We start from the raw sequence: 238,843 nt of genomic DNA, 5'->3' as shown, positions 1-238,843 counted from the left end.
AGAGATAAGACTTCTTAAGCTGAATGCTGATTTATCAGTTGGAATTCAGCCATTTATTGAGTTGCTTAAATTACATGTGCCCAATTATATTTAGAAAAATCACATATGAATTTGGCCATTGACCCAGCAATACCAGTTCTAGCACTCTATCCCACTGATACAGTAGCAAAAATTTGAAAAGATCTGCCCAGGACTATGCATTGTGGGACTAATTGTAACACTAAAATCATAGAAATACCCCCCCACACACGTGCATGTAAGAAGATTGGTTGAATCAACAAACTATGGTTCTTGCAAACAATGGAGTACTGTGCAGCTCTAATAAGAAATGAGGAATATCTCTATATACCACTAGGTAATTGAGCTTCAGGATATAGGGTGAAGTGAAAACAGAAAAAAATGTTATTGTACTCTACCATTTAATAAAAGGGGAACTAAAAAATAGGTACATGTACCCTTGCTTACATTAAAAAAAAAAGGAAAGATAAACCATAATTTTTTTAAAAAAAAGAAAAGAAATAGAGTTACCTATATGGATAAGTAGGAAATAGTGTGAGAGGACGGGAATAGAAGACAGACTTATTTAAATCATACTTTGTTTTATGGATTTGACTTTGAAAACAAACATTTCACTTAATTATAAAACAAAATTATATTTTGAAAAGAAATCCCAAAACTGAATATAAAATGAAGGAAATCAACCAAACAGTATATTCCATGATATCCACAGAGAAGAACTTTTTTAAGTGACTTAAAACAGTAATTTGACTATATATCTGTAGTGGGATATTCTCTAAGGACAAAAAGAAGCAAAAAAATTTTTCACTGTTCTCAGTATTTGTATTGGTGCTGTTAATGTTTGTATATGCATTCTGGTTTTTTTAATGTGAAATGTGGGATAAAGATAATGAGTAATTTTATGATCCCAATCGTTCTCGATAAGTGGGATTCCCAACATAGTAGAAAGGAAATACAGCTGTAGGATAGAAGAGGATAAGTAATGATTTTGTAGTCCTGAATTTAAATTAGAAGTATCATGATGCATTTTGTCTTGAAAATTTCCCCCCTGGCTCTGAAAAGGCCTAGAAACAACAACCAACCCAGTAGCAATGAGTATACCTAATACCTAGATTATGGTACTGCAAAACCAGTGCTCCTTGGAGACATGTCTTATTCTGATTCCAGGTCAAGAACAGGAAATGTCTTTTTTCTTAAAACAACAAAAACCCAAGCTCAGTATGTTTTAGCTTATAAAACATACATAGCTCTGAAAAAACCTAAACACAGTGAAGCCCCAGTATCCATGAGCACCTCTAGCTCCCAGGTTATGATCTTGAAAAATATTTTCCACTAAAAGGAATCTGGGTTCTTTGGATATATTGCTGACTCCAGGACTGGGGCAAGAACGATATTAGTTTAAATCAAATGAAATTGCCAGTCGCCCAACCAAATACAAAATGAGTCTAGAATATCTTTTTGTACAAATAGCAAGGAAGATGTAGTCATTTCCAAGGGCTATTGTAACATAGCAAGGAAGATGTAGTCATTTCCAAGGGCTATTGTAACAAAGTACCACAAACTGGATAACTTAAAACAACAAATTTATTGTCTCATAGTTCTGGAAGTTAGAAATCTGAAATCAAGGTATCAGTATAGGGCCATGCTCTGCCTGGCACTCTTGGTAGAATCCTTCCTTGCCTCTTGCCAGCTTCTGGCCAGAAATTCTTGGCTTTTCTTGGCTTGCAGTTGCATCACTCCAATCTGTGCCTTCATTTTTACATGGCATTTTCCCTGTGTCTTTACGTTGTTTTCCCTCTGTGTATGTCTGTCTCTGTGTCCAAATTCCCCCTTTTTATAAAGATACCAGTCAGACTGGATTCAGGTTTACCCTGATGTCCTTATTTTACATTGATTCCCTCTATAAAGACCCTATTTCCAAATAAGGTCACTTTCTAAGGGGCTGTGATTAGGATTTCAACATATCTTTTTGGGAGACACAATTCAACCCAGATTAGAAAGTATCAAAGACTACTAGTATCACGCCAACAATTTTAGGAGACAACATGAAGAGGCTCCCACTGACCAAAGATGAGGCACGACTGAGTATTAATAGGATAGTCCTTACAGCAAATTCAACCACATCAAATATTTAAATCCATTAATTTATAATGTTGCTAAAAAAAAAACACAAAAGATGAAAATTCTAATTGGTCACCATTGGAAGATACTAAGGAAAGAACTCGTTATTTTGAAGACTGGTAAATAAAGAAAAATAATGAAACATTTATCCAGCCTTACCTACATGAACTGTACCTCCAAGTACCAAAGAGTCGATGTAGTGAGTTGAATGGTGGCCCCCCAAAAGAATGTCCATGTCTTAATTCCCAGAACCTGTGAATGTTATCTTATTTGGAAAAAGGTTTTGCTAATGTGATTAAGGATTTTATGATGAGATGCTCCTGGATTGTGTATACCCTAATAGGCCCTAAATCTGATGACAAGTGTTCTTCTAAGAGACACACAGAGGTAAACAAACAGAAGAGGAAGAGGAAATGTATCAAGAGTGGTAGAAACAGGAGCGATGCAGCCACAAGGAGTACCAGCAGCCACCAGAAGCGGGAAGAGGCAAAGAACAGATTCTCCCTTAGAGCCTCTGGAGGGAGTACGGCCATGTCAGCTCCTTAATTTTGGACTGCTGGCCTCCAGAACTGTGAGAGAATAATTTTCTGTTGTTTTAAGTCCCAAAGTTTGTGGGTCGTTCATTAAAACAGCCTCAGGACACTAATACAGTAGATGAGAGGGAGTCTCTCTTTAAAGAAACATGGCAGTTAATAAGTGAATAAGGAATAAAAGAATAAGCCCATTTTGCAACTTCTAATGAATTAAGAGGTGGAGGCGTTAAGCACTGACCTCTGCCAACATCTCAGAAAGGGAAATAACCAGATATTATGTGCTTCCTGATGAAGACTATGCTACCACCTATAAGGTAGCCTTACCCCCACCCCCACCACCCAAAAAATGTAATCCCTGAATGTGATCAAGCTTCTAGAACCAACTAACAATTACAAAAAAAAAAAAAAAATTCAGAGGATGCCATCAAGAATGTAATCAGCAAAATCCAGACCTTAGGAAGCTATATGACAAATGATTCAATTTCTTCAACAAATAGATTCAGGGAGAGGAATCTACAGATTACAAGGTTCTTAAGAAACCTATCAATCAATCACAATGTGTGGACCTTATTTGGATCCTAATTCAAATAAACTGTAAAAAGAAAGGTGACAATTATGAGACATTTGGAAATTGGAACACTTAACTGGATATTTGATTAAATCAAAGAGTTGTTGAGTTAAATGAAATTTTTCATGAAAAATATTAAAAATAAACTCCATAATGCCTTATTTTACAATCAGCAATAGTTCTTTAGCCACACAGGTTGTCTTCTAGTCAGACAGTTGGTATTCTCAAGACGGCCTGGTACTGTGTTATAAATATATTAAACACTGTTTAATTACGTGGGTTTCTTCTTTCTCTGATTCTCAGCTCTTGGCTCTCAGCTACATATGCCATATCTTGATTCACAAGTTGAACAGCTATGATTTGGGACAATCAAAAATAGTGAAAATTAAGGTGCTTGCTCAGACTTGCTCAGAATATTATAAAAAATATTCTAGTGGCCAAATTATCTTTGATTTATCTGCCAACTTTATGTTCTCACTCATATACTTTCAACTTGATAGAGGCTTTTGATATGACATAATTCTACATAGACAACTTTCTAATAAAATACATCACAGAAGGTAAAATTATATCTATAGTTAATCTACAAACTACATCTTAAAGAATTACTACACAAACTAGAACTAGATGGGCCAATTGCAGTTCTTCTCCAGAACCTGCCTTTCTGTGGCAGTAGAAGTTATAAAAAATATAAAAAAGTGAGGTGGCAGAAAGATTATTATAGATTCCAGGCCAGAATGGAAGTAAGGGACCTGCTGGTCTTTTTTTAATCAAGGCTTTCTGTGAGAAAATCAAGGGGTGCAGTTCAAATACCTTCTTGAGAACAAGGCTTTGAATTAATCTTGTGGATGTTTCTTCAAAGTAATAAGATAGCCAGTAGGCAAAAAGAATGGATGTTTAAACAACAACAAACATGGAAATTAAAAAAAAAAAGTAAGGAATTTGCCATTTTGTGTTTCCTGCCAAGTAGAGAAGCAACAACAACAACAACAACAATAATAGATTTACTTTAAAGTTTTAATCATAGGGTACCTCCTTTGAAGCTTCTAACAGTCAAATGAGATAAGTAGTAATATTATCCCTTTATTGTGGCTAGGAAACTGAGACTCAACTTAAACAGTGACTTGCCCAAAGTCTTAGTGCTATTTGTGATATTTTAGAAGTACAAGTTCAAGGGTCTTTTCACCTGTCTTAAAATAAGAAGCTATCAATCCAGGAGAATGTGAAGGTTTTGAATCAAATTATGTTGCTCCTTAAGTTTATCACATATATATTAATTATATAATGTGTTAAACTTAATTTGGGAGAAGAAGAGAAACTCTACAGTGTATACGAAACTGAGATGTGAAACCGAGACTTTGCCCTGATTAAATCTAATTGCCTTCATAAAAGCATCATTAAAAACCATTTATTAAATCATTTAAATAACTGATTCTCTATTTCTACATCAGTTGAAAATCATCTGTTTCCCATTCCAAATAGCATTTACTCAATTACTGAATTTGGCAAGAACAGTCATATTCTAGCAAGATTCTCTATAATCAAAACATTTCTGTCTAGTTTTATAATTATATTTTACGTGCTTTCGTAAAACAAGAAAATGAAGGATGACCATTTTTACTGGTAGAACATTGGGAAGGTAGAACATTAATCTTTCTATTTTACTCAGTGCGTCAGTGGTATAACTCACATTATGTAGATGGAAAATTTAAATTGGGCCTGTGCCAATGTGATTGTACAATAAATTAGAAGAGGCAGTGTATATTGATACAGTGATGTAGCGAGTACCCATGTGCATGAACTTGGGAGTCAGATAGACCAAGATGCCTGTCCTTGCTTTGACCATGGGCAAGTTATTTCATCTGTAAAACGGCAGTGAGTAATATTACCTACTGTAGAGAGTTGTGTGGAAATTAAGAGATAATGCATGTGAAGCCCCTTAGCACAGTGATTGGCACAAAGTAGGTTCCTCAGTATATATTCGAGACCATAACAACAATAACAGCAAGAATAATAACATACATTGTACAGAAAATTAAATGATTTCTATTCTGTCTTTGTCTAGATCATGTTGAGCAGTGGAGTAGAAAAAAACATTAGCAATCAGAACATATTTCTGAACTGAGGTCACCAATTACACAAACCCACATCTATCTTTTGGACGTGTAAGATTTTTCCCTCTGTAAAATTAAAATCAAAGAAGAAAGCAATTCCAAGTTTGAGATAAAACACATACTACACTTAGATTAGTAAATTTTTCACCAGTTTCTTTGAGGTTTAGTTATTTGAATAAACGATTTCTTTGTTTCTATATCATTGAAAATCATCAATTTTCTGAAATGATTATGTCAGGTTGTTTAAAACTAGAGGCTTTATAGAAATCTCTAGTCAAGAGATATAATTGTTCATTTGTCAAGTGCAGAATGCATTACCATTCCTCCATAAATCTTAAATTACAATGATAGATTTTCAGCCTTCAGATATGTTATAGTGTGTGATAAAAAAAATCAATGCCATTATTTGGCCACAGGATGGCAAAATACACCTGAGCCCAGAAAGAACACAGGGCTAGGAAACCACAGTCCCTAGAATGGTGTTTCATTTCTTCATATATTTTGTAGCCTCCTGAGTGATACTTATCACTAACAATGGTTTTATTTTCATAGGTTAGAATTCATCACATATTTTCTTCTTAATTCTAATTTTAGCAAACAACGCAATCAAGTCCAAATCTCTTCTTTCTCTCTCCCTTTGTCCCTTAACTTTCCTCCCTCCCTCCCTCCCTCCCTCCCTCCCTCCCTCCCTCCCTTCCTTCCTTCCTTCCTTCCTTCCTATCTTCCTTCCTTTGTATTCTTCTCATTGTCTCCCTTTCTGTCTTTGCTTTTGTTTTCCTTTTTAATACAGTATTTATGGAAGACCAAACATAGCTTCTATTCAATGACCTCAATATGTTTTCATCCTTCCAATATTAGAATAGAATATTGGAATTAAAAAATATTTTATTAAAAAATCAAACCAGAATTTCTGTCTGACTTTTGAAAATGTAATTGGATAATGATTATCAATTATAGGCCATTTAAAAAATCTCTGTATGTTCTTAGCCTGCTTAGTATTTAGCCTGCTTAATTTTATCCTTAATCAATCTTGACATTTCAAAAATATTTTATTGGTAATGAATGGGACTATATCAAATTAAAAAGCTTCTGCACAGCAAAAGAAACCATCAACAAAATGGGCAACCAACTGAATGGCAGAAGATATTTGCAAACAACACCTCAGATAAGGGATTAATATCCAAAATATATAAAGAACTCATACAACTCAACAACAAAAAGACAAACAATCCAATTAAAAAAATGGACAGAGGACCAGAACAGACATTTCTCTCAAGAAGACATACAAATGTCCAACAGATATATGAAAAAATGCTCAACTTCACTAGCTATTAGAGAAATGCAAATCAAAATCACAATAAGATACCACCTCACACCTGTTAGAATGGCTATCATCAACAAGACAAATAAGTGTTGGAGAGGTTGTGGAGAAAAAGGAAACCTCATATACTGCTATACTGCAGGTGGTAATGTAAATTGGTACAGCCACTATGGAAAACAGTATGGAAGTTCCTTAAACAATTAAGAATGGAATTACCATATCACCCAGCAATCCCTCTTCCGGGTATCTACCCAGAAAATCTGAAAAAATTTATCCATAAAAATATATGTACCCTTATGTTCACTGCACCATTAATCAGAGTGGCCAAGGCATAGAGACAACCACAGTGTCCTTTGATAGGTGATTGGACAAAGAGAATGTGGCACATATATACAATGGAATATTACTTGGCCATAAGAAAAAGTGAAATACTGCCATTTGCGACAACATGGATGGATCTTGAGATTATCCTGTTAAGTGAAATAAGTCAGAAAAAGTTGAGAACCATATGATTTCACTCATATGTGGCATATAAAACTGAAAGCAACAAATGAACAAGACAAACAAAAACTCATAGACACAGACAACAGTTTAGTGGTTATCAGAGGGTAAAGGGAGGACAGGTGGTAGAAGAGGGTAAAGGGGGTCAAATATATGGTGATGGAAGGAGAATTGACTTTGGGTGGCGAACACACAATGTAATTTATAGATGATGTACTGTAGAATCGTACACTTGAAATCTATAAGATTTTACTAACCAACGTCATCTCAATAAATTTAATAAAAATTAAAATAAATAAATGTTATTGGGGGGGAAACAAGAAAAGTTAAAAAATTACCAAAAGCCATCAAGTAAAAATATATAAAATAAAAATGAAATTCATGTATTCCTGTGTCTCCACTCACGCCTCTCAATCCCACCTGTGTTTTTCTTATGCTTGCAAGACATCTCTAGATATACGTATGTAGGTAAACACAACTACACTGTTTTTTACAAAAATGAAGTCATACGTTAAATTTTATATACAACTTGCCTTTTTCACAGACCCAGTATATCAAAGACCTCTTTTGACTAGGAAATTTCAAGTTATCTCATGTGTTTAACAGCTACATGCCATTTCACAGTATGAATATACAATAATTTATTTAACTGTTCCCCTATAAATGCAGTTAGGCTATTTCCTTTTTTGCTATTTGAAACATTACTGCAACAATATCCTGTACCTGCCCCTTTATACACTTTTGTTATTATCTTTGTAGGATAGATTCTTAGAAATGGAGTTGATGGGTCTTAGGCTTTCCACATGTTAAATACTGATCAATAGTCACAAGCTACCCACCCAACCAGGTTGTTCCTGCTATGTCTTTGACTTTATAAAGGTCCCACATCGCTGTCCTATAAAGTTGAGACCAACCTCCTTTCTCGTTCCGCCAGAAAAAAAAGAATTCTTGGTCTTTTAAAATTTGTTTCTGTATCTTTCTTCACACTGCACACTTATGCCTGATAGTATGACCTTCAAAGGATCTAAGTTTTAAAGAGGAAGCAAAACAATTTATGTAGCTGCAATAGGAAACACAAAGGTGACACCGCTTTTATCTCTCATCTTCAAGCCTGGAGGTATATGGTACAAGAGAAAAATCTGCATCCTTTTGGGAGGACTACAGGGCAGAGGAAGCAGTGCCCTTAGGAGATAAGCCGGCATGCAAGTGAAAGGAATGTTCAGAGAGAATACCATAAAGAGCACTGATGGCAGGTCATGAGTGTCAGAGGGCCCAGGAAGGGTCAGGGAGTTAAGGAGTGGGTAATGGGTTTATGTTCATGGATGAACTGGTGTGGTATGGCGAAAAAGAGTGGTACCTGAGGCAAATGGAAACACACAGCATGTTGGTATAGTGATCCTGAGGGCCAATTAGAGGAAGGTCAGGAATTGGTTTAGCTAGGAAGAGTGGGTGACCCAGCACACCTGCAGCCAGTTGTGGTCTGAGCTAAAAGGATGAGTCAAGACAAATTCTGAGTTTGGTCTCTTAGACACTTTGCAGTGATGAGACAGCCAAAGGAGCAGCAGTCTCACTGGAAACTCCAGGAACTCTGTTAACTCACATTATTTAAAGTCTCCGAGCCTCAGTTTGTCAATGAAATAAAATGCAGATAATAATGGCTCTTAGGTAACCGCATAAGAACTTCATTTTTTTAGCATGCATTCTGCTCTAATCCAAGCTCGCTCTGTTTAGCCTGTTAGAACAATGACTCGCTTGCATTCTTTCCCCTGATCCTCCTACCTGTGCATACATTGTGTGTCCACTCCTTTTAATCATTAAGCCCTTAGGACATGAGGTTCTGGTCAGTCTCAAACTCACTTAAGAATAAAGCTTCACGTCTATCAACCATGACCAAGATACAATAACCAAACCTCAAACTAGAATAAGGTTTTAATCAAACAAAGATAACACCTTGGCCTCAGTTGTGTTTCAGCTCTGGACTCATGAAAACGGAATGACCCCACAGACCACATCCCCTGGAAACCAGACAGAACAATGCGTGACTGACACCAGGAACTAAAGCCAAGATCAACTGCTTCCTGCCTTAGCCCCGACCAATCAGGAGAGCCCACGACCCCAGCTGCCACAATAACCACGATAAACAATTTTCCCTTATACAACCTAGTCACTAGAGGCCCTGCATCGGGGAGCCAGGTGTGTGAGAGCACGAGCTCAGCTGAGTCTCTGGGCTTGGCGCTAACTCCTTAAATAAACCTTTACTTTCTTTGCTGCAAACTTCTGCTCATATTTTATTTGGCTTGAGTGCATGCAGGCAAGCGGACCCTCTGGGTCTACGGTAATAATTACCTGATAATTATAAAGATTAAATATGTAGTAGACTGAATTAATGACTCCAATTCTTCAACCCCCACCCCATGCATACATCTTTGGCCTGTGACTTTGCAGTACAATAAATATGTGGAGTCTATTCCTACCCCTTTAATCAGGGCCTGACTATGTGACTCAATTTGGCCAGTAGAATTTGGTAGAAGTAATGGTGTACCATTTCTAACCTTAAGCCCCAAGAAGCCTGATATAGTTCCACTCTTGTTCTCGTGCTGTTGCCGCCATGAAAATGACATATCAATGCAAGCCTGCTGAGTCCAACAAGAGAAGGGACATGTAGAATGGATCTGTCCTAGCAAAGATGCCCCGGCCAACCACAGCCTAGGGCAGAGCTCCCAGCCAATCCTTAGACACATGAGCAAGCCCGGCCTACATCAGCCAATCCTCAATAGACTCACAGGTATGTGAACGATAATAAGAGAACTATTTTTAAAGTCACTGAGGTTTGAGGTGGTTTATTACACAGAAATAACTGATATAAAATATAAGCCATCAAATACAGTACATGGCACCTGGTAATTATTCAGTTAATGTTGTTGTTCCAGTTAATATAGCTATGTAACAAATTACCCCAGAAATTATTGGCCTGAAACAATCACTTATTATGCTCACAATCACTTATTATGCTCCTGAGGATCAGGAATTTGGACACAGTACAGTGGGTATGGCTTGTCTCTTCTCTGTGACATCAGGTGCCTCTGCTGGAAGGCTCAAAGTCTGAGGGCTAGAACCATCTAAATCTTTACGCACTTACGTCTTGGTTGATTCCAGCTCTCAGCTCAAACCTTAGCTGGGACTGCCGACTAGAATACCTGCATGCGGTCTCTCCATGTGGCCTGGGCTTCCTCACAACATGGTAGTCAGGGGCCAAAATTGAGTGAATTAAGGGAGAGTTAGGCAGAAACCATATCCTTTTATGACCTAGCCTTGGAAGTCACAAAGCATCACTTCCAGTGTACTCTGTTGGTGGGAGCAGTCATAAGCCCACCATTCAAGCCCCAGATTCAAGGGGTGCAAAAATAGCTTCCAATTTGATGGGGGCTGGAAGGTTCTGGAAGAGCATGTGGGACTGGAAGTATTGCTATTCGTTGAATTCATTTTGGGAAAATATAGTTGGCCATAGTTTGCCATTTCTATTATTTCTATTATTCTCATCAAATAGATACATGGATTGTGTCTAAATCCACCATTTACACTTCCTTCTGCCACTTTACTGACACAATCGTGTTCCCCCTACTTGGTATGCACTTGCCCTCCTCACCATGTTCTTCCTCTGCCTTTTGAAATGGTACACTTTCTTTCAAGAGCTGGTTCCAAACACATCCCTTCTCCAAATCTTTGTCCTGATTATAATCGCTCATTTAATTTCCTCCCTGAATTTCTAAAATCCATCATTTCAGTACCACTTATATAGTCCTTGTTGTATATACTTTGCATTATCTTCTCAAGTATAATGCTTTTTGAGGGCAAGAATGACAATATTTTAAAGTTTTAATGCATTTAAGAGCAAAAACCAATTATTTTACTAACCCTAAGAATTCCTTAAATGTTTGTGTTTTATTGTTGTTGATGATTATATCATGGAGTGGACAAGAATATTCTGTGGTCTCATGACAAATGCAACTTTCGAAGTACATGTGAAATATTTCTTGTTGCAATGACATTGCTGCATTGGTACGTGTGTGACACAGCCTTCCAAAGCCATTCTTAGGAACATTTCTGCATGTGCTTGTTCAAAATACACGTCACCTTTTCCTAAAGTTTCAACACCAAGGATGTGTTTATGCTCTGTAGGTCGTTCAACTATCCCCTCTTCATTGGTTTTGGTTTTCCATTTTTTTTCATCTCTTTTTTCCCTTCAAATCCTTTATACATCTTGTTTCCTGCCGGCTCACCTTTCCTACCTTTTACTGATATTGGGATTAAAATAAAACATCAAAACATTCAGTTACTACTCCCATATTTCCTTACATATGTATTTGTTTTTGTAAATTTTAGGCTTCAGATACTGTCATGTCTGTCTTTAAAGAATAGATTTCTGCAAGCTCATAATTTGGGTACCAACAGTAGACCTAAGGATGCACATTCTGTTGTGTAGTTTTTACGTTGCATAAAAGGACTCTCCTGAGAAGGTAGAGGTGAATCCAATGTTTGATCTACTTGAAATATTCTCTAAGCTCTGATGTGGGGTTTTGTCAGCCCAGAAAGCACAGTGCTCTTTTGTAATTCAAGTGAAGATATCAAATGTGCTGCTCTCCATGATGGTGGATTTGCTGTCAAAAACCATCTTCTGAACTGAGTATTTCTGGAAGGTGAACCATATCTCTTTTACCTCAGTATCCTTTGCACCTAATAGAACATGGAGTGGATGCTTCAAAACGCTTCATGAATCACTACTGTTTTGATTAGCAATTATTCCTGCAGAAGACAGAGTACTTAAAAGATAGGTTAGTCGTTGCTGTCACCTGCTGTCACTGAGTTGACCCACTCACAAACTTCCGGTAGGTGGCAGAGCAGCATACAGTAGTTAAGAGCTAGGGTTCAGGAGTATCTTTATGAACCTTGGTGAAGTTAAATGACCTATGTGTGCTCAGTTTTCTTACCTGTAAAATGAGTGCAGTAATAATATTGACTTCATAGAGTTGTGGTGAGGATCAAATGAATGCATAGAAAGCACATAGCCATGTGCGAGCCATTCATGTTACTGCTGAGAAATGTAAGCGAAGCACATTGAGCAAGCAAAGGAATTTATAGGTTAAATGTCAAGCACGTGAAGTGTATCTGATAAGAGGTTTTGTAGTGGGAAATATGCATTTTGTGTCTTAGGTTTAGTTAGTAGAAATAAAATGTGCTGAGAGACTAGGTAGAAAGAGGGTTTAAAAATTGCAACGATGATGATGCTTACTGTTCAAACAGGCCAACTTTTGGAGGTACTGTCTCCACACCCCCCAGGGTGTATTCAAAATACTTCTAATCAGAAACAAGTGTTCGAAAATATTACTGCCAAGATCTGGAGGATTTTGGATACATCCGTTACTGCTGTATTTAGTCCTCTTTTCCCTGAGGTGGGATTCAGAGACAGCAGAGGGTTGGGAAGTGAGTTCGTTTTGCCATTACTGAAGCACCCAATGGTTTACAAAGAGAACATCTCAGAGCACAGAGAACTTAGTTCTGGGTTTTAGAGATAAGGAGCGCATTGTCTTCCAAGTCCCAGCCCCACCCCCCCACTCCCCACCCCCCGATCGTGCTGCCTTGCCAAAGGAAACATTCCCCCAACGGGAGCATTGCCTATCTGCAGGTAGGAATCCCATCGCTAGAATTTTTGTGAAAAGGGGGTCACAGACCTTGAGGAGAGAAACCAGGTCTATTCATTCACTTAGAAGCGAGCGTTCACCTCTGTGGAGTGTCGCGGTGTTTTGCTCATATTTCTTTCCTTTGGTTATTCAGGTTTTTTCTTTCTTGTGTACGTTTTTCTTGACAAATCACATAGACTTTCTTGCTAGCTTTTCCCAGACTGAGCCTTAAACTGATGTCTTGAGTGCTTTTTAAATTCATAATTTAAAAATCTCAGGAGAGTATAAATTGATATACAGCTTGTATTTTTATAGCAAAAGAAATAGCAAGTTCCCCCCTCCATGCAGTCTGGTCGCCAAGTGCTGTGTCCCTTCCCCCTCACCGCATGGAGCCTTGCTTTTTCATTGCAATTGTCATTGCCTTATCAGAAGCCTATTAAGAGAGTAAAAGAAGGTAGATTTTGTACTGTCTGGCAGATCAGGAGATTTAAACATTCTTCCAGCATTTCTGACAACAATAACCTCTGAGATGCAAACAGAAGAAAAGCCATATAGAGAGAAGACTTTCCAGACTATAGAGTCTCAGAGGTGGAGGGGGTGGGGTGGGAAGTGGGGGGTGGTGGGGGGAGGGAGAGAATTGACATTAGGAGACCATAAGAAAGTTTTACTAAAATACGGAGTGAATTTCAGTCACATTCGGTTACGTGTTGACTTATGCTTGCTGATTTGTATTGCTTTTGGCACATTTTTGCCACAAACTGAGAAAGCCAGTTCTCTTAGTCAACTATTGCTTTTTACGAGGAGGATAAATCTAATAAACATAAAACATTAGAAAGCAGCTCACAAGCGTTAAGGCAGCAGGCGAGATATGCAGTAGGGGTTTGTTCAAGAGTCCAACATAGGAAAAATTCGAAAATGTTCAGTCTCTGAGATGTCCCTTTCTTTGCCACTGCCACCAGATCTTCTAGGTTCCCAGGACTTGAAGCCTGTTAGTGGAAAGATGAGAGGGGAGGAAAAAGGAGAAGAGGAGGAGGGAGACGAGAGAAGAGAAAAAAACGTCGTAAGCCCTGGGATTTGCTCTTGACAGGTAGAGATTTTATCCTGTTCCCTTTTGTTGACCCAGACTGTTAGGGGAGGAAAGTACACGTATTTTAACTTTAACTACATCTAAAAATACTATCTGTAAGTTTTGAGACCTCTAAAGAAAAATTGTTTGTATAAATGATTTTTGGAGATCTAAGACTTTTCTTTGGTTTGGAAAGATACTTCAGTGGGTTCATGACAGCAGGCAATGGAGTGGAACTAAAATTTGCTTTGCATAATAAAGTATTGTGAAGACTCTCTATACTTCTATTCCAGTTATTTAGTCCGCCATTCCACTCAGTGGGTCTTTGAGGCAGATAAAGGATACTGTCACGCCTGAAACAGTTAATTCATGCTGGTAAAACTTCCCAATTCTAAACTCTCTTCTTCCTCTTGTCACTGAGCTAAATTTTACCCCTACCTCCAGGTCTCACTGAAAAGACATCTTTCCTGTGAAAACTTCCCAAGTCCTCTAGTCCATATTGATTTTTGTCCCATCTGAGTTTATATTAACACTAGTCATTTGAACTCATCAATTGATTGAACAGTTATTTGTTGAGCACTGAAAACATGCTGGGAACATAATGCAAATATTATTTGATTATGTGCCCTTTTATATTTCTCACTTATACTATGTGTATATACTTATCATGAAAAAATCTTAAGGACTGTATAATTTTGTTTTCTCACAGAACTGGGCATAAAATAGGAATGAAATAAACATGTATTGAACTGACTAAATTATATACATGATCAACTTAACTAGGATAACTAAACAGATCATTTGTTAATTTGTCAGCTTACGGTCACTACCCATATTAATTGAGTCATGGGCCTTCTTTTTAATACACATTTTTCATGATGCCTGACCTCATTAAATCTTGTACAGTGACAGATTTTGTTTAAAAATTTTTATTAAAAGAGAATTTTCATAGCTCAGAAAAACGATTACAGATGACAATCAGCAGAACAATTAAAAACCAAATCTCACCTCTACAGTTAGCCAGTGTATAGACTTTATTACATAGGCACATATTACTTTTTTTAGGTAAACTGGTTTTACATAAAATTAACCACAATAGTACAAAAAGTTACATCGAATGAGGGTAGATGACTAATGATGGAAAATACAAGCCTTTGATCAGCTGAATCATTCATTGGCTCTTGGGTCCGTCCATCCTGACACACTGAAATTCACTATGGACATTACAAAAATGAGGGTGAGGAGGGTTACTCTTTTATCACTTCCTGGCTAACACACTGATTCTGTTTAATTTCTTGAACATGGTAAATTGTTCTCCAGGTTCTGTTGGCAGTTGGACATAAAGGTTAAATGAATGCTGGCTTAAGGTTAGAGGAGTTCATACTCTTCCCTTCCATCACTCCCCCATACTTCAAAACCCTTAAAAACTATGGTCCAACAGTTTGTTGTCGGGATCTGCACATCTGCCCTCCCAGAACTCCTCCCATTGGACACCACGTGGGGTTGCTGGTCCTGAAGCACATGGTGCTTAAGGCTTCGGTCACAGTGTGGCTAAATGTTATCCACAACTAGCATTGAGAGTTTGAGCTGAGGCAGAGGATGCTGGAATTTCTTGCTCTGTCCAGTTGGAATTCAGCCAATACATTTGACCAACTCTAAGTACAAGAAAATCAAATCATACTGACACCACAGAAGAGATGTTACTTTGTACATGTTTAAAAAAAAATTTTAAACTACAATTTTTATGTTGCTAAGAGACAGTGAGGAGAGGGAGGACAGACCCTTTATCTCATTTAGCTATGTGGCAATAGTCTGAGGGTGTTGACTGAGGGCACCTGAGTGAAACTGAGTAAATGTATATAATTTAGTCAGCATGTTTACTGAGCGTTTTTTCCTCCTTCAATTTCTGCAGTCTTTCATATAAAAGGACATATCTACAAATCGTTGATCATCCCAAAGTGGCTCCTCAGTTCCCAGGAAGCGTTAAAACTTCTTTTGCTTTACCTAGAACCCAAATCCAATATCCATTTTGGAGACCTTTCTGCTCTTCTTCACACTCACACCACTGATGTGCTGAGTGATGCCTGTGCAACTTCCAGAGCAGTATTCCAACGGATCTTCACCATCCTTTTGATCCTCCATTTTAATCTATGTTTTGGAGGCAACTACAAAATGGAGGATTGCAGGGTTTTTCTGTTGTCTGGGCAGATTGGTAAAGAATAGAGACATGAAAAGATGGGCCAGTTGATTTACCCAATTTTCAAATTTTAAAATTTCTTGGTTCTTAAGACTATCTCCGAAAAGTCCTGTTGACATGAGGTATCACTGACAAGAGCAACAAAGGGTATTTTGTATTAGGTTGGTGCAAAAGTAATTGCGGTTTTAACAATTATTTTTAACTGTTTAAACGGCAATTACTTTTGCACCAACCTAATAAAATGATCCACAAAAGTGGAAAGGACCTAAGGCAGGGGTGTCCAAACTGCGCCCCGCGGGCCAACTGTGGCCCACAATCCATTTTTAATTGGCCGGCAGCAAATTCCAAAAATACATTTAGTTTCCTTAAATAAACCAGGTGAGGCAATACGTACTTCACCTCGAGTGAGTGGCCCGGCCGTTTGTGTATTTTACCGCATATGGCCCTTGGTGAAAACCGTTGGAAAAAGTTTGGACACCCCTGACCTCATATGGCCCTTGGTGAAAACCGTTGGAAAAAGTTTGGACACCCCTGACCTAAGGGAACAATTAGTCCAACTTCCTCACTTTTTTAGCTGCAGTTACTGAAGCCCAATTGGGAAAACAGCAAGTCACTTAAATCGTGATTGTATCCATGATTATGTCCTTTAAAGATTCACAGAAACCCCAATTTTATCCCAACAACCCTCAGTGTCCTTTGCTCTTAGCTCCCCTTTGAGAATCTGGCTGCTAGCGTAGCACCTTGACCAGAGTAGACACTTCATAAGTACTTGTTGAATTAATTAACCATTGTTTATCTCTGCTATGCAATCTTTTATTTTTCCTAGAACTCCTTACTTTTAAGGGATGGCCTCTAGTTCAAGCATTTTGAGGTTTGATGGCTAGTGCTGTCTCTGTCATCTCCCTATAATCTCATTTATATTCAATATGAATATTTTTGCATATTGGAATTCTATTTTTTGAGTCTGTTCTTTTATAGCTTTTCATTACATACAATTGCTATCAGCTTCTTTCCAGTCACTACCAAGCATATTACTATGTATGAATGATTTCTTTACAGCTCTGGAATTGCAAGTTCAGAGATAAATTTTTTCCCCTTCAAATTCTGACTCCCGGTCAGAATTGCTAAGGCACCCTAGAAGATATGTAGAAATTCCATATTCCTGCTTTAGCTAACAAATGGGAAAATATTACTGATACACACATTTATTTTCTACATTTATAACTGTCTTATACACCTTGTTCACTTGTAATTCCTTAAATACATAAATATGAGTCAGAAAATCCAAAGCAAGTTTCATTTACAAAGAGAATAATTAAGAAATGGTGAAGAAATGGTGATTTGTCGGAACTGGTGCCTAGACATTGGTAATGTGTAGAAAACATTGTTAGGGGGCCTACCCGGTGGCTCCGGGGGTTGGAGCACCATGCTCCTAACGCTGAGGTCATTGGTTCGATTCCCACATGGGCCAGTGAGCTGCACCCTCTACAGCTAAGATTGTGAACACAGCTCTCTCTGGAGCTGGGCTGCCATGAGCTGCCGTGAGCAGCTGACTGGCGGGAGTGCAAGGCTTACAATACCAGCATGGGCCAGGGAGCTGTGTCCTACACAACTAGACTGAGAAACAATGGCTTGAACCAGAGTGGGGGGAGGGGAGGTGGAACAAAGGTGGGGTGGGGGGAATGAAAACATTGTTGGAACTTGGTGAGAATGCCATGACTAATTTTATATAAAGAGCTGTCATGGTTTAGATGGAACTTGGTAGTGAAGTGTCAGAGATGATTTGTTTTCTAGATGATATTTTCTGTGGATTCAATACTGTTTTTGGTCAGTTTTGTTTCAATTTTCTCTTAAATTGCATTCTTAATATAATCTAAACTGTAGATCTGCTAGGACTAACTTATCACCATCCTTTGTAGAAGAGCTAAGGTTACCATTCCCAACGGGGAGAATTTCTAAAAGTAGGCTAGATGGCAGTGCTTCCTACTCAAATCAATTTAATATTCCCGAGGCTTTTAAGAACAAAATTCAGATCATTCTCTGCCTTCCCACCACTAAACTTATTCTGTGACTTAAAAGCAGCTCTGAAATCATGATTTCATTTTACGAGTTTTAGCCTTATCTCAGACCTCCATCTTACTGTGGTGACAAAAGAAATACACAGTAACATTGGTCAGTGGTTACTATTGTGGCAAAAAAAAAAAGACCTAGCATACCAAGACTGGCTGTGCTCTCCACCAAATGCTTTCTTCTCCCACTGAACATCCAATGGGCAAGGCTCAGACTCCTCACAGCTCTGACTTGCAGGAACAAAACTGAATCAATAATCTTGACTATGGACAGCATCTGTACTGCTGTATCTTTGGGCACAACAATGTTTTTTCAACATGAATAAAATACATTATAGTTTAAATTCAGCTGCACATTAAGTGTTGACAATTATCATTAGTTGACAGTGGAGGCAGGAATGAAAAGAAAGAGATATTATTTGAAGTCTTCCAGGGAATAAAAGCAAGTTGGCTTGCTTTAATATAAGTATTTGACGATAAGTAAGAGTTAAACAGTCTTAGAATTTCAGGGTCAATATTCATTGGGCAAACATGTATTGAATACGTAGTAATTTCCCTTTATTTCATTAACATATATTTGTCTCACCAGCAAGGATTTAAGGTGGCTGAACCTATTATATTCCAAGCTTTTTACTAAGTACTGGAAACAAAAAATAAGATACATTCCTTGCCTTCATGGATCACATTTCTTGGGAATGTGAATTTCTAGGGAAGTAAACTCCTGCCTTCACCCACTCACTGGATTTGAATAGAAACTCCTCTCATTTCAAAAAAAAAATATTTTACATAAAAAATGTTCTCAAGGGTTATGAGCCCTGCCAATAACGCAGGAAGGTAGAGAAGGGTGATAAAACCAAATAAAAAACAAACAAACAAAAAAAATCCCACTGTCCAGAATAATATTTAATATAAGTGAAATGCAAAATGTTTACAAGAGTGGCAAAGGGGATTTAACGCATCCCTCACGAAATTCCTCATATTCTCTTGTTTGACATGTTATAATGAGGACTTTTCTAATCTTCTTACTATGAAGTCACAAAGTAAGCCACTAGGCTCAAAAGAAATTACAGCTGTTGATATGTGACATCTAGTTAATTTTCTAATAGAAATACTATGCACTGGTAAAATGAATTAACTTTTAATATTTTCACATTATTGATAACACAGACATGGATTATTTGTGACCACACACACAAAATCCAGCGTGACAGACGTAGAATCTGCACATGAAAAAGGTAATTTACCCAGTTGTGTTTTGTATGTAGGCTATTAAGGGCTGAAAATATATAGTGTTACATTCTCTAACCCCTAAATGCTACCAATAATCAGTTTCTCCAAGACAGTAGAAGGAAAACACATTTCATGAGATCAAGGTGGTAAGTTTTTCAAGATTAATAATAATTTGCTTGCTGAATGCATAGATAGCATGAAAGGGATATGCCAAACCCTTGGTTTTTAAAAAAACAAAACACGTCCAAGTGAAAGCATGAAGACAGTGAGAGTTAACCAAGGGGGAGGCAGGTGAGGAGTGGTAGGGGTGTCCAAGAAGTAGTACACATGATGCTAGCAGGCGAGGCAGAGATCTTGAGAGGCTGTCCAGATGCTAATCTTCAATAAGAAAGGTACCAGAATGACCTTCGCTTTGCCAGCTCTTCAATTCATTTCGGTGTTTCAATGAGGAATCTCATATGCCTTTAGTACAAAAGGGGATGGGCTATGCCTTGGAGCCCTCACTTGATGAAGACCTCTGGGGGACCCCACTGTATTTCAAAGAGCATGAAAAACCACTTATCAAAGAAAAAAATAACTAGAGTTACAGAGTACTATTACTACTGAAACTAAACCTACATGTAGAAGGGATCTTGGTAGTCATCCAGCTCAAATCCACTGTAAGAGACCTTATCACAGCATCTGGAATAGATGACTATTTTAACTTTGTTTGGGCATTTGCAGCAGCAGAAAATTTTACTGCTTGAGTCTATCCCTCTTTAAAACAATTCTTATTAGAAAACATTTTCTTATATTGAAGCAAACATCTGTCATTTATAAAAGTCCCCTTTGTTCCTATTTTTGCCCTTTGAAGCTACACAGAATAAGTCTAATTCTTCTCCCTTTTTAGAGCTCAACAGAAATTTCAATGCAGCTATCATACCATTTTCTCCTTTTCTGCACTCCCTTTCCAGCTGTACCTTCTGTTCTTCACGGGATCTAGTCCCCTGTTCCTTATTTAATCAGACCCTTTACAACTCTGGCCACCTGCCTTTGGACACAATCAATTTATTAATGTTTCTCTTAACACATGGTACCCAGAATGGAACCCAACCCTCCATCCAGATGTAGACTTACCAGTGCAACATGCAGGGCTCCCTGGACCTCTAATACCACAGTTTGAATGCATTACCTTTGTGAATAACCACAATATACTCCTGATTCAAAATTGAACTTCTATTTCCCGAAGAAAATGCTTCTTCTACATGAACTTCTGTGAAACCAGTACTTTCTATCACCCTTCCCATCAACACACACATATAAACACACACCTCCACAAATACACACATACGTACACCACTCTCTACTTAGAAGGTTGCATTTTAAAAAAAACTCAGAATGTAGTTTCTCATTAATGCCTGTTCAATTTCATCCTTTTAGTTTCAGTCTTATGCTTACGTATTTCAAAAAACTGTAATGATTTCTATAGCTTAGTGTCAGTACATAGTTAGAATTCAATGAATATTCATCGAATAACTTAATCCCGAATCTGCTCGTCAATAGACTGGATACATGTCTTTCTATGTCATCTACAAATCTGCTAAGCGTGCTTTCTGTCCTCTGATTCAATTTACATGGCGAAATAGAAAGGCAGATAGAAGCTGCCTTTAAATTACTAAGCAGGTGTCCCCTTTGGGATGGCTGATGTAGTTCCTTGTATAGTAGAAAACACCCAAGTACAAATAAGAAGCAGAGGTCTAGAACGTAAGCAGGAAGGGATGAAGGGAAAGTAGAGTGCTTGTCCCAGACTCTTGGAATCAGGGGTCAATGTGCCCAACGTTAGAAAAACATGGCTTTCCCCCATCTCTACCCTAGAGTCTTCTGCCTTTTAGATCTATTACAATACTGTAATTATTAAACCCTGAATTTCTGGGAAAAGGTCATATAAGCTTAGCTTTGCCACAGCTTTAATCATCTTTTCAGCATACACTTCCTGTAAAGTTTGAGTTAAAGAGATATGCACTGTCAATTGGCTGTGAGGTATAAAAAGAGCTCCTAAATGCCCCTGACAAATGCCTGAGGTATTCCACATAGATATATAGGTATATATCCATTTATTTCAGGAATCAGAAATGGCCTACCTTTTTCAATGTGAATTTGGGAATTCACTGAGATCGGAGCTCTCTCCTAAATTGAGTATACTTTTACCACTAATGTCTCTTTTCTCCAGAATGAAGAAAAATAAACTCAAATTTGCTTTCCCTTCAACAGCCACCCTTCGCAGAATATGGGGCTAATCTTAGAGATCCTATTGTGCCTTTTTTCCTTTGTCAATTGTGACTCAGAGTGGTGAACCCTGTGACTGAAACCTTAGAGAGATGGAAAAAGTGTTTCCATCAACACAATATAGAACCAAGAGAGAAATGCCTCGAAAACTGCTACTGCATAGTGTGACTATTTTAAGAATGGAGACACCTATGAAAGGACTAGTAGACCCAAAGAAGAAATTTGTTTTGTACCTTTTCTGAACCTTTTCTAAAGGGAGTGACAGAGATGGGTTCTTAATTAATTAACTTCTCAAGACTGTGTTTTCTAGAAACTCATGTAAGTGACATAAGACCATCAGAAGGAAATCATGCCAACACCAAAGTAGGAGGCTCTTTTCCTGACTCTGGGAACCACAACAAACCACACCCAAGTGCTATGAGCTAAGCAGAGCGGAGAGAAGGAGGCGTAATTAACGAGCTCCAAAAGTCAGGTGAGCCAGGTGCTTCAGGCACATCAGAGCCTCTCCAAAGCAACCACCTCAGGGTTTCCTGTTAAAATGGAGATAACCACAAACAGGAGGGTCCAGTACACTGATCCCAAGGTGGAGGAGTCATGGCAGGTACTGACTTGAACTTCAGCTATTCGGGAAGACATCCTATGGGGACTCGGGTCAGGCCCCGGCAGTAGGGCCTCATCACTGGACCCCACACTCCCTGGGAGTTTCCATTTCATCTCCTTCAAAGTCTGGCTTCAAACTCTTTTTCTGCTCAATCTCCACCTGCCAAGAATAAAAGTTGGAGAGAAATATCAGAAAGAAAAGTATCTCAAGAAATAAATAACCGAAGAGAATACCTCAGTAGGTATAGATTCTTTGTCAATGTTTTGGGCTTTAGCCACCCTGGAATCACTGGCCCTACGTGTATTATGATTCTCTCTTTGCACGTTCTCTTTGCTTGGTCTCGAATTCCCTCTCCCTCACAGCCCACCTGGAAAATTCTTATTCTTTGCTTTGCGCAGTGGCTCAAAAATCACCTCTACTATGAAGCTATTCTTGACTCGTTAGGTAGAGTTAGGCGCCGTCCCTCCATATTCCCGCGGTACCCAGCACACTACACCACACGCTCCATAGGAGAAGGGCTGGCCCTATTCACTACTGCAGCCCAATAATGTAGGCATACGGCAGACAATGACAAGGTTTATCAAATGAATGAATTCCTTTGCCTTTGGTTGTTGACACTCTCCATTACATTTGCTCTTTAAAAAGTCTCCAAACTGGTAAGTATTGCTGTGGTTACAGTTCTACCTATATCTTCTGCAAAATACTGTAACTGTAATTATAAAGGGATGAATCAATTAATCTTGCCTTGAAAGTGACACACTTCAACTGAAACCTTTTGTATGTCAGATAGGGAATGTTTCTAGAAGGGAGTTGCATAATTAAAGCTGTTCCCCTCAACAACACTTTGGATGTTTATGACACGGGAAACAATTCCAGACAGAAGAGTCCACCAGGGTCCTATTTGAGGAAAGTGCTATTTTTTTTCTGGCCACAAGATGGAGGATTTGTTCTTCTTGGTAGATCACACAACTAAGGAAGCAATTAGACAAAAAAATCATCGTATAAATCTAAGGCTATTATTAAGAATAGAAAATTATTAAACTACTTCACAAAATCCTTCTTCGGTAACCTCCATTTTCCATCTTTGGCATTTAATCTCCTTTTGAACTTCTAACTCCTCAGGATATAATCACCGTTCATGTCAGAACACTCCCAGTTCGGTTTCCTCCTTGCACGGCCCTAATCCAATTACAGTTATGATAGCTGGTTTGGCTTTTGAGTTTTGTCCTGTTACAGCCCAGTGACCAGGTCATCTGAGTCCTAACTTCACTCAGATCCACTCCATCGCCTTCTATAACTGAAATAATATGCTTTGGGTTAGCCGTTCCTGACACTCCCCTCCACTTCCTTCTATGATCACTACTCTGCAACATATACTATCATGACTGAGTAGCAATAACCCCTTTACCCCATTACTCATGTTTATTGCTGCTGTTCATGATGATGGAAACACATTCTATTCTCCTCTTTCATCAGCTTCTTTCCCCCACTCCCAACCTTTCTCTTGCCCACTAGAGAGATTACTCATTTACATCAGAGCAGACTCATTCAAGGCTACGTACAACGGTGAACCTCCTCCAAGGCAGGCACTGCTAAGAGGAATGAGAGGGGCAGAGGGTACAGGGGTGAACAGATGGAGTTGGAAACGTGTGCCAGGTGCCTCCCCAGGCTACCTTGTAGCTGTAGTGTGCGGAATAATTGACCCACTTCCTGACGTCAGTCTTGTCTTCCACGGAGATGGATCTTACAGCAGCTTTCGAGGCAGAAGTTGTGGGCATGCTGAACTCGACATTCACGTGACTGGCAAATCTGGAAGGCACTTCCTGGTCAGAGCCAAGTTCAAGGTGGCAGAAGAAACAGTGCGGGTGACCAGAAGCTATGAAACAAAGACGAAGAAGCTAGAGATCAGGTTCTTTGTGGAGAAAGTGGAAGATGAGCCACCTCAATAACAAATAAGGCCTGGAAGTCTTCCAGAGGTTTCAACACTGAGCAGAGGATTTACCTCAGCAGAAATCACACGACATGTGCCTGAGATCCTTCGATATAACACTATCTGAATATATCAATAGTAGCCGGTGTCCTAGCCATCAAAACCATGGCCTGAGAAACAGAGGCTATTCTGCCAGCTCGGGTCTGAGTGATATGTGAACACAGCACAAATACTAAGAAATAGGGGCTATCGATTAGCAGAAAGGAATGAAAGAGATCAGCACTTAGCACCTAATAAAACATCAGTGACAGCCACCTAGAGCAAAATCATTGATTTCCTTTGAAAGATGAATTGAATTTTCTTAATAGCATTTCCTATTTAAAAAAGAAAATGTGTTTGGCATGCTTCTAAGGGTGAAGGCATGAATCAACGACAAAGCCCATATAAACAGCACATTTTTATTAGGGAAGCATAGGGTCCACTGGAGAGCACACACAGACTAAAGTCAGGATAGCTGGGTACGACTTCCAGCTCTCCTGCTACGTGGCAGAGACCCCACACCTAAGTCCTTTATTCTCTTCAGGCCTCAATCCCTTATCTGTAAAGCGGGGGAGTTGGAAAGTGGTAGGAAAGCGTGGCCTGGACAATGCCAAGCATAGTCCCTTCCTGTTCTTTAATTCCACAAATCTACAGCTAGTTCTACTATATTTTGATGGCAAACTTAAGGTTTGATTTGCATTTGAGAATTCTGAGATATTTGAGGGAAAAGAGTTAGAGCTTATTTCTGAGACGATAACTGTCGTCGTCATTCGATCTGATGTAGGATCCATCTGTTGAGCACACTGTACCAGCTACTGTGCTAAATGCTTCATGCAGATTCTCTCACTGCCTGTTCATAACAATCTCTTGAGGTCATAGTATTACATTATACGAGAAAGTGGCAGAGCTAAGAACTGAACCCAGCAGTCTGACTCCAATTTGTTTTAAGCACTTCATCTGAGAGCCCAAGCCGCAAGACCAGGTTTGCAGGGGGATGAGGGCTGTAGAGGAAGTCAGCTGTAAGAAGCCCCTTACAGCTCTCTGTGGATAAACAATGTTACATGGCTTTGATTTCATTATGTATCTGAAGCAGCCTTTAGTTATCTGAATTTTCCCAAATAAACAATTTCAATTTCCTTTATTGGTCTGGGCAGGAATTTTTAATCTCAGAGAATGAGGCCATACACACCCTCTCTCCAAGGAAAACATTACAGAGTGAAGTATTTGTTTTGCTGTGTTTCACATATGTGAGATATTTCAATGGTTATTTCTAATGAGTAATACTCAGGGAAATTAATTGAAAATTTGCACTGGTTTTAGAAAAGGAATTTAAATAAGATACATATAATAGTAAAAATGACATTTTTTGAAAATGAATCCATTCAATTTTTTTTAAATCGCGTACCACAGATATAATTATATAGCCGTTATATATTGAACATTTATTACAGGCCAGAGACTGCTAAACACTTAAAAGCATTGTCTAATTTCATTCTTAATGAGCTGGATATTAATAACCCTATTTTATAGATGAGGAAAATGAGATTTCTGAGAGGTTTAAGGAAATTGCCTGAGGGCACACAGCCATTAAATTGTAGTGCTGGGAATATAACTCAGATCTGACTGACACCAAATTATGTCCCAAACTCCTCTCAATGTACTGCCATAAATTTAGATCACCACAAAGTACGTAAAGGAGTTTCTTAATTTAATTCAATAGCAACGTGAACTACAGTTTTACCTAATTATCCTTATTTACACATTGTTGGACTACTGAGAAAACAACACTCTTTCTTGATTCCCAGCATTAATTAATGGACGTGTAGGGCTGGTGGACAGATAGAGAAGTGCAATTTTGAAAATTAGTATAGTTTAATTTATAGTAATCAGCCCACATGTTATGTCATCTTCCTTAATGAAGTTGAGAAAATTTAGCATTAAAATTCAGATTTCCATTTTCCATAAAAGAAAGCTACCTATGAGGACAGAATGTTTTGTTTCATGGCGGATGATCTGGAAAAGCAACAGAACTGATGCTTTGTTCTGGTGCCTTCTAGGATTAAGAAAAACTCCTGAAATTAGGATGGGCAGGGTCCTGGTAGAAGACAAAGAGATGGGGACTATACATGCACAGAGCTGGGCTGGACCCTGCTGGCGGAGCCTTGCTGGAATTCAATGGCAGCTTGTTAGTCTTTTGGTGGCTGGAAATGGGATAAAGCAGCTGTGGCTGCAGGCTTGAGATGCCAGCAAAACCAGAGGTGCAAACCTGCGGACCCATCCTGCCTGTGGTGTGACCGCCCTGCCTGCTGGGGGCTAGGGATGCAGGGCCATCGCAGGTGGGAATAGCCATGCAGAGTTTCGGGCCTCCTTCACAATGCAGGTATGAGCATTGCGGAAAATAATCTGTAAAAGGCACCTTCACAAGACTGTCTGATGACCAAGACAGAAGAGTTCCGAAAAGGTATAATTACCAATAACTCATCATCAATTCTCTGGTTTCATGGATGGAGCACTGGATGGGGGCAGCAGGGGCTGGGCACAGTGAATACCACCAGCAATGGTAAATCTCTGTTCTCGTATTTCAAGTTTGTGTCTATTTGGTGTCATCTACTAAGAGGCAGCTGTGGTATTGCGAAAAGGATGTGGCTTTGTAACTTCAGATGAGTCATATCACTTCCTGGTCCTTAATTTTCTCAGATGTAGAAGGAAAAGGTTTGAGTTCGTTATCCCCAAATGCCCCTTCTAGCTTGAAAAATCCAATAGTTCTACATTAAGTTATCTGAATCCATGCTTAGTATACTTAAGAGCTAAAAATTCCAATATACATAAATCTGAGGCCGTATCTTTTCCCATGTCAAGTGTCTAGCAGGTCAAACAGTAATTTTCTCCCTGTCACCTCTGTTCTCTTCCCAAGGGCTCTGTGCCAAAGGAGAATTCAGGATTTCTCCTTTCTTCCGTCAGATGGGCCTTGCGGATGAGGTAGAAATCACTGTGCTATCACCCCAGGGAATATAGTGCTGTTTAAGGGGAAATGAATTAGCAAGCACAGCTAGGAAGACTTTGTTTGAAAAATTCTGTCATTTTAGAAATAGAGCGTGGCAAATCCAGCCTCAGACACAGAGGTCCAATTGTCTCTCCAATTTGCACCGCTACACCCAGCGTCTGATACAGAGTGCCTGGTGTGTGTCCACTGCTTGGAATGCCTGGAGAGCGGACCAGATCATACTGTCTGTTGCCATCCCATCATATTACACTTAGAGTATGATAACACAGCCTCTCCACACTCAGAACAGGAAATGAAGACTCTGAACACACTATTAGGATTTAATACTGAGAATGGAAAGAAGAATATCTGCATCCGAGGAAGAAATTTCAAACAAGAGTTTTGCCAAACCTTATTTTTTGTGCTCAGCTAACTTATCCACTTTTGTTAACAGACGAGCCAAGATTCTTATAAACAAGAAGAGAAGTGGTTTAAAAGATCAAAGGATTGCGGGCTTACTGACTGCCATTGGGGTCACCCAGACTTACTGTAATAAATAAGGCTGCTAGAGCTGGTTTGATTACTTCCTAGTTTTGTCCTTTCACTAAGTCTCACTGGACTTATGAGGCAAGTCATTGCCTTCTGGGCCCACTCAAGCTCAAAAGCACCCCTGATAGCTGTGAGCAGGCCAGCTCGGGCTGGTTAAGCTTTCTTTCTTTATTTAAGTCGAACATTCCTTCCTTTACTTTTTGTCTGATGGACTTTCAGCTGTTTTGGAACTTCACATCCTGGCTAGGTCAGAGGCCATCTCTCCTCTTTCCCATCCCCCGATTCCAACTCTGAGTTCAAGATGCTGTGATTCACAGGCCTGCCATAGGGTGGCTGGAATTACAAATCTGCTCCTCACCTGTATTGTACATATGATTCGCCATAAACTGGCCTTTTTACCTACACCGAGGGCAGAGTTGAAAAGATGTCTCTTCAGAACCCAGAAGCCTTCTACTAGGATCTGAAAACGGATAGCTTCCAGCACCACAGACCATACTTTAGTGGGTCAGAAAGGAATACCAATTTATAAGCTGTCCTGGAAAGCCGCTTAGCAGCTCAGCTGAAGAGAATAATGCAGTTTTATGGAAGAAATGCGATAGTTAAGGGGGCAAAAAGATGGCCGTAAACTGGGTCATCCCTGTTTGTTACTTACTTCACTCAAATACTTTTACTCTTCTGGGTCCCCCCTGCCCTCCATCACCATTCCCATCACACAACAAAACTCAGCACTTCGGAGGGGAATAACAATAGCATGTGGCACTCTGATGCCAGCTCGCTGGCAACTGTGTGGTGGTTTTCACAGACGGGAAGTCTCCACCTACCTGAGTTTTTATCGGGCAATCGGTTTATCCTCCATACAATGGAGTTAAAGGCATGTTCATACTTGGCAGTTCCCAGAGTTACCCTCATGACCGGCTCAGAGCCAGATACACTAGTGGAGCCGAAACTGGCCCCCCGGTTCACTTTGGCTTTCAGAGACTTTTCTCCCAGGACGCTTTCCCTGCGGAAGTTTTTCACCCACTCACTGGGCACAGGGTAGCGAACCATCACATTCTCACAGGGAACCTGAGTGAGAGGGTCACAGTTAGAGGAGAAGCCGGTGGACATCCTTAGCCAGCTCTGCACCTCCACCTCTGCCCCATTGATGCTTGCTGCCGTCCTGAGCGTGAAAGGCAAGGTCTTCTCAGCAAATACTGTCCGGAACCGCATCAGCTCAAAGCGGCACGCATCCAAAGGGTTGAACAGAATAACCCGTGAGTTGTTGAATACATCCTCGTCCACACAGCCATGAAAACGGCACTCATGGAGCTTGATCCACTTTGTGGTGGTGGTCGGCATGATGTCTTGCCGGGAAACGATTTCGTTCCCTTTGATGAGGACGTCATTGAGGCCCAAGCGGCATTCCGCAAGCCCAGACAGGAAACTCAGAATGTGGATCCGTGTCAAGATGTGGTGCTGGAGAATCTGGCTGTCTCCTCTGCTCACAATGCCAGAGAATTCATCTCTGACATCCACTGTAATCTCCTCCTCAAGGTAGTTCAAGCCGACCGTGCTCAAGTCCATCGACAACACCGGCAGATCCATGAGCTGGTTCTGAACTGCACGGATGAAGCTCAGGAAGTCATCGTAATTGGTGGTGCCCAGCTTAATCACTTGCTCCCTCTCTGCTGTGTGGGCAACAGCAGGTTTGGGCTGGTATTTCTTCTTCTCCTTGTAGGTGACACGGTCTATCCGCAAGCTGTGGATCCTGCCATTCTCATCGTAGTTTTGGAGTCGGGGTTCAGAAATCTCGTGGCAGATCTCCAGCTTAAACTCACGGAATGGTTTTTCTAGGCCCTGCTCATAATACAGCTGCAGGTAACCACTGTCTGTCAGTTTGATGTAGATGGGTCCCCAGTGCCTGGAGGACATGATGTTTTTCTTCTCAGGGATCCTTAGCATCATTGGCCACCCATTCCTGGGCTGGGACAGTGCTGAAGCAGGCAGGTGGTCGCCTAGTTCAATCCAGCCTCCTGGGTCATCATCAGTTAGTGTCGCATTACCTAAGTGATCAGGGTCATCAATTTGGAGTTGTTTGAGTTTTTCAACAGCATCAGAGTGTGACTGGTTTTTGCTTGAGTCATCAAAACTGATGGCATCCTGGTAGATGACAACGAGAGAATCTCTTTGGCTTTTGCCTGTGGTGCTGGAAATGGAATTGTTTTGGGAACGCCTCTCCTGCTCCTCAAAGAAAGCGCTGAAAGGGTTGATAGGGGAGGGTTGTACATCCTGTAGAGTCTCATTCAGGAAAGGATTGGTTGCCCTCCATGGTGGAGCTTCAGTTATGGAAGGCGGATGGTTTAAGGAGGAAATGTCCAGCTTCTGAACTTTGGAGAAGTTCACTAAAGTGCTCTTGGGGCGTTCCCTCTTCTTAAATGACCCAGTTGAGTTATAAGGTACACCTGGGATCACAGATGCACTAGGTGGTGTGTTTGCCTTCAGGGGAGAGGTGATGGGTGGCAAAGGGCAGCTGACTTCATTGTCATCAAAAGTGACCCAGCTAGGGAAATGAGCAGAGGTCACTGGAGTGGCAGGGTGTCCATTCATGGCTGGACTGCTGGCCTGCCAGCTGATGGCCTCCATCTCTACCTCTTCATCTTCCTGGAGTGAGGAAGAATTGTCTAAAAGGAAAAGAAGAACATATGAGGGCTGCTATCCAGGGCCTCTGGAGGTATGGGAAACTGAGGTGAGGGAATGAGGGATGACTGGAATTTTAGCTGAAATCCAGTAAATTCCAAAGCAGCTCATTACCTGTCTCAAATGCTTAGTTTGGGCACAGATCTCATAATTCTGTAATAAACACACTAGTGGGGCCATATATAAACGACAGTAAGAATGCAAACCAGTCTATTGGTACACAAGTACTGGTAGGATCAAGGTCCCTTGCGATTTAACTCTTATACATTCTCCCTTTACTTTATAGATGTTCGTGGAATAGATGTTTTCTTTACTCTGCCCTAAAGAATGTATCCTTAATTTTTAAACATTGAAAACCACTTCATACACAAAATGATATACAGCTGATCTCATTGAATAAAACAAGTTATCTGCTCCAAGTAATAATACGATTGCAAATAATATAACTGGAGGGATTTTTTCCCCCCAAATGTAATGAATAAATAGTAAAGACAAAATGTTAACATCCTTAATATGAAATAAGTTCATACAAGTGAATAAGAAAAATACAAAAACTCCAATAGAAATACAGGCAAAGGACATATACAGACAACTTAGGGAAAAGAAACTAAAAATGTCTAATAAGCCTGTGAAAAAATGTCCAATCTCACTAGTAATAAGAAAAATGCAAATAAAAAAAAATCAGTGAAGATTTAAAGTTTTTAGTTTTCAAAGAGAATAAGGGTGCTATGATATGAATAGTAAACAGAACTTTAATGGGATTGCAAATTGCTACAAAGTCTCTGAAAGTGGCCTGGCAAGTATTAATGATCTTACACGTGTTCATAAACAATGACTCAAGGAAATAAATCCAACTTGTGAACCAAGTTTTGGGTGAATGTTAAGAAATTGAGGTATACAATAGAATAATACCCAGCTATTTAAATGTTTACAAGTATTCAGTAACATGAGAAAATGTTCATGATATAATGTCTTCTATTTTCTTTAAGATACCTTTCTATCTTGGGGTTTATTTACTTTAAGGGAAAAAAAAGTTATTACAAATAAAACTCCACCCTAGCAAGGCATTCAAGGAAAGAGCTATAGGACTTGAGTTTTCATGTGGAGAGATTCAAATCTTCTCAGTAGCATAAAAACCCTGTGTGTGTCTGCTGGGAAGGGAGTGGAAAATGCGGCCGTTAGCAAGGAGGAGTGGATTCTGATGAAGGAATAGCACAGGAAACAAATCTGTATCTGGCATGGAGTAGAAACTCACTACGTTTGTTGATTGAATGTGTAAGAACAGAAACTTTGCTTTGGGGCAGTTCTTCCACTCTCTCTGTCTCTGGAGTAATGTGTTCGGGTATCTTTGCCACCATTTCACCTACTGTTTTCACTGCCAGGATTTGGAATCAAAGAGAAATGGATACTCAAATGCTTCCGTTTTCTGACCACCTTGGTAAACTTTCATGAATGTTACCTCTAACCATACCAAATCAGCACTGCCACACATATTTGCAAATATAATTACACGTGGATAGAATGGCAGGCTTGTCATTCATCTTTCCAAACATATTTGTTCAAACAAATAGCAATTCTCTCTACTAAAAAACATCAGTTTCAATAATGTAGGTTGAATACATGAGTACACATACATATCCACACCAACCCCAGAAGTACAATGAGCAAAACGTACTTTCTACATGTATAGCACCACAAAAGGATTTCAAAGCATTTTAAAATTAAAGATGACATTATCATTCAAATTAATCGTTAATCCACTGCGGTGGATTTATTTCTGGAAAATAAAGGGAAAAGGGTCAGAAACAACCTTGGTTTGTAGGATTTATATTTCATGTATTACTACTACTATATTATTATTGTTGTTGTGAAGATGATGATGATGGTGAAGGCAATGATGATGAAGGCTAAAGGGAACAATGTGGCCCTTTAAGTTTATGTTTAAGATTATGTTTAAGTAAAACATAATCACTTCCTTGGAACGGTAACTGATCTTCCTTAGAGAACTGGAAAAGGGGCGTATCTTAACATGCATCCATTTCTAATGAAGGTTCTCTGCAGAGTTTTTGTAATGTCGCTGTCCCACCCAGTCTGGCAGTGTATCAGGGACATCCTTTTGGCCTTGGAGCTATCACCACTCCCCAGTTTAAAACAAGCTCAAGCCTCTTCCTTTAAAGGTGGCTCTCTGCCAAAACTGTCAAAGGATTCCCTTCTGTTGGGAATCTTATCCCCAAAATCGCATTTCTCATCTTCCTCTCCCGAGTCAAAACAGAAGGAAAATAAACAAATAAGTAAATAAAGGTCTTTGTCTCCACTGAGGATAATTTTCTTACAATAAATATTTTTTTAAAACCAAGTTATTTAAAATCACACCAAGTCCTGGATAGTTTTAAAGCATTAGACTCACAATTTAAATGAAGGGTCTTTATACTTGGAGGGGAATTTTTAAAAATTAATTTCTAGAGATTCTATATTCTTTTTGACAGCCATTAAAAAGTATCAGAAGACTTTGTTACAAAATTTTCTCTCTTTTGGCAATTCATCTCTTGTGATTACAACCTGTCTTAAAAAAAAAAAAATCCATCCGGGGGCGGCCAAGATGGCTCAGTTGGTTAGAGCACGAGCTCTGAACAAGGTTGCCAGTTCAATTCCTGCGTGGGATGGTGGGCTGTGCCCCCTGCAACTAAGATTGAAAATGGCGACTGGACTTGGAGCTGAGCTGTGCCCTCCACAACTAGATCGAAGAACAATGACTTAGAGCTGATGGGCTCTGGAGAAACACACTGTTCCCCAATATTCCCCAATTAAAAAAAAAAAAAATCCATACTTTGGGATGGTAGTGGATTATAGGTCAAATCTCTGAAAGTGATAATTTGTTTTACTATTAAGTCATTTATAAATAAAAAATATCATAATAAAGACACTTTATAGATAAAAAGCAAAAGTAGTCCATAGTTCACATGAAAATAAAGCATTTTTTTGATAAGATAGAGAATTGAAAATTCCCTCCCTTTTTTCAATTAGTTTTAGGTTCACAAAACAACATAACGATTAGACATTTATACCTCTCACAGTCATAACCCCACAAAGTCTACTACCCGTCTAACATCGTATATAGCTGTTACAATAATATTGACTATATTCCCTATGCTGTACTTTACATCCTGTGACCATATACATATTTGTGTGTGTGTGTGTGTGTATATAATTATAGTTGACATTAAATATTATATTAGTTTCAGGTGTACAGTGCAGTGGTTAGGCATTTATATGATCTATGAAGTGATCCCTCCGATAAGTCCAGTACCCATCTGACACCCTACATAATCTTCACAACATTTTTTATTATATTCCCCATATTGTATTTGACATCCTCATGACTACCAATTTGTAAGATAAAGCATTTCTTGAGGTGAACCCGAGGACTGCCAAATACTACTTAAAAAAACTTATCCTTTATTAACATTGACTTCCTTTCTTGTGAGCTCTTATTTTGCATTATTTACCGATGACTGAAAAAAATCTTCAATTGTTTTTACAAAGGTTAGGTCATATGTTAAAGTTTTTTCTTTAGGACTTTCACATATAAAAAATAACATCTATACAGAAAATTTGGGGGAGAAAATATTTGCATCACATGTGATAAAAACTTAATGTACTTAATATGTAATGACAGTGTATACTTAATAAAAATGGGTACACTTTCACAAAAAAATTGGATGAGAACAGACAATTTACTAATGAAGAAATGTAAATGTCCAATAACTATTGGAAATAAAGTTTAACCTTCTAAAACAATAAATACAATTCTCCATAGGTCATAGAGACCAAGAGATAAAAAAGAATAATCATCATTGGTGACATGGGTAAACTTACACTCTGATAAAAAAATCTTTCTAGAGGTCAATTTGAAATTTTGTATAAAAGTCTCAAAAAATTGTGACTAAGAATTCTACTTATAGGAGTCTATTCTAAGGAAAGAACAAGACAGGCATACAACTATGTATAGAGTGGTGTGTTTTATCACTGAAAAATTGGAAATGACCTAAATGCCCAATAATGGGAGACTGGTCATATCAAAAAAATTGTGATACCCTTAAAATGGAATCCCACAGAGCTCTGAAGACAAAGCTATTGATGCATGTTTATTCACATGGAAGCTGATCACGATACACTATATTGTTGACTGAATAATAACAAGAGCCTACAATCTGGAGTCAGATTGTCTGGGTTTCCATTCCATATCTGCAGCTTATTAGCCATGAGACTTTGGGCAAGTTGTTTAATTTATCTGCATGGCACTTTTTCCATTTATGAAATTAGGAAAATATTAAATCCTACCTGACAGGATTACTGGGAAAATTTAATACAGATATTAGCAGAATTGTGCCTGGCAAATAATAAATGTTCAGTAGATGTTAGCTGCTATTATTCTTACTGTTATTACTGCTGCTACTAGAATGATACATTTCCATGATATAATGTATTTACGTATTAAAAAACTTTGGAGTATAACAACGTTTTGATGTGAAAAACAAATATCTCATGTTGGGTAAGAAATGATTAAAAAATTTTTAAATCTGTATTCTTTCTTTAAAAAATTCTGTATTGCTTACAAATAAAGAAATAATGAAAGGTCATAGTATATCTTTATTACTCCTACTAATTAACTTTAGAGAAAGAAAACAAACAGCTTAGCTGTAGCGCATGTTGATAAAGCATCAGTTAGATCTTTCCTAAGACACTTATGACTGGTGTGGCTGATAACAGAAATAATGAGGGGGTTTAAAAAAAAAAAAAAAAGGCAGGAAATTTCTCCAGTAAGAAATAGGCAAAAACTAATTATCTCCAGAACAAAATGAACTATCACCCACAATTCCATTTTATTGACTTATTAAAACAAAACCCCAAACAAAAATCAAGCATTATTTTAATTACTCTCTCTTCTACTTGCTACCTCCAAATTGCTTTTATTATATTGGGCCGCTGCCAAACAAAAGCCATGTATAAAGATCTCCTGCTACACCACAGGATGATTTTCAGTACCTGCGAGCTTCCTAGTTAGTGTCTAAAGAGAAATGGTGGATTCTTTTAATGTTAAACCACAATCTATTTTAAATTCCCAAAAGATTAAATAATGATTATAATGGTAACAAAAGCCACCAAATTGAAGAAAAAGTAAGCACTATGGGGAAAAAAATTAAGAGTTTTTATGATATTTTGAATTTAGCAGATATTCTGTCATCTTCTTCCCCCATGTGTTAACCCAATTTGTTAACAAAATGATAAACGCAAAAAATCTTATTAAGAGTTGTTCATTCGAAATGGAACTACCTTATGACCCGCAATTCCACTCCAAGGTATCTATCTGGAGAAATCCAAAATTCTAATTTGAAAAAATTTATGTACCTCTATGTTTACTGCAGCACTATACACAATAGCCAAGAAATGGAAACAACTGAAATGCCCATCGGTAGATGACTGGATTAAGAAACTGTGGTACATTTAGACAATGGAGTATTACGCAGCCATAAAGAAGAATGAAATCTTACCATTTACAACAATATGGATGGACCTAGAGAACATTATGTTAAGTGAAATAAGTCAGACAGAGAAAGATAAGTACCATATGATCCCACTTACATGTGGAATCTAAAGGAAAGAATAAATGTACGAACTAATCAGAAACAGTCTCAGCGACATAGAGGAAAAACAGGGCTGCTAGATGGGGGGGCGGGGGGTGGAGATTAGGGGGAAGGTGAGGGGATTAGAAAGCACAATCAGTAACCACAATATTGCCACGGGGTTACGAAAGTCAATTTGGGGAATGTAATCAATAGTGTTGTAAAGATTGTGTAGGGTATCCGATGGACACTTGTCTCATTAGGGAGACCACCTCAGAGAAGATGTAGGTGCCTGATCACTGCACTGTACACCTGAAGCTGAACAATAATGAATGTCAACTACGATTTTATATATATATATATATATATATATATATATATATATATATATTTACAAGAAGTGGAATACAGCATTAGGAATAGAGACAGTAGAAATGTAGGGGCCGTGTGTGATGTCAGAAGGGTAGTGGATGGGGGGCGGGGGGTTTTCACTGTGTGAGGGATATAAATGACAAAGGTCTAACTATTACATTGTTTTGTACACTTGAAACTAATTAAAAAAAAGATTTGTTCATTCGAATTCATTAGCAGTGGCAAGAACAAATATCTTAGATCAGTTTTCTCAGCATAAGATAGCAGTCACTGTTATTATATACAAGAACATATGCTTACAACTGTATAACCAGCCTCAGATACACAGTAGGCACTTAAATATGTGTGGAGTGATCTGTAAAGTGAAAAGAGGAACAAAGATCACAACATTTTGGGATTTGAAGAGATTTTAGAAATAATAAAACTTTGCCCCTTCATTTTGCTGAGCAGCCTGAGGCTCAGTGAGATTAAGTAAACTCCCCAAGGTGACATTAAAAATCAAGTCCTACGTTTTCCACTAACTCTGGTTATTTTCTTGATGCTTGTTCACTAAGCTAAAATCTGGTTACTTTTTCCCATTACTTTTGAGATTGGCAAGAGTTATCTTGACATTCAACTTTCTAGGAACATTGTTCAGTGGGGAAAAGAAGTTGACTAAACAAGGATTAACATCCATTTATACAGAGAAGCTTTTGGGCATCAAGTCAGGTGATGTCATCCCTGATATGTGAATGTGTATGGGTGAAAGGAGTTAGTCATCTGAACTTTATCAAGGGAGCTTCTAACTTGGATAAAATACACTGGGATCTACTGATTCATCATAATACACTGATAAAAAGAAGAGTCAAAGGGTCTGAATGTATTCATCTGTCCTAGCACCGTCCTGGAGAGAGGATGCTTTGATGCTGGTAAAGTTATATGGTCAGAGATCTCCCCAAAGTAAAGAAGCCAATCCATCAAACTACGGTTACAACTTACCATTACTTGATGGAATCCCTATCAAGAACAGTTGACACCCCATTCCAAGCCAACTAAAGAGAAGTGAACAAAGAGGGGTTCCTACAGCCTGGGCTCTTTGGGATGGACCATCAAACTCTTCTATAGGGTGACAAGAAGTGGAAAGGTCTCTTTTGGTTCAGGAGCTTAGATGAGAAGGAAGAGCATCCAGAAGTTACTGTAAAGGGAACATATAGTCGGGGCAAGAGGAGAAAAAGGGTCGTCATTCTGACTCTGAGTTGACCATAGTTTTTATGCTCAGGAAGTGCCAGGCTGGGGACCAAGAAAAGGACTGCCTGGAGGAGCACTGGGCAAGTTCCCAGAAATGGTGGCAGGCCTCCAGTGCCCACGCCCTTACTGCGACCACGACAGGTGACTCATCAGGACTGCCTGTCCCCCTGCCACAGTGAAGGTGTCATTCCTGTGTGTGTCTCTACGTACTCACTCGCTATTCACCTGGTTACCATGTGAGGATACACCCCAGCAATTACCCAGGACGCTTGTAAGATCCAAGGAACCCTTGGATGCCTAAGGGGGTGGGGAAGTTCTTGGAATTTAGTGAAGGACTAAGGGTGAATTAGTGTATCCTAAGGGAGGGTTTCAAAGGGACTGAACACTGCTGTGACAATTGGTCAGAGATCTCAGTTGCTAAGAGCCTCATCACTCTTGGGCGAGCAGGTAAAATCCAGTTTCAGGCTGTGTAAGATAATCCCCAAGTCCTGGAACTTCCAAGAGAGGCAAAGACACACCTCACTACCTTTACTTCACTGCAATAGTTAGAGACAGAGAAAATAACCAGGTTTACTAAGTTTTGGGTGCACCCGAGGATTAGGGCTTGATGATCCTCCTGGTTATGTTGGGGAGTAACCAGAAAACAGCTATGCCACAGAGAGGATGTCACAGTGACCAAATGAAGTGAACCTAGAAGTTTCAGTCTCACTGATGGCTCTGTCATCTCCCTCTCTACTCCCTTCGATACATGGGTCTACTTTTGACTGACACTAATGTCCCACCGATCGGTGTATGCCCCTGTGGAGCTGAAACTCACCATCCTCTTTACATATCCTTGTAAGTCTGATAGCCACTGCACGGCTGCCTGCACCACGGGCATGGACCCATGCCCACTTCTTCTGGGAGTGGAGCTTAGGAGTCTCATCAGTCTCTTCCAGGCACTTCACCTGCCTGGAAGTGTCTTATCCTAATGGGCTTATATCCTCAAAGCACACACAGCAATGCCTTCTTACCCTTCATAGTCCCCAAACAGTGACATAGTAGAGCCGGTCTACTGTGGACCACATTCAAAGTCTGATCATTTTGAACCTCAGTGATGGGAACTGCTACTTCTCCAAAAATTCTGCAAATTTGGTCAGGGGCTCATGGTAAGGGCAAAGAAAGAGAATTTGGGGGGCTCTCGCACATATGCTTGTGTACACATGTATTGGGGATGAGAAGAGCAGGTGTTCTGAGTCTGTATCAAGCCTGTTTATCTTCCATTTGTTAACTTTGCCAGATTATAATACAGCTTCCAGGAAACATTGAAAAAGCCTGTTGGGTACAGGGGGTATAATCAGTTGGGCTAAGAGTATAGAAAGGTGAAGAGCAAATCCGACCAGCTGAAAGAATCTCTCCAAATGATTACCTTTCACCTACATTTCTCAAAGCGCATTGCTCTTTATATGGATTTTCCAGAAATAACAACAAAATAACCAAACAGCTTCTATATGCAGTAAGCCACCTCTTTCAATTGAATTTGGAGTTGGTAATTTAATTTCATTTCAGTTCTTGTCCAGCTTCCTTTTAGTTACCAAGATCAAATGAGACAGTTTGACAGACTAACGGGAGATGCAAGTTATAAGCTGTAAACATATCAAATTAAGATAATCTCTTAGCATGACAACAGATTTATTCTAGCAGGTAGGCAGAGATTCATTTGTACTCCTGAACCCCTCAAATTTTTCAGAAACCTCCGAAAGTAGGTAACCGACAGGCAAACACAGAGTAAAAAACTATTTCCAGATGATTCACACACTCAGTACTTGTCCTGACTTGCAACAGCACCCACAGCATTCAGCATATATATACTAGTGTCTCCTGGGTGGATAGCAGACCCATTAGGGAAAGGCTAGCTGCACTGCGGCTTATACTGATGCTGGATTGAGTTCCTGGCCCCATGTTGGTCTCCATGCCTGTTTTGTGCCACCATAGGCTATAGAGGGTCACGACTGGGCTCTGGGGTCAGACTGACCTGGCTCTGCCATTAGAAAACTGAGATCTTGAGAACATTACTTAACTCTCTCTAAACCTCAATATTTCTCAATTCTTAAGGTGAATAATACTTCCTTTATAGGGTTGCTGTGAGGATAAATGAGATCATTAACGAACATTGAATTTAACTGGCCCAGTGTGTAATAAACATTAGCTATCACAAAAAATATGTAAATATTATTATTTCAGTCTTCTTAAGGAAGCAAAAGAGAGGGGAGGGGAGGAAGCGGGGAGAGACAATGCCTTTGAAGTTATATTATCAGTCTGATGGAGCGAGAAGGAAAGGAGGGAGAAGAGTGGAAGGAAGGGAAAAGGGGATGGAGAAAAAGAGAAGAATGTTTGTTTTAGGTTATGATTTCATGAGTCCAAGTATTTCCACAATTATTGCAGAGATAAATCCCCCAAGGCTGGGGAATTACAAGGAATATAAGAGTGTGCATTCAAAATGCACTGTGACTATAACAAAGCAGTACTAGAATCTACCACATAAGGGAACTGTTAAATCGTGAGTACACTTGGGTCAAGACAGAACACCCAACTTTCTATTATCCCTCTAGTACTAAGAGTTGCCTTTGTAATTGCTGGGCAGGTCTATGATGTTTTCATATTCCAGACAAGTAGTCCCCAAAGTGGGGGAGTGCACCCAAGTTGGTATATGGGATGAGCCACTGTGGTATGGGAAGAAACTGGCAGAACTTCTCGTTTTGTTCACTTTTTAACCCATCCTTTAAACATTGCTAATTTTTCTTTATATGTTATAAAACATTTACTAAAATACCTACTGTGTTTGTAACTTATAAGTAAATTTATAATATAGATAGCATACTTACAAATAAACATACAAATATTAGAGGATCATAATCAAAGCTTTAGAAAAACATGACCAAATATTTAGAGGAAACTGGTTTAGTGCACTAGGCATATTTCAAATACTTAGCATAGGTACACACACACACACACACACACACACACACACACAGAAATCACCCCTTCCTTGCCCTTTGTAAGAGTGGGCTATTGTAACCAGAAAAACGGCCTTGCTTGTCAGACCAAAGGGAAAGGTATTTTGGCAAATAAGGATCTACTATTCCCTTAAACTCTGGTATTACTTGGGCAATAATTCAATCTTCATGCCCCAGCTCCCTGATGGCCATGCTAACAAATCATCTCAGGCTTTCCCTGTTGCCTGGAATCTAGCTAAACATGACATCAGCACTAGCCCTCCTTGACTTCTAGAAAGTTTTAAAACCAGTCTTCAAATTCTGCAGAAATTATGAAACCGACCTAAACAAATACCTGTTCAGTTGCTGCCAGAGCCTAAGATTATACGACCTATTACAAACACCAGTCTCTTCACATCCCTTTCTTGGCATTACTCCCGGTGCCCAACGACTACATAGCAATGATAGAAGAGGGAATGTCTGTGAGGTCTTGAGCCATGCCAGCGTCATCACTAGCTTTATAGCAAGTGTCTTTTTTTTAAATTGGGGAACATTGGGGAACAGTGTGTTTCTCCAGGGCCCATCAGCTCCAAGTCGTTCTCCAATCTAGTTGTGGAGGGCGCAGCTCAGCTCCAAGTCCAGTCGCCATTTTCAATCTTAGTTGCAAGGGGTGCAGCCCACCATCCCATGTGGGAATTGAACCGGCAACCTTGCTGTTGAGAGCTCGCGCTCTAACCACTGAGCGATCCGGCCGCCCTATCGCAAGTGTCTTTTGAATCCAATGTTTTAACTCTCTTGTTGTTCATGTAATGGGTTGAGACAGTTCCTTTTGCTGTCACTAAAGTCAGCCCACATGGCTCAGAGGGGAAGGACAAAGTCAATATGGTGAATGATATGGAGGGAAGGAATGTCGTTTTACCTGCTCTTCTCCTGCTACTTCGGGTAACGCCTTCACAATTGAACTTCCCCCCTCTCATTCAAGTCTTCATGGACTGTTCATCAAGATGTAGATGATGCGTATGACCGAAGCAAAGCCAGATTCTTGCTGGAAATCTTTAACGGTCTGGGTCTGACTCCAGCGCAGGAAAACGGTGGGAACTGACTTATTCAGATGGCAGCACCCTGAGGATCCTGCATCTTAAGTCCATGCTGACTTGAGCCTTCAGACTGCCAGGTTTCCTGACCAGCTGTGGGAGGTAGCAAGAATGGCCACAGATTTTCCTTTCTCTATCCGTGCTCTCGGGCAGTGCCCTCTCACACTGACTTTGAGCTATAGAGTGTGAGATTTGCTTTACTCAAGATCCAATACATCGAAATCAGAAACTTGAAAAGTGCTTGTGCAGTGGGGCGTCCCCTCTTTTTCTGTACTTGGAACCCAGGGACCATCATGTCTGCAGGGGGATGAGTGACCATGTGGAGGAGAAGCAAGACACTCTAGTCAACCAGGCAATGACTGCAGAGCCATGAGTGAGTCCCTAAGGACATCCGCTCTGCCTCGCACAGACTGGGAAGTGCTCGAGCTTGCCCAGATTGCTGATTTGCAGAATCTTGAGCTAAACAGATCATTATTTGGAGGCGGGGGGTGGGGGGGGGCACTAATTTTCAGGGTGGTTTGTATGTAACACAGTACAACCTGATACACCAATTTCCTGAAGCCTGAGTTTTCAGCTTTTTTTCTGATTTGTGAATTACTACATCTTTAGAATAAATTCCTTTTGCTTAAAGTTAGTAAAGTTGGTTTCTGTTGCTTGTAATTCATGCTCCTTAGCCTCCAGGCAAGAGGCAGATGAGATGATCTTTGAAGGAACCATAGGCAGATATAAGTTCCTCGAACCTTCCCAACTTGTCTGGCTATTGAGAAAAATCTGTTTTATTATTCCTCTCTACTCTCTTGCTCTTTTCATAAGGAAGTAGAACAGTATTCTTATTGCTTAAATAATACAAGACACATACTTCAAACACTGTAAGTTTGGAGGGAAGGAATTTTAAGACTCTTTTCCAAAGAACTGCCGTCTTTGACCTGGGTCGCCCTTGGCATTAAAAGGTGGAAATGAATAGGCCCTGCTGCACTGTAAAGTGGTCAAGAATATAGACTGCAGCTCCAGGCTGTTCACATTCTGGCTATTCCACCTACCAGCTATATGACCCGGGGCAAGTTACTTAAATGCACGAGGCCTCAACTGTAAAATGGAGATAATAATATGTACCTCTTAAGCTGTGGTGAGAACTGAGTTAATGTATACAAAATTTGCATAGTAAACATTACATAAGTACTTAGTATTATTATAACTATTCCTTAGAGTCCAAGTAGAGTCCTTAGGGAAATCCTGGAGACATTTGGTATTGTGGCAGCTTTGATAAAGGTTTTATTTCTAGTCCTGGTTCTGCCACAAACTCACTGTGGCCTTGAGTAAGTCTCTGTGCCATTTCCTCACTGTCACATGGGATAATTGTAATCTCTGTTCTTTTTGGAAGCAAATATGAAACAACACATGTAAATATGCTCCTAAACATTGGAAAGTTCTCAGCCGCCACTTGGTAAGGCCTGTAATTACTTTTCAGATATTGAGGTAGTTTTAGGTCCCAAATGAGTCCTACAATTCCTCATGCTAATTGAGTGGGTCCTGGGTGGGAAGTTATTGCATTTTCGAGATAGAAGACCATAAAAATGAAGAAAGCAGTCTTGGAATAAAGACTTATTTACAGATATATTAAACCAAAACTGTGTGTTAAGTTCCATACATTTCACATATCAAAGAGGTCATGGCATTTTCAAAAGTCTCTGAGACACTAAGTGTTTCTGAGGAAGGAAATGAAATCAAGTAACCGGAGAGTAGAGGAAAGTGGAAGGGCAGAAACACTCTCATAGCTTTATACATTCTGAACTGGCAAATGCCACTTAATTGGCTGGTTCCCCAACTGTCCCCAGGACCAGGGTTGAGTGTGTTTTGCCTCATTGGGGACAACTGAAGATTTAAGGCCCACGGAATCTACTGCACTCCTATGGGAATTCATCTTAAAGCACATTCGCTTTTATAAATGTTCCAGTCACCAAGTTCTAAAATAAATAACAGTTTGTTTCTATAAATGTCAAGAAGACTAAAGCTTTGGATAATTTTAAGGAAGCAAGTTGTGTTTTAGGAAATTTGGAAGGTGGAGACACTTACATAATCTTGCTGCCACCTGAGATGATGGATGTCACTGTCATAGTCTGTATCCTTCGGGCTGTCTCATCCTGCACATACACGTTCACAAACACACACGTATCTACCAAGTAGGGATTATTCTGCATATACAGTTCTAAAGCCTATGTTTTTTACTTAACGGTCTTAGATGAGAATTATCATGGGACAACATTCGCAACAGGCAATGCGGAAGACAGTAAGTCGCAGTTGTGCTTGGCAGTATGTGACCAAGCTGTTAGTATGAGCATTGTGTGTGCTAGTGGAGTTCGAAGGGCAGAGCATGTAAACATACTAATTCCAGTCCATATATGCAATGTCTAGCCACCTCAGTGGACAAGTGCAGGATGCATGAAAGTAATCAGAAAGTGTGAGACTGGAAAAAGGATAAGCAACGCTGATGATTTGTTTCATGAAGTAAATTTGACCCCGGTTGACATGTAAAGTCAGGGAGTTCAGTAGACAGAGATGAGGTAATGAATGGATCAGGACTTCTATTTTCAATTCTGAAGTTTCTTGCCTGGCTGTGACACACCGTGAAAGGTTGACAAAGGTACTCTCTTCCACTCTTTACCAATAGTAACCTCTGTGTGCTACATTGAGGACATTTCCTTGGGGTCTGAGTGGGTGTTCTCTGCAGCTAGACATACAGCACAATGGTATGTGTGGTTCTTTGTGGCCTTCTCTGCATATATGAGGGAAGTCAAGTGAAGGACATAAAAGGCAGAGGTTTGTTTCCTCAAAGGCTTTTCAGGAGCATGCACTGCATAGCATAGGAATTTCTATCCTATCTTCAAGAGCTGACTGTGGCAAATACGTTAGTCCTCATAAATTTGATAAAAGTTCTTAGTGAATAAAGAATAAGTAGTCCCAAAAATATTTTGAGAGGAAGAATGTAACTACTCTAAAACCTTAAGCTTTCTGGTTAAGATTAAGAGAGGTACGGGGTGTGTAAGAGGAGATAACCACACACAGTCTTTAGAATCAGGACAAAATGCAGTAAAAAGCTACGTTTACGGTGTCAAAGTATTTCATTTGATTTGGATTCTTGAAGACAACAGAGCCCTTGGCGACTTTTGGAATGTGTCAGGAGTACTCTGGTGACTTTGGGAGTAGACTTCCGGTTTTAGGGCAGCAGAGGTAGCTGGAAGGAGAGAGGGATAAGGACCCACCACCGCCTCCACCTCCAAGACAACAGAAGTGGCAAGGCTGACCCTCACCATCATGTATCAAAGGCCAGGTGCTCTGCCTAGAGCTGCAGTGAAACTATGTTATTTGATTCTGGAGACACCTGCATGAGGTAGGCCCTACCATTATGCCTACTTTATCGACGGGAACACTAAGGCATAGAGGTTAGGTGACATAACCAAAGTCACAGCCTTGTAAGTGGCAGAACCAGGATGTGAACCCAGGAGGTCTGAATTCACCACCCTCAGCTAGAGTGCTCTGGTATACTGCAGCACTGACACTGCAGCTCAGAGTCTTAGAAGTAGCTAATCCTGAGCAAGTTTCTCAATGTCTTAGCCTCAATTTCCTCACTTTTAAAAAGGATAATAAAAATCTGGTTTATCCATGACAAAATGGTTGTGAGGACCAAATGAGACATGTGAATGCCATTTGTAATATATGGCATGCAGTATAATTTAATTTTTTTTTAAATTATTACTGATGAAAGAAGAGAAGGAGGACACTTTTTTTTTTCATTTTGAGAGTATTTGTTTTTGTTTAGGATAAAAGTTTTAATTTTAATAATCAACATAAGGCAATGAAAATAAATGATAGTCACTGGTAGGTATTCTAAGTATTGAGAAAAAGCAAGAAACATTCCCTGTTTCAAGAACTTGTGATTAGAAAGAAAAAAAGTGATTATTTTGACAAGACAGTGACTTTGAATGGCTCCTTGGGGGGCTCTGTAGCTCCAGTGATAAAGCCTCCGCTAATTTCTGGCAGGCAAGTGACACTTCCCTTTCCTGAAGTGTTAATGAACTCTCAAGGATGTGTGGCTCTCCAGGTAATGACTTCCTGTTCCACGAAAACAAAACACAGCAGCTGGAAATAACAGCCGATGCCTGGTGTCTATTCTACATCCTAGAACTTCCATTCTTAGTCTAGTCTGAAGAATGCTTCTCCAGCTCAAGGCCTCTAAAGCCTCAGCTGTTTCACATGGGCAAAAATACCAGAATTTGAAAGCCAAGGTTAGAGTTACCTGTGAGCAAAGTCTCCCTGGACTCAGACTCAATCTGTTGGAAGTCATGCAACTCCCAAGCAGGGCTGACGTCCCCGATCTATACCTCTATCATAGCACACACAGGAACCACCTCTTTGTGTTTATTTTCCCGCTCTGGTCAGTCAGTTCCTAGAGAAGAGAAGCTATCTAAAAGCCTTTTGAACCGAACTGTGAACTTCATCTAGGAACCCAAAGTTGGGAGCAAGGAAGAAATGAGCATCTTCGGAAATTAAACAATAGGAGGACCAACAAAGAAGAGTTCAGTCATCCACCATTAATTAAATGGTTTGTGAATGTGTTGCTCTCAGAGATTTCAGCAGCACTCCTATCAAATTTAAAATGACTTGGATATAATTTCAGAAAGCTTTGTTAAGAATAGGCCTAATGTCTACTAATAATTTGTAATATAATTAATAATATAGAAGTATAAAAACTTCTTTTTAACACCAGGTAATCCAAGTTTAGTGAAAAAAAGTGTAGAAAATACAGACAAGTGAAAGAAATAATAAAAAGCACCCAAAGTTCCATCTTTACCATAAAAATAAGAGCTATCTGTGCTGTTATGAAGGTGGGTGAAGTAGAAACTGAAAACGACAGCCAAAAGTATGCATAAGTTAACTGCAGGAATCAGATGGAGATCATGTAACACTGAATCGTGCGTGGTACTGGTATCACGCACCAGTGGTGCGTCCCTTTAAAACATGCCTGAACGTCTCCGTCTCAGGCAACAACTCTGCAACTCCCAGGAATATTATGGGACTTATCCAAACATGCATAGAATAATGAGTTATACAAGAATATATTGTGAGACCATCTCAGCAAATGAAGAAAAGGTATCTGGTAAAATTTTACACCCATTAGTGTTAAGAACTCTCAGCATACTAGGAATGGTAGAGAACTTCCTCAATCTGATAAAGGGCATGTATAAAAAAACCTCAGCTAACATGATAATGGTGAAATATTAAACAGTTTCCCCCAATCTTATTACTCTATTCAATACTGTACTGGAGTTCTTAGGCATTGCAGCAAGGTAAGGAAGGAAATAAAGAGCAAAAGAAAGACGTGAAATTCTCTTTATTTATAGGTGCCATGACTGCATATTCAGCAAATCCAAAAATATCAACAAAATTATAGTACTAATCAGTGAATGCAGCAAGGTCTCTACATGCAAAGTCATTATTTAAAAACCTAAGTCCCTAAATAATAGTAACAAATAACAAGAAAATGAAGGTTTAAAAATTATGATTTACAATAGCATAAAAATATTAAATACAGAGTGGTAAATTTAATAAAAAATGTATAAGAGCTCTCCACTGAAAGCTACATAACATTGCTGAGAGAAATAAAGAAGGCCTAAATAATGGAGAGATTTCATAGTCATTAATTTGAAAACTCAAAATGTTAAGATAAAAAAAAATTCTGAAATTGACTTGTAGGGTCAATATACTTGCAATCAAAATCCCGTTCAACTTTTTTTTTTTTTGTACAAATCGATAAATTCCCAATTTCTATCAAAGCCAAGACAATCTTGAAGAAGAAAAATGTTGTAGGGCTTATGTTACTAAATTTTTAGATTTACTGTAAGATTCAGTAATTAAGACAATACAATAGGAAAGATAAGTAGGTTAATGGAAAAGAACGGCAAGTCTAGAAGTAGACCCATACATATACAGTCATTTGAGTTTTAATAAAGGTGCCATGGAATTCAATGGAAAAGGAAAGTTATTCTCAGTAAAATATGCTGGAGCAACTGGATATTCATTTAAAAAAATAAAAAAGATCTTAACCTCTTCTCTCCACGTGAGGTATGATCAAACAATGCAGTGAATGTTTAAATGAAAAAAATTTTTTACAGTAAAAGACACATTGCCATTAGTTCCCCTCAAAATACTCCTCCTCGCTTCGAACACACTTATCCCATTGTTCTTGCCACCTTGTGAAGCAGTTCTGGAAGTCCTCTTTCCTGAGTGTCTTTAGTTGCACTGTCGTGGCTGACTTGATGTCCTCAATCATTTTGACTTTGTGGAAGAGCCAGAAGTCACATGGTGCCAGATCTGGTGAATAAGGTGGATGAGGACACACTGTAATGTCTTTAATAGAAATTGCTGTACCAGAAGCGATGTGTGACATGGAGCGTTGTCATGATGGAGGATAATTTACGGCACACTTTGAAACACACCTTCTTTCAACCATAGCTCACACCTGAATGACTGCACCCACCGAACAAATTGAAACTTGTCACACATCATTACTAAGGTGCATTGCACCGCTTCCCATATTGAAAATCCCTCCCTTTCTGTTGGATGGCACTCGGCAGCAGCATTCACCATATTTGTTGATCACAAAGGAAAGGCTCCATGTCACACATCGCTTCTGGTATGGCAATTTCTGTCAAATAAAACATTACGATGTATCCTCATCCACCTTATTCACCTGATCTGGCGCTGGGTGACTTCCGGCTCTTCCCCAAAGTCAAAATGACCATAAAAGATAAATGTTTTGAATCAATTCAGGACATTAAGGCAGCCACAACAGTGCCACCAAAGACACTCACAGAAGAGGACTTCCAGAACTGCTTCAGAAAGTGGCAAGAACGATGGGAGACATGTGTTCGAAGCAAGGGGGAGTATTTTGAGGGGGATTAATGGCAATGTGTCTTTTACTGAAATACATGTTTTAAAATTTAAACATTCACCATATTCTCTGATCACACCTCATATATATATGAAAACTAACCTGAGAGGAATCATAGATCTATATGAAAGCCAAAACTATAAAACTTCTAGAAGAAAACACACCAAAAATCTTCATGACTTTGGGGTAGGCAATAATTTTGTAAGACACAAAAGCACTACCATGAAAGAAAAACATATAATAAATTGCACTTCATTAATTTACTTATCAAGACATCATTTAAAAAGTTAACAGGCAAGCTACTGATAAAAGACTTGTATCCAGAATACATAAAGAATTCCCACAAATTAATAATAAAGAGATAAAGAACCAAATTAAAAAACAGGCCCTTCATAAAAGAAGCTATATCAATAGCCATGGAGCTCATGAAAAGGTGCTCCATACCATTAGACACTAGGGAAGTGTAAATTAAGCTACACCCACTAGAAGGGCTAAAATTAGAAAGCAAAATAATACCAAGTGGCACAGGATGTAGAACAATTAAAACACTCATATATTGTTGGTAAGAGTATAAGATGGTAAAATCACTTTGAAAAAGTTTGGCAGCCTCTTATAAATTTAAACAAGCACCTACCTTATGACCCAGCAATTCTACTCCTATGTTTATGCACAAGAGAAATGAAAGATATGTCCACAAATAGACTTGTTCAAGAATGTTCATAGCAGCTTTATTCATAAAAGTAAACTGGAAACACCTCAAATGTTCATCAATAGGAGAATGGATAAGTTAATTGAGTCATGTTCATGAAACAGAATACTATTATAGAGATAACCACAAGTGAACTATTTAGATGCAGAAACATGTTGAATCTTAAAACCACTATCTGAGTCTCAAAAGTCACTATCACACCATTACTCACCCTGGTTTGATTTAGTACATTTAATCTCATACCAACCCTGTAAAGTAGACATTATTATCCCTCGGTTTTAATAATGAAAAAGATTTGCAGAGGAAAAATAATATCTAAGATTATATTTATTCATTCATTCATTCATATTTACTGAGCATATACTGTTTACCGACAGGCAGTGTACCATGTACCGAAGATATAACATCAGCAAAACTAGACACAAGATTTAAACCCAGTCCTTTCACTATTCCACTACACAACACTTTCAGGTGGCTGTGACAGGCCTAACATTAAAAAAAAAAAGACTGAGTCACTGTCACCGTCTTTAAGAAGTTCAGAGTCTAGCAGAAGAACAGGCTGATAAACAACCAGTACAATTCACTAAAAGCAATGACAATACAACAGAAAATGCTCTTACAGTACTCTTACAGTGCTCTTACAGTACAGTGCTCTTACAGTACAGTGAACCCCAAAAGGGAACGGTCTGAAAATTCTGGCTAAATTGACTGAAGCCAAACCAGCAGAGGGGCTGACATTTCAGTTGGTAATGGAACAGCAGACAGAATCCTTCTCAGGCATTGAGAAGCGTGGAAAGAGTCCAAGATTTGAAACGAAATACACCTGGTTGGGATGCCAGCTCAGTATTTACATTTGTGGAATGTGAGTAATTATCCAACAACTTGAAGGGTTGTTGTGGGAACGGGAAGTAATACCTGTAAAGATCCAAGCACATGCAGAAGGAGCTCAATTTATAGTAGTGTTTAGTTTTAAAACAAATAACTGGTGTTAGTCATATTGCCAACATATATCTCCTGTTGTAAATTTGTGTCAATCTTCATAAAGCCTCACCTCTCAAAGCAAGAATACAATGAACTTCCCGGGTTTCAGCACCAAAAAAAAAAAATATGATTAACTTTCTCATGCTGAAAACCTTAAGACTAGATCCTACACCATGGTGATCTGCTGGCTTTTGACCTCCCTCCTCACTTGATCATGACCTGAACCCCAATATGTACCATGAAACTGTGGATAGAGTGGGCTGTCTTCGTTTGAGTGGCTTACAGACACTTAGAGGCCAGGACCCAAAACCATTCGGACTAGTGGGAACAGTAGCCACTCTACATTGTGCCTCTGTGTACAAAGCCACTCAGAACGTGCACTAAATTTATGAGCTGCTTCCTCTGTGCCTAGCTCACTGCAATGCTCATTTTCATCTGCATCAGATACCCCATCAGTCTACAGATTTCTAGAACAGAGGCTAGCAATAGGTATTAAATTAATCTGAGAGAGACAGTCCACTAAGAGAGGACCAAAATGGCAGACGTTTCTCAACACGCAGCCCAGATTTTCATATAGATAATGAAATAATCTCAGTATCCTTTCTGATGGCACAGCAGGTTAGTGTGCCTGAGTATGGAAGCGTTTAAAAAACAAGAACTCAGAAGCTTTGCAAGGCTGACTGGCTCCTTATTGACATTTCCAGTCAAACTAGAATAATTATAGCAAGAGTGACCATGGGCCAACCTCTACTAACCACATGGGTTTAAGTGTGCATAGTTGACAGATGAACTGACGCAGAAGGGTGTTTACATTATTTAATCATCAGAGCAAATGCTGCACACAGTTCTACAAGCAGCGTGGCCCATGCAGAGGGCGCAGGCTCGCACAGTGAGTGCCACAAGCAGGCTGTGGGTAACGTTGGGCAAATGAGCTTAGCTCTCTCAGCCTCAGGCCCCTCACCTAGAAAATGGGGTAGTGACGCTCTGCAGGATGTTACCAGAGCTGCACATAATGTAGCCAAGTGCCTGGCATGGAACTGACGCCAAATAAATGGTTACTTTTATAGGAGAGGAGTGTGGGGGAGCCAAGGAGAAGATACACGCTATGAGCTGATTGTTATTGTTGGATACAGGCCATGTTAAATGGCTTTTAGCGTGCATACATGGCGTGGAATTCAGCGAAAGGTGTGTGTGTGTGTGTGTGTGTGTGTGTGTGTGTGTGTGTGTGAGAAAGAGAAAGAGAGAGAGAGACTGAGACTGAATTAGAATGAGAATAGATACTGGGTGAGTAGAGGCTATCAGAAGACAGAAAGAGGAGAGAAAAGGGGGAAAAGCAGCTTTCGGAAAAAACATATATCTTGTCTCTAGACTATAAGTTATTTGAAGGCAAGACCTATGTTTTATTTTATTTTGCTTCTCACCCTGTTTTAGTCATTATTGCATGCTCCATCAGAGTCTAACATAACACCTGGCACCCAGCTGGTACTCCGTAAATATTTACTGAGTGCACACCTGGACGGGGCACTGCACTCTCACTTGCAGGGTGGACATGACTAAACACAGGAAAAGGAAACCAACAGTGGTGCTGTGGGACAACTGTCCATCAGTGGCTCTGTTCCAGTGGTTGAGTCACTGCGCTATCACACTGACTTTCTGTGACAGGTTCCATTCACAATACCAATAATGACAAGAGGTCACCCCCTCTAACAAAGCAATAAACTCCAGATAGAGCCTCCAAATCTGAATACAAGAAAGGTCTGCCCCACTTTGTCATCTTTTACCCCAGTGAGCAGATCAGGCTCTTATCCGGGATTAGGTGCTCTACACATACTTCCATTAATCCTCATGACGACCCTATGGAAGATATCTGTTTTAGTTTATACAGTAAGGAAATGAAATTCACAGACATTAAGTAACTTGCCTAAGGTCAAGTATCAACCAGGTTTCAAAACCAATGCCCTTTTCATCAACTTGAAGTATAATACGTACCCCCCCAAAAATGCACGTATCGTAAATGTATAGCTCTGTACATTTTCACAAAGGGTGTACCTTCAAGTAAACCAGCACCCCCATCAAGAAACAAGTCCCCTTGTGCTCGTTTCTTGTCACACCCCACTCCAGGGGTAGCCACCATTCTCACTTCTCACAACTCTATGAATTTTTCCCAGAGCACTCTAAGCTACAGCAATCTCTCCTACCATTAAATTCACAGGTTTTTATCATCTGTACCCCCCACTTGGAATTTCCCAATACTCTCTTGTTGGGTCAGCTATTTGTTCTTTTACATATCTTGTCTTTCTAATTATGATTATAAGCTCCTTGGGGCCAGGGTTTTATACTTCTTTACATTCCCCCAGTACATCTAGTAAGGAGCAATGACTCCACGGTATGTGTGCACCTAACACTAATTTTCTACTTACTGTGTATCTGACACTGTTTGAAGTGATTTACCTGGATTATCTCATTCAATCCTTTCAACAAACCAAGGAGATAGATACTGTTATTATCTCTCTTTACAGATGACAAAACTGAGGCACAGAGAATTTAAGTCACTTGCCTAAGGCCACACAGTGACAAGAGATGGAGTCAGAATTCACACCCAGGGATGGTTACTGTAGGGCCTGCAGGGGTTGACTTTAGCCCCTCTCTCTCTCATTATACTTTTTATTAAAGTATAAAACACACGCAAAAAAACTACACTCTTCTCCTATAAAACACACATTTAAAGTTCAACAAATTTTACAAAGTAAAGACACCTAGATAACTCACACCGATCAAATGGCAGAACATGGCCGGCACCCCAGAAGACCCCTTCGTGTCCCATCCTAGTCACTAACTGCTCTCCTCTTCCCCCAGGGTATCCACTAGCCTGACTCCTCCCACCATGTATGAGTTTGTTTGTTTTTGAACTGTATATAGATGAAACCATACAGTATGTCCTCTTTATATCTATGAGATTCATTCATTTCGTTGCATGTGGTATGCTAATTTGCATTGCTGTATTATATTCAATTGCGTGAATATGACATTCTACTGAGGATGGACAGTTGACAGTGTCCAGATTTAGGTAATTATGGTTAGTGCTTCTGTGAACATTTTTGTACATGCTTTTTGGTACATATATGCATGTATTTTTGGGGGGTACATACCCAGGAATGGAATTGTTCTGTCACTGGGTATGCAAAGTGATCATACGATTTACACTCCCATCTGCAGTGTAGGGGAGTTCTCGTTGCTCTACATCCTGCCAATACTTGATACTGCCTGTCATTTTCGTTTTAGCTATGATGGTGGGTGTGTAGTAGGGTATCATATTGTAGCTTTAATTAGGCTTTCTCTGTAAACTCATGAAGTTGTACACGCTCTCTTATGTTTGTTGGTCATTTAGATAGCCTCGCTAGCGAACTACCTTTTCAAGACTTGCTCATTGGTTGGTCAGCTGTTCTGTAGAAGTTCTTTATATATTCTGGATATGAGTCCTCATCATGTGTATCTATTGCAGATAATACCTCCTCTTACGCTGTGGCTTGCCTGCCTTTAACTCTCTTTAGTATCTACTGATTAACAGTCTTAATTTCACTGTAGTGTCATTTATCAGTTTTCTCTCTTATAGTTAGTACTTTTGGGATCTTGTTTAAGATGTATTTTTTAGGCACTGCCTCAGTAGAGACGGGTGGCACTGTCAGTAAAGGTTCCCGGCCTTCCTGTACCCGCATGAACTGAGCTAAGCCACTGCAAAGCTATTTGTTTGGAATTTGACTCATTAAGAAAATGAAAACGAAACTGAAAACGGTTGTCATTCCTTCATCCAGATGGTAGCACTGGAAGAAACCATCTGCAAGTCCTCGACAGAGACCCAAATGCTTTTCTTGCTCTTGCCCTTTCGACGTCTGGCTTTTCAGCTTGATTACTCAGCTTTCCCTTCAATTCTGTGAGCACGCCCTATCCCCCACCCCACAGCCTTCTAATAAACTCTCTGTATAAACGTCTAATTAGCCAGAGTCTATTTCTCCTACAAGCAGTCAATGCATCCTATTGATTCCTTCCCTCATTCTCTGTATGTTGACATTACCTCTCTACTTTTATGCCTGGCACTAAGCACAGAAGGGCAGCTTGATCGGTCACACTGTGAAAACAAGAAATTTTACTTCTTGAAACTCAGTCCTTTTCCTTTCATGATTTCAGTATCATTTTTAAAACCTACGAGCTTCCTGACATCCCAGATCTGGCTCTGCTGTACACTCATCACATTAGGCAAAACATTGGCATTTTCAACTCATTGGCTCTTAGGGAAACGAAGAAGGGGAAATGTAGCTAAAACTGGACATTCTCCAAAACAGACAATAAAGAGGTACAATAGGGCATAAACCTCTTAACAAATTATCAAGGAAAGACAGCTCTGTAGCTGTGCCTAAGCATAAGTACTATCTTTTTTACCTGGTGTCTATAATAATGAGCACTTATAATTTAAATGGAGGAGAAAACAATATTTGGGGTGGAATATAATTTAAATTAGGAGCACTTCTAAAAATCAAATTTATCCTGAGTAGTCAGCGTGCAGGGGAGGGAAGGTAACGGACTATAGAAACACTGAGTGTATAACTGGAAGGAAGGGTTTTTGGAGATTCATCTCAACAATCACTTTCTCTGACTCTTCACATTTCACAAAACATGAGCACAGGCCAACATGAATGAGACTAAAAAACAACAACAACAGAAGTTACACCTCCAAATGAGTCTAAGCTGATGTGTCATACACATATTGCATTGATGCAACTGGTGTGTATAACAGCAGGCGTTCTCGATTACATCTTTTGGAAGTGTTTTCAGAACCTGCAGTGTTGTCTTCAGCATGACCTCAATGGTGGCAACTCTTCATTCCTTGAGGTCAGTTGGGTTTGATTTTTCAAAATGGTCAAAACTCACTTAGAGTCAAAGATGGTGAGTAAATTTCTATATATTTATTTCCTTTTTTTAAAAAAAGGGACAACACAACATAGCAATTCAGTGCATGGACTTCAGAGTTAGGGAAACCTGAGTTCTGACACTTGCTGGGGTCTGATCTTGAACACAAGACAGTTTATTTGAGCCTCAATTTCCTTAAGCACAAGAAAAGACTGAACGTTTATCTGATGAGTCTGGTTCGGAAATGATATAATGTTATCTGAAGCTTTATATTTTTAGCTTTCATTATTATGACTAAAAAGGAGAATGACTTTTGTCTGTGGAATGTGAATGGCTTCTGAAAGTACTTCCCAAACAGAAGTTTGTTTACAAGTTTTAGGCACTGGTATAGTCATCAGTGAGTGTCAAGACTTACACTGTCTATGGATTTATGCGACCCAGCTCAGACCCAGAAATTATTTTCAAGAGGACTCTGAATACACCAAACACAATCACGGAGTCCACATTTATTTACAGGTTTGCCTCTTGGTGTCGGACGTTTATTTATAGGTGTGCTTCTTGGTGTCGGACAAGGCCTCCCCAATCATGCTATTCTGAGTCCATCCCTAGCAACTCGTGGGAGGTGAAGCAGGCCATGAAGAAAGGATAGCTTTTGGTGCAAGGAAAAGTGAAGGAACTGATGAAAGACAAAGAAAATCTCAAGGGACAACCAGATTCACTCAGAGGACGTTTTACCCATACACTAAACACCAAGGGAATGTGGGAGGACTAGGGAGAGAGACTGCTTTGGCAGGCAAAATTCAGAATTCCAAAATTTGTAAGGGCTAGTTTCTGGAATAGTGCTAGCCAGGTAGAACAGGCTGGTCTTTCTGATAGGAAAGCTTTATTTGGTTCAGCAACTAAATCAACAACCTTTCCTTGGTGTTTGCCTAAGATCATGTTCTGCCGTACTTCGGTGGAAAGAACAGGTTGTCAAACACCCCCAAAATCTAGTTACTTTGACTCCTGGGCCTTAGTGTCCTTATCAATAAAATGAGGGAAATCACACCTACCTCACAGTACTGTGTATATTAAATGAGAGCTCACGAAAAGCATTTATTCCAGTGTCTGGCTCATAGCAGTAGCTTGGTAAATAAGTTATTATTGGCTTTAAACAAAAATGCAGAGGCCAAATATTGGATCTGAACTACTAATAAGATAATAACCTATAGATTGAAAGGAAAAATTTAGTCTAGTCTGGATAATTCTAGAATTTGCTGAATCTCGGTTTGAACAACTATTACATCTTGAATGTATATTTTCTCAAAATACTTTACACCTTCTTGTTTACCAATATAATTTTACAATTTTACTTGGGTAAGAGCATTTTAAAAATCACTTAATCATTATTCTTGATAAAGTCTATTCATAAATATCCAGGTCTTGTACTCTGCAGATTGCACCCTTCCTTGGATTTGGAAGAGGATGAGGTTCCACTGGGAAATATTTTTCAGTCAATGCCCTGGACCATGTAGGGAGCTCAGGATCTGAATCTGTTTTGATCATGATTGTGTCTCTAAGGACACAGTTTGTGGGGGAGTTATCTATGCTTCAGAGCGGAAAAACAGGAACTGTTCATCTGTCATCATTGCCTTTTTCGCATAATAGACAGATGGGTATTTCCTATGGAGAGTTGGGGATAATGTGCCGAAGACGGAAGAGACGGGGTCAAAGGTCTTGTTATCTAGTCTGAGAAGGCCCTACACAGATGAGCTCCCTTACATTTCTAAACATTGGCTCTCAAATCCTTTTCTGTCCACGGTCACTTTGGAAGTGCAATAAACCAAGAGACCACATATTCAGGGCCCTGAACTGGGGCTGGAAAACCTGTCCTTCTGCCACTAGGACAATACATTTAATACCCCGTGAGCCTCAACTTCCACTCCTCTAAAGTGGGGCGTTAGATTAGGTGATCCAGAATTTGTCCTGTCTTTAAAGCCCTATAATTCATATCATTCTTCTACTTTTTTATGGTGAAGGAAAACAGTGAGAGTCACCCTACATTCACCAGAATGAAGGATAGGACATTGCTTTAATGAGACTCAAATGAAAGAAATGATAAAATATGAATTCATGTTAAAGATAAAAATATATGTAGTGCCACCCTGCAGTCATTACCAGAGAGCTGCCTGCCTGTCATATACTTTTTGTCTCTCACCATCTATGGTAATGACAGAAAAATACCTGTGAACCCTCAACAAAGGTCACTTAATTCCAACTTATGAACTATCAAGGTTAACCAGAGCTGTGAACAGATAGAACACCTCGCCACTCATGGTGGTGAACAAATGAGAAATGGGCAGCATCGGGGTGATAAAATTCAAGTTATGTGGGACCGAGAAGTCTAATTGGCCTCCAAATAGCTGAATATCCTGGTGTTATTCATGAGCTAATCTCGGCTAAGACCATTTATTGAGTGCTTACGATATGCAGGACCTAAAGCTCTGTGTGCGTGTGTGTGTGTGTGTGTGTGTGTGTGCGTGTGTGTGATTTAATATTTGATTATCTATCACCTGTTTTATGGGTTAGGAAACGAGGGCTACAGAAGCTCAGGGTCCCGCCCACGCAACTCAACCGCATTGTATTGACATCTCTTTCACAGCGGAGATGGACAGGAAATCTCCTGTTTCCTTTCCCCTGTGCCATCTTTCCAGGCCCAGTGATTCACATCCTTTCCTCCCAAGTATGAAAGTCCTGAGAGATCGGATGGCTCAGAAAGTCTGATACTGGACCTGCTCTTTGACTTTGTAAAAATGTTTTCCTCTACGCACCAAATGGTTCAACGACTACCTCTGTCTTCCATAATCAAGTTGACTCATACCACTGATATTTCTAGAGTGCTTGCTCTGTGTTAGGCATTAATTAGTTCATGTGGGAGGTCTGAGCTAGGATTCGAGCTGAATGGCCAGTGTATGTAAAGAACTTGGAGAACAGGAGAAAGAGAGCCTGGCACTTAGATTCCCACTGCCTGGAAGACAGGGCTGAATTTGTATTCCTTTTTATATTGCACCTAGCCTTGTCTCCAGCCACCAGGTGAAGAAGTAGTACGGTATACTGGGAAAAGCACTAGAATAGAAAGTAGTAGGGCAGAGGTCTCCACCACCCCACTGTGCCCAACCATCTCTGCTCTGCTCTCCTCTCCCCACACCAGAACAAAACCCTGATATGGAGAAGTACCAAATGTCAAGGGGGGTTTCTAATTTAGGAGGGGCCAAGGAGAAAAGAAAAGGCTGAGATGTCTTTATTGTATTAAAAGCAATAACAATTTTTAAATTCTTTAAACTCATACTATGTGCCAGGCATGGTGCAAAAAACTTTTCTTAGATGATCTTATTTACTTATCACAAGAATCCTACGAGAGAGATATTATTATTAACTCAGTGGAAAGAAGAAGAAAATAAGACACAGAGAGATTAAATAACACGCCCAAGTTGTACAGTTAGGAAGTGGCAGGGCTGAGACTTAACATAGGCTTTGCCACTAAAAACAAAGGGATTTGCTTTGTAAAGAATTTTGTTAAAATGGTATTTATTCCTGACAGGTCTATAAAGAGGCACATCCCCAGGAATCCAAGAGACAGCTTATAGCTGACCTTCTCTGGAACCAGCCGGGAACCCCAGATAGGAAAGCACCATATTCCCATTTATTATCTTTGCTGTATAGTTTTGTAAATAAAGGAGTGACCAATTAATATTGCCCAGTGAGACACATGAGCCTTATAATTTGCTACTTCTTGTCAACCCAACAATTATTTCCTGGCCTTTAGCTAACATGGCATACCATACTGTCTCCATCTAAGTAAATGAGTAAGCAGAGTGGACGTGTGTGTGTGTGTGTGTGTGTGTGTGTGTGTATTTCTGCAGTGTAGGCACAAAGCCACAGGCACACCTTGCATTCTTGGTTAAAATTCCTTCCTCTTCATAAAGAAGAGAGATTACGTGATTGTTTCAGTCATTCTTCTCTTCCTGAAATGGCTTTGGGAAGGATACAGTCTGGCTAGGGTTTAAGCTCCCAAGTGGACCAAGCATAAAGCCAGGTACTGACTCCCTCTGTCTGCGGTGTTGGTAAGAAAGGGAAGCTGGGACAGCTATGTGGGGAAAGGCTGTCCTCTGCCATTGAAGCTGAACTCTTTAGGGAGAGGGGTCAGAAAAGAATCTTCGCCTGTCTCACTTGCCCACATTCTCTATCTATACCTGTTGTCAAAGTAAATTGAGGCCGCTTTGGCCTTTTGAAGGTAGAGATTTAATTCTTTCTACTGAAACTTAATTAGTAAAAGTCCCCTAAACCACTTCCCCTGCAAATTGCAAATTCAGTGATACCAAAAGGAGTTGTATCTTCTAATTCAATCATCTTCCTCCCAGGCCTCCTCTGCCTGGCTGATGAACAGCCATCACACCTCCAGCCTAAGGAATTCTTGCTCTTCTCTGCTGGAGTCTGAATTAGGCTTGATGTTTAAAATCAAATGGCCTCTCACTATCTAAATGTGTAATGGCTAGCTCTGGTATCCTGACACATTTGCCTGTATTGACAACTGTATTGATTTACAGGAACCTGACAATCATTTTCAGAACTGGTGACTTTCCGTTTCTTAAAACAAAAAGAATATAGTCAATGGAATTATAACAGCTACCGTGTTTCCGAAAATAAGACCTCGCTGGACAATCAGCTCTAATGCATCTTTTGGAGCAAAAATTATAGTAAAATAAGACCGGGTCTTATATAATATACCATACCATACCATACCATACCATACCATACCATAACATAATATAATAACAGGTATAATATAATAATAGAATGTAATATAATATAATGATATGATATGATATGATATGATATAATACCGGGTCTTATATAATATAATACAAGACCAGGTCTTATATAATATAAGACCGGGTCTTATATTAATTTTTGCTCCAATAGATGCATTAGAGCTGATCGTCTGGCTAGGTCTTATTTTTGGGGAAACACGGTATGTACAATGTCAGAGGGGTAGTCAGTCGGGGCGGGGAGGTTATCACTTTGTGAGGGGTGTAAATGTCTACCTATTCGATTGTTTTGTACACCTGAAACTAATAAAAATAAATAAGTGAAAAATAAAATAAATAAATAAAAGATTTCTGGAGCCCAGTCCGGTTCACTTTTGTGTTAGCAATCAGTCACCTTGTGGTAACAAGCTCTTTGTGCCATTACTCAACACTCCAGGTTAAGAATTCTTTTTGAGAAGCACGTCCTTGCTTGTAAAGCCTGGCCATCAAAAAAGGACGCTTACGGGCTAATTACTTAAAAAGACAGAGCTCCATGGCTTCACTACTCTTCTTGTTGGCCTCAGAGTCTCCTCCTCCAGCTCCCCCTTCTTCCTTTTCCTCTCTTCCTCCCTCCTTCTTTTTTTCTTTCTTTCCTTCTTTTCTGTCCACCACCTCCATTCTATATACTATCTTCTATAATCTTGTTCCTGGGCCTTGCTTCATTGCATGGATTCTGTCACAAAAGACTAATCAGTCCCATCAAGGAACATTAAAACCTGAGGAGGAGGCCACAGTTTTGCTACCCCGAAATAGGACTTTTGGGAGATTGATTTTAAGCTAGTTATTAGGAAACAAAAGACTCAGAAAGAACCTTTGAAGGTCCTCCTTATCTGACTGAAGGAATTTGGAAAACTTGCTTCAAGGAAGACGGCATCCCCTTGCTTGTCATGGAATAAACTAAATGTGGCAGACAAGGAGAAATCAATGTAGCAAGGCCCGTTTGTTGAATTTCCCAGTGTCTCACTGTTTCTGGGTGGCCCAGCGAGAATTCTTTTACCACATGCTTGCGGGTTCTACCTGTAAATTACCTGCTTTCTCTTTGAAATCCCAGACCCCTACCCCCCTTCTCCTTTGTCCAAAATGGCATGTAAACCTCCCCCACATGTATATCCATAATACATTTTGCATATTTTCTCCTGTTAATCTGGCTCATGTTAATTTCATTACTAGCCCAGCCAGAAGAACTTAGAAAGGCGGAAGGAAAGTTATTTTTTTGACCCCTACAAACCTATCTACTAATCAGATCAATGACCAGAACCCAAGGTATTGGTTTTGGTTTCATTTCTCAGCATTATTTTGGGTGTGAGGTGGGATGATAGAAGAGAAACAGGGCCAGTGAATCTTAAGATCCTTGAGGGCAGACTGTGATGCAGCCATGTGTGCACCCGTCAGAAAGCCTAATGAAGCACCTTCAGTCATTCAACAAATGTTTACCGAGAGCCTTCTATCTGCAGAATCCATGGTGAACAATACAATTTGGGTGCTTGCCTCACAGAGTCCTAAGTCTTATGGGCATGAGAGAAAATTGATTAAAAAAAATTGATAATTACAAACTATGATGAAAGTGGTAAAAGAACACACATGTCAGGGAACATAGGCGGGGAGTCCTGCTCTAGCTTGGGTGTCACGGCAGTCTTTTCTGTCACTGAAGCAGAGACCTGAAGTATGATTAGGAGTTCCGGGACTTATACATTATAAAATGTTCAACAAAGCCAAGGCTTTTCCACTTAAAAAAAAACTGGGAGTACCACAATTTTTGGTGTATGGGAGAGATAAGAAAGAAATCTCAGAAATGTCATCCGAATGTGTCATTTTACAAGCAATGGAATTAAAATCCCTGTACGAGCTGGCCAAAGCCACTCTGGCTAGGACTAGACCCCCGGGCTCCTGGCTCCCAGCCCAGAGCTCCTGGAAGCACATTTTGGACTTCACAGCAACTAGAATGGCCATTTCAATAGCCACAACAGACTTACAGGCAGGAGGACAGAACTCAGAGACATAAAGGTTGAAGGGGACCAAAGTTTTGCCACCCTGAGCTGCCGTTTGGGATATTGATTTAAGTTGGTTATTAAGAAACATGACTCAGAAAGAAACTTTAACCCTTAACCTTTGCTGCCTGACAGATTTAGGCAGAAACACCTGCTTCAGAAAGGTAATTTCAGGACACTGCGTTGGCCTAATTTGAATTAACTATGGTAAATAGGAAGGCTTCAAGCAGGGCCGGTTAGCTAGATACCCGCTGTGACCCACTGTTTCTGGGTTGCCCAGCAAGCATTTGCCTGCCCCGTGTGCTTCATTTTCCCTCAAGTACCTGTAAATCGCCCATTCTCACTTCTGAACTCTAATACCCTTCCCCTCTTCTCTCTTTTGTTCAAAACGTGATATATACCCGGTGTTGCCTCACTGCCTTTGGAGTTACCATGCATTTGTGCATACCCCATGGGCATGTTTTAAAATTTGATTTGCTCCTGTTAAATTCTCTGTTCATTTGATTATTAACCCAGCTAGAACTTAGAAGGTGAGAGGAAAAGTATTACCTTTTTATTTTAGCCCTCACAAGATCAAGGGTTTGCTTATTCCATATTCGAATAGTATGTAGTGAGTTAGGAATAAAAGGTTTTTAAAATTAGGCTTTTGATTAAAGGACTCAGTGCTGCTTCTGAATGGCTCAGTATGTTCAGGTATTTCTGACTAAAATGTATGTGTAAGCCAGAAACAAAGAGTGAACCAGGTCAGTTTCCCCCTCTATGTGCAAAATGAAAAATAAGATGTAGAAGTGGTAACAGTAAGGTGGCAATGTGATAAATCAACCAGTGACATGTAATGACTACTGGTTTCATCCATTAGCCCAGCAAGAACTACAACTAGCCCTAAGCTCTGATCGACACCACACCTGAGATGACACAAGCAGCAACCCTTGAGTAACAAGCGGGGCATTTTTTAAGTGCCTGTGGAGCCTGCGGGGAAGTCAATACCACCTAAGCAACTTTCCTCAGCAGCTTCCCCATTTTCTTTCCTCTCTTCATGACACTGCTATACCAAACAACAACGAACACCAGCATTTTTCATTCTCAGTTAGCTGTCCTTCTTTCTCAGTAAACAATGCAGGTACAGAGTTGATTAGAAGAACTGGCAAGTGAATAGGGGAAAGCCTGCATCCTGATCCACTCTGGCACCTCCAAACTTAGAAGCGAACATGGGCAATAATCCAAGAGCTTAACTATCACTCTATTTGTGAAGCAATGATAGTAAGAGAAAGTTCTCCAAATGCTGCCAAGGCTGTCTCTCAGAAGGAAGGCCTCATTAAGGAAGGAGAAAAAGATGCAGTTGACTACAGATTAAACCTTAATTCCTTCCCCACCTCACACCTCTTCAGGGGACAAAAGATTCGAAATGTCCCTCCAATCAAAACAAGATCTCTCTCTGCCTTTCCAAGATTCTTAGACCCTGCTTTGTGTTGGCCTCTTTGTCTCTGCAAAGAAGCTGCTTCATTGAAACATCATAGAAAAAAATAGTTTTTCTCCCAGACAATGCAGTCGCCTGCACTTAGGCATTTCCAGCGTAGGCAGGCAACAATGCCGGCAGAATTCTCAACCTGTTGCTATAGCAGCAGAAAGAATGTGATTGGAGCAGCTCGCTGAGATCCACACCCCAGGCCCTCCAGCTCCTAGGATGGCATTAACCCTTCACTGCCCTTTCTCAGGGGCAGAAATACCTGGGAAGAATCCTGAATTTTTCTTAGGAGCTTATTTTCTTAGATGTTGTAGTCTTAGCATTTACTCACTCACTCATCCAACCCAGTAGCTATTTATTTAGATTCTGTTAAGCAGACTCCTCGATTTTCAGTGATGAACAATGCAGAAGTGACCCTTGGCATTGAGCAAGGGGAGGGGTAGGATATTAAACCTTTGCTAAAATAACAATTTATTATGGAGCATCAGTGTTGTATGGGAGACACATGAGATATTTAGCAAAGCCATCGCCAGAATGAAAACAATGGATCCAAGATAACCAGCTCATACATTAATTATAGCAGACCCTATATATTGAGGGCCACTGTAATTATTTGATTATTTGCATGTATTCACTTGACAAAAATACCAATAGAAATGCCTACTCTACTCATAGCATACCTCCTACAAAGCATTAGTTTAAATGAGTTCCTTAATCAAATCAGTTTCCCACATAAAATAGAAATAGCATTGTTCATCAGAGAACCATTGCAAGCAGTTGCTGAATAGTCACCAGGCAACAGAAATAGCAGGTGAGGGCTCAGAAAATGCATGAGAGAACAGGACTTCTAAACAGTTCCCATCGCAATTTATTTCTGTGTCAAGATAGTAACGAAGAAACCTCAGGAAATACAATTTAGAAATTACCTTTAACTCAGCTTACTTTCCCTAATACTGTGGTGGGGAAATCTCATATTATAGAATATCTCTCTGCTAGACTTCCCTGTTTCCCATGGAGCATAAATAGTAGGAAGGTGGGGATTCTTAGGACAATAAATTCTGTAGGTAATGATTTCGTATGGTTTTTGTGAAGCAAAGCAGTGTCAATCAGTTTGCCAAACAAAAGCTGAAAAACCAAGAGGACAGGTTGCTAATCTTGGTTGGTTAGTAGACTTGGTCTCTGGGGAAGTTACATAATCCTTTGTACCTTAGTTTCCTCAGAGGTAAATTTGATACACAACGTAGTTTCATAGGCCCAGAATGATCAATAGCAACGCCTACAAACCAGTGGCCTGAAATAAAGCACTTCATTATTATTCTCAGTAAAATGCTGTGAAACACAGTTTCTCCCCTGGAGACTATCTGAGAACCTCAATCATATTTTAGAACACTGGATTTCTATACCAACCAGAGGCACAGGCAACAGGCAAATCAGGAAAACAAATCAAGAAAAGATGGCCCATCAGGGAGGGACAGTCACCCAAATCTCTTAACCACTGCACCATTGGGCTAAAGTTTGGGGAAAGGTCAGAAACATTTGGACTAGATGGAAATTGGTTTCTTTTTGCCCTAGAAATAAGAGATGATAGTATATAAGTGATCTAAAGTAAAGATTCCACCCCAAATAATGTTCATCCTGGAAGTAGGCAGTAGGCAACCAAGCACAGTGACCTATGCCTTTACATTTTGGACGATGGGGTGAGCATGGAAATGGAGGCATTTTGTTGGGATTCCAGTTCCATCTCTGTACTTACCAAGCTTGAGGTACTTGCAGGAATTCTTTTCCCTTTAAAACCCCACTGGATAGATCATAGTAGCAAAGAGTCCAGTGCTTACTTCCATATTACAAGGAACAGGCTAGTTGGAAGAAATGGATACCTCCTGCCTCTTGGTTACTCTGGGATCCAGCTATGACTTCACTAGCTTTGCTAAGCAGCAAAAAGGGCAAGTCCCTCACACGCCCCTCTCCCACCACAGAAGCTTATCTTAATGGCCCTAATTCTTCACCCCTCTCAGTATCCATGCCTTTGCCACATGATATTGCAGCTTCCCCCTGCAAATATGTATTTCCCTGCCCTTTGACAATGGGCTTTGGTCATGTGACTTGCTTTGACCAATAGGACGTTAACGGATTAATAACATAAACCTAGATGCTTGTAATAAGCTTGCTCCTTGTGGCTTGCGCTCTTGTGTTTCTGCCATTACCCAAGCTGACAGCTGGTCCCTGGGGGAGGATGAGGGACATGAGGAGTAAAGCCACCCCCAGCCAAGATCAGCTGGTTCTCCCCACCCCAACCTGCAGACATAGGGGTTAATCAAAGCATACTGTTGTATGCCACTGAGGTTTTGTGGTAATTTTGTAATGCCGCATTATCGTAGCAACAACTGATAACGCCCAATAGCTGATACAGCCAACATAGTACAAATGCACCTGTAGTTTAAGGGTTAAAACACTGTTTGCTTTGTTTTCTTAATGGATCTCTGATTCCCCGCCCCCAATAGACTATAAGGTCCTCCGTGCAGGGTCCTATTACATCCCCAATGCCCCAGATTTATTCATGGAGTCCATGCCACGTTCTAAAACCCAGCGGACACAATGATAAACAATACACAATCCCAACCATCAATCCGCACCTGTGAATTTTTTCCTATCTAGGAGCAGGTCAATGTGCTTTTGCCCAAAGGTGATTATAATGTTTACTTACGCAGCTGGGAGTATACAAAGTCAGTAATGAACTCTGAACCACCTGAGTGTTATTTGCCTAAGTACAGATGAACTGGAATCATTGCCTCTTTCAGTAATGGAAGGGACTAACAAGACCATTGGATTATTGGTTTTCAATCCTAGCCCATCACCAGAGCTTTCTAAATTACAGATTCCTAGTACCCATCTATATTTAGTTGAACAATCTGGCATAAGGCCCAGGTGTCTGTGTTGTTAAAAAGGTCTCAAAGTAATGCTGATGATCACAAGAATTGTGCCCCCACTCCCCCATCAAATGGAACCCCTGCATCCAGTGGTTGAATCTCTTACGCTGAGTTGCGCTAAGCATTTGTGATGACATTCATAAACCCAAATGGTGTGTTATGCTAATAATAAGTAATGGATATATGGGGAACCGTCTCCAGGTGACCACATATATCCATTAGTTATCATTAGCATAACAAACCAGTCCAAAACTCAGTAGCTTAAAACAATAAGAAGTGATTATTGCTCACGAGTCTGTGAATCCGGATCAGTTCGTCTGCTCTCTCCTGGACCCACTCACGTATCTGATGTCAGTTGGCTGGTCTAGGATGTCGGGTGTAAGATCACAGTTAGCTGGGGTCCTAAGGGTCTATGGGCCACAGCCAGTGAATCCAGGAGTGTCCATATGGTGACTGGGCTGGATTCCAAGGGAACAAGCAGAAGTATGCGAGGCCTCTTAAGTCCTAGGCTGGGGACTGGCAAGCAAACACACCTTTACTTCTGCACATCCTATTGGCCAAAGTAAGTTACAAGGCCAGCCCAGATACAGGGATGGGGAAACAGACTCTACCTCTTGATATGAGGAGCTACAAAATCATGTCAGAAGCGACTAGATTCAAAGAGGAGAATCAATAGGGCCATTTTTGCAATCAATTTTTACACAATCTAATGAGAGAAAAATATCACGGGCAGCCAAATGTGATTTCTAAGTGTAGGCCAAAGTTTTCACCCTGACCTGATCTCAAACAGTTATAAAATCCTCAGGGTGAAGTTTCACCTGCTATTCCTCATTTCTACTCCTGCCTGCACACATACACATCTTACGCAATCCCCAAGATCTTGGTCTCAAACTAAAGCAGCAGAAGTGGATTTACTCTCGGCACTATTTTATATTATCCTTTGGGGTTTTTCCAGGTGATGTGGACGACATGCCACCCTCATGAGGATATTTGTTGAGGGCAAGTCTCTCTGCGATGTCTCTCCCTGCCTTACAAAGTGCCTACCAATGACATGTGGCCGAGTGCTTATCAGGACATCCTCCAAAGGGTGCCACAGCATTACCATGAGGAGTACCAATGCCTCGTAAGAAATATTACAGGAAAAAGATAACACAGCCAAAAGCCCTGAGGAGCAGGAAACTGGCGCTCACTGAAGATTACAGGCTGAGGCTAATTATATTTCAGCCCCCCCGCTGCTGGGGAAGCCCTCTTCACTCCACTTCCCTGCTTCACTCACACTTGCCCCAATGGTGACCACTTAGGAAATGCATTACAACTATGGTAGCTGAGTTCACAACTATTCTCCCTGACCCTGGCCCTATATACAGCCTGGCGGGGATGCAGAATTTATTAGCGCATCTCTACAACGAAGGTGCTGCTTTCTGTTTTGTAGAAAAACCACGCTGACCTTTGGGTCAGCTCCACTCAAATTCCCTAAACACCTACCCGTGAGGTCTGGGACAGCAGGGGGTGGTAGAGAAAAGAAGTCCAGAAACCATAAAACACAGGATGGCAGCGAAGTGGCCAGGGCTGGATAGTGCCTGATGGGGAGAGTGGGAGGAGAAAGCCTACGCTACTCAATGCAAAGTTGTCTAAAGTGCATGGTTTGGTTCCCATTTATCCGGCCAGCTTTGAGTCTGCTTGGTAGGATCACTGCCTAAAAGACTAAGCAACAAGAGTGGATGAAAAACACAGTGAACTGCAAAGAAATGCCAAATTCTCCATGAAGAGGCCTCAGAAAAGCCTCCTTCAAGAAGATACTGCATTCAATTCCATTTACGGAGAAACCCTAAGAGGTTCTGAAAACGGGCAGAACAGGCCACCGGTCGGAACACAGCCCACTTTTCTAAACTATTCTATCCCCAGGACTGGGTCCGGGAGAGAAGCGGCTTTTGTAGGGATGGCGATGTCGCAATGCACAGTGGCCAAAATGCAAATGCCTGTGACGGCCAGGTGGCTGTCACTGCTGTGAATGCCGTGGGTGGCTTGCAGTGGAATCCATTTGTTTTTCAATCATAACCAAAAAGAGTCACAAATTTAAACCTCGCATCTCCAGGAAAATCATCGCCCTGGCTCCCACCTTCATCTGTTGTTCACTCAGCAACAAAATAAGTGGCATTCTCGGATTATCTTCTAAAGAGCTGGCTGGTTGGGCTGCAGTCAATCTGTGCTTTTGATTTATTAGCCAAGGGGAAGCCTAAGCTATAAGAAAGCCAACTGCTGCCGTGATTACCAAGGGACATTGGTAATGACAATGATGAAGAATTACTGATTTCAACATAAGACATACTGTACTTTCCTGAAAATTCTTAGAAGAGCGGTGCGCAGTCTCAGAAGGGGATTTTTACCCTGCCTGAGCCCTTCACAGTCTTCTTAGTACACTAGATTTAGGGCTACTGTTTACTGCTGCTCTAAAAACCTAGATATGTTAAGTGTAGGTTGCTTCTTAAGTTGCCTGCACGGCGGTGCCAAGTAGAATCTGTGCTGCATTTGCAAAGATGCCTGGGCACAGGCCAAACGTCCCCATGTGTCATGGGAGTGACTTAACTGTGGGCAACTTCTATGGCAGCTTCCTATGCCTCCTCCTCTAAAACCCCTTAGCTCAGCATCTTCACACTCCAATGTCATCACAACGTAAGTCATTGTGGCTATTAAAAGAATAGGAATGTCTCAGATATACTATCGTAGTACAGTGTCAACATTACACACGGCCTTATCTTTCCTACAACGTTTTCCTTGGAACTCCCCAGGGATTAAAGTTTGGGCTAGGCCAGGAACCAGAGGCAGCCGTTTTAGTCCTTCACACGGCTGTGCAATCAATAGCTTGTGTTTAGAATAAATATGGAAATCAGTAGCCTGTTAACAATGTAGCACTTGATTACTCTGAATTACTCCCTCACTCACAGCAATTGAGGAGAAATCCTTGGCACCAGCCCCACGCAACAAACCTGCTTTCCAGCCTCCTCCAAGTGCCGTCCGACCCTTCTCTCAAAGAATTCTCGGCACACGGTACAAAGATCTCCATTTTCTCCCGTAAATACCACATGAATCCCACATTGAGTATCTGACTTTTTTCTTCCCAGAGCACCACAGATGTAATTCAACACTTTCATGTTCATATATATTTATATATATTTAATTAGACCAACTTATCTTTGAACTCTTTTATTCAACTCCCCTTCTTCCCCCCCACTGGCATCTTTCATTCAACACTGAAATCTTTTAAATAGGGTTTTCTGTTTGCTTGGTTTGTTTTGTTTTGAGACAAAACGTCATCGTGGTCTATTTTAAAGCTATGGTAACAATTTGGGCTACTTTTCAATTAGTCAGAGATGACCATAAAATGCCCATAATCCTTAGCAATTTTCCTTCTTCAAAACCGATTTGGTAAGCAATATAGTTTTGTGTTTTTTTTTTTTCTCTCTCTCTACAGGGCCAAAAGGGTAAGTTGTACTAACCAGAGGTAATTAGTACATTAAGTTTTGTTTCAAGGCCAGACTATCAGGTTACAAGTTCTAATAAATCCTGTTGGGAAAAGACATTTCTTTGTCTTAAGATGACTGAGAACTAACCAATCAAACAAAACACCTTCACTTCTATCCGAAACTTGCCCTCTAAACACAATGGAAAATAAAAGCCAACACCAAAGCAAATAAAATGAATGAAGTGGCCCCGCTGCGAGCAGCCCTTACCATTGGGAGTGGAGGTCCCCTCCGGACCCTCGCCTGGGCTCTGGCTCCTCCTGGGGTGGGGTGAGGGTGGCGAGGGGTCCAGGACGTGGGTGCGGGTGGAGGTATGCTCCATGCATGCTGGAACAGGACTCACCGTCGTCTGCCTGCCTGTCTGCCACTCCGTCCTCTCGTCTGGGTGGGAAGGGCCAAGATGAAAAAAAATGTGCAGGTTACTCACTGGCCTTCCCAGGCGGGCACACCCAGGAGGAGGGAGAGGCAAGGAGCAAACAGGGAGATTCTTCAGAGACTGGGCTCAAGATCTTGCTTTTGATTCCTTTTGTTAATACTTCCTGAACTTTACACTCAATCTGTACAGACATGGGTACTTTGGGGAGGCAAATAACACTGGGTAATTAGATTCCAAGGGCTTAATGCAAAGGTTACTTTGAAAATGCAATGCTTTCCTGCACATGCTTGAAAAAACTCCAAAATTTGTTTCCACTGTGTTTGAGCATTAACCCTAGCACAGGAAATGAGGGGAAGCGGCTACTTTGGTGCTGGGGCCTGGATGGCCTGGAGCATGCAAAGTTGGATGTGATTTAGACAATGAATTTCCCTATCTCTTGGGCTCTAAGTTTTGGAGAAACAGGATTCTTTGACTAAGATGCACATTCTTGAAATGGGTATCTGGATATCAAGATTTTAGAAGTGGATTCACATTGAAAATGTAAGAACTTACTACCTGATAGCCTGGCCTTTGAAGAATCCTAAAATGAAGCTTTTCTTAAGTGGAGGGATCCTTCAGTAATTTGTTTTGGTCTAAGTGTGGGTGGTTCATAAACAGAGGTCCAGCAGGGTTACCGTAAAAGACGACGGAACAATGGAGCCTGGGGTCAGGAGGAGGGAACTAACACCTATTAGAACTGACTCTGGACCAGGTACTTACCTCATGGAAATCCTGAAAATGCCCTTATGAGGGAGGCATCATTATTCCTCTCTCACATGTGAGCACACTGAGACTCAGAGGGCAGGTGACCTGGCTAGGGCTAGCCAGCTGCAGAATGGAAGGTCCAGCATTGGGACCCCGGTTTGCCTGAATCGAACACCCAGTATTATCCCAGTATTATAGCACCATACCACCAGGCAAGTCTTCCACCATTCCTGAAGAAATATTCACTTGCATTTGACCTAAGGCTAGGTTACCTTCTCTTAAATATGTATACCATTTCCAAAGTGGATATGCTAAGGAATATAATTCTGCAGGATAATAGGTACAATAAAGGTAAGAAAAAATGTGCTGTACAGATTTCTTTGCTGTGGCTTCTCGCAACCTTTCACATACCGATAGATATTATGGATCTCCAAGCTCAGGACTTCCAGAGTACCATGTTTCCTTCCCCAAAGCTTTGTCACTTGGGACGAGCAGATGTTTTGGGTTTGGGAAACACTGTTACAGAGGTGGGCTACTGTACTTTTCTCCCCCTCTGCTGTGGTCTGAATGCTCGTGTCCTCACAGAATTCACATGTTAGAATCCTAATGCCCAAAGTGATGGTATCAGGAAAGGGGGCCTTTGGGAGGTGTTAGGCAATGAAGGTAGAGCCTTCCTGAATGGGATTAGTGCTCTAATGAAGGAGATCCCACAGAGCTGCCTAGCCCCTTCCACCTTCTGAGCATATAAGTCTGATCTGGAAGAGGACCCATACCTGACCAGGCTCGCACTCTGATCTCAGATTTCCAGCCTCCAGGATTATGAAAACCAAATTTCTGTTGTTTATAAGTTTCGAATTTATGAAAAAAAATAGTTCATGACAAAAAATTTCAGACAGTATATAAGGGTATAAAATAAAAAGTAAAACTCTATATCCTCTCTAATAATCAGTCCCGTTCCCACTGTTAAAATTTCTCATGTATCTGCTTCAGAAATTTTATGCATCTAAAGCACATATGAATACCCTTTTAAAAATAACACAACCAGGATTAAAGTATAACCATGAAGTCTTATTTGGCAATTTTAAAAAAAAGAAGTGATGTATTTGAGATTTTCCATCAGCATATTAAATTGCTACTACCAGGTCAGAGTCAAGAAAAGTGAAAAGTAGGTCTATAACATGGGATTACTGCTTTGTAAGAGGGTCCCCTGCGTGGGAGACGTTCTTCATGATTCAGTGTCAGAATGCCTGGCTTCCCTTTCTAGCTCCGGGTAACCTCTATACTGGACACTCATATCTCAGATGGGGAGGACCCTTGGACCTAAATCACATCACAGGTTGTTGTGAGGATCAATACCAATTATGATGACAATGACACCTCCGCCGCCACTTATTGACCACAAGTGTCTGTGCCAGACACTTTTCTTAATGTTTTGTATGTATTATTTCAATGAAGCCTTACTCTCCGCAGCCCTATGAAGCAGGCGGTATTATTAGCCCCATTTCACAGACTGAGAGAGCCATCTCACCGTGTGCACCCAGCATACAACAAGTGTACAAGAAATGCTTCAAGTTGTATCAGCAAAGTAAATATGATATCGGGAACCCTGGTCTTTGCCACAATGTACTTACTCCTCAAAGTGGCACTGTAAAGTAGGTCCCCTTTTCCCTTAGGAAAAATGTTGTAATTGGGGTTTCTATTTCAAAACCTCACCTTGGTTTCCTATAAATTCCATGCATAATCAGTAAGATCTTGTAAAACAGAGATACAACAAATCTCATAATCATTTAAAATAGCAAAATGATGTTCCATGACTCAAAGATTTTGAGAGATGGCTCCCACAAGCCCGTCCCTGCATAATGATCAATGAAACCACATACAGAAAAATATGTGGATCTCCTCTAAGGATACATACCTTATGACACTGTCTCAGTCATGAAACAATTTTTAAATATGCATAAATTTGAACCCCACAGGATGGCACGAGGGCTTCCAACACATTCTATATGTACACACAGAACATACTGTGTCATAAATTTGACATAATATTAATACATAAGTTAGAACAAGCATCATTTATTAGAAATAGCTTTCCCAACCTACTTAGAATTTAAAAAGCCATTTAAAAGCCATTTGACGAATGATTTGACTGACTCATTTCCCTTAGAAAAACTGTCTAGGGATATTGTGAATCAACACCTTCTTATTCTCTCAATAGATTTTTCTGTAAAATCCAGAGGTATTCAAAATCAGTTCATTGGGTTCTTTCCCCTCTAACATCACTGCGGAAGCATCTCCATAGTTTGAGACAGCACTCAGAGCCTTAGCGTTGGTTTGGGTACCCATGTTTCGACTTGTTCCTCCTGCCAATCTCTCTCTCTCTCTCTCTCTCTCTCTTTCTCTCTCTCTCTTTCTCTCTCTCTCTTTCTCTCTCTCTCTCTCTCTCCCCCCTCCCTTCCTCCCTCCCTCTCAGTTCTTGCTCTCCCTTTCCTTCTCCCTCTCTAGCCCCCTCTCCCTCTCCCTCTCCCTTCCCCCCCCACCCACCTTCTCAAGCAAGGAAAGTCTTGAAGGTGAGGTAAGTCACAGAGGGACCGAAAGAGAGAAGGGAGGAAGAAGACAGTCTTGTATTCCTTTAAGGTGGTTACAGTTGAGTGGGTACTATGCATTTTACTTGAAGGGTTAAAAACAAAAAACAAAACAGGACAGAGAACTTGACTCTTTCTCTCCTCCAGCTTTGACCCCCGACTCCAATACTAAATACAACTTTCAGCAGAAGCCTAGAAGATGGTGGTGGTTTATTTATTTGGCGGGTATTTGTCCTCTGTCCTGCCCTCTAATGTAGCATAATCTTCATGTCTGATGCATTGTTTCTTATTTTCAATTACATTCAATGACCATCCATCCAGAAAGAAGTCCACGGGCAGTGAGTGCGGCCCTGCTGCGACATACACACGTTTCAAAGACATAAACGCTCACTTCTACCACTGTGCAGTCAGGAGTAGGGGAGGGACCGCAGTGCTTGGTGGCATCCAAGACAGGGCTTGGGTCCCAGTTCTGCTATTGATGTTCCAGTCAAGTTCAGGTCCGAGTTCCAGCTTCCTAGTCTCTCAAAGGAGGATGACAGCATCTACCTCACAGGGCTGTGATTAAAGATTAACTGAAAGAAGCATGTGAAACATTTGTAAACGGCCGAGCCCCACACAAATATTAGGTAGTGACCGACCAGCACAGCTGCCAGCTCTCTTAATGTGGAGGGTGATCATTGCTGTAGTAGAGAAACCAAGTCATTTCTGTGGTTCTACGTCCCCCAGCCCATGGCCTAACCAGAGGCTGTTCCCAAAGTAGGTCCATCAGAACACTTACCAGCTGGTGAGCACAAGTCTGGTAGAAAATGGATTATCTCATTTTCATGTGAACACAAGACCTCTTCCTCCATTCCTCTTGCTCTATCAGGCCTTCTGAACTACTTCCTTGTCACATGTTTATGAAACAAATTTTACAAATTTGTTGTGGAAAATCTCAAAACTCCACGTACACATCACCAGCTCTGACAATCACCAATTCAACCAAATCCTGTTTCCCCTCTATCTCTACCCACTCTGGATCTTCTGAAGCAAATTCCCAGTACCATATAATTTTAGACGTAAACATGTCCGCATGTATCTCTGAAGGATACGGATTCTGCTTGTAAATAAAACTAAGATGTGATGACATCCAAAAATGAACTATAACTACTTAAATATTATCCAATATCCAGTCAGTATTTAAATTTCTTCAACTGGCTCAAAGATTTTTTTTTTCATTTAGTTCAAATCAATCCTACAACTGACTGAACAATGTTGTCTTTTTTTAATCTAAAAGTTCTTTTGCCAGCTTTACTTCTTCCTTGCAATTTATTTGTTAATAACCTGATCCTTTTGTCATACAGATTGTCCCACAATCCACATTTTGATGATGGTGTGATTTTTGGTGTTCCTCTGCCCCCTGTATTTTCTGTGCAGTCATAGTTAAGTCTAGAGGCCTGATCAAATTCAGATTTGATCTTTGGATAGAATAGCTAGTTCATTCGTGGTCGTATGTACCTCCATCAGGAGGCAATTCATATTTGATTACCTCTGCTTTTGTGCACTTAGCAGCCGCTGAAAATCAGTGCTTACATAGTACTTCATAGGGATTGGAAAATGGTGATTTTCTCCCATTACTTCTTCATTTATTAATCAGGATGCTATTATTATTATTAAAGGTTTACATTTGCCTGAAATGAAAGCATGTATTTTCAAATGTATTTTTGGCTACGAGGTGTTATGTTAGATGATATAGCTATTTGTTCCTTTTTATCTATATATTTCATTAAAATCTATTATAGTAAAAAGACGATTTAGTCTAATAAAAAAATACTCCATTAGATCTCGGGGGAGGGGGGGAGAAACTAGGAAACATCATTAAGAAACCTTCAATGAAAGTGTGGAGAAGGACTGGTCCACAGTACATCATTCAGATTTAAATTTGATTCTGTCACTTGTGAGCTATGATATTTGGTCAAAATTTTTCACATTCTTACCTCCAGTTTTCTCCTCTATAAGATAATAACTTCTACCTTATAAGGATTCATGGTAAAATATGCAAAGAGCCTGTTCCAGTGTCCAAAAAATTAGTAGATGCTCAATAAATTGTAGTAACACTGGTTTTTACCATTGTCTGCCCCATACCTAGTCCACTGCGTGGCAAAGAGCAGTTGCTCAATAAATGTTAGGTGAATAAAGCCGATTGGCTTTACTTCGTCCCAAGCTGACGATGGCTTTAATATTTCATGATGCTGGGGATATAGGAATAAACAAAACAAAGTCTCTGCTCATGAAGTTACACTAAATCATGTGTAGGCATTAAAAAGGTAATTATTTGCTCCCAGGTTAATTATTGGCTATTTTGAAAATAAGTACTGTTGGTAACCGTCAGGGTTGGGGCAAGTGAAGGAAGCAGGATCAATCCATCACCAGAGACCTGAGAAGACACCAATTTTCTCCAAAACAAAAATAAATCAGTACTGTCATTACATTTGACTTGGCCCGAGGTGCATTCAGGGATCGCTTAGTATAGAGGATCAAAATGTGTCCCCTAAAAAGATAGGCTGTAGTCCTGTGAGAACCTGTGAATGTGACCTTATTTGGAAACAGAGTGTCTGCAAATATAATGTAGTTAAGATGAGGTCAGACTGGATGAGGATGGCCCCTGAGTCCAATCCCTGGTGTCTTTGTATGAAGGAGCAAGGAGACACATAGATACACAGGGAAGAAGACAGAGTGAAGATGGACTTGGAGATTGGAGTTATGCTGCCGTAAGCCAAGAAACGCCAAGGATTGCCAGTAACCACCAGAAACTAAAAGGCAAGAAAGGATTCTTCCCTACAGCTTTTTGGGGGAGCATGACCCTACTGACACATTGACTTAGGATTTCTCTCCTCCAAAACTCTGAGAGAATACATTTCTCTTGTTTTGGGCCTCCCAGTTTGTGGTAACTGGTTACAGCAGCCCTAAGAAACTACTACAGCCAGTGAGCCCAGACCAAAGCTATGGGCCAATCAGCCTTCCTTTGGCTTATTTAGCAGAAAAGAGAGGAAAGGAGGGGGGAATCCTAGACAGGAGAACCTGAATCAGTTTTAATTTATCTTCCATCAACTGGGCCTGAGAGTCTTCAAAGCTGTGCAAGTACCAACAGGCAGGTAAGCCTGCTTTACCTGAAAAGCAGGTAGGTAGAAGCCACGAACTTTTAGCACTAATACCTTGGGAATGAGAATGCTCTTTGTGGAGTTTGGCTGGGGTGTGGAGTGGGGGTGGGGGGCAATGACAAATTGACATCCTCCTCCACAGGCAGAAAGGAGACACTTGAATACAATCCAGGATGGTGAGGGAAGCACTCTATCCGCAGCAGCAGCCTCTCTATATTGTGTCTCAGGAAGGCTCAATGGTCTACTGCAGATGTTCCTAAACACTCCCCTCGTTGGCTAACCAGGCTGAGCCACCACCCACCTCGCACTGTGAGAAGGAGTCAGTGCAATAATGCAGTAGAGAACCTGGCATGCAAGAGGCGCTGGTCTGGCATCCGTCCTAGAGCCATTGTCTGGATATCTGTAATAGTAACTAGTGGTGTTGGCCATTCACAAACACTCACTGAGGCCCTTTGTGTGCCGAGCACTGGGCTGGACCCTGGAGAGACTAAGAATGAGATACAGTCTTTGATAACTTCCTTGTGTTAGGTGTGTGGGATTAGGGATACCTTCATTTCTTTCTTAAAATGTCTTTTGATGTTAATTGTTTTATAAGGAAATGCTTAAAACTTTGATCTACTTTTTCAAAAAAGATGTGGGAAAAGCTGCCATATGCATTTACTGTGTGTGTGTGTGTGTGTGTGTGTGTGTGTATGTGTGTGTGTAGTTTATAAACAACACTGCTCAATCTTTCAGCAAGGCACAGCACTTGATACCTAGGGAGACAGTGCCTGCCCTCTAATTTACCTTCACCCACACACACTGTGTTCTAACACTGAGTCAGTAGCACATGATTTAGCACTTAATTGGAGCCTAATTATTTCAGGTATGCTAGTTTTATTTTCCCAGATTAGCTCCCCCAGGGCAGGAATTACCTCCTTTCACACCATCTGTTAGCACCTCTCAAAAGCCCACCATGCCCCAAGATGAGCAGGTCTTACACATGGAAATGTGCAGTAGACTTCTCTCTACCTTTCTGGTGAAAAATGAGCTATCCTAATCTACCTAGTGGTTATTTTAGGGCAAGGAAGGAAGCAGAAAAGATATGACTAAGAGTCCTGCTCACATTTAGGGGCTGCTTCATCATTTCCTGTTGGTTCTCCCTGAAATGGCACCACCAAGAGCACAGGGCTAAACAAGTGCTGGGACTAAGAGAACCACCTGTGAGGCATCAACACCTGGAAACAGGTGTGTGTGTGCGTGTGCACACGTGCACGCACGTGTATCATGTGTACACGACCTGAAGGCTAAAGCAAATCAGAGCCTTCCTGGTGACGTCTAGAACGTTATTGTTCCTTCATGACTGCCAGATGCTTTGGATACTTGCTAGAAGCAACAAAGAGAATTCAACCCCATACATCTTTGGAAATGTGGATAGGAGTGGTATGTACCAGACACTGTGCCAAGTTCTTTCCCTCTGCTCTTTTATTTATTCCATTCAGAGGCTCTGCCAGGTAGCACTAACCCTGTGTCAGCGGATAGCAAACTGCCTAGAAAGGGCAGAGCAAGAACTGGATCTCATGTCTTGATGACTCTAGTACAGACTTTCTGCAAGAACACAGTTCTGTGCAAGAACACAACTGGGAAGACCATATTCTTTATGGATCCAAGCAAAACTGTTAGTTCTTTACCATTTTTCTCCCATACCTGCAGCTTCTGCTCACCAATACAAGCAATGAATTTTGACCAGAGACCCTCAAATAATTCCACAAAGCTGGCCTCTATGCATATTTCTAGCCTTGGACAGAAGAGAAAAAGAGAACCCAATGAAGCCACCAAACTAGGGTTAAAAACTACACCCTCTCTCCTCTCTATGCAGACCAGCTGATTGAGGTTAGAGCCATAGAAACCAAACAAAAGGCTCTCAGGAGCCCACACCTCCTGGCCTCTGCTGCCAGCCACTGCGCGAAAGGGAAAGGGAGCCCCCACCCTCCTCCATCCCTCAACAGCACGATGAAGATTTGGCCTGTCATCTTCCCAGGAAGCAAATTCCACAGCTGTCTGAGAGATGGATTTTTGTTCTCAAACAACACATCAGCTCCTCCTTTAAAACCAAAAGTCAGCAATAAAATGGGTCATAAACCTGTATATAGGGTTATAACCCCCTTAGAGTAGGCGGCTGGATTTGTCCCAGGCCTTGGGCCTGTCAAAACCAAACTCTTCAGGAAGTTCCTCAGTGTCACCATGAGGCGGGGGAGAGGTTGGTGGAGGTCATGGCTGTCACCGTACTGTTGCCACAGACGGCACTCTTCAGGCCAGGTCCTCCCTGGTCTCGAACTCACAGGCTTATTGGCCTGACACCATCTGTTAGCAAACAAAGATATCCAGCTTGCTTTGCAGATTTGGGATGATTCTAAAAAAAATCACTTTCACACACTCTAAAATGTCCAAGATAGCACATAAATGACAAAATAATAATAATAATTATTATTATTATTATTATGCACTTAATATACATCATAAGTAAGCACTATTTTTGAAACCAGTAAGGAAATCTAAACTATTTCCTTGTTAGACTTATTTTATTTGTGCTCCTAAATATCTCCTTTGGGGATAGAAATTCCAGGGAGGAAGTCATCGTTATTCAGATATTAAAAATATTTTCTTGTTGAGGTCTCCAAATAGGCTTCAGTACATAAAACCTACCTCAATGCTTTGAACTTCTTTTATTATCTTTGTAGAACTAGCTGAACTGCAAACTGTTTAAGAGAAAAGTTTACAAGTAAACTGTTTCTGGGACTGAGGACGTTTAGCTCTTTTCAAATAGGGACGAAATTGTATAGCAAAAAGATTAGATTTATTCTGTATGGATCCAAGATGTGGTGATAATAATAATAACTATAATAATAATTATTATTTTATTGGAGGAGCTGACATCTTAGTAAGCACATCTATAATATGAAGCAGTTTTCTAAGAGTATTAAATATATTTTAATTCATTTTCACAACTCTATGAAATGATTATTATGACTGTTCTAATTTTGTAGAAGAAACTGAAGCTCAGAAAAGTTAAGTGTATCCTGAACAAGGTCAAATGGCTAATAAGCCAGTATTCAAACTGGGCAGTTCAAACTGAGCCCCCACTCTCCTCCACTGCTCCACAGCGTAATGAAGATTTGCTTATTATCTTCTCAGGGAGCCAATTCCATAGCTGTCTGAGAGAGATTGATTTTTATTCTCCAACAACACAGCAGCTCCTTCTTTAAAGCCAAAAGTTAGCAATAAAATGGGTCATAAAACTGTATATGGGGTTATAACCCCCTTAGAGTAGGCGGCTGGATTTCTCCCAGGCCTTGGGCAATTAGTCGCCAAAGAACTAGTGGCAGATACTAGTAATCACTGCTTGAACATGGAATGGGCTGCCTCCCAGAGAGAAAGAGAGGGTCCTTCAAAGTGAGAATTGTTCAGGCAGAGACTGTTGCAGTGAGAGCGCTGGAAATATCATTAAGGGGACGATGGGCCAAAGTCAGCAATGCGACATACATGACCTGGGCGGAAGGTAGTAGAAGTGGACACTGAGGTTTATTTCAACATGTGGCATGACGGCAACTCAACAATGGCATAAAAGCAACCAAGGGGAAAGGATATCATGCCAGTCGTTCCAAGGTTCAGGAAATGAGGACCACAGGGAGTAGAGGGTGAGACAGACTACTTAGGAGAAGGAATAACAAGAAGCATAATATACAGGTAGAGAAGGCAGGACTATTTTCTCACCATTAACAAGGGTGTGAAAGAGGCAAGATGGCTCAGGATGGAGTAAATGAATTAGTGAGTGAAGGAATGAAAGTCCAAGGAGGGGTCAGAGGGGCTCTGACCTCAGAAGGATGGTCAGCAACAGCAGGGAAGAGGGAGACCCTGGGTCGGGAGGGGAGGGGGCCGTGTCAGTGACAGGAAAGGAGGAAGCTATTGGAGAAGTTGTGGAACTTTCCCATGGTTGCTAGTCCTAGCCCAAGGTTCTAACTGGAATATTAGTGGGAAAATGGGAAAATCGCTGTGAGCTTTAGCCGAGACAATGTATGGAAAAGTATCTGATGGTGCCTGGCAGAAAGTAGGTGCTCAATAAACTTTGGTTGAAACTAAAGTTGAGTTGTGTGGACCTTGGGAAAATTTCTCCTCACCGTTGACTTTTGTTTTCCAGCCCGATATTTCCTGTATACTATTACAGGCAACGTGTTTGAGGTGATCTAATAATGAATCAGACACTGACATTGCTTTGACCCTCAAGGCACATCCATAGAGACATAGTGTAATCTGGTGGTGACTACCCACCTGTCAACAAGCAATTACTGAGCATCTATTACATGCCAGGCACTTAGTGATACACCAAGGACAACAGAGAGTCCCCGTGCACATGGAGTTCATGTGAGCAATCAACAGGCAGACCCTCAGAAACAAACTAACATTATTAAGTGGGGTTAAGTGCAATGGAGAAAACAAAGCAGGGTAGGGAGATGGAGAGTGAACTGGGCCCTGGCGGCCCTATGTTAGAGGGGGTGATCTGGAGAGTCCTCTGTAAGGAGGTGATAAATGGGCAGAGACCTAAATGGAGTGAAGGAGTACCTTCCAGACAGAGGGAACAGAAAGAGCCCTGAGGCAAAGAAGAGCAAGCAGGCCAGTTTTACATGAACATGATCAAACAGAAAGTGGTAAGTGGTACAGCAGAGCTGCTGCTGTGATAGAGAAGTTACTCCCACCTTGGGGGTAAGTGGAAGGGTGTACGGCGTGTGGAGAAGGCATGATGAAGAATCAAGAAAGCCTCCTGGAGGTGCTGGTATCGGAGCTGGACCTTAATGGAGGGACCCCATTTAGACCTATGACAAAGGAGGAACACTGTAAACCAAGGCCCAAGGGGAAAAAAACAAGGGTATTTGGGGGAAGCAGAGAACAGGTCGACTGTACACTTCAAATATGTGCAGTTTATTGTATGTCGACTACACCTCAGTAAAGCTGGGCAGTAACATCATGGTCTATAGATCTTACACAGGGCCCCTGTAATCATGGGAGATAAACACTAAATTTCTATAATGTTTGTGGCACAGATTTCTTGTGATCATGAATATCTGTGTTCTCTTCTTTTGGGGCACACAGTTAAGCCACATTTTTCCGCCTCTCTGGCAATAAGGTGTGGCCAGACTCTCAGTTCTGGTCAACAGGATGTGCACCCCCATTTCCCACCCACCATGTGAATGGATGAGACTGACGACGCAGAGCAGCGTGGGTCCCTGAACGCGGGAGCACAGCACCCTGTCACCACCCTGTACTCACAGAGGGTTGAATGAGAAATAAACACGAACTGTGATGAGCCACTGGAACCTTGGGAGTTACTATGGCAGTTAGCCTCCAGGACAAGGGTATTGTATAAGTTGTTTGCATAGAATGAACATATACAGAGGGTGCCAAAAAAATGTACACACACTTTAAGAAAGGAACACTGTATTAAAATTGTAATACTCAATACACACCAATAACAAAAGATGAATACAAGTCACGTTTGACTTCTGCAATTACAAGAGGTGCTCAAAGTGGTTACCATCAGCGTCCAGACACTTCTGATTACGGCGAACTACTGCTTGAGCAACGCTGACCAAAGTGTTCACTTGTATACATTGTTTTGGCACCCCCGTATTAACATACCGTGCAAAGTCTATTATATATTATATTAATCATTAATGTATGTTATATAATACACATTAGTATATTAATATTCCTAATACCAATATTAATAGAGGGCAACTCACTGAAACTTAGTAAGCCTTAGTTTCTTCTGTGAAAACGGAGGACATTTTTCTGCTTATCTAACAGATTGTAATAAAGAATGAATAAAATTATGCATTTAAAAGCTTTTGGAAAACAAGTGTTTTTCACCTAAAATATAATTATCAAAAGTGCTATTATAAATGTCTGTATCTGATTTCCTTAGACCAAGTTCATGGTTTTACTTCCATGAGGACCAGGTAACTTTTCTTTGTTCCAAGTCACAAAGAACTTCCTCTTAGTTCCAGCACCTGCCTCATATTTGATATGAACAGATAGGATCTGAAAAGCAATCACTGGGACCGTTCTTTTCGGCACAAGATGGGAGATGAATGGGGGCGATACATTCAAATGTAAATTCGTAGGCAATGGCCACATTTTTAAAAATAAAAATATAAATTCTTCATGGGAAAGGCTTTATTTGTTTTCGCATTTTATGTTTTTGTCCCAAGGTCTGGTCTTCAAGTCTAATCCTGAAGGGTCAGAAGGGATGTGTAACCAGACAGATGCCCTGATGACCCAAACCATCACTACTGGAAAAGGAGCCTCCCAGTGCAGTGCATGTTAGCAGTGCAGCAGCAGCAATGAGAGCAACTGGGTGTGTAAAAGGGCACATGTGTGCCCACTCACAGAACTACAGTAAACACCTGGGATTTCTTCCACACTTCTGTGCATAGAATAAGAAAATGTTCCGTCAATTCCCCATTTAAAGTGGGTGAAGTCACACACCTTCGATGAATGTCACTTCTTCATTTTGGAATTAAAAAGCTAAATTATGCCACAGTAACAAATAACCCCAGAATCTCAATGGCTTACAATTACAAAGATTTCTCTCTCCCATTACATCCATCGAGAATCAGCTGCAGCTCTGTTCCCCTCATTCCAGGGCCCAGGCCGAAAGAGTAGCCCCCGTGTGGAACATCAGATTTAGCCCCAGCATTCAAGGATACTGCCCTAAGAGTCAGGTGCAGGCTCACAAAATGCGTAAGTATTTAAAAGTATAGACCAAGCTCAAACCTGTTAAACAGCGTAGGTCCTATCCTCCTTGACCGATATATGTTCATAAAAAGCACGAGGCTTTAATGGAATTGCGACTTCTTGGGTTCCTTGGAGCTCCACACGGAAACATCACCATGCAGGGAGAAGTGGCCCCTGGCCTGAGTCCTGCTCCCCCACCCCACTCCATCCTGCACTGTGAAGGCTCCCCCCGTCCCCACATCCAAGCTCTGCCCTAGCCCCTGTAGGCCTAGGGCCGCACACACCAGTGGCACGGGCTGCACTTGGATGCACAGACCCAGGAAGAGGCCCGGAAGCAGCTGTCTGTGCAGAGGATTCTGGAGTCCTGTGTCCATGGACTGTGGTCTAGAAGGTGACGAGTGGGGACTAGTGAAGCCTACAGGAGCACCAGAACAGGGTCCAAACCGGAGTCCGAGGGCAGCATGTGGAGCGGTGTGAGTGACGCTGACAAAGGGGAAAAGGTGTGGGGTGGAGGCGGATGGAAATCTGTGCTGGAAGTGTCACTTCCACCTGCATTTCGCTGGCCAAAAAGTAAGTCACGTGGCTAAACCTGACGTCAATGGGGCAGGAATATCATCCTGTTGTAAGAGGGACCTACATCAAAGGGAGGGACGTGAATGTTTTGACCGGTAATATAATCTTCTTTCCTTAGACACCAGTATTGAGAGTCTAAGGAAGGAAGAAAAACCCAGGAGTTGAACATAAAGGTTACCAGCCAGCTCACAACTGGTTGCTTTCTAAATGCTGTGAAATGACATAGCCCCTTGCAAATCACAGATACTCAGTGAAAGCTGGGGGAACTGGACTGAAATGTGCCAAAGTGGAAAATGCCCCCACAATCCCAGGATTCTCTGCAGGAAAAGGACTCGGTGAAGGGAAAGCAGTAAGTCTCCCGGGACACATTTAGGCTCAAACTAATAATGTGTTGCTTGAGGCAACCAATTTGTACAAACCAACCGATCTTGGAGAGGAGAAGGGGGGTAAACAATTTACGAAAGTAAACCTGGCAGTTTCTCCCGGCCCCCCCCAGAGCCCACCCCCACCTCCTCTCAGGAAAGCTTTTCTTCCCTGATTCCAATTCCGCAGAAAAATGCCACCGTCACAAGTGGTTTCAGAAAGCATGTTGAGTGAGCCCACCCTTCAGCCAGTGAGAAGTGAAAGAATAAAAGAATTTACCTTTCTGTAAAGGTGGTTTACACCAACTAGCCAAGGATACAAAATAGAATTTCTTTTGGGTTCAATTTCTGTTTTTCCACAACTTTAAAAAAATATTCTCTTTCCACAGACTGAATCCTAGTTCTACAATATGAGGAATTCTGAAACTACATTATATTGCTATCATAATAGCTACTCATTATATTCCAGGATTTTGACTTATTTTTGTCTTCCAAGCAAAATATATTCAAGGTAAAAAAAAAAAAAAAAACTAAAAAAAACCCAAACTCATAAAATACAAACATGCCTTAAGAACAAGAATCCCCTGTGCCCCCCTCAGGCACAATGGTAATTACAGTTTGCTGGGAATTTGGGGCCCTGGATCTAGTCTGATGCTCTTCCAGCTGCAGCAGGATTATGACAAAACAGGCAGCAGAGAAACGTGCACCGTCTTGTAAAGTGACATGCAGCCCCAATGATGGTTTCATACCATCCTCTTTTACAAAAATGACAGGAGAAACTTTGGGAGCATCTAAAAAGTTCTTGTTACGAAAATTGGTATCTCGAGTCCATAGCTTTCTACCCAGCATAAACACTTGTTTCTGACGGGGGGAAAAAAAAAAAAAAAAAAAAGAGTCCAAAATCCCTGGGGATATCCTGGTGCTCTGGCAGAGCTCCACTGTTATCAGTTAAATGCAAATGAATCAAGAACATTTGGCCCACATTTGTTTTAAAGCCCATGAGAGTTTAAATACAAAGAAAGTTTGGCAAAATATAGTCTTGGGTCTACTAAATCTAGAATTAAAAAAAAAAAAAGTCAAAGAAGTGTAGCCGAGCCTGTCACAAAGTAACGCTAACTCTGCAAATCCAGAAAAGTTTGTCAGAATATTTCTTTCTTTCTCCGGTTTCCTAACACTCTAGCAAGGGCATGCACTTCCAAGTTTGCCAATATGTATGTTTAGGTTTCTGTACCAGGTGACCAGGTAGGCAGTATGGGTTAATGGAAGACTAAATTTATTTATATATGTAAATATATATGTATTTACATGTACAAGCATAAATTATACATATATGTAGGTCCACACATACATACACATAATTTCAGGTATCTTCAAAGTCTCTAATAAGCGAATTGATACTATGAACCTTCAACGGAGGGAGCATAGTACGACCTAACACACTGGTGCCAGCATCCCAGTTTTTCTTGGGCTGCTGCATGGGACACACTTGAGAGAAATGCTGGACTCTTAACTCCAAACGAGACACAGATGTCTGGGCTGCAGAGGACTCACCACCTGCAATCTCACTCCTTTCATTCATGGGTCCGTCAACAATCATTAAACACCTGCTATGTGCTTCACTCAGTGCTGTCATTCCTCACGCTGCATATATGCCTGAGCTTTATAATCCCACACTTAAATCTACACTTTCCTCGTGCTTAAAGGAAAACCAAAATGGAAGCCCACCACTTCACAGCAGCTTGTGCCATTGCGAACATTTGTGTTTTCTTGTTCCTAGCTGCAATGGGCTTCAAAGGCAGAAGGCTTGTTTTTATTCCCTCGGCCCTCTTACTGTTTATCCATCCATGTAGAACTGGTGGCATTACAGAGCCACGCTGTGAAGATGACAGGATGTGCCTGTCATCTAGGGAAAGGGGACGCTGGGGTGACAGGGGGTGAGAGAGGAAGCCAGTGTTACCAGGGGCCTTGCTTCTTCCCAGTTCTCCTGCCGTTTGCTCTGGAGAGCTGAACCCCAGAGCAAACATCAGCACTGCTGTCCAGCTCTGCCCCACACTCTGGTCTGGCCAAGGCTAGGGGATTTGTTTGCCTTCCTCTTCCAATTATCCCCCTGGTGAGAAGATGAGAAGAGAGTGTAGGCTGCTCAGTCTTTCCCTCCACAATTATGCTGGGCATCAGGATTGCCGCGTGGGGCTGCCAAACCCCTGCCTGCCTCAGATGACAGGGAAGCTGTGGCTGTGCCGGGTGGCGAGCCCCGGGGCCAAGGCCAACAGGCTGGGCTTGGGCCTCCAGAACCCCTCTCCACACAGCAGATGAATCACGGAGCATCTGCCCCGGTGGCTGCTTCACATGCCCCGCTGCCAGGGAAAGCCTGGGCCAGCTGGGCTGAGAGACCTCTTCTTCACCCCTGACTTCCCTCCACAATGCTAAAAGGTGTGGGGTGGGGGGTAGATAAATGACAACTGTCTCCCCGAGGCAGTTCCGCGGGTGCTGAAGCCCCCGCAGGCCTCTGCATTGACCGACCGCTCGCTGCTGAGAACCAACCGCAAAGCCCCTCAGATCCCACACCACCACGCGTGTAAGTTACAGTCTTCTTTGGGGCAAGAAAGGAATAGGCAGTAACTATCCTCATTTCCCACATCAGAGGGAAATGAGGCACAGAGCCATTAAGCTAGGAATTGGCCTTCATTCCCACCGCACTTGGCATCGTGCGAAGCACCCTCCCTCGTGTTCTGTCGCCCTGCCTGGGCAAGGACACGCACTCCATTTCCTGGATGAGGGAGGGAAGCTCTGGGGAGATGACATGCCCGGAGGAAAGAGACACAGATGAGAATCTGCTGCACAGCCTCAGAGGGATTCAGGTTACCCGGACTGAACCATCCAGCCTCGAAGGAGGGCTCTCCCAGAGACGGGGCCCGATCGACCTGTCCCACAAACACAGGGGACCCGATGACACGACTGACAAGCCGGGCCTGCCGAGGAGGCGGAAGGAGAATCTCCCCACCTTCCTCAAGGCTTTTGACAAAAAGGGCAAAGATGGCTTGTCCCATATCTTTGAGGAAAGGGCCAAGAATGAGGATGAAAAGATTCCGTTTTCTGAGTTCTGCCCTTGCTGGGAGAAAGGGCAGACTACCACAATTCCACAAACGACCACAATTCAAGCCAGGGAGTGACGTCCGGTTTGGGGAGGCGTTAATTTAAAACAACAGCCGTGAAAACAAGACACTGTTTTTTTCTCTGTGTGTACATGTATCCAAGTTCAGTTTTGCGAGAAAACAAACAATTGCAGAAGAAATTGGGTCACTTGGAGAAGCTGAGGCGCAGCAGCACATTTAATAATCCTCACTGAGAAGGAGTTGAAAACTATTTGACAGATTCCCTAAATCAGAGCGTCAGATGCAAACAATCAAAAGTGTGTGTGAGGGGGGGTTGTCACCTACCCCAAGGCAACAGACAGATAAATAGGATTCCGGGCCCCAGGGTGGCTCTGGGAGGTGGAAATCTGTGAAAGGCAGCTGTGACAGGTGGTGTCTGTCAGACCCCAGGTTCGAGGCTGGCCCTGCCCCCTTCCAGGTTCTGGGCACTGAGAGGTAACAGGCACTTGGCTCAGTAAAAATCTGGAAAAACCTAAGTGTGGGCCAGAGCTTGATGAAGGAACACGCTCATTGATACTTTTTGATGAGAAATTCCTGGCAGCCTTGCCCCTTGCTGCCTCGATGTTTGTCCTGTACCCCTCAACTTCTGTAGCATTTTACAAAAGTTTATTAAATGGAGTTGATTCCCTTAAAAGTTTCAAAAAATGAAATCTTCAACAACAACAACAAAGGAATAATGTAAGGTTTTTTCCTCTCCCTGTAAATGCAGTGACATTTGCCAGTTTACAGGTTTGGGTTTCCAAGCTGTGTGTGACACGGTTCCTTTCCTCCTGGGTGCTGTTTGTTATTTCATTAAGCTGCTGCAAGGCAGAATGGCATTGGCTTTCTTGTGGGTTTGCTGTGGAACTACAAAGGCTTTCCATGAGTGTCGTTTGAGGAATTTAGCTATTTCTCAATTATGCTTGTTTTCCCTGTAAAAATAAAACTATTAAACTAAAAAAAAAAAAAAAAAAAAAAAAGATTAGCAAGAAGTACAGGGCTCGGCCACAGGCCTGGCTGGGGAGCTCTCCATTGTGTACAGAATCTTTGAAGCTCTCAATAGTTTACTGCTGGGGTAGACGGATAAATGACACAGGCTTAGAAGCACTTGGTCATTCTCCTAAACCTGGTTTTTTCCTTATCTTCCTTCTATCCTGGGACCCAGGGTGAGTTAAAGGCTTTTCAGAGGTCAGGGTGTTCAGGAAGAGCTTCCTGGGGTTCCCACAGCGGGGGCTGCCTGCAGACACTGTCTACATGGCCTGGGGAACTGCTCTCCAAGCCACTGTGTCTCATTTTCCCAGGAGCCTAGAGACACCGCTTGCCACCTCTGGGCCTGGAAGAATAGGTGGAGGTGAGATGTGAAGGAAGACTGCTATCCTAAGCAGATGGAGGCCTTCCCTAGTACCTGGGCCCACCTGGGCCCTTTCTTTATTAAAGATTTACGGTATTTCTTTTCACAATGCAGTGTCTAGAAACTTGTTTACCTAACACGATGCTGTGGCCTCCCAGCAGCCATTGTAAACATTCAGATGATAAGAAAATATTAGCTTCTTCCTCAAGCTCCACCTGCTACACATCTTGATCCTATTTAGGTAAAAAATAACCCCTAAGGCAACAACAACAACAGAAATATAAATTGATATTTATATGCATCCTCTATACCTATGTGTACAGAAGGTCTGGAAGGGAACACAGCAAACGGATAAGTATGATGATCTGGGGGCATCACCAGGTTTGGGAACCACTGGAAAAGGCTTTGGATCTTTGACTGAAATCCAGGTTCATCCATTTCCTAGTGGTGTTCTCTTAGACTAGTTTCTTAACCTTTCACAGACTCAGAGACTCAGTTAGGAAATGGGGAGAATGACACCTGTCTTGCAGGATTCTTGTCAAGGCCAGAAAAGACACATCTGGCACACAGCACACACTCAGTAAGTCTTGGCTATGAGTATTACTACTTCTGCAAAAGAGGACGGTTGCCCAGGAGACCACACCTCCAGGCTCCCTGTAGCCATAGAAAATGCTTCCTACCAAAGGAAAGAACCAAGAGAGAGCATCACTCATCATTCTCCCGTCCTGGTTTTGCATCTGCGTCTCTGGAGTCACCCCAGCCTAGGGGCCATTCAGTTCTTGGTGGGGATTAGCATGTGTTGGCAATTCACCATTTTTTCACCATCACCCCTCACCCCAAATCCATTTTCCACCCTTCTCCACCTGCTCTGTGACCCGGTGGCTGACCTCTGTGGGCTGCCTCACCAGATCTCTCAGTCCTTTGGCTTTGAGCTGGGATCCGCCAATGGGAAGCCCCAGCACAAGGCCTGGGTGTTTTATTCCCCCATTTCTCCCCACTTCAGCAAAGCTCTGGCCGTGGCTCTGTCCTTTCTCTGGCCAGAGCATGGGTGGGGCAGCCCTTCTTCCATCCTTCTAACTCTTGCTGCCTCTGTAAGCAGTCCTCTCATTAAACTCTCTTCAGATAAGCCCTTCTGAGGGTTCCATCTGCTTCCTGCTAGGACTCTGACCAAAACAACAGGGAGGAGGCTTTCTCAGTGTGAAGGGTAACACTGTTAGAAAAGATACTGAAAATAATTATAAGCTTTGGAGGCAGAATAAAAATGTCCAGTTCATGCTAGTACTCTGATTTTCATCATCTGAACCTCCAGGAATTAAAACACTTTTCACCTCAGTTGAGAGGCCGCTGAACAAAGGAATCTGAGCCAGAGATCCTGACTTTTCCTGCAGCGCATAGCCCATTTTCCAGCTCTCTAAAGCACTAGGAAACCTGGGGCAGGAGCAGAAAGGCTGCATCCCCAAGGATCACTTATTCTGTGTCAGGCACTTTGTAGGTTGTGCTGCAGAAATTGACTCACTTAGAGCTGATAACAACCTGGTGAATTAAGTACTATTATTATTCCCATTTTGCAGATGAAGAAACTGAGTCGGAAAGATATTCAGGATTTTGCCTAAGGTCACACAGCTGGCAAATGGCTGAATGAGGATTTGAACCTGAGCATTCGGACTTCAGTGTGTGTGCTCTTAACCAACACATCGTCTGGATCCTCATGGGAAGGCTTGGGAAGGAGGCTGAGAGCAAGGAGAGGAGAAGGAGGAGGCAAGCACAGCCTCTCTTCCTCACTGCTTCAGCTCCTGACAGTGCCTGCCCACCCGTGAAATGCTCCCACAGTGAAGAGGGGGGTGTGGGGCATATTTCAGCCACTGATTGGATCATCAGCCATGGAGATCAACCAGAATTGAGAGAGTGTCCATGAAAACAAAAAATGCTGTAAAGAACTGTGGCTTGTAAAGACAGACTGTGATAAACTAGGATTCTTTGCAATATTATTAAATACCACACTAAACCCTGTCTGAACCTGTTAGTCTGCAAGAGGGATTGCTCTTGCTCCTTGTAGCACCCTGCCCCGCCCAGCACACAACACGAGGGCAAATGGTTACCCATGTTTGAAAACTGATCCAGAGACAAATTCCTAAGCAATATTTTTTGAGAAAAAAATACAAATATTATTGGACATACTGGGTAATTACATGCACAGAGAAGCTACACCAGGAACTCCATCACTTTCAGAGGAAACCAATCTCTCGGGCCAAATAACCAAACACGAAGAACACACAACATCCTTTCCATGCTGTCCTAACTCTAATTAATGCATAGCACGGTGCTTGTTGACAGGCCCGCATTCCACCCCAAAGCCAGCCAGCATTCCATCCTACGCCGACCGGACATTTAATAAATGGACCACGGGATATTACAGACCAATGTACAGCTCAGTTCAGGCACAACAGAATAAACGTAACTGCAAAATGATTTGTACTCTAGACCTGGGGACTGAGTCCTGATCCTCATTCCATTTCACATGACATTTACTTTCTCTCTGCTTAAATCTCCCTCTCTCTTGCTGAAGAGGGAAGACGTGTGGGTGGTAGGAGGAAAGATTCAGCCTTGTGCATCTTACATACAGTTCCGTCATCCAAGAAGAAATGAAATTGACAGCGAACAGTAGTACTTGTACAGATTCATCAGAAAATAACACATTAAGATATACTGTCAAGCAGTTTCCCAATATTAATCATCTGCCAACCAATCAGCCAATCTGTGTACATGTTTTTTTCCAAAGCAATTTTGAATCCCTGAGGATTCCAGCTTTTCAACTGGATGACTATGCTTGAACTCATTCTGTAAACAAAGATGGCTACAGAGACCTTGAGAGTGGCAACAGGTCACCAAAAGTAATTTGCCAAGCCCTCTGGCTTGGTGCTCCATCTTACCTGTCGAGTCAGCCCCAGAAGCCGGGCCACTCATCTGCTCCTCTGTGCTGATGACCTGCAGGTCTGTGTACGAGGGGCCACAACTAGGACTACTGGTGTCTTCAGAATGCGTGGTCCAGCTGCTCTCGGAGGTCGGAGGGCATCTGCCCAGGGAGGTGAAGGAAGGGCACATCCAGCAGGGCATGGTCAATGGTGGGCCTGGGGACAGACCAGAAACCAAAAGCATACAATGTAAACAGTTGTGCTTGGTTTACCTTTAGTGCCTGTCACTTTGATATTGCTCAGATCCTATGAAATCTCAACCGCCACACAAGATAATGAAGAACAGGAAGTATCACTCCATGATAGACAGGGAGAAGCAATTGTCTGAGACCTCACTGTGAGTCAGTATGCAATTCAGTACTACAACTAAGGTCTCATGGCCCTCAAATCAAAAACATAAACAAACAAACAAAAAACTTAGTAAAGAATGAGTAATTTCAGGATTTACTTTTATTTTTAAACTTAGATTTCACCTCCATTCAAACCCAAACTATGTGAGTCTTCCACCCTTACCCTTCCATTCCCTCCCATTTTTAGTTGCACACCAACAATCTCAAGAAAATTCACCAATTTACACTGCTACGAAATAAGAGTAGATATGTGAATATATATAAGTATAGATATGTAAAATATGTGAATATATATCTATATAGCTCTATCTATCTACCTATCTATCTATCTATCTATCTGCATATGGATGTGATATGCCTTTGCTTGCTTTGAGTTTTACTGTAACTGGAGATTCTGCCCGTCATGAATATACAATTGGACATTTACTGGGGCTGCTGACCTGTGATACAACAAAAAATATCTTTAAGGGGGAAATGTATAGGGCTTGGCTTTATCTCCTTGGCCCAGAGCATCAAATAAAGCCTTTCCAAACCACTTTGGAAAGTTTCTTAAAAAAAAAAAAAACACCAAGTTTTCTAATGTCCTGAACTTGTCCAGTTTATTGCTTTCCACAAAGTTTCTCCATTTTGCTGCATAAAAATCTTACTGCAAATTTACTGACAAGTACTGAAAACAAGTGCCAAAAACAGTGTTGGCAGGGAAGGAAAAATGATAAAAGAAACTAGGATTTATTGAGTACCCACGAAATGTCAGACACTTATACAAATGTTATCTCATCCCACCTAGCAATCCCGAGAGATAGGCCGTGGTCTTATTTTACACAATAGGAAACAGATTCAGAGGTTAAGTAGCTTGCCCAAAAAGACTGAGTCAGTTCTTCTGGCTGGGGAATCAAAATTATAGAGTTAAGAAACAAGAAGAGAAAATTGAGATTTAAGAGGGAAGAAAGAATAAATAGTAATATTCATAACATGGCACAAAATATAAAATTATAGAGAATTTTATTCTGTATTCTCTCAGGCATTTATAAGATATATAGGTTCTTTTCTCTGTCTGGAGTACTTACTGTTCAATATCACTGTGGATGGGGGCGGGGTGGGGGGGGGAAGAAGGGTACTATGGAAAGAAACCTCACAGGGTGATGTGATCCTAAATTCCTAACTAGATAGGTTCATCGTGGATAGTCATGTCCCAAGCATATAACATCTTTAGAAAAAGGCTTTTCTTTGCCTTAAGCAAGCTCTGTCCATTATTTCTGTGCATCTAGGTTAACACACCTTTGAAATGCCTTTTCAGATCCCTCCTTCTAAAGCATGACCACCCTCATGAGAGCACATAACCTTGTTAACTATCTTGTAACATCTCCCACCTTCATGTAGTCTTCCTTACATTCCTTCTTTAATTCCAATGCACAAAAGAAACTGCAAATGGTCATTTCTTCCTTTTTCTCTGTCTATAGAGATCTTGCTTCCAGGTGTATCCTCTGTTTGGCTCAAATGATTTATTATAATTCTCTACAGGTTTGGACATTCTGACATTGACAAATAAAATGCAATAACATTATTGAAAATACATTACAGGGTGAGCTAGAGAGTAAAGAATTCTCAGAGGCCAAACGAAAGCTGGAACCCAGAAATGGTAAGCAGAACACACAACCTGATTTTCATACCCTGAAGATTTTGAACAAACTAGGGAGACATTTGATTTGGAATTTTTTAAATCTTGTAAAGAAGGCAAAAGAGAAACAAAAGAAAGGTAAACCCAAGATGGAAAATCTAACAGAATATCTGACACATAAAGTTAGAATTTCCAAAGGGCTTAGTCAAAGGACAAATTTGGAATAACCTCTACCCCCAAGCTGGGGATAGCAAAAAAAATTGTCTTCCTTAAGCCTGGGTGCAGGGCTGAGAGAAAAAAATCTGTTGAGAATTTATAACCCTAAGCTGTCCCACATAGGAGTTTGCACCTAAAATTATTATACTTTTGTGGTTCTGTAAAATCTCCAGTCTGAGAATGTAGATGAAGTATTTCCAGGTTGGTAGTGGCCTCAGGCACTTGGGAAAAACAAATACTAGTCCTTTCTGGAGGAACGTACCTTACAACCAGCCTTTCCAGACAGAAAGTTCCTAAGTTGATGTGCACATGGATTAAAAAAAAAAAATCAAATAAATAAATCATGAAACACGTAAGAAATCAAGTTACCATGAATAAGTGCCAACAAGGTGTGTGTGGTGGGGAAGAAGTGATGTGGAGGGAGGAAGAAGCAGACAGAATCAAACCTGCCAAGAATTCAGACACTAGAATTATTCAGCAGAAAATATAAGTGTGTTTAATATGTTCAAGGAAATAAGAAAAAAATTGAAAACATGAGAAAGGAGCATACAGAGTTGAAAAAGGACTAAATAAACTTCTAGAGAAGAAAAAAATACTACTACAAATACAAAATTGACTGGACAGCACAGAAAGACAAACAGATGAAAATATGAAAAAGAAATTAAAATGCAGGAAAGACAAAGTGAGAAGGTCTCCTAGATATCTAATCTGAGTTCCTAAGAAGCAGAGAAAAAGAATGGGAGACAATATTTGAAAAAATGCTCGCTGAGAGTTTCCCAGAATGTATGAAAGATTTTATTTATCAGCTTAGAAATTCCAAAGTATTGAAAGTAGGGTAACCAAAAACAACTCCACAAGCGGACATCAAAACTATATAAGACCAAAGACAAACAGAAGATCTTAAATAAGATTACTTTCAAAGAAATGACGTTTAGACTGTCAGACAGAATCAACAAATGAAATCCAATATGCTGTTTATAGAAGACATATCTAAAATATAAAGATTCATTGATGATGAAGGTAAAGGGATGGGAAAGCCATACAAGACAAAATATTAATGAAAAATAACTATACATTATACACTTCATAAATTTTAAAGCAAAAAGCTTTATTTATGAGAGAACTACAAGAAAGTGATAAAATTTCAATTCATCAGATATATATAATTATTAGATTGGTTCAAACTAGGCTTTTGCAATTATTTTTAACCTTTTAAACCACAATTATTTTTGCACCAACCTAATATTATAAATATATATAATATTATATATAATATATATAACATATACACACACATAGCCTCAGAGTTGTTAATGCAAAAAATGGACAAAAGTACAGAAAACAAAAAATGTCCATCATCATAATGGAAGATATAAAATTATACCTCTCTCAGTAACTGGTAGATCAACTAGGAAAAAAAATCAAAGAAACGGAAGATATATAAACAACAGAGTGAACAAACTGATCTAATGGTCATACATAGAACACTGCACTCAACAGGTGAAGAATGCATATTCTTCATAACCACACATAGAACACTTATGACAAGTGACCACACACTGACATGAAGGAAGTTTTAACAAATTTCAAAAAACTGATATCTAACAGACTATGAACACTGATCATAATACAATTAAATGCAGAGTTATCTAAACCAGTTATATAAACCAGATAACTAGTACGTATTTATCTAAACTAGATACAAGACAATTTGAAAAAATTTAGAAACTAACAAACATACTTCTCTATATGGTTCTTTGGTCAAAAAAGAAATCACAACGAATACTAGAAAATATTCAAAACCAAACAATAATGAAATTACTATATATGAAAACTGTAAGAATGCAGGTAAGCAGTATTATCAGGGAAAGTTGCATACTTCTATTAGAAAAGAACTTAAATTTAATATGATAAGCTTCCTACTTATCAAGTTACAAAAGGATGAACACAATAAACCAAAGATTGTAAGAAAGAAGTAAATAATAAACGTAAAAGCATAAATTGTTGCACTTTTTAAAAACATACATAGGTAAATAATTCTTTGAGAAGGCTAATAAAATTGAAAAATTGTCAAGGAAAAAAGAGAGCACAAATAACATTAAGAACGAAAAAGTGTACATAATTACAAATGCCATATATATATATATATATATATCTATATATATATCTATATGTCAGTAATTTTCATGTATTTCATTATTGCCCCTGTAAGGAGCATTTTACACATCTTCCCCCTAATCACCCTCTGCCCCTGGAATTCCTCCCCTCCTCCCAACAGAATCTCACAACCAAGAAATTGACATTAATACAATCCACCAGTCTTATTCCCATTTCCCCAGTTTTACACGGACTCGTGTGTGTGTGTGTGTGTGTGTGTTTAGTTCGATGAAATGTTACTAGTTTGTAGGTTTGTGTAGCCCCTCTCCCTCCACAATCAAGATACAGAACAGTTTTTGTTGCCCTTTTATATCCATTCCCACCTCTTCTCCTCACGCCATGTTCCTAACCCCTGGCAACCACTAATTTGTTTTCCATTTCGATCATTTTGTCTTTTCAAGAATGCTACATACATGGAATCATGCAGCATGTAACCTTTCAGGATTGGTTTTTATTACTCAGCATAATGCCTTGAGATTCAGTCAAGGTGCTGAATGTTGTTCAACATTCCATTCCTTTTTATTGCTGAGCAGTAATGCTATGAATGTGCCACAGTTAGCTTAACTATTCACCTGTCACAGGACACCCGGGCTGTTTCTGGTTCTTAACTATTATGAGTAAAGGTACCACGAACATTTGTGTATTGATTTTTATGAACATAAGTTTCCATTTTTTACTGTTGGGTTTTGAGGTTTCTTTCTACATTCTAGATAATTCTGCTTTGTTGCATATGTGGTTTGCTAATATTTTCTCTCAGTCTGTAGCTTGTCTCATTATCCTTTTAGCAGGGTCTTCTGCAAAGCTAAAATTTTTAATTTTGATAAGGTCCAACTTATCAATTCCCCTTGAATTTTGATACCAAGATATATTGTATGTCTATTATATACTGTGTATATAGCTATGTTGCACACATAAAAAGATTTTTTGGCAACCCAAGAACTATTTTCAGCCCCTTTGGGGGTAAATACACCCTGGTGAGAATGTATGCGTTAACATTACAAAAGCAATTAATGTAATTAGAGCCTACTAATAAATTATAAAAGTAATAATTTTAGCAAGGTATTTGTGATTTAAAATATATATCTATATAAAAACGAATTGCATTTATAAAAAACAGCAAAAAGTATTTAGAAAATAAAATTTAAAACAAGATAGCATTTATAACATCAACAGGTTAGCTCAGTTGGTTAGAGTGTGGTGCTAGTGACACCATGGTTGCCAGTTCCATCCCTGCATGGGCCACTGTGAGCTGTGCCCTCCTTTAAAAAAAAAAAAAAAAAAAAAAAAAAGAAGGAAAATAACATCAACAAAAAAATATAAAGCATATATAGTAAAAATCTAACAAAAGATGTGTAAGAGCTCAGAGGAGATAATTCTAAAATTTATTAACAGATTGTAGAGAAGACCTAAATAAATGGAGAAATATACTATATTTAGGGATTGAAAGATTTAATGTTGTAAAGATGTTAATTGTCCCCATATTGGTTTATAGATTTATTGCATTCTCAATCAAAATCCTAGCATGGATTTGTCCCTCGTATTACTGAGCAAAATCACACAATTTAGATTATTAATATAATAAAAAATTAATAATGTAAATATATATTTTAAATAACAGAAATAATATTTGAAAAATACTATATGAAAAAAATGCAATTAGACTCCTACTTCACACCATACAGAAAAATCAATTCTAAGTGGACTGAATGTCAAAGTGTGAAAGGTTACACAAAAACTATTTCAGGAGACATGTAACTAAATATACTCATGACTTCAGGATAGAGAAAAGATTTTCTTTACCAAGACACGGAAAGCACTAAGCATAAAAGAAAAATAAACAAATTTCATATCACTAAAATTAAGAACTTCTTTTCACCAAAAGGTACCACAGCGTGAAAAGATTATCCACAAGGTAGGAGATAATATCTGCCATACATCATACCCACATGGAACGTCTAGAAATCAGCAAGAAAAAGGGAGAGACCCCAACAAGAATATACTTGAATAGGCATTTTATGAAGGAAAAAACCCAAATTAAAAAAAAAAGATGCTCAACCTCATTAACTAGAAAATGCAATCCAGTAAACTAGAAAATCTAATAATCTATACAATGCAAATAAAACCATATGAGACACCATTACTCCCCACTTCCCTTTCTTCCTGCCTCCTCATGACAAACAGAAAACTATGACAACCAAGGTGAGGAAGTGGGGCCACAGCCTCTCTTATATATGGCTGACAAGAGAGGAAATTGATGTTATGTGATAAAGTTGAAGATAAACACACCCTACAACACAGCAGTTCCCCCCTCTGAGTTTTTCATACAAGAGAATCACTTGCATATACAAGTATGTTCACCAGGATTTATGTTAAGAATGTTCATAGAAAAACAAAAAGAATGCTCATAGAAGCACATTCTTAACTTGTGAAAAAGTAGAAACGACTCAAATACCCATCAATAATAGAAAGGATAAATGAACTGCAGTATATTAATATAATGGAAATCACAGCAATAAAAACTAAAGGAACTATAGCTACAGGCAGTAACATGGAAAAATCTCACATAATGTTGTATTAAAGGAGCAAGCCATAAAATAATACATGCAGTATTATTTCATTTATATAAAGTTCAAAAAGGGGTGAAACTCAATTATATCATTCTCAATGCATGTGTAGGTAGGAAAGCTGTTAAGAAAAGTAATGCAATTACTATCACAAAACCCAAGAAGGTGGTGATCTAGGAGGGAGTGAAGGGGATGTCTGGGAGGAGGAGGGAAACATGGCAGCTTCTGGGTGACGGCCATATTCTATTTATTAAACTGGGTGATAGGTTTTACTATTGTTCTTTATAATTTAATATACATATAAAATATGTTCCTTTTATTAAAAAATAAAAATTTAATATACATTTAAAATATATAACGTACATTTAAAATATGTGCCTTGACACAGTTAATAAAGCTTATTAACATCGCACATCAAAAGACTCCAATTACTCAGCAAGGGAGCTATTTTAATTATTTATATTTTCACATTAGATCTTTACATTTCTTAGACAAAACTCCAATATTTCCCTTGAAAGAGAAACTAAGAATAATGCAGCTGGGAGAGGCAAAGTCCCTCCATCTAACAAACTGTTCTCATTTCGTCTATATGAGTATAATTTATTTATCCACTTAGAAATCTTGGATAAATCATTTTATTTAGGTTTTTGAACTGAATGTCTTCAGGCCACAAAATTAGTTGAAATATGGAAACTGAACTCTTCTCCCAGGGGCCAGACCTTTGACAGCTGGGCCACAGAGCAGCAGGTTGCTGTCATCATGATGTGCCACATCCATCCGCAAGGAAAAAAGTGAAAAAATAGATAGAAATCTGCCTCTCCTCTTCTCCTAGGAGATTGAGGACCCTAGATGGAGACTGCCTGGTTCACAACCTGGATCTAGCCCTGTAGCCTGGGGCAAGTTATTTAATCCCTCTGTTCTGTGTTTTCACCTGTAAAATGGGGCTAAAAATAGTACCCACCTTATAAAGGGATTAGATTAATAACGACAAAGGACTTGGAAAAATGCTTGGTACAAAGGGAGTACTGAAAAACGGTTAAGGGATAGTTATTATTTCCAGACATATGTCCAAAACTACCTGAATCTCCACTTAGATCTCTAACTTCACCTGTCCGAAACTGAGTTCCTGTCATTGCCTCTACTCAAAGCCCTTCATCCTTTCAGGCGCTCAGGACGAAACCTTCCAGTCATCCTTGATCCTTCTCACATTTGGTCCGTTACAGCTTCTGTTATTCCTACCTTCAGAATCTGTCTGGAATCCAATCACTTCCCACCGTCTCCAAGCTACTAGCCTGGTCCCAGCCACTCTGCTCTCCTGCCTGGCTCACGGCAATGGCTTCCCACCCGGTCTTCCTGTTTTTCCATGGTCCTTCTCTCAATTTGTTCTCAACACAGCAGCCACAGTTTTAATATAATTACTTGGTCAAACTTAAGTCGGATCATACCACATCTCTGCTCAAAACCCTTCAACAGTTTCCCGTCCGACCCCCAGTAAAATCAAAGTCCTCACCATGCCCTCCAGGGGTCTCCGTGGTCTGAGGCCCCACCTCCGCTCTGCCTGTCTCCTCTTCACTCCAATTCCCTCCACTCCAGTCACACACCCGGAACTGGGCAGCCCCTTAGAGACTCGTCACTAGCAGTTCCTTCCTCACTTGCAGTTCCTTCGACCTAGGAGGCTCCTTCCCTAATTTCTACAAGGTCACTCCTTAAATTCTCCAAAGTCGTCTTCACTCAGAAGTTACCACAGAGTCATTCCCTGATCTTGTGTAAAATTTCACATCCTCCCTCAACCTGACCCCTTTTTTTTGCCTCATTTTTCTCTCCTTCCCACTTACCACATTATCTACCACACTTTCAGCCTGTCTATTCTTTATTGTATCTCTGGTATGGCTCACCCAGCAGAACATATGCTCCATAGGACAGGAATATTCTGTTGTATCCCCTGTGCCTTGAACAGTGACTGGCACATAGTGTGTGTGTGTGTGTGTGTGTGCGGGGGGGGTGGGTGGTGTTGGGTCAAAGCACCATTAGTTGAATGAATAATAAACATACAAGTTGTCAGCTAAAACAATTAATACAGCTAATACAATACTTTTCTTTTTTATCCTTTGGGATCCTGGGTAGATTAAAATTTTAAATACTTATATACATGTTGATATCATGTCCTTTATTTATACTTTGATGTCTACTCCCTTAGGCTATATGATTTTTCCAACACTGTAAACATGACCATCCATGAAGACAAAATAGATCAAATTCCAGTCTTCATGGGTGGCTCCCCTGCTATTTCCCAGCTGGCACTGAAAAGCAGCTGTCCCAGGACTGGTCAGAGGATCTCTTCCTCTCAACAGAGGAGGCTTCATCGGGAACAGACTGCCAACTGTTAGGTAACCTCAGCTTGGCGAGAGCAGGGACTGGGGCCAACTTGCTCCTAATTGCTTTCCCAGCACCTAAATATGTGTTGCATGAATGAACTATTTAATTAATGCATGCTTGGGTAATTTATTATGTTTTGTGTCCCACACTGAGGGTGAGATAGGCCACAAGACCTGCCTGTGTGAGCTAGCACACTCTCTAGAAAAGGATATTAGACTTTTAATAAAATATTTTAAGGCCCCTTTTAGATAACTGAAAAAAGCCATCTTTGAGAGTTCCCTTCTTCCCCCATGGCATGATGGCACCTTTAGATCCAACAAAAATGTATCGGACAGTTGGAAGTGTACTTTTTAAGGCAGTCCCCAGGAAAAAATACATGTGTATGTTTGTGCATGTATATGTATGTATGTTATTTTATGTGTATATGTTATGCCTGTGTGTATATGTATCTATGTTTATGCATGTGGTATGTGTATGTATATACGTGTGTATATGCATTGTGAGTATAACAATGGGAAATCAAAAACTGATAATAGCTAATAAGAAAAGGGTATATGGGGAAGAGGCTGGCCTAGTTTCCTTGCCTGTTTTGTTAAAAAAAAAAATCTACTTCACTGAGGAAACCATCCTTCAAGTTCTAGCTAACAGCTCAGTAGGCCCATAAACATGAGTCACTTAGTCATTCTATAGTAGGCTTCGTATAGTACTTCTTTCATCTTTTCATTTGTTAATCCAACAAATACTAAGTGAGCACCTACTAAGATCCATGCACCATATTTTGGGATAGAGAGTAAATGAGGTAGACAAAGTCCATTCCCCCTAGTGGGGAAGAGAGACATTAAACAAACAAATATATATATATTTATGGCCTACTTCCAGGCAAAGACATGGGCTGTAAAAACATTTAAAGCAGAAAAAAGCTGGGGAGGGGGAAGTGATGCTTGAGCAGAGGTCTGAGTGAAAACGTGGGGGAAGAGCTCTAGGGACCAAGGAAACAGCAAGAGCAGTAATGAACTTGGTGGGAACAGCCAGCAGAACGGAGCCCAGTGGAGAGAGGCAGAGAGGCATCAGGCCCCGAGGAAGAAGGGCTCTGTTAAAATTCATTCCTGAGTACATCACTATGTCAGATGGATTTCGGAAAGGTCATTAATTCCATTTAAAAGCAAAGAAGAACAATTCAAGGTATTAAAAGAAAATAAGTCCTCCTCTGTTGAGGAGGGAAATACATATGCAGGCCAAATGCAGTGGGCCTTGACCACAGAGTCGCCAAATGCTTGGGATCTCACTTCACTGCCACCCACCACTCGCCCCCAGTAGCCAGAGTGAAAAACATAATAGAAATTACCCACTGGGCTAGTCTTCTTCGGGAAGAGGTCTCTCAGCTGTCACCCCTGCCTCCCTTTTAAACGGCTGACATCATCTCTGGTCCTCCCCCAAACAAGTGGCTCTTTCTCTGATCCCAGATAATTAGGTTCCCCAGACACAATGGGAAGGCCTTAGCCCAAGTTATTAGGGAATACATTTGAAACACAAGGGAATACAAGTGCATTGCTTGGGCTGTGGGACAAATGTTCCGGAAATAAAAGTTTTCTGTGTTTGTAATTATGCATATCCTGTAGTATCTGCATAATGGGTCCAATTCAGCCTTGGCCTTGCTGTAAAATTGCCATGTCCTTGTTGGAAGGTCAGCGCGTAACATGAGTGAACAGGAAGCTTCGTGCTGATAATAATGCCTCATTTTTTAAAAAAATTATTTTGGGGATGAACTTTGCTCTTTCAGTCAATATGTCTGCATGTGTTTGCAAACATATTCTAAACACACACATGCACACACACACACTTGTAAAATGCACATACTACATGAAATCAGCCTTTGCACTGAGAGAATCTTTATGAAGATTTTAGGTGACAGGTAAATTAAATGCTATATTCTTCCTGGTGCACAGTGGAATTTTAAAACAAGCGACAGCACAACATTAAGTTAGGAAAACTTTTTGCCACTAGGAAAACTCAGAAACACTATTGCTAAAGAACCCAAATGTGAATAAAACACCACCTGGGTTTAGGTTCATTTTCAAAAACATTTTTTTAGAGAGCAATATAAAGATTCAATTTTAATTTGAACAGATTCACCAGAAGCTTTTTTTGAAAAACACTTTGGTTCTGCAGAATAGCTATGCATTTAGTTCAAGTTTCAGCAAACAAGTTTTCAGTTAAATTTCTTGATATTTTTGACCATGTAACCCAGATCAATCACGTGACATCTTCGGACTACAGATGTGAACAGTATTCTTATGGCTAATTTAAATCTTAAGTATTTGAGTTAAGATTCTAATAAAAATCTTTCTGAAGATAATATTTGTCAACATGGCCTGAGCCAAAGTGGTCTTTTTAAGGCAAAGAGATATGAATTCCACATTTGGCTTTGACCAAATTTCAGGGGTTTTAATGAAGGAAACAATCTTTATGAAAGATTCAAGGGGCATGATTTTATATGCCTTCCCATCTTAGTATCCTCAGGGCCAAAGAAGGGATGCCAGTTGTCTTGCCTTGTAAAAAGGATCTGCCACTCAATGGATTTTATTAATATTTTTTCTGAGGGAAATCTATCTCCTTTTTCCCAGACCAACCACAAGGACACTTTTCACTTCAAATCTTGCCCTAGTTGAAGTCCAAAAGAAAGTTGTTCCCTGGATGGATTTAAGTATTTCTGGGGTTATTTTCACCACTAGCTGTTATTCCAGGTTATCCAATCAACCTTGGTTTGCTTCGGTGAACAGTAAGTAGCCAGGTCACCAGGGTGGGGACTAACAAGACCCTGGCTTCTCTAAGTTCCCCAGTCAGTGCAGCTTCTAGCTTTTAAATGCCATAAAAATAAGAGATTTACACTAATGGCAGTCTCTTTGTCCCTAGTTCCACCGTGTTTAGAGCCTCCTTGCATTTTAATTAGGGCAAATAGTACATTCCCATTCCAGGCTGAAATCCAAAGCTCCCTTGGCTTTATTCTTAGGTGGCACAGGTTAAAAGAGAAATTCTTTCATTTTTTGCTCTTCATCTGCCAGAAAAACTGAGGAGAGTGGCAGTATGAGAACTAGCGGGAGGAAGAGGAATATCCCAGATAACATTTCTCCACCTGGCTACTCCGTGTGTGCGTGTGTGTGTGCGTGCGCGCGAGCGTGCACGCTATCCTTTCTTTCCTAGCTTTTCTTTGCAAGTCAGGATGTTCAGGGATAGAACAGCTATCTAAGTAAGGCTCCACTGTTTGCTTCCTGAAATCCAGACTAGGAATGGTGCTAATTGGTCCCACTTATCCTCCTTTTTTGTCCTCCCACCTAATTTATCTTAAGCCAAGATCATAATCTTCTCATAAAAGGATATTCACAGAAAGGCTGCATGGGACGGGTCCAAGATACACATTTTTTCCTTTCTCCTCATGCAAAGATGTCTGATCAGAAGTGCTGGGCATTTAGTAGAGGCATATAGGACATGGGGAATAAAAACTGAAAGAAACTCAGAAATTGCAGCTAAATTATAGGGAAGTCAGTTTGTTCTGTTGATACTCATGTGACAGGGAAGATGGATATAGTCAAACATCAATTCCCATGGAGCCCTTTTTCTGGCTGAACTCCACTCCCTGCTATGCATGGAGACAGACCTACGTATTCCACATTCACCACAGATTCCAAATTTTTGCATGTTTAAATACAACAGATCAAATATCTTGCTTGCTCAATTCTATTTCATTCATGTGTTATCCATACTAAAAAAAGTTTGATATACTGAAGCTGTAGCCCAAAATAGGTTCAAGATCTGATTGGTGGAAATAATCTAAGAGAAGCATTTTTTTAAGAGCAGATAAATGAGAAATTGATGGACAGTTCATTTCTGCATTGTCAGATTAAAAAGCACCAGATGGCCACTCATTTTATATAAGCTGGCCACCTAGCCAACTTATAGCTTTCTCCAAGTGGACACCAGTGATCTAGGGCAAAACTGAGTAAGTGGTTTGCGGGAGACTTACAAGCAAATGAGGGAAAACCAAAAAAAAATTATTGAACGAGGGCCAGGATTAAAAGGAAACTAATGTGGTAGTCATGCAAGTGTTGGTTAGATCTTGGTTTTAAAATACTAATACTTAGTTCAAATATTTTTTTTTTGCATTATTTTCATTCTAAAAAATAATTCTAAAATAATTTTAATTTTTTTAATTGATCTTTTAATTTAAAAAATGTTAAACCCAATATTTTCCTAGACACCCATTTTTCTTCAAGACAACCATTACACTTTGGTATGGGGCAAAAGTATAGTGTATGCATATTTCCCAACTTGTCACAAAGAATATTAAAGAGATATACTTAAGAATCAAGATTTAGTAAATGTAATAATTTTTCCTTCATCAAGGATATTAAGTGAAATTAACTTTTTTTAGTATAAGTACACAGTAGCCAGAAATTTTACTTGCCATTACTTTTGCACCATCAATGCAAATGCAATGCAGTGAAAAGGGCACATAACATCTTAGAATTATTATGAAAATCATTCTGACCCCATAGACCTCTTGAAAGGGTCTTGGGAAACCCCAGAGATCTAGAGACCACACTTTGGGAACTGACACCTTAAAGGAGGAGGTTTTAACATTAAGTCAAAACCATTCTCAATAACAAGCCTCAGTCAGATGGGGGCAACAAAATTATTACTAACCCCAGTTAGTTTTGCAAAAATGAGTGGTGAAGACTTGAAGCAATTTGACCCATCTGTCTATAGTATAAGTAGTTCTGAGCAATCTTTGAGGCTAAAGGTAAGGTATGAATAAGATGTGAATGTGAATGCCGGAATATAATCAATGACCTAAAGCCATGGTCATTTCAGGGCAAATGAGTCGAGAAACACCATCCACCGCTCTCACCTCCTCTGCCTCCCAGGAATGAGGGAGCAGAGGAAACTACAGCCACAGCAGGAAGATGGAGGCAAATGTAATACCGAACATCAACAGGCTGTTCCAAGATCCTGGGAACTGCCTGCTTCATGCTCTCTCCTGCCACTTCCTAGCATACAACCTTGGGCAAATTCTCAAATCACTAATGTATCAGTTTCCTCATGTGTAATGTGAATATAATATTAACACCTTCCTCATATGATTGCTCTAACGAGTGCCTGAGATGATGCAGTTAAAGCACTGAACTTAGTGCCTAACAGAGTAAGCATTCAGTAAATATATCTTATTAAAAATGAGAAACATACTTCTGTACTGATTTAATGCCCAGTGTTCAGTAACTTCTTGCCACATGTATAAATGCTTAATTCGCCCACTATCATGCCAGTGTTAGGTGTCCAGTAAAGGTTACTTGCTCCCTCTAGCCAGACTGGGAAGCCTGCCTGGACCTATCATTTTATCCACGCTGCATTGAGTGTTGTGGCTCCCACACCACCAATTAACTGAGAAATCGGATGGTTAAATATGAAAAAGTATACATTAATGTGCAAATTATTATGCAAAAATGGAAGTGCTTATTATATGGCAGAATTATGCTTTGTATTTTCCTAAAATCATTTTTACTGATGTTAAAAACATGTTTAAAAAATAAAGGAATCATTTTTAAAAATTAAAATTAGCAAAACATTTAACCCACCAACAGAAAAACATACCAACCTTGCTTTTTGCTATTAGTTTTCTGTGGTGGACAAAATAATGGTCTTCCCAAAGATGTCCATCCTAATCCCATACCCTGTGAATATGTTACCATACATAGTAAAAGGGACTTTGCAAGTGTGTTTAAATTAAGGACATTGAGATGGGGAAATTATCCTGCATTATTCTGGAGGGGGATGTCAAGATGGGGAAATTATCTTGCATTATCCTGTGATTACATTATAATGTAATCACAAGGGTCTTTAGAAATGGACGAGTGAGTCCGGGCAGAAGCCAGTCACAGGAAGATGTGACTACAGACCAAAGGCACAGAGAGATGCAATATTGCTGGCTTGGAGACAAAGGAAGCGGCCAGGCGTTAAGGAACGTGGGTGGCCTCTAGAAGCTGGAAAGTACAAGGAAACAGATTCTCCCCTAGAGCCTCCTGAAAGGAATGCAGTGCTGACAACATCATCTTTTCAGCCAGGTAACATCATGTCAGTCTTCTGAACTACAGAATTGTAAGAAAATAAAAGTGTGTTCTTTAAGCCACTAAGTTTGTGGTAATTTATTATAGCAGCAAACAGAAAACTGACACAGTCCCAAAGGTTATCCAGTCGCCCTTGGTATGCTTCCATGCACAATACAATAAGTAGCCAGGTTACCAGGGTGAGGGCTAGCAAGTCCTCTGCCTTCACTAAGATCCCCAGTGCACTTCTGGACATTCAAATCCCCACAAAAGAATAGACTTACCATTAATGACAGTACCTACCCTAAAGATTTGGATTCAAGAGGTTTGGGACATAAGAATATCAATGTTTAACTGGTTACTCTACTGGAGATGGTTGGTGGTCCACACTTCGAGAAACATTCATTTCTATGTGTAAGAAGCGTACAGTTTAGGTGCTGAATAGGTATACTTCCAATCTCTAACAGATAAATATATATGCATACTTCCAAAGACAGGTCAACAGCCAGGGAAAAAGGTAAAAGGCTGGAAATGATCCAGAACACATAAACCCTTCCATATGCTTATGTTAACAAAAACTATTACAGAATTAAGTCAGTTGAGATCTCTGCCTGCTCTCTCCTATGTGGTCAGTGTTTCAGGGCTTCGGGGCAGATAAAGTCGACTCCTAGCAGCCGTACACACCTTTCATGGAAAAGTATCCCTGATGAGCACAGACCTAAGCCAGAACCCTTTTCAGCCTCCCACCTGTCCCACCTGTTTCTTTATGAGTTGGTGATATGCTGGCCCAGGGGGTGTCATCTTCAAATTGAACCCAGTTGCTGATGGCCGAGGCCAGGTCAGGCGGGGGCTGCTCGGGGCTCCCAGGAGGAGTGGCCGCTTCAGAGATGAGGCCCATCTTCTCAGAGGAGTCATCCTGCTCCGAGTGGGAAAGGTCCTGAGAGCCTCCATCCACCACTTGGTTCTCCCCAGAGGAGCTCTCGGACTGATCTGAGGAAGACGACAGTCCTGGGAGGTGCTCTTCTGTGCCCCCTGAAACAGATACCAGACGGCACCATCACATACATGAGGAAGGCCACTCTTCCGAACTGTCTTGTGCAGGAAAAACAAAGGATGGGCCAGGGGTGATCATAGGCCTCACCATCACAGTGGGTGAGGGTGAAGACACAGCCATGCCCATCTGCCCTTACGCAAAGGAGTGCTTTCCTAATAACGTGTGACATCTATAACCTCAGCATGTCCATGGAGGATAAGGGGAGGCTGACACTGATTCACAATTCTTACCCCAGCATCTACTCCAGTGCTTGGGGGTCATGAGCAAAAACGTCTACAGAAGCCAATCAAGAAACATAACTGAGTCAGAAGAGAAAAGCCAAAGACAATGGGGACTGGTGGAGAATGTGGCTGACGTGGAGAGCTTCTGTCTGAATTAGAGACATTTCAACTCAAACTTTAAACTCTGTGCAGTCCTGATTACACATGGCTGCAGGCTACCAGCTGCGGACTCTGCACCAGTGATCAGCTGAACGGGGCACAGAGGCTCTTCCCCTGACTTTGTATCATGTTATTGGTCCTGGAACACTTATCAGCCTTCAAATAGACACATAGTTTAATACAAGAATTATATCCTGATTGTGGTAGTGGTTGCACAAATCTACACATGTGTTAAAGTTCATCAACTGCACATCAAAAGTGGCCAATTTGACTGTATGAGAACTTTTTAAAAATTAAAGTCCTAAAAATGAAACTCCGTCCTCCCATCACGAGCCAGACAATCGAGTCCACCTGCATGTAGTCAAAGCCTCTAGCACTGTCCAGAAGAAATAAGAGGTGAACCACATGTGTAATTTTCTAGTAGCCACAGTAAAAAAAAAAACAAAAAAACAATATAAAGGAACAGGTAAAATTACTTTTAATTATATAAATTTCAACCCAGTATGTTGAAAATTCCAACATGTAATTGATATAAAAATTGTTAATGAAATACTTAACTTTTAATGAGTCTTTGAAATTCAGTGTGGGTATTTTACACTTACAGCATATCCCGATTCAGATTAGCCACATTTCAAGGTCTCAGTAGCCACATGGCTGCCATATTGGACAGCACACCAGTGAACTCACACTTTCCAGGTGCTGTAAAATGAAGCTGGGTTGATTTCAGTTGGCAGTCACAGCTGCAGTAGAACAGAACCAGCGTACACGGCTCTGCAAATATCTCCTGTATCATACCTTGGCCTTCCTCCGTGAGCACCAGTTCCCTAGAAGTCAATTTATCCATCTTTATCATGATCATGAATGACAACTACTGAGCTCTTTCCATGTGCCAGGCACTATTCTAGTGCTTGACACATATTACTTCGTTTAGTCCTCACAACTACTGTGAATAGGTACTATGATTACCCCTATTGCACAAACTACCACACAGAGAAGTTAAGTAATCTCCCAAGGTCACATCACTCACCCATGGGGGAGCCAGGATTGGAGCCCAAGCAATCTAGCTCTAGAGTCTGCCACTCTTAACAACTACGCTTTGAAAATTCGGAAAATCGAGGGCCAGCCTGGGGGCTCAGGTGGTTGGAGCTCCGTGCTCCTTATGTCGAAAGCTGCCAGTTCGATTCCCACTCTCGACCACAAGGTTGCCAGTTCGACTCCCGCAAGGGATGGTGGGCTGCGCGTTGTTAAAAAAAACTAACAAAAAAAAAAAAAAAAAAAAAAAAAACTAACAACAGCAACTGGACCTGGAGCTGAGCTGAGCCCTCCACAACTAAGACTGAAAGGACAACAACTTGAAGCTGAACAGCACCCTCCACAACTAAGATCGAAAGGACAACAACTTGACTTGGAAAAAAGTCCTGGAAGTACACACTGTTCCCCAATAAAGTCCTGTTCCCCTTACCTAATAAAATCTTTAAAAAAAAAAAACAAACAAAAAACTGGGAAAATCGAAATTGCTGTAGGGAGTAACAACCAAAAAGGCAGAGTATAAAGCCCTTTGAAATATGAAGTTTACGTTCCTTTGAAGAAAACAGCCACTTTTGGTGTTTCCAGGCCCTTGGCTTCTGAGTAGAAGAATCTGCATCTCAGGAAAGCAATAAACTGGCTCTTTTTCCATATTAAAATCCTACCCAAAGAATGATCAAGTACAAGCTGTAACAAGCAGCCGTGGGTCTTTGCCAACCTTTTCACTTAGGAAATGAAGGCACTCCTTACCGTCAGAAGGGACAGGAAAGAGTGGCTCCTCACTGAAGGAGACCCACTCCGACTGGTGGGTGGCGATCACATGGTCCAAGGTCGTCATGCTAGGACAGCGCTGCTCATCTTCACACAGCTGGCCTCAGGCAGACCCCAGAGTAAGTTCTGGGATGGGGAAGGGTACCGTGGCGTGGTGGATTCGGGCCTACGGTCTGTTGTGCTGGTCTTGCCCAAAGCCGCACTCAGAACGGAGACAGACTCGCCCCTCTTGCTGTTGGTTAATCTGCCAAGCGGAAATCTGTGTTTAAAAATAATAAACAATTTAAAATTGAAATAAAATAAAATAAGTAAATAAAAATAAAAATTAACCATCACATTATCCCCACTCCACACAGGTCTAGGGCTTCCAACACTGCCCACGAGGAGGACAGGGTGGTTTCCATTTGCCTTACTTTTCTGTGTCCGTCCTGCCCCCACTCCTCCTATGGAAACACCTGCCTTTCGTGTAAGCTCTCTGTGCCTTCATAGCAGACTTGTAAATAATCACCCAAACTTTAGCAATTAGATGCCCAAATGTCCCCCATTATCCTATTTTGGAAACACTTTTATCTATCATGTAATGTCATCATTGTAAAACAAAAATCAAAATTTCTTAAAGTGCTTTCACTTTCTTTTACCAGATGGTGAAATAAATGCATGTTCTTTCCTATTAAATCAGTGCAGTTTCTTGCCTTAGGCAGGTAGCTCTTTGCAAGCTTGATTTAAATCTTTGGCAGAAACCCAACAAAGTCCAGATGGTATCTCCACGCACGGTTTATCAATCAAGAAAAATTGGAATGGAGTCATCTTGTTCATTTGGAGTTAGGGGATAGGGCATATTTGCTTTGTGAAAAATGTGAGTTAAACACATTTTCAGTCTAGGCCAATGTGAATTAGTACATAAAAGTCTAGCCTTTATTCACACTGCAGTTATATTCTATATATGTAGAAGGATACTTAATAGACATAATTTTGTTTGTATTATTAATGTCCTTTTACAACTTGAAACTTGTTCTCATAATGAATTAATAAAACCTGAATTAATGCAAAATTAATGTGTTTCTGCAAAAGAGCTATTGTCTACCTTGTGCAATATTAGTTCTTATTAACTGAATAATCACAATATTCATTTTAGTCTAGAACAATTTAACTCATAGCCTTCTAACTGGTGCACAATAAAAAGAAAATGTTGAGGAAATTTTACTACATGTTATTACCTGCAATAAATAATCTATGCTGGGGAAAATCGGAATAGAAACATTAACAGCTTTTGCTTTTATTTTTTCGTAATTAAAACAATTAGTTTTGTTATATGATACTTCCTAAAAACAACTAATATTTGTATAGAATTTACAATTTTCGGAAACATTTCATACCATACTTCGTTTGATTCAACATCGGGTAAAGTGGGTATTAATATCATTCTTTTACAGATAAAGAAATCTAGGCTTAGGTAGCTGACTTATCCAATACTTGTGTTGTTTCCAGGTCCTTGTTTGGTGCCCTAAGTTCCTAAGATGTTTCCTCTAGCCTTCTAAGTGAAAGGATTCACACATCCCAGGATAGCGACAAACGAACCCTTTTTTTTTCCATAATAAGATCCCGCCCAAAGAATGATCGAGAGCAGAGGCCATAACAAGCAGATGTGTTAGATGCCCCAAGCTAAGAGGTGATAGATGCAACCCTTGAACCCAAGTCTTCTGATGCCAAAACTCTAATCTTTGGGTCACAGCCACAAAAAAAGTACTAGAGAATATATAGACTATCATGCACTGAAGTAATTTACAAACATCAATTACAGTGGAACCATAATGAAATGATCTGTGAAACTCCCCGTGTGGAAATCTGCCAGAGGACCCAAGCTGTACAGAAAATGCCAAGCCCAGACATCTCTCTTCCAAGTCCCTCACCTAAGATCCTTAACCAGCCATGCACCAGACTCGTGCAAATGGCCTGGGGAGTGCAGTACTTCAAAACCAGATCTACCAGAGAACCATGCAGAGCCCAAGCCCAAAGAGCTGATTCCACGGGCTTCTCCCATAAAGCCTTTCTCAAGCCCAGTCAAATGTTCGCGTCACTCGGTGTGGTAATGGCTGCAGGCCACATACGACAGTAAAACTGAAGAAGCAGATTCCTCCTCTCCCAACAACAGCAGCATGTAAATCAGGATCAACAACAAGCCACAGCACAAGTCCATGTCTGACACACATTGCGTCACAGCTCAATGGGGAGAACATCCTGCAGACCCAGTGATGATGAATCAAATCCAGTAAAATGCGCAGGATGAATGTGGGTGGGGAAGGAGCCTGGGGAAGAAGAGAAGGAAAAGGGTGAAGGTGATGGGGAAAATACTTAGAAACTTTAGAGCTCGAAGGAATTAAAGACCAATAATCCAGATCTCAGGTTTTACAGATGAGAAATCCGAAGCCCAAGGAAAGCAGGTGAGCAACAGAGTAAGAGCATGGGACCGGGACTTGAGCTGTCCAGATTTGAGTTCTATATAATCTGTATGCCTCAGTTCACTCACATGTAACAAGAACAACAAAACTTGCTTTATAATTTTAAGGATGAAGTACGGTAATATACACCAAGTGCTTAGTACTGGGAGCAACAAACTCTCGGTACCGATGACAATGACGCTAATAGCAGGTGACCTCACAGAGGGCTTACCATGTGCCAGGCCCCATTCCAAGCTCTTTATAAATCAGCCACAGCCACCAGTGTTGTTGCTAAATGACTCACCCCAAGTCACACAGGTCATTAGTGGAAGACTTGGGACTAGAATGCAAACTTCATGAAACCACCCCATTTCTGACATTTACACATGCTGGTTTTAGTGATTTCTTCCCCTTTCAGTCATTTTTAGAACGATTCCCTTAAACGCTATGTGGAATCAAATGCTCAACATTCTTTTTGCAAATACAGGTGCATTCTGGCTGAGAAACCAAGACTACTAATCAGAAAGTATGAATGAAAGAAGAGCCCCAAAGATTTATCGACCCTCTTTAGCGTAACCAACCCAGAGCCAGACAGGTGCTGGTTACAGAGAATGAGTAGTCCCAAGAAAGCCTGGTGGAACAAATTCATTACAGAGAACCCCATATCATAACCCTGTGAAATGGATTCTATGTATTTGTCATGAAACAGCCACATCACCCAATAATTCATGAGATGCCAGACCCCAAGGAGCGCTGTGCTAGCAGCTGGTAACCACAGAGGAACCCAATAATTGTGAGGCTAAATTCACACTGGAATTGGTTTCTCTCTAAAAACCTCACCCCATTTTTAGAATGTGAATCATAAAGTGAGGCTTAGAATCACCACAAATGAGTGGTGACTCAGTATCTGCAGCAGGGGTTGACCAAGAAACACTAAAACTTTCACTGAAGTCTCCAGGTTGCCATTTCAGAAAGAGGCTTCTTTGTCAGCATCCCTTACACACTAAATATGGGAGTGAATGCAGTTGGCTGATGAGAGTCACAGAAATAAATGTGTTTTCTCTCAGTCCTCTTATATGCATTCAAGAGCCCTGTGTGTCCAGAAATGCATCAGGCATCCTTGGAGACTGTGACCCTCAAGCAGTCTATGATCTAGCTGGGGAGATGAAGATACACAGAAGAGCAAACACAATAAATCTGGGAATAACTGCCTGCTGAAGGATACACCAGAAATGCTGTTTAGCTACATAGAGCTCTGCAAGGGCTGGAACCACAAAGGACGGGGCAGGTTTCTTGGATCTGAAGGGCATCCTTGATTCTGGACTACTGGGAGGGAAAAGAACAGCCTTGGGACAGATGATCAGCATAAGAAAAGATTAAAAATCAGACCTTTGTGGGGTTTGTTTCTGGGCCAGTGAAGAGTTCAGTCTGATGAGAGCGAAGGTATCTACTGGGGAAATGTGGGGAGAGAGGACTGATGTCCTTAACAGCTGAGAAGAGGAGTTCAGTGGGAAAAGGGAAGCTGCTGAAAGTTTAAGAGTGGAGAGGGACTCAAGAAATGTGCCTAGGGGAGATTAATTTTCCTCAGACTCTACTGAGCAAGAGTTTGGTGATGGAAGCTATTGGCCACCACAGGACGTCAGTGTGTCCCAAAAGTCAGCATCATCAGGAACGCGTACTGGGTACTCTGTGCTGGGCCCATTCTGGGGCCTGAGGGTTCAAGGAAGAATAAGACAGCGTCACTGGCCTCAAGTAGCTTACAGTAGATTGTAGGGAGGTATGACAGCAACATAAAATAACACAATAGGCTCCCTAACCTGTTGTGACAGGTTATCCATCAAAACTGTAACAGCAGAGAGTAAGGGCTTTAAAAGATTACTAAAGGCTTGAGCAGTAGGTGGTCATGAGCTATACCTTAAATTGGAAGGGAGGGCTCAGTAAAAGAGTGGAGAGGCAAAGACATCTTTAAAAGGGGAAGCAGGAACGGCATGTATGGTTGACAGTTACATTCTGTTTATCTGAAGAGGATGGGAGTGGTATTGAATGCACTAGAAAAAGAAGGGTTGGAACAGTGACGGCTCTAAATTGCACAATGAATTTGAATTCTTCAAACTACCCTTCCCACTCCTACTGCCAATACCTTGGTTAAGCCCCTCATCATCTCTCGCATTCAGACTATGACTAGCCTCTCTCTCTCCCTGCCGCCAGCATCATCCCTTCCAACCTATCACCCAATCTACTGTGCCAGAGTTATCTTTCTAAAACCTGAAAATGCCCACGCCACAGCTCTACTTAAACACTCTTCAGGCTGGCCCGGTGGCTCAGGCGGCATGGTCCTAACGACAAAGGCTGCTGGTTCGATTCCCACATGGGCCAGTGGGCTCTCAACCACAAGGTTGCCAGTTCGATTCCTCGAGTCCCGCAAGGAATGGTGGGCTCCGCCCCCTGCAACTAACATTGAACAAGGCACCTTGAGCTGAGCTGCTGCTGAGCTCCCGGATGGCTCAGTTGGTTGGAGCGCGTCCTCTCAACGTCAAGGTTGCCGTTTCAACTCACACAAGGGATGGTGGGCTGTGCCCCCTGCAACTAGCAACGGCAACTGGACCGGGAGCTGAGCTGCGCCCGACACAACTAAGACTGAAAGGACAACAACTTGCGGCTGAACGGCACCCTCCACAACTAAGATTGAAAGGACAACTTGACTTGGAAAAAAGTCCTGGAAGTACACACTGTTCCCCAATAAAGTCCTGTTCTCCTTCCCCAATAAAGTCTTTAAAAAACAAAAAACAAAAAAACACAAAAAACTCTTCAATGGTTCCTCACAGCCATAGACTCTTTCCTCTTTTTTAGTTAGAGTCAGTTTCTGTTGCTTACAACCAAGAACTCTGATATATGGTAACTTTCTTGACTCCCACTAATCCCACTTGCCCCCATCCTTCATATCTTCTCAATTATCAAATGATAATGAACTTGTTTGCTAATGTGGTATCTGCCAATGAGCTCCCTGAAGAAAAGGACATCTTGTGGATGCCTCCAACTCTTAGAACAGGGTCTGGAATTTAGTCCATGTTTGTTGAGTAAATGGTTGAATGAATGAATGAATGAATGAACGAATGAACAAATGAACTTGTTTTACCACATAGTAGGTAGCGCTTTCAAGTCTTCTGAGTAGGTAAATGTTTTAGGAAGGTTAATTTAAACACTATGTATAAGATAGCTTGGTAGACAATGTGGATATAGGGCAACATGTTCATTGTTTCTCTTTGATCTAAAACTGTGCTATCCAATTCCAATACAGTAGCCAATAGACACGGGTAACTATTAAAAGGTGGCTAGTCCAAATTGAGTTGTTCTTTCAATATAAAATACACACCATATTTCAAAGAGAACAAAAATGTATATGAAACCTATTTAATAATTTTTATACTGATTACATGTTGAAATGATAATATTTTGGATATATTGAGTTAAATAAAATGTATTTTAAAATGAGTTTCACCTGTTTCCTTTAACTTATTTTTAATGGGGCAACTGAATAATTGAAAATAATACATATGTGGCTTGCACTATATTTGCATTGGACAGAATTGCTCTAAAAAAGTCCATTCTTAATTTCAAACTTGTTGTTGAAGGATGATTTTCAATAAACATAGAATTTGAGGTTGACTTTTTCTCCCTTCAGTATTTTGCCTTTTGGTATCTATTGCTTTTCAGGAGGAATTGGTTGTAATTCTTATTTCCCCATATAACACATCTTTTCTAACTGCTTTCAATATTTTATCTTTGGTTTGCAGCAATTAACTATAGTGTGTCTAGATGTGGTTTTCTTATAACTCATCCTACTTGAAGATTGTGTAGTATCTTGAATCTGTATGTCAATTTTTTCATTAACTTCGAAAAATGCAGCTACTATTTCCTCAAATATTTCTCTCCCCCTTTCTCTATCTCTTCTATTGATTTATCTTCAAGATCATTTATTCTTTCTTCTATTACCTTCTTTCTCCTGTTAAGCTCATCCTGTGAATTTTTCTTCTCAGTTATTCAACTTTTCCATTCTAGAATTTTCATTGGATGCTTTTATAGTTTCTATTTCTCTGCTGAGATGGCCTATATATTCCTTCATTATAACAATATTTTCCTTTAGTTCTCTGAATATAATAGCTGTTTTAAAGGTTTTGTCAGCCAAATCCAACATCTGAGCCATTTGGGGATTAGTAAATAGAAAAACTGACTCTTTTTTTCACTATGGGCAATATTTTCCTGTTTTTTTGCATATCTAATAATAGTTGACGATGTATTGAAGACATTCTGCATTTTATCTTCCTCTGCAGACAGTTGATTTTTTGCAGTACTCAAATTGCCTGCTTATCTTGATCTTGTGTAGGCTTGGTCTTCTACTTTGTTGGAAGGATTTGCGAAAAACCAAAGGTGTTTGCCAAGCCTCTTTAACTACTACAAGGCTCAGTTTCCAAACTCAATCTCCCCTGGAGCTCTTGACAGCCCTTGGTTCAAGGTTTTGTTAGGGTGGGTTTAAAGTAGTCCTTACTCTAGAGTAGGAATTGGCAAATACAGCCACAACCCAAGTCTGGCCCTCTGCCTTTCTTTGTAAATAAAGTTATATTGGGACAAAACTAAGCCCATTCATTTACATTGTCTGTGGCTAATGTTGCTCTACAGTAGTGAGTTGAGTAGTTGTGACAGATGCCCCATGGCTCATAGAACCTAAAATAATTAGTATCTAGCCTTTTATTAAAAAAAAAAAAAATTACCAACCCTGCTCAAAAGCACAGACCTTACCCCTAAGGCACAGACTTTTTCTGTCTTTTCTGGATGCTTGAGATGTTAATAGGGTGTTAAGGAGGTCTTCCCACGGTAGCTAGGATGGACTGCCAACATCCCCCAGTATTGCTTGACCTCTGGTATCTATGTCCTATTCTCAACCCTGGAGCCACCACTTTTGGTAAACCTCATATGGCTTCAGTCTGTACATGTGCACTTCAGCCCAGCCAAGAAGTCCCTGGGTACACCCAGACACCCTTCCCCATGCAACTCTCTCCTTGCTAGTGCCCTGCCCTGCAGATTCCAGATGTCTTCCAGACTCTGATCTCTGTTTCCTAATCTCAGCAGGACTGCTGTGTTTGGTTTAGACTCCAGCGTACTACGCTGTAGTCAGGAAACTCTCCCCTGGAAGAGAGCCAAGGCGATCCTTGGGCTCAGCTCATGAGTTTTCCTTCTCTCAGAATCAAAGGATTGTGCTTTCTGATGACCAACACCTGAGAAGAGTGACCTCAAACATTTCATCCAGTTGTGTGACTGTTTACTGCAAAAGGACTGGTTTGTTGCCAGCTATAGCCAGAATTGGAAGTCTCCCCCGGAAACACTCCTTTCTGACTTGTGTTTATTTTTAAAAAGAGACAAAAGATCAGTTCAGATCATCTAAATTAGAGTGATTTTATACTGATGTCCTGGAAATATTAATTAGAAGTTTTATAGAACTTTCATAAATCAGATGAGAAAAAAAGAAGGGTTTCATGTAGCTACGTGAATTAATTCCACCTCTTCGGAGCTAGGATAATATTTTATTTTGTTAGGTCAGCTATGCTATACAATTCTTGTTTGGTTAGTGATCCAAAAGGGGTTATTTAAATCTGAGAATTGAGACATCTTCCCCTTGTAACTCTTTGCCATATGTATTCAACTAGACAGCTACTTTGAAAATTTCTGCATTTATTTGTTGGGTTTTGAGGCTACTGGCAAACATTATCTGGCTGGCTGTTTGGGGTTTATGCAGAAACATCTTAAACTAGATTTTAAACTAAATCCGAATTACTTTCGGGATTGGAATTGGCACTGGGATCTAGGATGCTTTTTCCTGGTCAAGTATGTCAATGTCAAAAGGAAAACTGAAAAAAAAGGAAGAATGACAAAAATGAAACCGCATGGATTGTATGTATTTTTTTCAAGCTTTCTTCTAAAACAAGACATTCAACAAACTTACTGAGCATCTACTATGCTCTCAGAATTGTGCACAGTACAATGATACAAAATAATATCAAGCATGGTTTTATATTCTGAGACCTCTGGCATAGTGTGCTTCAGAAATCATAAAAGTTTATTCAGGAAGTTAAAGTAACCATGTCACTTGCTTCATAAATTCTCAGAATAAAGAGAAGGCTGGAGGGCCCAATTACCCTGTGACAAAAACCTACATCAGATTAAAGACTTGGAACACTGCTTCTCTTCCTTCTTGTAAATTCTTTCCCTTTATGAAAAAATAGAGTTCACGTTAACAGCACCTGAACAGAATTCACTGGAGAACAGACACACACACAGACACAGACACACACACACACACACACACACACACACACACACATATTTTAATCAACAGTTTCTTTGATGTTCCTGAAAGGGAAAAGTGGAGTGGCCCTGGTTGTTTCCTTTTCCTATCTTTTGACATTCTTTTTTTTTTTTTTGTCTTTCATTTAAATATTTCATTCTTTAAAAATAATAAAAAAAGACTGCCTACTCTTCTTTCATTGGAAATTGGTAAGTAGAATGAACACCCCAGCCTCAAATCAAACATATATGAGAAAGAACTCCAAAAGGAACATACGTTGTGTTTCAACTACACTATCTACCCATGATTCTCCATTAAGTAACTCCACCCTATTTCTCTCTTTTAATCACACACACCATAATCCCCTATCCCTAGATGTCTGTTCTTGGTCCCTCTAAAGTCAAATTATTTGGGTGTGTATACATGCATGCACACATATACACATACATATACATATACATATAAATACATATATATGTACATGAATACATATATGTATATCCCAAGGTTATAAGTACAAATATTCTATTGCATGATTTTTTCTTCAAAATAAACAATCCCGATGGCTGCGCTATCCAACTCCATGGTTTCACACTCAGAGTCAAGGATCTAAGTCACGCTTGGCATGAAAAACAGGCTGCCTCTCATCTTTGGTGCATTCCTGAGGCAGTGACCCCGAATGATATCCCCAGATACCTGAACAGCGTGTCACATTCGGTGAATGACCCTGGTAGAAGGTCAAGCTTTAAAATATGCAGACCACAACACTTTCTAGTACCTTGAACTCTTAGAAGTTACTGGCTTATTCCATTTTGGCAAACTTATCTTGGTTTACTTTAGTTTCATATCTAGAATAGTGATGCTAATATTTTGCCTGTATGAAGGCAGGGAGTTGGTGTGGATAATTTCTTTTCATCTACATTTTAGAGTCACGAGTCTATCACTTTGGATGTACCATCATGAGACTATCAGTTTCCTAAGAGTCTATAAGAGTCTTGTGGGTCCCAGTGGTTGCCGTATTTCCTGGGCATAACCCTAACACTTTCTAAGAAGCTCAGAAGAACATTATTATATTTCATTCAAGTTAAGATGCCATAGATTGTAAAATGCATCTAATTTCAGAGATTATAAAATATTTTAAATCCATATATATGTATGTATTTCTTAGAATCCATAAAATACAGTTTTATTTTTATACCAAATACTTACCAAAAATTACAATTAGTGTATATTTCCAGGATGCAAAGAAGTTCATGGATTATTTCAATTCATTTTTTATTAGAACACTAAGATAAGTAAAGCAGACATTTCTTTCACTTGATTAAGGCAACTGGCTCAGAGAGGTTGCTTGACTAGTCTAAGATCACACAGCTAACCATGACAGAGTTGGAACAGGATCACAATTCTCTATCCTACAACACCACATCCTGTCTTCCAGAAAATAGGTATAACAGATGCATTAACTGTGTCACCAACATTCCTTTCCTGTCAGCATCGAGCACCAGAGGATGGATCATTATTGGTTGAACCAATCACCATAATTCCTACTCTTGCTTTCCCAGCCTCCCTTGTTTTGTACCCAGTGGTAGCCACTTGGCCAAGTTCTAGCCAGTGAAACATAAATGGAAGTACAGTAAAAAATAAAGCTCTGAAAGGTGTTTTTGTCTTTGTTTTGTTTTGTATTCCCAACGGATATAACAGATATTGTTCATACCTCCCTAATCCTTCTCACTTTCTCTCTTTTCCTGTCTTGAATATGGTCACGATGGCTGGGGCTACGTTAATCATACTACAACCATGAGAAAAGGCTAAGAGAATCAGTCATTGGCCTTGATGTCATTGAGCCACTAAACCAGTATCAGTAATCATTCATCTCTATATTTATTATCATGTGAAAAGAAAATATTTTGTTTAAGCTCTTGTAATCAAGTTTTCTAATATATGCAGGTGAGTGTGATTCTAGCTATAAAACAGGAGAGAGAAATTGTGGCTCCATGATCTCCACACACCCTGGTGTTACTACAATGACTATGTCTCACTGAATGGCAATGCAATTAAGGTTACTAATCAATTGACATTAAGGTATTATCTGGGTGAACCTAACCTAATCAATGAGCTCTTTAAAAGCAGAGTTTTCTCTGGCTGGTAGCAGAAAAGGAAGGCAGAGAAATTCACAGTGTGAGAAGAAGGTTCTCCACTGCAGAGACAGAGGAGGCCAAGATGAAGCTCAAGGACCTGAGAGAAGCCTCTATATGCTGAGAGTGGTACCCAACTGACAGCCAACAAGAAAAAGGGGACACAGTCCTACAACCACAAGGAACTGCATTCTGTGAACAGCAGGCATAAGCTTGGAGGAGACCCCGAGTTCCAGGTGAGAAAACAGCAGTCAACCCTTAATTTCAGCCTTGTAATACTCTGGGCAGAGAAGCCACCCAAGCTGTGCCAGCGTAGTAGTGCAAAAATGGGAGGAGAATTTATTCTAGAGCTCAAAATCTTGAGGCCTGGACATAGCCTTCTTTCAATAATTTCTCAATATGGATAAGAGACTGAACTACAACTAAATCAACTTTTACCCGCAGTACAGAGTAAGTAAAAACTAATACAAAACTAATACAAAATAGTGGGGAAAAAAACACACTTATACATGTAGAACTTTAGAATATATTACATGGAGTTCTGTCTCCAGAGGTTTAATTTATTTTTCTGCCTTGCTTATTTAGGCTATGGCAAAATTAGCTTGCTTTTCTAAAGACATGGGGGAAGGCTGGAAGGGTAATCATTTTTAGTGCAAAAAGTTAAAGAACAGTTTTGGATACCTTTCCTTGAACATCAGAAGTTCAAGGAACAGTCAATCAGTTTCCTAGAGCAGGAACGATGATATCAGGCTAATGACTGTTCCTAACGAGGGATGTTAACATTTTGGAATCTTTTAGAGGTGGGACAAAGAGTGAGCAAAAAGAATGAAGAGGAAAAGTAGAACCAATTGTGGAATATACTCTCAAACTCTTTTTTTAAATAAGATATTGATTAATTCATCCAACAAATTGTTAGTAAACACCAATAGATGTTCAAGATATAAAAATAAACAAGGCAGATAGAGACCCTGCCTTCAAGAGGCTAATATGCAAGAGGGGAAAAGAGGTTTGAAACAAATCAACTATAAACAAATAAAATATCTGCAAATCAATAAAGGGTTAAGACAAGGAAAAACATGGATACCAGGAAACGATCTCTCTGAATAGGTGATATTTAACTACTACCTCGAGGATGAGAAGGAGCCAACCATGACAGGACCAGAAGTAGAGAGTATTAAAAGTAGAGGGAACCAAAGACACAAAGAGTCTGACATGGGAAAAAATTAACAAGCAAACAAACAAAACCAAGAAAACACCTGAACTGAGAGTAGTGTAGGCAAGGAGGGCCGAGCACAGGATAAGGCTGTGAAGGCAGTTCTCATTCAGAAATACCAGGTCTTGTGAGCCAGATTGAGACGTTTAGATTTTATTCCAAACACGATGAGAAGTCGATGAAGGATTTAAAGAGAAGCAACAAAACTCGATTTGCCTTTTCAGAAGCTGAGTGGAGAACAGATTAAAAGGGGTAAGTGTGGAAGCAGAGAGGACAATTAGGAAGCTGTTGTGATAGGTGAGACAAAAGACAATGGTGGCCTGAAACAACTCACGTATCCGTCAAGGGATGAACGGATAAACCAAATGTGATATATGTATATATGGAATACTATCCAGCCTTAAAAAGGAAGGAAATTCTGACACATGCTACAACATGGTCGAACCGTGAGGACATTATGCTGAGTGAAATAGCCTGTCACAAAAGGACAAATACTATGATTCCACTTATATGAAGTACCTAAAGTAGTGGAAAAATTCATAGGGAAAGCGGTAAAATGGTGGTTGCCGGGGGCTGGGGTAGGTGGGAAAGTAGGGAAAATGGGGAGTTATTGTTTAATGGGTACAGAGTTTCAGTTTTGAAAGATGAAGAGTTCTGGAGATGGATGGTGATAATGGTTGCACAACAACGGGAACATTTTTAATGCCACTGAACTGTACACTTAGAAATGGTTAAGATGGTAAATTTTATACCATATGGATTTTAACACAATAAAAAAATTAAAAATGTTTTCTTAAAAAAAGACCATGCAAGCTGAAGCTATGGAAAGCAATCTTCATGGGAAAAACAGGATTGTTTCGTGCCCTTTAAAGCGTACTGTCAAAACATTAAATACTCTTACTGTTGATTGTAAATGTACAGGGAAATTTTAAAATCATAAAACTAGTATTACTTAGTTACACTATAATTTTACATAATAGACACATTAACAATTAAAGTGGTTTATTTCACCCAAAGAAGATGACAGTGTCTGGAATCAGGATGGGGGCAATGGAGATGGAGTCAAAGAGGTAGCTGAGATATATTTTGGAGGTAGGCTCTACAGGACTTATTGATGGATGACACTATATGGGCGAGGGCAAAGTGGAACAGTGACAATTGGCTGGAGAATACTGCCATTGACTGGGGTTGAAGGAAAGAGTCAGAATTTGGGAGTAAAATAAGCATCTCTTTTTAATAGGATGCATTTGGGATGCTTATTAGACAGCCATGAGAGATATCAACCAGGCAACAGGACACGGGAATCTGGAGACCAAGGCTAGAGATACAAATTGTGAAGTCATCATTCGGAATATATCCAGTCATTCAGTGAGAGGCTGTAGCAAAAGGAGGACTGGCGGATGCTCTCACATGCCTGAGCCATATGGATGCAGCACGATGAGACTCCATTCAGGTCCTACCTAGGTCCCTGTGACTCCAAATGCACAGAAACAGAAATCAGGCGAGAGCCCTAGTTGGGGAGTGCTGCCATGCTCTGCCCTTCAACACAAGGGCATGTGGAAGGCAGAGGTCCTAAACCAAGCAGGCCACTCTAGATGTGTCCAGTTGGAAACAGGAAAAGAGTTTGTAAAGGTACTTTTCTTTATGAGATTCTTTGAATTCCAGGCTTGGGAACAACAACAAAAAAAACAACCACAAAAGCATGCTGCTGAAGAACTCAGTAAATACAGAAGCAAATATCTTTGGTGATAACTCTGTCAACAGGAGAGGGACAGGTGCCAGTCATGTCATAACAAGGGCAAGAGTTTCCTAAAACTACAGGCAATTTTACAGTTCTGAATAACTATTAAATGAGATAATCTGTGTGAATGCTCTGTAGACTACAAAGTACGACTTTCAAAAAGCAAAGTCTACACACGGTTGTCAATCAAATAGCAGCATATGAAAAGGGATAAGAGCCTGGAGAACAAAGTCAAGTGCTTTGGAGACGCTCCGGAGGCTACAAATCATTATGTCCGTGGCTGGTTGGGGAGGCAAAGGCATAGGAAAGGGATGCAGCTAGAGTCGCTCTTGCTTTATTAACAATGATGTCCGCAGACCACCACCCCACCCCGCCTGGGCCCCAAGCACTACGCATGTGCAGGCTAACTTTGTCATCCCACAGAGGAGGCATGTCATCTCCTTTGTTCCTCCCATCAACCTGAAGTAAGTGCTTTAGTAATACCACCATTTTAAAGACCACAAAAGCTGAGGCCAGAAAGGTTAATTAACTTGATCAAGGTCCGAGAACTAGTAAGTAAGTGGTAGTCCTGGGATTCCAACCAAAATCGTTCTGAATTTGGAGACAGTTCTCAAACATTTCATTCACTCATGCATTCAACCAACCAACAGGATCAAGAGCCTACAATGTGCTAAGTAAACCCTGTCTCTGCTAGATGTTAGGGATTGAGAAATAGTTAATTCAGAGTCCAGAAAGACCAATTAGCCATGGCCTCACACTCATGAAGGACTCTGGGTGGCGCACCCACCATACAGTATAGGGATGATATACTATAGAATTGTACACTTGAAATCTATATAAAAGTTATTAACCAATGTAACCCCAATAAATTCAATACTTTTGTTTTCAAATGAACGCACACATTTAGTCACAGGGATACACTGAAGGAATTGAAAGATGTGCCTCCTACAAACTTAAATTCATATCCCATTACCAAACAGCTCTGCTTAAAGAGTTCAATAAACATCATTTATAACTCCTACAGTTATCTTGTGTGTAACAAAATTGTATTGCATTGTGGGTTTTTATGTGTATAAGTATACGTTAAAGGTTTTCCTTTGGTTAAATGCAAATATACAAAAAAGGTCATAATATTTTTCTAACCCTGTCTTGGAAAAATCATATGATCATTTCAATAGGTGCACAAAAAACATCTGACAAAATTCAACATCAAGTTATAATTAAAACTCTTAACAAAGTATGTATACAGGGACCATACCTCAATACAATAAAGGCTACATATGACAAACTCACAGCTAACATCATACTGAATGGTGAAAAGCTGAAAGCTTTTCCTCTTCGATCCAGACCAAGATAAGAAGGCCCACTCTGACCACTTTTATTCAATATAGTCTTAGCTACAGCAATCAGACAAGAAATAACATATATCCAAATTAGAAAGGAAGAAGTAAAACTGTCATTATTAGCAGATGACATACTATATAGAGAGAACCCTAAAGATTCTACCAAGAAACCATTAGAACTAATAAATGAATTCAGTAAATTTGCTGGATACAAAATTAATATATAATAGAAATCCATTGTGTTTCTATACACCGACAATGAACGATCAGTAATAGAAACTAAGAAAACAATCCCATTTACATCAGCATCAAAAAGAATAAAATACCTAGGAATACATTTAACCAAGCAGGTGAAAGATCTGTACACTGAAAACTATAAGACACTAAAGAAAGAAACTGAAGAGGAAACAAATAAATGGAAGGGTATACCATGCTCATGGATTGAAAGAATTAATATCATTAAAATGTCCATACAACCCAAAGCAATCTACAGATTCAATGCATTCCCTACCGAAATACCAATGTCATTCCTCAGAACTAGAACCAATAATCCAAAAATATATATGTAATCACTAAAGACCTCAAATAGCCAAAGCAGTCTTGCAAAAGAAGAACAAAGTTGGAGGTATCACACTCCCTGATTTCAAACTAGACTGTGAAACTTCTTCAGTCTTTAATATCCTGGGAATCTCAGAAATGGGAAGGAACATTAGGTCTCTCTCTACCACTTTTAAGAGGCCCTGAACTTGAATGACAACATGAATTACTATGAAGGATGACCACCGGTTGCAGGGGTGGGTTGGCGGAGCCTAGGGAGGCTTCCTGGAGGAGGCTATATATAACCTGGGTCTTAGGAAGATGAACATCACACTGATTCAGAGCACAGAGCTGTGCAGTCAGGCAGGCCAACTCTCCTCCATTGTTAACTGCATCATGGGAATGTCTCAAACACTCTAAACCTGAACTTCACCCAATGGTTTCAGAGATTCCTACAAGGATGGGGGAGAAAGCTGCATGTTAGACTTTAACCACAATGAATAATAAACAGGTGCTCTATTAATGTTCTCTCTTACCATTATTATTTTCCACTAATACACGGTAAGTAGGAGTTAGCCTGGTAAAGAAACAAGGCAAGAACTTGCTGATTTCATTCCTGTGGTTATGGCACTCAGGAAGTGAAAGTGGAAGAAAGGGGGAGATTGTAAAAATTTGGGGAAAAAAGGAAGTGGTGGAATAAGCTTCAGCCTGAGACAGGAAACCGCTGGCCAGCTGGATGTCGGGCATTGGCTGGCTTGGAAATGCCTTGTGAGGGAAGGTACCGGAGGCAGGGATGCAACGTTGGACAACTTCGGGACCCCATTTGTATGGTCATCTATGTGAGCAGTGTCTGTGGAGCGTGCACTGCAGCGTGCAGCTGAAGGGGGCAACTTGCCTGGCTAGGTGCTCCAAGGGTACCTGAACGGCGGACACTATTGCTATAGGCCACCAGCCAAGGGGTCCCACCACTGATAGGTCCAAATCACCTGTGCTTTTTCAATACATAGGGGGCAGAAGTGTGACCAGCACTGTCACCAACGTCTTTGGGCCATATGGACACCGTATCTGAAGGAGTCCAATTGTGAGCACAGCGTCTGAGATCATCCCAGTGAATCAGTGCAGCTTCAGGGACACGGAATCTCTTTCTAGAAGCTCCTGCCAACACTCCCTATACCAAGAATAACATGAATTAAGAGGAAAATAGAGCTCTAGGCCACAGATTCAAGCTCGGTGGGTGGTTCTACTATGAAGTTAGTACACTGTAGATTTGTCTAGAAAACAGAGCTTTATTTCCCCAGGTAGACAGCAAAGAGAAAAACTATTTCCCCATCCTTCCTTCGTTCAAAGAAATGAAACTTTCCTCCTGGTTTGAACTGCCAACTCCCCTTAACTCTTTCCCTGCCACTCTAGTCTTCAGCGTCCCTCCCTCCTGGAAGACCTCACCAATACTCTATGTCACCTTGCACCCTAACACTCCCACAGCGCTGTGCCACGCAACTCCAGGAGGCGCCATTCACATGGGGTGCAATGGGAACGGTGCCCCCTTACATGAATGCTGCCCCCAGAGCTGTGCAATCCAGTAGCCCAGCAACAACACATGCTCTCCCACCCCACCATCCACACTTGAGAAAAAGCAGGGTGGGGGCAGCCGGATGGCTCAGTTGTTGGAGTGCGAGCTCTTGACAACATGGTTGCCAGTTCAATTCCCACATGGGCCAATGAGCTGCACCCTCCACGACTAGATTGAAGACAACGAGCTGCCTCTGAGCTGCCGGTGGGGAGGCTGGATGGCTCAGTTGGTTAGAGCGTGTGCCGCTTGAAGGACGGCGACTTGACTTAGGACTTAATGGGTCCTGGAAAAAACACATTGTTCCCCAATATCCCCCAATAAAAATTTTAAGAAAGAAAGAAAGAGAGAGAGAGAGAGAGAGAGAGAGAGAGAGAGAGAGAGAAAGAAAGAAACAAACAAACAAACAAACAAAGGGCAGGGAAATGTTTGTCAACATAAGAATATCCAAACCTGTAGAAAATTTTTATGAGTTTATTTGAGCCAAACTGATGATACATGCCAAGGAGTAAGATCTCAAATGCTCCGGAGAATACGTTTTGCAGCTTCTTTTATGCATTTGAAATTAACGAGGGAACCTAAGGAAGATTACATGGAGAAGGGAGAAAACAAGGCGAGGACTGGATTACAGAATAGTTAACAAGATTATGTGCTCTCTTGAGGGTGGTTACAGCTTATTTCAAAGGTGTGTTAACCTAGATGCACAGAAACAATGGACGGGGCTTGGTTAAGGAAAAGATAATCCTTTTACTAAAGAAGTTATATGCCAGGAGCATGACTACCTACCATGACCTGTCCAGTTAGGAATTTATGATCAGATCACCCTGTGAGGTTACTTTCTATAGAAACCCTTTTTCGATCCAAATGTTGAAGGTTCAGAAGAGAACCTTGACTGGGAAAGAAGATGAAAGTAAATTCGTATCCCATAGGAATCCTTGGGCTTATTGTTCACCCAGCAGAATAAAGAAACAACAGCGATAAGAAATAGCAATTAGGCCTGGGTGATTAGGACAATGGCAGCTGAACTGAGGACAGAAAAGTTCCCAGGAAATATCCTAAGGCTATTAGGAGTGTGGAATTAACTGGGGTGGGAACAGGAAAAGAGTTTTAATTTGGGATACGCTGACATCCAAGAATTGTGAAAAAGAGGGTGGGTGGAGAATATGTAGCTTTAGAGCCTAGAGAAAAATTAGAGGTAAAAAGTTAGACTTCAGAGCCTTGCCAAAAAAGATGATATATGAAACTAAAGGAATGAATAGGCTACCAATAGAGGAAGTAAAAAGATTGACAAAAGATGGCTGACAACCGGAGACGGCAAGCCTACAGGGCAGGGGGGAGGTGAGAAGGAAAAAAGGGGGGTGGGGGAGCAAAGTGACAGTGCCAGACAGAGAAACAGAAAAACCAGAGGCCTCTGGGGTCATGAAGGCAAGAGAGAATTTTCAAGAAGGTAGGTTTCTCTAGTGTTAAATGCTGTAAAGAGACATTGGATCGTTAACTGGAGTCTAGCTCCCGGAGGGATGGATGTCTATGCCCTTTTTCTCACCGTATTGCCAAAGCTCAGGGCTGGCTACACAGAAGGAAAGCCTCAAGCATTAGTGGAAGAGAGTCAAGCAGCTGGACGGGGAACCCCATTGCAAGGAATTAATAATAAACCATGATTACAGTTTAAAGTTGAATGGCTCTTAATATAGCTTTGTAAAGCAAAAAATGACGAGCTTACATATGGTTAATCCCAGTGACAAGCTTCATGGAGGAAGCACGTTGGAATTTATCCGGTACAACCTGACCCACCTCAGAGGAGGGGCCAGATCCCAGATCCTGGGATCTGCCCTGCCTCAAATTCTCTGAATGACCACAGCAAAACTACAATTGCTTTCCACACATTTATTAACTTGGAATTAATATAAACATATTTGCAAAGACCTTGAAAATACCTGGAAGATGGGAAATAGACTTAACTTGTCTGAAGCCCTATGTTTTCACACGTTCTCCAACAGAATAAAATACCAATAAAATACCAAGCCGGTAAACTACTTCCACAAAAGCGTTTTATCATGCATTCATTGAACATCTCTTGCTAGGCATATTCTAGTGCAATTCCAGGGACAGTGAGAGGACTAAGACCCAGATCCTGCCTTAGACAGGGAGACCAGCAAATAAACTGACAATCACAACAGAGCATGATTAGGGCTACCCCAGGAACACCCAGCAGTGCCATGAGCACACACAGCGACACCTAGCCCAGTCTTGGGGTCAGTGAAGAATAACTGAGGAGAAGTGATACTTGGGCAGTGGCTTGAAAGATGAACAGAAATTAGCTGGGGGCAGGGATAAAGGACATTCTAAGCTTGCAGTATGGCACCTATAAGAACAAAACAGGACAATACCCTATGGTCAATTAGAGGATGCCATTTTACTTAGCCATATCTAAACAGTTGTGTTAACATAGAAAACCATGGTTTGTCACCAAAAAGTGTGTGCAACAGACATCCCTGGCTCTTACATCTCCAGACCTCCCCCGTGCCTAACACCGTGCCTGAACACCAAGCTTCACTGACCCCAACCCCTGCAGCAAGTATCAGAGATACAGCAGGATCTGTAGATAAGAGTAAGGTGCAGCGTAAGGGGACGATGGAACTGAGAAATGAGGCCTGAGATTCAGGGTTAGTGTTAGGAACGGGGCAGGAGGCAGGGATGGGGTGATGCAGAGGTAGCAGGAGGAGTCTGTTTTGCACATGACCAGGAAGGTTGAAGTATAATAGCTTTTTATAAGGCCCCCCCACTCAGAATAGCTGTAATAAAGGCACTATGTTCATACAGAGACGAGGAAATGAAGGAAAGCACGTTGTGTTTTCTGAGCTTATAGCTAATTCAGGTTGACGGATGCAATGAGTCAGAAGGACAGTAGTAAGACAGGAGGCTGGGAAGGTTAGGAGTCAGGTCACACAGCGCCTAGCAGACCATGCCAGGAGGTCAGGTTTTGTCATAAAGGCAAAGGAAATCAATTAAACAAGTTTAAACAAGGATCTAGCATGATTCAATTGTCTTTTAGAAATATCATTCCAGAAGCAATGAGGATGGTGGACTGGAGGGTGGGAAGATCAGCTAGTAATTAATTATAGTGATCAGGCATCGCAAGATGAAGGGTAAAGAGGAAGGACGGTTTTTATGAGCCATTTAAGATGCAAGATAGTCAAGACCTGGGATAAAGTCTATTTGTGGCTCATTTAGATTGAGGGAGTTGTGATGTGGTGGGTGGGTGAAAAAGATCCTTGGAAAACTGGGTAAACTTTTGTGCCATTCACCACGAAAAGGACTTCAGGGGGAAGAATGGTTGAGGGGTGGTAGGGATGTGACGAGTTCAGTTTTAGACCCCGTGAGTTTAGTGGGTCTGTGGGAGATGTCTCTGGGGCCTGTTAAATAGAGAGGTCAAGAGCTCAGAAGAAGAGAGATGAGCATTGATAATATAGATTGACAGGTCACTGAGGCAAGGGTTTGGAATAGGTCACCCAGCGAGAGTGTACAACATGAGGAGAAAGAAGAACCAAGGGTGGGAAGGTCAACATTAACATACTGGGCACAGGATAAACAGCTCCTGGGAGCTCACTACAAACGCCTTCTCTTGTCACCGTCATGGAGGTCAAGTCAAATTCAACCTTCCATTGCAGGAAAAATCAACCTGGTTTGCTCAGCACCCAGAGGCGATATCAGTGTTCACTTCAAGCAATGAACTCTTCAGGTAACGCAGCTAAAGGAGCTCTGGGTCGGCTCAAGGACAAGAGAGAGAGGAAGGAGCTAGGAAGCATTAGACAGAAGAACAGGGGTTGTGCGTTTCTGGGTTTCTGGCACTGGGAACCGTCTTCATCTTTCTGCAGCATGGGCTTCTGGGGATGCACCTAAGATGTTTTCCACACTTATACTGATACTTCCACTATATACTCATACACATGTCATCCATCGGGAAGAGTTCTCTAGTTAGGGCCAAGGCCAAGATGCACAACTCAAACTTCCCCTGGGACTGGTTCTTAATATTTTTTTGAAAAAGTATGGCTTTCTGGATCTCTTTGAGATATGATTTGAGCCAGAGACACTCATCTCCAAGAAAATACACATACATGCAACATTATTTATAATAATTTTAGGTGTCTCACAGACATCTTTCCCAAAGCCCCTTGGTGAATCCCCTGGGGACCTCTGGACTCCCTGTTCAAAGCTCCCCCCTACAGCAATTTCTCCAGCTCACGTCACTTTTAGATCTTTCCAAACAAAACAGAATCATTCCAGAGGCATGCAGCAGAAGGAAACCAGGCACTGTGGCTTCTACTGACCCTGAACTGATAATTCCTTATTTCCGTTTTCAGTAACGTGGAGGATATCTCCTTCCCTTTTCTAAGAATCCCTCCCCTCCCTATAGCCCCAACAAAACAGACACACAAGCGTAAAACCAAAACAACCCAGCCAAACACTAAGACGCCACAGTGGGCCTCAGGGGCTGCGGCCGCAGCAGGACTCTGCTGATCACAACGTTACCCTCATGAAGCAGGCCCCTCCTAAACAAAAAACATCCCAAGTTCATGTCTGCTGACTGAAGGGAAGGCACGTGGGTGTCTCCAACTGCCAGGGGCAGCCGCCAGGAACAGGGATACGCTGGGTGGGCTTGGCACAGTGTGGCAGCCAAGTAACTAACTGTTGGCTGAGGGCTGACTCTGCTTTCACAGAGCAGGGTCTTGGATTTTGGTGGGTGGCAGGCACTGCTGACACCGGGTACTTCTCTATAGATTGTAAATTTAGAGAGCAGGTATGTCAGGAAGTGGTATGACTTGCAGGACAAAATAATGCCCCAGATTATTAAAAAATGTAAGCAACTTAACACCTTCAAATGGTGACAATTCACCCATTTCCACACTCCTACTGTATTTCCTTCATTTAAATTTATTTTTCTAATTTATATCTACATACCTATACATCTATTCGTATACATTGAATTTAAAAAGGGGAACACTCTCACTAAGGAAAATTTGGAAAATATAGCATAACGACTGGTGTACTTCTGAAGAGATATGATTTCTAAAAATTCTCTTTGCATGTACCTTTTCAGCTTCCCAGGGACAGTTCTATTGTGTAAGGGTGAGGCATTCCTTTTTTGGAGGGGGAGGCTGTCACCACAGACAAATGGGACAGGATCCTTTGACCTTGTGACTCCCTGGGCTCTCATCTCATGGCTAAGAAGTATTTATTCTATTGTTTTTTCCAAGCGGGTGGAAATTTCCCACAGTTTATGCCTATTCTCTTTACTTCCTCAACCTGAAAGGCCAGAACGAAAATTTTAATCACTGGAAGCTCTTTCCTATTAATTTTTCTACTTTCGTATTTCTAATGTTTGCTTTCAGCCCTCACACCACCCACCTCCATCTGGAAAAGGCTTCTGAAAAATTCTAGTAGAGATTCAGAAACCAACCACACCGTTAACGTATATTTGGTCCCGCCACCACTAATAGTAGTATTTCTTTTTGGTAGACATCTCCCTGACAGTAACTCTTGTAAAACAGAAAAGCCACAAATTCGAGGCATAGAAGCCATAACTGCAACACAGCAGACATACTAATTAGAGAATTGAGACACAAGACCAGCATTTGAGCCTCCATATCTCTGTATTCTTTGGCTTTGAGAGGGAGACTTTTTTAAAACACAGATTCAGAATCATATTATTTGCCGAGTGAAATCGAGTGTCTTAGATGCATTTTCCAACCAAGCGTAGAACTTGAATTTAAAGCAGTAGGGAGGATCAGTTTGTTTATTAGAAAAGAGTGAGAACCTTCTTACCTAGCTCACAGTGGTAAAGAACACATACGAGGTTAGTTTATACAATATTGAAACACTGTCATTGCCAGGGAAATCCGTTTTTTCTACGTTTCAATTTTCAGGTCTCTGAATGCTTGTGCGTCTGTGATTCATGTACCAATTGCCAGACACAGGCCAGACTTGATCTCTGGATGTAGTGTTTCAATTACAGAGGAAGCATAAGTGGCTGACCTATGTGTGTGGAATTTATTGCAGTATCTCCTTAACCACCGTCTTTTATTTTTAATAAAAAGACGGAAAATAGTAGCAGTATGGGCTGAATTAACATGTGGTTTCCAGTTCAGGGAAAATTCAAAGGGCTTTAAAATGTGTGAGCTGTCACCGCTCCCCAATCCTCACACACTGGATGAACAGGGAGAACTTTACAGTGACAAACCGAGGACCAGCTTCATAGCACTAATTATCTTTCTGGCATTTCAGGTTGAGGAAGTAAAGAGAATAGGCATACATGGTGGGAAATTTCCACCAGCTTGGAAAAAACAACAGCTGCACTCACTGACCCCTCAGCCTCTGAGATGGGCATATTTACTACCAGTGCCCATCTCAAGATAAAAACTGAGTCTCAGAGAGTAAGTAGCTTGCCCAAAAGCACGCAGCTAGGAAGAGGTCAAGTGTCATCTGACTCTAGTCTCTTAACTGAAGTCCAAGCATTACAGAGCTCAAATGATAAACTATCCAAAGAAAATGCCAGCATCAAATAGGGACACACTTCATTTTACACTGGTGAAGCGAAGAAAAGAACTAGAAAACTAGAGCTGGCTTGACTTTTCCACTGGAGCTGGAATGCCCCCTGGTTCTGCCCCAGGACTCCTCTTCTGGGGCCACTTCCAGCCCTCACGGCTTAGATCCCATCTGTAGCTGGAATCAGTACAGGGACGTCTCCAGCCCTGACTTCTCACCTGACGCTTGCTGATGCCCACAGAGCACCTTCACTTCAGTGTCTAACGGGCCTCTCAGACTGAAGACACCCACAATTGTACACCTACTCCTCCCCCCCCCCAAAACGACTCTACTAGAATCCTTTTCCACCGGAGATGACGGCCGCTCTAGCTTTCCAGTAGCCCTGGTCAAAACCATCAAGTCACCCTGGGCTTCCCCTGACACTGTTTCTCTCATGTTCACTTTACAAAAAGGCACTTTGCAAACATAATTCTCATATGATTTTTTAAAATTGCAAATTCCCTAATAGTGTAATAACTATGGTGCTAGGTGGGTACTAGACTGATTGGGGTAAGTTATATAAATGTCTAACCACTAACACCGTACACCTGAAACTAATGTAATATTGAATGTCAACTGTAAATGAAAAAACAATTAATTAAAAAAACAAATCAAATGGCAAATTCCCCTAGTAGACTTAGTAAGATTTCATTTGCACGTAAGTCATCCTGCGTACGTTTACTAAAGCAATTAGTAAGCTTCTTTTATCATAGCATTGTCTACCTACACAGCTGATCGCTTTATTTTTATGTGTGATTTGATAAACACTTACTGTGTTTCCCCGAAAATCAGACGTAACCGGAAAATAAGCCCTAACATGATTTTTCAGGATAACATCCCCTGAACATAAGCCCTAATGCGTCTTTTGGAGCAACCCCGACATTGATCTCATAGTGCTTTATAACTCATTTAATCAAATACATTGTGCAATCCTCGTAAGAACTCTATGAGGTAGGTACTATTATCCCATGTATTTAGATAAGGAAACTGAGGGAGTTTAAATAATGCCCAAGACAGTCCGGCTCCTGAGTCTGTGCTCTTAACCACTTCACCACGCTCCTCCATCCATGAGACGTACTTATCTCCTCTAAGTGCATCAGTGAACCTACTGTCTCATCTGGCTTTCTTAGGGCCAGGAACCACCTCTGCCAAGTGCCCTGCCAGGATTGGATGCACATTCTCTGTCTTCTTCACAAGAGGCAACCACAGGACAGGAGATCAAAGCCCTTGGTCCGGTGAGCCCTGTGCTGTGACCAGCCAAGTAAGTCACCCAGCAGAGTGTACTGTGTGACAGCAAATGACTGACGTCCTTGGAGTTGCTTCCCCACGGCCCACTCAGGGATCAGGAACTGAGCACCAACCAACAGCAGAGCACGTGAGCTCCAGGGCCCGAGAGTGTGATGGTGGATGGCACAGCTGGGGGAGCTGCTGCAGATGGCACAGCCTGACGGTGAGTGACTGAGAGACACGCTGAATTCACTCAAGTAGATGTCCACTCCCCAAACCACCCCCTTTTTAGATGATCCTTTATAACAAAAATGTTAAGGAGGAAGAGATAGTGCAAAGAAGAGAAGGAAGTGTGCTTCAACAGTCCTGCTGACCGCTGTGAACTGACAGCAAAAGCAGACAGTTTTCCTTCCACCAGGATCCCTGTGGGTGTGGCCAGAGAGGACAGAGCCCGTTAACTCAGCAGAGCACTTTTCCTTCCATTTCCAGATACAGTTGCAGAATTAATAACAGGTAAATACCAATGAAGCCAACACTACGCAGATCATCCAAGGGGGCATCACGTGCTGTGAATTCAAAGACAAACATCTTTCTGAGGTGGTGCTGGACTGGAAAGTTTCATGGAGGTGCAGCTGCACTGGATTGTAGGTAAAGGTAAGATTTAGATGGAGCACTGGTTTTAGAGCTAAGAGATTACACTGAAGGGTTCAGATCCCAGGTCTGCTACAATGTTTGACAAATTACTTACAAGTGAGATAAGTAATTTGTAAAATGATATGCTACTCTTCCTGACCTTACAGAGTTGAGGTAGAAATTAAGTGAGATAATATGGTGAAAACTGCTAGCAGAGGACCTGGAACACAGTAAAACTCAATGAATGATAGCTATTAATAGTGATTTTGATAAATCCAATAATAAAATTTTTCAGACGTCTTAACTATTCAGAGCCTGAAATCAAGGGAAATATAGGGACAAGGAACAATGTAGAAAAAAATTAAATCTTGATACCTTCTTTCAAAGAGAGCCAGGGTTAGGCCTGAAAGAGAAGGGTATAATTATCTCACCCTCAAATTAAAAGTAACAAGATTACAACTGAGGGCCCCCATGGGGTATAATATAGCTAGAGAAAATCCTAACTAGCTGTCCAGGACCCCAAGTAAATGCACAAGTAAAACTGTATTTTTGACGGCTGTGGGTTGACCCAATATACATTTAAACTATACATAACTCAATAAGCTCACCATCTATGAATCACTCTAGCCTTACCTACTTAATCATAACATTATAATTTTTATCTTTTAAAACCTTAAGTCAGGAAAGACAGACAAATATATTCAGTTTCTAAAGCAAACAGAGAAGTAAAATCTGTTTTCATTCAAAACAACTCACTTTTTTTTTTTTAAAGCAATTAGCTAACTTCAGAAGGAAGGCAGCCAATGGAGTGATCCTATCAAGCTGGTGGGTCTAGTGTCTCGCTTCAAAGTTCAGGCAGATTGGAAGCCACTGATAGACCTGCTATATTGGTTGGCATTTGGCATGAAAAGTGCCAAGAATGCTATTTCATTCAGATGGTGTGTTTGCACAGACCCACAGCATGAAAATGGGACTGTCTCTCAAGAGAGCCAGGGTTAAGCCTGAAAGAGAAGGGTGTAATTATCTTATCCTCAAACCAAAAGTAACAAGGACCTTTTGGGGTTACAACTGAGGGCCCCCCCATGTGGTATAAGGTACACGTAGATAAAGAAAATGCTAACTAGATGTCCAGGGCCCCAAGTTCTCAGTGCCACCATCCCTATGCAGATCTGTGAAGCAATGGAAGCTGGACACCACCAAATGTCAGGGGAAGTGGGACCAGTGAACGCAGAAGTGCCAGGGGATTCCTGCATGACTTTAAACAAGTCACTTGACCTTCTGAGGTCATTTTGCCATGGAGAGAGACCTGCTGCCTGCCAGTTTGACAGAGTTTATGATAGGATTAGATTTTATTTATAAAGAGGTTTGACATCCTTAGCTCCAAAGTGCTTACCTATTAATAAAGTGAACATGTTAACGTCAATCTGAAGTCCGGTGTTACTCATCTGCTAGTGCATCACACAATGGCTTTGTTTGTCAGGAGGTGATACAGGCAGGCAGAATATTTGGATTGGTTGCGTAGATGACAGTCAAGAAAGAAAGACTTTAAGAAGCTCAGACTAGGGCCAGAGCGGCTCAGGTGGTTGGAGCGCTGAGCTCCTAACACCAAGGTCGCTGGTTTGTTTCCCACAAGGGCCAATGAGTTGCGCCCTCTACAGCTAAGATTGTGAACAACGGCTCTCCCTGGAGCTGGGCTGCTGTGAGCAGCCGGAGGTCGGTGTGTGCTGTGGTGGGCTACCGTGTGCTACCATGAGCCACTGATGGCCAGCATGAGTGGCCAGTGGCCATCGTGAGCGGCCGGCAGCAATTGTGAGCGCTGGCAGCCAGCAAGACGTACCATGATCCGCTGAGAGCAGCCAACGGGCAACCTGCTGCCTCAGGGGTGAGGGGGCGCAAGGCTCATAACACCAGCAGGGGCCAGGGAGCTGTGTCCTACATAACTAGACGGAGAAAAAAACACTTGAACAGGAGTGGGGGAGGGGAGAGGCGCAAGAATGGGCGGGGGAAGCAGCTCAGACTTCCCTTCCCCTCTCCTACTTGACGCTTTTACTCCAGATGTCTAGTCACAAACCTCGAACAAGCCTGTGCTCATTAGAACCACAGTAAACTTAGGTTCATTCCTGAAAAACCAGTGCTCCATCTAAATCTTACCTGTACCTGCAATCCAGTGCAGCTGCACCTCCATGACCCTTCCCAGCCCAGCACCACCTCAGAAAGACGTCTGTCTCTGAATTCACAGCACGTGATGCCCCCTTGGATGATCTGCCTAGTGTTGGCTTCATTGGTAGTTACCTGTTATTAATTCTGCATAAATATTTGGCCCTTTCTCTCTCTGGTTAGAGGCTGTGTCAGAAGACGAAGCATTATTACACTTCTCTGCATTCCTCATAACATCTCCTGAGAGCCATGCGCCCAGAAGACGCGCTATGACATTCACGTGAAGGCACCTTCCAAAGATTTTCCTGGGCCATGAACAATCTGCACAGTAGCTTCACACTCCTCACTGTGACTACATCTCACAAAGAACATTGGCCCATCTCTTGCCTGTTAGTGAGGCCGTCTGGCAGCACAGTCCAGGTTAGTATGGAGCCAGCTGGGGCTCCGCAAAAGAATCCAAGGGACTTTGAGTTTTCAATCCTGCCCTTCTATTATCTATCTTCAGAATTCTGGCCAACTTTTCCCAAGTTATTGCATTTCAGAAAGACAGCAATAGCACTAGAAACCTATCTCCTGAAATTTGTAGAGATGTGAAAAAAATATCTGATAGCATTAATTCAATATAAATTCAAATTCAATTAATTCAATATATATATGATAGCATGAATTCAATAGTATGCAGAGAGGATACTATTTATCTAGTGATTTGATATGTATATTTCTTAAATATCAAATTGCTGTATAAATGCTATGGAATTGTAACACTTTCTAACAAATACGAGTATGTTCAGCATTTTTAATCCCTCCTGGCTCTCACTCAGGTCTAAGGTTTTATCTGCTGCATCTTTGAAACTTTAGACCACGTTTCCTGGAGACCTGAGATTGAGAATTGACCAAGGGAATGTAGCACTAAGGCCCAGCCTGCAGGAAGAAGGGAAAAGTCATGCAAAATTATCCAGAAAAAGAAACAGACAGATCGGATCAATGCAGTTGGCCTCAGGACAGAGGTTCTGGCTCTAAGCTTTCTCGTCCACCTCTGGCAGTAAGCAGAATGCTAGGGAATTCTCCTGTCTCAAAGAGCACACCTTGACGGTGCCATTTGTTTCTGTCAAATCTCAGTTAAGAAAAGGGTCCTTTCAAATCTCACTCACTTGGTTTTATAGCTTGGGTCCACCGAGACATTTCTTATTTTATACAAATTAAATATGTATAGAATTTCTAGTACACAAGGTTTGACAATTATGTTCGAGAACTTGTTGCAACGATGTTGCTAAGCTTTTTTGATATCAGAGGGATTATTCATTATGAATTTGTACCAACTGGATAAACAGTTAACCAAGTCTACTATTTGGAAGTGCTGAAAAGGCTGCGTGAAAAAGTTAGATGAAAATGACCTGAACTTTTCACCAATAATTCATGGCTCTTGCGTCACGACAACGCACCAGCTCACATGGCATTGTCTGTGAGGGAGTTTTTAGCCAATAAATGAATAACTGTATTGGAACACCCTCCCTACTCACCTGATCTGGCTCAATGACTTCTTTCTTTACCCAAAGATAAAGGAAATATTGAAAGGAAGGCATTTTTATGACATTCAGGACATCAAGGGTATTACGACGGCAGCTCTGATGGCCATTCCAGAAAAAGAGTTCCAAAATTGCTTTGAAGGATGGACTAGGCACTGGCATTGGTGCATAGCTTCCCAAGGGAAGTACTTTGAAGGTGACCGTAGTGATATTCACCAATGAAGTATGCAGCACTTTTTCTAGGATGTGTTCGCAAACTTAATTGTCAGATCTCGTATTCTATCCACACCCCAATAAACTAATTTACACTCATCCCACCTTGAAACAAATATTTTAACCTGCTAGCCAACATTCAAAATGTTGACCATGAAAGTATTTCATGCATTCACATGATGTCTGCTGGGCAGGCATATCACTGATTAGCTGGACCCTGATAGAGTTCAAACTTCTGCCACATCCAGGATTGAGAAACATACAGTAAAAAGAAATCCTCACTATGCTTTATTTCTTGTGTCATGTTGTACACACCAACATGTTTTCTCCTTAACATCCATTTTTGGAATGCTGTCTCATTTCAGGAGTGGTGAGTCACAGTTAAGGGAATTGTTGTGACTTGCTCCACCCATTGGTATAAGCGAAACCATGGATGATCTTGGTTTCTCATGGGGTTACTTATCTTGGAGGGGGTTGATCACAATTTGCATGATCACATGGCACAGATGTGTACTCACGAAGGTGACCTCCAGTGAAGTGAGAAATTTCTTGGTCTGCCTATTTAAAATTCAGCCAAATGTCTATCCAGTGAGCAAACCCAGTTCCAGAAGAAATTAAAACTGGGACGACAAGAAATGTGATGGATCAGGTTTGGAACACACTGACAGGACTGAAAGGTCTGGAGCCAGGCAAAAAGGGTGTGTGCTCAGTGACAGGACGGCGAGTCAGGACAGAGTGACAAAGGGAGAGAATAAAAGCAGCACTTGTACTCTTCTTGTACTCAAATTCTGTGAACTCGAGTTTTCATTTCCTCACTATGAGCACTGCATCTGCAATTTAATATAAACCGAGAGACTCAGTCACTCTTACAGACCCCACTGCTCATGGCTGGAGTTGGCCTTCAGCAAATCTGCCACATGGAGACTGCTTGAGACCTTCCAGACTTTTTCCTCTTTCCATTAGGCCCTTCTATTCAGATCTTTCCCTCAACCATGTCTTATCTTCTCCTTTGAGTTCAATGGTTTTCAAAGTGTGGTCTTTGGACCACCAGCATCGGCATCACCTGAGCACTTGTCAGAAAAGCTGATTCCCAGGCCCACCACACACCCACTGATCCAGGAACTCTGCGGGAAGACGCCCAGAAATCTGTGTTTTGTCAGCCCTCCAGGTGATGCTGAGGCACACTAAAGTTTGAGAACTGCGGCTTTAGATATTATAAAATAATGACTCTCAGATGAGAGAGCACGTGCATTTTAGGAGAGGACTTGTAAACAAGACAAGCCACTCAAGTGCCAAATGAATCATTTTCTAGTATTGGAATCTCAAGTCATGTGACAGTGAGAGATCTGAGGCTGCTGTGTTAGTTCAGGCCCTCATCATCTCTTGCCTTTAGTCCCATCCATTTCAATCTCCCCTCGTCACCACGAGAGATGTACACTCAGCCTGAAAATCTGATTGTGTTAAACTCTAACTTAAAACCCTTCAGTGGCTGCTCCCTGCCCACAGGATAAATTCTCAACCCCCTGACACATAATGTAGCCCTTAATCATCTGCCTCTGGGCCACTTCTCTGGCTTTGTTTCCTTCTGTGCTTCCCCACCTACTTGGCCAGACCTCACTGTCTGCAGGAGGTTTATACTTTCCCACACTATTGACATCATGTTTGGCCATGTGATTTACCTTGGCCAATAGCATAAGAGCTGAAGTGTTGTCTATTTCTGAGAAGACATTAAGTGCCGTATTTGTTCTGTCATGTTTTCTTTCTTCCCTTTCCCCAGAATGAGATCGGTATTGTCCCAGAAAGAAGCTGTTTTTAAAGCCTCAGTGGATCCCAGAGTGAAAACAGATGAGAAGTAGAAACACAACTAACTTACAATGGACATGCAGCATAAGTGAGAAGTAAACCTTTGCTGTTGCAAGTCACTGAGAGTCGGGGGTTATTTGTTAGTTAGCCTAAAATGACTATTAGAGCACTTTTGATCTCCCGTATTCTTTTTGTCTGGAATGTCTTCTCTCCTCTGCTCCACCCTTTCTTCCAATCCCACCTCACTCTTATCTGCACAAAAGACTGGCTCATCATTCTACACTCCGTTCAGGTGTTAACCCCTTAATCAAGTCTTTTGTTTCTTTCCCAGGTATCATTCACCTTTAGGATCTCCTCTGGATGCTACAGACCTGTAACTCTGCCCCTGGAATTATGCTAGGGGCTGTCCATTCATTAGCATCCTTAGAAAAACTCCTCTTAAAAAAAAATAATGGGGGGCCGGCCTGGTGGCTCAGGTGGTTGGAGTGCGGTGCTCCTAACACTGAGGTTTCGTGAGTGGCCGGCAGCCAGCAGAGAGCTGCCGTGAGCTGCCGCCCGAAGCGGGAGGGGGAGTGGGGGTGCGGAATTGAGCCTTCATTTTACAGAATGGGAGACTTTAGCTCAGAGAAGCAAACTTGTCCAGGTTTCGCAGCCATCAGCCACAGAGATAGATTTCTCACCAGGTGTGGGTCTGGCTCTGAACTGAGAGATCTTTTCCCTGCCCCCCCCCCCCACACACTAGCAGCAAGCTTTCAGATCCTCCCACTCTAGTAGTAGAGAGAGTATAGGTCTCCTTATCAACAACTGAAAGTATCTAATTAATTTGACACTTGAAAGATTTGCATCTGGAAGTGGGCTTCCTACACCCTGAGAAGATAATCACTTTCTTTAAGTGGATGTATTTATATTTAAGGCTCCAGGGAATGGCCCTGGAAACCCTAAGAGAACTGGGGCACTTTGTGCCTTCCCCCACCTCCCCCCCCAGCTATGGGGTAGTGTGCTGTGGTAAGACAAGCAGATTCTCACTGGGATTGCCCTAAAGAACCTTTGGGAAGGTCCTTTAGGTTTGTCACAGGGTAGGAGGTGAAGCAGCAGAAGGTTCAGAATTCCAAACAAGTCTGCTACATATTGATATTTTAGGTTTCAAAAAGGAAAAAGAATGGTGCCAAATGTTTGACTTTTCAGACTAAATAAGAAAAGGAAAGTGACACAGAGGCAAAGAACTGAACCAGACTGTCCAGGTCAGACATGGGAACAACTACAGTGTTAACTGCAAGTTTAGGTTTCTGGAGATGGCATTTTATAGTGTGGTTAGACTTTCTCCCCCGTCCCCAACCCCCTGCACACCCCTCCCCCATTCCTCTCCCTCTTTTTAAACTTTAGAGGGGTAGAAAGTACAAGAACCTTCACATCCCCCGCCCCAATTCAGCCATCCGAATGAAAGAGAAGCATTCAACCAAATACCATGATATTCTCTTCACACAACAGTCATATCCATTTTTTCAGGGATTACAAAGGTTTTCTAAGATACTAGCTGGAATCCATTTATTTGTCACCATTCCAGTGGAGCGCCTTTTTATCCCCTCTAGGGATACATTACCTTTAAACGATACCATCAGTAACATTAATAGCATGTTTTGCCCTTCCAGTGTAGAAAGCGCTTCAGAACACCAGTTGGTTGCTGGGCCGGTTGGGACACGTCTGATTTACTCTTTAAAAGACCATCCACTCCGTACAGGAAATAATAAACGCCAGCGTTCATTGAGTCTTTAGCGCTGTGCTGGGTGTTTTTCAGGCATTGCCTCATTTAATCCTCAAAACAACGCTGTCGGGTGGGTGCAATCATTATTGCCACTTACAGATTAGAAGAGTGGGGCACAGAGAGCATGAAGGACCCGCCTAAGAGAAAGAGAGAGCGAGGCAGGGGCCAGTAGCTGCCCAAGACCACGGCTAAAGATTCACTCAGAGCCCTCAGGCAACTGCTTTCAGTAAGGGCTGCCACTCTTTCTCTTTCTCTCTTTCTCTCCCTCCCTCCCTCCCTCCCTCCCTCCCGCGCTCTCTCTCTCTCTCTCTCTCTCTCTCTCTCTCTCTCTCTCTCTCTCTCTCTTTCTCTCTCTCTCTCTCTCTCTCACACACACACACACACACACACACACACCACTTCAACTCTTCATCCCAGCGAGAGGCGGGTGTCCGGCAAATTGCTTGGCAACAGGCGGGAGAAACTCCATCCAAACCCGGGGTCCGCCGGGTCCAGGACGCTTCTGGGCGCTGTCCAGCGGGCAGCGCGCCTGAGAGGCCTGGCTGGGGTCCTGTCTCCCGACACCCCGAAGGTGGGGAGGAACGCCAAGATCGGGATTTCAAGCGTGGGTGGGTGGGTGGGGGAGAGGCACGGTCCCCAAGGACACCTGTTGTCGCCTCCCCACTCAGGCCAATGAAGTCGTACTGAGGACCCAGATCTTGGGGAAGACGCGCGTTGGCAAACGGTGTCTGAGTATGGGTGCGGGGGTCGCAGGTGTCTTCTCCTCTCACCCCCGCCGCCTTAGACGGATTCACCTCCCCTCCTCCCACTCCGGTACGCCCGCGGCGTTTGGAAATGTCGCGCCTCCCTGGGACTCTGGCAGAAGCCGGCGCTGGGGCACGAGGGGATCGGGCAGCACCCGCGGCGCTAGGACCTCGCGGCCGGCCGGCCCCCAGCCCGCGCCACCTGAGGGGCCCCTCTCGCGCCCGCACGCTCGCCCTCCCTCTGCGGAGCGCGCTTACCTGTGACGCCGCCCGCAGGGACCCAAGTATCGACCGAAAGGTAGCGGCGGCAGAGCCTGCTGGGCTGGCGCCGGGCTCCCCCCTTGGACCCCGGCCGCACTGCTCTCGCTGCGCTCCCTCCGGGTCGCAGCGCCGCCGCCGGCTCCTGACTCCGGGCTCGCTCCGCGCCCGCCGGCTCCGGCAGCCGCTCCCGCAGCTCCTGATTGGCCGCAGCTCGCGCCCGAGCCGCGCCCTGATTGGGCAGCCGAGAACCGGCGGTGGGACGGGCCCAGAGCCTCCTAGACCTACTCCCCGCGCCCCCGGGGTCGCAGCCTCACATCCCGGCTGCACCCCGTGGCCCTGCTCCAGATGCTGACCCTCTGCGCCCAGTGGGGCCGGTAGTCCGAGCACGGGGCAGAGAGGAAAGCATCGCTGCGAGTAGCATTGAGGTGGCGGAGAGTGGGCATCGCCTTGGAGTCTCTTCCATACCCACAGCTGGATGGTGGGTGTCAATTGCTTCTACGGTCTCACGCCTACTTGGGGTTTTGAATACCTGTTCATTTTGATACTTCTACTATAAAAAGGGCATAAGGCGCAGGGCAGTGGCTTGTAAACACTGGGGGCTAAATTGGGTTTGTGGACTCAGATTGGACTTGACTCACAATCTCTATGTGGTTCAACTTGAGCTCGCAAAGGGGAAGTGGCTTGTCCAAGGTCGTTATCACGTTAGGACTTAATCATGTTAACAAATTTTTAAGAATGAGAAAGATGGTGAGATCTTCATTTACAAGGAATTTATACCTAGCTAGGAAGATGAGACTGAATAATAATAACAGTATAAGAACCCTAACGTTTCCGTGGTGCTTAGTATTTGCTGGGCACTTTTCCAAGTGCTTTACATATATTAATTCAGAAACACAGGAAACCGCTTTCATAAGGATGTCTATATGTCCTGTGAAATGTATGGACAAGTGACATCAGTTCTGACTACGGAGAGACTTTCATCAGGAGGACATACTCAGTCACTCCATACTGCAGTAAAGAGACACAAATTAGAATGGAGACAGTGATTGTCGGAAATTAAAGTTTTGCACATCTTCCTTTTCTTCTTCCATAGTCTTTAGTCCTTCCAACATTTTCTTCCACCTGCACTGAACCTTTCTAAAGAATAAAAACAACCACTAGAAATCAAAGTGTCACCAGAACTTGGTTCCACCACTCATAAAAGGATCCCCCTCTAAATACTCAGACAATGAGTAGAAATAAGTAGCACAGTTTATATTTCAGGACCTTTGACTTTGGTTGCACTAATGTCTTGAAAGCAAGTATGTAACTATTTTCCTACAGGTATTCCCCCCTAATTCTATTCTATGTTGACAGAACCCTTTAGTGACAAAGTTAGCTTGGTAGAGAACTAAAGACCCTAGTGAAAAGCAGCTTGAACCACTTTGAACAGTCTGATTATTGCCATAGAGTGAGCTTAAAGTCATTTACTTTGAGAAGCCCAAGACCCAAGAAGGAAATTAACTCAGTTTTCTCCAGTTTACATCAATGGGCAAACAATTGATTCACTTTATATTGAAAAGATGGAAAGGGCATGGATGGAGCCTCACCTGGTGGCACACATACTGGGTGAGGATGGTTCTTTCACTAGCATCCCTCTCCAAGCATCAGAAGCACATGGAGACATCAGCCCATCATTCCAGTTAGACATGTTCCATAACTGTGGCTTTTGCCAATGCAGAAGTTCCATTAGGATTGGTCGCGCTATCACTCCAAAGAAGAAAGGGTATTTCAGCCAGAAAGCTAGGTTGACCCAGGATGATTTCTTAAATTGATCAACCCCGGGTCACAGCACACTAAACTCGGCCCTCTGGAAGGATGATAAGGGAAAGCATCTGAATCCCACAACATCCGCTCTGGAGTCTTCTTGTGGGTAGGAACTATTAATGCATCCATCTATCTATGCATTGTCTCATCTAGCAAAGTTTTGCTTCATTCTGCCTACTGCATCACATTTCTCCTCCGGGGACTCCTATTTAGCACTCAAGGCTCAACTAAAATAGCCCCTCTATGAGGCCTTCACTAGCTCTCCCAGGCAAAGATAGTGATCCACTTGCCCATGCAATATCTTCATTATAGCACTCAAAAGCAACAGCATGCTACTGAAAGGTTTAAATGGCCATCCTTCAGGCCTGGCCTAGTAAGTACAACATAGTAGGTACTCAATTAAACTTGAATGATTGACTAAAATCCCTAATAGGGCGGCATTAAGGAGATTGGAGCCAAGCCTCTATCCTGGTCACCAGGGCATCTTCCAGTGCCAGGCTGGATGGACATTTGATGTGGGTCAAAAAGATCATCCATCCACTCCAACCGTGAATAGGTAGTTTCTGTATGTCATTTTCTGTCAGGTAAAGAGAAGAATAAGCTCTCAAACATACACAAGATGAAACTGTGCAGCTGATTTAGCAAACAGTTTGGCTTTTCTTCAAACAGTTAAACATAGAGATACCATATGACCAGTAACTTTGCTCCTAAGTATATGCTCAGTAGAATTAAAAACATATGCCCCCACAAAAACTTGTTCATAGCAACATTTTTCACAATAGCTGAAAAATACAAATGTACCACATTTTCATTTCATTTCAGCTATTTTTCACAATAGCTGAAAAATGCAAAATCCACTGATGAATGGATAAATAAAATGTGGTACATCCACACAATGGAATCTTAGTCAGCAATAAAAAGGAATGAATACTGATAACATGCTGTCATATGGATGAACCTTGGAAACATCATGGTAAGTGAAAGAAACAAAGCCAGAAACAAAACGCCACATAAGGTATGATTCCATTTAGATGAAATATACAGAACAGTTAAATGCACAGACACAGAAAGCAGATTGCTTGTGCCAAGGGATGGGTGAGGGGGAAAATGGACAGTGACTGCTTAATGGATACAGGGTTTTCTTTCGGGTGGTGAAAATGTTCTGGAATTAGATTGTGGTCATGGTTGCACAACTTTATAACTATGCTAAAAACCACTGAAATGTGGGGGTCGGGGGGAAGTACACAGCATTCTGACAGTGTGGAAAACTTCACTGAAGGACATGTTAGTTAAATCCTAAAATATAACAGCTAAAAGTATAGAAGTGTGGAGGAACAGAAAAACCTATTAAAAAAAAAACACAACAGTTAAAAGTTGGCTTGTCCCTCCTCATGCCCCCACCTTCAGCAACCCAGAGGGGATTTGCTCCTTCCATTTACATTGTCCAGCTGAACAGTCCATGATGATGGAAATGTTCTTTCTTTGAAAGATTCGCTATGCAAGCCACTAGACAGATGTGGCTATTAGACATTTGAAATGTGGTTCGTACAACTGAAGAACAGAATTTTAAATTGTCTGTAAATTTACATAGCCACACGTGGCCAGTGGCTGCTCTACTGACAGTGTAGTTTTTGCTGGTTTACAGGACTAGAGCCATCTTAAGTGGCAGCTTGAAAAAATACTGGAGGATATGGGAACGGGGGAGTCTACATCTTTGTACTGCACAACCCAGTTCAACCTGGAATTCACTAGAAATTCTTCAAAAAGATCTCACTGCTCCCACCCTTCTCTGTGCTATGAACTCTTAATGAACTTCAGTCAATAATCCAGTGTTTAGTTTTGTCTTTATGGCAAGGTGCTTCCATTCCACAAATAGTCGTGGGCCTAGCACTTTGTAGAATTCTGGGAAGAGGAAAGATTGTAGACAATATCAGTCAAATTCCAAAAGGTTGGTCTTGACACGGCTGAGAAGAAGAAGGGGCAAGAGAAATCCCTTACAAGGACCTGGCTCCTTTTTTTCTTCCCTCCAACAGCCCCCTCGCACACATACACGTGCGCATCCAAATGGGAAATCTTGCTATTAAGATGCCCAAGTGATACTGAAGCATCTTTATTTAGATTTCCTGTTTCCAACTCAAGCCTCGTAACATCCTTACCTCCTTCAATACACCTTGCAGTTCATGTTGATCTTTCCCTTCTAAGAACTTGAAATCGATAGAAAGTAATGACTTTTTAAGTGTTCTTCTGTAGTGTGGTGTTCCCACAGCAAGATTCATTTATTGTAAAATGACTATTTCTTGCCAAGGACTGTGGATAAAAAGAAAGAAAGGGTCACGAGCAGCTCAGAGCCTACTGAGGAGGCACACAAAGAAATTGTTCTACAGAGTCTGGCTTAGATGTGGAGGAAGTTTCACTGACAGCACAGAGCAAGGAGCAGCTGAGTGCACACAGCAGAAATTCTTTAGTCTCTGCTGGCACTCAGGACAGTCACCCATCCGCTCCATGGAGTGGTCACACCTATTTCCTCCCAGGGCTTCCCAGCCCATTGCGCAACAATGCCAACAGGCCCTTCTGGTTGATGTCCATCTTCTCTTTCCTCTGACCAATGTGGTGATACCGTCCTCTCTCTTGTGAATTGTCAGCTATGTAGACGAAGGATGGACATTCCTTGTGTGAATGAGACTACTCTCCTCCCTTGTCTTCCTCACTGGTGGTGGTGGTGGTGTGTGGAGGGCAGGGGTGCTGTCAACATCGAAAGAATTCTAGGAATGCAGTGATTAGAACCTAGAGAGTTCAAGAGAAGACCTGGTGGGAAGGTGTGCTATTCTAGGTTGCTGTGAGATTCAAATGAAATTATTTGGACCTGAGGCTCTTTTTGCAATCTACACAGTTATACACAGAAATTAGTTATTTTTATTCATCTCATTTGACAGGTAAGAAAACTAAAAAGGAGGAAAGTGAAATGACCTCCCAAGATAAAGAGGCACCATGGGAGTGTTGGTGGGAGGGAGAACTCTGATTTCAGGCAGCTTGGGGTGGACACCCAGCTCTGCCACCTCCTAGCTATGTGACCCTGGGCTGGTTTCTGAGCCATAGTTCCATATTTATACAGTGGGGATAATGATACACCTACTTCAGAGGTTTTGGTGAGCCCTGAATGAGGAGATGCCCACAAAGAACTTAGCACTGTGCCTGGGACATACATAGCACATACTTGATAAATATTCGCTATTACTGTAATTTTACTACACAGGTATTTGTAGCAGAGGTGCAAGTAAGCTGGATCTCAGCCCTTCTCTGCACTAGAAATGAATAATAAAATTTTCAAAGTGAGATTGCGAAAAGCGACAGCGATACTCATATGTTTGAGTATCTGGCATTTGAGAGACAATATAGCCGGCGGGTAAGAACCCAGACTTAGGAGCCAGGCGGCCTGGGTTTGAAACCTGGTCCAATCACTTAATAGTTGTAAGACCCTTGGCAGGTTAGTTAGCCTCTGTGTGCCTCAGTTTCTTCATCTCTAAAATGGGTTCTTGTGAGGAATGAATGAGTTAATTACAGAAAGTGTTCAGGACAGTGCCTGACAGATGGTGTTAGGAATTGTTAGATACTAATAATGTTATTATTTGAAATAATTTAAAATTAAAAATAAACTTGTTCTTTAAAATCCCAATTGGCTTTTGTTTCAAGGGGCCTGCATCTTAGAGATTGGGGGGTGGTGGGGGAAAAGAGGACAAATATACACGTCTCTGTGATGTCACCTGCAATGTTCCCTTTGCCTGAAATCCCTCCTTTTTGACCCACAGAACCACCACATGTTCTCCACTCCCGTGGGCCAAAGTTCCTTCTCAGGCTCCCGTCTATCCGACAGGACCCTTCTCTCTCTTTTTTGCTCGTTTGTGTATTTCCTGACATCCTCAATAAGTGTTTCGTCGGTGGAAAAGTGGAAGAGAGTAAGGGAGATGATTTTAAACTCTCACACGGTAGTTGCAGACAAATACAGAACGGTAGCTCATAGTGGACCTAACGTCCTGCCTCTCAGGGGATAAAGGGACGGGAGGAGGACTTAGGGAGATGGTACTTCGCAACACCAGGAGGAAAAAACACAAAGAATAACCATCTGATCTTCAACTCGAATGAGCTCCAGCCCATGGCCGTATCCTCCTGGACTGGGGAGAAGCTATGGTAGAATGAACCAGAATGGGCTGTGGACCCAGGACAGTCTCTGTCTGAATCCCACGTCTGTTATTCAACAGTTATTTGGCCTGTGAACCAAACATCTCTGAGCCTATCTTCTCACCTGTAAACTGAGGGTAATACCAGCCTGAAGGGGCAATTTTGATAATGAAATGAGACAATTGTACCATGCCTGGCACTGAGAAAATGCTCAGTTGATGTTTGTTAAGGGACAGAACAAGGCTTTAAAGAAACAGCACTGCTGTTGGATGAAGCTGTGCTATCCTTGAACGCGCAGCACTGCTCAAGGTTGTTCACTGCCTCTCGGCATCAGCGTACCACTCCCCACACAGCTTCTCAGACTCTCAATCTGAGGTTAATCTGCAATCAAGACGCCCAGGCAGGCGGGCGGGGATTTGGCAAACCCCCTCCCCCAAACCCTTCTCCTCTCCAGCTGGCACAGAAACACTCCACGTTTGCAGCTTCCATGGCAATTACAAGAGCCTACTCCCTTTTATTGTTTTTCTTTTCCTAATGATGGAGCCATCACATGATTTCAACAGGAAAAACAACTCTGGAATTGGAGACCATCTGGGTTGAGCCAGGACTTTTTGGTCCCTGTGTCTGAGCCCCTGGAGAGAAAAGACATTCGATGCTGGCAGGATGAGGGATGAGCTGGACAAGAAGCATGGCCAGCACATGCTCAGACCAGGCTGGCCAACTGAGCAGTCAGTGTGTCAGGATTTTAAAACAGTACAGTTCTAACAAACCAGGGCTCAGGACCAGGCACTTTACAGGCTTCGTCGAGCTTCATCATCGCAACAATCCGAGGGGAGTGTTTATTTCATTATATACCCATGAGGAGAATGAGGCTCGCAGAGGTACAGAGGTCTCTTGGGGCTTTGCTAGCATTCCACCCTTTTTGCAAGCCCCCAGAGCCTGTGTGTTTATCTCCTAGCCCTGGGTACAGCACTGCTTCCAAACTCTAAAGTGCACACAGATCTCCTGGGATCCTGTGGAAATGCAGATTCTGGTTCACTAGGCCAGGGTGGGCCTGAGACTCTGCTTTTCTAACAAACCTCCGGGGCATGCTGCAGCTCCAGGGACTTTAGTTGCAAGGGTGAGAGACCAGGGGTCTTGACCTTGGCTGCATGATGGACTCCCCTGGAAGCTTTCAAAATGTTGACACCTAGGCCCCATTTAGAGATTCTGATTTTGTAGGTCTGGGGTGCAGCCCCCACCCCCCCACCCCCATCCTACGCTCCCTGCACAGGACTTCTACAGCTCCCCAGTGACTTAATGTGCCACTAGGACTAACCGCACTTCTGGAGGGAGCCAATATCTGCAGGCTCCTGAGGACATGGGGTCACCCTGCACTTCCCTTTCCCAGCTGCAGAGGCATCAATGGCTGGGCTTTGAGGTCACCCTTGAAGAGGCCTCTCTCAGCAAACTCCCAGCCTAAGAAGAGGCCAGAGCCACCACCTGTTTCCTTGAAATAGTTCACAGCTGTGCTGGGTGACCTCACCGCTCTGGCTCTGCTGCCGCCAAGCTGTGATCTGGAAAGCCCTCTTCCCAGGTCGTTTAGTCAAGTCGGCTTTGGGCGCCCCCGGGTGTCAGGGCAGTGGAGGGAGTAGAACTGCACACAGGCGGAGCTGCAGAGCAGGCTGGCGCTCCTGGGAAGGACTTGTCTCCTGGCCCCTGGCCCCATCCCCCCCCACCCCCGTAGGCTGCCCCAAGGCTGTGAGAGGAGTTGACAGCCTCCTTTCTCCTTCCTCCCAACACTTGGGAACTGATGGAATTACAAGTCCTCCTCCTCCTCCCTTTAAGTGATATACAAACAAACATTCAAGTATGTAAGTAAAAAGGGAAAGGCCTCTCCTATTCTCCTTACACTTCCCAGAGGCAACCACAGGTAGCAGTGGGTCTCATATTCTTCCAGATCTTTTTCTATGCATAAGTGTGTATATTTACACACAAATATGTAATATTGTTTTATAAACAAAAATTGTTATGTAATATTATTGCAAACACTAACTTGGATGTCTTTTCCAAGTACTAGTTACATACACTTATAAATTATTTTAGTGTGTCTCAAACTTGTCTGGAAATCAGAATCTTTTGGGTGCATTTTTTAAAACATAAAGAGTGACAGGTGTCACCCCAGACCTGCTGACTCAGAATTACTCAGAGAGGCCTGGGAAATTTTTATAACTTTACATTTTAAATAACTGTCTCAGGTAGGTTTAAAAACTAATAATAATACATTAAAAAATTGAGATATAATTGACATACGACATTATATTCCTTTGCAGTGTAGAACATCTCAGGTGGTTCTTATGGAAAATGTCTTGCCTTTTTAACAGTTACACTTGTCTGATATGTGGATATACCAGTTGTTTGTTAGCTAGTCCCCATTTAGGTTATTTCCAGCTGCTTTCTTCATGCTATAAATAATACTACAAAGAAGACACAGGTTGTAAAGGATAGTTTGTGTGTGTTTTCACAAGGAAAAAACAAACAATTATGGAGAGGACAATTTTCAAGGAATGGAAGAACTAAGTCCCAGGCTTATCTAGATCTTCTTTTCCCGCTAAGAGTGTTCATATTTGAATCATGGAACTTCACTCATGGCAGGCCAGAAACTGAAAACCTGCATAGTCAAGACCAGTACTGCCCAGCGGAAAAATAATGTGAGTCACATACGTCATTTAAAATTTTCAGTAGCCACATTCATTTTAATGTTTTATTTAAACTGATACATCAAAAATATCATCTCAACATATAATCAAATAAAAATTAAGAACGAAATATTTTACATCTCTTTTTTTCATGTGAAGTCTTTCACAACTGGCGTGAATTTTACACTTTACATCTCACCTCGGAACAGCGACATTTCAAGTATTTAATAGTCACATGGGGCAAATGGTATTGTATTGTACAGCACAAATATAGACCTTTTAATTTACTGGGGAGATACTTAGTGGGGACAAGGAACAAACAATTGTGGAGCAGTTACCGTCTACTTGACCCTGAAGAAGCACTTAACATCCATTATTCCATCATTGGGAACCATTGGAGAGAGGGAGGAAATTTTTGCAGAGGATTAAAGTGAATGACAATGTATGTTAAAGACATTTTCTCGTCAGAACAAATCTATGAGGAAAGCAGGATACGGGTTATTATGATGCCCGTTATTTCAACTTGAGGTTGATAATTTGCCAAGATCACACAGCCAACAAACACAGAGGCAGAACTGGAATCATGTCTTCAGATTGCAGGGCCTATGCTTTTCTTTTATCCCACAGATCTTCCCCAAGACAGTTATTCGAAGTCCATCCTTATATTAGTAGTATAGGGAGAGCTGTCAACAAATTAACTGAATTATTGGAAGTCACATCGTCAATCTAACCTAAATTGTGTGTCATTCCGTAGACTTGCGGTTAAAAAACGTGCGCTGCTGTCCCCTGCTGGACGATGGAGTTATTGCAAGCGGCTGGTAAACATTTTAGTTGAGCCTCCCTAGTTCATTCACTGAGTATCTAAAATATAACAACTATGCCATACAGATTCTTGAAATTAAAAAAAAAAAAGTTGATTCCTCATACTGGGAAAGGTTTGGAATCACTGCAGTAAATTCTCCCGTCTCAGAATGTCAGAGGGACAGTCACAAACAGATCCTCGTTGTAGGTTTTACTTCAGATACATCTTTTTTTTTTAAATTGAGTTATAATTGACATATAACATTATATTAGTTTCATGTGTACAATGTAATGATTTAATATTTGTATATATTTCAAAATATGTCTAGTTAACATCTGTCACCATACATAACTACAGATTTTTTTTCTTGTGATGAGAACTTTTAAGATTTACTCTATTAGCAACTTTTAAATATGCGATTATTATTAACTATAGTCACCATGCTGTACCTTATAGCTCCACGACTTCTTTATTTTATAACTGAGAACTTGTACATTTTGGTTCCTGTCACTCATTTCACCTCCACCCCAACATCTCACCTCTGGCAACCACCAATCTGTTCTCTGCACCTATGAGCTTGGTTTATTCATTTTTGTTTGTTTCAGATTCCACACATAAGTAAGATCATACAGTATTTGTCTTTCTCTGTCTGACTTATTTCATGTAGCATAATGCCCTCATGGTCCATTCAATGCTGTTGCAAATGGCAAGGTTTCATTCTTTTTTTATGGCTGAATAATATTCCATTGTATGTATATATATAATAACATATGTATACTTTCTTTATCCATGTATCCATCAACAGACATTTAGGTTGTTTCCATGTCTTGGCTATTGTAAATAGCGATGAGCATGGGGGTATAGATGTATACATGTACTTTTTTTGAAGCATGTATAATTGTACTTGGTTCTATCGCAGTTTCTAAGTTTACCTGTGGTGTGTTCATGTGTCTGTTCTCTAGCTAGGTTGTCAGATCTTCAAGGGGGAAAGACTGGAGCCCCTAATTTAAGGCTGTGGACATTCTGTGCACTTGAATGAATACTGCTGATTGCCTTAAAAAAAAAAAAAGGTGGTTGAAGAACACAAAGTAAATATGGTGTTTGTAATGGAATCTATTGATTTTGCCAGCATAGCTTCCTTTTCTCTTTCTCCCCAACCCACACAGTCCTAATGAGGCTGTTACTCAAGGGCCCTTAGCTCCCCTGGGTAAGGAGTGGGCCTGGAGATTTGAACCTTCAAAGAGTGACAGGGAGTGAGTGCTATTTCTCTCCAACAGCTGGGCTCACAATTTCAATTAGCTGGACCATTAGAGCTGTCTGCTTCCTCAGCTTTTCTCTGTGTAATTCTGAGACCTACCCCACAGCTGAATGATGCATTCCTTTTTCATTATTTCCAGAATAAATCTAAAATATAAGGTATTACCTTTTAATTTAATTTGGCTTCGGTTTGGAAATTTGAACAACTTCTCTTAAGCATCAAAGGCACAGAAGACTTCCAATCGCTAAAGGTAAAACTAGCTCTTTTTCCCCTAGAGGGCAAAATGACAACCAACAACTAATTTGATTTTAAAAAATTGACTTTTAAAACTGTTATACCACAATGTGGTAATCTCAATTTGGGTTTTGGGTACCAGCAAGAGCTATTAGGTGAGGACAACCAGAATCCCTTTGCGAAGAAAGTGAAAGGGCTTCAAACTGGCACCCATTTAAGCTGGAAGAACGGAAGTTCAGCCTCTTGGCACTGGCGCCCCACATGGTACCTCCAGTCACTAACAGGGCTGCAGCAGGCTGACTCGGTGTCCTGGGTCCTCCATCACCCAAGAGAGGCCCTTAGAGGACAGCCCCCTGCGATCCCTCCCTCCTTACCAGCCCCATGCTCCGGATGCACCACAGCCGCCACCAACCCCAACAGCTCAACAGGAAGGGCCGCATCCCGTCTGTCCTTCACCCACATACCCTCCCACGGCATCGTCACCCTTGGCCAAGCTAAGGGGGCAGCACTGACACTAAGGGGGCAGCACTGAGTTATTTCTGAAGATCGTATTTGCAAGCATTAAACAATTAAATAGTGATGGATGAAAGGTGAAGTACCAACAGTACCAACACAATGACATTGCCACTGTGGACTGCTAACAGCTGTGGACATGCTGCCATATTCACAGTGTTTCCACACCCCATGAAGAGTGTCAGTGACCCTCTAGGCTTTTGGGATTATTTTTTTTCTTTGTCCATGTTTCTATACACATTAACCATCACCAAAACGCCCTGGCAGTGGCTTTTGGATTAAGCTATGGGAGCTGTTAAGAGTGGAATCAGTGCTGAGTCCACGGTCAGCACTCAATACTTGCTGACAGCAACCTGATGACTAAATTTAGACAAGAGCTTAACTGAGACTTCCTCCAATTAGGTGACAACCTTAATGACAGAAAGGAGAAGGACCCAGCAAATTGAATGTGTAAATCGCTTCTCATCGGCTTATGGTTCTCCATGCCTAGAAAATAAGTCACGGAAGACAGGAATGAGTGGGGGAAATTTTGGCCTCAGAATATTCTCCAAGTTGAGCAAAGTCACTTTATCCAAAGACAGAGAAGTTACTGTGGCCGGTGTGGAAAGTCCTTCGTATAAACTGCAGTGGGGATAACCAACATGTGACTATGCAGAGAAATGAAAACAGGGAGTCCGGAGAGTTCTATTTTCAAGCTCCACACGGAGTTTTAGCTCTTCCAGTTGTGGAGATGTTACAGAAAAAGCCCATCTGTGATTTAAAACCTTCCTCCAATGTTGTCGAAACAGAAAATGGAGATAAAAGCCACTTGTTATTCCATCAGGTTCTTAGAATCCTTCAGTTGGTGACATAAAAGTGGAACACTACTAATTTTGCTAGCACTAATATTTTAAGAAGATACACCAAAAAGCGTAAGTGTAAACATTCAGATTTTTTTTTTACTTTTAATGTAATGTTTAAATAGGCATCACGGTCACAAGGTTCAGGGTATACAGTCAAATGTTTATATCTAATCTCTGTCCTGTTGTCACTCAGTTTTCTTCTCTCTAGGCACACCAGTGTCACAAGTGCCACATATATCTTGTCTGTGATAATTCAGGCACATAGAAATTCATATATCCATTCTTCCTCTCCGTTTTTACAAGCATGGCACCATTTTGTAATCATTCATCTAGTCCTTGTATTTTTTACCTAATGTATTTTGGAGAGCTTATCATAAGTACGTAGGAGGACTCCTCATGTTTTTTTATGTGTGGCTACCTGCTGTCATATTCCTTGGGTGTAGCATAATTTATTCAACCAGTCTTTATTGATGGACATTTTAAATGATTTCCAATCTTCTATTATCAACAGCATCGCAATCCCTTACACTGTACATTCTCAGTGAGGACCAGATAGCCCTCGGAAGGGATGAAAATGGGTTCTTGGCAAAGGCAAAGAAATATTTCCCTTTTTATTTATAAAGCACAGATATGCAAACAGTACCTAAACAGATATTCAGTATATCTGTGGTATTCAAATTTCATGAGGGCAGAGGGGGGCGATTAGGGGAAACACATATCTAAAATGGTTCCTTAGGAAGCTAACAATGAAACAAAAAAAAGTGGGGAAACATGAACGCTGCCTTAGCCCAATCCCCACTGTCAAAAAGATATAGGGTTGCGATGACTGGTGTAGACCTGACATGGCACATCCCTGGAACTGGGCAGATTGACTGACGTGGAGCAAAGTTGGGTTGCTAATGACAGGAGGAAGAGGGTGACTGTCAGAGATTTCCCAGGGTCTGCAGCCTTGAGCCTGCCAGCATCAGTGTCAGGGGGCCCATTTGCAGGGGTGCAGGGACCCTGTGCAGGACATGGGGTGGATGGGAGAACATAGCTTTCCAGGGACAGTCTTGCCCCTTTCCTGAGTTATTCCGAAACATTTGAAACATTAACAGTTTTCTCTTGACGTTAGAGTAACTGGATTTTTAAAACTCCTCACAAATGCTGTCACTCAGTAAAAGTCTATTCTTTCCTCCCTACTCCTTTATTCCTTTGGCACCCATAATGGTTTAGAATAACTCTTAACCTCCCTTGTATACGATGACAATTGACAGCCTTGAGGAAAGAGGCATGAAGGGGTAACAAATTTGCAAGGAGAGTGGAACTTAAATGTCCTCACCAAAAAAAAAAAAAAAGAAAAAAAAAGAAAAAGAAATGTGTGAGATGATGGATGTACTAACTAATTGTTGGGGGAAATCCTTTCACAATGTATACATATTAAATTCACCACAATGTACCCTTTAAATATCTTAGAATTTTATGTCAGTTATATCTCCATAAAGTTGAAATTGAAACTCAAATTAAAAATAAAAAACTATTGTGGGTCTTTCTTTAGTCCAGAGCTGGTTAACACACAACAGCATTTTGTCCCCTGAAGACAACGGGGCTCACGCCGAGCTCCTTGTCCCTTTCAGAACCCTTTTCTGGGCTCACGCAGAGACCAAGAAGCCATTTCCCTCACTGCACCCAGCTGCTTCCTTTGTTGGTCCACCGGACATGTTTCCCTCCTCCCAAACGATTGCCAGCCCTGGGGCGGACCCAGCTTCTTGTGTCTGACTTGAGAAGACAGTTTCTGTTCTTGTTGTCTAGCAGGAGCTCAGCCAGGTTGGAAAGTTGGCCAGCTGGGTGGATCCCTTAAAGCAAGAGGGGTCAGAAAATGTCACCAAAATGTTAAAACCACCATTAAAATACAACCAGATGAAGAAAAGTGCATTTACGAGAATTCCTCTCAGGGGGAGTACACCTTGGGACAGGAAGGGCTGCCTTCAGGTATGTCTAGGGGGAGGGGAAGGACCCCTCCCCCACCCAAGGGAGCCCTGGCTGGCTGCCAGCTGCCTTCCGGAGAGGTGGGTTCTGTGGCCGTGTTTCCCCAAAAATAAGACCAGGTCTTATATTAAGTTGTGCTCCAAAAGACACATTAGGGCTTATGTTCAGGGGATGTCATCCTGAAAAAATCATGCGAGGGCTTATTTTCCAGTTAGGTCTTCTTTTCGGGGGAATCACGGCAGCGGCAGAGCATTTGTTTCCTGTGTGAGGTGTGCATGTTCAGGACTGGAGCTGACTGCTCAGGACAGTGGAGAGAGGTCGCGCTGCCTCCCGCTGGCACCCTCCCCGCCTTCCACCACATACTCGGAATGAATCTGAACAAATATTTCAAGAATTCGAATTTTAAACATCTCAATTATTAGCCTACCCAGGGCACCCAGGTGTCTTGGTCCAGTCCTAAACAGTTTTCATATTTTCTAAGCTATCCACCCGTCGTTTGTTGGAAATATACATGTAAAAAGAAAAAAAAAGTATTCTAATTATCACTCAAGTACCAGAAACCACAAAGGAAAAGATTGATTACATTTGACTACATGACAAAAAAAATAAAATGTATGCATGATCCGAAATACCATGACCACCACCAAAAAACAAAGCTCAGACGGGGACAACACTGCAACTCATTTTACAGTGAAGGGTTAATTCCCTCAATACAGAAAAGTTCGGAGAAATCAATGAGGACCAACAATCTAATAGGAAAAGGGAGCAAACACTATGATTAACAGTTCACAGAGAAAGCACCACACATTACTTATAATACATGGAAGGTAATCAACCTCTCTTGTTAATTTGTCTTAAAACAACTGAGTGTACTTTGGAGGTTCTTACTGGGAAAATGGGATCACCTCATACAGCAGACATTCAGCCCATTTCTGAGTGACCTGGAGCTGGAGACACTCCCTATGCACACCATCAGTTTCCCACATCAAGTGCCTGCCTCCATCTGCTTCCGTCTGCTTCTCGTGGGTGTGGAAAAGTGAAATTGGACGATGGGCGAGGAGGTCTGGGCAAGCGGTGGATGGCTGGACCTACTGGGAGCGCCTCTTTGTTTCTCACGTCATTGCACTCAATAACCGGGTAGGCACGATGACTTGTCAGGTTGCTGTCAGCAGCCTCTGTCCTCTGCTACTTCAGCACTTTAAAAAACAAAACAAAACGTAGGTGGAGAAGTGGAAGGAGGCAGCACTGAAGATGCCAAATAGAGGCCCTGGTGATAAATACAATTGAGTTTGGAGAATGGAGAAAGGACCGTGGGTTGGAGGGCCAGGGAACACTTTCAGTGTGCATCAAAGGCCAGATGTACAGATGCAGGACGGCCTCCATCTGAGAACCTAAGCTGTGTTGGAGAGGATCCAGCCTTGTCTCAGGATCTTCGTGGGAAAGAGCTCCCTGCGAGTTAGCCATCAGAACGCGGAGATATGTTCCAAGGACAACGGGCTAGAGATGGACAAGTGTGCAAATTTCAATACAGCCCAGGGTCTGGACCTGTCTGTGTCCCTGTGTCCCCGCTTCCTGCTAGAGTTGAGGCGCCACGATTAAACTGAAGGAGCTGCTTCCTAAACCTCTCTCTCCCGTATGGGAGCTCACGGTCATGCTGCTGGGGCGTCGATCATGGAATGGGGCTGAGGGACCCATTCCCCATGGGGGTTCCTCGGAGCACCTTGGGGCAGCGGCCCACATCACACAAAAGAAAAGGCACGCACTGGAGAAGAAAGGAGACATTGTCGTGGTTAGCAGGAGATTCTAAGACCATGTCTGAGCCTGCCTGGGGACTCTAAGAACTAACTGGAAGGAATGTGAGATGGATACGGAGTTCTCACGGACAGGGTGGAACTGGAGCCATAGAAATAACCTTTTTGTGACTGTCAGCGTGATCATATTTTTGCCTCTAGAATGACACTGTCTTGACAAAACGCAGGGCTGTTTAGCTGCGAGAGAGGTAGAGAAAGAAGGGCCAGGTGGTTGGAATTCTGAGTGGAAAGCTTGGGGAGGGCTTTAGCCTGTGGTGGGAGCCACAGAGGGTTTTGAGCAGAGGAAACGTATGTTTGCTGCAAATTGTTGAAGGGAGATTAGTCTGGTATACAGAGGGAGGAGGGCAGAGATGGGTGAGCCTGCTACTGATACGGCTGGAAGGTGTTAAACTATCTGCTAACAGCAGAAACGAAGAAGATGGAGGACCTGACACAGAGCACAAAGGAGGCGTCTATTCTCAGGTGGGGGTATTTCCTCTGCCTCCAGCGCCTGCCTCTCCTTTTCCTGGCTGACCCCAACTTCTGCTCCACACGCCAGCTCTTCTCTCAGGAAATCTCCCCTAACTACCGTCTCCCATCACCAGCCAGGAGCTGTGGCGTCCTGTATGCCCCATCCTGGCCATACGTCCATCATACCCATTACCCACTGGGTTAAAGAATGGTCTGGTCTGTCCCCTCTCCAGACTGTGAGTCTGAAAGGCAGTGAGCTTGATTTTTTTCATTATATATTGTGTGCCCAACACACATGTTAGTTGTAGTTATGGGGACAGAAAAGAGGAGAGTCTAAAATGATTTTTCTTTTGGGGAAAAAAAATCCATTGGTCTTAGTTTTTTTTTTATTTTTTCCTCTTTTTGCTTTTGTTACATCTTAATTTTTCCTTGTTTCACCTTTAAAATTGAAAGTAGCACTGAGGTGTATGCAGCATAGATGTGGGAAGTTGATTCTCAACTTTTAAAAAATTATCATTCCCCTAAGGAGACTTTTTTCGATTTTTCCCCCCTCATAATCGTCCTTTCCCCTCTGCTCCCCATAAATAAAATTCTAATACCACACATATACTGTGTATTTGTCTATGTACTGTGGTCCTTTGGTGGGTGACAAACCACTGTCACATCTAAGACTTTTTCATGTATGCCTTGCCCTCCTCCCCCACCCCAGCCATTTTCCAGCCCCTTGGGGGCCATATGACCTCCATTAAGAATGCATGGTGTACGGTATTTGTATTCATTTTCTAGGACTATTGTAACAAAGTACCACGAACCGCTTTGCTTAAAACAACAGGAATTTATTCTCTCACAGTTCTGGGGCCCAGAAGTCCAAAACCAAGGTATCGTCAGACTGCGCTCCCTCCTGAGGCTCCAGGAGAGAGTCTTTCCACACCTCTGCCAGCTCCTGGTGGCTCCAGGCCTTCCCTGACTTGTGGCTGTGTCACTGCAATCTCTCCCTCGATCTCCACAAGGACTGTCTTCTGTTTGTGTCAAATCTCCCTCTGCTTTTCTCTTATAAAGACACCTGTCTTTGGGTTTAAGGCCTACCCAGAATATCTTATCTTGAGTTCCTTAACTTTTTCCAAATAAGGCCACATTTACAGGTGCCAGAGTTAAGACATGAAAGTGTCTTTTTGGGAGCCACCATTGAACCCACTACAATGACTAAAATATTTTGGGTGGCAGGGGCCATGGCACTTGTGTCAGTCAGTGACACAAGCAAGAAAGCTCTGTGTACATTTCACACTCACACGGCTGGTCCAGTATACTTATAAAGTTCTGTTATGCTTCTCACAGTTACAATGATTTTATTATGGGAAGCTTGGGAGCAGACACCCCTCAGATTTCACTTACCCCCAGAAAAGAGTTCTTTTTTTACTCTCCCACCTTCTCTCAGATATAGCCCTTTGTCGCCCTCTAGTGGAACCTGTGGTAACACAAAGCCTTAATTTTCAGAGAAAACTATTCACAGATTTAAACCGATTCGCTATGTAAGACATAAAAGAAATTAAACAAAACAACAAAAGGAACGTGGAGCATCTCTATTGTAACCCAGTACAACTTACTGTTCACTCTTGAGAGAAACGATGCTGGGTCACCTGCATTGTGGATTCGAACTGTCCTCTGTACTGCCCTCCCCGGTACAGGGACCAAACCAGTCAGGGGAGGCCACCAGCAGGAGGGAAATAAAGATAGCCACGTAGCTCCCTGTCACAAAATCCCAAGTAAGGGTGAGGTGCTTTCAGTAATGAAGAGAGATTGAAAATGTCTGAGTTGTCAGTTTTTAATAGTAACATTACTAGGTGAGACTTGAAAAACAGCTAAGCGAATTCCCTAACTATATTCCTTGACAGGTTTTCATTATGTTCCCATGACAGTATCAATCTACTGGATCAGGATCAGGGAAGGTATATGTGGAAAGGCCCATTTCCCAGATAACTGTATCCACACACCCAACACTGAGAAGGCAGCAGCTCCAGGCCCATTTGCAGTCCAGCGAACACCAACTCCACGAGTTCCCCTCTTTGCTGGCACCAGGTCTCGTACACAATAAGCCTCCCGGCAGTACTGAGTGGAACTGCCACTCAGGGGTGGGTTGTCTTGGTTTCTTTTCAATGGTGGCGTCTGTACTGGTCCCTGCTTTTCAGTTTGCAAAGGGCTTTGTCACTTCAATAGGCCACTTTCATGTAGAGCCCTCCTGCCCTTCTTTCTAGAGAAGCAGCCACCCCTCTGTGGGGGCAGAGTGGTCATTCCTGGGTCCTTCATAGGCCCTGAAGGAACTGTTGGCCGCACTCCTTTTCTTGTCCCTCCCCTGAGAGCTGTTGCCCCACACGGGTTTCTCCTGCCTGTGTGGGAACGGGGAGCGTGGGGCCGAGATCCCGCATGGATAAATCAACAATAGTAAACCCTTCAAATACATCTGCATTTAAGCAGGTTTTTCTCGAGAGCCGACTCTGGATCTTAACTGCCTTTCATAACGTCATTTCTGAGTCCATCCACGAAGTCAAACATTAATCAAACGGACTTGTGTGTTGGGCATGGTGCCAAACTCTGGGAACACACTGGTGAATGAGACAGAAACGGTGTCTGTCCTCTAAGGATTTACCAACAGGGAGACCAAGATGAAACAAAAACTGTGAATAATTAATGATAATAAGTGCTATAAAGGAAAAATACAGAGGGGCGCATAACCAGTGGCCTGATCTAACATGGGGACAGGCAGATCTGGGCAGACTGCAGGAGGAGAGCAGGCTGGGCCCAAGGGCAGGGGGAGGGCGGGAAGAGGGCTGTGTGAAGCCCTGAGCAAAGCCCGTATGAGTAACACTCACAAGCAGACTCCTCCGTTAGCTCCACTAATCTTTTTCACTAGTTCAGCTACTTCTGGAAAAAGAATGTGGGAGGTCTAGTGCTAAATTTGTACACAAATTGGGTTAGTAGCATTTGGAGTTAAATTAGAAGCTCTTAAAAATTGAAAAGCAGCTCTGGTTGTGAAAAGCTCCTGGAGGCCCTTTTTCAGTGGTGTCCGGGAGGAGGGGTCCATGTGGCCATGGTGTCACCCTTGCATTCCCACAATTAATAGCAGGAGTTGTAGACAGAGACATCATCAGGAAGTAAATCAAAGAAGGAGGATTTCCATAACTAACGGACTATTTGTTGACTTTAAAGGTTGCTGATGCTGTGAAGGAAAACGAATCTGTGATTGTGGCAGCCAGTCCCCGAGATGGTCCCCACCAATTCCTGCCCTCGTTTGCCAGCTGATCCTCCTTGGGAGGTGGAGTGGATTTCTCTGCCCCAAATGCCTTCAATCTGGGCTGGCCTAGGTGACTTCCTGACCCATAGGATGCAGTGGGAATGATGTTTGGGACTTCCAGGGCCACATCCTAAGAAGCCTTGCAGCTCCACCGAGGCTCTTGTAATACCCACCCGGAGGCAATTTTACCGACCCCGAGACTCTCATAGCTGGAGCAGGCGGTGCAGACCAGTGCTCAGCTCTTGTGGCCAGCCCAGCCCAGGCACGGCGGGAGTGAAGGAGCCGTCTTGGATGTCCTGGCCCTGGAAGATGCCAAACAGGAAACGGCTTGGGCCCCAGCCACATGGCTCCTCAAGCCTTTCCAGCCACCCCAGCGGAGTCCCCACCCAGACAGGGAGCAGTAGAGATGAGCTGACCTTAAAATGACCAAGATGGTTTTTGTGCCTTTGAATTTGCAAAATAGCAGTAGATACCTGCCAATACTGCTTCAGCAGCACCTGCTGCAAACATGCAAGTTAGCAGGGACCTAAACAAGATGACATGTACACCAGAGAATGTTGTGCTTTTTGTTGGTACCCCCCCCACACACTGTGTTCACACCTCCGTTACAGACCTCACCATGTTGTATATTACTCAAGAACTTGGATTTCATAGTTTAGACAGTCTTTTCTTCGAATTTGTTTCATAACTTACACTAACTGAGTGACCCTGGGCAAGTTGCTTAGCTTCTCTAAGCCCCTGTCTGTTAAGTGGGAATGACATGAAAAGTCCCAACATCCTAAGTATTTAAGGTTAAATTCAATAATGCATGGAAGGCACTTAGTGCTTGTCACACATTCACAGAGGGGTCAATCAATCCAATGGTAATGGTGACCCCAGAGGATAAGCACCTGGTCTTACCCATCATTAAATTCATTAAACATTGCAGTGCCTGGAGCACAGTAGGTGATTAATAAAGGACGCTGAATGAATTACAAAGTGGATCCCTATGTTATGAGCTTTGAAACTGACCTTTGTAACATAAAGGGCCACTTGGCCTGTAAATTATTTGGAGCCAAACATTTTAGGACAGTACATGTGTCATTTCCACCATGAAGTCCTGTTAAGAGTCAGGTGTCAGTAAAAAAAAAAAAAGAAGTCAACTCAATTGCTTTTGGCATTTAAGACCTCCGAGGGCTGCACAGGACCTTAACAGCCATCCAGTACAGTCTCCTGACGTGTGTGTAATGTGAGTGGCTTGCCCAAGGCCATCCACCCTCCAGAAGGACCAGAGCCCAGGCCAGAACTCACTCCCCCATTACTATGGCATTCTTCTCTTCTCCCTTTGCATTTCAGGGCCATCCAGTGGGGTCTGGACTGGTCATTAACCTCTTTCATGAAGGGACTAGGCAACTTGGGAGTCAATGGGAGAACCTGTTGGGAACGCAAGACCCAACGATAGGCCGTGGAGGCTGTGTGTGAACCCCTCTCGTGCATCTGTCCCATCTGTCATCATGGCTCTTGCACTGGATTGGTGATTCAGTGTTAAAATGCTCTTTTCATTAGTGGTTATAGGTCTGACGGGTTGGGGTTTTTCCCTAGTTCGTTAGCCTGTCTTCTGTTTTAGTGGTCTAAGGCATACGTGTCCTGTTCTTAACTTACTTTCCTGTGCTGGGTGAGAGCTACCAGATTCTTTGGTTTACTGAACCTGAGTACACATTGTATCAATTTAGCTATGCAGTTTTGATTAAAGTCTCAAGTGAGTGATGAAATATAGATACCAATTAAGTAAACTTGAGGTTTCCTGAATTATTTTTTTTTCTAGTCTTTGAAATAACAAAGGCTGCTGTTCACAGCTCCAGTGAAGACAGTTCCACTTATGGCATTTCTTTCATCTAGAGTCAAAATAGGGACCATAGGAAAATAGTGTGCTGTTCTCACCTCTCTGTCCTGGCAGTAAATTTCCATGCCATGTGTAAGATGTTACGAGCCAAAGAACACTGTCTAAATGGTGTGCAAAGGAAAAATAACATAGATGTGCAGCCTGGAAAATCTCAAGAAAGTTCTTTACGAGCACATAAGAGAAACAAGAGCAGCTGGATGATTTCTTCCCCGTTCCTCCCTTGCACAACCAGCAATTGTTTCTATTCCTTTCAAAAATATTTTATTTAGAGCAAAAAATTCAATTAATCAAATTTTCCTAAGAAAAGAATGATAGGCAAGGACACAGGGGAGGAGTGGGGAAACCCAGACACGCAAACTCTGAAACTCACAGCTGCGCCTTCACATCTGGATATAAATATGCTTCCAAGAAAGGGGGCTTTCTGTTGTTCACATTTAAATCTCGAGTCATGCAATACTCAATGACTCAGTCTCTATTTTCAAAGTTAGAATCCTTGCTTTAGGATACTTGAATCTCCTATCTAATGCTCACAAGACTTAGAAATCCTTTTCAATCCTGACAGGCTAATTAACAGAATTCTGTGGGAGGCAGAGAGAAAGAAAAAGCAAACTGGATTGAGCAACAACTGAAAATATTTATGCAAATAGTCTGAAGTCAATAAACCGACCACATTCTACTACTCAAGTTACATGAGAAAAAATTATGTGGGATTTAATACACAGTTCAGTATTAAACTTGGCCACATTTAAAAGAAGTTAATCAGGACCAAAAAAAACATGGCCACCAGGAAAGTCAAAGTTTTGCTCAAAATGTGATATTACTAACAAAAAATTATCAGGCTAGTAGAATTTTCAGGATCCAATAATAAAGCTGTTTAACCTGATAGCTTTCAAAGCCATGATGGAAGACTTGGGAAGAAACGTACAAGCCCCATGACACAGCAGCACTTCCTTCTGAACTGGTAGATTGTAAAGCTCATTATGTTTTTACTTGACTATTCAAGTGTTTGGTAAATATCCAAAAAACAAAATCTTCCTTCTGGTTTTTGTTTGTTTGTTTGTTTTGTTTGTTTCTACTATGGAAATTACTTCTAATTTTTTACTTGCATATATCCATGTATATGCTATAACACAGTATGAGCAAATTTCAAGGCTAGTATAACCAATCAAAATTAGTGTCATAAAAGGAATTAAAGAGGCTGTTTCTCATCAAGTCACATCCAGTGAAGACAGAGGACTCACCTTAATGACTTGTCAGAAAGGGGCTCAGTGGTAAATAGGGATCACACCCAATTACAGGCTGAATGGTCAAACTGCTGCTGTTATGGCTCTGACAGCTGACATCTGACATCCCCGCAGCTTTTATTTTAACCAAGGTCAGTCAAGGTCATCTGGGTGGTTTATTGTGCTCCCAGAAGTAAAATTTGAGATCTAGTTTCTCACTTGGCACAATCTGCATCATCAGACCTTTTATCCAACCATCTGAGGCTCCTAAGCTGTAATATTTTAGCTCAATTTCCTTTTTGAGTTGGCTGCTAGGAAGTCAGGGCCAGATTTATAGCCCACCTGTAACGTGCATTTTGTGTACAAAATTCACTCCTGGTTTAACATTGTTTTCTTTTTCATTTCCCCTTTACTTAGATCGTATTTCTTATTCTACATAAATTTTATCATTGTACTATATGCAGCTCTGTAAGCTCTCCTAACACCTTTCTGGGAAAAGGTAATGTATAAACAAACTTTAGATATATTTTACTATAATGAGGATTAAAGTGAATCACATTTACTACACATCACAGCCTGGCGCAGGTCTAAGATCTCAGAGATTAAAAAAATGGTAACATTTCTTAGCAAATTTATATTCTCCCTAGGGTCAATTTCAACTTACAGAAATCTGAATTTCAGGAGTTAAAAGTTAAGAAACGATGGACTCAAACTACCCCAAATAAATGTTTCCAAAAGCTTCTGAAACTCCAAACAGGTTCATTATAAACGGAATCATTCAGGTTTAAAAAAAAGAGTCTGACTGGAAAGGTGCTTGGTCATGGTATATTACAGCATACAATGTAACCAGAGGTGGAATCTTTATTTCACAAGTTTCAAGATACAGTACAAAACGAATCTGTACATCTCTCTATTAACAGGATTTGTTTACACAATTATATTACACTTCACCAGCCTTTATACTGTATTTAATTAAATACAAAATAAATTTACAAAAAAGTCTACCATGGTGTTCCTTCCAATGCCAGTTTATGGTTTTTAAAACTTCTCCTAAATATTGATAGTGGTTACACCTTGATCGTTATCAACGTTATGATTTTTTTTTTAATTAAAGAAAAACAAGTATCAGCTTGTCATTCCAAGTAGGAAAAACAGTGCCTGAGACGACTCCCTGCACATACTAAGACATCCTTCTCATGCACACAAAATCTGATTTTTACTTGTGCACATAGTCACTTTAAAATACAAATCTTTTTTACTTGGGATATTTTAAATTTTCTTGAAATACCAAGTGAAAGGAGAAATTTAGCCTCTTTTCAGTGACTACTACACATTTAAAAATCAGGTAGTGCCTCAGACAATATTGTATTCAGAAATTTTATATGTTCATTTATATTTGAGAGCAATGACTGATAAAAAACACTTTCATGAAAATAGAAGTTTCTTTTGCTTTATTTGTTGCACACTTCTAAGAAGTCATAATATTGTGCAATATATATTAAACCCACTTTCCAAATAAATCGTAGCTGTCACTGGGGCAAACATGGCCCACACTGGTCTTCTTGGCAGATATAGAGGCCGTTTTATCGGGAACATTTTATTTTGAAATGTGCATGTGAAATGTTAGTCCAAACCTCTGTGGAGGAAGTTTTTGCAGATGCAGCCAGGCAACAACACACATTCTCCACACATGAAGAGTTGTGGTCTTCATTTCAGGTTGCGCACTTACTTCCCAAACACTGGTTTGAAGAACAAGCATGAGGAACAAAGGAGGGAAAAACAAAGTATAAAAAAGAAAAAAAAAATCCTATAGGAAATACCTGTACTTAAGTTTCCCGGAGGCAACAGCAGCTCTTTCTTATTAAATAAAGCATCAGATCATTGCCCTATCAGGGGTGGAAGTCTCTAAAACTTCCCAGTGGTACAGAAATAAAACAGCTTGGCAGTAAAACTCTCGCAAATTAACCTTATGCGCACAAGGGAAACACATCTTCAAAAGTACTAAGATTAATGAGTCACAAGTTAATCTGATTTAAGTGTTAAATAATGAACTTTGAAAAAAAAGAAGGGTTTTGATTTACTTTTTCTGTGCCACTGAAAATTCACCAAAAATAAGCCTCATTCAGAAAACAGAAACAAAAACTTCAAACACACACACACAAAGAAACCCAAACATCAATGCTACCTTTGTAATGTAAAATAAAAGCAAAACGAAGAATCTCAAGACTCTGAAACACTGACTGACCAAATGCATGAGAGAGTATTAGCTGAGTATTCCTACTGTCGTCACCTTGGGAGGCCGGAAGACAGGTGATAAAGGGTCAGGAGAGGGGCCACCACGGAGAAAAGAAGCCACACTCTGTCTGCTAACTAAATTCTATCATTAAAACTCCACAATCTTGGAGTTAGTTTAATGTCACTGACATTAACTAGCTTTAGTTACTGTCATTTTATTCAAATGGATGCCATTTGATTAGGTAAATATTGAGCATTACTTTAGGAGAAACACCAAACCCAGTTCCTATTTGCCTAGGTATCGTGAAAGGGAGCAAAGTATTTTGAGACAGTCATAAGGACCAAAGTCATGAAGCCATAGGAACTAAGTTATTTTAAATATACTGTTCAAATTTCCAGCAGCAAAAGACCCAGGGTAAAACAGGATTTGAAAAAAAGCCAAGAAAGGGATATGTGGAATATGATTAATAATAAAAAGCACACGGCAAGTGGTAAACTACTAGGAAGTTTGTTATTGCAGGAAGAACGAGATGCCCTTGCCCTAGCTTTAGGTAGTACACACTGTTGAATGACATGTTTTTGTCAAAGTATTAATGAAGGGAAGTAATGAGACAGATAAAAATGCTGCCAAAAGAGAAATGGTGGATGGCAGAGGGAAAAAATGGAAGTTTGTCATCTTAGAGGTTTTTAAACTGTTAAATCAATTAAAAAGGTTCCTTCGAAATGAAGGTTGGCTGCTACCAAGGATTATACTTGGTTGGCTGCTGCCAAGGTTGGCTGCTACCAAGGAAGGTTTTGGAGGGTGGGGAGAAGAGGCAGTGAAGACAGCAACATATCCTACCCACTGCACTCGAATCCCTTAAGTGTAAGAGATCGAACAAGTCTTAATATTATATTTACAAGAGCTGCCCCAAACGACATTATACTTTTGAGGGTAAAATTTCCTATCTTTCAGATATGGACATATCTTTTGGACATATGGTTCTCACTGTGACCACCTCTTCAACTTTGGAAGCAATTATCTGGGAGGAAAGCTTGCTTACCAGGCTTCTCATAATACTCTAAACACAAAAAAGCATACAACCTCAGATTTAAAGCCTTCACTTTCATTACAGACTAATGAAACCTAGTTCTAAATACAATCCCAACTTCAAGAACCAAAGTCTTACAACTCTATAGGTAATAAACTCTTCAAGTTTTCTGCCAGGTGAGGGATTATGGAAAAAGAGTATAAAGGTTAATACAAACAGGCTGAGATCAGTGGGCCTAGAAAGCCTGCTCAGGTACAAATGGACTCGCAGACTAGATATAGGCCGGGAAACACCGCCATCTGACCATGGAAAGAAATACAAATTCCATTTAATTTTTTCATTTGTATGCTATGTGAAGTTCTCAAGTTTTCTTTGTCGTTGTTTTCCACACTGTCTAACCAGACAGTTCTGAAGTGTAATAGCCTTGATTTTCCTAGTGTTAACAGTGGGAGGATGGTGAGTGTGATAGCTAAGCAAGCGGTGGATCTTCTACTGTAATAGGAAACGGCAGAAGTAAAAATCTTCCTTAACGGGACAGACAGGCTTTGGCTTTCCTCAACCACTGAGTTCAATGTATCTTAGATTCTTTGAGTTTTAGTATTATAATGGTAGTCACTGTACGCCGTATCTTGGCAATGACATTTTATACTTAAGGAATTCAGGAGCGTGATCTGTTCCTTTGCAATAAGAAATGCAAATGAAATAAATCCTGGGACAAAATGCTTCAGCGTTAGGAAAAGTCTATCTATGACGCTAGTACTCCACTCAGAGTTCTTTAATATTGTTTTCTAACTTCTCCCATTTAGCCCATCCTCTGGCTTCCAGATCAAGGCTCTATATACTCAAAACAAACAAGCAAATTATAATACATTAAGTAGGTGGGGCAAATGCACGTTAGCTCAAAGAGTCAGTTCACAATGTCTTCTATATATTCCATTCCAAAGAAATGAAGTCCACATAAAACTCTTTAACAAGGCCTTTCAGTCTCTGAAGGAGAGAAGTATGCTATGAAGTATGACAATCACCAATAGTAAGAAACATCCCTACCTTCCCTTTTAAAATACAAGTATGCGGAATATGTATACTTGCATGTGGATTCGTAAAAGTTTCTCAGTTATTGCAATTCTGAAATGCTTTGAAGGCCTTTTTTTTTTAACTTAAAAGGTAAGTTCTATTTTCAAATTTTTAGACAAATTAAGGTTAAACTTGCAACTGACTGGGTTTTCCTTTTTACACAGATCAGTTTTTAGTGTCAATGCACCAGACCTTAAAGATGGTTGAGAGAAGAACTTATGCACATGGAGAGAATGACCAAAAGGACCCAAGAAAGATAGCTGGATACAGCAGACATTACTTTGAGTGTCTCACACATGTTTCCAGGAAGAAAAAAACAAAGGAAAGCCACTGAGAATTGTTATTCCAAACGGCACGGAAACAAACATTCAAACTGAGTTCAGGTAAGAGTTACTTATCCCTGAAAAGAAAGGCATCATATTCTAAGCAGCTTTAGGAATTCAATGCTTCCTCGTGCCTCTTCCAGGAGGTGGCCACCGATCCAAAGTCCCAAATCAAAGGCAGGTGTTCTCAGCAAACAATTTCCTTGGTTGTCACTGATCAAGGCTGGACGCGGTGGCTGTTACTGTGGTGGCTGCTGGTCTGGTGGCCCGTCCTGCTGCGGGGGTGCTGGCCGGGGCCCTGGAGGCCTGGGAACAGGCATGTCTTGGTGCTGCCTCTGCCTGTACGCTATAACTGTTCCCAACAGCAACGCGATGATAGTCATGAGGTAAAGGTCCCACTCAGGTCCCAAAAGCTGGTCCATATCAAGTTGAGTGAACATATCTCGAATCTTAAAGAGAATAATGTAAAAATTATTATGATCACTAAAATATCAGAGAAGGAAGTAGGAAAGTTACATCACAAATTAGAGATAAATACAGAACTTAGTAAAGTAGCTGGTTTTAGGAACATTTTGCAATGTGCGTGTTTTACTTTCTTTTTTTTTTTTTTTTTTAAGGTTTTAAGAGCCTTCAACTGAAACTCAAAAAATGTGCCTCAGGAACTGAACTCTTATTTCCTAACAGTTGACTATATCAAGCGCCTGACAGGGTTGCTTTCTGTCAGTAATCTAATGAACTAATTTCCAACCATTTCACATAGAAAATATCTGAAAGGAACACTAGGAACAAGGGAGGGCCGAGGGGACAATCAGGATCTCGCTGCACCTGTAACTTCTGTGGTGACGGCACACCAGATACCCAAAAGGCTCTGTTGTAATGACAGCACAGCTATTCCACGACTTCTCTTGTGTAACTGAAGATAGCAGGAATTCAAGTGTTTCAAATACACTGGTACGTCGGTTTTCGAACGTAATCCACGAGCTCTGAAACATTCGAAAACCGCCGACAGCGATGCCTCAGGATCTTGCCCTCAGGGGAAGCCGTGTGATGTGTTCAACTTCTGAGTCGTGCTCGCAAACCGAAGCATTTACTTCCAGTTTACGGCTTCATAAACCAAAGTGTTCAACAGAGATGTTCGAAAACCGAGGTACTACTGTAATGCTCTTCAGTTACGACTTAACTAAATATTTAACACCTGAATTTGAACTTAAAAGTTAAGTTCTTAGTCCATACTTTAATTGTTTTAGTGTCACTTAAGAAATGTTATTCCTGTTATTTTCTGACTGCTTGTTGCTCACAAAGTAAATAAACATGAGCTATAACTCTGGTATTTAAATAAAATTACATTTTAAAGGTCCCCATAAAATATGTTTTTAAGTATAGGCAGTAAATGTTTCTGGAAAGAAATTGTAAGAAACTATATATATTAATTATGTTTCCCAGGACGGAACTGTGATGGGAGATTTTGTTATCTCTCCGTACTGTTTGACTTTCTTATCATCAATACTTATTACTTTTTTTTTTAGGTGGTAGGACTATGGGGCATTTTATTGTCTTCTTCATATTTCTGTATTAAAAACAATAAAGATATAATATATTTAGTATGTTGTATTGCATGACAAAATCCTAGACTGCAATGAACAGTCTATTAGTCTTAAAAATTTTGAGAGACAAGGGTCTGGAATAGTCCTGAGAGAGAAACAGCATGCTGCCATACTACTAGCTTTTTAATAAAGAAACGGACATCGTTTCAATTAGCAGAGGGTACAGCATACCCTGGCTCATGCTCTCTGTCAACTAAAAATTTGCCATCAAAAATGTATAAGCAGCCGAGAGGACAGAGTCCAACAGCTCCAGGCCCCTGGAGCCCTACACGCGGAGGCCCTCAGTAGCACGGGCCAGGGTCGCAAAAGGGAGACATTGTCAGCTTTCTCTGTACAGGTGCTAGAGCACCAAGGAGTCCATTTATATCTGGGTGACACAGGAAGGAACCCACTCTGGAATTTATGCTGAAATGGTGTATCAACGTGTTCTGAAAGGTGTTAACACAAGGTGGAAGCATCATGCTTTTCTGGTCCAGAATGAATGCAAGTTCAATAGCCCTCATTTCTACATACATCTTAAGACTTTCAGATCAAGTGCTGCACCACATAATCCATTATGAGGACCTACAGGTACTGAACAGGAAATGTCAAACTGGAGAACCCAGAGCACCTCCACGTAAGTATTGTTAACTGAAGCTGGTGGTTCTGAAGAGAATGGCTAACCCATCTCCTACGTAGGTTCTACCACCAGCTTATTTGAATAGTTCAAGGTATTTTTAGAGAACAAAACACCAGTGGTATTTACATGTTTCACTATCAGATGAATCTGAAGTTCAACAGCCTGGGCAGTTTCTCAGGTTCTATTTCTTCTTCCCTTTTTAAAAATTCTCTCTCTTTTTTTCTTTAAAGTTTTTTGGGAAAAATTCTCTTTTGAAGGGACTTGTCTGAGTCACTGCTAGGCAGTCATCTGTTTAATGTTTATTGAATTTAGTTAATCACTGTTTCAAATTGCCATGGATTAGTAGTCTCAGTTTTCCCTAAACCAGAAAACTGCATCAATCAGAAAAACACTTCAGCACTGGGAACCCCTGCCAAATGCCACCTGAAAACTGTAACTGCTTTGTGGCCACTGTCACACCTCACCTGATGAGGTCTAAAGGTACTTCACCCGAAGGAAGAAGGGAAGAGACCAGACCCTTCTCCCCACTCTCCCAACTTTTAAAACACAAACCTCCAGACTGAGGTATTTAACTGATAGAGGCGTGGACCACTTACGTTTGTTTCCCGTATGTACTGCCAGAAGTAGACAACGCCCAATTTGCAGAGTGCGAGGAAGACTGGTACTTGTGCATCGGGGCTGGCTTCAGCCGCCATGTCATAAAAACGTTTGGCAAGGTGAATATCCTACAATACAGGTAACAAATGAGAATTCATTTCTTCTTAAAATGAGTAAGAATCACTATTAGTTAGTTTATATATTAGGAAAATTTATTTTACCTTTCAAGTTTCATTTTAAAATTTCCCTTACCTAAAGAAAAAACCCAGTCTTCAACTGGGTAATAGTTCTTTATCTTACTGCTTAATTTTGAAAAATTTCATTGAAAAATTTTACGACTTAACTTATGTTCCCCCAATTTGACGTCCATTGGCTGAGCAGATATGCTGCCTACATTTGAAGACTTTCAGAGTTAAATGCTGCCCTAGTGCTATCTCTACACATAACATTGTCAACCGGGACGGTTCCAGGGGGGACCTGTAGGTCACACATTCCTTTTTCCCTTCTGAAAACTTGAGTCATTGTAAGCAATTCCTGGTTTCAGGCAGGAGCGCTGATATGGGGTAGACACACTCAAGGTGCTCCCAGGAACACTTGCCAGGACGTGTTAAGTGACTCACATCCTGCGTCTCTCTATCTCAGACACATTTCTGTAAAGGGTGAAACAAGTCATTGTTAATTTTGGCCCAGGTTGGAGTGTTTTGCACTCAGATATACTATGTAGAACGGGATGGTAGGAGTTGTGAAATTTTCGTTTACCAACCTTACTTCTTCCACGCCCTATTGTCAAAGAATAGCAAATTCCTACGAAAGAATTCCATTAGACACAGGAAAGAAAGGCTAAACATGAAAAATGCCTTTTTTCACATATTTAGATATAAGCAGTTACTTTTGGCTATTCCCTATGCGCGTACCTAGGGTGCATCGTTAGCTGAAAAGAGCACCTTCACATAACAGTAAAGGTCTGATGATTTTTCAAGATGATGGAGCCAACTATGTGATAACATAGGCTCTGTGTGATGAGTCAACTAAATTTTATCTATCAATTATCAATTATATCCTGAATTTTTTTATTCCAATTATAAACAATCCTCATCTTATTTAATATGTAATATTTTTCTAGCTGTATTAGATGCTGGACTGATTATAGTTTGTAGTAGTATGAATATTTTTTTCATTTAAAAAAATAAGAAAAATAGGAAAAGGTCATTATGTCTTATAAAAACTAATGGAGTTACTATGATTTTTATACATAATTATTTAATTATTCTTAAAAGTTGAATCCCCGAGTTCCGTCTCCCCACTTATGCCTTTTATCACTATCTTTATTCACAAGAATTACATAAGCTATACGTTACATTACTTTACAAATTAAATTATGAAATCAGAAAAGCACATTGATTAGTTTCTTGGTTTGTAACCTATTATAAAAACAGACTGTTAGAGTTACATCACTTTAATCTTGATTGCCTTTAGTAAGTTATTACTAGGTGTATCCCATAAAAATCATAACACATGTGATTTTTATATTAGTCATCAAACATATTAATTTTATTTAAATTAAAAAATGAAGTAACTTTCTGATAGAAACTAAGTCTGACCTGGCTGACTGATCTGACAATGAGGAGAGGCTTCCATAACTATGTTACACGGCAGAGATCTTCCATAAACTGAATGCACTCAGCCTGCACCTCCAGAGTCTTGATCCATGATATTCAAGTACGTAATATTGTTATCAATGAGAAACATCAAAACTTACATATTGGAATTAAATTAAATTCATATTCAAGTATGATAAAATAGAAAGCACTTTGACAAAAACCGTGCCTTAGCAAAACCAAATGAACAACTTTCCCTAAAGCACATTAGGTCAGAGTAAGGTGTATAATTAGCTATTTGATAAGCTGTGGTAAAGTCTTTTAGGTATTCCTCTCAGAAACTGAGAAAGTGAATGACTCCAGTGATCAGGAAATACATCTAGATTACAGATCTCTAGATTATTTTCTAGAGACAAAACTGAAGAGGGACCTAACCAACTTGTCAGGTGGTAGATCATTAAAAGTAATTTTAATGACAGGTCACTCTGATCTTTGACAGGTGTTATGGCCTAAATGTCTGTGTCCCCCATAAATGCATATGTTGAAAGTCTACCCTCTAAGGTGATGGCATTAGGAGGTAAGGTCTTTGAAAGATAATTAGGATTGATGAGGTCATGAGAGTAGAGCTCTTGGGGATGAATTTGCATTATTATAAGGGTCCCAAAAGAGCTTTCGGCTTCTCTCTTGCTCTTTCCTCAGCTGACTCTCTAGCTCTTTCCTCCTCTTTCCTGGCTGTCTATGAGCCAGGAAGTGAGCCCCCACCAGACACCAAATCTGCCAGCACCTTGATCTTCAGCTTTCCAGCCTCCAGAAGGGTGAGAAATAAATTTCTGTTGCTTAAGCCACCCAGTCTACGGTATTGTTAGAACAGCCCCAAATGACTAAGAAAGCAGAGAACTCTAAAGGAGTTTCAAGCATTAAGTGACTCTGCTATAATAAAATTCTTTCCATTCCCATATACTAATTTATGTGAACAAGGTTCCAGTCATACATTTATGCAAATGAAAAATAGAATGAATGCTAAATTGACTCAATGATACTTAAACTAATTAAAAATACTGCCCTATTCATTTCAGTAAAAAATGCATTTTCAATAATTATCACAAAATGTAGAATTTCATCAAATTTATACTATTATGTTGATTCAATCAACAGTATATTAACTGATCAATTGTGATTAATAGTATCTCAAAAATTTTTCTTAACACACAGAGCAGGATATATACAGATAAATCACGGGATATATAGATAAATACAACAGAGTGAGCGGTAAAAGACGTAAGCAATAAAAACAATACATTAGTATACAGTCTATGGGAATAGTGGACTGAAAATATATATTCAGGAAGGAAAAGATATAATTTGCAATTAAAAATTTGCTGTGCATTTTTAAAAAATTAATTAGTATATCAAATGTAATTTAAATCGATTCAGAGTAATTTAATCATTTTATTAAAAATTGTTCATATTTAAAATAGCTAGAACTTAAACCCTTTGAAACTTATGATGAATAATTTTAAGTGTCAACTTAAAAATGTAGAGGATAATACAGTTTTTCAAAATTCTCTTAAGGGTACACAGACGAAAAGGCCATCGGTCTAAAGAATGTTAGACTTCATTAGGAAGAATAAAGAACCAGAAATATGTTTATCAATAGCAACCACCTTAATTCATTTCAAAATAATTTAGAAACAACAGAATTTGTCTGAAGATGGACAGACAGTTTCTCAGACAAGGAGTTATCAACAGAGGCAGCACTGCATTTCTGTTTTCATGAATCTGACTTTGGGTTACTATCCTCAATACAACACTATGGCTATTAGCATGTGTGCGTGCTGGAAGATGGGAGAGACACAGGGGCAGTCTTCTGAAATATCACAGAACTGTTTCATAACTTGGTACCTCAAATCGGAGCACATTACAACGAAAGCGTATTTTCTATAAAAATGCAGATGTTCCTCACAATCACAACTTTTATTATTCAAACATTTGTTCTGAAGCCACGCTCACCTGTTTAATGCCTAATCCTTTCTCATGCATGTATCCCAGGTTAAACATAGCTTGCGCACTGTGCTGCTGCTCAGATGCCAGCCGGTAGTGAATAAATGCCGTCTCATAATCCACGTCGGTGCCAAATCCATAGAAATGGTAGTCGCCAAGCTTAATTCTAGCCACAGTATACCCTTAAACAACAGAGTTAAAACTGCCAATAAATAAAGTTTGTTTCAAACAGACCAACTGTTGTTTCTCTTCCTGTTAATACGCTTCCAGGCAACAGATTTTTAATTTATAGTACACAAACTTGACAACAAATCCTTGAGCCAAGCTATAAATTCAGTAAAAATTGAAACTCTTTTGAAGAAGACTTTGTAATAGTTAGGGAGAGATAAAACAAGGAGGGTGGTACTCCCTATTTCACGAATAATACTCTTCAAATGATCACGCACTATTCAATCATGTTATTTACATTTTAAATAGTTGAACTGGACCATTGTTTAGGCTTAGAGAAGAGACCAGCAGGCAATGTAGAGAGTAGTATGTATGAGAAATAAATATTCAAAGAAAAGTAGGGGGAAAAGTTAAAATGTTTTGGGTTTTAGACTAATATTCTATTACATATCCTATTCAATTGTCATTTTACACAATATACTGACCTCAAACTAAAAACCAGACAGTAAACCAAAGCAAGCTATAAATGTCCAGTACAAAGACCTTATAATTCCATTTAGAAACCCTGGGACTAGAACTTCCAATTTAAGAACAAATACCAATCACGATGCAAACAAATTAAGCAATCGTTAGTATGTCTGCTTAATTTTAAGGTGATGAATGACATGATTTAATTTTTATGGGAGATTAAAAAAAACAAAAAACAATAAAGGTCCCTGGGTGAAACTTATGCTTTAGAATTACGCAAGCACTCACCTTGAGAGGCAGCCCTGTTCCAGTGCAGCAAAGCTCTGGGATAAGTCTCATTCTCACCCACAATGGTTGCTTCTCCTACAGGGAAAGATGTAACACAAATCAGGCATTGAAGGAAAGACACTACACTTTCCGGGTTTATTTGCAAACTAGGGTGAATATGAGGAGCATAATATAAACAAGAATTCGGATATAACAAATATTAAGTGAAAAAAGTACTGTACAGAAATTAAACAAGTATTAGAATAATATACTGAGTTCAAAGATCACTGTATTTAGGACAACACGACTTCCTATTTTATCCATAAAGCCAATAATGAGACTGACTACTGAACCACTTCCGGGGATCTACATACTGCTGGAGAAACAGTATTTTTGTACCTGCTATATTTTGAAAAAATGTATTTACCGAAAACAGGTGATTTTACGATGACTGTCAAATCTATTTCTTCTGTCATCTCTACAAAACCAACCTTAATGGCTTAGAGATCTGAGGTAAAATAACTTAAGAATGTGTAGTGAGTTCTATTTACAACAGTAAAGAAGTTTTTTTGTGGCTTTCACTATTAAACAGGTTAACCCGATGTGAACCCTTGTATTCTAAAGACCAGGCAGGACTAACGTGAACCTTACTCTGATCGAGAATGAAGGCTGCATTGCTTTGTGCCACTTCGTAGCCTTGTTCGGCCAGCAGCAGGTACTGGATCACTGCGGCATTGTAGTCACCATCTTTGTAGCTGTTATAGGCGGTCATAAGCCTCTCGGACCAACGGCCCCGTTCACATACATTCTTAAACAACTGTGAGAACAGGAAAGAAAAAAAGTCAATAAAAAGTAAGAAAGATAGTCCAGAAAATCATTTTTCACTTTGGCTACAAGTGACTGTTAATTAAGCATGCTCTCTGAATGTCTGGCAGTTTGATTAAACATATATAAAAGTCTGGGATATTTATTTGAAGCTTTCACTTAGTCTTTAGAATAGTGTGATTTATGTACAGTACGTGTATTAACTCACTTAATCCCTCATGAAGTGCATGGGGGAGCACTCTATGAGGTAAGTCCTATTTAGTAGCCCCATTTCACAAATGAGGAAACTAAAACACAGAGAGCTTTAGAAACTTTGCTAAGCATTTATCAATGTCATTCTAAAGTGCCAGTTATGAGAGCGATGAAGAGAAAAACTTCCAATTGGGAAATATCAGCTTTCCCCTTTGCAACATTCATTTAACATACACTTTTTTGACACTATGTCTCAGACACTGTCTTACATGGTAGGGAGACTGCAGACAACAATACCTGCCCTTATAAACACTGACTCTAGTAGGGAGGGATGAATGAAATAAGTAAGTGTGATAGTAACACACAGACCCTCAGTATACCAATGCTAGTAGGCTGAGTCTGTTTCTACTCGAGAAGAAATCACACAAAAGAAAACCAGAATTAAAATGGCAGACTTCCCTATTGGGCAAGTGAATTTCCTGCGTAGAAGTTGGTAGAAAAGCCCTTACCTCCACTGCATTGTGACACGACCGCATCACACCTGTGCCACTGGCATGCATTTGTGCTAGGTTATAGAAAGCCAAGATATGGCCTCCCTGAGAAGCTAAATTAAAATACTTCAAGGCCTGTTTATAATCCCTCTTGACTCCAATGCCATCTGTAAGGAAAATCACATGAAATGTCAGGAATAGTATTACAATTTAGCTGAAGCATCAGAGAAGCCTTATATAGGAGTAAAACTAAATGAAATGCAGAATTCTTATTAGGAAAGATGTGACTCTTATTAGTATGTGTATTATTGATAATAATAAAAGTACAATTTACAATAAAAAACAGGATGCACAAACCATTGAATTGGGAGAACACTAATCAGCCAGAATTTGATTGCTCTCATTTCCATATCATAATGACATCTAGTAGAAAACAGGTAATTTAGATCTCGGTGTAGCTATCCTTAATTCCAACATTACTTACTATAGTACATAGAGCCAAGCTGCAGCTGCCCATCCACCCAGCCTTGTTCAGCAGCTTTCTGGAAATACTTCAGTGCCAGATCATAATTCTATAGAAAAAGAGGTCACATGATCATATGATGAGCAAGCTCAAAAGGCTGACATGCTCGGAAGTTAGGAGGAGATTCCTTCATTAAAAAGACTTAACAAAGCACACATAAAATATTGTCCAAGAGCCATTAAAAGGACTACCTTCTAATTTTTTATATTATACAGATGGTAATATACTTTAAATCATAGAGGGATTAATATTTAAGACGTTGAAGAAAGCAAATTAGAGTTTTTGTGAAATAACTGGCATGTTCATTCGCGGAAACTATAAACAACACTAGTGGAATACAAGGACAGGATTCAAGAAACAGTCATATCTTTTCTACTAACCCCAATCCTATTTAAGCCTGAATTTTTCTAATTTTAAATAAGCATAATTATTCTCTCCTCATTCGTTCCTTTTCTGTGTACATACTGAACACTATATAATTATTAGATTTCAAATACCATACGTATCCACAGAAAAAAATTGAAACAAAGATCAGTACTGAATTTTAGTATCCTAAAATGACTAGAAGGAATCAAAGTGAGACCATATTACTGTCTCCTGTGCTAGAGAATGCCAACAGATTAGAATCCTAAGCCTAGCTCTTAGTTTCAGACTCAAAAGAACTTACTGCTTAGAGAGATCATGTAGAGGAGAGGAGAGGAGAGAAGAGAAGAGAAGAGGAGAGAAGAGAATAGAAGAGAAGAGGAGAGTAGAGAAGAGCAGAGGCTAACACTGAGAACCCAGCATCCAACATGAGGAACAGGAGAATGAGAACAATGGCCCCGGAAAACCAAGAAAGCTTGCAGTCACAGAACTCCAGGGAAGAAAGGGTTCAAGTGACACAGAACCAAAAAAGTTGACATTTAGGAGGTTCCTGGTGATCTGTGTAGAGCAGTTATGTGAGGCAGAAGTCTGACTGTTATGAGCTAAGGAGTGAATGGCAGCTGCTAATATAGCTCATTCTTTGGAGAAACTTGGCTTTGCAGTGAAGGGCCACAGAGAAGAGAGGTGGTAGCTAGAGGGTAAAGGGTGGAAGAGAAAGTTTTCCTTCTCCTAAATAGGAGTCACTTGAAAACTTTCTTAGGCTTTAGTGACAAAGTAAGGAATCCTTCCCTACCTCACCCGCTGATTGCTTGTTAAAATCAGAATGTTAGATGAAAACTTACAACTTGAACTCCTCTCCCATAGAGGTAAGCCATTCCAAGCCCACTCTGTCCAACTGGGTTGCCCTGTAAACCAGAGAGAAAAGAGTGAAAAGGGTCATTAAAAAGTAGGCAAGACCAAATGCCTGCAAAAGAAATAATTTATTACACAAGCATATTCAAAACATGTCTTAGCACGTTTCAATTCAAAACAAACTTGTCTCCTTCCCATCAGGCTAAACATAATACTGACTTTTTGAGATTTGAGGGCTTTCAATAATTTGCTGAAAAAAAGTAAATAGTAAATTCATCTAGAATTACATTTTGGTGACTTACACTATGACCATCTCTTCCGAGAATTTATGATACAAAACATGACTAATGTATTTCATCTTTTTAGGATAACAAGTCGGTCACTTTTTGGGTAGTTCTTCATTGGTAACATCCCTCCCCAATAAAGAAGATGGCATGGGGTAGAGTCAACGACCACATCATACATAGCGGTAATACTGGGATCAGGTGGCAAAGATATGCTCACGGTAACTAGAGGGTCACAAACCAAGATAATCATTGTTTTGAAATCTGAAAGAGAAAACTCTAGAATTCACCTAAACTCAGAGGGATGGAAGTCATCTTTAACAAAGTGTCCCAGCACTCCTTTCGGAAATACTCAACTAGCATTTGGAACTATAATAACATGTAGTTTGCAAAGGTTACGTGTATACACTGGAGGCATACAGGGTCTTAAGTACTCATATGTTGCTTTCCCTGGGCCAAAGAAAGCCTAAATTACGTATTGTGATTATCAAAAATACCCAATTATGTAAGGTTTACACCACAAATTTCAACACAGATAAAGTAAATAATAGAATTCTCAATTCCATTACTAAAATCAATATTTCCCTGATCAGGAAACTTCTCAATGAAATTTAGAGAGAGTTTTACTATTCAATAATCTGATTGCTAAAAAAATAAATGAACTGCTTTTTATTAGGAAGGTTTTTTTCCACTCAATTCATTCACATGAATCATATTTACATAAATGCTTTCAATAATTTATGGCATGAGTTCGTTATGATTAATCCTTCAATATAATCAACTTATTTATTAAAATAATAGTAGTATGGTATACATTTCAATACCCTGAGTCCAGAACTCTTACCATGTCAGCAGCTTTCTTAAAGTAGTGAAGAGCTGTCTCATTACTCTGGGGTACAATATCACTTCCCTCTGAATACATCTGGAAAACAGACCCCAATTTTATTAAGAGCTATAACCCTCTCTCCAATTACATTTTCCTCCTATCTTGCCTCATTTTGGTTTCTCTTAGATCTCAGGAAATCTTTCAACAAAATTTAAAATTCCCCACAGGATAATTTAGAATTAAAAGCAAAACCTGAAAAGTAGACATTTTTATATTATTATACATTCTATCATATCAAATTTATGACTTACCTATAAACATAAATATATAAAATCAATTTATAGATCAATCTCAGGAGAAATCTTTCACCCCAATATGAATCTTTTTTCTCACTCTGCCCCAGGGCAGTTAAATGGCTGATAAATTGCTTGGGATCAGTGATTAAATGGGGTAAGGAAAGCTGTCAGCAAAATCTCTACCTCTACCACTACTTTTCTTAGGATAAGATAAAGGGTAGGTCTTAAGTTCAGGAAAAGAAATAACTAAAAGGTTATTTTAAAAGGTTGCAAGCACTGAATGAATAGAGCATCGGTATGGAACATGATGAAGGACCAAGAGAAGGAACAGAATGACTAACACTGTTTTTATCCATCTACATAATAAGGAAACGACAAAGGACATCGTTTTGAGGTAGGGCTACTTAGTAATTCAGAGTAAAAATTGAAAGGGTGGGGCAGCCAGTTAGCTCAGTTGGTTAGAGTGCAGCGCTCTTAACAACAAGGTTGCTGGTTCGATTCCCCCATGGGCCACTGTGAGCTGTGCCCTCCACAACTAGATTGAAACAACTACCTGACTTAGAGCTGATGGGTCCTGGAAAAACACACTTAAATAAATAAAAGTTAAAAAAAACAATTGAAAGGGCTCAAATGAAAAGCTGTTAAATGCTTAATAAAAATAGTGGTGAATACCAATGTCTGTGCTACAGTGGTTGAAATATCTGAATGTAAAGTTCTCAGACTCCAATTAACTAATTGTGATCCTGTGGCAAATACTGATCAGATTTTTCTATTTGTAAAACCTTTGAGATATGTTCTTCTATCTGACCCTCATAACCTTAGGATTTGGTTACAGACGAAAATACCCATTGGTTTACACTGTATTAGTTTAAACCAATGAAAAAGGAAGTTATGAGATTGGGCCATGACATAGGGAATGTATTCCTTATTAAGTGTCTCCTTGCTTGAGAAAAGGACTGCACTGAGAGGTGGGTGACGGCTATCATATCCAAGACCATTAAAAGGTCTGCAGACAAGTACCAACTAAATCTGGAAGTTAACAGGCAATTATGACAGACTAGCAGAAAATGGCACAGCAGAAATTCTTCATCACTGTGTATGATACACAAAAAGTAGGCGCTCAAATAGTGAGAGCTAACCGCAATGCAGAAGTAACACACTGATGAGCAAATGCTATGGTACGTTTAAGTTGCCTAGGAAAATGCTTCAGAACAGCACTGCCTGATGACAAGATACAATCATTTTATTTCCAGTTTATTTTTGGTAAATTTAGATCCTGACTATAACATGCACTGACTATGCAAACACCTCTTGCTATTAGCATAATACATTCCCAGGATGTACAGTACCTTTCCCAAGAAGGCCATTGCATGTGAATTGCCAGCATTAGCTGCTAAATTGAAGTAGTCGAATGCTCTCTGTGAGGAAAGAATTTATTAAAATAATTAGTTTTTAATAGAATCTACCCTTGGCCTTTAACCAAAATAATTATTTCAGGAACATTTAAAAAATCTTGTTATACTGCAGTATCTCAGTTGAAGTGAATGGCAACACGACATCTTCTGATTGCTCAAGGTGCCCACCCCCATCCTCTCACATCCAATCCATCACTAAGTCCTGTTTCTTTTACCACCAAGTACACCTTAAATCCATCTACTATCCTCCTTTACCACAACTCTAGTCTAAGCTATAACCTCTCTCACCTGAACTTCCGAAACATCCCCCTTCCTGATCTCCCTGCTTTTATTCTTGGGGTCATCCAAAGCGACTGTCCTTAAGTCTCAACATGCTGCTCCTTACAGCCCCGGAACTGTTGCTGGGAATACACTGATGCGATCAGACACTGTCCACCTCGGTACTGCTGCGTCTTGCTGTCTGCACTCTGGGCAGACCAGCCTGTTCCTTCCTGCCTCAGGACCTAGGCACACACTGTTCTTTTGGGCCTGGAATGATCTTACCTCCAGGCTCAGCTTCAATGTAATCCATCTATCCTCAGAGACAACTGTCAGCTCCCACTCATTAACCTGTTATTGGACCCTTTAATTCTTCTTAGTAACAACCACCCTTTATTACATATTTTTTGGTGAGATCATTTAAAAAATACCTAATGCTTCTATTAAACTTGAAGCTCTGTAAGGACTCAAGGACCAAAGCTATTCTGCTCAGCACTGTATTCTGAATGCCTAGCAGTGAATGGCACATAGTAGGCACTCAGATATTTCTTGAATTATCTGCAGCTATATATTGGGAATTCCTTTTCTTTCTTCTGTGAAGCTAGTGAAATAATTTATCATCGTGTAGTTGCTTCATAGGTAGGCAGCATACACCATCACGAGTATCTCAAAACTTGTGTGTAGAAGGTATGCAGTAAACTCTTATCCAGAATTCTGTTCTCTTGCCTAACATTTTTATTAATCAGTTCATGTGATGCTTCACTGGCCTAATGACACACATTTTAATGACTTAAAGACAATGAAAGTTGTCAAAATGCCATCTTATTTTTAAAAAGGCATAGATATTTGGACTTTATGCTCTAGCAGAGGAAACTACATTGGACATAATTAACTAATTTACAACAGACAAAGGCCATAAGGAATACAGATATTCAGGAACCATAACTGTGGTACAGGACTTTTTCCTGGAGTGGGGTTGGGGCCGGAGGAGATATTAGGAGAAGAGATACTGGAGTTGAGTCCTGGAGGATGACTAGGAATTAGCTCTATGAAGAAAGGACTTGGGGTAGTATTTACTCTAGACAGAGGGACTAGCTAGCATTCCAGAAGTCCTGAGAGAGAGGTTTTTGATATTTTCAAAGACCTGAGAAAAGGACCGTATGTCTGTGACTCAGAAAAGCAAGGGGCTGGTGAGGTAAAGAGAGATGGATACAGGGCCTTGGAGGTCATGTTAAAGGTTCTGGTCTTTAAATGAGCTGAAATGGTGAAGCTCTCAAGAGTCACAAGCAAGGGAACCACATGATCAGATGTATGGTTGAGAGTGCCAGGCTGCTGCTTAGGAAATGCAAGCAGTAGATGACTCACACAAGTGATAGGTGTACTGATGGAAAAAAGGGAAGAGAGAAGCAATATTTAGGACATAAAGCAGACTAGATAGAAATCTGACAGCTAGACTCGTAGAAACTCAACAATGAATTGTCTTCAGTTCTGTGAAATGTTTTCTAACAAGGGTTTTAAGACATACTTCAATCACCTACCTATAGAAAACAAAGACTACATATATATATATATATATATATACACACACACTACACACACACACACACACACACACACACACACACACACGGCAATACTGAGAACTAGGTTTTAGAATTAATCAAACCTTTCCCACCACTCTGAAGTATAATCACATTTTTATTCTTCAGCTTCCTCAGGGGTTAGTTAGATCGTGATAGTTCAATTTGTGATGGTTGTTTTAGCAACACAAGCTTGACACTGTTACTAACTTAGCAGGAAATACATCAGGAGAATTATTTCTTGCTACAACTGGAAGTGCAAAGCCCTAGGAACAGGAAAGTTACCTGATGATTTTGTTCTACTCCACGCCCTCCATGCAGATGTAGCTGTCCCAGACCAACCTGAAAATTAACAAAAATTAGGCAAAAGTACATGGTAGCATCTGGAGTGTAATTAAATTAGACCAACAAGAAATCACATGGTTGTAAAAAAGTTTCTGTTTATAATTCAAAAAATGAAAGATTTAGAGTTAACTCCTAAAGATATTACACTACTTTAACTTCCCTTTGTTAAAACCTAAAAATGTCTGCTTTTAATTATATGGTATCTTGCTGAAATGGAGGGGAAATAAAAGCATTTTCAGACAAAACTAAAACTGAATTTGTCAGCAATGAACCTATTCTAAAGGAAATATTAAGGATCTTCGTTAGGAAGAAGGAAAATTATCCTGGGAAGCTTAAAGATGCAGTAAGAAATAAAAAACAAAGGCAGGGCAAATTTCTGAGTAAATCCAAATTATATGGACTGTATAAAAGAATAATATCTTGTGGGGTTCAAAAATATGTAGAATTAAAACACATGTAGACACTCAAACCAAAATAGGGCAAGAAAGGAGAGAAAAGAAACCTGGAAAAGTAAAATAAAAGAAAGCAAGCAAGATAGAAAATTTAAACCCAAATATATCATTAATTACTCCAATTAAGTTCGTCAGAATGGATAAAACTTAAAACAAGTCATACGGTGCTTACAAAAGACAGCTTAAACATGAGAAGGTTAAAAATACAAGATAGAAAAGGTATTGCATGTATATACTAACCAATAGGAAGGAGCTTAGCTATGCTAGTATCACGCAAAGTATGATTTAAAGCAAAAAAAAAAACATTTCTAGAGATAAAAGTGAACATTTCATGATATAAAAGTTACTTCAACAGAAAGGTTTAAGTCTGTATGCACTCAACATGGCCTAAAATATATAAATCAAAATTGATAGAACTAAGATGAGAAAGAAACAAACCCACAATCAGAGAGGGAAATTTAAATAATAATTTTGTCTCACCATTGGACAGAAACAGCAGACAAATTCAGTAAGGATTCAAAAGATTTAAACAACAGGATTAAGGAACATGACTATATTGACACACATAGAACACTACACCCAATGACTACAGAATTCATATTCTCTTTAGCACACAGAATATTTGCCAAAACTAAGTGATGTGGCATAAAGCAAATCTCAAAAAAATCTCAAAAAACTAAAATCATACAGAGTATAGTCTCACTACAGTAGATTAAATTAGAAATCAACAAAAAATATAAATAGAAAATCCCCATGTATATGGACACTAAGCAGTTCACTTCTAAATTACACATGGGTCAAAAAAAAATCACAATGAAAATGAGAGCTAAATATAATGAAAACATGACAGTGGAAGAATGCATTCTACCAAATATCAAAATCTATAAAGCTATGAAAATTCAAGACAGTACTGGCACAAGAGATATACAAGAAGACGCGCAGAGGGTGATCTGCCATAGGCCAAATTGGAGAATAATAAAACGGATAAATTGTGGGATTGTCATACAGTGAAATACCATACAACAATGCAAAGGAATTAATTACAGCTACATGAAAACACATGCGTTAATTTCAGAAACATAATGCTGAGCAAAAGAAGCTGATACCAAAAAAATAAATAAATAAATGCTGTATGACTTTGTTTTTTTACTTAAGATTTGAAAGCAGGCCAAACCAATCTACAGTGTTAGAAGTCAGCTCAGTGGGTTACCTGTGGGGAGGAAGGAGTTAGTGAGTAGAATTCCAAATAGGGGCTTTTAGGTGCTAATTATACCCACAGAAGAGGCTCACTTGGTGATAATTCATTGAGCCATACACTTCAGATTTGTGTCGTTTTCTGTATTCATGTCATAATTCAATAAGAAAAAAAAAGATATACTATACCACATACAGACTTTTTTAAACTTGAGTTTTTCATTTTATACACTGAAATCAGCTTTCCACATTAAATAGTATTCTACATGATTTTTAATGACTGCATAGAATTCCATTAATGTAGTGTCATATTTGAGCTAATAATTCCCTGTCATTGAGCATTTAGATTGTTTTGAATTTTAATTGGTTTCTAATGTAAAAGCAAGATGTTTAATTGAGCAAGATAACTTTATTAAAATTTCCATGAACTAAGATTTGAATCTTTAACTGTAGTTTTTTCTTTTTTTAATTTAACACTACCTTCTGTTAGTCTTAAAACTGTTCTTAAAAAGCAGCTATTGCTCATCTCTACATGTTTCTGAATCAGAAAGAACTATAAACTTCATAGGGAAAAAACCGCAGATGTTGAAGTTTTCCTTTTTATTATAATATCATCAAAATAACCCATGAAACAACAAATTATATATGGGACCTTGATGGATATCATACATTTATATTACACAAGTCTACTTCTGTCCTTGAACTTGAGAAAATTATCAGATAAGATGAGCAAAAGAAACATGAATAATAAATAGCTCTGAGGAGCATCTGAAATTCCAAATGTTCCAGAGAGTTTTTGGTTAGAGAAAGTGACAGTTTTCACCCTTGGTGCCTCCATGAAGAGGCTCTTCATCGCTGCAAGGCTGCAGTTTTCCACTGTGGAGCACAGTAGACTTACCTGGCCAGCTTTTAGGAACTGTGAAAACCCTGTCCACGTCCCAGATGAATTCAAATGGAATGTCTTGAGCGGGTGGGACTAGTACGTGGCTAATAATAATGTGACTAACAAGTGCCGAGAGCAATGAAAATGATACTTACAGATGTAAGCGTTTGCCCCAGAGACTTTATTTATATAATGCAGCAAGACACTCATGGGATGTTCAAACACATACCTGTGCTTGTACATCACCCTTTTCAGCTAGGAACTGGTAATACTGAATCAAATCTTCTTCTAGCATTCCACTGTTCATTCCGGGATTTTCCACCTCGTCAGGCAGCCGTATTCTCTGTACTACTGAGCCCCCCGTCAGTGAGATATCACTTGCAACTGAAAGAGGGGGACAAAGTATACCATGGATGGAAGTCAGAAGCACTGTCCCCCAGAGAGAAGTACAAGTCTAGCCTCCAAATGTGCACAGACACTATGTTACAGGAAACTGTTTCTATGGTAGTCTATAGAGTACAAAGTAGTGATCTAAAGTAAATTCAGTTTTTTCCCCCACAAAATATTTAAGTGGAACCCAAAGCAAAAATGTTTAAAAACTACATAACTTCTTAATCAACTCGTGTAAAGATGATTCCACTTGAGAAAGCCATTCATGATATTTCAATAAAAATAAATGTATTTAAAATTCTTTGTTTGTTTGTTTTATAAGGTGAAAGGCAAAAAAACAGATACCATGATTGGCAACGAGGCGATAATGAGTCAGTGCAGATTCACAGCTCTGGAGGACGCCGATGCCAGCCCAGTATCGGTAACCCTGTAATACAGCTTCAGGTGAGCAGACAGCAATTTCACATGCTTTGGCGGCATTCTTGTTGGAACCAATACGGCTACATACTCAGAATAGAGTTTTGCTCTCCTCTGATCCACGTACATTATCACCTCATTTATCTTGAGTTTGAGGTTATAGGGAAATGTATTCAGCAACTTCAACAATCAGACTACAGCTAAGAACTAGAAAATAAGTAATAAAGTTCCTAGAGCAATCAAAATAGATGCCATAAACTTTATATATGCAATATGTACACTTTACCTGTAAGAGAAAATGACTTAGGCTCTTGCTTAGAACAGATTTTGTTCTTATTGTAGACACAATTTTAACACAAACTGTTAATCTTCCAAACTAGCAAAGAAGAAGGAACAGATGAGCACCACAGGGAAGATGAGACTACTAGAAGCAGACTGGCCTTAAATGACTTCAGAATAAGCGGGGAGACAGGCCATTACAAAAATGACCAGAGAACAGAAGGCATCGCTCTCTGGAGTCATTTAGCACAGACTCAAGTAACTTCACAAACCTGAACAATGCTTAGGGCATTACCATACAATAACATGTAATATTTGATGCTCTTATTCTACAGCCACTATTTCAAAAGATTAGCAAGTAATTAAAAAGAAAGAGCAACACCCTTGTTTCCCACTTAAACCTCTCCAGCAGTTTACCCTTGTACACGGACAAAGTCCAGGCGCCTGGCCGTGGCCATCAGCGCTTTGTGTGTCCTGTCCACCTGCCCTGCTGATGAACTAACTACCCGGCACTCGACTCTCCAGCCACCACCCCAAAGGGCTTGTATTTTCTTGCAAACACCAGCTTCCCTCTCGTTGCTGTCCCTCTGCATATACTGCTCCTGCTGTCTGGACACCCTTCTGCTTCTTGCATTCACTCACTACGTATGATTTATCTGTCAGGTACCATTTTAGCTGCTTCTTTCCTCAGAAGTACCTTATAAATCCCCCTCCTTCCAATGCCAGTGTGGGTTAGACCCTCACTAGGTGATTCCTTGACATTCCCATGTTGTACTGTAATGGTCTCCTTAGTTCTGTCTCCCTTTCTAGATTAAAAGCTTGTCGTGGACCAGTACTATATCTTATTCATTTTTGGAATCCCAATAATATATACTCAATAAACATTTTTGAAATATATATGGGTGCATATATACACATACATATATGTGTGTATACATATACATATATATATATGCACATATATAATTATCTAGGATCCACCCAGTTAGCCATAAAACCAGATTTTTCTTCTTTTTGAAGTCTCATATCCCACCAGTGACCAAGCCTATAGACCCTTTCGTGGGGGTCTGGTTTTTCTGCTTTCAGTCTCATTTCTGCTCAATCTATCCTTTACATTCCTGTAAGAATGAATTGATGTATTCATCTGAAACACAGTGACATGGGTTAGAGGTCACGTGACTTACCTTAGTCAGTTTATAAAGTAGAAGGCAGGTCAGCAGAAAACAATTTAGTAGAACGATTCTTATTTTACCACTCAGCCATTTAAGTGATCAATGTTATCAGACAACACATAAGAGAGAATTTATAAAGAACTTTAATAGGACCACTGTTTCTTTGTATAGTTAAATCCTTCACCAACTGAAATGTAAAATCTATGATAACCAATTTAAAAAATGATTCTGAAAAATAATTCCAACTTAACAAAAACTAAAAAGCCATTTATCAGATCTCTATTTTTAAGGACAATCAGCCAAATTAATCATTCACATGAAAATCTGTGAACTCTACCAATTTTTATCCACATGTAGATTCAAGTGTTGTATCCATTAATAAGAATTTGAAGGACACTCAACTGAATATTTGATCTTAACGAATATAAGTAAATCTCAATCATGAAAGTCAGAAAAGTTGTGGCCATTTGGTAACCAAAAATCCTTCTGCTACTTAATGTTACTAGCCTTCCACTTAGGTCTTACTTACCAAAACCATGTGGGCTATTAGGTTGCCTCCAAGAGCTCCAAAAGTATAATAGACAAGGGCCTGTGAATGAACAAAAGATGCTTAACATATATTTACCCAATTCAAATAGGCACATATATTTACCCAATTCAAATTGTAGTATATAATAGTGAAGACAGGGGTTATATGGGAAATCTCTATACCTTCTCCTCAGTTTTGCCAGGAATTTAAAACTGTTCTAGAATATTTATTAAAAATTAATAATTAAAAATAAAAATTATAGTATGTAATAAAGTATTATATAAAGTATTATATAAAGTATTATATAAAGTATTATATAAAGTATTATATAAAGTATATAATAATAGTATTACCTTCGCCTGACTTGAATTAACACCAAGTCCAGAGGCATAGAGAAAGCCAAGAGCCTGAAATGAAACAACAAAAGTAAGAGTTCTTCCTTTGGTGAAAGTTATCCAAGATAGACATAGTTTTATGAACTATGAAAAGATGCAAAAATCTTGAAATGCTGAACAATTTGAACTGGTGTAAGTATGTACAACTGAGGAATTAAAGAGCCTCAGAAATGCATTTAAGGTTTTACAAACTGCACAATGAAATATAACTTTAATCATGTCAAAGTGTTTAGCTTGAAGATTAAAGATAATTTAATAAAATATTAACTAGAGAAACAAAGCTGAACACAAACATGGCTTTTACTTGATCCTGATGAACAGCTATTACGAGAACAGAAAACTCCTAGATCGTTACCATCAATGCCAAGGGGCATAGACCATGAAAATCCGTGAGAGACTGACAGGATCAACTGTCCCAGGAATACAAAGAGGCAGCAAGGGTCAAGGTAAAGCAGTCAAGGAAGAACGGTCACTTTACAATGCCACAGTACACAACCAACCAAAAGATGCATTGGTAAGGTTCCACCCTTTGCCTTCTGAGGATCATCCTGCATGACATAAAAGTATAAGCTAAAGCTATAAAGGCAGGTGCTATTCTCCTCAAAATCCATGAGCTCCTCTCCATTTCCCAGCTTACTCTGTAGTTAAGCAGCGCCACATGCCTGGATCGTGGCTGGAAGGGATGGATGCTTATTTTGGGACTGGCTTTTAAAAACATCCCCCAGAAACCTGTAGCCTTTTCTTCTCCATGGCTCAGAAGCGACTTGATAGAAGCAGCCCTAGACCCTGAGTCACCATTTGAAAGAGAGTGATGCTGGCAGGAGAGCTGCATAAAATCTGGCACAACAAGAAATAATTGTAGTGTTAAGCCATTGTGATTTTGGCACTTTGTTTCATCAGCTAGAATTAATTACCGTGGAGAGAGTCTTTTGCAATGTATAAAGCACTGCAGCATTGTAAGGTTCTATTATTAGAGAGGAAAGTATTAAAAGTATTAGACGATGTTTCAGAACAGAATGTGTCTGAAGATAAAGAATAGATGTGTGTTTTATGTAAACTGATTTATACAAAGAAGAAAAAAAGATTTCAAAACAAAGGGGAGAAATTAAGATATACCCTGTTTATAAACTAAAACTACGAGTTGCAGTCTGGTAAGGGATTCAGTCCTACAGAAAACAATGGTCACAACTCTTGTTAATGTTTAAATAGTCTGAAAATCAGCCTTCCCCTGTGACTAGAAATTTTGTTTTATCTGAAAGTAACTCCCACACCTTCAATAAACCTGAATTATTGGAGGCATTTTAAATAAATGTGGTGGCTCCTTAAATCCAGGTGTCAATCTTACCATTACTAATGGGGAATCAAACAGATGTATTAAATGGTATAATGTACTATAGAATACAGGACATCCCCTACAGTGCAGTCTAGCTAAAAATATTTCACTTGAGTTCAGTCTTTAGTTGTGAATCCAGTCTACAGGAAATATAGAGGATGAAAAAACAAATGAAAGAACACCATGAGAAGCAAACAGACAAACTGACGTAGGACATTCTGCAGAAAAACTGGTTCTATCTCCAACACAGGAGAAAATAAAAAAACAAAGGGGCTGGCTGTGCTAGGAATAACGACCAAACATAAGGTGCAGTCCTGACTGGATTACTGGTTTGGGCAAAACAAGTATAAAGAACATGGTTCGGTTCAATACCCTGTGAACATGGTTGTTTGTATCATATGATGTAAAAAATTACTGGGGTGGAAAGGTGAAGGCTGTTGACTAAAAAGAGCCCGTTATGGAACAGTAGACAGTGACATCTTATTTTAATGAAGAACTCACGTGTATTTATACAAAGAGAAAGGTCTATGAGGGTTTGCATGCATAACATACTACCAATGCTCATGTCTAATTGGTACATATGGGATGTTCACTTCCTTAGTTTTTTCGTTTGTATTTCTGGTTTCCTATACTGGACATGCACTGCTTCTGTAATAGCTTTTTTTTTTTTTTTCAAATTAAGATTAATATGAGCTGGAGCATCTGAACTTTGGGGAAAAATGCAATGGTGAGTAATGTCAGATAAAAAACAATTATCCTCATGTTTCATTCTCTACAGATCGAATTTGGAAAACTACAAATATAACTGTGGCAAGATGCAACAGCAAAAATGCCTTAAGTGACCATAAATGTTCTCAGATGGAGAGAAAAGGCTGTCTAAGAAGACTGGTAAAATGATCTGCCACAAAATTAATATTTAAAGATATTTTGCCTTCCAGTCTTATTTGTCAGAAGTCAGGGCATAAAGAGTAAACTACTGTTAAAGTAAACAAGTGCTGTGTGCAGAGAGATTCCCCAGTGAAAGCACACTTACAGTTTGCCCCTTGGGAGAGCCTTCCTCCGTCAATTTTTCAAACATCTCTTTAGCTGCCTGGATGTTCTGTGTCAGGTAATCACCAAACAAAAGAGCATATGACACTCTCTCCAGGGCCTTCGTATGGTTCATACTTGCTGCCTTTTGAAGATACCGATAGGCTCTTTAAATGTAAACAATTAAAAAACAAATGAGCAATATTTTGGACTATCATTAATTATTTTTTCAAGATCTACTAAAATGCAACATAAATAGTTTCCTTAGAATCTGTAGAACCCCTTTAACATTCTATAGAATTACTCTAATATCTTATTCCTATTAAGTCATGTTACTTATGTATATAAAATACATTCTGGCTACTTTTTTTTACAGTTCTCTCTGTCATTCTAATATCTTAGAATAGTCTAATTACACTAATAGTAATTCTAAAAACTTCTACTAAAAAAGTTAATTAGATTTGCAATAAGAGAATTGTTATAATATGGTGTCCAGTAAATATTCCAATGATAACCATTGCAATTTTCTTTTTAAATCTTTGCACTATCACAAAAGTCAGCTGAAACTAAAAGGACACAAAATGTTAGAAGATAAGTCAGTTGTTTTACGTTCTTTCCAGGTGCAAATTCCTAAATTCTAGTCTTTGTCTGCAAGAAAATTACAGAGCTAAAATAAAAAACAAAACATCTGACAACAATTCCTTGTTTGTTTTATATCATTTTAAATTCTGAATAGTGTATGTATTCTTGGTTCTTAGAAATTACAACTTTAGTCAATTATTTCCATTTTGCTCTTTGCTCATTCTTGTGATTAGTATTTGTAACCTTTTTAACCCAACAAGCTAAAATCTGATATAAAAAAAGGCTAGTAAAGTCCATATATCATAGTAAATTTGTTGTAATGCAACTTAAGAAATCCTGTTTGTGGCAATACACTTTTTAAAAAGGAGTTAGCTATTTATCTCTGTAATGCTGTATCTTAGGGGAGGGATGGACCTGGCAGTGCTACCTACTCTCTTTTTTGGCTTTTCTTATTGCTTCCATTGAGGATTTTCATCCCAGTCTGGTACATCATTTCCGCTTCCTGCATTTGCCGTCGTTTAGCAGCCTCTTCTTCAGCTGAAAGCAAAATGTCAGATGCATTTAAATGAATTTTTATTCTATACCAATTCCTGATCAAACATCAGGATGTATTCTTCCTTTTTAGTCATACAAACACAATTAATAATTTTTCACTATTTACAAATCTGACTCTAAAGACACATGATTTAAGTGTGGCTTTTAGCTGACAAAAGATTAAAATAACAAAACAAAACTCATTTAAATCACTTTCTTTTAGAAAAATCAGTATCAACCTGCTTTTGGAGGGTACTTTCCTGCTAGTAATCCTAAACCTTTTTATATAATTCAACTAAAATTTCAGTAGCAACCTATGATTATATGCCAAGGTCAGCTGAAAACAGAAAGATATTAAAACAAAGTAGTCAGAAAAATAACATTGTAGCCAAAGGACATGTTACACTAACCTGAAATGCTGTATACCCTTATAAGGAGAAAGTATTTGATTAATTAATTTTAAAAAAAGTTGTAAAAAAATTGATTTTTATTAAATATAGACCCGGATTTAATGTTCAAGTTCGCTATTTTTTTCCTATCACTGATATGACACTGAAAATCACAAAACTGTTATAGATGTCTCAAAAATTATTTTGCTACAGTAATATAGCCCTTTAACAGAAATCTAGAACTCATTAAGAGACATCTGAATATTTCATCAGGAATAATATTTATAGATATACATAGAAGTTGAGTTCTTATACATAACAAAAATCTGATTTTACTATATACTAGAGTACCTAATCACACTGGCCTACACCCAAAGATGGACTATATTTGATGTGATCTTCTAGAAATGCCTAATTATCTATCAGAGCCATTATTCTGAAAATGTTATTTGGTATTACAGGAGATATGTTCAAGATTCTCTGTTGTTCTTTATTAGTTACAAAGTTTTTCCTGAAAACATACCTTGCCGTTAGAAGTCATCCCCTTTACACAGACATTAACTCATAGGAAGGTTAAATATACTGTATTTGTCAAATGTTGCTTCGGCATAGCACAGTACACTCAAAGTGTTTTAAAAGGTATTACTTCTTTTTCTTCTGACCACTATAAACCTTCTCAGTAAAGTTCGGTTTCCTTTACTGTCAAAAAATGTTCTCATTTATGAACTGAACCTGAGCGTTTGCAGAACAACTTGTGCACACCAACGGAAAACCATCTCTAAATAAGACACAAGTATAATAAGCTGCCCAAGTGGCAGGCTGGAAATAAGTGAGTACTGCATGCTTCCTGCGCTTACGTCCATTCTTTCAGGCTATAACCACGTCATCAGCGCTTACCATTTCTGACCCAGGTGAAAGAAGGATGGCAGGAAAAGGCCTTAGAGATGCTGTGCGAGACCTAAAGCGATGTGGACATGCCTTCTACTGAGCAATACTTACTTTCACAAAAGCCCCACTTTTCATCTGCCTTGTAGTCATAGGTTGTAGCACACCACAGCCGGCCATCTTCCCTCCCATCTGATGTACATTCATCATATTCCTTATCCAGGAAAAGAAAAGGGAAGTGGCAGGGCTCCCCATGTGCTGTGCCTTCAATGGCGGTCAGTGCTGGAAAGGTAAGAAAAAATAATCTAAACATGAACGGCACCTCTGGTATTCACGGATTTAACACCATCAATTTCAGCTATTAGAATCTGAAGATGAAGATACACGATCTGTAATGGGGAACATAAAACGGGCAGCACCAATTCTGTTTAGGGATGACCTGAGGGTGAGTCAACTTAGAGAGCATGGCTAACTGACTACCCAGCTCTATACCTAGCTTAAAATTTCTGGAGGTCTTGAGATACAATTACCTTGGAATGCTGTCGACTATAAAACTCCTGCCCAACTAGTGAGCAAAAAATAAGGCAAATGCAACTGAATCAATTTCATTGCTGAGCACAACTCTCCTTTTCTCTATCTGAATGTTGTAAGTCAATTTCTTCAGTAATATGAAGTTATACAGGAACAATGCTCCCCCAGGCAAAGTTAATTACTTATGTACTCCTCTGTGATCCCACAGCATTTTATTACAGCACTTATATGCACTGAGGTTCTCTCTTCACCATACTCTAGCTTCCACTAGACTCTGAGCTTGTTAAGGGTAGGGATCATATCTCCAATTTTGCTCCGTAAGTTCTTTCTGTCTCACAGGTGCTGGGAATTATGCGAGGTGCTGGAAATGAGGTGAAGCAGCGATCTCTGCTACACAGAACTTACTGCTTAGCAAGGAAGAGAGACGTTGAACAAAAGTGCGATTAATGTTATGGAAAGGAATGCCTCCCCTGTCAGAACTGAAGTTTATACTGAACCTCAAGGATATGTACGAGTAGGGGCTGGTTGAAAGGCTGGGGGTGGCGTGGGGAGAAGTATTATAGACAGCGGGACAGGGTGTCTTAAGGATAAAATGAAAGAAAGCATGCCTATGGGGACAGAGCCCCAGAGAGCAGTTTCCAGGCTCTTGGCCTCAGATGGAAAGGTGCTGGCTCGGGTAATAGATGGCTGTCAGCTGTGGCTAGTTGGCCGTCAGCTATAGCCAGTTAGCCAATTAGCCACTGATATAACTGCCGCGGCTGTGCTGGAGAGGGGAGTCGGTCGGTTAGCAGAAAAGTGGACAGCAGGTCGCGCATCGTGTGAATCCAGCCTCCAGTGAGACTACAGTGGTATGACTCCCCTACCTATGGCTCTGTGGGTGTTCCTTTTTGGCCTAGCCATATCCTGCGTTCTTGTGTGGGAAGCGGGAGCAGAGACCCCGCAGGCCGCCCCGCACGACACGTGGCGCAGCGAGCAGGGTCTCCCGCATGACAATGCCACATTAGAGAAAACAGAGTTCAGTACATTAGAACGTGCAGTGTGAGTATGAAAATGGGCAAGAGAAGAGGCTGAAGAAGCACGAATATGCCAGACTAAGGAGGGCCTGATATGTCTTATTAAGGAGTTTGGACTTCATACTGAGAACAATGCAAACTCACTTAAGAGTTTTTAAGTAGGAGTGAAATTCTCACACTTACATTTTATTGAGAGAGTGGACAATGGAATGGAGAGAAGCAAGGCTGGATATAAGGTGACCAGTTTAAAGGTTATGACAGTAGTCTGCGAGTTAATGGTAGCCTGAAGAGGATAATGCAATGAAAGAAGTGGAAGTATTCAAGTGATGCTAAGAAAGTAGACGTGGTACTATTTACTGACTGACTCGATGTGCAGATGAGAGGAGAGAGGAGTCACGGTAGGCTCCCAGGTACTAGGCTTCAGGAAATGAGTAGAAGGTTGTCCTTACTAAGACAGAGAACATTAAAGGAGGAGTAAGTTACTGTATACGGACGAAATGGATCAGGAGAGACACAAGTGAAGCTTTGATTCTGCTACATTCAAGGTGGTTATAAAAACAAAACAAGTGAATATATTGGCGGTAGCCAAAGAGCAAGTTCTCCAGTGTACAGATATACTTGAAGCCAAAAGTATGCATAGGAACGCTGAGTGAGAGGTAGACGAGAAGCCCAGAGGGACAGGGCTGCGCCTAGAACCATGTAAGGTAAGTATGAACACACGTCAACGTCCACTGGTTGCTTTTACATGGAGAATTTAATTAGGCAGCAGAGCTTAGTGATTGAGTGTAGGTTCTGGAGTCAGAACACCTGATTCAAAATCGATCACATTTTTCATTCTAAGTGTCAGAACTGACTCCTGGCTATTACCTTAAATTACAGAGTCAGCTTCACTACACCAGAGCAGGGACTAACATTGTTTTTAAAACTGGTACTGTTTTTGTGATGGTTTTAAAAACGATAGCTTTAAAATTCTTGCAGAATTTATCCATAGAAAAAAAATTAACTGAAATTAACAGTATTATGAGGACTATCTACTTGAGATAATTGGCTTAAACCAGCAAGTCCTGGTCAGTAACTTTTGGAAGACTTTAAAACAAGTCCAAAAGGTAATAGCAGTTTCCCGACTGTGATTTTCCTTGGAGAAGACAGCTGAGAGACACAAAATTTCTTTCTAGTAACTTACTAATAAAAGCGCTTTTAACACTTCATTACAGAAAGATATTGTATCTATAAGTTCTGTTAATAAGAAAACTATTTAATTAGGCTGCTTGTTTGAAGTAATCCTGTACTTCCAAACACACAGCAGTAAGTAGCACTTTAGTCAAATCTATTTGTAGTCAAAGTAGGTGAAACACAATGATTTAATATTAAAAAAGCTATCAACCTCAAGCCAGCTGTCATACAGTGTTCATCAATTTCAGTAACCAAGATAAAAACCCAATCAAGCAATCACCATCAAAAATCCTCAAACTACTAAGAACGATGATTTAAAGCAAATGGTGTAGGCCAAATAAAGAGGTATTTACTGTTGGGAAATACTACATAATAATCTCTTGGGGGAAAAATATCAATGTTAGGTAATTTGCTACAAGCTGACTGCTTTCACCCAAGGTTGAGAACTGCTAACTACGTACAGCTGAGAAATTACATATGTTAATGAAGAAAGTAAAGACAGGCAGACTATACTAAGGAAGGCACTGTGTTAAGGATGAACGTGTATTTTTTGGAAGAAAAATGAAATGCAGTCATACGGAGAAGGAATAAAACATTAAGATCAGTTCATACAAGTTCAGTTCTCTCTGTGAGAAATAACTAATCATTGTAAAGAAGCACGCACTGGTCCCTGTGCTCAGAAGAAAGGGACAAGCTCCCAGATACTTGGGTAACAGGCACTGTCAGACAGATACTTAGGTAACAGGCACTGTCAGAAACCATACAGAGTGAAACTTGCTCAGGAAAACTGCTTTTTAAGCACAGTGAGTTTCTCTAAATAATGACTTGAAAGAGAGTTCTTAGATTTTCAAAAGCCCAGGTGGGTGCTTTTCCACAAGGATGGTCTCCTAAAGGAGTTTCCTTAGACAAATAATTTCTTGTACAACAAAACATAAGAAACAGCAGTAACAAGAATAATCTTTTCATTAAAGTCAGGACCTGCTGTAGGCAACAGCCTGTATCTCCTTAACCGTCTAACTTCTGTTTAATCTGATTAATCAAGTTTGTTTATTCCTTGCCATCCCCATGTAAGTGACAATGAAGTAGCCATCCTATTACTCGACCAACTTGTTTACTTCAGGATCCAATTTTAAGCATGATTTGTAAGTATAAACTCAGTTCCTTTCGTGCCATTCAAAACAGAGCAAGATACTCGTTATTTAATTTTTCTTCTGTATTTTTTTAAGACTATAAGGATAATGTATTTATTGCAGAAAAGATATTCTAAGCAACAGGAAAATACAAAATTAAATAAAAATCAGTCACATTTAACTACCATTGCAAATTCTCTTTTTTCCCAAAGGTAATAACTGTATTAACTGTTAGTAAAAATCATTTTTCTTTTTACTTGCAAACATATGGGAAAAATTATTATTATTATTTTATTTTCTTACATAAGGGAACCATAATGATTAATTTTTCGATTTGGCTGGGCCACAGTATCCAGATGTTTGTTCAAATATTATTCTGGATGCTTCTCTGAAAGTGTTTTTTTAGATGAGACCAACATTTAAATCAATGGACTTTGAATAAAGCAGATTTCTCTCCATAATGTGGGTGGGCCTCACTCAATCAGTTGAAGGCCTAACAGAACAAAGACTGACCTCCCCCGAGCAAGAAGGAATTCTACCAGCAGACCGCCTCTGGTTCCATCTTTCTGGAGAACCCTAACCAATACAGGATTATACTAAGAATTATTTTCAATGCGACATTTTCAATTAACACTCCTCCAGGTGGCTGACAGTACAGACTGGCTCACTATCAATTCTTAACCTCTTTCTCATTTTCTGAAGAGCCAGGCGTGCTCAAGTGATACATCTGGCAGTTCTCGTGACCTCTCGGGGAGGCTCCTGCTCTGTTGATGCAGGTACCACTTCTTCCTGAGGACCAAGGACCTACAGCCACCACCAGCTGTGACCACATGGATCAAACATGAGGATGAAGCCAATTTACTTCAGAGACTGAACAGCAAAGAAAGGAGGAGCCAGAGTCCTTGATGGCACAAGCCCTGAACTGTCTGTCTGTGGGGTTCTGGTTGTGTGAGTCTGCTTCCGCCATTGTTTGATGGATTTTCTGTTATTTGCAACAAAACATGTTCCTTTGAAAATGGCTATGCGTATTCTATAATAGGGAATACCACAGTGTAATCATCACTGTCTTGATGGCTATTTATTCACTCACTTTCAACAAATGTGTATGGAGATGGTGTGAAGAAACTAGCTAACACCGCCAGTCTCTGAAAGGCGGGCCCTTGGCTGGCGTCTAGGAGCTTGGATTTTGGGCGGGTCTGCACCACCCTGGCTGATAGAAACGAGTCACGGTGCCCAAAGCAAACCACTTGTGAAAACAGTGTGGTTTATGCTGGACATCTGTTTTCCTTCCGGGAGTCTGCAATTTTGGTACATGCCAGGCACAGAGTTATTTCATGACTAGTCTCCATGAAAATTCCAAGCACTGGGTCTCTAATAAGCTTCCCTGGAAGGGAACATTTAACGTGTGTTGTCACATGTGTGTCGGGTATGACTCCCCTGGGGCAGGACCTTTGGAAACTTGCACTTTGTTTCCTTTGGACTTGGCCCCATTCTGATTTTGCTTTGCAACTTTTCGCTGTAATTAACTCACACTTGTGAGTACAACTATATGCTGAGTCCTCCCAGCGAATTGCTAACCAGAGGTGGGGCCCCCAACATCAGTTGGCCTTTGAGGATGACAGACCTAACTCCAGGAGAGTGGGCTTGCTGGATTCCCTAGCTGTTTTGGGCCACGCTGGCTGAAGTGGTGCCTTTGGGTTTTGTTCTCTCCTCCAGATGGGAGGAGAAAAGGCCTCCAAATTCCCAAAGGTAAATGGATCAAAACGTTAAAACCTTGCACTGCTCTTTCCTCCAAGTGGGGAGGGGGGTGTGGTGAAGAGAAGGGAGTTAAAACAGGTCCCAGGGCTGGAGCAAAAGTCTAGATAAAACAGAAAAAAAGGGAGGCAGGTAACATTTCAGCAGTTTTTTCAGCCTTGCTGCGACTGGGGTGACTTCCCCCACTCCGTCCTCCTGCATTCCATCTTGGATCTTCCCTGGCAGCTATAATATAAACACCACAAATGCTAAAGTTACTGCTAGGAACTTAAGTAAATTTGCAATGAGAAAAATAAAGGGGATGTTTTTAGTGGCTTTGTACTTTGTGGCTATCACATCTGAATGTACGGTAACAACTGATATAAAATATTAAATGCTTGTCATTTTATACATTCCGGAGGAATCATCCCAATCGAGGAAGCTACACACAAGAAATGGGTCAGTGGGACACAACTTCCATGCTTTTTGCCACTGGTGGGCGGGTGGAATCTGAACTCTGAGTATTGGAAACAGAACAAGATTCAGTAACTGAAGGGTTTTGCTACTGAGGGGAGCAGAGTTTGCCACCCCAAAATATGCCTTTTTGAGATATCGTTTCTTTTAAGCTGTTTATTTTTAAGAAACAAAAACTCAAGAAGAGCCTTTAGGTGATGGAAGGAGAACTGACTCTGGGTGGTGAACACACAATGTGAGATACAGATGATGTATTACAGAACTGTACACTTGAAACCTATGTAACGTTACTAACCATTGTCACCCCAACAAACTTTAATTTAAAAAGAAGAGCCTTTTACTTCCCCCTTAACTGTCTAAAGGAATTCAGGTAAAAACCTGCTCCAAAAAGGGGGATCCCCTTAGCACAGTATGAACTAAGTGTGGCAGCCAGGGGTGCACCCAGCAAAATCTGTTAGACTCCCCTCTGTGTCCCACTTTCTGGGTGGCCCAGCAAGAATTTGTTCACCAAATACTTGCTCCTTCTTATCCACCTGTGAATTGCCTATCTTCCCTTTGATGTCCAAACCACTATCACCTTTGCTCAAGATGGCATATAAGTCTCAAATGCCCTGTTTGCCCACTGGTCCCATATTTTTAAGGGACCCCCGTATGTACATACGTAATGAAGTTGGTTATTTTCTCTTGTTACTCTGTCTCATGTCAATTTGATTATTAGACCAGCCAAGAGGAAAAAGGGGAAATTTCCCCTCCCTCACAGTATAGACAATAAGGATTTTTGCTTATCGGAGCCTCTGAAAAAAGGGAGACATTGAGAGAGGTAATCTATAAATGGAGATATACTTTTGGAGTTCTACAAAGCACATTTCAGTTTGCTAATGAGTGCTTGTGAAAGTGGAGGTCTGACCCTTAGAGACTACTGTGTTATCTGTGAGTAGGTCAATCTGGACTCGAAGGCAGACAAGACAGAAACGGCAGAGGAAAGTCTTGCCTGCTACCCGGACTTTCTGGCCCTGCAGCAACTTGACTTTGCTGCTGCTGCCATAGAAAAGACTCGCATTTTTTTTTTTTTAAAGTGTGTTTTTCCAGGACCCATCAGCTCCAGGTCACAAAGTTGTGGAGGGCGCAGCTCACAGTGGCCCATGCGGGGATCGAACCGGCAACCTTGTTAAGAGCAACGCACTCGAACCAACTGAGCTAACCGGCCACCCGCCTCTGGGTTTTTTAAATTCCTGAATTTACACATCCTAATTTCCCAGACTTGATGCTAAGCTACAACCTGATACTGTCTGGTAGAGGCTTCCAGCCTCGGTGTGAGTTGTGCTGAACTGAAAGCAGGCACAGAATCGATAAATAGAACTCAGAATCTGTGACCTCCGCACATTAGGCCACCTCTCTGGGGGGCCTTGCACTGTGAGGAAATCATGAATGCCTGGCTGAACTGTCTGGGTCACACACAAATGCTACCCGAAAGGACTCTTTCCTTGATGGGGCCATCTGAAATCAAGCTGCTGACTGGCTGTATATTCTGACAGAGGCTGATGTAACTTGTGACTATGGCCCAAAGCTACACGCTGGGAGAGAGGACACATCACAGAGCCCGGGACCCTCCATGCACTGCTGACAGGCTGAAAGGACTCCCGACCCCCTCTGGAGCATGTGTCACTCCGGCTGACTCCCTGTGACCCCGTCTCCTGAGTAGCTGCTCTTTGCGACAAAGGACTGATGGCCTGACTCTGCTTCTGTCACCTTTCTCACACTGCACACACCTTAGTGCGATCTGATTATTCAATGCGGCTGTCCTCAAAAAGGGGGTGACCTTTTCTAGGCTGCTCACTGGATAAGTATCAGGGTGAAAGGGGAAAGAGGTTATGTAAACCCATTTTGAAATTTTTTTGAAAATTCAGAATTTTGTCCTGACCAATTCCTGAATATCATGTGATGTCCTTCTGGTCCAGTTGTATAAAAATGTTTTCTCTGAAACTGTTTTGACCCTCTTGCATACAACCCCTCTAGACAGGAGGTCTGGATGAGAGTAAGGGATGATTGAAAAAATATATAAAATTACGATTATTGAATAGAAACACTGATTTTGTGAAAACCAAGGAAAATAAACCAAAAGCCCTGCATCTGGAGGGTCATAAGGGAGGGGAAAGGGTATCATGATCTTTGTTTATCAAAACTATTTCTAGAAACGTCTCCCTCTTCCTAAAGGAAAACTCTCTGTGCACCTTTCCAAACTGGGAGAGTGCTTTGCATTCAGACCTCTGAGCCTAAGAGCACACTGACAGGGCTGACCATTAGGCAGGCCGCAGGTGGCGGCCCAGCCCTGCACTTTCCACCTCCGATGTTGTCCACACATACGGGGTGGATGAATCGGTGTCATGGACAACAAAACTGTTTGAAACTGACTGGTAGTCCCTTTGAAACTAAGGACTGAACTAAGTTATTTGGACTGGAAATCCGAGGATAAGACACCCATGGTGGGAGGCCACACCGTACCGCCTAACAGACACCTATGTCCTGCTTGGGGGGCCCCAATGATTTTGTAAACTCTTTGTTTCCAGGGTTACCACATGTGCCCTCTGGAACTGCACTCCTGTATGTACCCTGACTACCATGGCACTGCCTCAGCCGTGGACGGTTTTCAAGTCAGCTTCAACTTACTGGCCAGAGTTGTGCTGGGCCTGAATTGATGCTTAGGACCAGGTAAAAAAAGGTAAACACAGAAACATAAAGTCACCACTTTCTAAGAAAGACCTTTATGATTAATGGGATTTGCTACCTGGCTAGTCCAGGACCCATGAAGGGCATAACTGAAATTAACACTGCAGGTTGGTCTCAGTCAACTGTCTGGTTTTACTGATAATAACTGCTATAAAGAGACATTGGCCAATGACCAAGGGGGCAGACTGTGCAGACAGAGGTACCTCAGCAGGCCTAAACTTACATCCTTGAAAATGCTTGCTTACAAGGTTGGCCCTTGGCTGGTGTCAGGGAACTTGATTTCGGAAGGGTTCCCACTACCCTAACTGTTTGCTCCAACTGTATAAACAATATGGTTTATGCTGAATATCTGCTTTCCTTCCGGGAGTCTGCAGTTTTGGTACGTGCTAGACAGAGTGCCTATGTGAATAGCCCCTGATTAAAACACTCCAGGTACCTGGTCTTTAATGAGCTTCCCTGGTAGACAATATTCACATGTGTTGTCACAACTTGTTGCTGGGGAAATTAAGCACGCACTGTGTGACTCCCCTGGGAGAGCACCCTTGGAAGCCTGCGTAAGTTTCCCCAGACTTCACCCCATGCATTTCTGTATTCTTTTGCAGTAATAAATCACAGCTATAAATATGATTATATGCTGAGTCCTGTGAGTCTTTCTAGAGAATCACTGAGCCGGGCAGTGTGGTCTTGGGGAGCCCCGATACAATTGGGAATAAGTGTGAAATGTTTAAGACACAGCAAGAAGGCCAGTGTAGCTGAAATCACGTGAGTGAAGGGGAGTGGCAGAAGATGAAGTTGGAGAGACGGGAGGCCTGATCACATAAGGTCCTGTTAGTAAAGTTAAGGAGCTGGATTTTATTGTGTACGTGACAGAAAGCCATGGAGGCTTCTGAACAGGAAGGAAGGTCAGTCTGGCTACTGTTGGTGAACTGACAATGGGGAGAAAACAGGGATACCAGATGGAAAGTTCTTACATACATGAGATTCTTCAGCTATCCTTGGGTGGCTCAGGAACTGCTTCAGAAAGGAGAAAGCTAACTTTATGGATGCGTAAATGTGATAGATGAATTGCGCAAGGGAGTGAGAAAGGTATTCCAAGCAGTGGGGAAAACTTGTACAAAAGTCCAGAGGCATACACTGCATGGTGTATCTGAAGAATGGTGATGGGTTTAGTACTGCAGAAGAAGTACTGGAGAGCCACAGAGGTGAAGTCACAGAAGTTGGCAGGTAGGCCGAACTTCTTTAGGAAGATCAATATGGCAGCGACACGGAAGAGAGGCTGACAAAGGAAGCAAGTCCAGAAGTAACTGTCACATAACCCAGTGCTAATATAGTTGGGACTGCACACACACAAAACCACACATATGTATTTGTGTTATATGTAAGTACATAAGCCTTTCCATGTATTAATAATAAATTAAAAAACAAGTCCAAAAAGGAAAAAAAACAAGGCAATTATTGGAAAACTAAAATAAATCAAACAAGTGAATCTAAACGTTTATAAAGTTGTTGGTCTAACCACACAGAGTGATTTTTAAAACACCATTATTACAAATCCTTACTAAAATACAGAGGATGTCAAAAAAATGTGTATCTATTTTAAGAAAGGAAAAAAACTGTATTAAAATTGTAATACTCAATATATATACCTATAACGAAAGATGAATACAAGTCATGTGTATACATTTTTTTTTTTTGGCACCTCCAGTATATACAAGAAACAAAAAGAACCATAAAGAAATCTTACACTGCATTCAGTGGTCCCATTATTAGTGGTAAGGTGGGCTTTGTTACTTTGAAACTATATATACATAGTTATAAATACATGTATATTAGGATAAAGCAATACATGGATATTAGGATAACATTAATGTGAGGTACCAAGATTTTCAGCATCAGGGGAAGGAGACACAAACATAAAAGGAAGAAGCAAAAACCCTGATGGATGGAAAGGGCTAGCAGCAGAACTGCAGTCCATTCTCTCCTTTTACCACCCAAGAAACAGAGAAACAGAGAGGTGACAGAACGAAAGCATCGTAGAAACCTGCTAACAGGAGACCTTCTGGCAGGGAGAATCCTTACTTACGGGATGCTTTAGCAGGAGGGACCTGGTCTGTCTAGACTGCTCACTGGACATAAACCTGGGATGTATGCATGTATGAGGCATGACTTCCTACAAAAGACCACACAAGTATGCAGTTACCAGAGAATAAACTGGAGATGTCTATTCTCTGGTAACTGATACTTGTGTGGTTTTGCAGAATAAATTGAAATAGCTCCTTTTGTGGAAGTCACACTCCATATACATCACTGAGAGGCCTCCTATGTTGAAATCTGGGCCAGAGAGTATCCTAATTGAGACCGGACCTGGGCGCAGCTCGGACGGACACTTCTCCACACTTTGCCTGTGTCTTGTGATCATTGTATCTTTGAAAATATTAGTCAAGTTTCATAGTGGGTATTACTTCTGATTCCTGTGCGCCCAATTTGTCAATTCGACCCTTTGTGTTATCTCATGTGTAATATTTAATTTGAACTGGAAGAATCAGTATGAATGATACATTTCCTAACCCCATCCATAAAAAAGGCTTATTATTAGTGACAACTCAGTTGCAACGCATATCCCTGGTGCCCAGACTGGAGTACACAAATACAATTTCCTAAAAGGAACTTGGGTTCCTTGGAAAAATGGCTGAAAATTCATTTCTGGGTCATGAAAAGTATACAATGAATTTGGGACATCTTGTCCTTCCTGAAAAAAGTTTAAGTCACCTACGATTAGTCAAAAGGACAAAAGAATGAACTTAAAAGGACTCTCAATGGCCAAAAAATGGGATATGAGCCATGAAAAAGAATGATTACAGTAGAGTGAAGCACAAATGTGTTAGGTTGGTGCAAAAGTAATTGTGGTTTTTGCAATTATTTTTAACCTTTTAAACCGCAATTACTTTTGCACCAACCAAATATAAAACCCATGGATTTGTGATGATGCTCAAAAGCAAAGCAAAACAAACAAATACACACAAAAAAAACCACACTCACTGGTCTATTTTGTAGATTGCTAAGGCACCAAATTATTATTTGAAAATATTTTAAGGGAACAAATCAAGCTTTTATCCTGTTTTCCCTGTATAAACTATATTTCAGGTAAACTTCTTTATGAAAGAATCTCAGGTAACAAATGCAGGAGAAATTATAAATTAGAAAACCATCACTTTGCCATTTCTAATGAAATAATGGATCTAGACAATAAACAAAATGGTTGCCAAAACCTCTAGGTGAAGCGCAGTGAAGAACTTTTGCACGGCTGGATTGGGCAGGTTGATACCACCCAATCTCACTGATGAATCACTAGAAGTGAGACAATCAGTTACTATATGCTTCCCAATGCAGCGCAATAGAAAATATGAAATACTATCTATGAAATAGTCTCAATAAAAAAAATGGAACTAAGTCTACCCAAGCCTCTAGAGTTAACTTCTAGTTTATAGACTGGGCAACAGAAAGTGGAACAAATTAAACAACATTACAAGGATATGTCCAACTAGATCCAGAATGTGGGAAGTTGTATAGCATAAAGGTCATTGTTTCTTTAACAAATAAAATGACACTTAAAAACAAGGGATGGAGAAGTGTTATAGATTAAGAGAAAGCTAAGATCTAAGCATGGATACTAATTCAAACAAACCAATTATAAAAAGACATTTGAAACAACCAGGAAAACTGAACAGAATCTGGGTATTGGGTGATACAGGAATAAGAGCTAATTTTGTAGGTGTTATGATACTATTGTGGTTTTTTGCAAACAATTATTTGTACATATACATATATAAGTAAAATAATATGTGGAATTTGCTTTAAAATACTTTAGGAAAGAAAACAAAGTAAATGTGTGGGTAGTGGTAAAGATGAAATAAGAACAAGAGTGTTGAATCTCAGTGATGGTTGGTACAAGGGGGTCATCACACCCTCTATGTTTCTGCAAGTTTGGAAATCTCCCTGCTAAAAAATATAAAAGAATAAACTATAATATTTGGCTGAAATTTAAAAATGGTAGTACACACTTGGAAGAGGTACAGGAAAAAAAGTAGTTTCAAAGGCAGTAAACAAAGTTATTTTTCTGAAGAACAATTTAGCAGTACATATGAAACGTCTTTTAAAATTTTACATTCAGTCCAGCAAATTCACTCTTACGAACTAATTCTCAGGAAATTTTCATTGATGTGCACAAAGATACATCTAAAATGATCTTCCAGCAAACAAACAAAGAAAACACTGTAAACAACCAATTTCTAAGTTATGGTATATTTATATGTAAAATGTTTTATAGCCATTAAGCACTAAATTGTCAAATAGTACTAAATAATATGGCACAATGTTCAAAATAAACTGTTACGTGCAAAATGCAGGCTGTAAAATAGTATATATGTTGACCCAATTTAGTCTTCTTGAAACCATACATCTAGAAAAAACCCCCCAAAATTATTCTCCATGATGTTAACAGTTATTTCTAGTTGATGGGATTAAGGTACTCTAAATTTTTTAAAAAAGATTTTTCTGTTCACAAGTACAGAATATTTGTAATAAAAAAATTGTATTTTTAAAAGGTAAAATCTGGATCAATTCCTGAAAGTGGCTAATCATGAAATAAGAAGCAAGTACGATGGTGATATTTGACATACCACTAAATGACAGGGTGGTGGGACAGGGCAAAGTGGACACATTAATAATTAATTCTTTAAAGGATAGATATTTAGCACACTCTACTGTGAGAACGATTATGTTGTAAATTTAAAAATTTTAATTTAAATTTTAGAAAAAGATCATGTTGAGGGGAAAGTTAGAAGAAGATTAAAGTTTTTGTAAGCTTCAACTGGAGAGGGATAGACACCTAAATCAAATTACCGAGCATGATTGACAAGGTTACTAACACAATTCTGAAAACAACCAAAGCAGCGTGTTAAGACAATCCTTCCTGACTTTCTATTGTGTGGACCACACCGACAGATTCTTACATGCTGGAGTCCAAAGAGAAATGTTAGGATATTAATACAAATGCAATTTGGACTACTGAATTTGGCTTATGTAATGTGCCAACTCCATTAGGTGAGTAACATCGATGATATATTAAAATCTAGAAAATCCTATAAAACTACATTCTGTACATTATATGTGGTCTGACAATTAAGTTCACAAACTTGTTGCAATGATGTTCTAACCGTTTTTGATATCAGAGGGATTATTCATTATGAATTTGTACCAACTGGACAAAGAGTTAACCAAGTTTACTAGAATTTGGAAGTACTGAAAAGGCTACGTGAAAAAGTTAGATGACCTGAACTTTTCGCCAACAATTCATGGCTCTTGCATCACGACAATGCACCAGCTCACACGGCACTGTCTATGAGGGAGTTTTTAGCCACTAAACAAATAACTATTGGAACACCCTCCCTGCTCACCTGATCTGGCCCCCAATGACTTCTTTCTTTACCCAAAGATAAAGAAAATATTGAAAGGAAAATATTTTGATGACATTTTGATGATATCTTTCTTTACCCAAAGATAAAGGAAAATATTGAAAGGAAGACATTTTGATGACATTCAGGACATTGAGAGTAATACAACAGCTCTGATGGCCATTCCACAGAAAGAGTTCCAGAATTGCTTTGAAGGGTGGACTGGGCGCTGGCATCGGTGCATAGCTTTCCAAGGGGAGTACTTCGAAGGTGACCATAGTGATATTCAACAATGAGGTATGTAGCACTTTTTCTAGGATATGTTTGCAAACTTAATTGTCAGACCTCATATGTAATTAGTAATCAGTAAAACCAGACTGTCACATATTTCTATACTAGCTTTAAAATTGTGGTTGTCTCCTTCCTAAATCAGGCAAAAGCAAAGAAAATGTCCAGACTACCTGGTTTGCGGACTTTCGTTGGTTCTTCATAATCCTTGTTTTCTGGATTTGAAGACTCTAGAAAGCTGATTTCTTCTGTGGCACTTTCCTCTTCTTGGCTCCTGAGGCTGTCTTCCTCTTCTTGAATAGGTGATTCCAATTCTGATTCTTCTGAATCAAGAAATATCTGACCAGCGACTACTCTTCCTGCTGTGCTGTGGTCCTTTACTGACTCATCTGATGGCAAGGAAGTCTGAGAACAGGAAGTCTTTTTAGTTATTAAGCATACCAAACTCCCTCCCACCGAATGTGGCCATTACTTTAGAAATGCAGCTATCTCTCCATCAACTCCTTGAATGTGCTGTGCCGCTCATGGCTGCAGGCTTTCGCACGTGTTCCTCCCATTGTCTGCATCACGTGCCTAAGCCTCTTTCTTCAAATTTCAACTTAGATACAACTTCCCCCACAGCCTTTCTTAATTCCCGAGTCTGGGTGAGGGTCTTCCCCTACATGCTCCCAACATATCTTACACTTTCCCTATGACAGCCCTGTACTATAACTTCCAGTTTCTTACCTATATTCCTTTCAATCTAGAGATCAGGGAACATAACTGATTGGTCTCTTTGGATATGTAATAATCAGCCTTATCCATTCAATCAACCAATTTAAGTTCATTAACGCAATAATTTTTTAAAAATTGACCTAAGTGAAAATAAATGGCAGAGGTTGTCATTAAAATTAAAAAAAACCTAAAAACTAGAAAAATAGGAATAAAATCACTCTCTCTTAGACAGTAAAAATGTTACAGCCTTTAGGTGCTCTATCTCTCTCTATCTGCGAGCGAGCGAGCGAGAGAGAGAGAGAGAGAGAGAGAGAGAAACAGACACACGTACATTCAAGTTTAAATTAAACCTAATAACCAACACTCTTAAGGGAAATATTTATTATTTTTTCTCCCATGGGTCAGTGATTTTTTTCCCTCCAGAAGAACTAGAACTAATATTGATACCAGTTATCAGCTATCATTTTTTCTTTTTTCAAAAAAACCAATTATGTTGCTAAAAAGATGCAGATTTCATATCCTTTCTAAGATACATACTTCACGCTTTTAAATTGGGCATCAAATATGTGTCCATGCAAATTTTAGTACACACCTTGGAATCTAAAGATTCATCCTGGCTGCCTTCCTCATCTGTAAAGAAATTTCAAGACAATTTAGTCATTTTTCTTGTTGGGAAATCACAGGTATTATTACAGGAAAGCATTTGATAAGTTTACACAGGCAGGAAGACCAACAACCACCACCTTAAAAATACACACTTCAGATATCATCCAATTCTTCTGTTAGTATTTACTCTACTACAGAGAATGAGTTACTAAGTTCATAAAAATAAATCTCTGATTTTGTGGTTCAGGATTCCACCTATTCTTTTCCTCTGCTCAGCATCTGGAGTTGCACTAGTTTATTTTAGTGCCAATTAGCACTTTATTGTTCACTAAGACTACTAAAGATGGACATTTCAAATAATAATAATAATTATTATTATTGACAGCAGAGTTGCCAGGCTGAGATATTTAGGATTTGTGTTGTATTTTACTGGAGATACCCGGATACCCATCTTACTATCATGTACTCATTCATGAGATATATTGTTTATTAAGAAATTAATAGCTTATATTAAATCAACAATGAATCCAGACACTAGTTACACCTTTCTTCTAAATTTGTATCGGCTGCTTTGGCTTTGTTTGATTACATTAATTTTCCTTCTATTATTCTTTCTGTGCTTTCCTGTTATTACTTTTATTTTTGCCACTTGTTATTCTTTTTCCTGCTCTTATAAAAACACATTCAACAACCCAAGGCAAATGTTTGATCTCTGTGTTCCTGGCCTGGTAAAAACAAACAAACCAACAACTGTCAGATGATCTCTAAGTTTCCTTCTTACTCTTAAAATTACCTGATTTCATCCCGGAGTGAGTTTCAGTTTTGCCCGTTCCATAAGTTATATGAGAAACTAACTAGTGGAAAAAAATTCTATAAGACCATGTGATTTTTAAGAGAAAAATTGGTGTTATGGTTGCCATTTATCTTTACCTCACCTCACATATCCTAAATATTATTCGTAACTAGTACCTCTAAAGTGTAACAAAAACATGTTTTGGAATTTGTATTATCCCAGTACTGAGCTAACTTTAAGAAGTATAATCAACTCAAAATTATGTAAGAAAAACACAACTCTATTTCACAGTATTTGTTTCTTTTGAATATTTGGGGGAAAAAAACCAGTCTACTTCGTGAGGTTTTGTCATACACAAAAGTGCTGTCAATTCAAAGGACTTTAAACTACGGCTACTTTCACAGTCACTGCTTTTCGGTCACCTTCAGAATATGTTCCATTGCTGGTGGGTGGGGAGGAGGAGTGGATGGCATGTGTTATTAGTCCCATAAGGCCCATGACATTTAGGTAGTGACAGTCATCCTTCATGCTAACTTCTTCACAAGTACCACCCAAAGCCCAAGTTCTAACATATGCTTCAAATTCCATTCTCAGCAAATCTTTGGATAAAGGGAAAAAAGTTCGTCTCTGTTATATACGGAAGTTGTATGTGTGGATGTATTTAATCAATTACAAACATTAACTAGCAGACATTAAATATGCAAATATATACAGTATATTCCCAAATACTGAAACTTTAGTTAGCTGGAACTCTTAAATCACTAAATATAGTACCTTGTCACAACATGTCACTTAAGTAGCTCATCGGTAAATAATACAGATGTTTATAAATACATTTTAAGACAGGTATGTTTGAGACACTACAAGCTGTTAGCCATTAATGTGTGTCTGAACTCTGAGATGTGGGAGCTTGTGACCTCAGGGTTGTTTCATGTGAATTGCATCATGCTTCTCTCGCTTTCTCTTCTCTCTTCACAAACTAGGAATACATACTAAGGTTCCTGGTAAAGGAGAGAATTCTTTCTCATTTACTAAACTGGGAGAAGCTACTCCAGATGGTAGTCTTAAAGCACAAGCTATTTTCTCTTTCAAACTGATACACCCATTCACATGACACATGTAAAGAAGTTGCTTATACCCTATAAACTTACGATATGTAATAGGTAAGGATTAAAGATACTGAAGTTATGCATAACTAAAAACAAAATAGCAATTCTTTTATCACAACACAGACATCAAGCAACAAGAAAAATGCAACATGTCTGAGTGAGGAGTTATGGATTTCTCACTCTACTAGTATCACATCCAAAATATAACGGTATACATTACTTTAGTAATTGTACACCTTCCTTTGAAAAATACCAATTTACATTTTTATTTCATCATCTACCAAAACTGCAAAGCATCAGGGATATTCTTTCAGGGAAAAGTAATCATTAAAAATTCATTTTCCAATTTGTTATGTAAATTATACTGATACACCTTCAAATACAGAAAGTCTTAAGAGTTTGGTGCAAAGAGACATCCAGTCTTCTGATGTCTCAGTGGCTTTGCCACTGAAATTGAAGGAGAAATATTTTTAATCTCCTCTTTAAATTTATTTATTCACAGGAAAATATTTCCAATAAAAATATCATTTTTTACATGCCTTCAAAAGCAAGGTATTAGACAACAGCTACTAACAGTGATAGGATCAAGATTCCCTTTGTTGGCTGAACATATTCTACCTGCTAATAAGTGCAACCATTACCATTCAAACTTTAAGTCAACACAACATGATGAGCTAAAAGTTGATTTTTAAATAGCCGCAAATCTTTAAATCGAAGCTAAAAATGAGGCTGACATCCCACATAAATAAGCAATTTAATGAGTAAAAAAAGTCCACTGAAAATCAAAGTACTCAATTTATAAAACTTCACTTCACATACGTGTTTTATGGTATTTTCCCTTCATGTGACACAGGACAGCCTTTATCACCCGTCAGCATGCACATCTATCCTGTTTTAATTCTGGCTAAGTAAGGTTTTTGCCTCTACCAGAGAAACACTTGGGCCCAATTTAACTATGATAGAAATCACAGCAGACATTTCTCAAAACGAGTCCTCTGCTTACCTCAACACAACCCGGAGAGTTAACATTTCAGTATCAATAGTCTCCTATTATAACATACTGGGACACCCAAGTGTTGATTAAATGACTTTACGTATCATCTCCACAAACATGAAACTCTAAAGTTTATGAAATCTAGTCAAAGGAAGATACAGGAAAATGTTCGTATGCTTTTATTTATAGTCTGTAAATTGAATTCAGAGGGGTATACACTATGTTCTTTAACTAGCAGTTCTCACAGTTTAAAGAATCACTTGTGAAGCTTGTTAAACTACACACACCCTGACCTGTGCCAGATCTAAAACTGCACTTTTAACAAACCCCTAAGAGAGATTTTGATGCAGGTGGCGCATGGTCCATCAGGTCCTCCATCCGTTACACTCAACAGTTTCATGTCATACATTCTTTGATCATATAACTGCTGACAACATTTCAAGATTACGTAAAGTTTTAAAGTTTTGGTCATGGATGCAAACTATCACTACAAGGGTGGGGGAGGTGGACCTCAAAGCATGATGCTGGCAGTAAAGGAACTAGCATATGCTTGTTGCTTTTGAAATGGTATCTCAGACCACATTATGGATAAAATTTTAGGTTTAGTAGTCTTATTTTGGAAGCAGAATGACGCTATGGCATTGACTTACAACTAGGACAGATAATTTGGGGATTCAAATAACCATCTGGGAAATTTTTTGTTGGGAAAAAAAAAAGAGTTGACATTTATACCCTGCCTTGTTCCAAAAAAATTTAAAGCCACAGAACAGCTGTCTTGTTAACGGGGACTGATTAAAATTCAAAAGCTTTCTTGCACTAATTGTTTCTTTACAAACACTTAGAAACACTAAGTGTTTCTTATACCAACACTCTCAAAATAGAAGTTTTCAGATATAGGCAGATTAAACTATTAAAACAGAAAATTATTTTCAGAACCAGAGTATAAATCAGCTAAATTGGAAGATCGATTCAAAAGCATATGAATTTCTGCTTCTATATAGAAAGTTAACACGAGCTGCTATCCATTTTAAATTTATAGGGACCATGATGTTCTCCCAAATCATAAAATTACTGTCAACAAACATGGGACAACTCAGAAACACTGTGACAGAGGTAAAAACCACTTTCTCAGAATACTTCTTAAAAGGGGAGAATGGACACCAATACAACAAAAGTTTTCATTATTAAATAGACAAAGAAGACCAGGGACCATCTCAAGTGCTAAGCAAACCACTGTTAACATTTTGGGATTGATGGACCTGGCTCTGCCCAGTGACAGCCCCAGGCGTGTCAAGTACTTAAATTACAAATCCCAAATCGAGTTTCAGACCCAATGCAGCACATAATCTACAGGAAAATCGAGGAAGCTCCAGTGTGTCATTGTAGGTCTAAGCCAGCTATCGCAATTCACTCCCAAGGAACCAATTCCTCATTTGTGAGGAGTCGTGTAAAGTTTGTGAAGTGAAAAGAGGTGTGGGCAGGGTGACCGCCCCTTCTTTTCCTCCCCTCTCTCGTTTCCTAAACACCTTGTCTAGCTCAGGTCAACCGAAACCCAAAGAAACACAGCGAATGACAGGCGAGCGCGAGGAGTGACCAGAGACAGTGGAGTCTCCAGCTTGAGCCCCCAAGGCCCTGCCCCGGGATGGAGGCCGGGGGGCGGTGGCTCCCAGCCTCCAGTCCAAGGGGGCGGATACTGACCCGAGGACGTCGAGGCCGAGCCCAGCAGCACCGAACAGAGCAGCAGTGTCAGCCCCACCCGGACCCGCATCCTGCTCTCGGGGCTGCTGCCACCCCCTGGTGCTGTCGCTTTCGCCTCTGCCACCACCGTCTCAGCCGCCGCCGCCTCGCCGCTGCTCTTCCTGCTCTGGTCTCCTTCCTCCGCCCCTTCCCAGGCCTCTCTGCCCTAGCTCGCAGCCAATCCCCGCCTGCCGCTGCGGGCTCCTCGCCCAATCGCCGTGGTCTTCCCGCCCACCCCACTGCCCCACCCCCGGGGTGTCACACATTGGCCAATCATTATGCGAGACTCTCACACCGGCTTTCCCGGTTGGACCACGGCGTCACCGACATGGCCCCAGTTAATTGGCAGCTTAGGGGTTCAACCATCCCGGAATTAGGGCGTGAGTCCAGGGCTAGGAGAGCATAAAGTCACCGAACACTACAGTTCCCACAATGCACTTCATGGGCTTCTCTCGGAATGTGCTCTTGGGATGCACAGTCCATTCGTGGGACAAAATTTAAAAGTGTAGGTGGCTGTTGAAGAGAACTTACCCACACCCGGACCAGACAGTAACTCAAGGCCTTGAACCCACGGGCTTTAAAAATTTTTTTTTGAGCCGCTATCAGGTGAAGAGTTTGTAATGTGTTAAGCTCCTCTTCCTCTTTGTTTTATTTAGAAAATTTGAATTGAAACAGTGATATCAGCACTGAGGAAAAACTGCGACCGCTAGACCGAATTCGAGGTATTTCTTTTTTAACTTAGATAAAACAGCACCATATATAGGGAAATCAGGTTGGAACTCACGACCTATCCTCCTTTCCCTGACAAAACAAAAGGAAATAAACCCCATCCAGTGCAGATCATTTCAATGCTAGTTTTCATTTTTACGAGGGCCACCAGACGATAATCATCTGGGAAACGTTCCAACAGCCTTTGCAAAATCCTTTCAATCACTTGTCCTCATCTCTCTCTTTTTGTAAGCTACATTGTTCTCTTCTTCATTGACTAGATGCAGAAAGCTAGGTTGATATTTTTGGAAATAAAGGTGACAGTAAGTGCATTGCAGAAATGGAACTAGTCTTGTGTAGTAAGTACTGATAGAGAGGAACTGGGGCGTTAAGGAAACTGACCAGGCTGGCAGGTCTATGGGAGGAGTTGAGCTCGTGGAAGTTGATGGGCCCACCTAGTCGAACTCTATGGTCCTAACTTCCTTTTCATAATACTCTGTGGTTCTAACTTCCTGTCTCTTTGCCTTTTATGTTCTCCATCTTAGCACACAAGCCAGTATGTGCCCTGCACATGGCTTGCAGGGTCTGCACGTGCAAGTGCTGGTTTGCAGCCCTTTTTTCTTTTCCTTTGTCCTTTTCCCAAATGAAACCTTTTTGGTAATGGACTATTTAGTCAATATTATTTTTCAGTCGACAGTACCAACTCCAGATATGCTCCAGTTGGGTAGCAGGGCAGTGGCTTAGTGTTCCTGCCAACTTCATCAAATTGTGTCATTCTGCTTTCCCTAGGATCTACGCACAGCTCTTAGGCCTGGAACCTAGACAGTCTGAGTTCCGAGTTCTGGAAAAGTCACACTTGCTGCATATGTTGATACCTCTGGGCATTTATTGCCCATCTTCTTTGATAGAGTCTCTGTTCGACATTCACAATGGAGGGGATGAAGGAAAAATACTGTCCCATTAAAAAGGGTTCTCTTTTCTACTACTACCTTGTTGGCACTCAACTCCATTTTTCTTTCTTTCTTTCTTTCTTTCTTTCTTTCTTTCTTTCTTTCTTTCTTTCTTTCTTTCTGTCTTTCTTTCTTTCTTCCTTCCTTCCCTTCCTTCCTTCATTTTTTTAATTAGATTTTTTCAGAAAGGTATCATTTATTCCAGTTCATCTAACAGATTACATAATCAAGCGGTTTTAAAAATGTTAATCAAGAAATTCCACTTTCATCTGCAAAGTCAGGCTATGTTGTTAATACAGCCAAAATTATAAGCAAACAGTCTTCTGGATCTTGAGAATTATTTACCACCATTCACAAGAAAAAGGCAAAACTTTTCACTCTTGAAAAGTTGTATCACTTTCTAGGAAACCAGTAGAACTTCTGAGAGTTTCAACACTTATGATGTGCTCATAGTCCTTATAAATGTATTTTACACAATCTGTGCCAAGTCAGCCAGGAATCAACAACAGGCTTGATGTCAGCAGGTAAAACATACCCCTGCAGACCTGTTGCTGTTCATGATGACATTGGGAGTTGCCAAACTGCAACCCCGAAGGCTCTTCCCATTGCGTCCATACAGTATACACACACACTTGAAGGGTATTTTCACCAGTTATATTTTAAACAAGCTCACTTATTACGCCAAATCACATGTATCATAGAATGTTCAAATGTTCAATCTTGAACCTTGTGTGACAAAGCCAAAATATCCCACTATTCCAATAAAAAAGGGAAGGGAATAGTTTTAACACACCATTAATTTATGCGATTAAGATTTTCTAGTGAAAGACAGTAAAGCCCATACAAAATGTGGGGACAGAAGAAAACTCAGATTTCAGCCACTGGTATCTTTCCAAAGACAGACCTGGTGTTTCTATGCCTTGTCATCCGGAAAGCTTATGTCCCACTCTGCTAGACACCTTCTTGTTGAGAATATAACACTCATTGCAATCACACTGCATTAAGAATCTTGTTGCCCCTGACAAACAGCCTACATCTGGAACATTCATCGTGCCTGTATGGTAACACAGCGGCCATGAAGGGAGAGGATGAAAGCATCTGCTCTGAAAGAGATTGTTGGAAAGAACTCCCCAAAATACTGATCATACTATTTAACTACATCCAAGGAATCAGAGGGGAAATAACTGAGGATTGCAGAGAGTCTAGTCAAGCTGTCACTGCAAAGAGCAGAAGGAGAACATATAACCCAGCTCAAATCGTACATTCTCCACTGGTAAACTTATTCCCTCAAATGAGCCTTCTCTGCAAACAGGATTGGTCTTCAAAGTTTCTGGGTCTCTCTCTTAATCCAAGTTGCTCAAGCTAGTTTTAGTCTTTTCCAACTGGATCCAGTTGGATAATATAAATGGAACACAGCAGCAAAGGAAATAAGGAATACACAGAAATGGAGGTTAGGAGAAGACCCCCTGTTAGTGATTTAGAGAAAAAGGTTCCAGGCTGTTTTTTGTTACTCAGAGCCTTCTGTCAGCAGTTGTACTGTAGCGCCTTCTCCCCTAAGGCTTTTGAAATGTAGTTGAAATTGCAATGATCAAACCTCCAACACTGATAATATGTTTCTGTCTGGATTTTGATGGATAGACACTCATCAAAATTATCTGAACCACTGGAGATGCCAGTGCAGCTACCAGCTGGGTTAAGACAGTTGTGGCACTTCAGGCCATGACCTGAATGGCAGAGGAAAGACAGGATGAGCAGGACTAACCTTCCTTTGCTTCCCTTTTGACCACAGAATCTGACCTCTCCCAGGATCTCATCTCACAGCCTCATCTCTATTTCTGTCACTAACAATGTTTCCTTATATTTCGTCCGATTATAAATCACAGTGTAAAATCTGGTATATTTTCCTCCCTTTTTCATCTGATTGATCATTGAGTCCTAACGATTAAACTATGTAATCACTCTTTTATGTAACCACGTTTCTCTTTCTTACTGAAAATTTCCCTACTGGCCCTTATTTTCCCATACCTATCTGATGCACCTGAGTTCTAGCAGCATTCACCAACATTATTCTCTCTTCATTCTAACCTAAACCACATACCATGGCCCGATTAATTTTCCTTAAGCACTGTTTTCATATTCATATCAAAATTTTCAATGGTCGCATTTGTCGTAAGATAAAAAAATTAGAACTTCTAGTGACAAAATAGGAACTTAGAATGATAGTTTTACTTCTTTGGGAAGAATTGGGGAAGAAATTTCTGCTTTCCACAGGAGAAGCAGTTATTATCTGATTGATAATTTTGGGCAAAGTTTGGATATTGATTGATTCCAACAATTGTTTATATTAAAGCACTATTATTTAAAAAAAAAAAGATTGGGGAAAGTTCACTGCTTAGTTAAGACCCATTCTTTTTTCATCCTTTTCTTTACTAAAGTGCTTCTTATATTTAATGCCCTGTGTTAGGTGCTGCATGGACAAATTAACCACTTCTCTTTTACTCTTTTCTAGTGTGGGGAGGAAAAAATATTTTTTTCACCTTCTAAGTTTTTTTGGCTGTTCTAATAATCAATTTAACATGAAATAAATGAACAGGGAAAAACAAAAATTTATTACATATGTACATGTGAGGGTTCCCAAAGAATAGGGGACCTCAGGATATATTGGTCAGTTGAGGCTTATGTGCCATTCTGGATTCAGGAGAGGGAGGCAAAGGTCTGGGATTCCAGCAGAAAGATAGGCAATTCACCGATAGATGAAAAAGAGCAACGATTCAGTAAACAAATTCTTTTTGGGCCACCCAGAAACAATGGGACACAGAGGGGAGTCTAACAAACAAACTTGGCTTGGCTTCTCCCTGTCTGCCACACTTAGATCACGTTATGATGCTAAGGTGATCGCTCCCTTCCTTTAAGCAGGTTTTTCTATCTGAATTTCTTTAGGCAACTAAAGGGAGAGGTTCAAGTGTTCTTTCTGTCATTAAAAAAAAAAAGATCAGCTTAAAATAATTAATCTTCCAAGAAGGCACATTTTGGGAGGGCAAACTCTGCTTCCCCTCACCAGATTTCCACAGTAACACACCCTTGCCTTCTCATGGGACCCCCTCCCCTCTCCCCACTGCCCCCCCCCCCCCCCCCCCCCCCCCCCCCCCCCCCCGCTGCTTCTTCTTATTCCCAACTCTGGCATCCTTCCCCATCTCACTTGCGTATCATCTTGGCTGAGCCTTCTCTCACCAGGCCAGTCCTCATTGATCTTCATTTTTCTAAGTGTCTACAGAACAGTCACAATTTTGCCTTTTAAATGGGTTGTAAGTTTGCTGAGGCCAGAGACAATCATATAAAATAATACAGGTATATAGCATTGGATAGGTATATAGCATACATAGGCATATAGCATTTCCACCCACTAGACCTAGATAATTCTTTGTTGATTGATAGATACACCCTACTTTTAAAGTGTTTTAATAATAAGGTTTTCAGAGTACTTGTTATCTACTATAAGTTTAATCTTAAAGTATCTTACAGGAAAATATTAATTTTAATATTAAAATTAATATTAATTTTAATGTAATATTAAATATACATTTTTATCCCTATGACAGAAAATTTACTTCACTCCTATGCACCTCATCTGTAAAATGGATGTATTAATAATATCCCCTGTGGGGACAGAGTCCCAGAGAGCAGTTGCCAGGCTCTTGACCTCACGTGGAAGGGTGCTGGCTTGGGTAGTAGATGGCCATCAGCTGCGATCAGATGGCCATCAGCTGTAACCAATTAGCCATTAGCCACTGATATAGCTGCCGTGGCTGCGATTGGGTGGCAGAGAAGCAGATGGCAGATTGCGGCTCCTGCTTCCTGTTTCTCCAACCCAACCACCAGCGAGAATACAGTGGTATGAATCCCCTATCTATGGCTCCGTTGGTGTTCCTTTTTGGCCTCACCATATCCTGCGTTCTGGTGCGGGGAGCAGGAGCTGAATCCCTGCATGACACAGTGCATGGCACAGCGGGCAGGGTATGGTGCCAGCCAAAGCTCTCTGAAGGGCGGTGGAACAGTTTGTGCGTATGAACACTCAGTCTCAGGAAGCCCGTGAGAAGCAGCTGCTGGAAAGCTGGACTCCCATGGAGGGGTGGAAAGATGTGGACAGTTCTCCAACCAGCATAGGCCGGAGAAAGTGAAGGTTGTTGTGGCCATGTGGGTTGGGAAGTGCTTGCTGAGACAGTCCAGGTGTGGGACTTGTATCCCAAGAGGAAATGCTTGCTGAGTCCTTGGTGGAAGATACAGGTAAGGTCAAAGTTATCCCTCACCCCCAGGTTGGGGAGGACTTGGAGCTCTCGCCCTGTGGAGAGGGCACACGTTTTGAGGCCAACATACAGCCCTGGCGAATGACTGTAGACTGTGAGGAATTGCCTTCCATCCCTGATTTGATGGACTGCTTGACTGTTTGCTTAGGAACGTACCACCTTGTAGTGGAACTGGTGGATGTTTACTTCCTGTGTCTTAACTGGCCGCTGTGGAGAATATGCAAGCACCTTGGCTCTGAACCACTGTTGTTCCAGCATGGTACCCTGAGATCCCTGGCTGTGTGCAGGAAGTCTGGCTGTGCCCAGAAAGACTGGCAGTACCCTGAGAAACCTTGGCTGTGCCCGGGAAGTCTGGCAGTGCCCAGAAGGACTGGCAGTGCCCTGAGAACCCTGGCTGTGCCCAGAAAGTAGGTGGACACTGAGGGACATCCCCTGGATCATGACACACTGGACTAGAACTTTTTCTCGTGAGCTGGGTTCCTGACACAGGGTCCCTCACAGAAGACGTTTGTCACATAGATTGTGAGGCCAGACCTGAGGGGTGGAGTGTGGGACAGAGTCCCAGAGAGCAGTTGCCAGGCTCTTGACCTCACATGGAAAGATGCTGGCTTGGGTAGTAGATGGCCATCAGCTGTAACCAGTTAGCCATTAGCCACTGATATAGCTGCCGTGGCTGTATTGGTTGGTTGGCAGAGAAGCAGATGGCAGATTGTAGCTCCTGGTTCCTGTATCTCCAACCTAGCTGCCAGCGAGAATATAGTGGTATGAACCCCCTATCCGTGGCTCAATTGGTGTTTATTTTTGGCCTCACCATATCCTGCGTTCTGGTGCGGGGAGCGGGAGCTGAGTCCCTGCATGACAGCCTCTTCCCCTGGTCAGTTGTGAGGTTCAAAAGAAATATGCAGGAAAAATGGTGCTTTTTTCATTATAGAATGTTCTACAAATATTATTCTTATTCTTTGCTTGGTTGAAGCAAAGGAACAAAGGAAACTAATAACAAATAATTTTATTAAGACTAATAATATTAGTTTTGTTCCCTTAATTTGAAAAGAGTTTAGAGCTGCTAGAGCTATTGTCTTTAGCTAGCAATGAGTAATTGACATGTTCTGAGAATGCTCATAGGACCTTGACTTTTGGAAGAAATTTCAAGTCTCCAAAGCTGGTCTAGAACATAGTGTGGGAAAGCCAGATTTATTTTATCAGCTTGCTAGATTGCATGATGATTAATTATAGAAAAGGTTGTGAATTCTCCATGGTCTTATCCAGTCTGAGCATATACTCCTTAAGAATTCCTGCCAACATTCCCAGTTAACGTTATGTACTCACTATACTTGTGTAATGTTTTTAATTCATAGACTTCTTTAATATTTGCTCAGCTGTCTGTACTCTGTTCAATTTGTCCATATCAGTGTCCTGCGTCATTGCCATAGATTTCCAAGTTGCAGAAAACCTGTTTGCTCTGCAACACAACACAGCATAGGATCCAATGAGGTAGATAATAAGTACCTTTTTATGCTGATGTCTCTAATGTGACCTCATTTTGTTGAAATGAATCAAGCAATCAGCAAATATTGAGACCCTCCTGAAAGTGTGGAGGGCAGAAATCCAACTTGCTCTTTACTTAAGGATGAAGAGACAACGCCCAGAGCCTTTTCCCAAAAAAGGAGTTATTGTCACTAACTCTAGTCTGCTATATCCTTTGCTGTGCTCTTCTTAGGGATGAATGTGATTTGACGATGGGTTCAGGCTGCCAGCACTTGTATCAACATATCTGCCAGGGTAGGATTAGGGAGAGGCAGGAAACAAAATATTTTCCCCTCAGGGCTTGGAGAAGAATGTACTTTCTTTGATAATGATGAGGTAAATTAAAATCATTATTTTTGTGTTTCTTTTTTATGGATAAATGAAAATAGAAATCCTTGTACCATATCATGAGAAAGGACCTGGCGTCTCCTCATGTACATTCTGAGCTCCTTGAGTAAATGGACAACTGTTTTTGTACCTCATTTGTATCACCTACAACCTCAGGATTATGAATGGCAGGTACATAATGAGTAATCAAAATAAACAAGCTTTGAACGTTCATGTCACTTTCTATGATTATCATTAAAAGCCATAAAGATCAGTGTAGATCCCAGGGTGTAGAGCACTGTATGTAATTAAAACACCTAAGCTTTGAAGCTGATAGGATGAATGTGGTGGTGGTGGTGGTGGTGGTGTGTGTGTGTGTGTGTGTGTGTGTGTGTGTGTTCAGGTTCTATTTACCAAGTTTCATCCTGAAGTGACATTTACTTTGGAGGTGTGTTTTCTTTCTGAGCAGTGTTGACTCCTACCAGATAAAGGAAAAGCCAGCATACCTTTATGCAATGAGGACATGGACATGCATCTTTTAGTCCATTTTTCCCCTCACAGATTTGTTAATTACCATTTCTGGAGAGAGACTGGACTAAAACTAATTTTCAATAACAACTTGAATGAGCGAACTTTACAAAGTAGAAATAAAAAGTTTGGAGCTCTCATCAAATTCAGGAACAAGTACTTAATCCTGAGTAGATGGCAATGTATGTGATGAGTGAGTGTTGGATTATGAACATTATACAGTCATGGGCTGCTTAACAACAGGGATACATATTGAGAAATGTGTCATAAGGCAATTTTGTCATTGTGTCAACATCATAGAGTGCACTAACACAAACCTAGATGGTACAGCCTACTAGTGTAATTGTACGTGCTATCCTTTTATGGGACTGACAGCACAGTAGATTTGTTTACACTAATATCACCACAAACACATGAGTGATTGATTGTAGTATAAATGGGGCTTTTCTCTTTGTAATGCAAGTGCTTGACCTAAGCTTTGATTGCGAGGTATCCACTTGAAAGCTGGCATCCATCGTAAAGAGGCATCCCTTTCAAGAAAGGCTCCCAAATACACACATCGCCAGCCACAAGATTAGATAAATATCCAGCCTGCCTCCCCCAAATGAGACTTCATTGTTTTAGAGATCTTGGTTGATTTTGATAACTGACTATTTGGGTTACTTGTTTATTTCTCTTCCAATGCTTAACATTTTCTTTTATGTTTCAAATTCACCAGTAAAGAATGAGCCCATGAAACCCTAGGCCCACTGAAACCAAAAGTCCTTATAATTTTTATTTGATTTGCAGCTTTAGTTTTAAAAATAATTTTTTCCTCTGCACATTTCACAGACCTTAACATTTCCCCTTGATAATCACTAACCCTTGAGACACACGGCAATAGCTCTGTCCTGACTAATGGCCCAAGGTTTGAGGCTCTGGCAGGCTGAAGATCACATCTTGACCTATGTTTCAGCTCCTGAGCCCTGTGGCAGAACCATCTCCTCAGCTACCTCTCCATGAAACCAGAGGGGCTCTGGAGCGGACCCCAGAACTGTCCTTAAGACCTGAAGAAATGATTTACTACCCTTACCTCACCTTTGACCCATCATCTCCTCCTAAAATGACTCCCAAGCCCCTAATCTATGGTGTCTTGTGACTTTGCTCTACATAACCTGTTAGTGACCTGCCAATGGGGACCGGGGTCTTTTGGAACAGGAGCTCACCAGAACTCTGTATTGACGTCAATCCCAATAAATCAATTTCTTTCTTTAATGTAAACTGCTCATTCATCTTCTTTTGGCCATTGAGAGCAGGTGGATGGACTCACATATTGGGGTTTGATAACACGCATGCTAGACCCCAATCAAAGTAGAACATCAGTCTCTCTCACTCTCTCTCTCTCTCTCTCTTTCTCTCTCTTTCCCTCCCTCCCTTCCTACAACTGCCTGGGTGCTCCCTGGCGTGACTTGTCTGCTCCACTCCAGGGCCTGTAAATAATAAACTTTTTTTTTTCTTCAAATTTTCCTAGCGGTTATCACTGAAGGGCGTCTTGCAATTGTAATAAGAACCACAAGGGTCGATCTAGTAGTAACATTGATTTCGAAAGGGGAAATGTGTGTGGAAGCTCACCAGGGCCAGGTGAGTGCCCACAGGCACTTCTAGCCTCACTGATGGACTGAGACACGCACAGCACAGTCATGGCTGAGCTAAGACTTTACCACGGCTACAATGTCACCAGGCAATCACAATTTTTCAGCTCCATTATAATCGTCTGGGACCACCATTTACATGGGGTCTGTGGTTGACTGAAATGCCATCTTGCAGGGCTTGACTGTATTCATAGGATAATCCTTCCTTTCTTCCTTTATTCATTCAACAAATATTTTGGGGGCACGGTCAATGCCCTCTGGCTGAAGACCACCAGGGACACACAGGTAGCTGAACACATTATCTTTAGTACTTATTGTAATGAGGAAGGACACACACCCTGGGGGGTCTCAATAAGTAGGCTGTCATGCGGGAGACCCTGCTCGCTGCGCCATGTGTCGTGCGGGGCGGCCTGTGGGGTTTCAGCTCCCGCTCCCCACATAAGAACGCAGGATATGGTGAGGCCAAAAAGGAACACCCACGGAGCCATAGATAGGGGAGTCATCTCATTCCAGTCTCGTTGGCGACTGGGTTGGAGACACAGGAAGCAGGAGCCACAGAATCCGCAATCCACACTCCGCCACACTCCGCGCTTGCTAGCTGCAATCCGTGCTTGCTAGCTCAGCCACCATCTTCTTGCTAGTCCCCCTTTCCTACTAGAGTAGCCATGGCAGTTATATTAGTAGCCAGTGGCTCACTGGTTACAGCTGACGGCCATCCAATCACAGTTGATGGCCATCCAATCACAGTTGATGGCCATTTACTACCTGAGCCAGCACCTTTCTATGTGAGGCTGAGAGCCTGGAAACTGCTCTCTGGGGCTCTGTCCCCACAGAGGCTTTAGAAAAAAACCTTTTACAGGATTTGGGCTTTGGATGGGTGATTTGTAGGAAGACCCTGGGAAGCCAGGTTTGCTCTAGATTGAATGATGTTAGAAGTACCTCTGATTTCTATGATTTGGTAGCAATCAATCAATAAAACTTATCTTAAGGGAAAAGAGACTAGAATGAGCATAAAACTGTTGTTGATGAAGAAGTAACAGTTACTCATTTTGGCTAAGAGTGGAAGTGTTTAGTATTTTGTGAGTGGCCCCGGGAACTTGCTTTTGTCTGTGTTTAGATAAAATGGCAAAACTGCCTTGCTTTGTCTCATTGTATTTCAGTCTCAGAGTAAGCTGTTTGTGGCTGTTATTCTGTGTGATTGTTTATGTCCAGTAGGAAAATAACAGCCTGGTCATGCGTGGCAGGTCAGCTTCTGACTGTCACGGGCTTCTCTTCGTTTTTCTTTCTCAGCACCTACTGTGAGGCACTGTGTTTTCAGTGCTGAGAATTCAGCAATCAGCATAACAGACAGAAAACATGGAGTTTATATTCTAGCCAGGGAGAGAAAGATAATAAAATAAAAAAGTAAATTGTGATCTAATCGAAGGTGATAAATGCTATGGAGAAAATACGTAAAGCAAGTAAGTGGAATAAGGATCCTGGGGGAGGGGAGGGAATTATTTAATTTAAAGTAAGGAGTTCAGAGATGTCATCCTTGTAAAACCCACATTTAAGCAAAGACTTAAAGTGATGAGGGAGCCAGCTATGAAGATATGGGAGGGAAGAGCCTTCCAGGGATAAGAGAAGCTGGAAGAAAGGTTCCAAGGCAAGAGCATATCTGTTATGTTTTCAGAATACAAAGGAGACCTGTGGCTGCAGAAGAGGGTGAAAGAGGGCAGGAGAAGGGGACTGAGGCGGTCAGAGAAGTGTTTGTGGAGTCAGATGGCTTAGGGATTTTAAGTTCAATATTAAGGACTAATCAGAATGCTACTCTTTATGACTCTGAGACTATCTTGAAGTGTGACTTAGATAATGGCCTGGAGATTTCCCCTTTTCTGCACAGAAATGGCCAAATTAATTACACAAACTTCTTTGTTAATTGTTTGGACATAATGCTTAAATAACCAATTAAAACAATTGTACTCAAAAGTTTGATTCAGAGGAAGTTCATACCCTGGTTAGAAATTAAGATGGATAAGTGCAAAATAGCCATTAAGAGAAGGATCTTCAAATAAGGATCTTGAAAATATTCAAGTAATATTTTTGTAAATGCAAGTCACTGGGAAATAAGTTTAGAAAATATCTATGTAGTCATGTGATGCAAAGTACAGCATAGGGAATATAGTCAATAATATTATAATAACTATATGTGATGTCAGATGGGTACTAGACCTATGCGGGGATCACTTTGTAAGTTATATAAATGTCTAACAATCATGCTCTACAACTGAAACTAATATAATATTGAATGTCAACTGTAATTGAAAAATTTTTTAAATTGAAGAAAACAAAACATAAACTTTGAGAAGGTAAGTCTACAGTGTAGTTTCCATAGGTTTTAAAAGCAGATAAACATTTTCTTTTATTAAATATACACATACACACACACACACACACACACACGAAAACATTTATGATGCAAAATAGCGTTTTTGATAACTTCCAGTTCTCGAATAGGCTCCCAGCTATACATATTGACTTTATGTGATCCAACTTGAAGGACGGCATTGACAAAAAAAGAAATACAGTATATGTGTTAGATGTATATTAAAATATACATCAATAAACATATATTGCATATATACATGAAAAATGTGTGTACACACAGGCACACACACGTAATTAAAACAATTGAGAATAAGTTGCAGACATGATGCCTGTTTATCCCTAAATATGTTAGTGTGTATTTCCCCAAAACAAGGAATTCTCTTACATAACCAGAGAACTGGTATCAAAGTTAGGAACTTCAAACACTGATTCAATACTACCATCTAATTTACAGACTTTAATTAGACTGTGCTGATCTGCCATAATGATGTCCTTTCTAACAATAGAAAATCCAAGATCATGGGGTGCATCCAGTTTCTCACGTCTCATTAACAGTTCCTGAAACTGTTAACCTGGAATAGTTCCTGAGTGTGTGTGTGTATGTGTGTGTGTGTGTGTGTGTGTGTGTGTTTCTAAACCTTATAATAATGCCACTGTTTAAGTGTTCGAACAAGTTATTTCGTAGAATGTGCCCTAATTTCAGTTTGTGTCATGATTAGATTCAGGTTTTGCACGTTTGGTAAGAACACCACAGAAGTAATGCTGAATTGGGGCCCACCTAGTGGCTCAGGTGGTTGGAGTGCCGCGCTCCTAATGCTGACGTGGTGGGTTTGATTTCCACATGGACCAGTGAGCTGCGCCATCTACAGCTAAGATTGTGAACAACAGCTCTCTCTGGAGCTGGACTGCCGAGAGCAGCCACAGGTTGGCGTGAGCTGTGAGACTGCCTCAGCCAGGGGAAGCGCCTAGCTCAAAACACCAGCATGGGTCAGGGTGCAGTGTCCTATACAACTAGACTGAGAAACAACGGCTTGAACCAGAGTGGAGGGGGGAGGTGGAAGAAAGGGAAATAAAAAAAAAGGAAGTAATGCTGAATTCTTCTCAGTGCATGTCAGGAGCCAAATGTTGGTTACTCCAAACCCTGGCAATGATAATTTTGATCAACTGGTTAAGGAGGTGTTTCCACTGTGTTTACCTTCTGTAATTAATTTGTATCTTGTAGAGGATACTTTGAGACTCTGTAAATATCTCATTATTCCTCATTTACCTACTAGTTTTACCATGTATACTAGGTCTGACAATTAAGTTCACAAACTTGTTGCAACGATGTTGCTAAACTTTTTTGATAACAGAGGGACTGTTCATTATGGATTTGCACCAACTGGACAAACAGTTAACCAAATTTATTATTTGAAAGTGCTGAAAAGGCTGCGTGGAAAAGTTAGATGACCTGAACTTTTTGCCAACAATTTATGGTTCTTGCATCACTACAATGTACCAGCTCACACGGCACTGTCTGTGAAGGAGTTTTTAGCCAGCAAACAAATAACTGTATTGGAACACCCTCCCTACTCACCTGATCTGGCCCCCAATGACTTCTTTCTTGACCCGAAGATAAAGGAACTATTGAAAGGAAGACATTTTGATGACATTCAGGACATCAAGGGTAATATGACGACAGCTCTGATGGCCATTCCAGAAAGAGAGTTTCAAAATTGCTTTGAAGGGTGGACTAGGTGCTGGCATCAGTGCATAGCTTCCCAAGGGGAGTACTTTGAAGGTGACCATGGTGATATTCAGCAATGAGGTAAGTAGCACAATTTTTAGGATGACTTCGTGAACTTAATTGTCCTACCTCATAGATCACGATTCTGACCTGAATCATTATTACTAATATGGTTGCCAAATAGTGATTTTCTCATTCTATCATTCCTTCTACATTTTTTATTAGCTCTCTAGTTTAGGCAGAGCTTTCTCTTCTTGTTTCTTTATTCATTTAATTAATTTATATTGGTACAGATTCATATATTCTTTATTATAATCCTTACTATCCTTATTTTGATCTTCAGAGTATCTCAGATTTGGCAAGTGGGTGCCCTTCAAACTGTCTCCAGTATCTTTTGACATATCCCCTCATTCTTTGAATACAGTCTTACATTTTTGTACCATTTGTATTTTTCTACTTTTCCTGACCCAATCTTGGAATCAGCCATTTCTCCAAGGAGGCCTGTTTTCTTTCAGTGGAGAATGGTGTTTACATTCCAGGAGTGTTCATTGCTACTGGATATTAATGCTTCTGAAGTTTCTTAGCAGACAGACCTGGGAAGTGTGTGTGTATGTGTGTGTGTGTGTGTGTGTGTTTGTGTGTATGATATATATGTGTGTATACACACAGTACATATCTATATCTATGTCTATATCTATACCTATGCAGACACACAGCCACACACACTGATACCCATTCCTATATCTATTTCTTTCTTTCTATATATTAATCCTCTGAAGAAATAAATGAATGAGCCACAGAGAAAATATCTGCAGTACATATATTTTATAGAGAACTTGTGTTCAAAATATATGAAGAACACAAAAATAAGCATATAAGGAACATGTTATTTAAAACCATGTGTACTATAAACATAGACATAACAATATTAATTAAATAATATGCATAATACAAATGTGATGTAACTATAAACAACTCCAAAAAAACACAAAAAAAACAATAAAAAATGGAAAATATCTGAACAGACCCTCATAAAGAAAATATGTAAGTAGAAAATCAGCACATGAAAGGTGTTCAACATTGTTATTCATCAAGAAAATGTAAGTTAAAATCAAATGAAATATCATTTAGTCCCGCCAAAATGGATAAAGTTTAAAAAGCCTGACAATGTTAAATGTTGAGGATGTAGAGTAATTGAAACTTTCATATACAACTGTTTGGGCTGTAAAAGGTTGCAATCACCGAGTAAACTTATTTGACAGTAGTTCTTATACATTTAAGCATCTACCTATCCTATAACTCAGCATTTTCATTCTTAGTATTTACTCAAGAGAGATGAAATCGTATGTCCACGAAATGTCATGTGGAAAATGTTCACAGTAGCTATATTTACAATAGGGAAGATCTTGGAACAACTTAAAATGTCCACCTTCTGGTAAATGGTGTAAAAAACCCCACACAATTGTGGTATATTAATACAATGGATTACTATTCGGCAATAAAAAGCATGACTGACATGTGCACATCTTGAATGACTCTCAAAAACATTATGCATTATCTAGCATAAATGCCTCAGCGACCAAGAGTGGTCAGGCAGTTGGCTATCTAGCTCTGCAGGACAGAAAACTAGAGTAGAAGGGCGAAGTCCCAAGAAGAACTTCTTATCGGGCTGTCTTTGTTCATTTTTTTTAAAAAATAACTTTTTATTTTGAAATAGTTTACAACTCATAAAAAGTTGTAAAAATATGTTCCTGTTTGTTTTTGACGGTTTATTCTACTCCTGTTTGTTCTCTGCTTATCTCACTCTGGCTGGCATTCTGGAAAGCTCCCAGGTTCACTGAGTCCCTAATCGTGATCACTAAGGTTTACTGTGCACTCATAAAGTGCCTAGCACTCTGGTAGCACTCCCACTTACGCCTCATGTGAATAATAACATGAAGGAGGTACTTTCGTTATCCCCATTTTGTAGACGAAGAAACCAAGGCATAGAAATGTTCAGCAACTTCCCCCAGGTGTACAGCTCAGAGTGTGGGAGCTAGTATCACAGAGTAACATAGAAACATTTATATAGTTTACACAAACACACATGCAAGAGGAGTGCATATATACATACGAGGGGGTGATTTTTGTGCTCAGTCAAGGAACAAAGGCAAACTAGGATTTGAGAAAAAGAGGGGAGGAAAAAACTGGAGACTGCCCGGAAACAGCATTTTTAGCAACTTTTTGGCACTGATTAGTTGGCGGCTAAGAAAGAGGTCAACCTGGGTATTCTGCTGTTGAGTAATCTTAGTAAAACTATCAACACACATTTTCAGTTTTTTATGGATTCTTCAGAACCCCTTGGGGGTTTAGCTGGGGAGCATATGCAACAGGTTCCAATGGTAATGAGGGCCAGCTTCCTTTGCCAACTCCTCTATATTACTTAGCCAGATCCCAATTATTTCCTTCCCCAGAATTTCTCACTTGTCTGGCTAAAGAACTTTCATTATTTAATAACAAATTTCTCTCAAAGTCCTGGCAATTGTTGTCACCTAATGTTTTCTGAAAGTTTTACTTTCATGGTCACCGTCCTAGTGACCGCCCTCACGACTTCATGTCACATAAACTTGCTGAGGGGATCACATCAGATTCATTTTCCTCAAACTCTCTTCTCAAGAAGTGATAAGCGTTTCCCACGACCTTGGCCACTGAATTCAAATGCCCCTGCTTGACCACCAAGCATCTTTTTTCTCTCTTCTCCTCCACATTTCCAATCATATTTTTCTTCTTCCCCTAACACATATGTATTAGCCAGCTCAGGCTGACATAACAAAATACCATAGGCTGGGTGGATTAAACAACAGAAATGTATTTCTAACAGTTGGAAGGCTGGAAGGTCAAGATCAGGGTGCCAGCATGGCGGAACTCTGATGGGAATTCTCTTGCAGGCAGCGGCCTTTTGCTGTGTCCTCACACAGCAAGGAGAGGGACTGAGCAGATTCTCTAGTTCTGATGTCTCTTCTTATATGGGAACTAACGAATCCCACCATCAGGGACTCACCCTCATTTAAAGCTAATCACCTCCCAAAGGCTCCAGCTCTAAACACCATCACTTTGGGCGTTAGGGGCTTCAACATGTGGATTGGGGGTGGTGGTGTTTGGGTGACACAATTTCTATTCATAGCACATACTTTCTGCTTCAGGTGCAATTACAGCTGCTTGCACTATCCTGCATGGTCCTACATCTTTCCTCCAGCTGGACTGCTTACCCTCATTTTCTGATAATCTTCCTTTTCAAAACCCAGTTTTTAATTCTAAGAACTATATATCCAGTTTAATCCTTCTTTTGCTGGATTTTCTCCCTTTTCATAAAAAGTCCTTTGTGTTAGTTTAGTTCGTACGTATTTGATCTTAAGCATTTTGCTACATATTTTATTCCAAAATTATAACTAGGTTGTAGTGAGGCACGTGCCATGTTTTGCAGAATAAATACTACTATACAGAGAATCTCTTTGTTATGAAAAGGTTTTGACAACCTATTCCATGGGCTACTTCTCTTTAACAGGACGAGACTCCATTATATGCAAGGGGGAGAGGGAAGCCCAGTAAGTAGGAGTTTATTGTGGCAAGATTTTAGTATCATAGAATTTTCAAGCCTTTATCTCTCATATTGTATATTTCAAAAACTCCATGCCTTCAGAAGTGACTTATTTATGGTCACTTATTTATGGTCAAGTGACTTATTTAAGTTCAGAAGGGACTTATTTATCGCTGATTGATTGTGGTGATATAGACCCAGTTCTCTTAGGTTGCAGTCTGATGTTTATTTACTAAAATAGTTTTTTTCTTTAGAAACTTAGTAGGTTGTATTAGTTTTCTTTTCAGGCTTAACAAATTACAACAATTTCGCAGCTTAAAACACACATTTATCATCTTATCATTTCATAGGTCACGAGTCTCCCCAAGGCTTGGCTGAGTCCTGGGCCTAGGGCCTCACGAGGCTGCAGATGAGGTATTTATGACCCGGGGTGCTCTTCCAAGCTTACATGGATGTTGGTCGAGGTCCCTACCTCGAAGCTGTAAAACTCATGGCAGCAAACTTATTGCTTCTTCAACACCAGCAGGAGAGAGTCTGTTGCTTCAAATCTCTGGACTGTAAACCTTATTTTTAAGGATTCACCTCATTAGGGTAGGCCCTGACAGGATAATCTCACTTTTTATTAACTCAAAGTCATCTGATTAGAGGACTTACAGCTGTGAAAATCTCTCACCTTTGCCATATAATGTAACCTAATCATAGGAGTGACATCCATCATATTTGAAGGTTCCTACCATACTCTAGGCTGCAGGATTATACAGGATGTGTACATTGTGTAAATTTTTAAAAATTAGGAAAAACAGCAACAGGGGAAAACAAAGTCACTTCTTGCTTTTATTTATTTATTTTTTTTCTGCAAAAAGCTTTACTGTTTCCATTTGGTCCAAAGCATGGAAGAGGGCTCCAGGGTGGTTAAAAGGCTGCCGAGTGGCTGCAGGGAGAGGCTCAGGCAGAACCAAGGACATCCAGAGGGGCCCCTCAAAAGCGTCTGGACTCCAAAGGCTCCTACTTGTCCTTGAGGGTGAACCTTTCAAAGAGATAGTCACCCAGCCCAGTATGGGGGCCAGCTAGCCCACAGAGGTCAGCCAGGTATTGCCCATCTTCTTGATGAGTTTCACCTTCTCAACTAGGAAGTGATTCGCCAGGAAGTTGCAGAGATGGGCGTCTGTGCGGACAGAACCCAGGGCATGGAGATCCAAAAGGGCCTGGTTCAGATTCTTCTCCAGGACCACGGTGTCCTGAGTTTTATCCTACTCATCTTGGGGCAGCTTCTGCACATCCTGGAAGAGGGCATGCTCCCCACCCACCCCAGCCCCCCGTGCTGGTTTTGCATCTTCAAGAGATGTTTTTGGACACATTCCTGCTTCTCTTCCACCAATTCGCGGAAGACATGGCCCATACCCTCCTGAGCCACCTCCTGAGCCCAGAGAGAGGTAGGTGTGACTCACAGATGCAGGTTGACCTGGCGGTTGACCCGGCCTCCACCTGTATGGAATAATTGACGAATCTGGGAGCTCTAGGTTATTGAGCAATAAGGAGCTAAGCTCAAAATGGTGTTGGTTGGCTGGTCCTAGAGGCCGAGGGTGACTGAAAAAAAGGTTTGGAAAGTTGCGACTGGAAAAGAGGATGGAGGGTGGTGGGAGGCAGGAAGAAGGGGCGTCGCTGGGTCTGTTCTGTCCAAACACTGTTGAAGCAAGAGACAAATCCCCAGGACCTTCCAGCACACTGCCAGATCACTTCTTGTTTGATTTCCATAATGAAACGCCATGTCGATGTATTTCTTTCTAGTCATTTCTTTTTGTTACTGTTCCCTATGCCCCGTGGGTTTGTTTTTTTTGTGTTTTTTTTTTTTTTCACTTAAAAAATAGAGCCATACAGTATAGCAGGTCTTTGGCTAACATGATTTTACTAAACGTTTAGTTGTAACATTGATGAGAAAAAAATATGGATTCCGGTCTGTGTGGAATTTGCACGTCCTCCCCAGGTCTGCATGGGTTTCCTCCCACATCCCAAAGATATGCATGGGAGATAAACTGGTGTGTCTACATTGTTCCAGTCTGAGTGAGTGTGGCTGCGAGTGGTTCTGTGATGGAGGGCGTCCTGTCCAGGATGGCTTCCTGCCTTCTGCCCTGAGCTGCCGGGAGAGGCTCCGGCCATCCCCAAATCGGAGTAAGCAGGTTGGAAAAGAATCATTTTACTTGTTTTCATTAATTTTT

At 40.7% G+C, this 238,843-nt stretch overlaps 2 protein-coding genes across 3 annotated transcripts; both read right to left on the bottom strand.

Annotated features, from left to right (window-relative positions):
* Positions 1-16,617: 16,617 nt before the first annotated feature.
* On the bottom strand, positions 16,618-145,024 carry STON2 (stonin 2). Of its 2 annotated transcripts, XM_033109591.1 has the most exons (8): positions 144,877-145,024; positions 110,638-110,917; positions 108,184-108,459; positions 92,007-92,204; positions 70,254-70,424; positions 28,605-30,443; positions 23,956-24,158; positions 16,618-22,441 (listed from the first exon to the last, which is right to left on the bottom strand). In XM_033109591.1, exons 2-8 carry the CDS (start codon positions 110,723-110,725, stop codon positions 22,358-22,360), a joined length of 2,859 nt encoding a protein of 952 aa, XP_032965482.1. In that variant the 5' UTR covers positions 110,726-110,917; positions 144,877-145,024; the 3' UTR covers positions 16,618-22,357. The 2 variants fall into 2 exon arrangements, with proteins under 2 accessions (XP_032965482.1, XP_032965483.1); XM_033109592.1 differs by lacking the exon at positions 70,254-70,424.
* Positions 145,025-172,221: 27,197 nt separating this feature from the next.
* SEL1L (SEL1L adaptor subunit of ERAD E3 ubiquitin ligase) lies at positions 172,222-219,125 on the bottom strand. Its single transcript, XM_033107579.1, has 21 exons — positions 218,947-219,125; positions 214,339-214,376; positions 213,206-213,437; positions 198,624-198,791; positions 197,133-197,238; positions 196,124-196,286; positions 193,716-193,769; positions 193,363-193,422; positions 191,311-191,392; positions 190,805-190,959; positions 187,987-188,043; positions 185,798-185,866; positions 184,171-184,248; positions 183,033-183,095; positions 181,789-181,876; positions 181,323-181,471; positions 180,448-180,613; positions 179,818-179,892; positions 178,903-179,075; positions 175,294-175,422; positions 172,222-172,923 (listed from the first exon to the last, which is right to left on the bottom strand). The coding sequence occupies exons 1-21, from the start codon at positions 219,014-219,016 to the stop codon at positions 172,714-172,716; spliced, it is 2,385 nt and encodes a 794-aa protein (XP_032963470.1). The 5' UTR covers positions 219,017-219,125; the 3' UTR covers positions 172,222-172,713.
* Positions 219,126-238,843: the final 19,718 nt, after the last annotated feature.

Source organism: Rhinolophus ferrumequinum, chromosome 6 (genome assembly GCF_004115265.2).
Source record: "Rhinolophus ferrumequinum isolate MPI-CBG mRhiFer1 chromosome 6, mRhiFer1_v1.p, whole genome shotgun sequence".
Lineage (NCBI taxonomy): Eukaryota > Metazoa > Chordata > Mammalia > Chiroptera > Rhinolophidae > Rhinolophus > Rhinolophus ferrumequinum.
The sequence above is the reverse complement of the archived record's forward strand: the minus strand, read 5'-3'. Positions and strand labels throughout refer to the sequence as shown.

Bases quoted from the DNA above. Each gene is read 5' to 3' on its own strand.
- STON2 (XM_033109591.1), bottom strand. From the start codon at position 110,725: ATGACGACCTTGGACCATGTGATCGCCACCCACCAGTCGGAGTGGGTC. The intron at 108,460-110,637 runs GTAAGGAGTGCC...TATCTGTTTCAG, and splicing joins CTTTCCTGTCCCTTCTGACG to GGGGCACAGAAGAGCACCTC. The intron at 30,444-70,253 runs GTAAGGGCTGCT...TTTTCCTTTTAG, and splicing joins GGGGACCTCCACTCCCAATG to ACAATTCTTCCTCACTCCAG.
- SEL1L (XM_033107579.1), bottom strand. From the start codon at position 219,016: ATGCGGGTCCGGGTGGGGCTGACACTGCTGCTCTGTTCGGTGCTGCTG. The intron at 193,770-196,123 runs GTAAGTGTGCTT...GTTTCATTTCAG, and splicing joins GCTCTCCCAAGGGGCAAACT to GCTCTTGGCTTTCTCTATGC. The intron at 183,096-184,170 runs GTAAGAGTTCTG...TCTGGTTTACAG, and splicing joins TTAAGAAAGCTGCTGACATG to GGCAACCCAGTTGGACAGAG.